Source organism: Microplitis demolitor, chromosome 4 (genome assembly GCF_026212275.2).
Source record: "Microplitis demolitor isolate Queensland-Clemson2020A chromosome 4, iyMicDemo2.1a, whole genome shotgun sequence".
Lineage (NCBI taxonomy): Eukaryota > Metazoa > Arthropoda > Insecta > Hymenoptera > Braconidae > Microplitis > Microplitis demolitor.
This window is the reverse complement of record NC_068548.1, coordinates 14,624,710-14,913,067: the sequence shown is the minus strand read 5'-3', so window position 1 is coordinate 14,913,067 and position 288,358 is coordinate 14,624,710. Positions and strand designations below refer to the sequence as shown.

At 28.9% G+C, this 288,358-nt stretch overlaps 15 protein-coding genes, 1 long non-coding RNA gene and 1 pseudogene across 37 annotated transcripts; 10 read left to right on the top strand and 7 right to left on the bottom strand.

Annotated features, from left to right (window-relative positions):
- The first annotated feature begins 2,255 nt into the window (after positions 1–2,255).
- Positions 2,256–20,210, top strand: LOC103568631 (GATOR complex protein WDR59). 3 transcript variants are annotated; one of them, XM_053738579.1, is made up of 13 exons: positions 2,256–2,486; positions 4,970–5,019; positions 5,083–5,224; positions 6,875–7,088; positions 7,242–7,525; positions 7,598–7,901; positions 9,495–10,309; positions 10,387–10,532; positions 12,097–12,303; positions 12,377–12,503; positions 17,433–17,462; positions 17,606–18,020; positions 19,934–20,210. In XM_053738579.1, exons 1-13 carry the CDS (start codon positions 2,433–2,435, stop codon positions 20,071–20,073), a joined length of 2,928 nt encoding a protein of 975 aa, XP_053594554.1. In that variant the 5' UTR covers positions 2,256–2,432; the 3' UTR covers positions 20,074–20,210. The 3 variants fall into 3 exon arrangements, with proteins under 3 accessions (XP_053594554.1, XP_053594553.1, XP_053594556.1); XM_053738578.1 differs by having other exon boundaries at positions 9,492–10,309; XM_053738581.1 differs by lacking the exon at positions 17,433–17,462 and having other exon boundaries at positions 9,492–10,309.
- Positions 20,211–20,674: 464 nt separating this feature from the next.
- On the top strand, positions 20,675–26,000 carry LOC103568630 (angio-associated migratory cell protein). The gene is made up of 6 exons (XM_008545571.3): positions 20,675–20,857; positions 22,846–23,029; positions 23,111–23,367; positions 24,367–24,511; positions 24,708–25,269; positions 25,333–26,000. Exons 2-6 carry the CDS (start codon positions 22,849–22,851, stop codon positions 25,409–25,411), a joined length of 1,224 nt encoding a protein of 407 aa, XP_008543793.1. The 5' UTR covers positions 20,675–20,857; positions 22,846–22,848; the 3' UTR covers positions 25,412–26,000.
- A 702-nt stretch (positions 26,001–26,702) lies between these two features.
- On the bottom strand, positions 26,703–30,641 carry LOC103568629 (UPF0598 protein CG30010). 4 transcript variants are annotated; one of them, XM_008545568.1, is made up of 5 exons: positions 30,438–30,641; positions 29,550–29,771; positions 29,245–29,293; positions 27,098–27,303; positions 26,703–27,019 (listed from the first exon to the last, which is right to left on the bottom strand). In XM_008545568.1, exons 2-5 carry the CDS (start codon positions 29,679–29,681, stop codon positions 26,768–26,770), a joined length of 639 nt encoding a protein of 212 aa, XP_008543790.1. In that variant the 5' UTR covers positions 29,682–29,771; positions 30,438–30,641; the 3' UTR covers positions 26,703–26,767. The 4 variants fall into 4 exon arrangements, with proteins under 4 accessions (XP_008543790.1, XP_008543789.1, XP_008543791.1 ...); XM_008545567.1 differs by having other exon boundaries at positions 30,482–30,641; XM_008545569.2 differs by lacking the exon at positions 30,438–30,641 and adding an exon at positions 30,309–30,402.
- A 923-nt stretch (positions 30,642–31,564) lies between these two features.
- Positions 31,565–58,239, top strand: LOC103568628 (katanin p80 WD40 repeat-containing subunit B1). 2 transcript variants are annotated; one of them, XM_014443992.2, is made up of 8 exons: positions 31,565–32,011; positions 32,123–33,092; positions 36,376–36,503; positions 36,688–36,741; positions 40,323–41,388; positions 44,144–44,218; positions 53,791–53,910; positions 55,620–58,239. In XM_014443992.2, the coding sequence occupies exons 1-8, from the start codon at positions 31,978–31,980 to the stop codon at positions 55,753–55,755; spliced, it is 2,583 nt and encodes an 860-aa protein (XP_014299478.1). In that variant the 5' UTR covers positions 31,565–31,977; the 3' UTR covers positions 55,756–58,239. The 2 variants fall into 2 exon arrangements, with proteins under 2 accessions (XP_014299478.1, XP_053594219.1); XM_053738244.1 differs by lacking the exon at positions 36,688–36,741.
- A 27,442-nt stretch (positions 58,240–85,681) lies between these two features.
- Positions 85,682–89,682, top strand: LOC103568639 (uncharacterized). Its single transcript, XR_001345346.2, has 3 exons — positions 85,682–85,821; positions 88,827–89,190; positions 89,268–89,682. It is a non-coding gene; the product is annotated as an uncharacterized LOC103568639 (long non-coding RNA).
- Positions 89,683–123,341: 33,659 nt separating this feature from the next.
- LOC103568626 (protein big brother) lies at positions 123,342–136,822 on the bottom strand. Its single transcript, XM_008545565.3, has 3 exons — positions 136,364–136,822; positions 135,979–136,170; positions 123,342–124,998 (listed from the first exon to the last, which is right to left on the bottom strand). The coding sequence occupies exons 1-3, from the start codon at positions 136,556–136,558 to the stop codon at positions 124,681–124,683; spliced, it is 705 nt and encodes a 234-aa protein (XP_008543787.1). The 5' UTR covers positions 136,559–136,822; the 3' UTR covers positions 123,342–124,680.
- A 10,969-nt stretch (positions 136,823–147,791) lies between these two features.
- LOC103568625 (U3 small nucleolar RNA-associated protein 14 homolog A) lies at positions 147,792–154,591 on the top strand. Its single transcript, XM_008545564.3, has 6 exons — positions 147,792–148,013; positions 148,153–148,369; positions 150,906–151,208; positions 151,282–151,533; positions 152,744–153,790; positions 154,114–154,591. The coding sequence occupies exons 1-6, from the start codon at positions 147,913–147,915 to the stop codon at positions 154,522–154,524; spliced, it is 2,331 nt and encodes a 776-aa protein (XP_008543786.1). The 5' UTR covers positions 147,792–147,912; the 3' UTR covers positions 154,525–154,591.
- Positions 154,592–154,686: 95 nt separating this feature from the next.
- On the top strand, positions 154,687–157,586 carry LOC103568624 (mediator of RNA polymerase II transcription subunit 11). The gene is made up of 3 exons (XM_008545563.3): positions 154,687–155,797; positions 157,074–157,214; positions 157,287–157,586. Exons 1-3 carry the CDS (start codon positions 155,722–155,724, stop codon positions 157,493–157,495), a joined length of 426 nt encoding a protein of 141 aa, XP_008543785.1. The 5' UTR covers positions 154,687–155,721; the 3' UTR covers positions 157,496–157,586.
- Positions 157,587–159,831: 2,245 nt separating this feature from the next.
- Positions 159,832–176,419, bottom strand: LOC103568637 (rho guanine nucleotide exchange factor 7). Of its 2 annotated transcripts, XM_014443993.2 has the most exons (10): positions 175,802–176,419; positions 175,607–175,733; positions 173,694–173,871; positions 172,117–172,531; positions 170,428–170,655; positions 168,196–168,393; positions 164,589–164,757; positions 160,589–160,678; positions 160,322–160,412; positions 159,832–160,211 (listed from the first exon to the last, which is right to left on the bottom strand). In XM_014443993.2, exons 1-10 carry the CDS (start codon positions 175,868–175,870, stop codon positions 160,052–160,054), a joined length of 1,725 nt encoding a protein of 574 aa, XP_014299479.1. In that variant the 5' UTR covers positions 175,871–176,419; the 3' UTR covers positions 159,832–160,051. The 2 variants fall into 2 exon arrangements, with proteins under 2 accessions (XP_014299479.1, XP_014299480.1); XM_014443994.2 differs by lacking the exon at positions 160,322–160,412 and having other exon boundaries at positions 160,086–160,211.
- A 5,275-nt stretch (positions 176,420–181,694) lies between these two features.
- Positions 181,695–183,602, top strand: LOC128667635 (RING finger protein unkempt homolog; annotated as a pseudogene).
- A 1,159-nt stretch (positions 183,603–184,761) lies between these two features.
- Positions 184,762–187,270, top strand: LOC106694206 (uncharacterized). Its single transcript, XM_014444708.2, has 3 exons — positions 184,762–184,841; positions 186,409–187,011; positions 187,086–187,270. Exons 2-3 carry the CDS (start codon positions 186,435–186,437, stop codon positions 187,268–187,270), a joined length of 762 nt encoding a protein of 253 aa, XP_014300194.2. The 5' UTR covers positions 184,762–184,841; positions 186,409–186,434.
- Positions 187,271–187,372: 102 nt separating this feature from the next.
- LOC103572248 (uncharacterized) lies at positions 187,373–195,202 on the bottom strand. 7 transcript variants are annotated; one of them, XM_053738558.1, is made up of 12 exons: positions 194,787–195,198; positions 194,269–194,372; positions 193,452–193,763; positions 192,309–192,561; positions 191,592–191,654; positions 191,139–191,342; positions 190,431–190,767; positions 189,631–189,858; positions 189,236–189,363; positions 188,277–189,118; positions 187,974–188,206; positions 187,374–187,881 (listed from the first exon to the last, which is right to left on the bottom strand). In XM_053738558.1, the coding sequence occupies exons 3-9, from the start codon at positions 193,754–193,756 to the stop codon at positions 189,275–189,277; spliced, it is 1,479 nt and encodes a 492-aa protein (XP_053594533.1). In that variant the 5' UTR covers positions 193,757–193,763; positions 194,269–194,372; positions 194,787–195,198; the 3' UTR covers positions 187,374–187,881; positions 187,974–188,206; positions 188,277–189,118; positions 189,236–189,274. The 7 variants fall into 7 exon arrangements, with proteins under 7 accessions (XP_053594536.1, XP_053594533.1, XP_053594534.1 ...); XM_053738559.1 differs by lacking the exon at positions 194,787–195,198 and adding an exon at positions 194,692–194,759; XM_053738560.1 differs by lacking the exon at positions 194,269–194,372.
- Positions 195,203–196,545: 1,343 nt separating this feature from the next.
- On the bottom strand, positions 196,546–205,050 carry LOC106694199 (uncharacterized). Of its 3 annotated transcripts, XM_053737866.1 has the most exons (12): positions 204,945–205,050; positions 204,684–204,850; positions 204,404–204,581; positions 204,036–204,307; positions 203,753–203,962; positions 202,727–202,904; positions 201,115–201,370; positions 198,806–198,868; positions 198,529–198,732; positions 198,098–198,422; positions 197,817–198,038; positions 196,546–196,899 (listed from the first exon to the last, which is right to left on the bottom strand). In XM_053737866.1, exons 8-12 carry the CDS (start codon positions 198,833–198,835, stop codon positions 196,655–196,657), a joined length of 1,026 nt encoding a protein of 341 aa, XP_053593841.1. In that variant the 5' UTR covers positions 198,836–198,868; positions 201,115–201,370; positions 202,727–202,904; positions 203,753–203,962; positions 204,036–204,307; positions 204,404–204,581; positions 204,684–204,850; positions 204,945–205,050; the 3' UTR covers positions 196,546–196,654. The 3 variants fall into 3 exon arrangements, with proteins under 3 accessions (XP_053593841.1, XP_053593843.1, XP_053593842.1); XM_053737868.1 differs by lacking the exons at positions 202,727–202,904; positions 203,753–203,962; positions 204,036–204,307; ... (1 more) ...; positions 204,684–204,850; positions 204,945–205,050 and adding an exon at positions 201,455–201,773; XM_053737867.1 differs by lacking the exons at positions 202,727–202,904; positions 203,753–203,962; positions 204,036–204,307; ... (1 more) ...; positions 204,684–204,850; positions 204,945–205,050 and adding an exon at positions 201,509–201,773.
- A 399-nt stretch (positions 205,051–205,449) lies between these two features.
- Positions 205,450–217,693, top strand: LOC103572246 (klaroid protein). Its single transcript, XM_008550767.3, has 11 exons — positions 205,450–205,569; positions 205,673–205,935; positions 208,636–208,843; positions 208,939–209,295; positions 211,321–211,561; positions 211,642–211,772; positions 211,846–212,057; positions 212,116–212,301; positions 213,484–213,707; positions 213,780–213,854; positions 216,218–217,693. The coding sequence occupies exons 3-11, from the start codon at positions 208,641–208,643 to the stop codon at positions 217,169–217,171; spliced, it is 2,583 nt and encodes an 860-aa protein (XP_008548989.1). The 5' UTR covers positions 205,450–205,569; positions 205,673–205,935; positions 208,636–208,640; the 3' UTR covers positions 217,172–217,693.
- Positions 217,694–221,029: 3,336 nt separating this feature from the next.
- On the top strand, positions 221,030–283,403 carry LOC103572244 (peroxisomal leader peptide-processing protease). Of its 7 annotated transcripts, none has more exons than XM_053738193.1 (7): positions 221,030–221,226; positions 276,860–277,556; positions 279,174–279,346; positions 281,048–281,151; positions 281,233–281,428; positions 282,877–283,155; positions 283,246–283,403. In XM_053738193.1, exons 2-7 carry the CDS (start codon positions 276,874–276,876, stop codon positions 283,326–283,328), a joined length of 1,518 nt encoding a protein of 505 aa, XP_053594168.1. In that variant the 5' UTR covers positions 221,030–221,226; positions 276,860–276,873; the 3' UTR covers positions 283,329–283,403. The 7 variants fall into 7 exon arrangements, with proteins under 7 accessions (XP_053594168.1, XP_008548988.1, XP_008548985.1 ...); XM_008550766.2 differs by having other exon boundaries at positions 281,039–281,151; positions 281,233–281,332; XM_008550763.2 differs by having other exon boundaries at positions 281,039–281,151.
- On the bottom strand, positions 222,842–228,544 carry LOC103572254 (uncharacterized). The gene is made up of 3 exons (XM_053737923.1): positions 228,107–228,544; positions 225,535–225,732; positions 222,842–222,926 (listed from the first exon to the last, which is right to left on the bottom strand). The coding sequence occupies exons 1-3, from the start codon at positions 228,542–228,544 to the stop codon at positions 222,891–222,893; spliced, it is 672 nt and encodes a 223-aa protein (XP_053593898.1). The 3' UTR covers positions 222,842–222,890.
- LOC103572243 (ion transport peptide) lies at positions 233,915–257,312 on the bottom strand. The gene is made up of 3 exons (XM_053738194.1): positions 256,399–257,312; positions 237,727–238,160; positions 233,915–234,362 (listed from the first exon to the last, which is right to left on the bottom strand). The coding sequence occupies exons 1-3, from the start codon at positions 256,435–256,437 to the stop codon at positions 234,251–234,253; spliced, it is 585 nt and encodes a 194-aa protein (XP_053594169.1). The 5' UTR covers positions 256,438–257,312; the 3' UTR covers positions 233,915–234,250.
- Positions 283,404–288,358: the final 4,955 nt, after the last annotated feature.

The following is a 288,358-nucleotide window of genomic DNA, read 5'->3' as shown; positions in this document are numbered from 1 at the left end:
AGTATATACATATTACAAATGTTGTTAATAGTCGTTTATGTATGGTATGCTGTGTTGACTTTGTGAGGTTAAGTATTAAGTATTTCACGAACACAAAATCATTTCACTTAATATAATCCCAAAAAATAGAATCCAACATATTTTAATTTATGATCTTTTAAATAGTTTAAACAATCGTTGATTATTTTGTTTCATTTACTTTTAATTTATGTTATTAATCTTAGGAACACTATAATTCCAATACCAATTTTTTTTTGTGGTAATTAAATTTGCTGCAAATTATTTTACATTTTTTAATTACTTTTTTCTTTATTTCCCTTTTTTTTTTTTTTTTTTTAATGCGTTCTAGATACTATGAGTGAAGTTGTTGAAGTTGATGAATTATTTATTCCGAAACGCTGGGTGTGAATTTGACATTTAAAAAGAAAAATAATATGATTTATTGTTTGCTTGTTAATAAAAAAATTAAACTATTTTTTAATAAAAACACAATTACATTTAATTATTCTCCTTTCTTTACTTCATACGTCAATCTATTTCTAACCTTTATCCAAAAAAGTGCACGCTTCACAACGCTCATTTAATTTAAAAAAAAAAATATGTCGTATTACGGGCTTCTCACATTAAAGCCCTTATATCTGTAATATTTGCATTATATGAAGAACTCAACAAATTAGATTAAAGTATTTCGAGGTATTTTCATTTAAGGTAACAAAAATACGGTGCAAGCTTATTAAAGACAAGTTGATTTTTTATTTATGTATGCAGAACACTACTCATTCGTGTGCGCACACGAGCCATTCATGTGCGGCACCAGACTGATTATTGTGCTCCGATTGTGGTGCAGCACCACATTGGTTACTGTTCAGAACCTGACTGAGTCGTGTGCGCACATCACTCAGTCGGGTGCTAACTCAATTTTCTTTCATTTTTTTCTAGAACCGTACTGAGTCGGGTGCAGATTCTGCAGAACAGTAACCACTCGGGTTCTAATCTTAATACTAATAAGTACACTGTTCAATGTAGTCTACACCGTCTACACTACCGCCAGTTTAGTATAGTGCAGTTAGCTTTCCCAAGAGAATTGTAGCGTTGAGCCGTGAGCGCAGTTGCTGTTGGTTCAAACGTCCACGCTTACTCGTCGCAACACAACAAAATACTTAAACCAAGATATTTCTTACCATTGAGTCGAGTACTTTTAATTCTTGACTCGAGTCATAAATCATCTCGATTCAAAATAAGTTATTCTTCAAGAAAGAATATTTTACTTTTCGGACAATTGATTATATATCGGAGCAAAATATTTATTTTTCTCATTTTAAGAAAATATTTCTTACTTCAAGAAACATATATTATATCGGTTCAATAAAAAAAAATATATTATGCCAAGATGACTAAATTTAAGAAAAATTTGTTCTTGAACCAAGAAAATTTTCGTTTTCATTCAAAATTGCAAAAAATATTCTTGCGGCAAGAAAAAATTTCTTGCGCCAAGATATCTTTTTTTTCTGTGTGTATATGATTATACCTAGCTTTCATCAGCCAGGTCTGATCAGATCTAATTATATATAGGTTCATATATGATTATATGTAATTCCATATATCATATGTATCCATAAGATCATATATATATATATATATATATATATATATATATATATATATATATATATATATATATATATATATATATAATTACATCTTGTATATAATCATATATACTCATATATAATCTGATAAAATCATTTTTCATTGGGTTATGGGTGTTGAACTATAAATATATAAAACTATACTATACTATACATAAATTATTGGAAAAGTTGAATAATTAAAATAAAAAATTGCTGATTACAGGAAAAAAGACTTAAAAAAAATATTTAATGATTTATTTCAATTAATAAATATGTTTACTTTAATATTTTTCTAATAAGAATATTTTTTTTAATAACATAAATAATCTATTAAAAAAAATAGTTGAGAAAAATTTTTAAGTATAGCATTATAACTTTCTAAAATACCTTTTTCTTCCCGATGTGTCGCATGTGCAATAAATTTATTTCTATATATTTAATTAATCTTCAACTTTAAATACAACATATATAAAATCTATATGCTTTATTAAGTAAACTGCAATGCTTGGGATGTTTTCAAATTGAATGTCGTGACCGCGCATTTTGTTTGACCCATATGATCGGTCATCAGCTACTACTAGCGCCACGTGGTGGATTAGTTTTAAAATGCGTCAGTAACGAACACTGTTTTCTAACATGGTTAAATGGGAAGTCGGAGAGGGCTGGACTAGTGTCACTAAAGTTGAGAGAGAGATTACACTGATTGGTTGTTTGATGTTAAAATAATAAACAATAATGTAAACAAAGTCAATTGTTTATAACCGTAAAGAATGGTGATAACACTAAATATATTTGAGTAAAATGTTAAAACGTTGGGTAAGTGACTATGTTGTCACCGAACATCGAGATTTACAGGTAAAATTTATAATAAGAATAGTTATAATGTATGTATTTAACAACAAAAGAAATTTTCGAATTGTCTAGGGCAAAGAGCCCTGTTTCTGACACTTTAAGAGTAACAGCTGAGTTTATTTTATAATAAAAAATATAAAATTAAATTTAAATAAAAAGTATTTTATGTAATAAACAAGTTCAGAATTTTTAGATAAGGTCATAAGCGCAAAATAATTATTTGGAGCTAATTAATAATTTAAAATAATTATTTTGAAAAATGATCATATGATAGTATTGGATAATATATTAATTTTGGCTAATTTTGTTTACCGTAACCTGTACTCATGAGATATGACAAGAAATGTAGTATTAAGTAGACGATGCCAGGATACTTGTATTATAGTAGGAATGTTTATTTACATGTAATAATGTTTGAACTTGTCTATAAACTGTACTATATTTTTGTTCTGTATCTTAGATTGCCTGATGAAGTGCAAATATAGTGCACGAAACGTCGCAAGAAATAATTTTAGATTTCCTGGTGTTTTATTTAATGATCCTATAACCTCCAATTCGAAATTCATTATCTAAAAAAAGACCTAGTTTCTGACACTCAAAATTTCCTATGCTGTCATTTCTGACATTTATATTTAAAAATGGTTTATTATTTTTTAGGCTATGAAATGTTAAGTTTAAATAAATCAAAATTATTAATTGAAAAATAAATTGAATATTTATAAGTATAAATATTCACGTAAACAAACGAATTATCAATAATATTGTAAATCATGATTGAATTTGAGGTCCAATAATCGTAACATATCTAATATGCTATACTATACTAGACTGTGTCAGAAAAAAAAATTTATTTTTTATTTTAATTAAGGGTATAGTCTAGTTCGTGGCCAAAAAAAACAGTCTACTTTTGGGAATTTCTTACGAGTTTACCATGAAAGATAAATATACAAACACTGCTAGGAATGATAAATGAAGTCTTAAACTATAAAAAAAAATTTTTTTCATTTATTTTTATAAGTATATTCATACAGAAGGTGTACTCTAACGGATTGCCATAATTTAAGGCAGATCGGCTCAATACCGACATCTCAGCACCGGCTTATCTGAAACAAAAATATCAGAGTGTTCTAGATTCGGTATGACAGTGACTACAAAATAAACTAGCGATATTAATTTTGGACCATTTTTACTAATTTTAACTAACAAAAATTAAAAAAATTGAAAAAAAGTGTTCTTTTTTCGCTGTTATTTGTAGAAAAAAATTAGTTAAAATCAAAATTCCAATATGATTTTAGTCTATCCTATACCTACTTATGTGTAGAATATGTAGTTCAATTTTCAGAAGGATCGGCCCACTAGTTCCGGAGAAATCGTGATTTTTAATATGTTCCAATCACTATTTTTTCGAAACAGTTTTTAAACATGTTCAAATATGATGAAAATACGAATTTACTAAATTGCTCCCATTAGAGTCATAAAATGTTCCTAATTAGTTCCAATAATTTTTTTCCGATAATTGCTAAATAAGTAGCGAGATAATATTTAGTCCGAATTTTTCAAAAAGTTCTAATAAGTGTAAAAAAAACGTTCATAATTGATTCCGATTACTGATTTTTTGTATAAGACAGAATGTCTCGAACGGATGTTATTCTAACATTTATAAAAGATTCCGGTAAAAGCCAGAAATTCATAGTAACTTTCGAATCTTTAATGTTAAAACAACTAAAAAAATACAAAAACAACAATTTATTAGTCGAAATATTAGCATTTTAATCTTTATAATCCTCTCTTTATAAAAGTAAGTATACTTTTTTTAAGTTCATTAAAACCATAAAATTGGTAATCTAAATTATTTTCGTTCGAAAAATATAAAAAACCTGCAAGAAAAATACACCGTCGCTCAAAGTTTTTCACACTTCTCATTTTTTCAAAGTTCAAAAAATGTTCATTTTAAAATTCCGAATCCTCCCAATTTTGGAATGTTCACTAAGGGTCTTAATAATCATCGAGGGTAACATATTTAATTCTGGAATGCTCTTCTGTAACCTGCTTACACTATTATTAAAACATTGCTTCCACAGCTACTCCCGGCTAAAAAATTTTAATTTATTAAGATATTTTACTTTTTATTTTCGTTATTGCCATCAATTAGGTACAGGATGAACTTTTCAAAATTAAAAACAAATTTATTTATCTATTCGAATCAATTTTTTTTTAAATTTAAAATAAAGTTGAACGTGTCAAAAACTAGGACAGTATCAATAACTGAGTACTTTACCTTATATCATATTTTAAGATCCCTAATTAGAAACTTTAGTTAGAATCAATAAAAAACAACAAAACTCTTATGAAATTTTTTTTTAAATATAATGAATAAGATTTCGTGGAAATTTTATTCACGTAAAGACAATTCCATTGAATACATACATTATATTTAATTTAAAATGAAAAATTGTGTGAAATTAACATTATTATCTAATTTACAGGCCAATACAATGGCATTGGATACTACTGGAACTTATGTTTTATTAGCTGGGTAAGTTCGTTTAATTACTCGGCAAAATTTCTTTACTAATCTATGCTACCATATTATTTTTAGACGCCGATTTTTAGCAATAAAAAAATTAGACGATAGTGAAGAATGTGATACGTTGAAAAAGTTTCCAAGGCAAAGTAAATATGAAGTAGGATCTGCTGAATGGAATCCTACGATAAATAATTGTCATTTCTGTGCTATATCTGTGAGTAATTGAGAATAGATAAACAATAATGCATAAATATCATAGTACTGAGTCTCTTAATAAAAGAAACGATTTAGAACGATTAGAAAAAAAAAATTTTTATACTTTTTAATGCTTTTGAAGACTTTTTAATCGCCTTTCTTATGAGCATTTAACATTGCAAATCGTTTTGAATCGTTTCTCTTAATCAGGTCTGCTACGTAGCCGACATTAAAAAAATTATTTATTTCAAATAAGCAACGACACGGAGAGAAAAACATGGAAATTTTTCCCATTTTGCTTAGGAGGAATCCTTATGTTGACGTAGCAAATTTAGGTTTATCAACATGGGAAATTTTCGCATATTACAGGAATAACTTCCTTACTACCATCAGAAAAATTTTCATGCAAACATGTAAAAATTCCCTTTTTAACATTGCTGAAATTTCTATATTGACATGTGTATTTTTACTATGTCAGCATAGGAATTTTCCCATGTTACCAGAGTAATTTCTTCTAAGGTACCGGCGGGGAATAAGGCCTAGCTAAGGGAGATTTTGAGTAGAATCGAAAATATTGCATTTAATTATTGAGATGTATCATTAATCTTTATTTCAATACATTAGCCATAAAATGTAATGAAACAATGGTATTTTTTACCATAAACAAACAAAAAATTATACTTTGACAAAAACCATACGAATAGGCCTTATTTTACTACGGTAGGGTAATAAGGCCTACGAGTTAAACAAACTGGAATAGTTTAACTATACTTAATAAAATTGCTATTAGAGATGAATCATCACTTAAATTTAGCAACAATACTTTTTAAGAATCAGAAGACTAGATTGTTTTTTATAATTTCTTCTGCGCTACGACAGCATATGATGGATGATGAAATATAGAAGACAGGGAACGTGGTATCGGGACTCTATAAATTTGTCGTAACATCTCTATGCAAGATCCTTCTACTAGAGTAGCTTTTAGCGGAGGCGGTTATTTTAAATATCATTTCTGTTACTTAGGCCTTATTACCCGCAGGTACCTTATCTGAAATCACACCATCTTTCTCTTTATGGTCTCTTTCGATCATCATATAATGTCATCTAACTTGTTCTGTATTTTACATCATACTATCAACAGTAAATTGAAAAAACACAGTTTTTAATATTTTTCTCGGATATTTCACATATTATTGCTCTGACTTGAGTCAAAACTCATATAAATCTTGATTTTGATCACTGACGTCGATTTCTGCCTCAATACATTTATTTCATAGAACATAATCGGGAATAAAAATTTAAAAACCGCTTTTTCACTAATGATTTTCGATTCTTAAATTTTTTAAATTTAGCATACAATGTAACTTGCTAGAGTTCGAAAAGCTCAGAAAAAACAATTGTACGTAATAGCATTTTCAAGCTCCTTGAGCTTGAAAACAGCGGGAACTCTTAGGGCTGGAATGGAAAAGAAAGTTGCAATGAGGTATTTAGTACGAAATGTTACTATTAACCGCACATATTTAAACAGACTTCTTATTTCATCTTATCAAAAAAATATAATTCTTCGGTAGATCGGAATGAAAATTTTGCACCGAAATAACACTCCGTAATATATTATAAACATTTGTCATTTATTTAAACAAAAAATATTTTCGATACATGTCAACAGAGTAACACGCGAATCGAAATTTTAAATTTTGCTGGTAGCAGTAGTCAAGACCTGCCAACAATTCACAGCTTAAAAGCTCACAATCGAGTTGTTAGTGATCTAAATTGGCATCCAAAAGAACCAGATATCATAGCTTCTTGCAGTATCGATACCTTTATCCATATTTGGGATTTAAGAGATTCTAGAAAACCTTCTTTATCTTTATCAGCTGTAGGTGAGAAGAAACTTACCTAAACAACATTAATTTGAAAAATTTGTATTATATTAGTATAATACGAACTTTAAATCAATTAAATTGAATTATTAATTATGTGTATGTTAGCAATAAACTAATTAATTATAACATTATCAATATGGTTTAATTCAGCGGGTTCATCACAAGTAAAATGGAGTCCATTGTTATCGCATACACTAGCAACGGCTCATGATGGTGATGTTAAAATATGGGATCAAAGGAAAAGCAATAGTCCCGTGCAGTACATCGCTGCTCATTTAACTAAAATTCATGGTTTAGACTGGTGTCCATTTCAACAAAACCAATTAGCTACCTCGAGTCAAGATTGTTCTGTCAAAGTTTTCGATATTTGTAACCCGCGTAAAGCGGACAGTATTTTGTCAACTAACTATCCTGTTTGGAGAGCTAGATATACGGTTTTTAATTTTGTTTATATTTTTTTGCTTACAGTAACATTCAATTATTCTAAAGGCTAATTCTTTTTCTAGCCATTTGGGGAAAGTTTAGTAACAATTGTTGTGCCGCCTCTTCGTCGGGGAGAAAATAGTCTTTTATTATGGAATATTGCGAATCTCAATACACCAATTTACACCTTCGTTGGTCATACAGACGTTGTTTTAGAATTTCAGTGGCGACATCCTAAAATAAATAGTAATGATTACGAATTGATAACGTGGTCAAAAGATCAATTTTTAAGAATATTTAAAATTGATACGTTTTTAAAAAAATTATGTGGTCATGATATGGACGATGCTTCTTTATATGCTCAATATTCCGAAGATACAAATTTAAGTAAGTTCGTAAAATTTATTGCTATTTTTTGGAAAACGTGGATGTGTGTACTTATGTATGCACATTAGAAATTATATTTCTTTAGCGTCACTAGAAGAAATTACATTTTGTATCCAACTAAATCGTGTACGGAAATAGTATACTACACACCAAGGGAGAAAAGTAGTACATTTCAATCCGCGTGTTTGCCATCCTCTCCTCCAGCTCGGATAGGCAATATTACACGCGTTTTGGACTTACTTTTCTCCTTTAGTGTGTAATATACTAATAATCTGACGCTGAGAGAAAAAAATGTATATTTTCACTAACAAATGCTTGAGTTAAGTATTTTAGTTACTTAAATAGTGCCAAGGAATTATTTTCTTCATTCAAGTAAAAGAAGTATTTTATTTACTTGCTTACGGGTGTAGTCTAGTTCGTGGGCTAAAAAAATAGTCAATTTTTGGGAATTTCTTACGAGTTTACCATGAAAGATAAATATACAAACACTGCTAGAGATGATAAATAAAGTCTTAAATTATAAAAAAAAATTTTTTTTCATTTATTTTTATAAGTATGTTCATACAAAAGGTGTACTTTAACGGAGTGCCATAATTTAAAGGCAGATCGGCTCAATATCTCAGCAACGGCTTATCTGAAACAAAAATATCAGAGTGTTCTAGATTCGGTATGACAATGACTACGAAATAAACTAACAATATTAATTTTGGACCATTTTTACTAATTTTAACTAACAAAAATAAAAAAAATTTTAGAAAAGTGTTCTTTTTTCGCTGTTATTTGTAGAAAAAAATTAGTTAGAATCAAAATTCTAATATGAGTTTAGTCAGTTCTATAACTACTTATCTGTAGAATATTTAGTTAAAATTTCAGAAGGATCGGCCTACTGGTTCCGGAGAAATCGTGATTGGCGTCAGCAAAAACGTAGTTTTGAGATAAACGTGTTCGAAGTTTTTTTAAATAAAAAAAAAATTTTACCAAAATTTAATCTGCGATCCCTGTACCGTACGAAGTGCCTTTTTTTGTTCAAAACTTTCGTTTGCTTCTAACTTGGTCTTCTTTTTTTCCGTTCTGCTCTCTTGATGTGTCCAAGCTATGGTTCACATATTCGATACGCGTAAAATCGTGGTTGTCGACCTTTAGATTTAGAAAAATACACTTACACTGCTCGGATCTCCAAAAAAATTTGGCACAATATGCTTAGATACATATAAATTAAACAAATGTAAAAAAAATGAAAGCGATTTTTGATAAATGACCAACTAGACTACACCCTTAATACTAAGAAAATTTTTCGGAAATCGTCAATTTTCTTAGTGGGAAGTTAAAAATTTGATTTTGTCAAAAAAAAAAAAATATTATTAGACATGCCTTTTTGTCATCTAATGTCCAGATTAGTTTTGTGCCTTAACAAACATGTTTTTTATAAATAAATAATTTTAACCTACCTAAGATTCGAACCTAGGTTAGAATTTTCGTTAGCGGTGCGCGCGCACTTCCGTTACTTCTCAACAATTTTCTCTCAACGCGCCAAAAAATGATAATTTCCAAACTAAATTACTAACCTAATTAAATAAAATTTTTTCTTAGCAGCATTACAATCAGTTCAAGATATTCAACTCAATGATTCTCAAAATGATAATGACTTGAATTATTCTTCTACTAAAGCTGACATGCAAACAATACCCAATGAAATCAATGCTAATTCAGATAACGATAAAGAATTACCGTCACCTACACAACCAAAGACATTGCAACAAGAATTTTCCTTAATAAATATGAATATTCCTAACATAGAATTGAATTCCATGGATGTAATAGAGAGAAGTTGCACGGTAACAGCAAGAAACAAAAATTATTATGTTATACTGAAAGTTAATTTTCCCGGAAATTATCCTTATAGTGCACAGCCTACCTTTCAATTTTGCTCAGGCACAACAGTTGATAATCCGACAATGGCTAAATTACTTCGAGTTCTCAAACAAACTTCGCAACAACGAGTCAAAAAAAATCGAACTTGCTTGGAGCCCTGCTTGAGACAACTTATCATAACTCTAGAACAAATGTGTGTCCCAGATGAAAGTGAATCAAATCTTCTAGATTATCACATTCAATCTAATGCCGATTTCTTAAACTCAACTGCTATATGTACTAATTATCAAGACAACTATATTCCATTTCCCAGAACATCTGGCGCTAAGTTTTGCAGCCTGGGAATTCTTGTTTGTTTCGGTCGTTCGACTTTTACTAGACGATCGTCTATTATTAAACCAGATGGAACCACACCGCGCTCTCTTTCAGCTTTAGGAAATATCGGAAATGGTGGATTGTATATGAATATGTATTCTAGTCCATACCGCCAATCAGGGGATACTATGTCTATTAGCTCATTTTATTTTCCCGAACGTGTATGTATATGTTTTATTTTTACTTTTTATTTGACAACTTTATTTTTAATAATTAATATATTTATTATCATCGACAGCAACAAAGGCTGGCACGGAAAAATGTTTATAATTCGAGTCTAGACCAGAGTCAAAATTGTTACAGTAAAAATTATTATTCATTAGTTACAGTATATGATACTTCATTATTATTCTTTGTCAACAAGGAACTTGCTGAAAAATATGTGTAAATAATTTTTTTTTTTATATTATTAGTTGATATTTATAATAAAGTTGAATAGTATCTTATAGGTCTTGTGGAATCGGTATTACTCGATGTCACTAGATGCAACAATAGTTTATGTAATGAATGCATGAAAAACATCGTTGAATGTCTAAAGTCAACGTTATGTAGTCGGAGATGACAAACAATTTACTTCCTTATCAAACAAATTTATCTAGGATTTATGGAAATCCATGGGAATGTAAGAAAATCAGGGTTGCGAGTTCTTTAATGAGAATATTTGCAATTAAAAATTGAATTTTGAATCCGTAATTAAAATTATATCGATTAAAATTACCAAATTAATTTTTAATTCACCAACTTGAATTGAAAATTTGAAAAATTAATTTTAATCCAGAGACATGGGATTCAGAATTTAAAAATTGATATTTAATTCGGCACGAGAGATTCGAAATTCAAAAATTAATTTAAATGTACGCGCGTGGAATTAAAAATCGAAAAACTAATTTTAATCAGACAAGTGAAATTAATAATTAACAAATTAGTTTATAAATTGAAACGTGGGTTTAAAATTTCAAAAATTAATTCTAATTCAGAAACGTGGGATTAAAAATTAAAAAATTACTTGTTAATTCAAATGCGTAGGATCAAAAATTGGAAATCATTTTTTAATTTAGATACGGTACGCAATCAGATAAGTAATCAAGACAAAAAATATGACGGCACATAACAGGAAAGAATACTGTTTTACTTGACCAAGTTTAAATATTTTTAAACTTACTCTTGATCGTCAGATATAATAGAATTTGGAATAAAAAGATCATTCATAGTTGAGACATTTAAGAATTAAATTTTTTGAATAATTTTCAGTGTAAACAGAAAATTTAAAATTAAAATAACACTAATCCGATGTTCGGAATTTCAAATTTTTTATTTAAGTTTTAATACGAAAATAGAAAATTAAAAAACGGAATGTAATTTTTGAATCCCCTTTAGCTATGGCTATTTAAAATTTTTGATTTACTTTTCAATTATTAAATATGGAATTTGAGATTAGAAATAAATTTTTGAATCTGGTTATCCGAATTGAAATTGTCCATTTAATGTTTTATTTTAAAACGTAAATTCAAAAACTTAGCCATTACATTTTAACGCTACTTCACGAATTACAAATTTGAAATTAAATTTTTAATTCAAAAATGTAGGATTAAAAATTAAACAATTATTTTTAATTCAAAGATATTGAATTAAAAATTGAAAAATCATCTTTAATTTGTTGTTTTTCGATTATGAAATATAAAAAAAAGTTTAATTGAAGCACTAATGCAATTATAAATTTAACCCGTTATTTGCAACCCTGGTAGGGATAGACTCCGCCGGGAAAATTCATGACTTAATATAAAAAGTAGTGATTTAATAAATTTTGAATCACACTTTTGACCAACTAGAAAGAATTGTATTTTAATATAAAATTATATGAGGCTGACTTTAGTCAGTTAGTGGTGTATTTTCCGAGCATGAGTTACATAGAATAATATGTAGAAAACTAATTTAATCTTTTTTACAGTTTAAATTTAACAGATATTCCGGCTATGTGTCAGCATAATGCAAATACAGCATCATTATTAAATCGTCCTGATTTAATTCAAGCCTGGTGTTTATCCGCTCTTGTGGTTTCACCGTTATCGGATTCATCCCTAAACTCGTGTCAAATCCAAGACATACTTTTACCTTGGCCTCTTCATCCATTTGGACAAAAACTTGTTCATTCACTGTGAGTAAATTTAAAATATTCGACAATTAGTCGATTCTTATTACTTTTGTTTATTTTAAATGCACATTAATAGAATTCAGCATTACGTGAATCAATCCGACATTCAAATGGCTGGAATGTTGAGCTGCGTATTTAGTAATCGTTCCGAAAATCTTGACAATAATCATGGATATTCGTCAAGTAAATCAGTTAACGTCAGCGTAAGTTTCTATTGGTAACTAATAGTATAAATGCATGAAATGTTAAATATAATTTCTTGAGGTACATTAATTTAAATGGTCAGTAAAATGTTTGCCGACCGAGTACTCCGAGAACCTCGTCTTTAAATTTATATAATTATTATATTAACAATAATATAACAAACTTTCGTACACGTAAAAAAATGCTGGAGTTGAATTTACCACACCCGACTAGTAAAAATTGAACTACACTTTGTGGTCGCCGCATTGACAATTATAGTAACATAGGTCATAGAGTGCATGATATTTCTCGACTATAGGAGTTCTGCTTATTACTGTAAAGTGGTAAAGATTTGTAGGCTCCAGAACTACTCAATGTACTATAAACCCGATGAAAAAAGTTTTTGTCTAATTATATATAATTATATATGTTCATATATTGTAACATGATGGAAAATTCGACATCGACTCGTGGTTTGAATTTATTTCAAATAAGAAATAGTTACCGGATGAGCAAATTTTAGTGACATCTAGAATCGAAAATTTCGACTTCGACCGACTAATTGATCCAACTCATGGATCGTGATGGGAGATCCGGACTAGACGCCGTACTGAACGGTCACGTTTTACGATTCGAGAAATTCGACCCGACCAAACGAACAATTTTGATTACGACTCTTGAACAACGTGAATTTTGTTCTATAAGAACAATCCGAGTGATTAACGAACAATTCATTGCGATAAGTAAATTTTTTTTAACAAATAACCGCCGTCGTGAACAAGCGAATAAGCCGAAGCCTCGGCACGAGAACTGATCAAGTATACGACCGATTGATTTGGTTTTATGAACAAGTGCAACGCGATTTGTGGAAATAATAATTAAATTAATGATTGATTGTACGTACTAACTGTATGATAGTGAAATTTCACGCCTTACCGAAATAAAATATTATTTTATATTTTATTTTATTCCAATCGAGCAATTCCGAGAATTATGGATTATCTCCTTCTCATTCGTTGCGGCAGCCGAGTCTTGCCATGTAAAATACTCTGACGTCACGGGTCGAGTATTTCGTTAAGAACTACGTCGAGTGTGTTGATGAAATAAACGGCGAGTTTTTTTTTCTTTCGACAACTGACTGTTATTTTTTTTTGAGCAAAACTGACTGTTTCCGATCAACTACGTTTTGTTGTACTTTGGTTTATATCGAGTCAAGCCGACAACGGCATTTATTATATTTGTGTAACCGACAATTTGTGTAAAACCGATCAGTTATTTTGTCTATTGAATATACGACTAATTTGTTTAATTCTGATCACTTATTTTATCGTAATTTTAACTGCCTGACCTTTCCCCGATCCGCCACCCTGAGCCGACATTTTACTAATTATTTATTTGGTGATTATAAAATCACCTGGCGCCCAACTTGAAAGATTCTGACCAAGGTTGTCAAATAGTAAGTGTACTCGGACTTCACTCCGGTAGATCCCCGGTGGTGAAAAACCCGTTACAATATATAATCATATATGATTATATACAGTCCACGTCACTTGGATAGCCTCACCTATTTTTTTTCAATAACTGATTCTTTACTCGCTGATATATAAAATTATCTGTATGTTTTATATTACTTAATTAAGACAAAACAAAATATGTTGTTAGTGTTCGAAAAACAAAGCGAGAATATCATGAGGGGGACATGCCACTGGTCGGCAGTTCGTCACATGGATAACCTCAGTCAAATTTATTGCGCAAAGGAATTAATTTGTTTCATTTTCGTATTATTATGTTTCAATATTATAGCGAGGTGAATAAATTAAAATCGATTTAAAACACCAAAATTGGTGACTACATAAAATAGGGCGCAATAAAATGTTAAGTATTGAAGAAATTAATAAAATTAATTTTTTACTTAATCAAAATTTTTTCCCATCTTGAAATCGCTAGAAGAGTGAATTGAAGTGCTAAAGTCATTAATAATTTCGTGTAAAACAATGAAAACTACTGAAAAAATTATAAAGGTCGAAAGAAATTCGCAACAACGCCAAGGGAACGTCGAATGATAATTTGCGCGGCATTTAATTCCATTAAGACTGTGAGGCAAATAGCGGGAGAAGTTGGAACAGCAGCATCTATTTCAACTGTGACAAGAGTGATAAGACGGGCAAAGCATCTAAAGAGAAAGAAATTGAAGAAAAAATCGGCTTTGAATCAAAAACACATATTAGCACGACTTTTATTTGCAAAATACAGTCCGCGGCACTTGGATATCCTCACCTATTTTTTTCAATATCTGATTCTTAATCAAAATTTTTTCTTCCCCCCGCAGATCATAAAAGTAATAGTTACATACATCAGGCCCATCTAAATTAAATTTTATCTCATCTGAAAAAATTACTTGTAGCCATTTATCTATCCAACCCATGTGTTATTTTGCAAATAAAAGTCGTGCTAATATGTGTTTTTGATTCAAAGCCGATTTTTTCTTCAATTTCTTTCTCTTTAGATGCTTTGCCCGTCTTATCACTCTTGTCACAGTTGAAATAGATGCTGCTGTTCCAACTTCTCCCGCTATTTGCCTCACAGTCTTAATGGAATTAAATGCCGCGCAAATTATCATTCGACGTTCCCTTGGCGTTGTTGCGAATTTCTTTCGACCTTTATAATTTTTTCAGTAGTTTTCATTGTTTTACACGAAATTATGAATGACTTTAGCACTTCAATTCACTCTTCTAGCGATTTCAAGATGGGAAAAAATTTTGATTAAGTAAAAAATTAATTTTATTAATTTCTTCAATACTTAACATTTTATTGCGCCCTATTTTATATAGTCACCAATTTTGGTGTTTTAAATCGATTTTAATTTATTCACCTCGCTATAATATTGAAACATAATAATACGAAAATGAAACAAATTAATTCCTTTGCGCAATAAATTTGACTGAGGTTATCCATGTGACGAACTGCCGACCAGTGGCATGTCCCCCTCATGATATTCTCGCTTTGTTTTTCGAACACTAACAACATATTTTGTTTTGTCTTAATTAAGTAATATAAAACATACAGATAATTTTATATATCAGCGAGTAAAGAATCAGTTATTGAAAAAAAATAGGTGAGGCTATCCAAGTGACGTGGACTGTATAATCATATATGAAGTTATATATAATCATGCATGATTATATATAATTATATATGACCCCATACATAATTAGATCTGATCATACCTGGCTGTTATTAGCCCATATATAAGTCTATATATGATCAGATCTAATTATATATAAGTCTATATATAATTAGATCTGATCAGATCTGATTATATATGAGTCTATATATAATTAGATATGTTCATACTTGGCTGGTATAACTCCATATATAACCATATATAAGTCTATATATGATCAAATCTAATTATATATGACTCTATATATAATTAGACATGATAATACTTGGCTGTCAACTCCATTTACTACCATGTATAAATCTATATATGATCAGATCTAAGTATATATAAGTCTATACATAATTAGATCTGTTTAGACATGACTGATACAAATCCATATACAATTAGATCTGATCAGACATGGCTACTATAAATTCATGTATGCTCGTGCATAAGTTTATATATAATTGGATCTGATCAGACATGACTGATATAAAGTTATATGTAGTTATATATATATATATATATTACATAATATGATAATTTTTTAATATAAATGTTATTAAATTTTTATTTTGTCAACTATCAAATAAACTTAAATTCCCAATACTTAAAAAATGTTCAAAGATTTCGGCAGCAATTTAAAAGTATTAATCGATATCGATTTATATACGAATATTTATAAGTTTATAGATAAATAGATTTGATTACATGTATCTATTGAATTCTATTGTAATTTATGTACAAAATCAAATTCATTATTAGGTGCATTATTTACATATGATGTATCGACTTGATTATTTGAGCTAAGTAATGCCATAAACTTTTCTTTATTGTTATAATTCTATATAAATTGATATCTGTAACTATTTTTGGAGTATACAATACCACATTACTTGTACAATCTACTCCAATGTGTGGTAAAATGACTGAAAGAAGAAAATAACAGCTCCACCTACAACTTTTTTACACCATTCTGTGGGTAAACCTCGACTTGTGTCAGTGCATTTGATATTATAAATAATATTATAAAATAATATAAAATATTATAAATAATAATATATATAATTAAAGATGAGTGATACATTCGTTATAAATAAACGCAATTTTTAAAATCATTGCTTATTGAATATTTGCTATTTATGGGAATTATAACTTTTAAAACGATGTTTTGTATATTTTCTATTAATAAAAATTAATACTTAATTATTCAAAGTTTATGCTTATACGAGAATTCATAGATTATAAATATATTTTTAAAATTATCCTTATCAGGTATTGATAAAAAGTTGGCTTTTAAAATTTGAGTCCTTATTATTTTAAGTTATTCATTAATAAATTCATTTTTATATCATTTTAATTTGATAAACTGTAAGTCCGAAGAATGTACGATATATTCTTATATTTTTATAACTTTTTCAATATCATAAAAACTAATGATCGTTAACTAACAGATATTTAATTTATATATTAGGAATAAAATATATTCAAGTATGTTGTGAAGTAAAAAGAACCACAGTGGTTATTTAATGCAAGTTCTTATTACTACTCACTGTAGTAAATGGTACTACAGGTTGTGTATCACAGTATACTAGTGACTGTTATTAAACTTTTAGTTATCCTATATATTACTAGTCAGTGTAGTAGATGGAACTCCATTTGTAGTAAATTGAACTACACATTTTTTTACGTGTAGTTACTATTCACTAACTGCACGATATATTCAACTCACCATTAAATAATTTCAAAAAAATTTACACTATTATCTTTGCTATCTCTGTTATAGTCGCAATTCAATGGAAAGAGGTGGTTGAAGGTAAGGTCGGTTCTCCGAGTTCTTTGTCGATAAGAATTTAACATTTTCACTACTAAAAAATGTTTCAATATGATTGTATATAAAAAATGAAAGGAATATATAACAATTTCAACAAGAAGTATAATAATTGTAACTTTTTTCAGCCTGGAGGCTCACCATATCACACAATCCACCCAGCAGATACTAGTATCGAGGGTTGGAATTTTCAAAGTTTGAAACAAAACCGATCGAGCTCATGGTCTGAGTCTCTGGATGACTTAAAGACTACCCAAGATTCTTTGAGTGACACAGGTCGCAGTATTCGATTGTTGGATGAAAATAATACTTTGTTATATGACCGTTACAAAAAAGTATATGCAGAAGTCCTTCACAGGTGGAGACTTCTTGATGGAAGAGCACAAATTTTGAAACATGTTAGTGTTGCCCATATTGATTCGCAAAAGGATGTAAAAATTCAAAACGAATGTCATCTTTGCATGCATACAAATCGAGGACCGCAATGTACTGGTTGTAAACGTTTATCGTTTCAATGTATTATTTGTCATATATCAGTTAGAGGTAAATAAATTAATGATAATAAACTTTTATGTAACTCATGCCCAAAGAATACGCTGCTAACTGGCTAAATTCAGCCTTATAAAATTTTATATTAAAACACAATCGTAATCGGATTTCTATCAAATTCGATCGGAAACTAGCACTCAATTACAATTACTCGGGAGGGTTCCAAGTATCCGAGTATAATTTTCCAATCGGATTCAATCGAAGTATTTCGGCATTTTCAGTAGATTTTATAAAAATCTAACTGTTGTATTTGTCCTCATGACGCAACTTTACTAAAATTTTAACATTTTCTATCTATTTGAGTCAAGTAAGTTCCAAAAATACTATTGATGAAAAAATTTATATATGTATTTATATATATACGATATAACGCGCGGTTCTCCCACGATAGCGTCCACAATTCTGTACCGATCTTGATGATTTTTTTTTGCATACTCTTTAGCTAAAGAGCTCGGTTCAGTTCGAAGATGAGCTAAATCGGCCAGAAAGTTTAGAAGTTATAGTCATTTAAAGATTTTTTAATTTTTCAAAAAATTCAACTTTTTTTTATTTATCTTTAAATAACTTTTGATCCTAAAGAGATAATCTATTTTTGTTGAATGAATCTTTATGTTCATTCGATTTGCTTTTATTCAAGCTATGTTGCTTACTCTTCAGATAATTTTTTCTAATACTTTGATGAATTTTAAAATTTTCAGAAAAATAGAAAAAAACATTTTTTTTCACTTTCTCATTTAATAACTTTTAAGTAATACATAATAGATGAATCTTGTTAATATTTTTATGTAGCTTATCTAATTAGCTATTTATTTATTGAAATTTAGCTGTTGCATTCGTTTTTTCACTTTTTAATAAATTCATGTAACTGTTCCAATTTTGATTCCTGCCGTGTAACACTTTTAAAATCTCAACATTAAAGTATACATAAAGTATTTTTTTAAAATTGACAAGCATAAATAAATTGATCTTATAAGCTTTAGATGAATCTTTAAACGCCACCGCCTACCTTACAGATTTAAATAATTAAATAAATAATGAAAAATCTACTTCCATTTCGGCTGCCGAATGGCCTTTTTCTTTGTGCATTTATTAAATAAACTATTGCATACATCTCGTAACATCTAAAATAATACCGATTTCGCATGATGTATTGGCAGGGAGCCTCGTATATGGTAGAGACAACTGAATTGATCGCAGCGCTCGCTGTGGACATAATTTCGTTGAATAATGCTCTCGTTAAAAATAAACATGTGAAAATTAAAAATAAAATATTATTGCAATGAGAAAAATTTTATAATTCGCTGAAAAATAAATGTACAGTTATATAACTAATACTAATTTTTGTAGGAAATTCAAAAATTTTCAAAAAGGGCCTCTTATGTTTTTTTCGTAAATCTAACCATTTAAGAGATATTGAAGCTCAAACTTTGATTTGTTTCTAAAAATTGACGTTTTTGTTTGAAATTTTATTACTCTGCCGTATAGACATACAATTAAGTGCTATCAATTTTTTAAATTTTGTTATAATTGTATATTAGTTAATTAAATTTATATGCGGATACTTGAAGAGAGCGAGTCAAAATATTTGTTGCGGACATATACAGAGGGTATTAAAAAAATTAATGACTGTCCATTGGTAGGAGACCGATTAAACGTTGATATTTGGTGAACAGACATTTTCAGAGTAGCCATATAGAGAGTCGACTGTACGTTAATTTTGTTAAAAAACTCAAATTAATATTCTACTATTTTTTCAACTTATATGACTGTAGCTGTCATGTATTATTTGTTTTAATTTTACCGGTTAACCTTATTCTATTCTAAAATAATATTCGTCGCGTTCCCTGCCAATAAGATACTACTTATGTATTATCAATCATATATATTACTCTTTTGTTATTTTGTAGGTCACAGTACATTTTGTATTGTTTGTGGTCACGGAGGACATACACAACATCTTGCTGCGTGGTTTACCAACGAAAAAGTTTGCCCAACCGGTTGTGGCTGTGCTTGTCTTCAAGAAAGTACAAATTTGTTAAAATTATGAAAGTTCATAAGCTGTATAAACACAATTTGTAAAAATAGAATATTTATTTTCCAAGTGTTATTACTATTAATAAATGTATATAACATTTAAGTATCATTTTTTGAAAGTCCAATAACGTGTAAAAATAAATGTTAATGACTTTTTCCAATAGTCTTATAATTTTTGTTGGATATATTTTATTCTATCTGTTGTAATAAATTTCACGGCATTGTTTCTAAATAGTGTATTATGTGACAAGGGACAAAACAGAACAATTTCAGACCAGAGAGAAGTTGGCTTATGTCGATGTTCAAGAAAATTTTTCTTTTAAATATAAACGATTACCTATTATGAAATTTTGACAGTAAATTCTTTAATATTAAATGTTCAGAAAAAAAAAATTTTGAATCCAAATTGAAAATTTTTGTCACGCTTATACATCTTTTACATTAAAACACTTATTTTTCATTTGGAATCCTCTACTTTACCGCGCATACAAACGGATAAGCAGAACGGAATTGGTCGCCTGTAGAGGAAAAAACATAAGACACCATCTGTCTCATTATATTTGAACGATTTTCACTTATAGGGATTGACCAATGACCATGTAGGAGTAGTCGAGTAGTGTAACGTCAAAATGCATGGGTAACAGAGTCACAGACTTAAAACACGTGTTGGAAAGGTTATAAAACATCAAATCAAAGTCAACATTTTGGCTAAGAATTTTATAAAATCATTTTGATAATAATTGCGAAAAAACGGTAGTACTCGTGAAAGTTAAATACAAGGTTCTTTGAATATCAAGGTAATTTTCAACTTTTTACAAACATTTGCGCAATATCAGATTGTTTAAAAGATTTTTTTCTAATCTTCTAATCAATTGATCTATTGCAATATATATTAATAACATATCATTGTTTTGATATTTATACATGAATCTGTTATGGTCCTCAGGTTAACAGACAATTAACAATTTTTGAATTTATTTTTGAACAAATCAATAAAAAAAAAAAAAAAAAAAAGAAAACTTAAGGTATGGACGTAGAAAATAAAAAATTTCCCATATAAAATCTTTTTCAATTCTTGAGCAAGTCTGATTTCAAGATCGATAGGTGCTAGAGTCTTTTTCTACGTATGTGTCTTCCCTGATTAAACAAAATGATTTGTGACGATTAAAACTGCTTTGATCGTTTTAAATTGTCACGAATCGTCAGTCGATGATTAAAGAGGATTATGAACGATTAAAAATTTAATCGTTTTTAATCTTCATGCAGGACCAGAAATTGCTATATATTATTTTACGATTAAAGACGACTCATCACGATTAAAACTTTCAAATAGTCTTTAATCGTAAAATAATATTGCAATTTCTGGTTCCGCATTAATCGTTTTTGATCGTAGAATTATAAATCGTCTTTTGACAATTAGAGACGATTAAATGTGAAAAACCATGACGATTAATGATGATTTAATTTTTAATCGTCACAAATTGTTTTGTTTAATCAGGGTTGCTGTAGATACTTGTGATCAGATTTAAATAGCAAGTCTAGTGCAAGACTTACACAAGAAATTCGTGCCAGATTATAACCCAACTCTAGAGAAAGACTACAGTTGAAAATAGTTACGCATGACTTGCTCAAGATCTGCTCATGACTCAAAATTGACTTTGAGCCTTGAGCAGGTTTTGAGCAAGCCATGCGGAAGTACCTACTGTAAGTTACTGGTGCAAGAAATGCGTTAGACACTGTTTCATCCCACGTATTCAAGATATCTTTAAGACGAGCAAAAATTTAGAAAATATTTTTTACGTTAGTTTTCTTAGGATTACTCCAGAACCGTAAAAGATAAAAATTCTTGAAATCCAGATCTGGAAACTAAACACTTGAAGATACAATTTGCTTTTTAATTTTTGTTTTACGACCATTTTCTCTGAGTTAAAGCATCTTGAAAATCGCACTAAAATTTGAATTTTTTTTTTATCCTTTAATTTCTGCGAGTAGTGTATAATCATATTTTTGTAAAAAATCATCGACTCTATAGAATAAATTTTACAAACTGATTTTTTCAATCCAGCGGATCAAAAGTAATCAATATTTTTACCGATTATGTGAAGATACATAATAATATTGATTCTGGTTTGACAACTCTAATATCACATTTATCCGGCATCAAAAGCGCCTCAGAAAAATAGTAATTAATAATCTAGACGAAAAAAAATGATGCTAAATTTCTAATTTCGTATATTAAAATTAATATGAAAAAGAATCGGTAAATTACTATCTATAGTTATTACTATTCAAATAAACATACAAAAATTTAATAAATGAGGAACCGAAAAATTAGTAAACGTACATATTAATATATAATGATCTAGTATACGAAGTTTTCATTTTATTATTTACCACTTATTCGATTCATGTATATTGTAAATTAATTTATAATGATGAATAAATGATATTTTGAGGTAATAATTGATCAGTGATATCGAATTAATAAAATAAAAGTTTGTAACTTTTTGAATTTTCGGCTGTAATTAACTTTCACTAATAAGTCACGTATTATACCTAAAAGTAATAATATTTAGTTAGTTTTTGAAATAATTGATAGTAGTTTTTAGGAATCTCCAAAAATTAGTAAACTACTTTGCATTAAGCACATAATAGTACTAATTATGGATAACAGATTCCACTTTTTACTATTATTTATTCATTTTTAATATTCTGTTTTTTTCCGTATAATGGTTCACATGATAAGATAATTGTTAATATCTGATTGTTATTATAATTATTACAGAAAATGTTTCAAAAAGATAGTCCACCAAGATCTAATGAGTTTGATGATTTTGACGAAAATGATATGGTTTATGTGGATGAAATAGATGAAGTAATCGATTTAGAATCAGACTTGCAACATGATAGGATGGAAGAGGATGAATTAGAAACCGATGATGCCGTTACGGTTTTCAAGCACCACAAAGGTACTGATAGTATTCTATTTGCTAGCATTAAATTATAATAGTTAAATATCTTTATCATTTCTCACGTTAAGTATATTGTAGAGTCAGTAATTTGTGGATCTTTAACAAATGATGGAAAGATTGCAGTTACTGGTGGGCAAGATGATGTCGCTTATATCTGGAACACAGAATCCGGAGAAATAATTTATAAATGCACCGGACACAAAGATAGCATCATTTTTGCTGAATTCAGTCCTGATAATTCTTACGTGGCAGCTGGAGATCTGAGTGGCATCATTCAGGTTTGGAAAATGCGAGATAAAAGTCTCGTGTGGAGTTATAATATGGGAGATGCGTCGGTATGTAATAAATGCATTTTGATAATTAATAAATTATATCTATTATACATATATATATTAGGGTGGCCCAAAACCGACTATTTTTTTTTCGAGTCTCTTATGAAAATTTGTTAGCTTACGATGTTTTAAGGAGCCTCTCCAAAAATCGACGATAAAAAATTTTCAAGAGGTCGCTCATAAATTTTTAAAATATCAAAAATGACAAATTCGGATTTTTTACTTTTAAATTTTTTCTTTCTCGTGGCAGCAATAGTTTATACTTGTAAAATCATGCTTTTGCTGAAAATTTCAGCCGAAAATTTAAATATTTAAACGGCGCTCAAGAATTTTGAATATTAACTGATAATATGTAACTAATACTTTGAATTAGTTTTTGTATTTGTTTATAACTCAATTACTGTCATTTCACTAAAATATAACTTTTGGATAACCAAAAATATACAGGACAGTCTTAAACAATAAAATTTGCTAAGTTTTGAATCAACGAAAAAACCTAAAAATTGAATTAAGAAATAAAAAAGTATGTAAATGACATTATTTAAATTTCTCGGGTTATATTTCCATTCATTGTGATGCAAATTGATGGTGAAAAAATCGAGAAGCTTTATTATCAATATTCAAGGGTCGCTCGAAAACGTTCAAAAGACAGCACTCGGAAACATTCAAAATTCTTGAGCGAGGTTTAAATATTTAAATTTCAGGCTTAAATTTTCAGCGTAATTATGATTTCACAAATATAAACTATTGCTGCCACGAGAAAGAAAAAAATTCGAAATAAAAATTCAAATTTCAATCATTTTTGATTTTTTCAAAATTTGTGAGCGACCTCTTGAAAATTTTTTATCGAGCTGATTTTTGGAGAGGCTTCTTAAAACATCGTAAATCAACAAATTTTCATAAGAGACTCGAAAAAAAAAATAGTTATTTTTTTTTGGGCCACCCTAATATATATATATATATATATTATTATTATTATTGTTATTAAAATTTGATTTACAGTGGATGAAGTGGCATAATGTAGCAAATATTATTTTTGCTGGTAGTGTAGAAGGTGAAATTTATATGTGGAAAATTCCAAGTGGTGAATGTAAAGTATTCCAGGGATATGGTCATAAAACAGAAGCTGCCGCCATTACATCTGATGGTATGTAATAATTCTTGTAATCCAAATCATCACTAAATCTATTAGTATTATAGTTATTATTACTATTTTCCAAGCCTTCAACCTTAATGTTTGTTAAGTTACAAAACTAATTCCAATAACATTAGATAAAAAGGTGGCATGTCCTATAAACTGAAAATTCCAGTTATTGTTATTATAATTGATAATTTGTGTTTAGGAAAAAAGTTAGTAACAGGATACAAAGATGGAACAATTCGTGTATTGGATTTAAAAGAAGGTTCTGTACAAACAACGATACCAGGAAACTCAGCACATTCAGACGCCATCACAAATTTAGAGTGTCAAGCTGATGGCAAGTTGATTATATCTGCTGCAGTTGATGGGAGGACAGTTCTCAGTACTACTCAAAATGGAAAGATTGTCAGTATACTTCAAAACTTACAAGAAAATAAGTCAGCGGAAACAAATGAAGATGAGGCAGATTCATCTCAAGAGAATTGGCCTGAGTCAGTAGCGTTTTGTAGAAATCTCGAGCTTCATCTGGCGGCTTCAGGTACAATCAATGGAGAATTATTTATTTGGGATACTTCCAAACAAGTAATCAGACATAAAATAACCCAAGAAAGAGGCATCACGAAACTTGAATGGATAGCAAACACACCGTTTTTATGTACCGTGGGTTTAGACGGTATTGTGAGATTTTATGACGCTAGAACAAAAGAATGTCTTAAAGAATTATGTGGACATTCTGATACTATTTTAGATTTACATGTTTGCAGGTAATTATAAACTTTTTTTTTTATTTTTTAACAATTTTTGTAATGCAATTTTTGTATTTTTAGAAATAATACGAAAATCTTAACAACATCCGAAGATTGTACCGCTAGAATTTTTGATGTCACCGACTTGCAATTAAAATAGGACAGCATTAAGTATGTCTATAAATAATGATTTTGATAATAATTTATAAAAAATAGATTATTTTATAGCAAATTTGTTTTATTTTTAATAATTATTTTCAACCCTATACTCGTTCGATCAGATTATTATTTTTATAAAAAATATATATCACCTGGTAATAGATCAGAAAGAATGAATTTGAGAAATTATTGATAAAATGGGTGTCTTATAAATCTTTCCGAGATTTTCCGAATTTCGTATTTAGATTTCAACACAAATTTAGTGTTGAATAAAAATAAAAAAAGGCCATTCGGCAGCCGAAATGGAAGTAGATTTTGCATTATTTATTTAATTATTTAAATCCGTAAAGTAGGCGGTGGCGTTCAAAGGTTCATCTAAAGCTTATAACGTCAATTATATTTATGCTAGTTAATTTAAAAAAAAAAACTTTATGTATACTTTAATGTTGAGATTTTATAAGTGTTACATGGCAGGAATCACAATTGGAACAGTTACATGAATTTATTAAAAAGTGGAAGAACGAATGCAACAGCTAAATTTCAATAAATAAATAGCTAATTTTCGTTGAATATAAAAAAATAGCACTGAAATATGAAGCTCATTAGATAAGCTACATAAAAATATTAACAAGATTCATCTATTATCTATTACTTAAAAGTTATTAAATGAGAAAGTGAAAAAAAATGTTTTTTTCTATTTTTCTGAAAATTTTAAAATTCATCAAAGTATTAGAAAAAATTATCTGAAGAGTAAGCAACATAGCTTGAATAAAAGCAAATCGAATGAACATAAAGATTCATTCAACAAAAATAGATTATCTCTTTAAGATCAAAAGTTATTTAAAGATAAATAAAAAAAAGTTGAATTTTTTGAAAAATTAAAAAATCTTTAAATGACTATAACTTCTAAACTTTCTGGCCGATTTAGCTCATCTTCGAACTGAACCGAGCTCTTTAGCTAAAGAATATGTAAAAAAAAATTTCATCGAGATCGGTATAGAATTGTGGAAGCTATCGTGGGAGAACCGCGCGTCATATCGTATATATAAATACATATATAAATTTTTTCATCATTATAATTTTTGGAACCTCCTTGACTAAAATAGATATAAAATGTTAAAATTTTTGTAAAGTTGCGTCATAAGGACAAATACAACAGTTAAATTTTTATAAAATCTACTAAAAATAGAAAGTTATTAACACACAAATTATGTCGATTTTAATACAATATTTTTTACTGTGTACAAAGAAAAAAACTCAAAAAGCTAAATTTCGAAAGCAAGGAACTAGGGTCAATTTTTTGATAGTTTATTGTAACATTTTAAAAAATAATTTTATGATTTATTTATCTAAAAAATTAGTCGTTAATTTCACTCTTCAACAAATGAAGTTTATCTTGATACCATTGATTATCAAGAATATATTGCGTTTCTTCCCAATTAAAATGTGTAGGGCCTTGATTTTCACCATTTTCAAATTTAAAACGTGAACTGAATTCAATAGCAAGCTTTGATTTTACTAGTCCAATTCCATTTGCTGTTATTGGACCTGGGTGATAAACTCTACCAGTTTTAATATTCATAAATATTTTATTTGGATGGAAAGGTACCTAATTATATAATATTTCAGTAAATTGTTAAAAATATGGAGAAAATGTTTGCTATTTTACAGAATTTTTTATACAAACCACGAGAGAATCTTCAGCGTAGCCGTAACTTAGAAAATAATCATCGTTTTTATTTTTAATTACATGAGTAAAGACAATCGGCAAATCATCACAGCTTACATAATTTTTTTCTCTACCACACAATGATAAATATGGAAACTCATTAGCATATCGGTTCGAATCATTTATCTTTAGCCTTTTAAAGAAAAAAGCGAGAAATTTTTTTTCTGGAACAAAAACAAATATTTATGTAACGTTTAAAAATATTCATAGAATTATAATAATAAATTAATACATACTATAAATTCATTAAAATACAGTATAAAAAAAATTTTCCACTATTGTAAGTATTGAATTTTAAACAATTTTCTATAAAATAAAAATCATAGGGGATTGCATGGGGATCCACAGGAATCTATATAGGAAAAAATGGATTTATGTAAGAATTCATAGGAATTAATGTAATATAGGAATGTATGGATCTGTATAAGAATTTATGTAGGAAATCATGGGTATCTGGATTTCTATATGGCCATGGGAAATCTATATAGGAAGTTGTGGGTTTTTGAATTTCCATGTGGGAATACATGTGTCCCTGAATTTTCAGATGGTAAATCCATAAAGAAAACTGGGTAATTGGATTCCCATGAAGGAACTTTACATAGGAAACTGGTTTTACCTTGATTCCCATATAGGAACTTGAATATATAGATTTCTTTGTGGAAAATTCATATAGGAATCTGAATTTCTATGTTATCGTCTATCAATACGCGTATATGAATAAAAGAACAGATTAATATTCTATTGGTAGGATACATGGAGCAAAGAGTATAGTAAAAATTACAATACTATAGTAAAATTTACTAACAGATATGAAATGATACATTTTGTATTGTAATTATTGCTAAACGTTTAGTAAAATTTGCTAGTTAGTAATAATTACATAATACGATATTAAAAATTACTATGCGTAATGTATTTTTTGCTAATATGATTATATTTTTTACTATTTGTATAGTAAATTTTACTATAAGTACTATTAATAAATACAAATTTAAGAAAGTCAATTTTCTAATACAATATAGGATTTATTACTATACAAAATATTAAAAATTACTATATGCAATGTATTTTTTGCTAACACGATTATATTTTTCTCCTATCTGTATAGTAAATTCTACTATGCTTAGATAAAATTAAAAGTTGGTGGGGATAGCACACACAAATATGTATTGCAAGTTCTGAAACTTTTGTCCAAAGGAGACATCGGGCCGTCAGACATAGGAAAGGACTCGCGCGCGGGAGATCAGTATTCGAATCTCGGTTGAAAACAAGTGAATTTTTAAAAAACGAAAATCGACACCAACACCAATACAGATGACGTAAATAACAATAATAATCAATATGATAGCAATAATAGTAAAAAGTTAAAAGCTAATAAAAATTTGATTTTTTTTTTCCATTCTAATATAGTAAAATTTACTAAACGGGATAGTAAAATTTATTAAATATAACTAAAAATGAATATGCAATATAGGAGATTTTTTATAATCAGTATATGAGAACTTACTAAACGACTTGTAAAATATGCTTATCTGTTCATTAATTTTTCATATAAATCATAAGCGTTTCAAGATTACTATCCAAATTTAGTAATTATTCTCATATTTTTTAGTAAAATTTACTATATTTTTTTCTCCGTGTACTTTTTAACAAAAAATTGATCAATTGATACTCTTTATATCAGCATTTCTAATTACTAAGTCATTGATTTATTTATTAACTCAAGAAATATTACATCTGTATAGAAATTATAAATAATTTTAATAAAAAACTAAATTGGGAATCGTACAAAGGTACTGTACTCGAGGGAACTTTATGAAAACATACGATTTTTATGGTATTTGTATCAATAACGTGATGCTTTTTGTTAATTTTCTTAATTCCTAATCCATACAAGATTCCCATTTGGATTTTGACATGGTGCTGATTCCCATCGGAAATTATCGTGAAAATCCATATGAGAATCTATACTAGATTCCCAAATGGATTTTTCTTGATAAATTTATCAAATTATGAGTAGTATTTTAAAATATTGGCATTTAAGAGTATGAATAATAACTTATTTTAAAACTATTTAAATTTCTATTTCAAAATTTCAATTTTACCTTTAAAACATGATGTAAAATTTTTTATACGAGCATCATCTAAAAATAACTATGATTGTGCAAAAAATAAAATTTTTAAATAAATAATTTCTATAATTAAAGAAAGTAGCAGACATGAAAAAATTTTGTCATTTTTATAAATAAGTAACTTATAAGCAAGATAAGTTTTCAGAAAATGCGCAAAAAGGTTTTTTAAAGTTTTTTATATAAGTATTTTAGTTGTTTATTCAAAATAAATAAATTTATTTATTGACTGCTACTTTCAATATCAGAAAAAATCATCAAAAACAAAAATAAATATGCACCATCCCTTGATGATTGATGAAATAAAAGTATTCTCGTATATTAGGCGCTGGAGATTGTCCTTGCACATAATTAGCAAAAGATTTTGTGCCAGAAATTTTATTAAAACGTAAATGTCTTAAAACATTCATCATATTTTTTTATTATGACTGTTTTCAAAAAAAGTTAAGCGCAATTGGTGCAAAATTTGATTATCAACCTTTGAGCATATCAGTGTGCGTGTACTAGATATTAGATAATTTGTAAATTTTAAATAAATAAATAAAATTAAAATTTTTAATGATCTTGGTTAGCAGACAATTAACATTTTTCGGATTTTTTTTTATCAAAAATTTAATTTACAAAAAAAAAAAAATTGACTAATTTCAGTATGATACTAAATTTGGCAGACGTCAAATAATTTTTGAATTTGTGACAAACTGGTCAATAATAAAAAAAAAAGTATTTTAAAAAATTGCACCTTTAGTTTTTTAAATTTTCTACATGTGCATATTTTTTTTTTTTTTAATTCAAACTGCTGAAAAAAAAAATCGAAAACTTCTTAATTGTCTGCTAACTTCAGTATCATAATTTTTAAATTTTTATTCTATTGACATTTTATTAATTTATTCTAAAATTTTTTAAATTGACGTCATTTAAATTTACACTCATGTGACTGCAGCAGATATGAGATAGTTTATAAATTTTAAATAAATTAAAATATTAAAATTTAAAAAAATGCTCACAGATTTTTAAATTAATTAAATTTTAATTTCACTCACATTTTATTTAGTTATTCCAATTTTAAAAAATGCTAATTGTCAGTTATCCGTAAAATAAATTACAAAAAAAAAAAAAGTAAAAAATTGTTTTTTTTTTTTTTTCGAGATTAATATACAAATATAATATACAAAAATAAAGATCTGTGATTAAATTCCTTTTTAGGATACGTTACAATGTTAATAAAACTCGTAATAATTTAACAACAGCGCAAGTGTCTTTATATGGTCAGACAAGTTTTAGTTTTACATTAATTATCAAGTTAAATATTACTTAACATCTGTATAATTATTTATTAAAAATCAACAACAAAGTTGCGCCATCACAAAACTATCGAGCCGCTCCCTGGCGGGTAAATTTCGAAACGACTTTCGAGTTAAAGTCCAAAGCACGAAGTACATATAGATACAGGAGTTCGAACCGTATAAGATTTTTCACATTATTTGTGTACACAGAAATGAACCCAGATCATAGTTCTTTTTCTTGCCACTGGCTGCGCCAGTATTCAGGACGTACCGATATTATTATTATTATTACGCGTATATACGCACTGGCTGACTTGGCTCGTGAATATAAAAATAAATTAAATTAACTATAAATAAAACAAATTAATCATTATAATTTTAATAATAATTTAAAATTCTCATTTGTAACTTATACTGTTAATAAATAATATGTTTAATAGTAAGTTATTTATTTTTTTTTTTTCATCAAGTATGTTTATCGTGATACTGAAATAAATAGGCATTCGACGAGTTTTAAAAATATTTTTCCTAATAAATTTTCATAGAGACAATTTTTAATACTTTTACATGGAAATATTAAAAATAAACTATAAATTAAACTCTTTCGAATTTTTGTTAGCATGAATCTACTTTTTTTAAAAAACAAAATGGTTTGGTGCTTGGTAATTTTTGTATTATTATTTATTATTATCAGATGTTTTTAATTTAGCAGATTATCTTTTAAACTTGTTGATTCTATTGGGTTGGAAAAACTTGAAAAGTTTCAAAAAATTTTCTAAAACTTTTATTTAATTCCGCGTTTCTCAAAATATTTTTTTTAGAGCTGTCCAGTAGCAACAAGAATTCCCGCGTAAATTTAAACGGGTACTTTTTGAAAAATAGCGCACTCTACCGGCAAAAGTCCGATCCCCTAAATTGATATCATTCTTTTAACATTACGTTCGGACTCCTGGTATCTATACTTCATGGCCCATATAGCTGAGACAGTAACAAAATAATCTTCGGGTGTTTCCGGTTTCTATTTCTGTAGTAAAACACTCCGGCCTCGGGTCTGATACTTTTGTGATCGAGATTTCTCAGGATCTCAAGCAATCTTAAGTATAAGGTTCCATTGGATATTTTCTCAATCTCAATTCTATCAACACGTCACTTGACTTCGCTACCCACGAATGGGCAGATCTGAGAAATGAAATGCAACAAAGAAGAACAATTACACTGAGTTTGTTTTAAATCCAACGATATTTTAATTAACGAGTTCCCATGATGTTTTCATTTCATCTGAATATTTAAATTCACAGTATATTCAAAAATATTCAATTATGTTGCAGCTAAATTTTTCTAAAGAATTGTTCATTTACAGACTTAATTCTAGACTTGTTTCTCCTGAATAAGTTTTTGTGTAGAATAAAAATTTAAATTTACCAGGATGGCGACGTCAACTAAAAAATCTTGGAAACTCCGTAAGTTTAAATTTATAAATTTTAAATTTATCGTTTCTATTTACATAATTGTCGATACATATATATATATATATAGATATAAATTTTGTTTTAAAATATAAATATTTCCAGAGGATTTTACTGCCCATACTTCAAATGTTAATTGTCTTGCACTTGGTCACAAGTCAGGACGAGTTTTAGTAACTGGCGGTGATGACAAAAAAGTTAACCTGTGGGCAGTTGGAAAGCAAAATTGTATAATGAGTCTAAGTGGTCATACAACTTCTATTGAATGCGTAAGATTTGGGCAAACTGAAGATCTTGTTTGTGCTGGTTCTCAAACTGGAGCTTTAAAAATATGGGATTTGGAGCATGCAAAGTTGGCTAGAACACTCACAGGACACAAAGCTGGAATAAAATGCATGGATTTTCATCCGTATGGTGAACTACTGACATCAGGAAGTATGGATACTGGGATTAAATTGTGGGATATTAGAAGAAAAGGTTGTATTTTTACATACAAAGGTCACGATGCAACGGTTAATAGTTTGAAATTTAGTCCTGATGGTCAGTGGATCGCTAGTGCGGGAGAAGAAGGCATGGTCAAGTTATGGGACATAAGAGTGGGACGACAATTGCAAGAATTTTCAGAGCACAGAGGAGCTGCGACGGCTGTTGAGTTTCATCCTCATGAATTCTTACTTGCCAGTGGGAGTATGGACAAGACAGTCCATTTCTGGGACTTGGAATCATTTCAATTGGTATCTTCCTCGGAGCCAAATCCATCTGCTATAAGATGTATTCACTTTAGTCAAGGTGGGGAGTGTTTGTTTACTGGAACTCAAGATCTTTTAAAAGTACACTGTTGGGAACCAGCACGAACACTAGACACTGTGTCAACTAGTTGGGGTAAAGTTCAAGATATTGCTATTGCACAGACTCAGCTGATTGCCGCAAGTTTTAATGGTTCAAATGTTATGCTATTTGTTTGTGACTTAACTAAAATAGCGCCTTTTACTAATTTTTCTCAATCGGTTTCACCATTCGCTCATGGGAATCCTTCGAGGAAGAGCTTCACAAAAGACAATTTGAAAAAACATGTGTAAGTGTACTCTTATAAATAATCGTTTAAATAGTTCACAAGTATGTGGGCAATAACTCAAGTTATTGTAAAATCTTACGACGTTTCGTATTCTCTTCAATACATCAAGCAACTGAAAAATAATTACAATAGTATATTGTTATTAATAATTAAGGGCATTCTCAGACAGTACTTCGTATTTTTTAAAAATATACATTACAATTTTTTTTTTCGAAAACGTGAAAATATTATTCCTGATGACCAAAAAAAAAAATTATTGTGCAAGTTTGAGCCCTTAATATTGATATTAAAAGGTGTATCGTTACGACTCTTTGTTTTTTGACGGAAATTTAATTTTTTAGTCAAAACTCGTAAATCATCTATCTGAAAAATTCGAACAATTTATAATATTAAAGGAAATTGAATTCCCTTACCGTGCCTTAAATATTGATTTGTTTTTTAAATTCTTTGTTTCTATTTTGGATTTTTGTAACTACTAGAAATATTGAAATTTTTTCTAGTCAAGATACATATTTTTGAAGGAAATTTAATGGTCTACAAAAAAGGTCTCTTAGCATTTTTTACTAATTCACTCCTTCGAAAGTTATTCAGGTTATTTAAGTCATTTTGACTCAACTTCGACCTTGAATAGCTTTCGAAGGAGTGAATTTAGTAAAAAAATGTTAAGAGACCTTTTTTGTAGAGCATTAAATTTCCTTCAAAAATATGTATCTTAAGTAGAAAAAATTTTACTATTTCTAGTAGTTACAAAAATCCAAAATAGAAACAAAGAATTTAAAAAACAAATCAATATTAAAGGCACGGTTACAAGGAAACGGCTCGTTTTACGTTAATTTATTAGGAGATATTTTTTGTAGAGAATTCAATTTCCTTTAAGAATATACATTGCTCAAATTTTTCAGATAGATGATTTACGAGTTTTGGGTAAAAAATGAAATTTCTGTCAAAAAACGAATAGACGTACCAATACACCTCTTAATATCAATATTAAGGGCTCAAAGCACAATATTTTTTTTAATCATGATTAATATTTTCACATTATCTAAAGAAAAAAAATTAATCGATTTTTTTAGCCCAGTTTAATATCCATGACTTTCAACTGTAATAAGTATATCAAAATTTTATTAATTAATTAAAAATAAATTAAAACATTCATTTAAAAAAAGAAAACGAAGAAATTTACCGAGATATAGAATTTAAAAAAAATTACTTACAGTTATCAACTAGGAGTTAAATGAAATGTGTTGAATGAATTTTAGCCTACGCAACTTGAAAATTCGAATTATAAAATTGACATGAAGATTTTACTGAAATTAATTTAAGAAATTTCGTTTACTCCAAACTGATATCAATTGTAATTTTTTTTTTAAAATCTATACCTCGGTAAAATTACTTCTACATTGTAATAAAATTTTGAACGCTCATCACAATTCAATGTCGTTGAAAATTTTTAGAAAGTTCAAAAATTTCTAATTTATAATTTTTATGAACGTTTTTTTATTTTTTATGGGACTATTGGTTTCTAATGGGAACTTTTTCAGAACGAGGGTTAAATATAGTAAAATTATGTTTTAAAAACGTCTTTTTTTTACTCAAAATTCCCTCTTATAAAGCTTAGGTAAACTTTTTTTTTACTATCAGAATTACCAAAGTTAAAATAAAGTTTCACATGTTCAACTTTTTTGGAATCTTTTTTCAACGAACTTTCTTTACACAGAGTACTATTCCCTACATGTTGTTATTGAATTGGCGCATACATTATAATTGCAGATTATTTCTGGTATAATTATGTGTATAAATTGTATGTACGTCTTTAACCAACATGTGGGAGAAAGTTAATCGTATAGTACTAGATTTAAAATACCGTTGAAGCGGTAAAGGTGTTTGTAATTTTGTTCATTTAATTTTATGAATTTATACATTTAAATTTTATTCGTTTATGTTTATGATTTCATATTAATTATTTATAAGGATATACTCAGGGTTGCAAATAGCGGGTTAAATTTATAATTGCATTAGTGCTTCAATTAAACTTTTTTTTATATTTCATAATCGAAAAACAACAAATTAAAGATGATTTTTCAATTTTTAATTCAATATCTTTGAATTAAAAATAATTGTTTAATTTTTAATCCTACATTTTTGAATTAAAAATTTAATTTCAAATTTGTAATTCGTGAAGTAGCGTTAAAATGTAATGGCTAAGTTTTTGAATTTACGTTTTAAAATAAAACATTAAATGGACAATTTCAATTCGGATAACCAGATTTAAAAATTTATTTCTAATCTCAAATTCCATATTTAATAATTGAAAAGTAAATCAAAAATTTTAAATAGCCATAGCTAAAGGGGATTCAAAAATTACATTCCGTTTTTTAATTTTCTATTTTCGTATTAAAACTTAAATAAAAAATTTGAAATTCCGAACATCGGATTAGTGTTATTTTAATTTTAAATTCTCTGTTTACACTGAAAATTATTCAAAAAATTTAATTCTTAAATGTCTCAACTATGAATGATCTTTTTATTCCAAATTCTATTATATCTGACGATCAAGAGTAAGTTTGAAAATATTTAAACTTGGTCAAGTAAAACAGTATTCTTTTCAGTTATGTGCCGTCAAATTTTTTGTCTCGATTACTTATTTGATTGCGTACCGTATCTAAATAAAAAAGTAATTTCCAATTTTTGATCTCACGTTTGAATTAACAAGTAATTTTTTAATTTTTAATCTCACATTTCTGAATTAGAATTAATTTTTTAATTTTTAATTTCACTTGTCTGATTAAAAATTGGTTTTTCGATTTTTAATTCCACGCGCGTACATTTAAATTAATTTTTGAATTTCGAATCTCTCGTGCCGAATTAAATATCAATTTTTAAATTCTGAATTCCACGTCTCTAGATTAAAATTAATTTTTTTATATTTAATCTCACGTTTCTGAATTAAAATTAATTTTTCAATTTTTCAATTCAAGTTGGTGAATTAAAAATTAATTTCGTAATTTTAATCGATATAATTTCAACTACGGATTCAAAATTCAATTTTTAATTGCAAATATTCTCATTAAAGAATTCGCAACCTTAGATATACTATTGTAATTGTTTTTCAGTTCCATGATGTATTAAAAATAATATGAAACGTAGCGAAATTTTACAATAATGTAACATGCTGCTATTGTCCACATACCTGTTAATAATTTAAACGATTTAATAATTGGAAGTAATCACAATGGATATTATAAATATTAAATTATAATTAAATAATTTTTTCAAAATCCAGAGTTAATGTAAAAACAACGATTGAAGAAGGTGATAATAAATCAGGATCAGATCCCGATGACGAAATACCACATGTTGAATTGCCCGCTTTGGCTGATTGTCAGGAGATTTTTCAGCCTCATCGTTCACGTAAGCAATTATTATAAAATAAAACTAATGTGTTGAGAGTATACTTTTTAAATGTTTTGTTTTGCGACTATGTTATTTTCAAATGATAACTTGTATGGAAATATTAATACTGCTAATATTGGTTACTTAATTTTATTTGTGGATTTTTTTTGTGAATGAGCATGATTTGCATGTTATGTTTCAGTGTCTCGTACACCTCCACCGGAACCTGAGGCTTTTGCAAGGCCTCAAGATTTCGGTAAGTTTAATATATATATAAATTATAAATAAAAAAGTGTCTTTAATTGTGTTGTGTTTGGGTCTCTTTTAGATATATAGATATGGTAGACGGTCTTATATCGCAATTTTTTAAAAACTATAAGGTATCGGCTGGTAATAAGGCCTAGCTAAGGGAGATTTTGAATAGAATCGAAAATATTGCATTTAATTATCGAAATGTATCATTAATCTTTATTTCAATACATTACCCATAAAATGTAATCAAGTAATGGTAATTTTTACCGTAAACAAACAACAAATTACACTTTTACAAAAACCATATGAATAGGCCTTATTTTACTACGGTAGGGTAATAAGGCCCACGGGTTAAACAAACGGGAATAGTTTAACTATACTTAATAAAATTGCTATTAGAGATGAATCATCACTTAAATTTAGCAACAATACTCTTTAAGAATCAGAAGACTAGATTGTTTTGCTCAACAGCACTTAAAATTATCAGTATCCTTTTTAAGAGTCAGAATACTAGATTGTTTTTTATAATTTCTTCTGTGCTACGACAGTATAAGATGGATGATGAAATATAGAAGACAGGCAACGTAATATTAGGACTATAAATTTGTCGTAACATCTCTATGTAAGACCCTTTTACTAGAGTAGTCTTTACACGGAAAGAAAATTCTTGTAAAATTTACGATAATAATATCGTAATTTGTCCTATTGATTATTGTAGTGGTGGACTAGACTTTCAAAATCGTAATTTTTACGATGTAGCGTTGGAAATTTCATTTAAGAAATAACACTTCAGACAAATAATACCAAGTCTTAAGCTTTCTAGTATATATTACGATGTGAATATCGTAAAATTTCAAGAGAAACTTTAAATAAAAGAATAAAATAATAACTGTCTGGACATTGGATTCGAACCCAAGTCTTTTCAAATTCGAAGTGTCGGACGCCTTGGACCAATTGGTCACTGAGGGCTTACGCTTTAATTGATTTTTAAGGTCCGTATAAACGATTTGAATATACATTCATAAGTCATAAGCGCGCCTCTTGCGGAGGACGCAGTTAATATTTAAAAGTTACGATAAATTATCGTAATTTTTCGAGCTTACATCGTACTATAACAGAGGCAGCACTGTAATATTTATTTTATCCAAAAGTACATAGAAAGATAAATATAGGAATAAATATAGTTTTTGAATTGTACTTTTTATTTCTTTTTTTTTACGATATCGTAATTTTTGAAGTAATTTTTAATTCTAAAAGTCATTATTAAAATTACGACGTTAAATAGTAAAAAATATAACCCATATAGTAAATTTTGAAATAAGATATTTTAAAATTGACGCTAATAAAAGCCTAGTCCACGATTACGATATTAACATCGTAAATTTTGCTAGAATTTTCTTTCCGTGTAGCGGAGGCGATTATTTTAAATATCATTTCTGTCACTTAGGCCTTATTTCCCGTGGGTACCTTATATTACTTTTTTCTAGAGCTACTTGAATCGCTTCTTTGAGAAACCCCATAAGTCAAAAATAGTAAATTTTTCAGAAAAAGCAAAAAACATTTTTCTGAGCTAAGTTAGCATAAAAATCCTAAACCAATAATGAATAATAGTAATGCTAGCACCTCTGAAAAAGATTCGATGATTCAAAATTTTATTGTTAATTACTACGATTAATAATAATTATTTAAAGTTGATTGACTTATGGGGTTTCTCAACAAAACGGAAAAAATATTTATAAAATCATTCATTTTTCAATTTTTCTCCGTCAATTATTTATTATATTTATAAAATGAAGTACAAAATGTGTATAGGAACTATAATATACATAAATTATAATAATAATCATTAAATTTTTTTGGGCGCCAATTTCAATTCAAAATTATTTTCTTTACTTAAAAAATATTTTTCTGTGAAAAAAAACAAAAAGAAAATAATTTCTGTAAATCTAAAATTGCATGTTTATTTGAGAAACCCCATTAGTCACTGACTTATGGGGGTTCTCAACTAAACGAGATATTTATCACTTGCCTGGTTGAACTTTGAACGCTGATTTGATGCATATTTTGATTGATTTCGATCGAGGGATATCCAAAAAACACAAGAATGCAAAAAACCCAACTTCGTAAAAATGATGATTTATGGGGTTTCTCAAATCAACGATTCACTTCTATAAATTATTAAGTATCTAAATTTTATTATTTAATTGTGTAAATTAATATTTAAGATGACAAACATCGATAAATAACTTGAGAGTTTATTAAAAACATGATTTCCAATAAGCTACCGTGGCTGAAAGTCATAAGTCTCACGTGATCGGTCTAGGTTCGAATCTTAGGTAGGGTAAATTTATTCATTTAAAAAAAAATGTTTGTGAAGGTACAAAACTAACCTGAAAAACGTTAGACAAAAAGGCGGCATGTCTAATAATGTTTTTCGACAAAATCAAATTTTTTCCTCAGTATTAAGCAAGTAAATAAAATACTTGAACAAAGTAATTATTTCTCTTCATTGAAGAAAATAATTTCTCCGCACTAAATAATTAAAATACTTAAATCAATCCTTTGTTCTTGAAAATATACATTTTTTCTCTCAGTGTAATGTTATTTGCTTCTTGTACTTTGTACGTAGCCTATGGTAGGGGAGAGGTGCTGCAGTTGTAACAAAGGGCAGTTGTAACACTCAATGAAAAACTAAAAATTATTATTATTCTTTCTTTAACTTGTTAAAAATAGTAAATTATTGATTAGTTCAAAGTTTCAGTTATGAATCTTGTTCCGATATTAAAATATTGAGAATTGTTGAAAATACGCGTGAAAACTTTTTTTTGTACGCTTTACAATTTTTTTAATAACAACTTTGTTTTCTAATGTTTGATGTGAGATTTGTATTCATTCTTTGAGGGACATTTCAAGAGTATTGTGTAATCGAATTTTACATAAATTTACTGATTTTTGTTATTGTAATTAGATTTTTATTAACAATTCTGCGTGAGGGTCAGTTGTAACACTTGAACGAGTAGCAATTGTAACACTCAGTTGTGTATGGGATCTGCGCAACCTGGATGCGCCACAAATCTACTCTGGGATAGTATAGTATATATGTTTAATAATTTGTATTAGAGATACAAATATATGTGCTACTTTAAGTTTAAATACTTGACTTTAAGAGTTAATTGAGTATAATGGTATGTATTAAGACTGAATAATAAAAGCAATTTGATGAAAAATATCTATTTCGTTCCGTGTTACAATTGCCCCTGCACTGTGTTACACCTGCAGCCCACGCGCGCCGCCATCTTGGCCCCTGACTTTAGTTAACTAAATTGATTTTTTAATAAGTTAACATTGACTTTTTACTAATTAACCAAGTCAGTCACATAAAAGATACTATCAGCTAACTTTCTGACAGTTTTTAAGTTTACAATCTTTAAAAAAAACAAATGGAATCGAAAAAATAAAATTTTTTGTTACAACTGCAGCACCTCTCCCCTATTTGATTATAAAAAAAGGGTTTTTAAATTTATCTATGAAATACTTCAAGTATTTATGTGTACAAATGATCGGATACTCATATTCATTTTCCAGATCCAGCACAGCCACAAATTATTCAAAACCTCAGTACTTCAATGACGAATTTAAATACAACAGAAGAATTAAATGAAGATAATTTAACTCCTTCAGTTTCCATGCAGCCTCCACCATTGTTCACAAAACCTGTGTCTGTCCGAAACAGTATAAAGTCATCACCGCCAGTTCAGAGGCACTTGATGCATTCAAACAGTCAAGTTAAATTAAACTCCCAGTCTGTAAATAATAGTAGTGGTAAAAATGTTAAAAACTTTGCGCAAATCCCACCACTGAGGCAAAGTATTACCCCGTTCATTGGAAAAAAGTCAATATCAAACTCAAATATTCATCAACCTATGGGACCTCAAAGATCAAATTCTACGCTGACATCTAGAGTCGCTCCAATGGCAGCAGTTGCTCCAGTTGTCGGAGGTGACGGAAAATCTAAAAGCCGAGCGCCAAGTCCAGATTCTCCGAAGCATTTTTTCAAACGACAAAATAGCTGTCAGGACAGCGAACACGGTTACGAAAGTGATTTTCCAGTTAAAATAAACACTAATATAAGACACAGTCCTTCGGACCCAGCATTGAATCGACCAAACACTGGGCAAACACGATCAAATTCAATGGCCCGTAATTTTATAAACTCCGGACCATTGTCAGCCAGAAATCTGTCAGTTGTTAAGAAAAATAATCGCGCTCAAGTGACTCCGAATCTTAAAGTAGAGATAAGAACACCACAGCCAAGACCTATCGAGACGATTGAGAAAGATGAATTCGTGCCAATTATTCCGGATAAACCGATCGGTTTAGAGGTGGAAGACTTTTTACCGAACTCTTATGCTGGGTCAGAAAGACTTGGGTATAGCACGAGGTTAACTGAAATGTCTGAGGTTGAAGTAATCAGTAGTGTGACGAGAGGGCATGACTCTATGATGACGGTCTTGACGAATCGTCAGAGAGCTCTTCAAATTATTTACTCACTCTGGCATAGTAAAGATGTCAAGTCTGCTATCGACTCTGCAGTCAGAATGAACGACTTATCTGTCATTGTTGATCTCCTAGGAGCCCTCAATTTAAAACCGTAAGTTATACATTTATATTATTTCAATCTTTAAATTTTATTCGAATTGCGTGATCACGAAGTATAGATACCAGGAGTTTGAACGGTATAGGATTTTTCACATTATTCGTGTACACAAAAATGATTCCAGATAATAGTTCTTTTTTTTGCCTCTGGCTGTGCAAGTATTCAGGACGTAACGACATTATTATTATTACGCGTAAATACGCACTGGCTGACTTGGCTCGTGAATATAAAAATAAATTGAATTAACTATAAATAATACAAATTAATCATTATAATTTGAATAATAATTTAAAATTCTCATTTGTAACTTATACTGTTAATAAATAACATGTTTAACAATAAATTATTAATTTTTTTGTTCATCAAGTATGTTTATCGTGATACTGAAATATATAGGCATTCGACGAGTTTTAAAAATATTTTTGCTAGTAAATTTTCATAGAGACAATTTTTAATACTTTTACATAAAAATATTAAAAATAAACTATGTATAAATTAAACTCTTTCGAATTTTTGTTAGCATGAATCTACTTTTTTTAAAAAACAAAATGGTTTGGTGCTTAGTAATTTTTGTATTATTATTTATTATTATCAGATGTTTTTAACTTAGCAGATTATCTTTTAAACTAGTCGATATTATTGGGTTGGAAACACTTGAAAAGTTTCCAAAAATTTTCTAAAACTTTATGAAACTACAAATTAAAAAGTAAAAATAATTCGAAATGAGAAACAATTCAACAGGAGAATGCATCGGAGTTACTAATTTGAAAAGAATAGAAAGTTCCGAAAAAAAAACATCGAAAAAAATGTTTGAATAAGATATTGTATCAAGATAGAATAAATTTGAAGTAAAATTTTAAAAATAAAAAATTTCTGCAATACAAAATAAATTCGAAAAAAAAATCCCGTGAAATACAATTTCATAGAATAAAAAAAAATTCACATTAAAAAAACTTCGAAATGTTTAGTTTTTGAAATTGTAAGCTCTTGAAAATATATAATGAAGAAATATATTTAAATCGAGAATGAATATTATTTTGCATCAAAATGGAATTTGTTCGAAATCAACCCTGATAACATGAGTTAATCGTGAAAAAGTTGGTCATTCATTAGTTTCCGACCAACTTGACGACAAGTTATCGAAAATTTCAGCTTTTGCAACTTTTGGCCACAAGTTACCGCCAATTTTCTCAGAAAGTTGGCGCCAGTATGGAGCCGCAACTGGAATGCAAGTTTCTGAGAAAATTGAAAGGAAACTTACCGTCAACTTCTGATTGCCAACTTTTGCAAGCAACGTTTGCCACCAACTTTCTCAGAAAGTGACCGTCAATTTTTTGGATTTACAACTTTTGCAACCAACTTTCTCAGAAAATGTCTATCAACTATTGGAGGTACCAACTGTTGGCGGCCAACTTGGTGTCCAGTTGCGGCTGCAAGTTTCTCGTCAGTTTCTCGCCAACTTGGCTATTAGGGAATATTTAATACTACAGTGTTACCAATTGAATTCTAAAAAAACTTCTTTATCGGAAGCAGTTATGTTTGACAGGTTTTTGTTTGCTAATCAAAATCTTTTTTCAAAATAGAGATCTTTATCAATATAATTAACATTAGTAATTAAAATTTAAATATAAGAATAATAATTAAAATTATTTTTAAATGAAATGTAAATATAATAAAGATCTCTGTTTTTAAAATAGATTTTGATTAGCAAAAAAACCTATCAAACATAACTGCTTCCGATAAAGAAGTTTTTTTAGAATTCGATTGGTAACACTGTAGTATTAAATATTGATTTCGAACAAAGTCCATTTTGATACAATATCTTATTCAAACATTTTTTTCGATGTTTTTTTTTTTCTGTACTTTCTATTCTTTTCAAATTAGTAACTCCGATGCATTCTCCTGTTGAATTTTTTCTCATTTCAAATTATTTTTACTTTTTAATTTGTAGTTTCATAGAAATTACGTATAGCATATATTTCACTTGGGGACGTCTCTGGCTCCCGGAAATTTATGATCTTTATTTTTGTTTCCTAAAAAATTATCTGTGGCATTTTAAATCAAGAAGTGAAATTGAGGAATGAATCTCTCGCGTAACAAAAATAAAACAAATTTATGTGATTTCATTGCTTAAGAGGTAGTTTCAAGATAATTGAGTTATAAAAAAATACAAAAACTAATTCAAAGTATTAGTCACATATTATCAGTTAATATTCAAAATTATTGAGCGCCGTTTAAATATTTAAATTTTCGGCTGAAATTTTCAGCATGGACATGATTTTACAGATATAAACTATTCCTACCACGAGAAAGAAAAGATTTAGAAGTAAAAAATCCGAATTTCAATCATTTTTGATATTTTAAAAATTCATGAGCGACCTCTTGAAAATTTTTTATCGTCGATTTTTGGAGAGGCTTCTTAAAACATCGTAACCCAACAAATTTTTATAGGAGACTCAAAAAAAAAAAGTAGTCGATTTTTTTGGGCCACCCTAATGTATATACATATATTTCACAGATAATTATATACATTCCCAAATGGCACCAAAAAAAAATTGTTGACTTTTTGCTAAGTTAAAGTTAACAATTGATCACATAAGTACAAATTGCCGCCGTAAATTTAACAAAAAGTCAACAATTTTTTTTTGTGCTGCTTGGGTTTTCTTATAATTCAAAAAATTTTAAATTAAGTAATAACAAAAATAAACGCCTTAATATATATATTTATAATTTTATTAAATTTGTTTAGGACAATCTGGAATTTGGATGTATGCAATTTGCTACTCAGGCCGATTGCTGAACTACTCCAGAGTAAATATGAAATGTAAGTAAAATTATCATTTTTACACAAAAAATTATGCTTTAATCCACACCTCAAGTGCGATAGCACTGTGTGCCTTACGATTGAAGTTATTTTCGCGACTAATTCACTCAATTTCGTTAAATCGTCTCTGCAATTTTTTGATAATACTAAAATGGGTTGAATTGTATACTAGTACAAAAACAATTTGTCCAGGAATAATTTCGACCCGGTATTAAGTCGATTCATTATTCCATTGATTTAAAATGAATTATTTTAATCCAAGAAACCAGTGCTGTCGATTGTCGTGTATGAATCTTCGGAACCACGATAACTTTGGAAAAATATATAATAAGGTACCGGCGGGTTATAAGGCCTAGCTAAGAGAGATTTTGGATAGAATCGAAAATATTGCATTTAATTATCGAAATGTATCATTAATCTTTATTTCAATACATTACCCATGAATGTAATCAAGTAATGGCAATTTTTACCATAAACAAACAAAAAATTATACTTTTACAAAAACCATACGAATAGGCCTTATTTTACTACGGTAGGGTAATAAGGCCCACGGGTTAAACAAACGGGAATAGTTTAACTATACTTAATAAAATTGCTATTAGAGATGAATCATCACTTAAATTTAGCAACAATACTCTTTAAGAATCAGAAGACTAGGTTGTTTTGCTCAACAGCCCTTAAAATTATCAGTATTCTTTTTAAGAGTCAGAAGACTAGATTGTTTTTTATAATTTCTTCTGCGCTGCGAAAGCATATGATGGATGATGAAATATAGAAGACAGGGAACGTGGTATCGGGACTCTATAAATTTGTCGTAATATCTCTATGTAAGACCCTTCTTCTAGAGTAGCCTTTAGCAGAGGCGGTTATTTTAAATATCATTTCTGTTACTTAGGCCTTATTACCCGCGAGTACCTTATGTAACAAGGCATAATTTTTTCCTATTAGCTTAGTGTTTTCTCTCGCAAGAACTCTTCTGAAAATCACTATCTAAATCTTCTTTGTTTAATTGTAATTAATAAAAATCGAAATCGGTTATTCATGAAAAATTAAACTGAAAGAAAAAACTAAAAATAAAATTAATAAGTCAAAAGTTGAATAATAATTAATAATTATATTGAGCAATTGAGGTGTGCACTTTTAGATTTTCCAATATTTTTTAAACTTATATTATATTTATGCATCATGATGTAGATAACTTGAGAATTGTGAGACCACAAAATTCTAAGCGCATCTTTCTAGCGGTTAGGTTGTTATATCTTACCCACAAACTCATTATTTTCTTCTTCTTTATGATACTATTGAAATAAAGAGAAAGTGGTGATGCTAAAGTTACAATCTGATATTTTACGGTACTATGTTTCACAATATAACTTGAATATCTTACTAGCATAATAGAGAATTTCAAAAAATCTTGGCGTTTCTTGTTTAGACAGTTTTCTTAATATAGTTTTTAATTATAGATTCAACCACAGTTACAAGGATTAATTAATAACAACTAATATATCCTTGTAACCGTGATTGAATTTATAATAATTATCAAAATGGATATGAATCAACGTATACGGAAAAAAAAAAATAGTAAATTTTACTAAAAAATATAAGAATAACTAGCTGACCCGGCAGACTTCGTACTGCCTCAATCGATTGTAGAGCAAAATAAAAAAATCAACTCTGTTTAGGTTCCCACTATATAAAATTGTTGTATTACCGTACGACGGATAGTGTGGCTCAATAAGTTATAGATCAAATTGAACGGAATATAGTATAGTGCCGAATAGCTCGACATGGTCTGAGTTCGATTCCCAGTTCGGGCTATCTATATTTTTCTCAATGTATCTATAAATTGTCTTATTGAGAAGGTTTGCATGTTTTAGGTTTCCACTATATATTAAATTGGTGTAATACCGTACGATGGACAGTGTGGCTCAATAAGTTATTTTGAACCTCTGATTTTTTTATCTTTCAGCATAGGTTGAAAGAGGCCTTCATGATTTTTTTCAAATTTTTTCCTCCAACCGTTTTCGAAATATCGAATTTTAAAAAATGAAGAGATTTTTCTATCAAATGCCTGTCACCTATTCTACAACTTTTCCAGCTATGCTCATAATGGGACAACGATGGGATTTATTTTTTTATAGATTTTTTAAATTTCATATTCCACTTTAATTTTAAGAAAAATGTCTTAAAATAATAGCATGCTCGGAATTTACTGTTAATAATTATCTGACACACAACTATCATCAAAATTTTCTTCCACAGTAAAATTATTACTAATTAATTAATAAATAATAATTTTATTAATAATAATAATGATAAATTAATTAGTAATAATTTTTCTGAGGAAATAAAATTGGAAAATTTTGATGATAGTTGTGTGTCAGATAATTATTAACAGCAAATCCTAGACATGCTATTATTTTAAGACATTTTTCTTTAAAAAAAAGTGAAATATGAAATTTAAAAAATTAAAAAAAAAAAAAATAGATCCCATCGTTGTCCTATTATGAGCATATCTGTAAAAGTTAAAGAATAGGTGAGAGTTTGCTGTGCAAAATTATGAGGAAAATCTATCAGTACGTGTTTTTAGTAAATCGACAATTTATGCGAAAAAGTTTAAATTTCAATAGAAGCGTGGTTCAAAAAAATTTTTTGATATTCTTCACTGATAAGATGACTAAAAATCAACATTTTTTTTCTCTTTGAAAAATTTTTTTTAAACCACTTTTCACGAAATTACAGGCATTTGAAAAAAAAATCTACATTTTTTGAAATTCGATATTTCGAAAACGGTTGGGGGAAAGAAATTTGAAAAAAATCATGAAGGCTTCTTTCAACCTATACTAAAAGTTGAAAAAGTTACAAAAAAATCTGAGGTGCAAAAGCTAAGTGGTGCCCGATTTGGCGTGGAACGCCCTCTATATTTTTCTCAATTTATCTATAAATTGTCTTATTGAGAAGGTTTGTATGTTTAGCTTTCCACTATATTAAATTGGTTTCCACTATATAAAAAACCAATTTAATATAGTGGAAACCTAAACATGCAAATCTACTCAATACGACAATTTATAGATAAATTGAGAAAAATATAGATAGCCCGAACTGGGAATCGAGTTCAGACCATGTCGGAATCGCACCGAGTGCTTTACCAGTTGAGCTATCCGGCACTATACTATATTTCGTTCAATTTGATCTATAACTTATTGAGCCACACCGTCCATCGTATGGTAATACACCAAATTAACATAGTGGAAGCCTAAATATGCAAACCTTCTCAATAAGACAATTTATAGATAAATTGAGAAAAATATAGATACCCTGAACCGGGATTCGAACCCAGACCATGTCGTTATCACGCCAAGTGTTCTACCAGTTGAGCTATCCGGCACTATACTAAACTCATATTTATTCACCTTTCAAACCTTCTTTGGACTTGCAAAAATAATTCAAGACCAAAATTAGCCAAATCGGTTCAGCTGTTCTCGAGTTTTAGCGAGACTAACGAACAGCAATTGATTTTTATTTATATAGATAGATAGAAAAGACTATTTTAGGGTTTTCCCGGCAGATATTCGAACTTTTCTCACCTTTTAAACCTTCCCTAGATCTCCACGAACATTTCAAGACCAAGATAAGATAAATCCGTTCAGCCGTTCTCGAGTTTTAGCGAGACTAACGAACAGCAATTCATTTTTATATATATAGATTACTAAATTTGGATAGTAATCTTGAAACGCTTATGACTTATATGAAAAATTCATAAACAGATAAGCATGTTTTACAAGTTGTTTAGTAATTTCTCATACACTGGTTATGGAAAATCTCCTATACTGCATATTCATTTTTAGTTACATTTAGTGAATTTTTCTATCCCTGTTTCGTTAATTTTACTACAGTAGAATAGAAAAAAAAATAAAATTTTTATTTGCTGTTAACTTTTAATTATTATTGCAATCATTTTGATTATTATTGTTATTTATGTCATGTGTATTGGTGTTGGTGTCGATTTTTGTTTTTTAAAAATTCACTTGTTTTCAACCGAGATTCGAATCCTGATCTCCCGCGCACGAGTCCTTTCCTATGTCTGACGGCCCGATGTCTCCTTTGGACAAAAGTTTCAGAACTTGTAATACATATTTGTATGTGCTATCCCCACCAACTTTAAATTTTATCTATGCATAGTAGAATTTACTATGCAGATAGTAAAAAAATATAATCTTGTTAGCAAAAAATACATTGCATATAGTAATTTTTAATATTTTGGATAGTAACAAATCCTATATTGTACTAGGAAATTTACTTTCTTAAATTTATATTTATGAATAGTACTTATCACAAAGTATAGATATCAGTAGTCCAAATATAATGTTAAAATAATGGTATCAATTTAGGAAATCGGATTTTTGCCTGTAGAGCGCGCTATTTTTCAAAAAGTACCCGTTTAAATTTACGAGGGAATTCTTGTTGCTACTGGACAGCTTTAAAAAAATATTTTGAGAAACGCGGAATTAAATAAAAGTTTTAGAAAATTTTTGGAAACTTTTCAAGTGTTTCCAACCCAATAATATCAACAAGTTTAAAAGATAATCTGCAAAGTTAAAAACATCTGATAATAATAAATAATAATACAAAAATTACTAGGCACCAAACAATTTTGTTTTTTAAAAAAAGTAGATTAATGCTAACAAAAATTCTAAAGAGTTGAATTTATAGTTTATTTTGAATATTTCCATGTAAAAGTATTAAAAATTGTCTCTATGAAAATTTACTAGCAAAATTATTTTTAAAACTCGTCGAATGCCTATTTATTTCAGTATCACGATAAATATACTTGATGAAAAAAAAAAAATAACTTACTTATTGTTAAACATATTATTTAATAACAGTATAAGTTACAAATGAGATTTTTAAATTATTATTTGAATTATAATGATCAACTTTTTTTTTTTATGGTTAATTTAATTTATTTTTATATTCACGAGCCAGGTCAACAAGTGCGTAATTTAGGCGTAATAATAGTAATATCGTTACGTCCTGAATACTTGCACAGCCAGTGGCAAAAAAAAGAACTATGATCTGGGATCATTTTTGTGTACACAAATAATGTGAAAAATTCTATACGGTTCTATCTCCTGTTATCTATACTTCATGGTACTTATAGTAAAATTTTATATACAAATAGTAAAAATTATAGTCGTCTTAGCAAAAAATACATTACGCATAGTAATTTTGAATATCTAATGATGTAATTATTACTAACTAGTAAATTTTACTAGACGTTTAGTAATAATAACAATACAGATTGTATTTTTTTATATCTGTTAGTAAATTTTACTATAGCATTGTAATTTTTACTGTACTTTTTTCTCCATGCATTTATTGATAGAAAACTATTGTCGTAAAAGATTCAAAAATATTTTTATTGTTAACATTTTCAATACAATGAACTTGCATGTGCACGCAATAAATCCTTATACAAATGAATTCATTCGTAGTCTTTTTACTGGAGTAAAACTTTTCTGCTCGTACTTTTGTAAATAGGAAAAGCTAATTTAATATTTAGAACCCAACACCGTAGCTTAAATAGAGAATGTAGGGTTGGTGAAAAATTAGCCAAGACAATAAGAGAACAGTAGCAGATGCAAATTTATATATAGAGATCTTCTGACGTGTATCTATTGTTGAATAGTGGATTGAAATTTTAAAGGGCACACGAGTTGCGCACATATGTTGATACTTTTTTTTTAAATTTCCAAAAGGATTACTCGTCACACGATAGACAACAAGCACGTGCATATTTGTTTGTTGAAATTCAATTTATGGACGTTTTAAATATTAAGTGACTTGATATCATTTTTACTGTTATATTATTTTTAGTAGATTTTATGAAAATCTAACTGTTGTATTTGTACTCATAACGCAACTTTACAAAAATTTTAACATTTTCTATCTATTTTAGTCAAGTAGGTTTCAAAAATACTATTGGTGAAAAAGTTTATATATGTATTTATATGTATACAATGTAAGGCGCGGTCCTCCCACGATAGCGTCCACAATTCTGTACCGATCTTGATGAAATTTTTTTTTACATATTGTTTAGCTAAAGAGTTCGGTTCAGTTCGAAGATGAGCTAAATCGGCCAAAAAGTTTAGAAGTTATAGTCATTTAAAGATTTTTTAATTTTTCGAAAAATTCAACTTTTCCGGATTTATTTTTAAATAACTTTTGATCCAAAGAGATAATCTATTTTTGGTGATTGCCTTTTATGTTCATTCGATTTGCTTTAATTTAAACTATGTTGCTTACTCTTTAGATAATTTTTTCTAATACTTTGATGAATTTCAAAATTTTCAGAAAAATAGAAAAAAAATTTTTTTTTGACTTTCTCATTCAATAACTTTCAAGTAATACATAATAGTTGAATCTTGTTAATATTTTTATGTAGCTTATCTAATGAGCTTCATATTTCAGTAGTATTTTTTTTATATTCAACGAAAATTAGCTATTTATTTATTGAAATTTAGCTGTTGCATTCGTTCTTCCACTTTTTAATAAATTCATGTAACTGTTCCAATTCTGATTACTGCCGTGTAACACTTTTGAAATCTCAACATTAAAGTATGCATAAAGTAGTTTTTAAAAATTGACAAGCATAAATATAATTGACGTTGTAAGCTTTAGATGAGCCTTTAAACGCCACCGTCTACTTTACGGATTTAAATAATTAAATAAATAACGAAAAATCTACTTCCATTTCGGCTGTCGAATGGTCTTTTTTATCAATAAAATCAATTATTTCTTGTAAATGTTTCACATTTTAAATTCAAACATAAATATTCACAAATACTGAGTTGTCTCAAAAGTAAACCGCTACTAGTCTAACTGACCAGTCGGTAAGTAATACTTTTCATTTTTTATCAAAATATTCTTTCGTCTAACAATATATAGTATTAGTAAATGATTTTATATCGATTATTTTATGTAATAAGGTTGAAAATTAAATTATTTAATAATTGAAAGCAAAAAAGTTATTATTATGGTTAAATTATCATTTCTAAAGAAAAAAAAAACAGTAAAACATGTTGAGCTTGCTCTGAAATCAACCAAGCTGAAAATTGGTCTTTAACAATGTACGTAAGCGTCAAACTAAATTACAAATTACCTCTGTCCATGTCATACCGTAGAAGTGAATTCTACTAATTGCTAACCGTTGAGCAGCTGTTATAACAATTATTTGTGGGTTTTATTTTATATATAAACATACGATATACATTAGACTGGACCAAAAAAGTCGACTATTTTTTTTTTTTTTCAATACTGTGAAAATATTATTCCTGGTGACTAAAAAAAATTATTGTGCACGTTTGAGCCCTTAATATTGAAATTAAGAGGTGTATCGTTACGACTCTTTGTTTTTTGACGGAAATTTCACTTTTTAGTCAAAACTCGTAAATCATCTATCTGAAAAATTCGAGCAATTTATAATATTAAAGGAAATTGAATTCCCTTACCGTGCCTTAAATATTGATTTGTTTTTTTAATTCTTTGTTTCTATTTTGGATTTTTGTAACTACTAGAAATGTTGAAATTTTTTCTAGTCAAGATACATATTTTTGAAGGAAATTCGATGCTTTACAAAAAAGGTCTCTTAACATTTTTTGCTAAATTCACTCCTTCGAGAGTTATTCAGGTTATTTAAGTCGTTTTGACTCAACTCCAACCTTGAATAACTTTTGAAGGAGTGAATTTAGTAAAAAATATTAAGAGACCTTTTTTGTAGAGCATTAAATTTTCTTTAAAAATATGTATCTTGACTATAAAAAATTTTTATATTTCTAGTAATTACAAAAATCCAAAAAAGAAACAAAGAATTTAAAAAACAAATCAATATTAAAGGCACAGTTACAAGGAAACGGCTCGTTTTACGTTAATTTATTAGGAGATATTTTTTGTAGGGAATTCAATTTCCTTTAAGAATATACATTGCTCAAATTTTTCAAATAGATGATTTATGAGTTTTGGGTAAAAAATGAAATTTCTGTCAAAAAACGAATAGTCGTAACGTTACACCTCTTAATATATCATTATTAAGGGCTTTGAACTTTCATCTCATTTGGCGAGCCTAAGATATCTGCCTAAAATTTTTGCTTTTCGCACACATTTTTTTTAAGCCTTATAAACGATATTTTTGCTCTTAATAATTTGAATTTAAAAAAAGCGGATTTTCGGCCCACCCTATTATACATTATCATTTCTATATGTTTACATCGAAAGAAAAAGAATTAAACTTAAAACTTGGCATAATGATATAAAATACCGAGATGCTAATGAGATAAAATTATGTATAATTGTATATAAGTTTATATTTTTATATATAAAATTATATAGCTATACGAAATTATATTTAGTTTTATATAGTTATATTAAATTTTATATCTTCATATGAAATGATGTGTGATTTGATATAAAAAGTGACATATTATTATATGAAACTATATAAAGTCATATAAAATTATATAAAATTATACAATCGGATCTCATTATAAGACTATCATTCTTCCTTTTTTATAAACCAGGTATCGCGATAGTTTGAGAGAGAAACTAATAGTCCTATAACGAGGTCCTATTGTATATAATTATATATAATTTAATATTATTATATAAAATTTTTTTCCCGGGGTAGCACTATATAAATTTTGATAATTTGAAATTTTGTACTTGTTAACACTTTTAAGGTATTAAATAGTAGATCAATTTAAAATTTGAAAGTAACCTAGCGAAATTTGCTTATTTAACACAAATATTTCAATACGCGCCATTTTTAACAACTACACGATACTTCTTACTGTGTGCTATAAAATTTTTAAAAATTATATAAATTACTATTGTTTCAGTTTTTAACTATAACATTTTTATCAATTTATGTATTGAGTTGTCATAAACACATTAACATGACAGCTTTGTATGTCGAGTTTGCATAACTACAAGGTTACTTTCATGGCTTATTCGTTCCGCAATTTACATTAAATCGCCCGACCCCTAACTCCGTGAGAAAAAAATTTCACCGATGAATTTTTTTCATGTTTTATATATACTAGCACTTAGTCTACATATATATTTTATATACTTGTTAAAATAAAGTCATATACCCATATAGCATACAATTTGAAAAAAAAAAAAAAAAAAAAATCGAAAGTAATCGCTGCAATCAAACAAAGTTAAGGTATATATTTTATTATTATTTATATTGATCTAATTTATAACCGACATTAAAATTCGTCACAGTAGTTCGAGAATAAGCCTTTGGGCAAACCCTTTATCGGTATACAAAATTTAAGCGAGCCAAATTAGAGCATTCGCGTGTCCCTGTTATTTATTATAATCGTTATGGTTTAATAAAGGTCCGCTAAGTTACAAGGCGTTACTCAGTGGGTGGCTACCTGTAACTAGTACAAAAAGAATACCATGGGTATAAAATTTGAATGATAATATATTTTTTCCAGGGATAAATGATGAATTCAAAAAATTGTTTATAAGTATGGAGTTAACACAAAAACTTGTTTGACTTGTAGGTATGTGACGGTCGGTTGCACGGCGTTAAAGTTGATTCTACGGAACTTTGCCCCAGTGATCAAATCGAATGTCGAAGCACCATTGCATACCATTGGCGTAGATGTTTCTCGAGAAGAAAGGTAATTTTTTATAATTCTATAATAAGTTTATTTGGATAGTTCAATATGTGGAAATATATACATTTGTATTCGTATAGATTATATATAATTATATACAATTGTAATAGTAAAGAATTTGATTTCTATATAATTGTATACAAATATATAGATTTGGATATAATTACATACTGTATTGATATAGATTATATATAATTATATACAATTCTATATAATTGTATAGAAATATATACATTTCTATATAATTTTATTATTCTTTTTTACATTTTTATATAGAATTATATACGATTATATATATTTGTATATAATTATATAAAAATTTTATATAATTATACATCAACTCTATCCAATTGTATATAATTCATATATAACTGTATACAGTTATATAAAATCTTTTTTCATCAGGAACCCATAGCGTTATGGTAATGATTACTATGATAGTACGGTTACGATTATCATACTATTATGGTAGTGATTCCTATAATATTGCAAGTTTCTGAATGTATGATAATCGTTACCATGCACTATTATAATTATTACTACAATATCATGGTGATGATATTACTATCATAACATTGTGATAACCATTATTGTGATATTATGGTAACTTTACTATGAATTATGGAAATCATTACCATAACATATGGTAATGATAATTATGATAGTACGGCCACGATTATCATACTATTATGGTAGTGATTCCTATAATATTGCAAGTTTCTGAATGTATGGTAATCGTTACCATGTACTGTGGTAACGATTACTATAATATCATATTAATTACTACGACAATATTGAGGTAATCATTACCATGCCACTGTAGTAACTTTTACCATTAATTACGGAAATCGTTACGGTAATGATTACTATGATAGTATAGTATAGTCACTACTACCATAGTATAGGTACCATTACCATACTATTATGGGAGTGATTCCCATAATATGAAGGGTTTCTAACTGTTTAGTAATCATTACCATATTTTCATAGTAATTGTGACCATACTATTATAGTAACCATTGCCATAATATCAGGGTAATGATTTTCATAAATTATGGGAAAAAGACCATAAATTATATAATTACTATGATAATATGGTTACAATTACTATAATATTATGGCAATGATTGCCTTAATCTAATGGAACCCTATTTCTAAACGTTTTGGTAATCGTTTTCGTACTATTACAGTAATCGCTACCATGGATTTGTAAATAAATAAAAAATAAAAATATTACAGTAATCATTACTATGGTATATAATAACGATTACTATAATATTATGGTAATGAGTCCCATAATATAAACAATATCTTAATATTATGGTAATCGTTACCATATTAGGAATGTCACCATTACTGTGATATTATGATTCTTATAATTTACCGCAAAAGTACCATAAAATATGGGAATAGTTCCTATAAAATTATGTTAATTATTACCATACTCTTATGGTAACTTTTACCATAGTAATATAGTCATTATTACCATAATTCTATGGGAACTATTCCTATATCGTATAGGAATGAAACCGACATAGGTAGAAATGGTTACAATTTGTATGGGCGCCATTCCTATAATCGATGTTTTAAAAAAACCTGTTCCCATGCTATAAAGGAACTATTTCCATAAAATATCGTAATTGTTACCATGAATTTCTCTCTGTTTAAATCCACAGAAAGCTAAAAATTAAATTTGTTATTTTTTAACCCAGATACCACAAATGTTTGGCTTGCTATGAAAAACTAGAAGCAATGCGGACATTAATAAAGAAAAAACAGATGAGTTCTTCTGGACAAGTAGGATCATCTTTCCGTGAAATAAACCTGCTCATGAATACATTAGTGTGACAGAGGCGATTACAAGCCGTTGTTTCTGCGGTGCTACAAAAAACTTCCAAAAAGTGTAAAAATTGCCAATCCCATGAATTGAGACTGAAATAAAAGGCTACTGTGTACTTTGGTGCATTTGTTTTACCTCGCGGTTGCCGGCTAGTCTTTCCGAGAGATAAATCAATGTAATTAAATTTTAAAAGTATATTTTTTTTTCCAAAAGTGATTTATATTAAAAATATATTGTTATGTTATTTTTAATGCCATATACTCATCAATACCAGAAATAAAAAGAGACCTTAAAAATAATTAAGTTATTCAAAGTACAGCCTGAATAATTTAATTTTAAACTATTAATTTTTTTTGTCTCTCCATCGTTTTAGGTCTGACGCTCAAAAATATGTGAAATTGTGGATGGTTGTGAGTTGGTTACAAATACAGATTTGTCACATATTTTGTGCGGGATTTTAATGATATTTGTTATACAGTTGCTAATAATTGAATATTTAACTTGTAATATATAAACGTATTATTAATACAAAAAAAAGGATTTCTTAGCGCAAAAAATTTTTACTTGCCCTTATAAATTTTTTACTGCGATTTGAATATAAAAATTTTCTTGGGGCAAAAAAGAAAATTGCTGATTTCAATTCATAATAAAAAATTTTTTTTGCGCCATGAAATCCTTTATTGCTGTGTATTATTCCCATTATAAATTAAATGATATTGTATTTAAAAAAAAAAAAAATCATAAATTTTTTTATATTAAGTTGAAACTATAACTTGTATTTTTGCAATAATGACTTTTGGAAATACAGTAAACCAACTATTTATGAAAACTGTAGATTAGACTGGGCCAAAAAAATCGACTGTTTCTTTTTCTTTCGATACTGTGAAAATGTTATTCCTGAAAACCATAATAAATTATTGTGCAAGTTTGAGCTCTTAATATTGATATTAGGAGGTGTATAGTTACGACTATTCGTTTTTTGACAAAAATTTCATTTTTTACCCAAAACTCGTAAATCATCTATCTGAAAAATTTGAGCAATGTATATTCTTAAAGGAAATTAAATTCCCTACAAAAAATCTTTCTTAGTACATTGACGTAAAACGAGCCGTTTCCTTGTAACCGTGCCTTAAATATTGATTTGTTTTTTTAATTCTTTGTTTCTATTTTGGATTTTTGTAACTACTAGAAATGTTGAAATTTTTTCTAGTCAAGATACATATTTTTGAAGGAAATTCGATGCTTTACAAAAAAGGTCTCTTAACATTTTTTGCTAAATTCACTCCTTCGAGAGTTATTCAGGTTATTTAAGTCGTTTTGACTCAACTCCAACCTTGAATAACTTTTGAAGGAGTGAATTTAGTAAAAAATATTAAGAGACCTTTTTTGTAGAGCATTAAATTTTCTTTAAAAATATGTATCTTGACTATAAAAAATTTTTATATTTCTAGTAATTACAAAAATCCAAAAAAGAAACAAAGAATTTAAAAAATAAATCAGTGTTTAAGGCACGGTTACAAGGAAACGGCTCGTTTTACGTCAATTTACTAAGAGAGATTTTTCGTAGGGAATTCAATCCCTTTAAGAATATACATTGTTCAAATTTTTCATATAGATGCTTTACGAGTTTTGGGTAAAAAATGAAATTTATGTCAAAAAACGAATAGTCGTAATGATACACCTTTAATATCAATATTAAGGGCTCAAACTTGCACATAAATTTTTTTTTGGTCATCAAGAATATTTTCACAGTATCGAAAGAAAAAAAAATAGACGATTTTTTTGGCCCAGTCTAACGTAGATAAGTAGATCATGTACAAAAATGTCACGATGCATTTTTGAAAAATCTGACAATCACGATTGAAAAAAAGGTAACGTTGGTTTATAATTTTTGAAAATCAATTTTTTAAGTTAGGTAGCAAATTTTACAAAGGATGAAAAGCAGTAGTTCTTTTCATCCTTTGTACGTTCTAATTAAAATTTTATTTAAAATATTTTATAATTGTTATTTTTAAATACTCTCATGCTTCTAAACAAGTTAATAATACTTTGATTCGATTATTTAATCATATTTATACTAATAAAAATTCCTTGCACGCTAAGAAATGGTAGATCTTGTAAAGAAGTACTTGTTATTTTAAATAGCAATTGAATTATATTTTAAAAATATAAAATAACATTTGAGTACAAAGTTACTCTGATAATACAATTTAGAATTTAACTTATTGAATCCGTCCAAAAATTGAATTATTTTATAAGTAAGAAAAAGAGTAGCATGTCCTTAAAATAAAAAAACACTATACATTACAGAAACTAATTAATAAAAAAAAATCTGTAATTGAAATAAATTGTTTTTTATGTACTTAATTATCGAATCAATGCTTCGTAAAATTGTCATTGAAACTGTAAATTATGTCTTCTCAGATTATTGCTGCCAAGACAAATCAATGAAAATTCCAAGGGCAATAAAAAAAAAAAAAAATAATATGTAATTTTGTCAGAATAATCATCCAATCAGTTTTATTTAAATATTGTATATAATTGTAAAAAAAAAAAAAAATAAAAAAAAAAAAAAAACATTTAGCGCGCTTTTACTTTCTGATATTAATTTCCCGCATCTTACATTGTCTTTATTATAGTCTAAATAATTTCCGTAAAAAAATTATATTATATAATTGGTCATGTAAAAATTATGATAAAATAAGTATAGTTGTTGATAATAAAAAACATAAGTAATAAAGTGGTTCTTTGTGATTAATAAAATGATATTCAAGAAGAAGGATTCGTCAAAATTGATATTATTTTTTACAGAAGATTTGAACAAGACTTAAAGGAGATGTATTTCGTAAGTACACTAGCTGCAGACTTCACTGTCTTCCTTAAAATTTTTCTAAAAGACTTACGGAAATCTGTAAAAGCAATCTGCAGCAATACACTGAAAAATAGTATATTGCATAGTTAGGGTACTAAGATAGTCTTTATATAACGAGGACAATGTTTTCAGCTCGAGTCGTAGGGCTACATTCACGGGCCGAAGGTCACTGTTATATAACCTCAACGAAAAATTTGTATATTTTCATGACTTCTATGTTACACTGTAAAAAATCCGGAGTGAATTCGGAGTGAAATTAAATTCGAATTCACTCCGCCACTCGGAGTTCCGGAGTTTTAAAAAAAATCACTCCGCATGCGGAGTGAATTGGGAGTTTTTTTTAACGGAGTGACGGCGGAGTGACGCGGATTTTATTTCACTCCCAATTCACTCCGGTCCGGAGTTTTAGCATTTAAATAAATTTATTAATTGATGAATTGAATGAATTTAATTAATATTAAACTGTTGAACTGTTTGTGTGTCGAGTGTATGTGTGCGAGTATGTGCGTGTTTGTGCACGTGTGCGTGTGTGTCCGGGTGTGTGTGCCATTGTGCACGGGTGGGTGCGCGTGTGGGAATGTTTCGGGTGTGCGCAAATGTGTGTATGTGTGTGTGTGTTAGGGTGTCCGTGCCAATTTGCGAGAGTGTGTGAATGTGTGCGCGTGTGCAAATGTGTGCGTGCGTGTGTTCGGGTGTGTGTGAACGTGTGCGTGCGTGTGTGTGTGCACGTGTGCGAATGTGTGCGTGTGGTCGGGTTTGTGCGGTTGAGAAGTGCTATAGTTAAGTATAGGGCCTTATACCTTGGCTATAAGAATCTATCGGATTTTTTAAGCAGGGCGAATATGTGTGTGCGTATCAGCTTATCAGTAATATAATACGCGAGTTTTTACTTCGATTATATTTAATGGAGTTATATTTTATTAATGCTATCTTTAAAATTCCTCTCCGGAGTAAAATTCACTCCGAAGGAATTAAATTAATAAAAAATTATATACTCCGCGAAAACTCCCCTTCGGAGTGAATTTCACTCCGAGGGGAGTGAATAATTAAAAATTCATTCACTCCGCATTCACTCCGCGAATTTTTTACAGTGTATGTAAATATGATATTCAAATAACATCACCGCTATATCACCAATGTAACATGTACATAAAAATTTACTCTAATATTTTTTTTTTTTAACAATAACGAACTATTATATAAAAAACACAATATGTGCATTATTTTTATCACCAAAAATAATTGCTTGAATTATTGAAGCATGCAAAATAGGTTTATCAAATAATTGCCACGATCTGATAATGAAAGCGGATATACTTAATATACATCGGATTGTTTGAAGGTAATCGCAAGCTTAAAAAACAGCCTTTTAATAATCCCAGAATATTATTTCAAATTAACAAATCTACTCGTGTAAATTCAGCTAAGTGTGCGGAGAAAAATTTACACTAGTAAATAATATAATTAAATTCTTTTTTTTTTAGTTGAGCGATCAACCCATCAAGTAAAATGAAGATTTTTTTTATAATTCTGATAATTGCATTGTTTGCTTTCGTATTAGATGCGTGTATTTAAGTGTTTTTTACATTTTTTCACGACACGAATAATTTCAGTATACTTGGAGTCTATTACTGGCTATAGAGACATTTAAAAATGAAAAATCTGACCGACAATTAATCAATAGTTCACTAACGAAAAGTTTCTCACTTACCGACACTATACGCTCGATTGACAAGTGTTTGACTCACTCAATACTGTAAATGAACCACCAAGACTTCGGTTTTTGACAATCCCTATACTTATCAATGACCATAGAAGGACGGTCCATTACATGTCAATTTACGGTCACTAGTCAGCTGAAGTACAGTGCCCATACAAAACATCAACTGTACAGTTACTGTCGAGAATTTTCACAACGACACTTGTCTTTCACCATCAAATGACGCTTCTTTAACAGTCGATATACGGTCATTTGTCGGGGCCGTAAATTTACGGACATTCGACCGTCATTTTACGATGATTTTACAGTGATCACGAATCCGCTAGGGTTCGGAAGGGAAGGTGAGGGTGATACCGTAAGTGGTGAAATCATTACTTTTCTCATAAATTTATATTATATTATACGTATTCTATTCAATATATTATTGTATGAGTTTATTGGTCTGCTCAGCAAATAACTACTGCCATATGAGTATATTTGGCATCCCGAGGCAAAGGCAAGTTGTGCAATAATTCACAGATTGGAAAAAAATTACGAATCAACATTAATAATTTTCTTTATCAAAACGATAATTTATTGGTCATAAATTCTAAAAAAAAAAATCTGTCTATCGGTTGACCCTGCGGGCAAGCCCCAAAACTTCCCGCAGTTTTTGAGCTTCTTAAGCTCGAAAATACTATTGTATGCCGTTGTTTTCGGAAAAAACCGTTTTTAGCATTTCTTTCTCCCAGGATATCTTACGAACGAATTAACCGATTGAAATGGTTAAGGCGGGAATCGACGCGTTTTATAGAATTCTTGTGTTGATTAAATTTTGAATTTGATCGATCGAGTCGTTTCTGAAAAATTTGAAAAGAACTGAAAAAAAAAATTTTTTTTTTGTTTTTTTTCCATATCTTAGAGTCTATTTGATCGATCGATTCGAAATTTTCAGAAAAGTTGACGGCCAATAAACTCTTTTGATTGCCACCTCAAACATGTTGATTGGTCAGTTTATTAAAAAGATGTTCAAAGTTTACATCTTCAACTTCCCGAATTCTTGAAAATTAATAATTTCCTTAGCGGGAAGATAAAAATTCTTAGTACATTACACGCTAAAAATTTTATGGTAATGATTCTCATCGAGGATTTTTAATAGTTACTATATTGTATAGTAATTTTAGAATTTTATACAATAATGCTATTAAAAACCATCATATGATGCTAATTAATATCCCCGAATAATAATCACTCTCACCAATAATAGTAATCACTCACATCACCGATAGCAACTTTTATAATTTTCGGTAGCAATGTTTACTATACCGCGATGGTAAAATTTTTTTCAGTTTTTTTTCAAATTTTTCTGAAATGGCTCAATTGATCAATTCCAAAATCTAATCAGCACGAGAATTCAATAAAACGCGTCGATTGCCGCCTCAATTATCTCAATCGGTTAATTCGTTCGTAAGATATCGTGGGAGAAAGAAATGCTAAAAACGGTTTTTTTCCGAAAACAACGGCATACAATAGTATTTTCGAGCTCAAGGAGCTCGAAAACTGCAGGAAGTTTTGGGGCTGGCCCGCAGGGTTAACCGATAGACCGATTTTTATTCTTTTGCCATGCCGAGAGTATTGTTAACACATATATTATCTGTTAATTTGACAGTAACATTTAAACAGTATTACTTTCGTATAAAATGACATTGCTGTGTGTTAAAAAATCAATCGATTAAAACTCGTCTAATAAGATAGTAACAGTGTCTTGAATTAACACCCAAAAGTGTTAAAAATCTAACACACTTTTTTACACTTTGACGAACCCTTTTTTACCGTGAACGTTTCCCTTGTATGTATGAATCCTTTTCCGAGAAATGTCAGCTTTCCTAGAAAAAATGTAATTAAATTATGTAATCAAATGAAATATGGATAAGTTTTTTATGCTAGTCATCCATCAATATCTTTCTATTGACGTCATTCAATGAGTGATAATAATATGAAAGCGCCCGATAATATCGCTATTTTCCTTAACTTTAGTTTAGGATAAAACTAAAAAATTTGAAGGGGTGATAAATTCGTAGCATAAATTACAATCGATCTTCGATCATGTTACGATAAACCATGAAAAAGGCTTGGATGTTTTATTTAATCCGTAAAATATTGCAAGAATAACGCAAAACACGGGCAAACGCGTGCCGAATGTTTACCCACGCGATTTTGTATTCATAGTATTATATCGTTAACGTAAAGTATGGAGAAGGGTGCGAGAACCCTTCGTTTGTTTCATCGAGCGAAACGGCTTTCTGTTTCGGCACTGCTGAAAGAGTTGTAGCAGTATTATGCTTTACCTATATTATATTATATACATTAATGCTCAAGTATTTTAATGACAGATATTATGTTACGGTCATTATATCACCATCAATCATTCAAAATACTCTACCAGCTATGAAGCAATGTTATCTTGAAACCATCAGGTGTGTAATTAACATTGAATCAAGTCTGATGTGCATATCTACATAGGGCATTCCAGGCAAGTAATTCGAGTCTTTAATTTTACTCATGTTTAGTACATATGCACTACTTTTTCTGTACACATCTAATACTTTTTCTGCAGAAGAAGAGGATTTCTAGCAGGGTTGCAAATAGCGCATTAAATTTATAATTGCATTAGTGCTTCAATTAAACTTTTTTTTATATTTCATAATTCAAAAACAACAAATTAAAGATGATTTTTCAATTTTTAATTCAATATCTTTGAATTAAAAATAATTGTTTAATTTTTAATCCTACATTTTTGAATTAAAAATTTAATTTCAAATTTTTAATTCGTAAAGTAGCGTTAAAATGTAATAGCTTAGTTTTTAAATCTACGTTTTAAAATAAAACATTAAATGAACAATTTCAATTCAGAAAACCAGATTCAAAAATTTATTTCTAATCTCAAATTCCATATTTAATAATTGAAAAGTAAATCAAAAATTTTAAATAGCCATAGCTAAAGGGGATTCAAAAATTACATTCCGTTTTTTAATTTTCTATTTTCGTATTAAAACTTAAATAAAAAATTTGAAATTCCGAACATCGGATTAGTGTTATTTTAATTTTAAATTCTCTGTTTACACTGAAAATTATTCAAAAAATTTAATTCTTAAATGTCTCAACTATGAATGATCTTTTTATTCCAAATTCTATTATATCTGACGATCAAGAGTAAGTTTGAAAATATTTAAACTTGGTCAAGTAAAACAGTATTCTTTTCAGTTATAAGTACCGTCAAATTTTTTGTCTCGATTACTTATTTGATTGCGTACCGTATCTAATTAAAAAAGTAATTTCCAATTTTTGATCCCACGTGTTTGAATTAATAAGTAATTTTTTAATTTTTAATTCTACATTTCTGAATTAAAATTAATTTTTGAAATTTTAAACCCACGTATCAATTTAAAAAGTAATTTTTCAATTTTAAATTTCACTTGTCTGATTAAAAATTAGTTTTTCGTTTTTTATTCCCACGTGTGTATATTTAAATTAATTTTTCAATTTTGAATCTCTTGTACGGATTAAATATCAATTTTTAAATTTTGAATGCCACGTCTCTGGATTAAAATTAATTTTTCAATTTTTCAATTCAAATTGTTGAATTAAAAATTAATTTGGTAATTTTAATCGATATACTTTCAATTACGGATTGAAAATTTAATTTTTTAATTGCAAATATTCTCATTAAAGAATTCTTAACACTGATTTCTCGGCGCAAAAAATATTTTGCATTATGAATTGAAAACAAAAATTTTCTCAAGTCCAACTTGAAAAAAAAAAACAGTTTTTCACGACTCAGGTTACTATAAATATATATTTGTAGAATAATGTAGTAAAAATAGTTAGCTTAACAAATAAGATAAATACTTTAAAATATTGTTGTGACAAAAATAACTAAGCAAGTTAAGAGATACCTCTTGTCACCACCTCGAGCGATAAAAATGCTGTTTTCTCACAAGATGCGGGAACAAAAGCACCGACGGTCACGCCGAAATATGATGACAATAAAGCTGAAAAGAGATTTTCGAAGGGCAATGAAAAGATTGAACAGAATCCTACCATATAAGCGGATTATCCTCAAGTATTGAGATATTGATACACACGACTCTTCATCCGTTTCTAAGAATTGTGATCACCATCATCATAAAAGCCCTATGAAAATTTACCTTTTATTCAAAAATCTTTACTCTGTTGATGTTTAAACTTGTTTAGTTCTTTATCTATTTTTTTCTTTTATTACATCATACATGTATACTTATTTTCAATTACCATTTTATTTTCCTTACCATCTTATTTTTAAACACTACTACAACAGGTTTTTTTTCTTATTATTACGAATTTCAAATAACGATATTTATTTTATATTATTTCTGAACCAAAAAATTGACTATTTTTTTTCTTTCGATATTGTAAAAAATTCATCCTGATGACAAAAAAAAATTAATGTTCAAGTTTGAGCCCTTAATATTGATATTAAAGGTGTATCGTTACGACTATTCGTTTTTTGACAGAAATTTCATTTTTTACCGAAAACTCGTAAATCATCTATCTGAAAAATTCGAGCAATTTATAATATCAAAAGAAATTGAATTCCCTTACCGTACCTTAAATATTGATTTGTTTTTTAAATTCTTTGTTTTTATTTTGGATTTTTATAACTACTAGAAATATTGAAATTTTTTCTAGTCAAGATACATATTTTTGAAGGAAATTTAATGGTCTACAAAAAAGGTCTCTTAGGATTTTTTACTAATTCACTCCTTCGAAAGTTATTCAGGTTATTTAAGTCGTTTTGACTCAACTTCGACCTTGAATAGCTTTCGAAGGAGTGAATTTAGTAAAAAATGCTAAGAGACCTTTTTTGTAGAGCATTAAATTTCCTTCAAAAATATGTATCTTGACTAGAAAAAATTTCAATATTTCTAGTAGTTACAAAAATCCAAAATAGAAACAAAGAATTTAAAAAACAAATCAATATTTAAGGCACGGTTACAAGGAAACGGTTCGTTAATCGTATTTTCTGATCAGGGAAATGTAATTTTAACAGCTTCTGTTCTGTGCACACCCGTATGAAAAAACAATATATGGTTAAAATGTATAAAATCATATATGTTTGATAGAAAAAAATATATGATATATTATATTGTATATTATAAAAAATCATATAGTGATTTTGGCCGATTTAATATAAAATTATATACAGTAGTAAATATACGTATTCCATATATGTAACTTATATGTTTTTTATATGAAGCTATATATACATTTACATTTACCTTATAATATATTGTATTGATATATTTCTTTTTATATTTAAAAAATAAAAAAAATTTTGTATGAAATGAAATATATGGTAGCATATAATTTATATTATATATGGCACCATATATTTTTTTTGTTATATTTTAGCATATATCTTATTCGGTTTATGTATATGTATGTGGGTATATCATATATTCACATCAAATTAACTAATTTTGAAACTTTTATTTCCAATTAAAAGAGTATATTAAAATTTAGATCTAATTTAATTCGAGTTGGTCATACGAATAAGAAACTGTTTTTTTCTATACACAATATAAATATATGTTTTTATATATGATCAAAGTATATTTTTCGTATATGATCGAAATATATTTTTTGTATATGATTGACATATATATTTTATATATGCTAAACATATACGGACTCGTATATGATGAATATTATATTTTTTAATATAAAAAAAAATATATCAGAAAATATAGTTAAATAGGCCACATATATTTTCTAATATTGATCATATATTTTTACATATATTTTGACCATATATGTTATTTTCATATGGGCAATATTTCGAACTCTCTCTGAGAACGAATTACTAAAAATCCCTATTATACAGCACATATTCACTTAATGCTGACTATCCTTATGGCTAACCATGTTTGTCATTGCAACAAAATTTTTGATCATCCCGTCTTTTGTTATCATGTCGAACTTTCTTTTCCGTGTTGTTTAAAAAAGATACTCTTAGTTGAGTATATGAACTTTTATTTAAATTATAGAAGCACACTGTAAACATATGACAAACACTTGAAAGAAAATTCATGAACAATGATCAGAACGTAGTATAAATCTTACCAGAGAATCGAAGTTCTTTCTCCAAACTAGATATTAATCTGGGTTTTTATTATTGGTCAAAAGGAATTTTTTCATAAAGAAACGAACATTCTCTCAACCTGATTGGCTAATTACGTACATAGGGAGCGGAGAAAATATATGACATCATAGGGCGGGTTACGATCATTGCGATTGGCCGAGACAGGGGGTTAGCAGCCCTTCTTGTTACGCGCCAACGCGCAGAGAGGGTTTGTGAGCATTCACCCCTCATCGTCGACCGTTTTATTTCAAACATTTTGTGAGGCATGTATCGTATTACGGAAAATATTCCAAAGGGGAACTTAAGAGGCGGGGATGGGCGACGAAAAAAATAATAATAAAAATAGTAAAAAAAAAAATAAAATGAGACTGAGTGGATTGAGAGACACAAAAAGAAAGAGGGGTCTGTTTAAATATATTGACAATATGGAGTACGTATTAAAATTTGTTGCTTTGTTGATGATGCTGATGGAATGTAGACAAGGAATAAAAAGTTCTTGATTTAGCAAGAGGATGAAGTTAATTTAAGGAGATCACGCATGCACCAGATGGACAACGCAGGACTTTTAGAAAACGTTAGTATCCTTCTTTGACTTGAAACCTACCAAGTGAGAGCATTGAATAAATGGACAGCTGGTAAATGCTTGTTTAAGTCGAAAATAGAGCTAAATTAATTGATTTTCATGTTTTTCAAATTTTTACTTATTGAACAAACTAAATTTTTCGATTAGTACATTGAGAGAGATAAGACTCAATAATGCATGAAATGATAATAGAAAGAACAAAAAATTTTACGAAGCTAGTCTACCAAACAAAGCAGGACGCTTTTATTCTAATTAATGTAATCTATTCTTGGGTTTTTTGCATTTTTGTGTTTTTTGGATATCCCTCCATCGAAATCAATTAAAATATGCATCAAATCAGCGTTAAAAGTTCAACCAGGCAAGTGATAAATATCTCGTTTAGTTGAGAACCCCCATAAGTCAGTGACTAATGGGGTTTCTCAAATAAACATGCAATTTAGATTTACAGAAATTATTTTCTTTTTGTTTTTTTCACAGAAAAATATTTTTTAAGTAAAAGAAAATAATTTTAAATTGAAATTAGCGCCAAAAAAAATTAATGATTATTATTATGATTATGTACATTATAGTTCCAATACACATTTTGTACTTCGTTTTATAAAAATAATAAATAACTGACGGAGAAAAATTGAAAAATGAATGATTTTATCAATATTCTTTCCATTTTGTTAAGAAACCCCATAAGTCAATCAACTTTAAATAATTATTATTAATCGTAGTAATTAACAATAAAATTTTGAATCATCGAATCTTTTTCAGAGGTACTAGTATTACTATTATTTATTATTGGTTTATGATTTTTATGCTAACTTATCTCAGAAAAATGTTTTTTGCTTCTCCTGAAAAATTTACTATTTTTAACTTATGGGGTTTCTCAAATAAACGATTCACTTAAAATATTCGTATTCTAGCATAACAAAAATTAAAATCATATTTTAAGTCTGTCTAAGCATCGAAATGATAAAACCGAGCCAAGCTTGAGTGACAGTATTGTGGCAAGACTGTACACGAAAAATAATGATACTTAATATTTTAATAGTTTGTAGTTTATTTTCGACTTAAAATTAGTATATTCAATACTAATATCAAACCAGGATCATTATATATATTACAAAATGGCTATTATTTATATTAAAATTTGATACACATACAAGAGCTAAATTTCTAATTTCGTATACTAAAATTAATATGAAAAAGAATCGATAAATTGCTATCTACAGTTATTACTATTCAAATAAACATACAAAAATTTAATAAATGAGGAACCGAAAAATTAGTAAACGTACATATTAATATATAATGATCTAGTATACGAATTTTTCATTTTATTATTTACCATTTATTCGATATATGTATATAATAAATTAATTTATAATAACGAATAAATAACATTTTATATTAATTTTTAGTCAATGGGATAGAATTTATAAAATAGGAGTTAAAAATTTTCGGTATTTTTATGAGCAAAAAATCAGTATCTAAGATAGCAATTGTTAATTCGACCAATCATTACTTTTTAATAGATTATGCCATAAATTAATTAACTTTCACTAATAAGTCACGTATTATACCTAAAAGTAATAATATTTATTTACTTTTTGAAATAATTGATAGTAGTTTTTAGGAATCTTCAAAAATTAGTAAACTACTTTGCATTAAGCACATAATAGTACTAATTATTGATAACAGATTCTACATTTTACTATCATTTATTAATTTTTAATATTCTTTTTTTTCCGTGTGTAAATTACTTACAAGAAAATTCAATTTAATCAAATTTATTTAATTTCCAAAAATTTTTTTTTCACTTTTTTCAGAAGCTCCCCATTGTGCCAGCAATTTTTTTTTTTAAGGGCAGCTGAAAATTTTTTCTATTCATTGAATATCTTAAAAAAAAAAAAATAAAGTTATTGAGTTCCCGAAAACAGATTCCTTTAAGTACTTTGTTTATCCCCCCCCCCTCCCCGCTCTTCGCTATCTTCATTTGTTACGATCTGACATGCTATCCTAAAAATTAGTTCAAGTATTTTATTTTTTGAAATATTCTGACCTTTTTTCTTCGAGTAGGAAGTCATAAAGTTTATTTATATAAGAATTTAGAATATATTTAATTTTAAGAAGAAATCTTTAAAAGTCATAATAATAACGAAGCAACTGATGATGAGACCTTGCGTGTGTTCCAAACGATATAAGGTTACCGATATCGAATTATACGGCATCTTAAATTGATACCTCGAGTAAAAAATTCGTTGCGGTTTACGAGAATCGAAGAAAAAGTAAGGATAGGAAGTTGAAAAAAACAAAAGTTGAAAAATAAAAAAAATGTATTCCTTTGGGTAACGCCTGAGTAATTCGTCCGCCAAAAGAATCACTCGAGAACACATGAGAACACACAAAATAAAAAAAAGAGAAAACGTCAAGAAAACAGTTGAGTCGATGGATCTGCAAGCCAACGATAGTCTTTGTGTGGTTTCTCTTAGACGTTCATTGTAATGACCGCTACGAAGGATATTATTTAAAAACAGCAAGGAAAAAAGTTTTGATGAAAAAATCCAAACATATCTCGTATGAAAATAACATATATGGTCAAAATATATGATAAATATCAGAAAATATATGTGGCCAATTTAACTATATTTTCTGATATATTTTTTTTTATATTAAAAAATATAATATTCATCATATACGAGTCCGTATATGTTTAGCATATATAAAATATATATGTCAATCATATACAAAAAATATATTTCGATCATATACGAAAAATATACTTTGATCATATATAAAAACATATATTTATATTGTGTATAGAAAAAAACAGTTTCTTATTCGTATGACCAACTCGAATTAAATTAGATCTAAATTTTAATATACCCTTTTAATTGGAAATAAAATTTTCAAAATTAGTTACTTTGATGTGAATATATGATATACCCACATACATATACATAAACCGAATAAGATATATGCTAAAATATAACAAAAAAAATATATGGTGCCATATATAATATGAATTATATGCTACCATATATTTCATTTCATACAAAAATTTTTTTATTTTTTAAATATAAAAGGAAATATATCAATACAATATATTATAAGGTAAATGTAAATATATATATAGCTTCATATAAAAAACATATAAGTTACATATATGGAATACATATATTTACTACTATATAAAATTTTATATTAAATCGGCCAAAATCACTATATGATTTTTTATAATATACAATATAATATATCATATATTTTTTTCTATCAAATATATATAATTTTATACATTTTAACCATATATTGTTTTTTCATACGGAATAAGATCGAACGAATGTATAGGAAAGTATTCAATGACGTAGTAAAGTAACTGTGTAATTGAAACTGGAAAACTTGAACTATCTGTGAATAATTGTCTTTAGAAATTTTTACAACTGGAGTATTGAGGTCTGAAACTTTTGCGTGATCGTGTAAGAGAGCAAGAGAAAATGCGTAAAATATGCAGTAAATAGTTGAAAGTATATTCTGGTCGGTAGAGCTATAAGTGCCTAAGACCAGGAAGTAAAAATAAACATCTGCGATAGTTATTGTTATTTCAGGAAAACGTCTCTATTGAAAAGGTCAAGCCTGTGTAAATATAAACATCAATTGTGCGTTTTGATCGTAGGGCAGAGAAAAAACCATCTTGACCTCTGCCTTTAAAGCAATAAATTTTACATTTCGAAATGTCATCAAACAAGAACTTTAGGTACTTTGATTAAATTATTAGTATTGAAATAGAAAAAAATTCGAACAACGTTTGACGCTGTGGGCCAACTTTAAACTTTTCACTGTTTTAGATCTCAGAGAGCTCGAAAACGTCATTATTTGTGAATTTGTGAGCTTAAAAAACGTTTAAGCCGAGCAAGAAGGAAATTCGCTGAGAGAAAGTAAGTTTTTTCCGACGGTATCTTTGGAACAAATCGACCAATTTGCACGTGCGACGACCGAAAGTACATTTTGAGACTTAGAATTTAATAATCGAAGCAAATTGAAAAATAGGCACTTCTTGAAAAATAGCGCACTCTACCGGCGAAAGTCCGACCCCCTAAATTGATACCATTATTTTAACATTACGTTCGGACTCCTGGTATCTATACTTCGTGATCTAAATAATTGCAATACCTCAGAAATTCAACGGCATTTCAATTTTAAGCATTATTATACAGTCACTTGGATAGCCTCACCTATTTTTTTCAATATCAGATTCTTCATCAAAATTTTTTGTTCCTTCCGCGAATCATAAAAGTAATAGTTACATCCATCAGGCCCATCTAAATTCAATTTTATTTCATCTGAAAGAAATTACTCGTAGCCATTTGTCTATCCAAGTCATATGTTCTTTTACAAATAAAAGTCGTGGTGAAATGTGTTTTTGATTCAAAGCCGGTTTTTTTAAAAATTTCATTCTCTTCAGATGTTTTGCCCGTCTTATCGCTCTTATTACAGTTGAAATAGATGCTGTTGTTTCAATTTCTGCTGCTATTTGTCTCACAGTTTTAATGGAATTAGATGCCACGCGAATTATCATTTGACGTTCCCTTAACGTTGTTGCGAATTTCGTTCGATCTTTATAATTTTTTAAGTAGTTTTCATTGTTTTTTACGAAGTTATTAATAACTTTAGCACTTCTATTCACTCTTCCAACGATTTCACGATAAGATAAATTTTGATCGAGTAAAAAATTGATTTTAATAGTTTTTTCAATACTTAACATTTTATTGTGCCCCATTTAATATAGAAACCAATTTTTGTGTTTTAAATCGATTTTAATTTATTCACTACACTACACGGAGAGAAAATTATGGTAACTGTTCCTAGTAAGTTTTTGAAATATCATCCCATACCGTTATGGTAATGATCACTTGGGATTATGGGATATAAATCCATACTTTCTGGGAAAAGTTCCCATAAGTATGGGAACAATTTCTATCATTATGGTAACAGTTCTCATATCGCATGTGAAAGAACCATGGTAATGATTACCATACTCATAGGAATAGTTCCTATAAGCAAATAGTAACCAATCCTATAACCACATTGTAATGGTTCCTAAGTGTATATGGGAATAAACCCTATATATTATGGTAACTATTCCTATAATATTACGGTAAACATAACCATAATATTATGGTAGTAGTTACCATAATATTGTGGTAATCATTCCCATAATATTATGGTCACCATTACCATAATATTATGGTAACCATTATCATAGTTACATGGTAACGATTACCATAATTCCATAGGAACTATTCCGATACCAAATGGGAATTATACCCATAATTATAGGAATGATTACCATAATATATATGGGTGCCGTTCCCATAATCAACATTTCAAAAAAACCGGTTACCATGCATTATGGGAACCATTCCCATAATATATTGTAACTGTTACCATAATTTTCTCTCCGTGTATAAAATTACAACATAATAATACGAAAATAAATCGTATTAGTTCCTTTGTGCAATAAATTTGACTGAAGTTATTCATGTGACGAACTGTTGACCAATGGCATGCCCCTCTCACGATATCCTCGCTGTGTTTCTCGAACACTAACAACATATCTTGTTCTGTCTTAAATAAGTAATATAAAACATGTAGATAACTTTAAATATCAGCAAGTAAAGAATCAGCTATTGAAAAAAAAAAGGCGAGGCTATCCAAATGACGTGGACTATATTATGAAATATCATAGACAATTAGTGATGTTGAGTGTAATGATCGATGACACTAGTTAACTAAGTTACTGTTAATTACTACGTAAGTGTAAACGAGTTTTGTGATAAGCGATTTAAATTTATGGCTCAGTTATTGTTACGTTTAAATTTGAATAAAAATAAAATTTATTTACTCAAATTTTGTGATAGTACTTATGATGTCCTTAATATTGAACTTTTCGACACCCCCTAATATAAGTCCCCGGCAAACAAATAAACTGAATAGATTGTCAGTTTAACGTTTATTTTCAATTCGTGCAATTTTTTATTACTTATGAATACAAACAACAAATGTTTATAATATTGTATTTTAATGTATTATTTTAACGAAAGCGTGCATATTTTAATGTCGATTTATCAGAAAACTAATAAAATCTGCTATTGGAATATCAATAAATACAATTAAATAATATACGATGGAATTTACGCATAAATGAGTTAATACTTTAGTACGCCGTTTTTTTCCAGTGCGTCATAAAGGTCCAGTAGGCTGTTGCCACCCGAGTATGTGTCTTCTTTTGGTGTATTTGGGAAGCATTGTCCATCTCCCCGCCATTTATTGCAATAGTAACCATCACAACAAGGTTTCCAAATCTTATTACACTAACAAAAGATTAATAATTGGGATTGTTAGTGCCGAGTCTTAAATTAAAATAATGTTACATTCTATAAGCGATAAATTTCTAGTCACTATTTAATGCAACAAATGATATCATTAAATATTAAAAAATGGTATTCTAATAAAAATTTTAACCTGTATACCCTAGCGGATTCGAATTACGGTAAATTCCCGCATTTTATCGCAAAACATCGAAATTTATTGCAAAATTACCGCAATTTTTGGTATAATTCAACAAAATACCGTAATATACAGTATTCAGAAGAATTACCTAAAATACAGGATTTTACCGTAAAGTAAGCCATTTTAGGTAAAATACCCCAACGTAACCGAACATTTCTCGTAAAATACCAGGGTATTGCCGCAAATTTACAGTGAATTACCGCAATTTGCCGTACTTTACGGTGAAGTGTCGTATTTTACGGTTTTACATTTTTTTTTTTAAATAATGTACTAAGAATTTTTTTTGTACAGTAAAATCTCCGTAATATTAACAAATCTTGTCGTCCCCATCATACCAATACTCGTGTCTTATGTGCGCAGGTCTGCGCGATAAAAATGCGTAATGTACGAAAAAAAATACATTTTTAGGTTAAGATTTTATCGTATAGGTGCAGGTGGAAGGATTTGAATTTCCCGCCACTAAGCTTTTTTTTGATTAGCCGAACGAAAATACATACTGGGAGACAGAATTGTTAACATTAGGAAGAGAATCTTGTTAAATTTACAGAGAGTGTAACACTACGGAGAGTTACATTAGGGAGATTCTACTGTATAGAATTTATGACCAATAAATTATTGTTTTGATAAAGAAAATTATTAATGTGGATTAGTAATTTTTTGCCAATCTATGAATGATTGCACAACTTGCCTTTGGCCCGAAATGCTAAAAATGCTTGTATGGCAGTAGTTATTTGCTGAATAGACGAATAAACTCATACTATAATTTATTGAATTAGAATACGTACAATATAATATAAATTTATGAGAAAAGTAATGATTTTACCACTTACCGAATAACCCTTATCTTGACACGCATCTAATTCGGAAACAAACTATGCAATTATCAGAATTATAAAAAAAATTTCCATTTTACTTGATGGGTTGATAGCTCAACTAAAAAAAAAAATTTAATTATATTATTTAATAAATAATAAATTTTTCTCCGTGTACTTACCTGAATTTACAAAAGTAGATTTGTAAATTTGAAATAATATTCTGGGATTATTAAAAGGCTGTTTTTTTCGCTTGCGGTTACCTTCAAACAATCCGATGTATATTAGCTATGACGGCTTTCATTAACAGAACGTGGCAATTATTGATAAGCCTATTTTGTATGCTTTAATGATTCAAACAATTATTTTTGGTGATAAAAATAATGCACATGTTGTGTTTTTTATATAATAGTTCGTTATTGTTAAAAAAAAAAAATATTAGAGTAAATTTTTATTATCTGTATAAATAAATAAATAACAGTCTTTCGCACCGCATTCATTCCGAATTCAATCCGGGAATCCAGCCTAGATTTAATAATCAGAACACCCGTATGAAAAAACAATATTTAAAATCATATATATTTGCAAAAAAAAAATATGTGATATAGTATATTGCATATTATAAAAAATCATATAGCGATTTTGGCCGATTTAATATAAAATTATAGACAGTAGTAAATATATGTATTCCATAAATGTAACTTATATGTTTTTTATATGAAGCTATATATACATTTACATTTACCTTATAATATATTGTATTGATATATTTTCTTTTATATTCAAAAAATATAAAATTTTTATATGAAATTAAATATATGGTAGCATATAATTTATATTATATATGGCACCATATATTTTCTTTGTTATATTTTAGCATATATCTTATTCGGTTTATGTATATGTATGTGGGTATATCACATATTCGCATTAAATTAACTAATTTTGAAAATTTTATTTCCAATTTAAAGAGTATATTAAAATTTAGATCTAATTTAATTGGAGTTGGTCATATGAATAAGAAACTTTTTTTTTCCATACTCAATATAAATATATGTTTTTATATATGATCAAAGTATATTTTTCGTATATGATAGAAATATATATTTTTATGTATGAAAAAAATATAGTTTTCGTATATGACAAGAACATATATTTTCATATATGATAAAAATATATTTTTTGTATATGATTGACATATATATTTTGTATATGCTAAATATATTCGGACTCGTATATGATGAATATTATATTTTTTAACATAAAAAAAAATATATCAGAAAATATAGTTAAATTGGCCACATATATTTTCTGATATTTATCATATATTTTTATATATATTTTGACCATATATGTTATTTTCATACGGACAGCTTCCCAGAACTTCAACACGTCGACAACTGATGAAAACGACTTTTTAAAATCGGACTGAAACCAATTATTTCCCTTCTTTTGAAAATTTTTAATGCTTATAGCGGGAAGTTAAAAAAAAGTGTGCTATTTACAGATTGTTTTAGAGACGATGTAAAGGCTGATTATAAGACAAACAATAGGGTATTTGCGTAGGTCAAATGTCACTAAAAAGGGATGCAGTGGATAATAAGGACTGACGCTTGCATACAAAAGAAAAACAAAAAGTTGATTAAAACGAGAATCATGAATTTAGCTTTATGTTCCCGACTTTATACCCCTCGCGCACATAATTCACACCCTTGTAAAGTGTTAACGAGAATGAACTCTTCTTTAGTTGTTTCTATAGTCGAGAAATCATTGAAAGTTGCACCGGCTGAACTTTACGATATGTATTCTGTTATTTCATTACATAAGTTAATCATTTTTCTTCATAAATTACGATTCGTTCTATGCACAGGTTGTGACGAGTTAAAAGTGTTAAATTATTACAGTACAACCGTTAACAGGGATTAAGATTATGAAGCTAGGAGTCAAAGAGTGCATCTACCCTTTCAATGCAGAGAAAATGAAAAAAAAGTGACGAGGACAAATTAACCCTGCCACCCTCGCTTTACGAATTCTATATTCTCTGACCCTTCTTCAGTTTCTGTATGATGGATGGTTGTACCAGGTGATACACCCTCGATATACTTTTTTCGACATTTTTAAACCATCGTTTAATACAATAATTTTCTTTTCTATTCTATTCAATTATACTTTCTATATAGATTTCGAAAATGACTCAGTGATGTTTCCTAAAATGTTTTATATATTTAAAAAAAAAATTTCCCGCTAACAAAATTGAAAATTTTCAAATAAAAGGATGTTATTGGTTTCGGTCAGATTTTTGAAAATTGAATTTCTAACAGATCTTGACGTTTTGAGGTTCTAGGAAGCTATTCTGATGAATTTCAAAATGATGTCCGAGTGTATGGATGTGTATATGTACGTACGTACACGGAGAGAAAAGAATAGTAATGATTACTATGCTACATAGTAACCAACCTCATTTTTTGTAAAATGGTAAAGAATGCTATGTAGAATAGGACTCATTATCATTTTTCTATTAATGATTACTATGTTACATTGAAACAACTAAAATGGTAAAAATTGCTATTTAGCATGGGAATCAGGGTTATGTAGAATGCTACTCAGTCCCATGCTGGAATAGCTGTCGTTACAGTTTAATAAGTGAGACAAGAAAGTTAACATGCGCGGATGTTTGCGCAGTAACCTGTGTGTATGTGCGATGTATATTATTAAATATTTTAATTTATTTAATTATTATTTATCTGTTATCAAAAAATGATATTTCTTTTTGGGCAATATCTTGATTATTTCAATAGATTAATTCAATTTCTACATATATCTATTTATAGTAACCTAAGTTATTTGTTTTCTCATAACCTTATTTACTAAAAATGAAATAAATTAAACATCGAAAACGTTACTAGGTAGCATTGTAGTGATGTCCATTTACATAGTTCTCTCGTCAATGTAGTATGGTAATCAGTCCTATGCTAGCATAGTCACCGTTACTATGTAGAATGGGGGGGGGGGGGATTACACTGCCCGGTGACTCGACGCTAAAAAATTCTCGTTTCTATGTAAGGTGGTAATGGTTACCATTCTACCTAGGAATTAGAACTATTTTTTCTCTCCGTGCACCATAATTATTTTATAGTAGGGTGCTATTTTACAGTTTTTTTTTAGATCATTTTAAAATGTATGCATGTAATTACTCCATATTTGTTAAACAGATCAACCATTTTTGTGTCCGGGCTTATATCATTTGAAGACATTATAACCTAGATTTAGTGAATGAGCTTATTCGATTCAGTGGATTTTTAGTTCCGTAAATGAAATTGGATAACAAGTTTGAGATTATTCCACTCTTGTAGACTGTAAAAATCGTTCAAGAATGATTCTTTCATGTTTTCCTATGACAGTCATAAAAAGTGCCTCCGGTTTCTATCCAAGATTTTATTAAAGATTCCCGTCACATAAACCGTCAAAACATCAATATCACATGTACAATAGCTGCTTTGAAGAGAAGAGAGTCCGTAATCTTAGATTTTTTATTAGATGTATAGAAATACTTCCGGAATTCCATGTTACTAAATTTGAACTGGTGAATTTCTTGGGATACAGTATGATTATCGTGGAACGAGATAAATATTTCTCCGCAAACGATTACTTTTATTACATTGCAAAAAATTATCATCGCATTATACCAGACATCAGAGACTAGGCGGTTGCTCTGAGTTTCATTAAAACAAACACGTGTGCCCATACGGCATGTTTTATTATCGCTGAAGCACGATTTTATTACGGCGAGATGTTTGCATTTGGTTGGGGCCATAGCGTTTTCTTGCTGTGACAGGACACCATCACTAGATTTAAGTCGTCGCGGGCCCTTTGACAAGACTATTAAGCCGACGGATACGTTTAATAATTTTTCATCCGGTTTATACCCTTTGCAATAATTTTTTTTAGTTAAGATTACATTGCGTTCAACGGTACTATGATTGTCAGTTATTTTTTGTAAAAATTGATATCGCCAATAATGTGGATGCATACACGGAAAAAAATGATGGTCAAAATTTTAATCGTTTGAGGTTTATTTTCGACATAAAATTAGTATATTTGATACTTAATATCAAACAAGGATCATTATATATATCACAAAATGGCTATTATTCATATTCAAATTTGATACACATAGAAGAGCTAAAGATGTAATTTCGTATATTAAAATTAATATGAAAAAGAATCGATAAATTGCTATCTACAGTTATTACTATTCAAATAAACGTAGAAAAATTTGAAAAATGACCCGTATGAAAATAACACATATGGTCAAAATATATGATAAATATCAGAAAATATATGTGGAAAAATTTAACTATATTTTTTTATATTAAAAAATATAATATTCATCATATACGAGTCCGCATATGTTTAGCATATATAAAATATATGTCAATCATATACGAAAAATATATTTTTATAATATATGAAAATATATATTCTTGTCATATACGAAAGCTATATTCTTTTCATACATAAAAATATATATTCCTATCATATACGAAAAATATACTTTGATCATATATAAAAACATATATTTATATTGTGTATGGAAAAATAAAGTTTCTTATTATCTAAATTTTAATATACTCTTTACATTGCAGATAAAATTTTGAAAATTAGTTAATTTGATGCAAATATATGATATACCCATATACATATACATATACATAAACCGAATAAGATATATGCTAAAATATAACAAAGAAAATATATGGTTCCATATATAATATATAATATAAATTGTATGCTACCATATATTTCATTTCATATAAAAATTTTATATTTTTGGAATATAAAAGGAAATTTATCAATACAATATATTATAAGGTAAATGTAAATGTATATATAGCTTCATATAAAAAACATATAAGTTACATATATGGAATACATACATTTACTACGGTCTATAATTTTATATTAAATCAGCAAAAATCTCTATATGATTTTTTATAATATACAATATAATATATCCCCGAGAAAACATTTTTATACATAATCATATAAAATTTTATATACAAAAACGGCCAAATATAATCATATATATATAATTATATATCATCATATATATATCCATATATAATTGTATAAAGTTATATATGGACGTATATACAAGATTATATATAATTATATATGATCATATATAGTTGTATCTAATTATATATGATTACTAGCTGACCCGGCAGACTTCGTACTGCCTCAATCGATTGTAGAGCAAAATAAAAAAATCAACTCTGTTTAGGTTCCCACTATATAAAATTGTTGTATTACCGTACGACGGATAGTGTGGCTCAATAAGTTATAGATCAAATTGAACGGAATATAGTATAGTGCCGAATAGCTCGACATGGTCTGAGTTCGATTCCCAGTTCGGGCTATCTATATTTTTCTCAATGTATCTATAAATTGTCTTATTGAGAAGGTTTGCATGTTTTAGGTTTCCACTATATATTAAATTGGTGTAATACCGTACGATGGACAGTGTGGCTCAATAAGTTATTTTGAACCTCTGATTTTTTTATCTTTCAGCATAGGTTGAAAGAGGCCTTCATGATTTTTTTCAAATTTTTTCCTCCAACCGTTTTCGAAATATCGAATTTTAAAAAATGAAGAGATTTTTCTATCAAATGCCTGTAACTTCGTGAAAAAGGGTTAAACAAAATTTTTAATGAGTCAAAAAATGATTGTTTTTAGATTTCTTTTCGATAAAAAATATCAAAAAAAAATTTTGAATCACGCTTCTGTTGAAATTTTAACTTTTAAGTATAAATTGTCGATTTACAAAAAACACGTACTGATCGATTTCCCTCATAATTTTTTCACAGCAAACTGTCACCTATTCTACAACTTTTCCAGCTATGCTCATAATGGGACAACGATGGGATTTATTTTTTTATAGATTTTTTAAATTTCATATTCCACTTTAATTTTAAGAAAAATGTCTTAAAATAATAGCATGCTCGGAATTTACTGTTAATAATTATCTGACACACAACTATCATCAAAATTTTCTTCCACAGTAAAATTATTACTAATTAATTAATAAATAATAATTTTATTAATAATAATAATGATAAATTAATTAGTAATAATTTTTCTGAGGAAATAAAATTGGAAAATTTTGATGATAGTTGTGTGTCAGATAATTATTAACAGCAAATCCTAGACATGCTATTATTTTAAGACATTTTTCTTTAAAAAAAAGTGAAATATGAAATTTAAAAAATTAAAAAAAAAAAAAATAGATCCCATCGTTGTCCTATTATGAGCATATCTGTAAAAGTTAAAGAATAGGTGAGAGTTTGCTGTGCAAAATTATGAGGAAAATCTATCAGTACGTGTTTTTAGTAAATCGACAATTTATGCGAAAAAGTTTAAATTTCAATAGAAGCGTGGTTCAAAAAAATTTTTTGATATTCTTCACTGATAAGATGACTAAAAATCAACATTTTTTTTCTCTTTGAAAAATTTTTTTTAAACCACTTTTCACGAAATTACAGGCATTTGAAAAAAAAATCTACATTTTTTGAAATTCGATATTTCGAAAACGGTTGGGGGAAAGAAATTTGAAAAAAATCATGAAGGCTTCTTTCAACCTATACTAAAAGTTGAAAAAGTTACAAAAAAATCTGAGGTGCAAAAGCTAAGTGGTGCCCGATTTGGCGTGGAACGCCCTCTATATTTTTCTCAATTTATCTATAAATTGTCTTATTGAGAAGGTTTGTATGTTTAGCTTTCCACTATATTAAATTGGTTTCCACTATATAAAAAACCAATTTAATATAGTGGAAACCTAAACATGCAAATCTACTCAATACGACAATTTATAGATAAATTGAGAAAAATATAGATAGCCCGAACTGGGAATCGAGTTCAGACCATGTCGGAATCGCACCGAGTGCTTTACCAGTTGAGCTATCCGGCACTATACTATATTTCGTTCAATTTGATCTATAACTTATTGAGCCACACCGTCCATCGTATGGTAATACACCAAATTAACATAGTGGAAGCCTAAATATGCAAACCTTCTCAATAAGACAATTTATAGATAAATTGAGAAAAATATAGATACCCTGAACCGGGATTCGAACCCAGACCATGTCGTTATCACGCCAAGTGTTCTACCAGTTGAGCTATCCGGCACTATACTAAACTCATATTTATTCACCTTTCAAACCTTCTTTGGACTTGCAAAAATAATTCAAGACCAAAATTAGCCAAATCGGTTCAGCTGTTCTCGAGTTTTAGCGAGACTAACGAACAGCAATTGATTTTTATTTATATAGATAGATAGAAAAGACTATTTTAGGGTTTTCCCGGCAGATATTCGAACTTTTCTCACCTTTTAAACCTTCCCTAGATCTCCACGAACATTTCAAGACCAAGATAAGATAAATCCGTTCAGCCGTTCTCGAGTTTTAGCGAGACTAACGAACAGCAATTCATTCTATATATATAGATATATAAAAATTATTTCTCGGGTCATATTTTTTTTTGTTGCAAACATATATGATATTATATCTTTTAACCATATATTGTTTTTTTCATGCGGAGAGGAACCGAAAAATTAGTAAACGTACATATTAATATATAAAAATTTAGCATACGAATTTTTCATTTTATTATTTACCACTTATTCGATTTATGTATATTGTAAATCAATTTATACTGATGAATAAAAGATATTTTAAGCTAATAATTGATCAGTGATATCGAATTTATAAAATAAAAGTTTGTAACTTTTGCAATTTTTGGCTGTAAAAATCTGTATCTAAGATAGCAATTGTTAATTTGACCAATCATTACTTTTAATAGATTATGCAATTAATTAATTAACTTTCATTAATAAGTCACGTATTATACCTAAAAGTAATAATATTTAGTTAGTTTTTAAAATAATTGATAGTAGTTTTTCGGAATCTACAAAAATTAATAAACTACTTCACATTAAGCAAATAATAGTACTAATTATTGATAACAGATTCCACTTTTTACTATTTATTAATTTTTAATTTTCTGTTTTTTCCGTGTAAAAAAAAAAAATTCGAAATAAGGGTCCAGTTGCGTGAATAGTACCTGGCACATCCGCCCATTAAAATTGCCAGTATTTCAGAATTGGCCGTGTGTCCAGCTTGAAGGCGGTCAGTTTGGATGATTTTCTGAAACGTACATTGCCTGATGTTTTTTTGATGAACAGACTATACACGAGAATGTCGTGACGACATGCTCAGAAGGCGGCCGTGGTATAAAGACGCAGCTGCATCAAACTGACATTGTTACGTAATTGGAGAAAAGAGATGTCTCACCAGGAGATCGTACGTCCCCTATAATTCGATCATAAACCCCTTGACGCCTGGCAATGTTGACATTTGGTTATTTTGACATCACGCTGAGAAACGTTAACAGCGTGTTTAAAGTAAGAGTAGATTTTAGCGTCACGGCGCTTGCTATGCAACGATTTGTTCTTTCCCGCCTTTAACAACCCTTCGTGATGATGTGTGCCCTAAACGACCTCCTGTTAATACTCTTGCAACTGTACTTTTTTACTTCAGAATTATGAGTCCTTTCTTAAACAAGGAAAATGATTTAATACAGAAAAATTATTTAAAAAAAGGAAAAGTATATTGTATATACACAGTGAAAAATATTGTGTTAAAATCAGGGTAATCTGTGCAGGGTTGCAAATTCTTTCATGATAAGATTTGCAATTAAAAATTAAATTTTTAATCCGTAATTGAAATTGTATCGATTAAAATTACGAAATTAATTTTTAATTCAACAACTTGAATTGAAAAATTGAAAAATTAATTTTAATTCGGAAACGTAAGATTAAATATTAAAAAATCAATTTTAATCCAGAGACGTGGGATTCAAAATTTTAAAATTGATATTTAATCCGGCACGAGAGATTCAAAATTTAAAAATTAATTTGAATGCACACACGTGGGATTAAAAATCGAAAAATTAATTTTTAATCAGAGAAGTGAAATAAAAAATTAAAAAATTAGTTTTTAAATTGACACGTGGGTTTAAATTTTCAAAAATTAATTCTAGTTCAGAAACGTGGGATTAAAAATTAAAAAATTACTTGTTAATTCAAATACGTGGAATCAAAAATTGGAAATTACTTCTTAATTTAGATACGGTACGCAATCAGATAAGTAATCATGACAAAAAATTTGACGGCACATAACAGGAAAGAATACTGTTTTACTTGACCAAGTTTAAATATTTTTAAACTTACTCTTGATAGTCAGATATAATATAATTTGGAATAAAAAGATCATTCATAGTTGAGACATTTGAAAATTAAATTTTTTGAATAATTTTCAGTGTAAACAGAGAATTTAAAATTAAAATAACACTAATCCGATGTTCGGAATTTAAAATTTTTTATTTAAGTTTTGATACGAAAATAGAAAATTAAAAAATGGAATGTAATGTTTGAATCCCCTTTAGCTTTGGCTAATTAAAATTTTTTATTTACTTTTCAATTGTTAAATATGGAATTTGAGATTAGAAAGAAATTTTTGAATTTGATTTTCCGAATAGAAATTGCTCATTTAATGTTGTCTTCTAAAACGTAGATTTAAAAACTAAGCCATTACATTTTAACGCTACTTTACGAATTAAAAATTTGAAATTAAATTTTTAATTCAAAAATATAGGATTAAAAATTAAAAAATTATTTTAAATTCAAAGATATTGAATTAAAAATTAAAAAATCATTTTTAATTTATTGTTTTTGGATTATGAAATATAAAAAAAAACTTAATTGAAGCACTAATGCAATTATAAATTCAATGCGCTATTTGCAACCCTGAATCTGTGTGTTAAAAGTAGTTCGCAAAATATTTGTGTTAAAATTTTCACACAAATTTCAGATAATACGAGAAAGAAATTTGACATTTATTAAATGTCAGAATTGATTTAACACATAAAATTTACCACGGACTGTTTTTAATACAGATACACAATATTGTTTTATATACATGCGCACGTGTGTTTGTGTATGTGTAAAATAATGTTTACTATTGTTGCCGGAAGAAACTCATAAAGTAGCTAGCCTGACTATATGATTTTCGGCGCATCTCTGTGAACAATTCTAATGGAATATGATGTCAAAAAGATGTAAGTCGAAATAACGAACGTAAATCATTTTGAGTTATCGACCTTTAAATGACTGTAAAATTAGCGGTTGCTTTGGCCGTTGCTTTCTATGTTTTCATGATGAACCTCATAACTGTCTTTCAGGTGCTAAATTTTCGAGTTTCTAAACTTATTTTCTCTATTTAAATTATATATATATATATATATATATTCATAATTGGAGTCTAAATCTATATATATTATATCGCCGCAGAAATGTTACATAGATCATTTTTATAATTTATGACATGACCATACATATTTTTAAATTATCCGTAGTAAATTTTTTATAAGTTTATTATAATTTTATTAACTATCCTGATACATCTCGTAAACAATAAAACTAAAATTAATAATAATTTTGAAGGCATTCTCAAACAGTGCCAATTCAATTTGTTTAAATAACTAATTGTTTTAAACAGAGTTTGAAATTTTTAAAAATAAAGTTGAAAATTTTTTTTTCATGTTTGAATTTTTTACAATATTCCCACCGGAAATAATACACCAATTCGCTCTGAGTGAAGCCATGGTAGGGGAAATCAAATTGACTGAAGCGTTTGCAGTGGTTACTTTCGGAGTTACGGAAGGCTATGATTACTGAAATTGTAAGCAAGCACACGTGAAAGTATTTATTTTATTATTATTTAATTATTTATTTTTCATTTTGATTTTTTCCTTAGTATCATATTTTGACTTTGATATGAATTTCAAACAACTTAACCTAAATGCTTACTGCAATCTTTTTTATTTTTTATCATTATACTTACTTATTGATGGTCCGTTTAGCTAAAAAACAAAACTGCAATTACTATAAAACTGTCACATATTTTTTACAACTTTTTTTTTTACTATTATTTATAATATTTATTTATTTTTATGTTTCTTGCTATTGACATACGTATAAAAACATACTCTGACAGCCTCCCGTAGTTCATATTTTGTCTGGCGCTGCAGTCACAGTCATAGCGAATAGCAAATAGCCAGAGCAATCAGGCAACGTTGCATTCTCAAAAGCGTTGCGGCGATTCCCTCATCCCTTGACCAAAGTTGTTAGGTCGCGTTTGTTGACCAGTCTAAGGTTAAATTTGGAGAAAAGTCGTCGCCCTGGCGGAACAACTGGTCTTATTGAATATTATTATGATTACTAATAGTATTCATTGAGATAAAACTAATAGGTATTAAAATTAAATAATATATAATAATTATATAATGAATAACTAGGACTAGAATAATTATAAATTATACCAAGGTTCATAAATTTCTTATAGTTGTTACCGTAATCTCTAACATGTCATGCTTATTTACTTTATAAATTCGCAAATATAACCTCAACATGAATTTTTAACTGTGTTCGCGTTAATATTTTTAAAACATGTTTATTATTATTAATATTGCATCTGAACATTTTTTATTTAAATTGAATTACATTGAAAAGTAAATATATTAAATATAAAAAATAAACTTATATGAAATTTCAAAAATATGAATATTTATATTAAATACTACATGTTTATAGCCGCTCCTAAATCAGTAGTATATAATTAACGAGTGTGAATGTAGCAGACATCAGACAAATTTAAAATTGTAAATAAATAGGGTAAATAATTGAAAAAATAATATTTACCCTAGCGAATTCGGTCATACTTAAAAAATACTGAAAATATCCACTGAATTTTAGCCCAGTTTCGGTCATTTTTCGGTAATATACCAAAAAACAACCCAAATTATACCTAAATAATGCCTCTATTTTGGGTATGTTTATGAACATTATATACCTAAAAAGTTCTCTAATTTTTTTTCTTAATTGTTAAATTTAGCAGAGTCAAATTTTAATCTATTAACCCATAAAATCAATTTATCAATAAAAGTAAGAAACTGATAGGAGAGAAATAAAATAAATGTTTATTCAAATTTTGAAATTTTAAATAAATTATAAATTCGTTATTTTATTAAATTTTTTTTAGAACAATAAAAATGAAAAGGTTTTTGATTTTATTAATAAAAAACATAAAAATAATTTTCAATTATTTTTAAATAAATTTCGCTCTTCGCTGCCTGTTGGGACATATTACATACTTCTCGTTCAGTTTTTTTCGAGCAAATCGATTGTTTTTAAGAAAATCTGTGACCCCTTGATAGATATTATGTTTAAGGTTATGTTTCTTCGTATGCTTTAAAAATCGTTTTTTTTGTAGAGCCTATTCACTTCCATTATTTTTTATTAGTTGACAGTATTATTTATAACTTACACAAATAGTGCTAGTAAAACAATTTAGAATATAAAGTTTTTATTAAATGTAATTAAATCTTTCCACTCTCAAAAATGTGAGTGTATGAGCTGTCTTTAGAGAAATACATAATATTGTATATAGTTGGTACAATAGTATTCAAGCTGAACAATAAAATGACATTTTATTTATAAACGCCATTTATACTATATTTCACAAATAATGATTTTTTTCAGTATAGTTTGGGTATGAAAAGTTCACAAACATCCCCAACATTAACGTTAATTTCGGTATTATTTTGGTATGATTAGGTCATTATTCGTAAAACGTACCCAAATGATATCAAATGTATACTATTTCCAAAACACACTCAAAATATACCCAAAATTTCGGTATAATCAAATTCGCATTTTTTATATATAAAAAATGCACTTATTAATTTAAAAATTTTTAAAATGCGCATTTTTAAAAATTAAATTTTATTAATCATTTACTCGATTTATTAATAATTCCAAATTTGTCTAATGTCTGCTACATTCACACTCATATATAATTAATATATACCTGTTAAAAATGAATTCATAACCTATAAATATTACTATGTAAAATACTGATTCAATATAGTTGATCAGGAATAATGTGTGCAACGCGCACATTGAAACCACCACTTTTCTCTAGTAAACACCCTGATTAAAAATACTCATTGAAAAGTATTGAAAAATATGAGAATTGAATACTTTTGAATAAATCCTATTCCACAAGGTTTTCATCTGGACGTAAAATGAATACTTTTCAATTATATTAAATCTTCAAATAATATAAGAATTTCTAAACTTCCAAAGAATTGAAAAAGATTCGAATAAATTGATATTTTTAATCTTTCTGAATTCTCGTCAATAACAAAAAAGTTTCGAATTTTAGGGTTACGAGTAGCATTGAAAAAAATTCGAATCAATTGACAGTTTTCAATCTGTCTAAATCTTCCCCAATACCAAAATAGTTCCATATTTCGGGTTAAGAGGTGGCTTAAAAAAGATTTAAATGAATTGACAGTTTTTAATCTTTCTGAATTTCCCTCAATACCAAAATAGCTCCATATTTCTAATTATGACTTGAATTGGAATAAATTAAAATGAATTCATATTTTTGAATCTTTTTCTAAAATGATGAAAATTGATTGATTGAACTCTTTTGCAATACTTTTAAATTCCATTATAAGAATTAGAAAGTATTCAAATGATCGAAATTTCGATTCCATTCAATATTTTTCAAAATCTCCGTATGGATTGAAAAGAAAAAAAATAATTTCTAATACTTTTTAATGAGTATTTTTGATCCGTGCACAGATAGATCGATAGATAAATGAATTTTATTTGGCCATGAAGTCAAAACTCCTTCTGGCCATACAGTTTATAAAAATACAATTATAATACATAGTATATTCTAATATTAATACATAATTTTGAAGATTAATAATTTCGAGCTTTTAAATGTTAAGAGTTCAATTTTTATTTATTTTAGTCTTTCAAGTCTTTAAAGTTCCATCCCCCTCCCTACAATTCAAGGTGATCACTATTAAAGAAATAATTATAACATGACACTTTAACTCAGCAAATGTAGGAAGAGTAGTGAGACCTGATGGTAGAGAGTTCCATACTCTGATTGAAGTAACAATAAATGATTTATCATACACGACTAAATGGCTTGTAGGTAAACACAGTCTTCCCTTACATCACCTCTACGTAACATCGGTTCTAAGAATTTAAGTTCATTTTTTAAAAAATGACTCTGATTGGCATATATGCTTCATAGGAGAAAAAAATAACTAATGAAGAGATATTAAAAACTAATTTTAAAAACTGTGTGGTCAATCATTAAGAAACTATTTTATTATACGCTTTAGGTATTAAATTATCTAACATTTTTTTTTTTTTTTTTTTCTTTTTTCGTAGATCAAGATCGTAAATTTTTCACATATCATCGAAAAAATCATAAACAACTGTTATATCTTGTTGTTGCTACCCTTGAAATATTCCTGAACTCTAACCTCAGGTATTAAATACGTAATAATAAAAATTAAAACTCATACTTCTTGATAACTGCTTTTTTTTTTAAATCGATGTAATTGTTGAAACATCAACTTTACGATCCAAAATAATGAGTGTATTTAGAGGATTAAGATTGTTTGCTCTTCGAATGAGTTCTGTTGAAAAGAAATTATTTTCTCAAAAAAATTTAGTATATACAAATGTCGGTATTTCGATGTCGGTCTCTGCTGTAGCAGATGTTTTAGCGCAACATTCCGAAATTTTAAAGGTATGTATAAAATACTAAAATAAGACTACATATTGATAACATGAGTAATTTATAGAGCAATTGATGTTTCATTGCAGGGCAAATCGAATGGTTGGTTTCCAAAACAAATTACTTATAATACTATAGCTGGAATACCCGTTGGACTTCTCTCTCATTAGTGGTATAAATTTTTAGACGCAAAGCTCCCCGAAAGAACTGTTAAGATTGTTTTGAAAAAAGTCGCCGTAAATCAACTTTTTTTTCTTACAATTTATGGTGGAATACTTGCTATCCCATTTGCTATCGCATTTGCTTTTTTAGAAGAAGAAGACTGGCCGAAGTTTAAAACTGAATGTGACAATGACGATCAAGTGTTAGCTGAATGGATTGGATTCATACTTTCTCAAATGATCAATTTTTATTTTGTACCTACAAGATTTAGAGTTCTTTATGAATATACTGCTTCTTTGGGTTATGATATTTACACCGGTCAAGTTATACATAAACATACTGTTGGGGATTATATATTGTTTGTGTAAATGATTGAGATAAATTTTCATAAAATATTTAACTATACAAAAATGATAATCCTGCTGGCTGGATAACACAGTCTTCAAAATAAACAGATTGAAGTTCATAAATGAAATACATTCAAATTTTTTACTTAACATAGCATGTCCTAGGTAATCACGATGTATAGTCGCACTGCGGCAGGACCAACAAGAGTGTAGTGGAAGAGTTGAAGTTCATAAAAATTTCCCATTTAACAATCTTGTAGCAGTCTTGCGCAAATCTGGTCTCAAGTCCACTAGTTGTCTGCGTCTTAATATAACTGTATCTTGCTGCAGACAATGGTCCAAATATTTATATTGCAAGACTTGTGAAAAAACTGTGTAATGTTATACTTCAAGAATTGTACAAGAATCACGAACATATTTTGCTCAAGATGTATTCATACAGTTAACTTAGACCAATTTTGTGCCAGACCTGCTCAAGATGTGTCATATTACACTGCCTATCTCGATCCAGTCTCTTTTTCACTCTCTCTTTCTCTCTTCTATTAGCACACGTAACCAGAACTCAGTGTTACTCAATTGGAACTATAAGCTGACGGAAAAACTTTCGAAATTCGGAGTGATTATTAATCTGGTTGAATTAAATCGGATTCAATCAGGGTTTTCTATCAGAAGAAGGGGGAGGGGTATTGTCTAATAGTGCCCTTAAATGTTTTTATGGAGATTAATACTGAGTTATGCATAAATCATAATTTGATTGATAAGATATTTAATCGATGATCAATTGATCGCTTTGAACCTGAAAATCAGAAGAATTTTATCCGTAGTTTACTGTTGATATTTTGAAAAGGTGCAAACGTCATGGCGTATTTTGTATAGCTCGAGAACCTATTTACGTTACACTTCAATCACGTGTACATAATATAGAAATCAGGTAGTAACATATATAAGCCACTTACATCTACAGTATATGCATACAGAATACTCACATTTTTTTTATGCTATTGTGTGCTGCGATTATTGGTTGAATGACTTTCTGTCATACATCGTTTATTTGTTAAAAAAGTTTCGATCGATTCGATCAATACTTGAAATTGAAATGTTTCAATGTCTCAAACGTTGACGGGCAAGAAATCGATGTCAGAAGACCGTATGACAGAGTGATTTCCATTCTGCATGTATCTTTCTGCCAGGTATAATGCTCTCTATTCGAATATAAAAAGGAAAAAAAAATGCGCAAACGGATTCGTCCGACGGAAGGAAACCTATATGCCTTTACTTGACAGCTGAACAATGTGATCCCAGTGAGATCCTCTTATGTACGCGAATTACACAGATCAGCTTCCATGAATAGCTATCAATCACTTTCGTTGTCCAGACATTGATCGCTCAAACTGACCAACTCAAAGGTATAAGTACGGTAACACATAAATACAATTATTGTTACTGAATTTTATTTTTCCATTTAACAAACACATCAAATCAAAAGTGTCCTATTAAAATACTGCGCATAAAAGAGAAGTCGACAAAATAGAGCTTCGATGCTTTTGAAATTTTTTAGAGTCTAAACAATTATGAGACACAAAAACTTATTTTTAGCAAACTTCTGATGGCTGTAATTTGAGTCAGAATACTTAAAGAAGGCCCTTCGGCATCCGAAATAGATGTAGATTTCTCATTAGTTACTTACTTTTAAGTTTTAAGATAAGATTGAATTCAAAAGAAAATTTTTATATTTTTACACGGAGAGAAAAGAATAGTAATGATTACTATGTTTTATAGTAACCAGGCTCAATTTTTGTAAAATAGTAAAGAATGCTGTGTAGAATAGGACTCATTGTCATTTTTCTATTAATGATTACTATGTTACATTGAAACAACTAAAATGGTAAAAATTGCTATCTAGCATGGGAATCAGGGTTATGTAGAATGCTACTCAGTCCCATGCTGGAATAGGTGTCGTTACAGTTTAATAAGTGAGACAAGGAAATTAACATGCGCGGATGTTTGCGCAGTAACCTGTGTGTATGTGTATGCACATATATGTGCGATGTATATTATTAAATATTTTAATTTATTTAATTATTATTTATCTGTTATCAAAAAATGATATTTCTTTTTGAGCAATATCTTGATTATTTCAATAGATTAATTCAATTTCTACATATATCTATTTATAGTAACCTAAGTTATTTGTTTTGTCATAACCTTATTTACTAAAAATGAAATAAATAAAAGATCGTAAACGTTACTAGGTAACATTGTAATGATGTCCATTTACATAGTTCTCTCGTCAATGTAGAATGGTAATCAGTCCTATACTAGGATAGTCACCGTTACTATGTAAAATGTGGGGGATTACTCTGCCCGGTGACTCTCGACGCTAAAAAATCCTCGTTTCCATGTAACATAGTAATGGTTGCCATTTTACCTAGGAATTAGAACTATTGTTTTCTCTCCGTATAGTATTTACCACTAAACTCATAAAAAGTTCCAAAAAAACCATTTTCAAGTCTTACCCATGAACCGATGGAAAATACGTATGTTTATAGCAAAATTTCCACTTGTTATGAATGCGAAATAATGTTTTCAAATTCTTCGTAGTATTTGTACTATTTTCTATGAAATGCACGTGAGGAACACGTTCCTCAAAAGGACTGGTCAATATTCCTAACTGGTTTACAAGCGAAATGTCCATGATGCAGAACACCTTAGGAATTCTGTAGGAATTTTTTCTCTACACGGAAACAATCCATTTTTCCATTAAGATTGCAATCTTTATAGTATTATAGCATATACGGTAACTTGAAGATCCTAGTTACTAGAGAATATGTGTTAGAGAATATTTATTTATTATGTATCTTTTTCAGATTTGTTGTTCATGTAATAAAAGTATTTAACATTTCATAAATAGTATGTAAGGCACAGAATCTGTTGCAAACAGACTATCGTTACTATAATATTTCTAAAAGATACTTCAAATTCGAATTGAATGACGGTAGAATGACATAAGAAAAAAATATGAAAGAAATTCTAAGTCTTCAGGCGGAACATTGTGTCATCTACCAGCAGTAAAATCAGTGGATTAGCCGACCTGGATCTATCAATGAAGAGCCACCCTATCCGCCTCCTTGTTACTATGAATAGTGATGCACGGTGAAAAAACTGCTGAAAGCAGAAGCCGTGTTGGAGCAAAAAGATAAAGGAGATGAAAAAAATGGAAGGTTTTTCGATAGTATAAAGGACGAGAATTTATTCTATTCTAAAGCGGGAGCTACATGTTTACTCTAAATAATAGTGAGTAATATTACGCTAATATATAAAGTTCTATGATCTTATTTATATGAAATAAGATATCATAGAAAACAACACTTGGCTTCTTTTATAACAAGATTTTTTATACAACAAAACAATTAAATTGCTTTATTAATTTAGAAAAATGCTGGAAAAAGTGTCCAGTCAAAAAATCTGGAAAACAGTTGATTGACAACCAGCCCCGAAACTTCCCGCTGTTTTCGAGCTCATTGGGTTCAAAAAAAGTTACGTTTCGTATTAAGGGTGTGTCTTGTTCATGGGCTAAAAAAATAGTCAATTTTTGGGAATTTCTTACGAGTTTACCATGAACAGTAAATATACAAACACTGCTAGGGATGATAAATGAAGTCTTAAATTATAAAAAAAAATATTTTTCATTTATTTTTATAAGTATGTTCATACAGAAGGTGTACTCTAACGGAGTGCCATAATTTAGAGGCAGGTCGCCTCAATCACGATATCTCAGCACCGGCTTATCTGAAACAGAAATATCAAAGTGTTTTAGATTCGGTATGACAGTAATTACGAAATAAACTAGCGATATTAATTTTGGACTATTTTTACTAATTTTAACTAATAAAAATAAAAAAAATTGAAAAAAAGTGTTCTTCTTTCGCTGTTATTTGTAGAAAAAAATTAATTAAAACCAAAATTCAAGTATGATTTTAGTCTATTCTATAACTACTCATGTGTAAAAAATGTAGTTAAAATTTCAGAAGGATCGGCCTACTGGTTCCGGAGAAATCGTGATTGGCGTCAGCGAAAACGTAGTTTTGAGATAAACGTGTTTGAAGTTTTTTTAAATAAAAAAAAAAATCTTACCAAAATTTAATCTGCGATGCCTGCACAGTACGAAGTGCCTTCTTCTTGTTCAAAACTTTCGTTTGCTTCTAACTTGACCTTCTTTTTTTCCGTTCTGCTCTCTTGATGTGTCCAAGCTATGGTTCACATATTCGATACGCGTAAAATCGTGGTTGTCGACCTTTAGATTCAGAAAAATACACTTACACTGCTCGGATCCCCATAAAAATTTGGCACAATATGATTGGATACATATTGGATACATATACATTAAAAAAATGTAAAAAAAATGAAAGCGACTTTCGAAAAATGACCAACTAGACTACACCCTTAATCTACTAAGATCGTTTTTTTAACTTTTGCGCACAATTATGCTTGATAAATTTAATTGCTTTGGACAGAACTTACAATAATTTCAAGATGGAGAGTTACGTGAGTTTTGAATCAAACTAAAGCGTTCATGCGTAAAACATCGGGAAAAATAGTCAGAAGTAGTCATTTCAAGATTTTTGATGATGATAGCATTTAACCTAACAAACCAATTACAATAAATAATGTTCCGATCATCAACGACTATGAAGACATATATGACTAGAATTTTTCATAAGGACCTGACGAGGTCCTTACAAGGTTAACCTTATTTCAAATAAGGTCCCGATCAGGGTATCGTGACGAGGACAGGGTATCCATCGAATCTTTATCAGGATTGCGTTATTAGCTTAAATTTTTAAAATCACAGTTTCAAGTAAGGATTTCAGGATTTTACTAAATGAAACTTTCAATTGAGTATTTAAATTATAATTCTTACATAATATTGGCAAATTATTCCAGTTTTCTGTTCGAAGCGCCGCGCTAATATTTGAAATTAACGCTACCAGTGCTGCCAGAACGTGCAATATTTTTACCCCCTCCTGATATGAAATAGCATTGAGTGTAATGGCAAGAGGGGGTAAAAATATCGCACGTTCTGGCAGCACTGAACGCTACCTTAATTTGTCGCGTGTGAATAAAAAATTGTTTCCATGAAAGTCTATTAAGAGCAAAAAAAAAACTCATCAGATCGGATCGCTTTACTGAAAAAAAAAAAAAAACTATATAAGTTTAAAGTCTTTTATTGAGACGATGTAAGTTTTCAATCTTTTGTTTAATCTGTGTTAGATGATCATGTTTTCAATCACATTCTTAAACGTGAGGATGTGACAGTGATCCTAAATTTAACAATACACAGAAAAAAGCGTTTGAAGAAATGCGAACGACACGCTTCACTTGCTTTCTCTTTTTATTCTCTTCCGGCGGCATCGAAATAATTTTAATCGGTCTATGAGTAACAAAAAAAAGTATCAGATTCGCTTCATTGGTGATATAAGCTGATGATTTTATTCTACGATACGCCGTTCAATTGGTATCTTCTGCTCGGGTAGTATTTTAATGAAATATTTATGATATTTTCCTTACGAATTTTTTTTTTTTTTTCATTTGAGGAATTGATTTCAGCGATTATAAGTAGTCAAATTAATCATAAATAATTATTTTGTTCACATATAACAAGTTACGATGCATGGCAAAAGATGAAACAAGATGATTTCAGGCTTGGGTAAAGTTGGCTGTCTAAGTCGAAAGTGAGCACTGACCTCCACTACAAAGAATATTATACGACAATATACTTTTTTTTCACCAGATTAATGGCTGAAAGTTCAAATTTTTGCCTATGTACCCGTATGAAAAAACAATATATGGTTAAAATATATAAAATTATATATGTTTGCAACAAAAAAATATATGATATATTGTATTCTATATTATAAAAAATCAAATAGCGATTTTGGCCGATTTAATATAAAATTATAGACAGTAGTAAATATATGTATTCCATAAATGTAACTTATATGTTTTTTATATGAAGCTATATATACATTTACATTTACCTTATAATATATTGTATTGATATACTTTCTTTTATATTCAAAAAATATAAAATTTTTATATGAAATTAAATATATGGTAGCATATAATTTATATTATATATGGCACCATATATTTTCTTTGTTATATTTTAGCATATATCTTATTCCGTTTATGTATGTGTATATGGGTATGTCACATATTCGCATCAAATTAACTAATTTTGAAAATTTTATCTGCAATTTAAAGAGTATATTAAAATTTAGATCTAATTTAATTGGAGTTGGTCATACGAATAAGAATCTTTTTTTTTCCATACACAATATAAATATATGTTTTTATATATGATCAAAGTATATATTTCCTATATGATAGAAATATATATTTTTATGTATGAAAAAAAATATAGTTTTCGTATATGATAAGAGTATATATTTTCATATATGATGAAAATATATTTTTGTATATGATTGACATATATATTTTATATATGCTAAACATATACGGACTCGTATAAGATGAATATTATGTTTTTTAATATAAAAAAAAAATATATCAGAAAATATAGTCAAATTGGCCACATATATTTTCTGATATTTATCATATATTTTGACCATATATGTTATTTTCATACGGGTAGAAAGAATGGCGCATGCGCTAATTTTTATCATTTGTTTTCTCATAAAAGGAAAGAACTATATCCCCTCTATACACAGGGCAAAGAAAATGAAGACTTAGCTGTCATGTCTACTTCGAGTGTCTTAATTGTTTTCATACATATATAATTGTCAAAAAAAAATTTAATAATTATGAAAGCTTTAATATATGTTAAAAAAAAAAAGCCCCAAAGTTGACAGATAGATTTTTCTCTTAATTTATAACGTCTTTTTCAATGTGGGCTCAACTGGAACGAAAATTGTTTGTCCGTGACGCAATAGCAACTCTGCAATTTAATAGATAAAGTTGGAAATTTAACATAACACCCCTTTGACTCGTTTTTTTGACCTTTTAGTTTTTTCCTAAATGGATACAACACATGTCGAAAGATGGGGTTGAAGAATCGCAACCGTTTACCCCAAATCGACATTTTATGCCCCTGTCGTAAATCAAGAGCGTGAAATCAATTGCTTCCTATTTTAACGTATTTCACAATAATAAAACGAAACAAAAATATACTAACCTGCTATCTTATGAATCAATCCCTAAATCAAAATAGTCGATCGTAATATTACATTTTTATTTATAAGCGAGGAGGTTGCGAAGCAAATATGTGACTTCTTAAATAGTAATTGAATCTACAACTGTTATTGATAAATCTGGACAGCACGCAATACACCATTTTTTATACATACTTTGCGTTACAAGGAGAGAAAAGAATAGTAATGATTACTATGCTACATAGTTACCAGACTTATTTTTTGTAAAATAGTAAATAATGCTATGGAGAATAGGACTCATTATCATTTTTCTGGAAATGATTACTATGTTTCCTCGCGGTTTGGAATCACCCTGGAAACACGGTGGAATCACGGTGGATCCACGGCGGTTACACGATGGGTTTTTTATCATGTTATCACCATGATTCCACGGTGGTTACACGGTGTACCCACCGTGATTCCACGTACACCACGCAATCACCGTGGATATACCGTGGAATCTCGGTGAATACACCGTGGAATCACGGTGAGTACACCGTGTAACCATCGTGGAAACACCGTGTATACACGGTGATAAAATGGCACAAACCCACCCTGTAACCACCCTAGATCCACCATGATTCCACCGTGTTTCCACTCCCAGAGTGTTTCCAGGCTGATTCAAAACCGCGAGGGTTACATTGAAACAACTAGAATGGTAAAAATCGCTATCTAGCATGGGAATCAGGGCTATGTAGAATGCTACTCAGTCCCATGCTGAAAAAGCTGTCGTTACAGTTTAATAAGTGAGACAAGAAAATTAACATGCGCGGACGTTTGCACAATAACCTGTGTGTATGTGTATGCATGTATATGTGCGACGTATATTATTAAATATTTTAATTTATTTAATTACTATTTATCTGTTATCAAAAAATGATACTTCTTTTTGAGCAATATCTTAATTATTTCAATAGATTAATTCAATTTCTACATATATCTATTTATAGTAACCTGAGTTATTTGTTTTATCATAACCTTATTTACTAAAAATAAAATAAATAAAACATCGAAAACGTTACTAGGTAACATTGTAGTGATGTCCATTTACATAGTTCTCTCGTCAATGTAGAATGGTAATCAGTCCTATGCTAGCATAGTCACCGTTACTATGTACACGGAAAAAAAAATATAGTCAAAATTACAATACTATAGTAAAATTTACTAACAGATATGAAAAAATGTAATCTGTATTGTAATTGTTACTAAACGTTTAGTAAAATTTACTAGCTAGTAATAATTACATAATAAGATATTCAAAATTACTATGCGTAATGTATTTTTTGCTAAGACGATTATAATTTTTACTATTTGTACAGTAAATTTTAATACAAGTACTATTAATAAATACAAATTTAAGAAAGTCAATTTTCTAATACAATATAGGATTTGTTACTATGCAAAATATTGAAAATTACTATTCGCAATGTATTTTTTGCTAATACGATTATTTTTTTCTCTTATCTGTAAAGTATATTCTACTATGCATAGATAAAATTAAAAGTTGGTGGGGATAGAATATACAAATATGTATTACAAGTTTAGAATCTTTTGTCCAAAGGAGACATCGGGCCGTCAGACAGAGGAAAGGACTCTCGCGCAGAAGATCAGGGTTCAAACTCGGTTGAAACTAGTGATTTTTTAAAAAACAAAAATCGACACCAACACCAATACACATGACATAAATAACAATAATAATCAAAATGATTGAAATAATAATTAAAAGTTAACAGCAAATAAAAATTTTATTTTTTTTTCTATTCTACTGTAGTAAAATTAACTAAACAGGGGTAGTAAAATTTACCAAATATAACTAAAAATTAATATGGAATATAGGAGATTTTCCATAGCCAGTATATGAGAAATTACTAAACGACTTGTAAAATATACTTAATATCTGTTTATTAATTTTTCATATAAATCATAAGCGTTTCAAGATTACTATTACTACCCTCCCCCCTTTCTTAATTGTTCTATTTTTTAATCGTGGAGTTAAAAATTTGTTTTTACTTTAAATGAAATAAAACAAATTTCTTCAGATAAAAAAAATTCAACTAAAAAATAAATCCTCACATAAATAACATATCCTGACGGCGGCTTTATTATTCAAAAATGAATAAGTTCTATCGTAAATTTAAAACTTGATTTATATAACAAAAAATATTTTCTCGTATTTATTCAAAAAACGAAATACATTTTGAAAGTGTCAAAAGAAAGAATTTATTATAAAAGACAAGGTCAGCATGCTGTTTAAAAAAAGTAAAGGTAACTCTTCTAACTGTAAATATCATCTATACAAAGTTTTTTCTCTCCCCTTGTTTGATTTTTCTGGGCTTGCACTCGTATAATCCCAGGATCCTTGGCAGCCTTTATTTTGATATATGCGACGTTAACATGCTTTGATGTTCATTCAGTCATGCCTACGTCGTACGTGCCACTGCATTAAATTGAGAAAAATTGCCATTTGAAGTATAGATATGTACAGGAGCCTCTTACACTTAAAAAGACAAATTACTTTAATGGAAGATTATTTCTTAATTTCAATAATTATTTAAATAATTTTTTTTTGTTTATTATATTTTGAAGTCGTTTAAAAAATAATCATTCAATAAAAGATAAGTCATCGAAAGTGAGTTGATACTAACAGCCAAAACTTGACACTCTAATCGAGATGTTATTTTCAATTTCTCAAATTTAATTGTTGGACCTATAATTTATAAGACTAACCCTTCAACACTCTCATTTTTTTTGTCTCTCGCCTGCACTGCATTTGAATTCTGCCAGCTAAATAGTGTCGTGAGAGCAAATGGTCATAATCAGACTGCTAACGGGTTATGGGGAAAGGGGCATACGGAGGTTTTTTCAACGCGTTAGATCAATGAAAGCGTATTATAAAAAATACTGTGAGGATTTATCGTAGGCTTTCACTCAACAGCAAATCGCAGTAAGAAACATTTTTTTTTTATCTAAATTTGAATATTAACATTATTCTTCTTGAAATGCTATTTTTACAAAATTTCGGAATTAGGAAAACAAAAGTCTGTGAATGATGTTTAAGGACGAGAATATTGAGGTCCGACTAATAGATTAGCTGTAGAAAATCATAATATCGCGTTCAAATTAAGTATACTTTGGATATGGAATGACCATCGAATTGTGGCAATGGATCATTATGATCATCATGGAGAAGAAGCGATGGACGATGCTATAATTGAAGATCATAAAGAAGAACGGAATATTGGTAGAACAAGCTGTATCCCTGAAAGAGGCAGCGTAAGAGAGAAAAAACCTTTTAAGTCTCCTTTGACGCGTATCATGGCGGCGATGATTCCATCTATGGCAGGTGTTAACTTGAGAAGTATGTGAGCTGGTAGAATCCAAAGAATCTCACTGAACTTGCAGATATGCTAAATAATTTTCAACCAACCACTAGGGTTTATCAAGGAAGTGTATAAGTGAAATTGACAGCTCATTGGTTTTTATTTTTGTGAACGACAACATTCTCTGAGGTGCTAGTCGTCAAAGGGTGCTTTATTGATACGTCGAGAACCTAGTTCCTAAAACCCCCGGATATCTCATTTATTAATGAGATTGATCTGTTGAAGAAATGCAACAATACCAGTGATATTATGCCTATGAAGCTATCGCTCAATGCAATCGCATCGCGCAATTTTTGATTCTATTGAAAGGTGCATACTGGAACTGAGAGATATCATTCAAACAGTGGTCGCAAAGTCGAACGAAATTTAATAAGCTCTATTCGTTGGAGCTACCCATCGGTTGCAACCAGATCCACTTACTGGATGAGATGCGTAATTTTATATGGCATTGGTGCCGCAACAATTTACTATTCCACTTAAACGATGACCTTTTCAAACAGTCCTGAACGCTATCAATCAGCTAACGAGAATGAGTTCTGTATCGAATGTTTGAGACTTCACGTAGCAGCGAGGATAAACCCAGCTGTTATCGTTGTACAATGCATAGAAAGATTGCCGAATACGACAGTATGGCAAAGAGACCTGATTTCCCCGCTTTATGAAACTTGTCCACATGTTAAGAGGCCCTGATTCCAGGTTGTCATCGTTACAGGCACCACTTTTGGTAGTTTTCGAACCCGTTCACTTGATACATGACAAGTGCGATTCATGGAACATCAGGGTTGGAAAAAAACGGCAGCTCGGTTGCTAGAACTTTAAGACCAGGAGGTAATGATAGTGCAGTTATTATAACATCAAGTGACTCAATCGAAGCTCGGGAAACTCATTTTGATGACAGATTAAGTGTATCGTCTGAGAATAAAGATGAAAACGTCAACGCCATGCTTGACTCGAAGGAAGAACGAGACGTTGCTGTTATTGCTGAGTGATTCGTAAGTGTTTCATTACAGTTACATTGGAAATTGATACTTATTTTCACGATACTAAAAAAAACTTGTGCAATCACGCTTATTCATAAAAAAAACTGTGCATACACACTTTTTTATAATTCATCGCTTTCAAACACAATTTTTTATATCAGATTAAAAAAAATCTCTCCATAGAATACAGTCTTGAGTTCTGAAGAAATTCACATCATTGAAAAGTTTTAATTAAAGTTTTACACTGAAAAAAGGTCATTTTAAATTGAATTCGCTTGTTTGCGATTGAAGGGTAACATAAATTGAGATTTCTTAAATAAATACATTTCATTACCATAAAAAAAAAATTACATTTTAGTGAATAAAACTTTTTTCAATTCATCCAAAGCGTATTTGAGTACAACATAAATGATATGAGTTAATTCGTTTTTAGATTTATTCATTGAAAGTAAACAGTTTTCATGAATTTCCACGTAAATTTATTTATTTACTGACACACCTTTTTCAATGCTGAAAAAAGAAATTATTTTCGGTATGAAAGTAATTTTTTTTTCGTATAAGGAACAAAAAACATCAAATTGCATTATTTTGTGGTAATTAGTTGAATGAACGAAATTTATAAAAAATTTTACTCAATAATTAATCATAATATTGAATATTTAGTGAAAGATATAGCGAATTATTGCAAGTTGTGACACGCAAGCGCTAAATCGTTGACGGCCATCGTTGGCGTCGTCATGGATACACTTTTCAAAAGAGAAGAGAAAAAGAGAGACCTTAGCAAATTTATCGATCGTCTGTTGCAACTAGACTATATCTATAGGGATACTGATCTATGTAGCTCGAGTTGAAATACAAATGAACATATAGATATACCATACAATTCAGACAGCGGGTATTCATCGCACGGGGAAATAAAAAACATATAAGCAGCAAAGTGATTGAGATGTATACTTATATAAAGAATTCTTTTAGTAAAGAGAGAAGTTTAAAGTGAAAGTTATAACATAAAAGAGCATTCGACATGATCACATTTTTTTCTGTTTTATAATCCGGGTCTAGCTTATAAAATCGAAAGGGTTTCCCCTTCTCCATTTAACACTCTTTTTTCTTCCTATTGTATATCGTATTTTACTGACTGCAAATAACATCAGGGTGTCGATGTAAAACATGAGCAAACACATATAGCAACCAGATTATTGAATGAGAAAACGGAAGAGATGCAGGTTCGTGAGAATGGGCCTACTGAGTGATTATTTGGTGGTAATAAATTTAATTATTTAATGTCAAAAATGCCTTCTTTTATTAAACATGCTATGAAATTTTTAACTGAAAAATAAAAACAAGCAAAAATTACTACGTGGAAAGTAAACAAGGACTGGTTTAAAAAACGGTTAACCCTGTGGGCCAATTATAAAAACATTAAATATCTCGGTAAAAAATCAGCATGCACGCTGCAGACATGACAAAGCATGATGCTGCATCGTCATGTCTGGTCAGGTAAATTCATTTTTAATCATAAATGACGAGGAATGAATTGTGATGCATAATTCAATGAATGTGATGCATGAATCATGTATGATTATTCATAATCATACAGGGCTATGCGTGATTAATGTCAAATCATGCCTGATCATTCATGATTCTATAGTCGTGCCTGGTTATACATGAGCATATATTAAGGGGAATTGAAGGTTATGCGTGACTATAATTTCGCAGGGGCATATATGACCATGCCCATTCTACCAGTGCTATACTTAATGATCATAAATGATAGTGTTTAGCGGGAAAGTAATAGTTGTGCAAGACTGAGTATACCTTTGCATGAGCATGCGTGATTCATATAAAGTTATGCTTGATCATGTCTGATTCATGCAAAGTTAAACTCATGCATGGCTGGAGAAGAATGGTGGTGTACGAGGATGCATGATCGAATACTAAAAAAAAACCTTTACATAGATAAAATTGTACACGTAATGCGTGATCATGCATGATTAATGCAAAATCGTACCTGATCATGCATGATTTTACATAGAGAGGCAAGAATATTGATAAACAACAATCCTGATCATACATGATCATGCATGATTCGTGCACAGTCATACTCAATCACACATGATGAAAAAAGAATGGTCACACATCATTTTTATAAAAACATACAGAAACATGTATTAATCATGTATGATCATGCATGATTTATATAAAGTCATGCATGCGTTCACGCATGATTCATGCAAACTCTTAAAATAGAAATGTACAAACATGTATGAGAATGTATACGTGAAGCGTTCCACCATTCTTGTATTAAGAAAGGTGAATTGGGAAAGGTGCGAATTGGGCAGGATAAGAAAGGACCTTCTCAATAATCTTTCTACAGATAAATAGAGAAAAATATGGATAATCCAAGCTGAGAGTCGAACCCAGACCATGCCGGTTACGCACCGAGTGCTTAACCATTTGAGCTATCTGGGCCTGTGTCGTATTCCGTTGAGTTTGATCTATAACAAGGTGCATATGTATTAATTTAATAAAAGAAAAATTTTCGGACTAGATATGTAAGACTAAAGGTTAACTTCAAACTTTTTTAATTGGCGCAGATGAAAAATTACCTACGTTGAAAACTATTTTTAAATGATTTAAATTAAAAAAGAAGTTTTAAGTGAATACGGAAAGAATTTATACATAAATGCATATAGAAGAAACTTGACACGTGTCTGAGAAGTAGGTATTCATGACGTGGAGAGAAACCCTCTATCAGCGTGCCCGAGCGTTCGCACTAAGCCTCCAATAATTGCCAGCATAACGGGGATCACGGCAACGATCACGGGGGGGCCACGCGACTCGTCTCTTCTTTTTTCTTCTTGTACAAATCCACACGTCTACGTTTAATTACACGTCACGAACGCGAATCTGCGGGACGTTGACATGTCTATCGTCTATTTATGTAGTTTTTCTTTATTCTTAGTTTGATCTATTAAGAGAACAAAAATAACCTTCTGCACGACTATTATTTTCGACTGAATGTGAATTATATAAAGGTTATAGCTTTCATAGATACAAGATCGATTTTTACGGCTAAAGAATCGTTTGTTTATTAGTTAGTTTTTTAACGCTCAATTACCATGAAAGTAATCACGATCAGTAAAATTGTTCTACACGTTAAAAAAAAAAGTGATATTATTATATTGCAAAAGGAATTGATCATCATATTGTAGGTAATATTCATCATCATGTTTACATGTTAATAATTTTTTTAGTGTATCAGTATATTACACACCTAGGGAGGAACGTAGGGCATTCCAACCAGCGTGTGTAATTGCCTACCCAAGCCGAAGGTGAGGGTGGAAATACGTGGGTTGTGACGTGCTGCATTCTTCTGGGGTGTGTATACTATTTTTCATTGTCCGCACCTGAAAATTTAAATTTTTGCCTCTGTTAATGGAAATAATGGCATCTGCGCTATTTTTTATCATTTGTTTTTTTCATAAAAAACAGGAACGACCTTCTTCCCTATAATAAGAACAGGAATTTAAACTTTCTTGACGCAGGTATGGTGAAAAGTAATATATTCTATGCGAGATGTGTATCCTTGAGAGTTCTTTTCTAATTTGAATCCAATGGGCATTTTTTACGATCAATTTTGGATCTAGAGTGCCTATAATGTCATTTAATAAATATCTATAACAATTCGTCATGTAGGGGAGGGTGGGGCAAAGTGAGTCCTGTAAGCTAGAAATGGGATTATCTTTACTTTTTTTAACTCGTTACACTACTTTATAGGCCCTTGATTGTTATTTAACATTGATAAGCTATGTCCATTAAAATTGAAAAGTCGAAAATTAGGGACAAAGTGGGCCCCCATCTAAAAAAATTTTAAGAGACAAATTTGCTTTTTTTAAATTCTTCACTTAAAAAATGTTATGAATAAGCTGTGTTCATAATAAATTACGAATTTTAAAATATGGGGTAAAGTGGACAAAAATGGGTAAGACATAAATAAGCTAATTAGTCATAAATGAATAGTCGTAAAAAAATAAAGGTGACTTATTATGAGCCTCGTTCATAGAAAATTTCAGGATGCTCACTTTGCTCCCAAATTTTAGAGGGGCCCACTTTGCCTCAAAATTTTTGAGGCTTTCAAAATTTTAGGGGGGCCTACTTTGCCCCACCCTCCCCTAAGGTATCATACCTTTTTGGTTCACCTGCATTATCCTAAACGTTGACTGTATGAGTAAACATTTTTTAAAATAATTCTAATGACCATCAATGCTACTGGTTTTAATTTCTCGTATTTCTTCCTATGAACAAATTGATTATTGCTCAATTCTCCGTATACATATTCATTTCAGATTGAGAGTCTATTTTCACCATGTCGAATAATTCTATGTGTACCTTGCGCTTAGCTTTAATGACGGGCTGTCAATGCGATAAATGTTCCGAGTGAATAGAGAAATGGGGTGAATACTCAACGTATTATGTTTCATTCGCTCTTTCTTTTAAATACGCCCTCACAAACGAAAGGTCAATATTGTGCCAGCGATTGAACGAGACTTCTGAGTTTTGTTTACATCAAAATTAGCTGCAAATAGTATATCAGTCTTTACAACGTAAATTATTATTTGATCTTTATAAAGTTGTTTAATGATCTAACGTTTTTCTTAAATTGCCGCTAAGAAAATTGAAAGTTTTCAAAAAAGGAAGTTAATGGTTTCGGTCCGATTTTCGAAAGCAGAGTTTTGAATAAATTTCAGCGTTTTAAGATCAAAATTAGTTGATTAGCTGAAGGTATCGATAACGAAATATTCAAAATTGTTAAGTAGTTTTTTCCTCTTCAGGCATAATCGATGATTGGTGTACTGATACTATTCCTATCCATTATATATAATCCACTTTGCTCCTCACTATCATTCAGATCTAGTTATCAAACGAGTTAAGAGAATTATTTTAATGCATATAAAAACGGTTTTATTCCTCACCCTATTTGCATTATCATTCTATGTATTAATGCTACTCTGAATATACTTTTTAAGCAGTTCGAATATAATTTAGAAAAATAATTTCAAAACACAGTATATTGTCATATTACATATCCCTTTCAGGCTTCTTGTGACTTTCGATAAGGTTTCCAACATAAATTTTTTGTTAATTTCAAGGATCAAGTAGCATCGGAATTTATATTCATTTCCCGCACAAAAAATATGAACTCTGCTTATATATTTAGTATTTTCGTATGTATGCTACATTGCCGGCATATATTTTTGATTATATACTTTTTCGTATGGGTCAACATGAAAAATTTAACACGGCCCGTTTATAACAAAGACACAATTTTTTCTACGGTGTAATGTATCGTACAGTAAATGTACAAAAAGTTACGGAATGACTTGACAATTGTAGGAAACATTTAACCCTTTTAAGTTCGTATTTTTTAACTCTATGAAATTGGTCGTAACAATAAAAATAGATGTGAGTAAAATACACCAGGTGATACTGGTATAGACATCAAGAAGTAATCTATGAGTTTTCTTCCAGTCGATTACACTACTTGGGCGTGACTCTCTGAGGGGTAAAGTGATGTACGAATAACCGTTTTTATCATTACTTTATTGAAAAAATTCAATAATCAATTAATCCTGTGTGCTATTTCTAGAATTTCGGGCTGGTTAGAAGTTTGGAGACGATAGATTTCGGTCTCAAAAACGTATTGTATTGCAATTATTCCAGGCTAATAATAATATAAAGAATAATTGTTTTTCGATTTTCAGTTCACTGTATTTTTTCAATAAGTTCATTCACTTAAATAGGATTTTATGGCCGGTTATAAAATTTTATTAAAACTACTATTAGATGGAATTTTTGAACGAATCGATTAGATAGTATTGTTGAAAAGAATAAAAAGTTGAAAATAATTTACTCATATAAATTTTGTAATAGGAAAATATATATACCTAAAAAACTAAATGGAATTTTAATCTCAAGAAATTTTTTTTATTGCTTAAAAATGTATTCAAAAAATATGAAAGAAAATTTTATTAAAAATACGGCAATCAATTGATAGATTGAATTTTTTAATTCCAACTATATCTAAGAACAACTGTTCAATTTAATTTTTTTTATAAATCCTTTGAAGTACGACAAAAACTTTTTAAATCAACTAGAAGCCTGTTACGCATTAACGCGTGTCCATTATTTTTTACCGTTTGTAATGTTTTGATAACTACCTTCCATACTCTCCTTATGAAAGTCGTTATTAAAAATATTCATCATGAATTCCTTTTGTCTCTGTTAGCCGCTAACATGCCTAAATATCTTCCTGGCAACCGTTACCATAACAACGATCCCTATAACAATCGTTACCATTGACAACAGTCTTTCCAGCAACCGTCGCCATTACAACAGTTTCCATAGCAACCGTTGCTATGATAAAAGTCTCCATAGTAACCGTTGCCATTACAGCAGTCCCCATAGCAATCATTGCCATTGACAACAGTCTCCCTAGCAACCGTTGCCATAACAACGGTCTCCTATAGCAACCGTTGCTAAGACAAAAGTCTCCATAGTAACCGTTACCATTAAAACAGTTCCCATAGCAACCGTTGCTATGATAAAAGTCTCCACAGCAACCGTTGCTATGATAAAAGTCTCCATAGTAAACGTTGACATTACAGCAGTCCCCATAGCCACCATTGCCATTGACAACAGTCTCCCTAGCAACCGTTGCCATTACAACAGTTCCCATAGCAACCGTTGCTATGATAAAAGTCTCCATAGTAACCGTTGCCATTACAGCAGTCCCCATACCAACCATTGCCATTGACAACTGTCTCATATAGCAACCGTTGCTACGACGACTATAATCGGTGACATAACACCAACTTTTTTAGGATAGATTTTGTTTAAGACAGATACACACTTCACACACCCAAACACATATACATTCAGAAATAATTATGTTTTCCCAACAGGTAGTAAATAATGAATAATTTTTTTTATAAAATGCAATAACTTAATAATAGATAGAGAATATCATATACAAAATTTGAATGAAAATCGTCATAATAGATCGAAAATATAACGTGCACCTGTGAAATAAATAATTTTAAAAATTATCATTAAAAAGTGACGATCATGAATCAAATGATTTATCATAAGTGAAAAGGGCAAAATGATTAGCATGTTACCTAACGTACCATATCTAACGCGAGCTTGTTTCACTGCGGGCATTTATTTAAATTTAACGCTTTCACCCTCTTTGCAAGCGTAAGTTTTTATTTCTAACTATAAACTATATAAGGGCCATGCATGAAATTAAGCTTTTTTTTATATAATGTCGTCACTGTACAAGAGTCGGAGAAATAAAAATTTTACATGTATATATTATTTTAAAATAATCGAAACCTAAAAATAAGTTTGTTGATCCCTCAATTTTTTCAAGTAGTATATTCTAGTTCATCTATTTTCACTGGCATTAAATGCTCAAATATAAAATCTATTATACAATTACCCCAAGGCTTCGATAAGTGTTTGATGATTGTATTACAGCGAAAAGTACTTTTCTATAATCTATGTCAATACCTAAAATGTAATATTGTAAAATTCGAATAACCTAAATTATTGAAAACATAAATTATTAAATAATTGATATAATTAGTAGCATAATTAAAGAAAAAAAATGTTCTCATGTGTATTTAAAAGTAGAAGAAGAAAAAACGAATACACTCTCTTTTTATTTGGGAAGGTTTTGTATCATGATCTCCAAATGGCTTATCCTCAGCTTATTTCGGGCTTATCCCAATCATTTCTGCCTCGCTCGCTCATATTCAATCTCCTTTTCCTTCTTCTTCCGGGTGCCAATTATGTCAAATCAATGTCACCGGGACAAAGCATAGTTCTAGCGAGGGCTAAAAATAAACGTAGGTAGGTTTCTATTAATCGATTTGTTCAATTCAAAAAAAATATTTATTAACATATCGTTTAGATTCGAGTCAATTTATGTAATCATTGTTTAAATTTATATTTATTGTCAAAATTGTTTGATATTTCTTTTTATTTAGATAACAGTAACTATTCACTGCAAAATAGGGGTTGTCACATGATTTTCATCAATTCGTTTTTAGAGAGTACAGTAGTACAGTGTTTAGGAAACATAATTAGATGTATAAATTTATAAATTACGATTATAAAACTACTAAATATATTAGGGTGGCCCAAAAAAACCGACTGTTTTTGTTTCGAGTCTCTTATGAAAATTTGTTGGTTTACGATGTTTTACGAAGCGTCTCCAAAAATCAGCTCGATAAAAAATTTTCAAGAAGTCGCTCACGAATTTTGAAAATATCAATAATGATCGATATTTAAATTTTTATTTCAAATTTTTTTCTTTCTCGTGGCAGCAATAGTTTATATTTGTGAAATCATGATTACGCTGAAAATTTAAGCCTGAAATTTAAATATTTAAACCTCGCTCAAGAATTTTGAATGTTTCCGAGTGCTGTCTTTTGAACGATTTCGAGCGATCCTTGAATATTGATAATAAAGCTTCTCGATTTTTCTACCATCAATTTGCATCACAATGAATGAAAATATAACCCGAGAAATAGAAATAATAAGTTATTTACATACTTTTTTATTTTTTAGTTCAATTTTTAGGTTTTTTCGCTTATTCAAAACTTAGCAAATTTTATTGTTTAAGACTGTCCTGTATTTTTTTGGTTATGCAAAAGTTATATTTTAGTGAAATGACAGTAATTGAGTTATAAAAAAATACAAAAACTAATTCAAAGTATTAGTCACATATTATCAGTTAATATTCAAAATTCTTGAGCGCCGTTTAAGTATTTAAAATTTGGGCTGAAATTTTCAGCATAGACATGATTTTTTAAATGTAAACTATTGCTGCCGCGAGAAAGAAAACATTTAGAAGTAAAAAATCCGAATTTCCATCATTTTTGATATTTTCAAAATTCGCGAACGACCTCTTGAAAATTTTTTATCGTTGATTTTTGAAGAGGCTTCTTAAAACATCGTAAGCCAACAAATTTTTTATAAGAGACTCGAATAAAAAAAAATAGTCGGTTTTTTTGGGCCACCCTAATGAAGAGTGAAATAGTTGTATTCTACTCTCTAAAGGCGAATTACCGAAATTCACTAGCGAATAGTGAATGTTCACCAACTCAGTTTTAGAGTGTACAGGTATTTGAAATTTCTTAGAAAAATTCACCTCAATGCGAAAAATAATAATTGAAGAAAAAGTGCACGATCATAAATCATGATAAATGTAACGCACGTGTCACCTCTTGTATATGAAACTCAAATAAATCTATTAACACTAAGGTTCGAAAGCAAAGTCCCATAAGTACACAAGTACATATAAGAGGACAAAGGGTGTATTTAAAAAAAAAATTAAAATAAATACATATAAGTTTATATGCACCATCGACTCATGCGATCTATAATCTGCCTTGATTCTGCATATGTCCATTCAGGTTCTTAACCTTTTTCCCTTATGGATGTCATCAAGGGTTTTAAAAAGTCAGATTATGCTGTATCTGATGTTGATAAGTTTCAGTATACTAATATTATACATCAAGATTTCACCCACAGTAAAAAATATTGTATCTGTGTTAAGAACGATTCATGTTAAATTGTTTATGGCGATTATTTTGGGTTAAATCAACATATTTCAGTGTTACGTAGAAATTTTGAACACTTTAAAAGTATTAAATGGTACGAAAATCCAAACTATTGGCATTTATTGAGTGTTATCTAAAAATTAACACAAAATTGTTGTTGAAAACTCAATCGATAATCACGGAAGAGTTATTACTCTCAAGTAAAAGAAATCTTTTTATTTCTGTGTACTCAAGTAACACGTAAGTAAGCAAGTATTTTGGTGTAAAAGCCTTCTACGTAGTGTCTCCTTCTATGTATGTGCCTTGCGCAACATTATGTAGCAAAAAACTGACTTAAAAGCTGTGTATGATTTGCTCATCGTATTGTAGGCAAGAATATTGAAGATATTTCTAAAATGGTGCATCTAAAAGTTTCTGAAGCATTTCTTGCCCAAGAAACCTGCGCAAGGCTTGCTCAAAATCTGCTCAAGACGCGCGATACTTCCCATACTATTCCTTCTCCTACTAGTTTTAATTTGAGTAGATCTTGAGCAAGTCATATGCGCAAGGCAGATTCAACATGCTTTTGGCGCCGATTTTTCCCATACCGAGAAAAAAGAATAGTAATGATTACTATGCTACATAGTAACCAACCTCATATTTTGTAAAATGGTAAATAATGCTATGCAGAATAGAACTCATTACTATTTTTCTGCTAATGATTACTATGATAAATTGAAACAACTAAAATGGTAAAAATCGCTATCCAGCATGGAAATCAGGGCTATGTAGAATGCTACTGAGCCCCATGCTGGAATAGGTGTCGTTACAGTTTAATAAGTGAGACAAGAAAGTTAACATGCGCGGACGTTTGCGCAATAACCTGTGTGTATGTGTATGCATACATATGTGCGATGTATATTATTAAATATTTTAATTTATTTAATTACTATTTATCTGTTATCAAAAAACAATATTTCTTTTTGAGCAATATCTTAATTATTTCAATAGATTAATTCAATTTCTACATATATCTATTTATAGTAACCTAAGTTATTTGTTTTGTCATAACCTTATTTACTAAAAATGAAATAAATAAAAGATCGTAAATGTTACTAGGTAACATTGTAGTGATGACCATTTACATAGTTTTCTCGTCAATGTAGAATGGTAATCAGTCCTATGCTAGCATAGCCACCGTTACCATGTAGAATGGAGGGAAGGGGGAGGGGGGGTTAATCTGCCCAACGACTCTCGACGCTAAAAAATCCTCGTTTCTATGTAACATAGTAATGGTTACCATTCTACATAGGACTTAGAACTATTTTTTTCTCTCCGTGTAGCAACTATCAAACTTGAGAACAGACTTGTGGTAGCCTTAAAAAACTGCTATATAGGATATTACCCGAATTTCGAGTTGAAATTTTAACACAAGTGTTGAAATTCTAACAGAAATAGCCTGTGTTAAGAAATAACACAAATATTTTGCGGACTTTTTAACGCACATATTATTTTGACTTTAGCACAATATTTTTTTACAGTGTATACATTAAATAAAAATTTATCTTTTTAAACCATTTATTTCTGACAGACAAAATTATTGAAAATTCATGCTTTTAAATGGAATGTAATAAATGAATGGGAACGTGAACTATTTAATCACTGTATTAACCCTTATTATAAAAGAAAAGAAATACCCTCCGATTTTTACATAGGGGGCACATCTGCGCGACGCAAAGAGAGTCGAGCGTATACAAGGATCGTTTTATTAATTCACTCCCTCGTCCAAGCGAATACAGAAAGGATGGGTGGTCCTATTTATTACCTAATTGCTGCCGGTTTTATATATACGCTATATTATTCTAGTGTACGTATAAATAATTCTCTCGCAATTGGCAGGTGCATAAATTTTATTTTCTTTCCTCAATAATTACGGAATTAATTATTTATTTAAATAATTTTACGATTCACTATCAAATTGATTAATAATTATGATACAATTGACTCGGATCATTGATGCGTTATGACCATACGCTGCACAGAATGGAAAACATCAAAAAGACTAGTCACCCGCATTTATATATTGTCAAATGAAAAATCGTGTGTTCCGAAGCATACTGATACTCTGTCATATATACGTGCATGAATAATGTATAAAACTCGTCTACAATGAAATGTAGTGATATATGTGTTGTGAGAAGTGAAGAGAGAAGGAGAGAGAGAGAGAGAGAGAGAGCGAAAGACTGGAAAAGGATCTAGTTGCCCCGTCGTGTCATGTGTACCAACAGGCTAAATATGTTTCACAGATGACCGCCTCCGTTGAATACAATCTCTTGCGCGTTATAGTGCTTCATAGATGCACTTCAGGGCATTTTAATATATTATACTTATCTATTGACGTTTCTTCAGAAGCCATTTTTTAGTTCGTAGAAGTTTTTATTTACGAAAATAAGAAAAAAACGTATATCGAGGGTTTTCTGACGCAACCTCGTATCTCAAAAACTACTACTTTTCAGGAGAGACAAAAAAACGTTTTATAATGAACTTCTCGCTTTTTTTTATTAATAAAAAAAAGCGAGAAGTTCATTATAAAACGTTTTTTTGTCTCTCCTGAAAAGTAGTAGTTTTTGAGATACGAGGTTGCGTCAGAAAACCCTTGATATATACATGGAGAAAAAAGTATAGTAAAAATTACAATACTATAGTAAAATTTACTAACAGATATGAAAAAATACATTCAGTATTGTAATTATTACTAAACATTTAGTAAAATTTATTAGTTAGTAATAATTACATAAAAAGATATTCAACATTACTATGCGTAATGTATTTTTCGCTAAGACGATTACATTTTCCTACTATCTGTATAGTAAATTCTACTATGTCTAGATAAAATTAAAAGTTGGTGGGGATAGCATACACAAATATGTATTACAAGTTCTGAAACTTTGGTCCAAAGAAGACATCGGGCCGTCAGACATAGGAAAGGACTCGCGCGCGGGAGATCAGGGTTCGAATCTCCGTTGAAACAAGTGATTTTTTAAAAAACAAAAATCGACACCAACACCAATACAGAGGACATAAATAACAATAATAATCAAAATCACGAAGTATAGATACCAGGAGTCGAACGTAATGTTAAAAGAATGATATCAATTATGGGGATCGGACTTTTGCCAGTAGAGTGCGCTATTTTTCCAAAAGTACCCGTTTAAATTTACGCGGGAATTCTTGTTGCTACTGGACAGCTCTAAAAAAAATATTTTGAGAAATTAAATTATACGCGAAATTAAATAAAAGTTTTAGAAAATTTTTGGAAACTTTTCAAGTGTTTTCAACCCAATAATATCAACAAGTTCAAAAGATAATCTGCAAAGTTAAAAACATCTGATAATAATAAATAATACAAAAATTACTAGGCATCGAACCATCTTGTTTTTTAAAAAAAGTAGATTAATGCTGACAAAAATTTGAAAGAGTTGAATTTACAGTTTATTTTTAATATTGCCATGTAAAAGTATTAAAAATTGTCTTTATGAAAATTTACTAGCAAAAATATTTTTAAAACTTGTCGGATGCCTATTTGTTTCAGTATCACGATAAACATACTTGAGAAAAAAAAACTAAATAAATAACTTATTGTTAAACATGTTATTTATTAACAGTATAAGTTACAAATGAGAATTTTAAATTATTATTTAAATTAGAATGATTAATTTGTTTTATTTATAGTTAATTTAATTTATTTTTATATTCACGAGCCAGGTCAGCCAGTGCGTATTTACGCGTAATAATAGTAATATCGGTACGTCCTGAATACTTGCACAGTCAGTGGCGAAAAAAATAACTGTGATCTGGGTTCATTTTTGTATACACAAATAATGTGAAAAATTCTATACGGTTCGGACTCCTGGTATCTATACTTCGTGATCAAAATGATAGTAATAATAATAAAAAGTTAAAAGCTAATAAAAATTTAATTTTACTTTTTTCCATTCTAATATAGTAAAATTTACTAAACAGGACAGTAAAATTTTCTAAATATAACTAAAAATTAATATGCAATATAGGAGATTTTCCATAACCAGTATATGAGAAATTACTAAACGACTTGTAAAATATACTTAATATCTGCTTATTAATTTTTTATATAAATCATAAGCGTTTCAAGATTACTATCCAAATTTAGTAATTATTCTCATATTTTTTAGTAAAATCTACTATATTTTTTTCTCCGTGCAGAAATTATATTTAGTGAATATTCATGGTATAAAACTAAAATATATAAGTCAAAATTTTTTTGTGTCGCCACTAATACTTAAAAAGTGTTGAATTAACTTCTCGTATTACCCGAATTTTCTTTTAAATTTTTAACACAAATTTCGTGTTGAAATCCCAACATAAATAGTACTTGCTAAAAATATCACAGTTATTGTGTGGACCATTTCTACCACATGTTTATTTTAATACAATATTTCTTATTAAAAATTTTTTTTAAGCATTTTATTACATACTCAAAGTTACGTCAGTTAACACAAGAATGTTGATAAAATTATCAGAATTCATACTTAAAAATTTTATCAATTTCCGAAACGATAAAATTATCCTGTTGTTTTTAGCTTCGACTATTTACTTAAATATTTTATACTGCTCATAAAAAACCTTATAGTAGTATACGTTCTGTAAGCTTAATAGGTGAATGCTTGTATACATTCACTTGAAAATGATTCATCAATAAATAATTGATGTTCGCAAATTTCCAAGCACCCTACTACAGAGGTGATTTATTAATAGTTGTAGCAATCTAAAAGTATATAAGAGGTGTTGAAGAGAATAAGAAATAAATATGTAGAAATGACTATAAATGTGTTTAGTATACTCGCTCATACCGTTTTGTATTCGTAAAAACAGTATTATTTTTCATAGAAGTGAGGGGTGAAAAAATTTTCTGTCGTCTGGTCACCCGTCGTGCTCTGTAGGTACTCGTCACATCTGCCTTCGATTTAGTTGCCATCATAATTGATGACTCTATATAGAATAACATTCACATGTTTTCGAGTTTTCTGTATACACTTCACTGAAGTCAAGAGATTATGTTACACTATTAAGGAGTGGGAAAATACAATTAACATGAGTATAGGCTATAATTAGTTTGTAAATATTTTCTTCAAAAAGCTTATGTATTTTTCATTTAAAAAAAAATGAGTTATAATTAACGCGTTATTTTTTCCATCTGGGTATTTATACTGTAAAAAATCGATCTGTCGGTTGATCCTGTGGGTCAGCCCCAAAACTTACCGCCCATTTCGAGCTCCTTGAGCTCGAAAACTTGTTGTGGATACATTTTCGAGCTCGAAAATACTTTTGTATGCCTTTGTTTTCGAAAAATAACGTTTTTTACCATTTTTTCTGAAACGATATCTCTCGAACGAATAAACCGATTGAGACGTTTAAGGTGGCAATCGACGCGTTTTATTGAGTTCTACAACTGATCAGATTTTCAAATTGATTTATTGAGTCGTTTTTGAGAAATTTCCAAAATACTAAAAAAAATTTGTTTTTTTAATTCTTTCGTAAACGGTTTCTCTTTAACGAATGAACCGATTTTGATTGTTGAGGTGGCATTCGACGCGGCTTATGAAGTTTTAGAGCTCATTAGATTTTGGAATCAATTCATCGAGCGAATTAAAAATTATTCAAAAAAAAACATTTTTGAACAAATTTTATTTTTGAAATATCTCCGAACATACTCTACCGATTAAGCTTAAATTTTCAGTTTTTATAGTAAATAATAAGCCGCGTCGAATGACACCTTGAAGATCAAAATCGGTTCATCCGTTCAAAAGTTACAGAATATTTACATACGTACGTACATACATACATACACTCGGACATCATCTTGAATTTAGTCAAAATAGCTTTCTAGAACCTCAAAACGTCGACATCTGTTGGAATTTCGATTTTCACGAATCGGGGTGAAACCAATAACTTCCTGAATTTTCGAAAATTTGCATTTTCTTAGCGGGAAGTTAAAAATATTGTGTTAAAATCAACATAATCTGTGTGTTATACATGAATCCTTAATTTACGAAACCTCATAAGTCATGTTTTTTCGAAATTGGGTTTTTTGCATATTTGGGTTCTTTGGATGTCCCCCCATAGAAATTAATAAAAATATCCATCAAATCAGTGTTTAAAAAACAATTAACGGGGTGACAGAAATTTCATTTTATTGAGAAACCCCACAAGTCAATGACTTATGGGGTTTTTCAAATAAACATATGCAGTTTTAGTTTTGTGGAAATAATTTTTTCTTTTCATTAAAAATTTGCGCTTTTTTCTGAAAAAAAAAAATAATTATATGACTAATTAAAATACTTAAATTAATTATTATTTTTTGTAATTTCTGAGCTTCAGAGTTTAAATACATATTATATCTTTCATTTTATCAGTCTAATAAATTATTTGAGTGGAAAAAATAAAAAAAACAATGATTTTATAGCTTTTTCTTCCGTTTGGTTGAGAAACCCCATAAGTGAATCAACTTTAAATGATTTTTTTAAGTAGTTTCAATTGAAAAATTGAATTTTTCTCGTTCGAATATTTTTCAGACTCTAACATTATTCTCTTCAATTATTTATTTATTATTTTAATGACAAGTTTTTCCAGAAAAATGTTTTTATGTTTCCTGAAAAATGTTGTCTTCTTGACTTATGGAGTTTCTCAAATAAACGATTCACATAAACGGTCCACAAAGTAGGGATATCCACCGTGAAGATCGAAAAAATAGGTAATTTTCGGGAATTTTTTTGACTGGGATAATAAAGGCATTTGAGAATCGGGTTTTTTTGTTTTATAAAGTATACAGTGAAGATAATTCTCCTAGATTTTTATTAAAAAATATCATGTTGTTATAAAGTTATAAGCATTGTTGTGGAGCACCAAAAAAATTTCCCCCACCACGGTCTCATCTCTAACTCAAAAACGGATTATCTGAAACGAAAAAACCAAACTGCGATGTAATCTGTATGCATGTGGTTATCGTTCCACGTAGGGGATTTTGAAAATTTGAATTTGAAAAAAAATGGCGACATATTAAAAATTTTTTCGTTTTTTTTTTCTCATTTTTTTGGATTCAAACAGCCTTAAAAAATCGTAAAAATAAACATTTTCAAAATCCCTTACGTGCAACTTTAGCTACTGGATCGACGAATACGGGAAAAAAAGTTACGAATCGGTTCATATTTATGCAAATTACAGATGAGACCAGTTCAAAAAAAGTAGTTTCGAGAAAAACGCGTTTAAAGTTTTTAGTTAATACAACGGTCAGTTGACGCGATGTCACAAAAATGACTATAACTCGAAAAATATTCGGAATTTTCTTATTATATTCTAGATACATATTTTTTGATATATAAACTTTGATTTAGTAAAAAAAAAAAAAATTTTTTTTTTTTTAAATTTCACAGTAGTCCCCTTAATAAGTGTTAATAATCGGGGTTTTTGTGCTTTTTAACACATTTAAGAGTTAAATAGTAGATCGACTTAAAATTTCGAAGTAACACAGTGTAATGAGTTGATTTAACACAAATACACACTATTTTCGACTGTGTAATTTGTTTCTAAAGAAACGTAGTGAGGCTTCTTATAAGGATTCTTTTAAGGAAATATATTTGTATGTGTGCATGTGATAAAATTTATCACTTTCTATATTTTTAAATACTGCAAGTACTAAGGTTTTTAATCAATAAAGAAAACGGAAAGTGTATATTTTTATTGTAAGAAATTGAAAGAAATTGTTAGATAAAATAACAAAATTTATATTATAGATCTGGTTAAATCTCAGAACCATGGGGTTCGTGATCCTTTCTAATTGATTCACAGACATCCCTAGAAACAATAAAGGGACAACAATTGAATTTATATGAAGGGGGAGCACATTCTAATACCGGATTTCTACGCTTGAACACCCTGTCACATTTACCAATAAAAACAGCCCTAGAGGCCATAAGTAAAAATATACACACATTAAGAAATTACTTTAAATTTAAATCGATTCAATTGAAAAATTTTTCAGACTCAAAAATGTTTTACTTATATTTACAGTTACATTATAATAATAAAATTCGTTCCAATATTATAAAATATTGAAGATATTTCTAACATGGTGCAGCTAATAGTTTCTGACACATTTCTTGCCCAAGAAACATGCGCATGGCTTGCTCAAAATCTGCTCAAGACGCGCAATACTTCCCATACCATTCCTTCTCTCACTAGTCTTAACTTGAGCAGATCTTAAACAAGCCATGTGCAAGGTAGATTCAACATGCTTCTGGCACCGATTTCCCTCTAGAATTGAATAATAACCACCAAAATTCTTGTGTAAGGCTAGTATAAGACTTGTAATTAAAATCTGCCCCAAATATCTGGAGCAAAACCCATAGGTGAATGGTGACGCTAGCAACGTGAGAACAGACTTGTGCAAGTCTTAAAAAAACTGGTATATGGGATAGTAACTCTTAAGTTAATATTTTATTTGTGTATAATGTATACAATTAGTGAAGAATGAAAATAAATATTAGTAACTTAAGGGGGTATTCTGGTCTAGAAATTTGAAAAAATACATTTTCTTTTTTTTTAATATTTTTAAAGTTTAGACGTTTTTTCTGAAAACTACTTTTTTTGAAGTGGTTGACAGGATATCTCAAGTTCTACCTTACCGATTCCTTTGAAATTTGGTGAAAATCTTTTTTATATATCTCTCTATCGCACCAACTTTGGATTTTGAAAAATTTTAATTTCAAGTATTTTTAAAAAATTCGACAAGGTCAAAAAAACGGGGTAACAAAAAAATTTTTTTTTATGCAGACCAGTGCTGCCAGAACGTGCGATATTTTTACCCCCTCCTGCCATTACACTCAATGCTATTTCACCTCAGGAGAGAGTAAAAATATCGCACGTTCTGGCAGCACTGATGCAGACGCCATTTTGTGAAAAAAAATTTTTTTTCTTGGCAGAGGTCCATGCGATAGCGGCATCTTTTCTAATAAAAAATTTTTTAAATTTGTTTAATTTAGATCACTACAAAGGTTGAAATCATATCAACCAGGGAGCACCGTTTTCTTTGTAGCCCGCACTTCACCAGCCTGCAATTTAAGGATTTTGTGATTTTTTAATTTAAAAAAATTTTTTTTTTTACATTCCTTAAATATCAATCAAAATCATGTGAAAAAATGTATAGTAAAAATGTTCTTCATTTTTTTTTTATCCTACTTTGACAAACACCTAAAATTTCGGCTTCTAGACCAGAATACCCCCTTAAAAGAATTTGAAAGAAATTTATAAGTGAATTAATTCAAAGCAATGGAGAAAATAGACAATGATTTCGAGAATGTGACGGTACTCGTTCGATCATGTATTTGTTGAGGATGTTTATATATTATAATAATTTTATTTTTCTTTTAGTCTATACTATCTAAACTATATAAAAGAGTATGTTAAATAGGATCTAATGCCATATGTCTATTATACAAAACTATAAATAAATCAAATTAAATAAAAAGCAAGTTTGAGAAAAATTAATATTTTAGTACGTAATATAGTGAAAAAAAATTTCTATAATCGTGATTTTATTATTGGTTTATTTATTTATTATTACATAATTTTCGTATCAATAAAACTATGAATTTGCTGATGGGATGATTTTATAAACACATGTCACTTTATATTAAAGAAGTTTTCTTCATTTCAAAATTATATTAACATTAGTGTTTACTACAAATGATGATACTTTTAAGTTATTAATTCTAATAATTTAATAATTTAAAAATTACACGATTTTACAAAATGCCATGATAATTATTTCTTAAGGACAAATTCGCTTTGACACAAATGCTATATCTAATACACGATGAAATACTATATATAAGTAATATATACACAAAATGTACTTTCAACAAGTTCAATCAACAAATCACAATAAGAACAAATTTTAATTTCCTGCTATGAAAATTGAAAACTATAAAAATAGAGGTTATCAGTTGCGGTCCGATGCTTGGAAATTGAGTTTCACAGGGTCAATTATTTTTTTTTTAAACTTTTTTTTACTTGATTGATTTAACTTGCAGTGATTTCGGCGAAGGTACTGAAAAATTATCAATAGTGCAGCTAATGGTGACAGTCGTCGTGCGGTTCGCGTACAGTTTTAGCACCAATGCTCTGGCGAATCAATCTAACGTGTCTATTAATTTTTTGATGTAAAAACCTTTCATTTCTCGCACATTCCATTCTAGTATTAGTTCTTTGATGATTAAAAACTGAGAATGAATAGTTGAAGTATTCAAACCGTTAATAGGCCGTTTTTTACTTTTATGAAAGTAACAGCTGTTAAGGTGTAAAGTGTCGGTATTTGCTGTGAAGTAACGTTTTGGTTGGGTTACTACTTTTTTTCAATAATATAGTTACTGTTCAATTTTTTTCATAAATTTGACATCTTAAAAATCGAAAATTGTTATTATAATGATATTGTTTAGGCAAATTTATAAACTGTGAAAAAAACTAGGAATAGCTTTCTATCACTTGAAGAAATTTTTATTTGCACAACACGGAGAGAAATTTATGGTAACAATTACATATTGTGGGAATGGTTCCCATATCATATGGAAACAGGTTTTCTTACAATATCGATTATAGGAATGGCACCCATACAAATTATGGTAACCATTCCTATTTATAGGGGTTTCATTCCTATACGATATCAGAATAGTTCTTATAAAGTTATGGTAATAACTACTATGACATTATAGTAACCGCTGCCATACTACTATAATATTATGGTAAGGGTTATTATACTGCTACAGTAATATTTACCATATTATAGCAAAAGTTACCATAATATTATACTAGCTATTGCCATAATATTGTGGTAATGATTACTATACTATCGTAGTAATCGTTATCATACTGTTATAGTAACCATTATCATACTGTCATGGTAAATATTACCATAACATTTAGATATTCTTCATATTATAGGAATCATTATCACAAAATTATGGTAATAGTTACCATTCCATGATAGTAATCATTACTATACTGTTATCATAATCATTACCTTAAAATCATGGTAATAATTACCATAATATTATGGTAACAATTACAATAAAATTTAACAAATCTTCGTATTATGGGAATTATTACGATAAATATATAGTAATGATTACCATACTTTTATGGTAACTATTACCATAGTAGTATAGAAACGATTACCATAATATTATGGAAATATTTTACATATATTATGGGGATGGTCACTGTTATGTACAGGCTTTATCCCCATACGCATTTAGGAACTGATCTTATGTGGATGTAGGGTTAGTACTGATGCGACTGTGGAGCTATTCCCATGAGCATGATAATCATTACCATACGATATGAGAACTAGTACTATAACTATAGGAATTGTCCACATAGTTATGGTAACTTTTCCTAGAAATTAGAGGTGTATATCCTATAATTTCAACCCTAGCAGATCCTAATTATGGTAAACTACCGTCGTTTACTGGAAATAACTGTAATTTACGGCATTCGGAAGAATTTCAGTAATTTAACGTAAATTACCGCAATTTGTGGTGTTTTACAGCAAAGTACGGTAAAATACCCTATTTTAAGGCAAATTTGCAGTAAAATTGTGGCAATTTACAGTAAAATTTTGCAGCCATGCGGCGGTATTTACGGCAAAAGTGCGGTAATGTACCTCAAACTTGCCGTAATTTACGATATTCCGAATAAAAGCCGTAACAAATGTGTTATTTTACCGTAAATTTCGGTACTCTGCCGTACATTACGGCAAGTTTGCAGTCGATTACGGCAATTTTCGGTAAAATATGGTAATTTTCCGTAATTCGGATCCACTAGGTTAAGTAATCATTACTATAACGTTATTGGTTGATATTTCATAAGCGTACTAGCAACGATTACCATAACTTTCTCTCCAGGGAAGAATTAAAAAACCTTAAAAATATAAAAAATTTGTGCATTTAAAAGTCATAAATAAAACATTTAAAGTAAAAAAATATTTTTGAAAGGTTTAATAAATACTATAAAAAAAACACAATAATTATTACTATTATCAGTACATTTATAAATTTTTTTAAAAGTATATATAAATTAATTTTTTTTCTACATAATAATTGAAACGAGATTAGCAATTCGCTCTTACTTTAATTTGGATATTAAATAACAAATAATAACATATTGCATACCTATTAAATTATACTATTTCAATAAAATCAACTTATTATTCGATAAATATTTTAATTCCGAAATTAAAGTTATATTTTTATTTCAATTAAAGAGATACACGGCGAGAAAAAAATAGTTCTCATTTCTATGTAGAATGGTAACCATTACTATGTTACGTAGATACGAGGATTTTTTAGCGTCGAGTCACAAGGCATAGTAACCCCCCCCCCCCATTCTACATAGTAACGGTGACTATGCTAGTATAGGACTGATTACCATTCTACATTCACGAGAGAACTATGTAAATGGTCATCACTACAATGTTACCTAGTAACATTTACGATCTTTTATTTATTTCATTTTTAGTAAATAAGGTTATGACAAAACAAATAACTTAGGTTACTATAAATAGATATATGTAGAAATTGAATTAATCTATTGAAATAATCAAGATATTGCTCAAAAAGAAATATCATTTTTTGATAACAGATAAATAATAATTAAATAAATTAAAATATTTAATAATATACATCGCACATGTATGCACAAGATGTGCATACACATACACACAGGTTACTGCGCAAACATCCGCGCATGTTAACTTCCTTGTCTCACTTATTAAACTGTAGCGACACCTATTCCAGCATGGGACTGAGTAGCATTCTACATAACCCTGATACCCATGCTAGATAGCAATTTTTACCATTTCAGTTGTTTCAATGTAACATAGTAATCATTAATAGAAAAATGATAATGAGTCCTATTCTACATAGCATTATTTACCATTTTACAAAAAAATGAGTCTGGTTACTATATAGCATAGTAATCATTACTATTCTTTTCTCTCCGTGTAGTTTATTATTAAATTACAAACCATAATTCGGTATTTTTATTAATACACATGGAAGTTTCTTGCACTTAATGTTAAAACAAAGCTTAATGCTTAATTAATTTTTAAATTCAATAATTTTCTTACTAATATTTACATTAAATAACAAAATGCCTTGATAAAAAAGTTTACACGTAAAAAATTATAATTATCATTTAAAAAAAAAATAAACACTGATAATAAATAAAACAAATAAAAGAAATGGAATCTCGAGGTGAGTCATTATGATATTTGAAGTCGGCTGATTCATACTATAAACTAATTGTATAAATATACATATAACATATAGGAGCATTCACTTGTTAGTCTCAAGATCAACTACAGTTTTGCTGCTTATAAAGTCTACTCTCGTATTCTATGAATTTATTACTCGTTTTCCGTCGGTTATTTATTTTAATATATTTATTAATGAAAACACGTTATTACCCATCACATCATATAGAGTCATGTGGGGTAATTGTGCGCAGTAAATAAGTGTGCGCAAACCCATGGATTTCAATCCGAAATGAATTGGTTTGTGCACACTTACCCACAGCGCAAATGTGTTTTTTTTTTTTTAATATAATTTTCAAATTATTTTCATTAATTTTTAATCGATCTTTAAATTATTTAAAAATGAAAAAAAAGTTTTAATAAAATCAAATTGATTTCTAATATAATAATATAAATTGAATTATGTCTAATAAAATTTGTCTGTAGGTGCTCCACTGGTTCCCGAAACATGATGACCCAGATGATGATGATGGTGATGATGACCAAGATGATGATTATGGTGCGGTTGTTGTGCTGCTGCGTTTCTGTAGGCCCTCTGTTTCTCATCGAACTGACGTAGGCGTTCATTGTAGCGGTTTAACTGATTGCGCAATTGAGCATCCTCTCGAGCTGCAGCTTCTTCATCGAATTCCAGGCAACCAACTCCGTCGAGACGCTCTAGATCGATCCAACCGCGCCACTTCACGCAGACGCCATTCATTATCAAATGTGATTTCAAATGGACCTGATAATCACACAACAATATACTCTTGTTATACGATTTTATAAAAGTGTTTGCGATATATTTTTATCTCATTCGTAACTGAATTATTAAAAAACGAAAAAATAAAATAAAATACTTGAATGCTAGCCGTGTAATTTTCTTTTAGCCGCAGGCTGAATCTACCTTACAATCTACGTAATCGTCCGCTAGAAATTATAGAAGCAGGCGAAAAAATAAAAAATCCATTTGGTAATGGGCTAAAGTTGGAGGTAAAATAGTATGTATTACCATGAGTCAAATAACGATTGATCACAAAAAGTTCATTAAAATTTATAAATTTTGCTGTGATAAAATTCGAGAAGTCGAATTGTATAGTGGAAAATTTTATTTTTAAAAGTGCACGAAAATCAGAATATTAAAAATTAATAAATAATAGTAAAAAGTGGAATCTATTATCAATAATTAGTACTATTATGTGCTTAATGCAAAGTAGTTTACTAATTTTTGTAGATTTTTAAAAAACTACTATCAATTGTTTCAAAAACTAACTAAATATTATTACTTTAATAATACGTGACTTATAAGTGAAATTTAATTAATTTATGGTATAATCTATTAAAAAGTAATGATTGGTCGAATTAACAATTGCTATCTTAGATACTGTTTTTTACAGCCGAAAATTGCAAAAGCTACTAACTTTTATTTTATAAATTCGATATCACTGATCAATTACTAGCTTAAAATATCATTTATCCATGAGTATAAATTAATTTACAATATACATAAATCGAATAAGTGGTAAATAATAAAATGAAAAATTCGTATACTAGATCTTTATATATTAATATGTACGTTTACTAATTTTTCGGTCCCTCATTTTTAAAATTTTTCTATGTTTATTTGAATAGTAATAACTGTAGATAGCAATTTATCGATTCTTTTTCATATTAATTTTAATATACGACATTACAAATTTTGCTCTTCTGCGTATCAAATTTAAATATAAATAATAGCTATTTTGTAAAATATATAATGATCCTGATTTGATATTAGTATCGAAAATACTAATTTTAAGTCGAAAATAAACTACAAACTATTAAAATTTTAAGCATCATTTTTTTCCATGTGCTGAACATGAGAGCGTAGAATATATGAATATGGTATTCATTTTTCTGTTTAATTTTTGAGGAAGTCTACGGCTTCCGTGATACTGCCAAATGATCGCAAACCTCATAGAATTCGACAGAAAAGACATTTTTTTCAAATCTTCCACAAAAATGGACTAATCAAAATTTTTTAATTCAAAATTTTCGTCTTCAAATGTAGTTTACAAAAAAAAATTAAAGATTAAAATCTATAAAATTTTCACTTTCTTGAAACAATTGCATTTTTCTCGAATTCCATTTTTCCCAAAAATTAAGCGGGATATCGAAAAATTTTAATCTTAAAAAAAATCTTATTTTATTGAGTTTTAAGACGATTCGCGGTAATTTGTTTCGGGCTAACGCTAAAAAAGTATGACTATAAGAACCTTCTTGAAAACCTGTACTAAAAGTCATCCCATCCTGACCGTCGGCTTCGATAGTCAGTAATTTAGTGTAAAATATAGTAAAATTAAAAATCGAATAGATTATTTTCAATCAACTGGTTTTGGAAAAAGAAGTGTATTGTACTGAAATATAACATATTTCCATGAAAACTATGTAACTAAAATAAACAAATAAATTAATGTTTTTACTGTGTATAGTATGAAATTATAACTTAATGAAATACTAAAAAATTTTATAAATTAAAAACCTAATACAGTAGAACCTTGATAATTCAAACCTTGGTAAGTTCAAAACCTCTGTAACTTAAAAATTTTTTTGATTCCGTTCTCTTACCCACCTAGCACCTCTATTACTTTAAATACAAAACCTCGATAACTTGAACAAATATTTTGAGTATCGCCCTTGATAACTTAAAATAATATTTTGGCGACCTCCATAACTTAAAGTACTATCAGTGAGTCATTGTATGGAGTATATATACAAACAAAAGTTTTTGCCAAAAGCTTAATTTATTTTCACTTTAGTCTTCCAGTATATTTCTTAACGAACGGAACTTGAAATGAAACGAAAATTGAACACTTTAACATATTCTAAATGATCTAACACCAGATCCACCAATCTCAATCGGTGGCGCAAGGAAAGCTGTCAATGGTTTACGAGCATTTATTGAGCCTTGTGAATACATTAACAACGAGATTTTCTCTTGTTTACATAACATTGAAAGAATAATTGATGTAGAAAATCAAAAATGCATGAAACAAAAGAATATTACTGACTTTTTCTTGAAGAATTGAACTTACTTGAAGAAATAAATCATAATAAATGTCACTTCTATTGAATTAAATGTATCTTCTTTTACTCAAGTTTCCAAAATCGATAAACCTCGTTAAGTTAAAAAATTTATTTCAATAACCTCTCTGACTTAAACTCTCGATAACTCAAATGTTTTAACGTTTCCCTTGAATTTTAATTTATCGAGGTTCCACTGCATATTATTTATTTATTTAATGTCTGATATATTATATATTTAAATAATTATATTTTCCATAAAAAACTTATTTTTATCAAATATAAATTCATTTGAGTGTTAAAACTCTGAACCATAGTAAATGCGGTTTATTATGAAATCCGCGTCATTTCAAAATCACTTGGCTCAAAAAAAGAACCTCTATCTTTTAAGAAACAGAATGAATTTGGATTAATATAAAATCCGTATTAACTCCTAATTTTTAACAATGTATGAACTATGAAAACAACACAAAACCCATTGCATTGTAAAGAATTAAAGCATTCCGGTAAACGAAATTATATAATTTTCAACCTTTTACACTTCGCCGTCAAATTTTCAACTAGCCGCGTGAACGTACACAAAAGAATATGTTATTATTCATCTTTTTTCGGCAATTTTACTTATTGAATAGAAAGAAAAGTATATAAATGTATAAATAAAGACATACAACGAAATTTTCGTGTAAGTTATGGGACTCTTTATTTAATTGCGTTATAGTTATTTTTTCGGTTCGCCAGCTGTACTGATTCTTTAAATGCCGTCGCGGCAAGGCACCTCCACATGACGTTTATTCGAATTATAATCGAACAGCGGGGTAACTATATTTTTTTCTACTGGACTTGTGAGTTTTCATTCATTCAGGTAAGCATTGAATTATGCGCAAAGTTGACTAAATGTCAATTGATAAACATGCAAGTCAGGCTTTGGAGAAACCCGAACCGACATAGACGTATAGTCACCCAAAATGAGTCATTCGTAATTTGTTTGTGTTTATGATAATATTTACATAGGGAATGGGCTTTGTGAATTTTTTTTTGCAATCATCTTTGGCTATTCTCCCGATATTTTATACTTCTATTACACGTCATGGCTACTTTAACTATAATTTTTTTTTTTGGTATGCAGTGAAAAATATTGTGTGTCTGTGTTAAATTTTTTATATTAATTATTTTGTGTTAAATCGACATATTTTACTGTGCTACTGTAAAATTTTCATTATTAACATTTTTTAAGTGGCAGGGTTGCAAATTCTTTAATGAGAATATTTGTAACTAAAAATTAAATTAAATTAAATTTGCAACCCTGTCTTGTGTTGCCACTGACAATTGAAAACACTGTTGATTGTACTTTTCGTACTATTCAAAATTCGTGTCAAAACTAATACAAATTTAGTGTTGAAATTCAACGCAAAAAGTATGAGATTATGTTGACTTTAACACAATATTTTTTACCGCGTACTTTGAATTTTTAAAGTAACAATTAATCAAAGTATTCACACAGTTTACGTGACAATTAATAACTTAGTCTGGTAAATCTTTTTGACTTTGGTTGTTCTCACGCAATGAAATGAAACAAGAAGTAAAAAACAATAAAACAGAATAAGGTAATAAGAGAAAAAAAAGGACGCAAAACTGACGCGTTTGGGCGTGACCCATTATCGTCACATAATAATACCCAGTAATATTTAAACTGTAACTCGTTCCGCTTAACCCTTTCACGAGCTCATTTGCATCTGACGACAAAGAATGCGAAAAAAAGGAATAAAAAAAATATAATGAATTATAAAGGGGAGACCATTTAGCCGTAAAAGAGATCGAGTTTAACAATCGAAATTGTCATTTTTTTAATAGTGGCGCTTGTTTTTCGTTGCATACCAAAAGCTAGACTAAATCTACACCGTATTATGTAAGTGGGCGTCTCCTGAAGTCTTTTTTTTTGTCAAGTCCGATCTGGACAAAAAGTGGGACATTTGTTATTAGTTCCGAGAACCATACGGTCAGCGAGAAGGATATAAAGGTAACTAATATGCTCTTAATTGTCATCCGTAATCCATCGATCTTCTTTTTTCCCCTAAAATACTCTTTACATTCACACATTTATATACGCAGTGAAAATAAATCTAATCCCACATTTGTATTTTTCTTTTTTTTTTTTTTTTTTTTTTTCTTTTTTTCTGAAAACAAGTTATCGTTTCGTAGACAAAATTATCTCAGAAAAAAGAGATATCTGGGGGTAAAAAGTTGTTACTGGCTCAAAAACTTTTTGACCATACACAGAAAAACGAAATTTCTTGGTGCAAAAAAAATTTTGCATTAAGAAATTAAAATTTGAATTTTCTGAAGACAAGAAATAATTTCTTGACGCAAGAAATTTTTTTCCGTATGAAAAAATAATATATGGTTAAAATATATAAAATCATATATGTTTGCAACAAAAAAATATATGATATAGTATATTGTATATTATAAAAAATCATATAAAGATTTTGGCCGATTTAATATAAAATTATATACAGTAGCAAATATATGTATTCCATATATGTAACTTATATGTTTTTTATATGAAATGAAATATATGCTAACATATATCTTATTTGGTGTATGTATATGTATATGGGTATATCATATATTCGCATCAAATTAACTAATTTTGAAAATTTTATCTGCAATTTAAAGAGTATATTAAAATTTAGATCTAATTTAATTGGAGTTGGTCATACGAATAAGAAACTTTTTTTTTCCATACACAATATAAATATATGTTTTCATATATGATAAAAATATATTTTTTGTATATGATTGACGTATATTTTATATATGCTAAACATATACGAGCTCGTATATCCCGTACGCAAAAAATATATATTCGGGCGAATCTGAATATATGTCGCATATATGAGACATATATTCAGATTCGCCCGAATATATCCCGGATATATACTTTTTGCGTACGGGATGATGAATATTATATTTGTTAATATAAAAAAATATATATCAGAATATATATAGTTAAATTGGCCACATATATATTTTGATATTTATCATATATTTTGACCATATATGTTATTTTCATCATTTTTTATGTGCAGATTCAATTGTTTATTTCCAAATAGTGAAATAAAGTTTTTTATATTTGAATAAACGTCTAAATAAGCCATTAATTGAAATTTAAAGTTCTGAAATAAAAATATTTTAGTTTAACTATGCGGCGACGTGTATGTAAATCGTTGAAAAAAGGGTTCTACCTTTTTATCTATCATCTTGTGTAATTATTTCTACACGCCACGGGGTATTACAACAATTGAGTCACGTGTCCCTTGTCGCTTTTCAACAACATTAAAACAATGCACCCGACAAAAAACGCCAGGGACTATATGCTTCGTGCCGTGATCTTAATTAAAATTCTAATTGTCATAATTTCCAAATTGAAATTAAAAAAAAAAAAAGTAAGTAAATAAATAAACACATTGTGAGAATTAAATGTATATTTCAAGAAAAAATACTTGATTCAAGTATTTTAGCTACTTTTGCTCTCGTAAAATGAATCAGTGAATATTCACTGCAGAAATATAGTTCCAAGTATATCACTGATTCACAGTAAATATTAACTGATTTGTAGCATTTTTACTGATTCATTATACGAGAGTAAATACTCTCTTAGATTTGAAATAGTGAAAATAGTGACTATTCACTGTTTACTTGTGAAAAGTAAGTCACTAAGTCAAATATTATACTTTTCACTGGTGATAAATGACTATTCACTGTCAAATAGTGATTTTCACTGATTCAATTTTAGAGAGTAGTGCCCTGCAATTATTTGCATCAATGAAGCAAAATAACAGCTTCATTCAAGTATTTCATTTACTTGCTTAATACTAAGAAAAAAATTTGATTTTTTGAAAAAATATTATTAGACATGCTGCCATTTTATCTAATGTTGTTCAAATTAGTTTTGTACCTGAACGAACATTTTTTTTATGAATAAATAATTTTACCCTACCTAAGATTCGATCCTAAACCGATTACGCGAAACTTACGACGCTCAGCTACAATGGCTTATTGGAACTCATATTTGTAATAAACTCTTAGTTATTCATCGATGTTTGTCGTCTTAAATATGGTACCCACGGGTAATATGGTCTGTCGAATAAGGCCTAAGTAACAAAAATGATATTTAAAATAACCGCCTCCGCTAAAGGCTACTCTAGAAGAAGGGTCTTGTATAGAGATGTTACGACAAATTTATAGAGTCCCGATACCACGTTCCCTGTCTTCTATATTTCATCATCCGTCATATGGTGTCGTAGCGCAAAATAAATTATAAAAACTAATCTAGTCTTCTGTTTCTTAAAAAGTGTTGTTGCTAAATTTAAGTGATGATTCGTCTCTAATACCAATTTTATTAAGCATAGTTGAATTATTCCAGTTTGTTTAATCCGTAGGCCTTATTACCCTACCGTAGTAAAATAAGGCTTATTTGTATGGTTTTTGTAAAAGTAGAATTTTTTGTTTGTTTATGGCAAAAATTACCGATACTTGATTACATTTAATGGCTAATGTATTGAAATAAAGATTAATGATACATTTCGATAATTAAATCCAATATTTTCGATTCTATTCACAATCTCCCTTAACTAGGCCTTATTACCCGCCGGTACCTTAATAGTTTATTGAAGTAGCTCTCGAAAAAATTAATAGGGGGGAAGGTAGAGCAAAATGGGCCTTTTAAGAAATGAGGGCTTATATGTAATATAAATGTCAGCCCGATTCGTGAAAATCGAAATTCCAACTGATGTCAACGTTTTGAGGTTCTAGGAAGCTATTTTGACTAAATTCAAGATGATGTCCGAGTGTATGTATGTATGTACGTACGTATGTAAATATTCCGTAACTTTTGAACGGATTAACCGATTTTGATCTTCGAGGTGTCATTCGACGCGGCTTATTATTTACTATAAACCCTAAAAATTTGAGCTTAATCGGTAGAGTACCTTCGGAGGTATTTCAAAAAGAAAATTTGTTCAAAAATGTTTTTTTTTTAATAACTTTTAATAACTTTTAATACGAAAGAATTAAAGAAAAAAATTTTTTTTAGTATTTTGGAAATTTCTCAAAAACGACTAAATAAATCAATTTGAAAATCTGATCAGTTGTAGAACTCAATAAAACGCGTCGATTGCCACCTTAAACGTCTCAATCGGTTTATTCGTTCGAGAGATATCGTTTTAGAAAAAATGGTAAAAAACGTTATTTTTCGAAAACAAAGGCATACAAAAGTATTTTTGAGCTCGAAAATGTATCCACAACAAGTTTTCGAGCTCAAGGAGCTCGAAATGGGCGGTAAGTTTTGGGGCTGACCCACAGGATCAACCGACAGACCGATTTTTTTTTATTTAATTAAATAATGGCTTTATTGAATTTTTCAATTGAAATAAATTTGAGACGATATGAAGTCAAGTAAATAAATATTTGCTTGCCTTAAGTAATTGGTGCTTTTATAAATGTATTACTAAAGTAAAGCAATAGTTTTCTTAAAATAAGAGCTATCAATTTCATCGTAGGAAAAAATTACTTATTTTAAATATTTATGGAAAGACAAATAAATACTTAAATTTAATTTTTTTTTCTCAGTGTAATTATTTTCTCCGTAATTCTGTTTTCTCCAAAATATATGGTCTTAGCATCAAGTCCCTCAAGTGCAGCACAGGTATAAATTTCTGCGTACTGTCCATTAAATTTATTTAAGTGCACACTATTACCGGATGTCATTTTAGATTTATACCCATACCTGTACGGATTTACGATTTAATGGTTTCAAAATACCCCTGAAGGTACAAAAGCTTTAAAATATTTTACCGTACCTAAGCTGAACCCTAGAGTATGACCATGGTATACGAAGAAATTTTAACGTGAAGTATTTTTGCATGCGCAAAAAAAACATAAAGTGAAAAGTGTGCCAAAATTCAAAATGGCAGCTCAGCGACGCATTATCGATTGCAATGGCGTTCAAGGCGTCGTCTGCGCCATTATGATGCGCTGGAAAATTTAACGTTCTTAAAAAATACCAAAAGAACAAGAATAAAAATATTTTATGTAGCCGATAAATATTTCTTAGTAATTCTTTTTCTTCACTTTCAAAGTCGAAAGTGTATCCCGGATATTTTTCTGTTTCCTTTACATTTTAGTTTATGATCTAGGCTCGTATAGAAAGAAGTGATTCTCAGAAGATCCCGAGACAATTCTTGAACGGTCAGTTTTATGTATTTATTGAAAAATTTTAGTCACTGTATACCCGGGCATGAAGGAAGCCATCGGCCTCCCGCAGTGAGAATATAGTGTGCGGGTGCTCGAGCTCAACTTTAAATGAGGAATCGAGGATAAACGGAAGTTATCAATGATCCGTTTTCTAAAACTGGTTTAGCATGGACAGAATAATTCATTGTGACGGCTTTCATGTTAAAAGACGTGAGCAATAACAAACGTCACGGAAATTTCGGTCTCTAAACTTAACTATTAAACACTAACTGCTATGTTAGTTTAAATTTGTATGGAGTTGTCAAGCTTTACGGTTCTGAATTATCGGCTCAGTGTGGAAAACCTTATTACGGCTTATACGCACGTTTACTACACTAATTTGACGTAGGGTACGTTTTACATAATGTCTTAATTGTGTATATATTTACAAATCGTAGAATGAAAAGTATGATATTTTTTAACTACAAAGTTTCCATTCGGAAATATGACGCTTTTACCCGTATAAAAAAACAATATATGGTTAAAATACATAAAATCATATGTTTGCAACAAAAAAATATATGATATAGTATATTGTATATTATAAAAAATCATATAGTGATTTTGGCCGATTTAATATAAAATTATAAATAGTATTAAATATATGTATTCCATATATGTAACTTATATGTTTTTTATATGAAGCTATGTATACTAGGGTGAGCCAAAAAAAGAACTAATTTTTTTTCTTTAGTTACCGTGAAAATATTGTTAAAGATGATGAAAAAAAAATTCTAATAAAGTTTGAGCTCTTAATATGAATATTAAGAGGTGGCTCATCGGGTTTTTTGATTTCCCATTTAAATAACATGGAAAAAAATAATTTTTTAGTTTGGAATTTTTTACCTCGGTAATGGCTCATTGTACGAATAAGCTCAGCATACATTTTTGTAGGGAATTTAACGCTCTACGAAAAAGCTCTCTTATCATTTTTCGATAAATCCATCTGTTCTAAAGTTATTCGAGCTCGAAGTCAAGTTAGAGTAAATTTGGAGATCTTTTTACTTTTTTGGCGAAACTATCGGACTTATTACAAAATGTCATAGTTTTTTTTTTTTAGACAATTGTATTTCCTACAAATTATCATGGATAAATTTTTTTCAAATTCTGCATTGTTTTCTAGTTATTTCCATTTTAATGCCAAGTTCTTGAAATCGATCAGAACAATACTTTTTTAGAAGCTTGGCATTAAAATGTAAATAACTAAGTTAAAAAACGAAATTTAAAGAACATTTATCAGAGATAATTTTTAGGAAATAAAATTGTTTACAAAAAAGATTCTATGATATTTTCCGATAAGTCCAATAGTTTCACCGAAAAAGTAAAAAGATCTCAAAATTTACTCTAACTTGACTTCGAGCTCGAATAACATTTGAACAGATCGATTGATCGAAAAATGATAAGAGCGCTTTTTTGTACAGCGTTAAATTCCCTACGAAAATATATGCTGAGCTTGTTCGTACAATAAGCCATTGCCGAGATAAAAAATTCCAAACTAAAAAATTATTTTTTCCCATGTTATTTAAATGGGAAATCAAAAAACCCGATGAGCCACCTCTTAATATTCATATTAAGAGCTCAAACTTTACCAGAATTTTCATCATTTTTAACAATATTTTCACGGTAACTAAAGAAAAAAAAATTAGTTCTTTTTTTTGGCCCACCCTAATATATACATTTACATTTACTTTCTAATATATTGTATTGATATATTTCCTTTTATATTCAAAAAATATAAAATTTTTATATGAAATGAAATATATGATAGCATATAATTCATATTATATATGGCACCATATATTTTCTTTGTTATATTTTAGCATATATCTTATTCGGTGTATGTATATGTATATGGTATATCATATATTCACATCAAATTACCTAATTTTGAAAATTTTATCTGCTATTTAAAGAGTATATTAAAATTTAGATCTAATTCAATTGGAGTGGGTCATACGAATAAGAAACTTTTTTTTCCATACATAATATAAATATATGTTTTTATATATGATCAAAGTATATTTTTCGTATATGATAGAAATATATATTCTTATGTATGAAAAAAATATAATTTTCGTATATGACAAGAATATATATTTTCATATATAATAAAAATATATTCTTTTTGTATATGACTGACATATATTTTATATATGCTAAACATATGCGGACTCGTATATGATGAATATTATATTTTTTAATATAAAAAAAATATATCAGAAAATATAGTTAAATTGGCCACATATATTTTTTGATATGTATCATATATTTTGACCATATATGTTATTTTCATACGGGTTCCATCGTTTTACAGAATTATTTTTTCAATTTTCAGCTATAAATTTAAAGTTCACTAAATTTACAATACCTTGCCATGTTCCTTGTCGAAATCACATGTACTAGGCTCATTAGAGTAATTTCCTGTAGAAGGGCCGAAGGTCAGTTGAAGGTTTGTTCCCATCGCAGCAAATGCAATTTCGGTATGACCCTCTCGACACCCATTTTGAAAGCGTCCTTGACGTTCTTCCAAAGGTCTATCTCTAAATCCGGTGTACCTTATCTGCAAACATACGTTAAAAAAAAATATTTACAATCCAACTATATAATTCTGTTATTCGACTTTTCAGTAATAACCTTATACACAGAAAAAAATAATTTGTTAACGCAAAAAATTCATTTTTTCGGTGTACATATATTTTAAAACTTAATGAAGCACAACTTATTAAGCAAATAATTCAAAAATTGATAACTACCTCACATTCACGACTTAATCGTCTAAACAACTCATCGCTTTCAAATTTGGCCTTTTGATCAGGTACAACTCTCGGCATTTTGAAAACAAATTTCGGACGTGGTTGCTCATATAAACCCATTCCGTCAAAAGGAATAACACCGACACCAAGACCACCTACACCTCCAGCATGTTCACTCATCGCGTGCATCATCATTAGAAACTATTAACTCTTCTTTTAACTATTCAATACTTTATTTTAACAAAAATCTGCACAATTAAGTTTTTAGTCAACCACGTTACCAAAGTAACTTATGTTAGCAATGCACGGTTGCGTTATCGTAAAGAATCCACAGAACTTAAAACATATTTAATTAGATCAACACATTTCGTCTAAACTGTCTCAAATAGCCGAAAAAAAACCTTACTGATAGTCTTCTATTAGAAATGACGAACGTCAGTACCTTACGATTCAGTGTCTCAGTGGGGACTAAAGCTTGGTGATCGTTTCATCGTTTCACTGTAAGCTGATTCTCTGGTGTTGCCACGCCTCCGGGGAAACGCCTTCAATTCTCTCCCCACCATAGGAAAAGGGAAATAATTCAATTTTGTGCCGACCTGCCCACATCCATGGAGACAAATTTTCATTTTTTATGATAGACATTATGTTCAGTAAATCGCAATTTCGTGACATGTTTTTCTCGATTTCTAACGCTGTATTTGACTGTTCTTGTAAGATAGGAAAAAAGTTAACGAATTCCAATAGATAAGCAACGAAATTATATACGAAAAAAATATAGCTCTCAGAAGTACCTATATTGTACAGTGACAGTAACAATACGCATCATATCTGTACGCTAGATTGTTACTGTAAAGATCTAGAATATCTTTCTAACAACAATACGTCAGATAGCTCTGAGATATATTCGGTATCGTTCTGAGAGCTATATGCAGTGAAAAAGTATTCATCAGTGTAAAAAAAAACGTGTGTTCGAAATAAGTATTGAATTTTTTATACTTTTGTCGGTAAATTCAACACACTATTTGTATTTTGTTTGACCAGATTTAATCGATTAATTTTTTAACACACGAAAATGCTAGTTTATACGAAAGTTGCACTTTATAAATATTATTGTCGAACCAACATACAGAATATATACCAGGTCATGGTAGTGTCTCGCGCCAAGTACACGTTCAAACACATGTATATGTGTGAAGTGTCATGGCGCGAGCCTGCCGTGTCTCTTTACCGTAGATCGAACGGTTTTAAGCTCCGGTACTATAAATACTCTCGACTATCACAAAAGAATTCTTGGAAAATTTTAGATGAAAACGAGACTTCTAAAATGATAATTTAACTTCGTGCTAATTCGTTTAAGTAACACAAAGAATGTGTTGAATTTACAACATCATGTTAATAATATAGCCTCTGTTGTTTTCACGCGTACAATAATACATATAGTAGAACCTGGATAAGTTCAAATTCAAGGGAAACGTTAAAACATTTGAGTTATCGAGAGTTTAAGTCAGAGAGGTTATTGAAATAAATTTTTTAACTTAACGAGGTTTATCGATTTTGGAAACTTGAGTAAAAGAAGATACATTTAATTCAATAGAAGTGACATTTATTATGATTTATTTCTTCAAGTAAGTTCAATTCTTCAAGAAAAAGTCAGTAATATTCTTTTGTTTCATGCATTTTTGATTTTCTACATCAATTATTCTTTCAATGTTATGTAAACAAGAGAAAATCTCGTTGTTAATGTATTCACAAGGCTCAATAAATGCTCGTAAACCATTGACAGCTTTCCTTGCGCCACCGATTGAGATTGGTGGATCTGGTGTTAGATCATTTAGAATATGTTAAAGTGTTCAATTTTCGTTTCATTTCAAGTTCCGTTCGTTAAGAAATATACTGGAAGACTAAAGTGAAAATAAATTAAGCTTTTGGCAAAAACTTTTGTTTGTATATATACTCCATACAATGACTCACTGATAGTACTTTAAGTTATGGAGGTTACCAACATACATAAGGTACCCGCGGGTAAGAAGGCCTAAGTGACAGAAATGATATTTAAAATAATCGCCCCCACGAAAGGCTACTCTAGTAGAAGGGTCTTGCATAGAGATTTTACGACACATTTATAGAGTCCCGATACCACGTTCCCTGTCTTTTATATTTCATCATCCATTATATGCTGTCGTAGTGCAGAAGAAATTATAAAAAACAATCTAGTCTTCTGACTCTTAAAAAAAATACTGATAATTTTAAGTGCTGCTGAGCAAAACAATCTAGTCTTCTGTTTCTTAAAAAGTATTGTTGCTAAATTTAAGTGATGATTCATCTCTAATAGCAATTTTATTAAGTATAGTTAAACTATTCCAGCTTGTTTAACCCGTATGGCTTATTACCCTACCGTAGTAAAATAAGGCCTATTTGTATGGTTTTTGTAAAAGTATAATTTTTTGTTTGTTTATGGTAAAAATTACCATTACTTGATTACATTTAATGGCTAATGTATTGAAATAAATATTAATGATACATTTTGATAATTAAATGCAATATTTTCGATTCTATTCAAAATATCCCTTAGCTAGGCTTTATTACCCGCTGGTACCTTATTGCAAATTTTACTAAGGTCATACACTGTAAAAAATCACCGGGCTACACGGAGAAAAAAATATAGTAATTTTTACTAAAAAATATGGGTAAAAATTACTATATTTAGATTGTAATGTTGAACCGCTATTGAAAATATAAGAAATATTATTAATCACATTAGTATATTTTACTTATCGTGGTTAGTAATTTTTAAAATACGGATAAAGGAATATTTACTATACTGCTTAGTAAAATATACATCTTAAATATGAAATAGTAAAAAACCTCATTAGTAATAATTGTAAGTCGTTTAGTAATTTTGAAAGTACGAATATTGGAATATTTACTATACTGTTTAGTAAAATATACATCCCAAATATGGAATAATACAAAACCTGCTTAGGAATAATTGTAAATCGTTTAGTAATTTTTAAAGCACGAATATTGGAATATTTACTATACTCTTTAGTAAAATATACATCGCAAATATGGAATAGTACAAAACTTGCTTAGGAATAATTGCAATTAATAATTACAATAAGCTTCCGTAATTTGAAAAGTAAGAATTAAAATTAACTGATTGTAAAAAATAATATATTTATACGAATTATTAATAAATACATAATGCATTTTTTTATCTTAATACATGAATCTTTTCATACTTATAAACAAATATATATATGTGACTATTAAAAAGATTTATAAACAATTACATTTTTAAAGTATAATTAATTAATTTGAAATCATTGATTCGAGCATAGTTGACTGTACACTAGTTGACAATTTAGTGTTAACTAGATTTATAACTATTTATCTAATTTAAAAATTATTCATCATAAAAAATTCAGTGAGTCTATAAAGGATAAATAAATGATTCAATTTGCTATTATTGTTATAACAAAACATTTAATTTAAAAAGTTATTGTCATAGTACAATATGTTGTGTATTTGTAGGAAAAGACATTAATTATGATTATATATAATAATATAATAAATATTAAGATGCTGTTAGATTCCAAAGGAGCGTCTATAACCGGCAGTTCCATTTTCACTTTTTTTAATCACAAGCACATGCATATATATTTCACCTTCACTCAAATAATCACTATACAATTTTATAGGTTATGTTTCCTGAAGACAGGTTAACAGTACACACTATTCAAAAGCCGTTTGGGCAGAACTGAGTGGAGCGCTCGCCGGGTTACAACGATATGGTTTCAACATAGTACAAAATTACTAAACGTTTAGTAATTTTTGTATACTATGTACTTAGTAGTATTTCTTATGCGCATAATAAAATTCATAATACACGTAGTAAATTTTATTTCATGAATAGCAAAATTTATATTCCGTTCAATAATTTATCAAATCTCAGAAATGTAATATTTACTATATTGCTTTGTAAAATATACTTTCCGTTGAATTGTATTTATTAAAAATTAATGTAATAAAATTTACAACTCTGTTTAAAAAAAATTCAATCATGATAGTAAAAAATCTATTACGTATAGGAATTTTTAAAATCTGCATATTGTAATAATTACTGAACTGTAAATTTTACTAAACGTTTTGGAATAATTACAAAATGAAATGTATTTATTCATTTCTGTTAGTAAATTTTACTAAAATATTGTAATTATTACTATATTTTCGAGACTCGTTTTCTCCGTGTAATGTCCTAGCGGTGTACACGGAAAGAAAATTTCACTAAAATTTACGATGTTAACATCGTAATCGTGGACTAGACTTTCATTGGTGTTAATTTTAAAATGTCTTATTTGAAAATTTACTATAGTCTTTGTTAAAATTACGTTTTAGGTTATATTCTTCACTATTTAACATCGTAACAAGACACTCAGTAGATCATATGCAACAATTTGAAAAAATTAATCAAGATCAGTCCATTAGACTTTGAGATTATCCTTAACATACACATACAATCAAAGTACGTCTTCAAATTATAGTATATACCTATATAAATATACATAATGTACATCACCCTCATGAAAAGTATACGATAGAATCTTATAGAGTGTTTCTCTTTATAGTGAAGGACTTTTGTGGATGTTACATATATAAAAGTATCAACGAATCAGCATGAAATCCCCTTGAGAAAAATATGTAGGTATCATATATATTAGGTAGCTAGATTTTTTGCTTTCTCATCTCTACTTTCACACTCTTTGTACATCCTTCTTTGTTGCTCTTCTAAATAGCTCTCCCATTCAAAACGTTGTCATGATCTAAGCGATTGAGATCAAAATAATCTTTTGTAGCTTACGCGCTTAAGTAAATGGATATCTATATTTATCTATTTATCTTCTTACTTTTTTTGATCCTCTGTTTTTTACACTCCAGACTCAATATATACTATACAATTTCAATAAACTATTTAATGTTTTTAGTAACTTGTAACAGGGAATTTTGGATTTTCCGCGCTCAGTTGCTATGATTTTCTATCATGCGCAAGGTCGATATAATCTATTACTGCCCCAGGGTTATCCGGGGTAGAGGGCGACTGTCGCCCCGAGCGGAAATCGTAGGGGCTTGTCTGTCAGTCCCACTTAGTAATAAGTAGGAGTGTCTAAGTTTTCCGGAAGTTGCCGAATTCGGTCGAGTGGGTGCACAATTATAAGTGCAGGGTGAACCCAGGCCGAGACACAACCGGAAGATCGCGACGCTTAAGCAATACAGGTAATTAATAATTTGTAGACTTGGCTTCTAATTGTGGAACCAAGCGATTATATATATAATTATTATTGATTCCAGGCCAATTGCCGGTATCCTTGATAACATTATATTAATTATTTGGAAAAGCAGGTGAAGGAGCCAGCAAAAAGGAAAACCACGAGAGGGTACGAGAACAGGAGGATACGACGACTAGACAAGGAACCGGACGCGACAAACGTGACGACAAACAAGGAACCTGAGGAGACGGTGAAAACAAAGAGGAGCCGCATCAGAAAAGAATCAGGTATTAATTAAATTAATTATTCTAGGCCGAAGCCAGAATATTAATTTAATTTAATAAATACTTAGTCGTTCGTCGGGGCAATCCGCGTCTAGGCCCGTAATAATTAATTAGTCATAAAATTTATTAAAGTAAAAATTAAGCCAGACGGTTGTCTAACCGGATCCAGGCCCAATTGACGGGTCCAGGGCGTCGTCTTATAATTCCAGGCCATTGCCGGAATTATATGCGTCATAGAAATTTCTAGGCCGATTGTGGATGACACAAACCAGAAATTTCCATGTTCTAGTTCGCGTTGTAATAAATTAAGTATTAATTAAAATAATTAAATTAAACAAAATTAATAATTAATAAATCATCATTAATAAAATTGCTGAGAATAAAATAAAAATAAAGAAAAGTAAAGACCGTAAAGTAAGAAGTCGAGTGGCCGTGAGTAAAAATGGCAGAACTTGAGTGAAGCGAGTATCGGGTACATTTTAAAAAATTTTACTGACCAAAACTCGAAATAATAAGTCTCGTGATTTCGGATCGTGGTTAAATTTAATAATTAATGTTTAGTTGTTACTAAGTAGTCAAATTAAAATTAATTAATTAATAATAATAAATTTTCCTAATTTTAATTAATTAATTTATTAAAGTGCGTGGCGAAAACAGCCATTTTAAAATTCAGAGTGCGTGAATAGAAGTCGCGGGGACTCGAGTGAGTGTATGTGTGTGCTCTGTGCTGATCAAGTAGATCAATTTTAATAAAATTAATATTGTAATCAATAATTAATTCGGGAGGTAACCGATATTTTAATTTGTAAGTCCAAAGGTAGTTGGCAATAATTTTAATCGAGTGAGTGTGTGTGTGCGATGCCAAGGTAGTGGCTATGTAGTTTAAGTAATTTTAGTCGCCAAAGGTAATTGGTAATTGTAATAAGGTAATTGGTAATTGTTATAAGGTCTAAGGTTATAAGATATAAAGTTCAAGGGTTTATAAGGTCTAGGAAAATTATAAGGTTTCATTTACAAAATTTGTGAAATAAATAAAAGTGAATATCGTTGTAATAAATAAATCTAAATTATTTATAAAATTATCCTTCCTCTTCCTACTCTTACAATTAAATTTTACAACGACCATGAGTATTAAGAACCGGTTCTGGAAGACCGTTTAATCCTTCCAGTGGCGCCCTTAAAAAGGTATATTAAGGACGACCAAGGTAACAGTCCCCCTGTTATAAACTCTTAATACTTTTAATCTTATTTTATTTATCTAGTGCGCAAGTAAATTTTGTGTATACATTTATACATCTAGCAATAAATAGTAAAAGTAATGAATTTATTAGTGTACGTGCATCAGCATATCTTCAAAAATATATTAAAAATTGTATATTAATTCTATAAGAGGTAGTCAGGCTTAATTTATCAATAATTTCGATACAAAGTCTATGTTATATTAGCAATTTATTAAAGATTTATAGTTCACAATATATAAAGTCGCAGGTGACTTATAGGGTAGGCAATCTATAAGGAAATATAACAATAATGATAATAATCGAACAGAACATGTTTGTTTTATATCAATATATTGTCCTACATTTATATAGTAGCCATGGATACCTCAGTAACAACGGATAACTTTAGTTTACATTGGTATGGAATAAGTCAGTTGACGCCAATGAATAAATTACATCCTGATTGAACTACTGTAATATTTTGGATTTAATCGTCTATTTCTAAGTAGTATTTAAAAATGTCAACTGCTCGAATTACTAGTGTGACTACAGATTCAACTTCGTTGCAGAAAAAAGCTTATGAACGACATCGAAAACGAGTAAGCGAACATGTGTACATATATATACATACATATAAATACAGTAAAAAATATTGTGTATCTGTGTTAAAAACGGTCCGTGTTAAATTTTTTGTGTTAATTCTTTTGTGTCAAATCCATAATATTATATAAATTATATATAATGAATATCCATTAGACTGTGTCAAAATAAGTTTTTTTTTTCGATTAAAGGTATCTTAAAAGTTTCTTCAATATGAAAAAAAATTCTCCTAAAGTTTGAGTTCAATATCTCAAAAATTAAGCTGGCGCAAAGGGGGACCTCCTTTCCCATTTAAATAACATTATAAAATTTTTATTTTCAAAATAACTACAAGAAGAAATTTTTTAATTAATTTTTCTCTCGATTATCTTATAGAAAATTTAATTTTCTACAAAATTGTCTATGTCCATTTTTTTTCTAAACTCAACAGAAACGAAGTTACACATGGAAAAAAAATCTCACCATTTCTCACCAAAAAATCAGTATATTAAATCAGTATATTTACTGGCAGAAACTTGATATCGCAGAATGCTCGGACTACGATAACGAGTTCTTTTTTAATAGGATGTGTAGAAGGGAAGCATTAGAATATGAGGATGATGCCGTAGTGTGAGTGACGACAAGTTAACATTGGACTTCTTCATTGTTCATTTGTCTTAAGAAAAAATATATTTTTACAAACCAACGACAAATCAAGAAGGATTATAAAAGAATCATAAAGCCAGATTATGAAATACTCGATAGTATTATAGTTATATATTGCATGCGCCTCACGTTTTTCATTTTAAATCTTACAAGTATTTTCATAACTATTAAAAATTCACAATTATAAATTTTCAGGACTATCAGTAAGAAGTTCGGAATTTGTATATGGTTTTAAATTTTCATGAGATTGAGAAATATTATTTTATACTTTTTAGTTTGTTTTAAAAACGTGGTATATTAAAAATTTTTTTTATTTCGATAATTATTTTCTGCTTTTTAGAATTGTGTGAGTGAAATTTTGAAATCGATTTTAAAGGCCTGAATAAGATAATGATGGAGACATGCGACAAATTTCAGGTTTATGACAGTTTCTTTTCACTTAATCAAATCTGAAATAGAAAATCGCTATTTCTACCTACCAATATATCAAACTCATTTTTTATAAGATTTATAGTTCAAAATATTAAAACAAATCAAAGCCAGATTCTTGGTAGTTAAAAATTTTGAATATATGACTCTATTCATGGTGCTGGAAGTCCTAGTCATTACATTCTTTCCATCTCCTTCATTGTATTTTCATTACACGGTGTTTGTTTATCTGTCATCCAGTTGTGAGCTATATTCAAGAATATAACTCATCCAGAAATTAGTTTTAAATTAATTATAGAAAATTCGTACTGAACAGACAAATAAACGAATATGAATTTTTCATTCGATTTTTTTTTCATTTATTTTTGTTTTTTTCATGTTTATCTTCCTCTTCTTGTGTTTCTTCTTCTCATTTTAAAAAAATTTTTTTCATTTTTTTGCATTGTCGAGTTAACAAAAACGTGGTAAAAAAGTGTAAATGTTAACATTTTTTTGTGTCGCCACTGACAATTAAAAAACTGTTGAATTTCCTACTGTTATTACTCAAAGTTTAACACTAATTATGAGTCATGTGGGGCAAGTGTGCGCAGTGGGCATTTCAGTTCAAAATAAATGGGTTCGCGCGGACTTACCCACAGCGTAAACTTGCTTCACATGACTGTAATGTTAAAATTCAAACACAAATAGTAGGCGTTAAAAATTAACACAAATATAGTGTGAATCGTTTCTAACACACAAATTATTTTGATTTTAACACAATTTTTCTTACTGTGTCTATGTTCATATCATATAAATCAAATAATTTTTCATCCATTGCTTTTTTAAAGGTGAAATCAGCAACATCAGCTATTGATATGAGAACTCCTAAAACTATACCGCATATTTTGAATGATGCTAAAAAATTACAATTGCAAAAAGAAAGACAAGCACAAATTATAAAAGATAATTTTATTCTTTTGAAAAAACTTCAAAACATCATGTATGGTCGTAGCCGGAAAAAAAACTATTGTCTTAATGAAAAAAAATCTGAATGCATTCGATTTTATTAACTATACCTATAAGATGCAACTTTTTCTTTTTACGAACTTTGTATTTTTTATAATTACATAGTACATAAGCCTGCGTATGTATGTGTTGACACATATGTAGTGAATACAAAAAGTAGTGAAATTAAATATTTAATGAAAAATTAAGAGTGCTGTTTAATAAAGATTTAGTTCAGTAACTTATAAAAACCTATTACTTAATAAATTTTAAAATTATGTAACAAAAAAATTTGAAATGAATCATCACGGAGAAAAAAATATAGTAAATTTTACAAAAAAATATATGAGAATAATTACTAAATTTAGATAGTAATCTTGAAATGCTTATGATTTATTTGAAAAATTCATAAACAGATAAGCATATTTTACAAGTCGTTTAGTAATTTCTCATATACTGGCTATGGAAAATCTCCTATATTGCTTATTAATTTTTAGTTATATTTAGTAAATTTTACTATCCCGTTTAGTAAATTTTACTATATTAGAAGGGAAAAAATTAAATTAAATTTTTATTAGCTTTTAACTTTTTATTATTATTGCTATCATTTTGATTACTATTGTCATTTATGTCATCTGTATTGGTGTTGGTGTCGATTTTTGTTTTTTAAAAAATCACTTGTTTCAACCAAGATTCGAACCCTGATCTACCGCGCGCGAGTCTTTTCCTATGTCTGACGGTTTTTTTTTTTTTTTTAAAGAAGTTTATTTGCAAATTATAAATATACATAGCTCGTACATAATATTTTATTTTATTTTATTTATATTGATTAGGCCGCAAATAACTTAAAAAAAAGCCTTTATTATTATTTTGATTTAAGAAGATGGTTGTCCCATTGCCTTGGGCAGCTCACATCCATTGGTTATCGTGCTGGTCCTTGTACTCCTTATTTGTTGTTGGTTAGATTATTTATTTCTTTATTTTTTTTTTCTTTTCTCTTTTTAGTAGCCATGATGTAAAATTTTTAAAACTTCATCTAACTTTTTGTCTATTTTTTATTTGGGTAGTATATACATATATACACACTTGAATGTAAATATAAAATTTACAGACAAGCAGTCCAACCTTTGGTTTTTCTTCTTCTTAGGATTTTTCTGTGTGGTGTCTCTTCTGTCAACCACCAGTATTTGTCACTGAGTCTCACTCCTAAAGATTATAGATTCACATTTTTCCGGGTTAATTCTCAAATTCCACTGCTGATATAGTCTGTTTATTTTGTTAAGGAGGTCGTTAAGATCGTCTTTTAGTTTTTCAGGGTTATTGCCAATAATATATGCAATAATGTCATCTGCAATATATCTTGCTCAGCGTTTACTCCAAATCTATGTCTGACGGTCCGATGTCTCTTTAGGACAAAAGTTTCAGAACCTGCAATACATATTTGTATATGCTATCCCCACCAACTTTTAATTTTATCTATGCATAGTAGAATTTACTATACAGATAGTAAAAAAATATAATCGTGTTAGCAAAAAATACATTACGTGTAGTAATTTTTAATATTTTGTATAGTAACAAATCCTATATTGTATTAGAAAATTTACTTTCTTAAATTTGTATTTATTAATAGTACTTGTATTAAAATTTACTATACAAATAGTAAAAAATATAATCGTCTTAGCAAAAAATACATTACGCATAGTATTTTTTAATATCCTATGTAATTAATACGAACTAGTAAATTTAACAAAACGTTTAGTAATAATTACAATACAAAATGTATTTTTTCATATCGGTTAGTAAATTTTACTATAGTATTGTAATTTTGGCAGCAAATTTCAGGTAATTTTAACATCAAATTACTGTCAATTTCAAGCTAAAGTAGCAGATTCTGATTGATTCGGACATGTAGGAATCTAACATATACACTATAGGTAATTCCACGTGCAGCCTTATCATCTTTCTTTGAGCATGCGCATATCATACCAGGCCATGCTGCCGGTGCTCTCACCTGTGTCCTCGTGTTGCTGGTGATAATAAATTTATATTTTAAATGATTGAGTGTCATATTGTTGTAATTGTTGTTTAAATATTACTTACGTGAGAAGAAAAAATATACAATGAGTAACGAAGAAATAAATGACGAGTGTGATGAAGATATTTCTAAACAACATTCCGAGTTGTTAAAATCCGTTGCAGAACTTGATCACAACTTTTTAAAGTAATTAATTTAGTTTATTTTTTTATAAAATATTTTTGGTAGATCAATTATTTTAAATCGCTTTCATAAATTATTTGTGAATGTTGTCATTTATTTATTAATGGGAATAGATTGTAATAATATATGTTCTTATTTTCAGAATAAAAATACCAGAGAGAAGTGAACTAACCTCTGAAATCTCTGAATTCCATTTACCGCGTGATGGAATTGCTGATGAAGATCCTATTCGTATAGATAATTTAGTTAGAACACTTCGAGGAAAAAAACAATGTTTGAAACTTGGTGAGCAATATAAAGCTACAAAGAAACGAGCAAAGGTTTTATCTAAACCATTAGAAAAACCAGCTGAAGAAAAAGTAAGGAAAATAAATGTTGGAAAGTCTAAAAGTGCACACCTCAATCGCTTATGATAATTATTAATTTTTTTATTATTACTTTGATTATATTATTATTTAAATCATTTTTTTACATTACTAATTCATGGTTGCGAATTCTTTAATGAGAATATTTGCAATTAAAAATTAAATTTTTAATCCGTAATTGAAATTGTATCGATTAAAATTACGAAATTAACTTTTAATTCAACAACTTGAATTGAAAAATTGAAAAATTAATTTTAATTCAACATTTAAAAATTGATATTTAATCCGGCACGAGAGATTCGAAATTGAAAAATTAATTTAAATGTACACACGTGGGATTAAAAATCAAAAAACTAATTTTTAATCAGACAAGTAAAATAAAAAATTAAAAAATTAGTTTTTAAATTGACACGTGGGTTTAAATTTTCAAAAATTAATTCTAGTTCAGAAACGTGGGATTAAAAATTAAAAAATTACTTGTTAATTCAAATACGTGGAATCAAAAATTGGAAATTACTTCTTGATTTAGATACGGTACGCAATCAGATAAGTAATCATGACAAAAAATTTGACGGCACATAACAGGAAAGAATACTGTTTTACTTGACCAAGTTTAAATATTTTTAAACTTACTCTTGATAGTCAGATATAATATAATTTGGAATAAAAAGATCATTCATAGTTGAGACATTTGAGAATTAAATTTTTTGAATAATTTTCAGTGTAAACAGAGAATTTATAATTAAAACAACACTAATCCGATGTTCGGAGTTTAAAATTTTTTATTTAATTTTTAATACGAAAATAGAAAATTAAAAAATGGAATGTAATGTTTGAATCCCCTCTAGCTATGGCTAATTAAAATTTTTTATTTAATTTTCAATTGTTACATATGGAATTTGAGATTAGAAAGAAATTTTTGAATCTGGTTTTCCGAATTGAAATTGTTTATCTAATGTTTTATTTTCAAACGTAGATTTAAAAACTAAGCCATCACATTTTAACGCTACTTTACGAATTAAAAATTTGAAATTTAATTTTTAATTCAAAAATGTAGGATTAAAAATTAAAAAATTATTTTTAATTTGTTGTTTTTGGATTATGAAGTATAAAAAAAAATTTAATTGAAGCACTAATGCAATTATAAATTTAATGCGCTATTTGCAACCCTGTTTGGAATGATTTGCGATTTTGTAACTCTTAATTATAATGAATCATTCCAAAATTGTCTGAATTATTTTGCTTTCGAGTATAAATTTTAGAACGAGTCATTTTAAATCATTGAATTAAAAAATAACGAAATATTATTTTATGATCTGAAATTATTACAGTGATTAAAATTGTCGAGTTATTTTGAATTAAATTAAATTAAGAAATAATATTGGAATTTTTGGTTCCTCGGCTGATTTAAAATTATTTGAATGATTTTGAATTACATTAAGGGTTTAATCTAGTTTATGAGCTAAAAAAATAGTTAATTTTTGGGAATTTCTTACGAGTTTACCATGAACAGTAAATATACAAACACTGCTAGGGATGATAAATGAAGTCTTAAATTATAAAAAAAAATATTTTTCATTTATCTTTATAAGTATGTTCATACAGAAGGTGTACTCTAACGGAGTGCCATAATTTAGAGGCAGGTCGGCTCAATCACGATATCTCAGCACCGGCTTATCTGAAACAGAAATATCAAAGTGTTTTAGATTCGGTATGACAGTAATTACGAAATAAACTAGCGATATTAATTTTGGACTATTTTTACTAATTTTAACTAACAAAAATAAAAAAAATTGAAAAAAAGTGTTCTTCTTTCGCTGTTATTTGTAGAAAAAAATTAATTAAAATCAAAATTCAAGTATGATTTTAGTCTATTCTATAACTACTCATGTGTAGAATATGTAGTTAAAATTTCAGAAGGATCGGCCTACTGGTTCCGGAGAAATCGTGATTGGCGTCAGCGAAAACATAGTTTTGAGATAAACGTGTTTGAAGTTTTTTTAAATAAAAAAAAAATCTTACCAAAATTTAATCTGCGATGCCTGCACAGTACGAAGTGCTTTTTTCTTGTTCAAAACTTTCGTTTGCTTCTAACTTGGCCTTCTTTTTTTCCGTTCTGCTCTCTTGATGTGTCCAAGCTATGGTTCACATATATCATACGCGTAAAATCGTGGTTGTCGACCTTTGGATTCAGAAAAATACATTTACACTGCTCGGATCCCCATAAAAATTTGGCACAATATACTTGGATACATATACATTAAAAAAGTTTTTAAAAAATGAAAGCGATTTTTGAAAAATGACCAACTAGACACCCTTAATAAATTATCTTGTATACAATTTATCTCGTATACAATTTAACCTAGTTTAGTGTAATCAAAAAAGTGTAGAGATGACTTAACGTAAGTAATGTGTTGAAAAAATAATTTCGATCGTAAGGCACACAGCACGTTCGCGCTTGAAGTGTGCAAAATATCAATAATTTAAAGTTGTTAAATTTAATATTTAAGCTTAACAATTCTACTTTCAGTTAAAACGTGAAGTTTGTTTCGAAAATAACAGCGAATATTTGAAAAAATGGAACGCAGTTGTCACCAAGAACAGAGTGGCAGATCACTTGGTATTTCCAATAAATAAATTGCCTTCAAGTAAACTTCAGAAGAGTGGAAAAGTTGGATACAATCGAGTACAGTCAGATTTAGAGAAAGAATATGCTGCATTGGAACCAGAGAAAGAAACTGAAGATGATGAAGATAAACTTGATAAATTTGCTATGACAAAAGAAGAAATGATACAAAGAGCGAAAGAGAACGCTAAATTCCGCGCTCAACAAGTGAGTTGTTAATTGTTTTTTTTTAAGCATAAATTATTATTTCAAACAAAATAAAAATTGTTAAATATTTCAGTCTTATAAAGCAGAAAAAGCGCATAGAAGGAATAAGATCAAGAGTAAAAAGTTTCATAAAATTGAAAAAAGAGCTAAAATTAAACAACAGTTTGAAGAATTTGATAAACTTCAAAAGGACAATCCTGAAATCGCTCTACAGAAACTGGAACAATTAGATAAAGCTAGAGCGGAAGAACGAATGTCATTGAAACATAAAAATACCGGTCAATGGGCTCGAAATAAACAGGTTCGAGCGAAATATGATAAAGAGGTAATTTTATTTTTTTTTTTTAAGTCCATTAAATTGGAAATTTTCTACGGTTCAATTAATTAAATCGTATCTATTTCACACTAATTCTTATTCATTAGTAGATTCTATGGAAATCTGACGATTGTATTCGTACTCATCACCCAACTTTCCAAAAATTTTACTATTTTTTGTCTCAGCTAGTCGAGTAGGTTCCAAAAATACCATTGATTCAAAAGTTAACGCGCCTTTCTCCCACTATAGCGACACCGATTCTATGCTGATCTTGATTGAAACCGTATACTTATTCTTTAGTTAAAGAGTTCGGTTCAGTTTAAAGATGAGCTAATCTGCACAGAAAGTTGAGAAATTATGGTCGTTTATAGATTTTTTAATTTTTCAAAAAATTTAACTTTTCTCGATTTATCTTTAAATAACTTTTGATCCTAAAGAGATAATCTATTTTTGGTGATTGAATCTTTATGTTCATTCGATTTGCTTTAATTCAAGCTATGTTGCTTACTCTTTTGATAATTTTTTCTAATACTTCGATGAATTTCAAAATTTTCAGAAAAATAGAAAAAAACATTTTTTTTACTTTCTCATTTAATAACTTTCAAGTAATACATAATAGTTGAATCTTGTTAATATTTTTATGTAGCTTATCTAATGAGCTTCATATTTCAGTGCTATTTTTTTATATTCAACGAAAATTAGCTATTTATTTATTAAAATTTAGCTGTTGCATGCGTTCTTGCACTTTTTAATAAATTCATGTAACTGTTCCAATTCTGATTACTGTCGTGTAACACTTTTAAAATCTCAACATTAAAGTATGCATAAAGTATTTTGTTAAAAATTGACAAGCATAAATATAATTGATCTTATAAGCTTTAGATGAACCTTTAAACGCCAACGTCTACCTTACGGATTTAAATAATTAAATAAATAATGAAAAATCTACTTCCATTTCGGCTGCCGAATGACCTTTTTTTTTGTTCGCTTATGATAAAAATTGCCATTACTTGATTAGATTTTATGGGTAATGTATTGAAATAAAGATTAATGATACATTTGGATAATTAAATGCAATATTTTCGATCCTATTCAAAATCTCCCTCAGCTAGGCATTATTACCCGCCGGTATCTTAATTTGTATTTAAGTACTACTTTATATAGTCATTCGTAATTTATATCAAAGACCTAATAACTTAAATCTATTATTGATCAATAGAGTCGTCAAGTACTAGCTCAACAACTATCGATTAGTCGTGAGTTAACGCAAAAAATCAGAAAGGATGACAGTGAAGAAGATGAAGACGAAAATTTGGAGACACATTTTATAAGAACTGCATCAGGATCATTAGAATATAATCCTTGGGTAAACAACGAGATAAAAATACCACAGACGGAAGAAAATTTAGTCGAAGAAAAACAAAGAAAAATTTGTGGTGAAGAAGATGAAATTTCACGTAATCTCGTAAAAAAATCAATTCAGTTATCAAAACTGAAAACTTCTAGTTTTTCGAACCCTGTAGAGCAAGTAACTATAGAATACCTAAATGATAAAAGTCCGGAAGATACAAATGGGTCAGGTAAAAAACGAAAGATAAAAGAGTTAAAGTGTGCCAAAGTCAGCAAAGTAGAAAAAGTTAAAGACAAAGATTTGGAAAAAACGGATAAGCCAACAGATAATTCTGGAACATCAAAGTGGTTGGTTGAAGTATGCGATGATCTCAATGAATCAACTCACTCCACTAGTTCAAAATTACCAAAGATTAGTGAAATATTCGAAACTATGGAAAGTAAAAGCAAACAAAAAGTTTCGAAAAAGTTGAAGATGCTGAAGCGGAAATTGAAAAGTAAAAGTGTAAGCAAGACTAAAAAAATGAAAACGAATTTAGACGATAAAAACTCTGACTTGTCGTTTAAAACAAAAGCGAATCGTCCAGTTATAGATGAAGCATTGAACGAAAAAAGCTCAGGCTATGATGATCAATCTAATGAAGAAGTTAAATCAACTGAAGTCCAATCAGAACAACGTGAATTAAATCCAGCATCGAAAAAACCTTTGACAGAAATAGATCCAAATAATTTCATAAATGCCAAATCTAAGCATTTGAATTTGAAGACTCGATTACCTGATGCTTCAGGAAATGAAGGTGATGTTTTGGATGATAGTGATGAGGAGGAACAAGAAGAAATTCGACAAAACATCATAAGTGAAGCATTTGTGGATGATGATGTCGTGAACGAGTTTAAGAACGAGAAAGAAGCAGAGGTAAATAAAATTTGATACTTTTTTTTTCACCATACCTGCGCTGAAAGTTTAAATTCCTGCCCTGTTTAGAGGAGGGTCGCAATTTTCTTTTATGAGAAAACAAATAATAGAAATTAACACGTGCCATTATTTCTACAGAGGCAGAAATTTGAACTTTCAGGTGCAGGTCTGGTGAACAATCGTATACACACTAAGGAAGGAAAATAGAACAATCCAGGTTGGAATGTTCTACTTTCCTCTCTTGGTGAGTAATATACTATTTAAATATTTACATGAGATAAGAAGTCAATATTAAAGTATTATAATGCAATTATTATTTTTAGCAAAAAAAATCTCAAGTAACTCATTTAGAAACGAATCTTCCTGGCTGGGGATCATGGGCTGATAAAAATTATAAAACATCACAGCGTAAAAAGCGCCGGTTTATTACCGATTTCAATGATAAAACTCCTAGGAAAGATAAGGCGAAAGAAAATCTTATATTACTTGATGACAGCCATGCGTCAATTAAACAACACCAAGTCAATGATTTGCCACATCCATTTATGACTGTAACTGATTTTGAAGCCAGTATACGAGCGCCTATTGGCCGTAATTTTGTTCCGGAAATTACTCATCGGCAGCTTATTAAACCACCAATCAAGACACGAATGGGAACAATAATTGAGCCAATGGATGAGGATATTCTTTTGAAGAAAAAATCGTCTACTACTCAAAATGAAATTAAATTATAAACATTTATTTATTGTTCTATGTATACGTACATATTAATTATTATAAATCGACATTTATCAAATTTTATATTAATGACCATTTTTTAATCGTGAATTTGTTGTGATTTGAAGTACAAGATCTAATACCCGATCAGGGAACTAGTACTCGATCATTTCTTGTATTTGTATATATTAGGGTGGCGCAAAAAAACCGACTATTTTTTTTTCGAGTCTCTTCTGAAAATTTGTTGGCTTACGATGTTTTAAGAAGCCTCTTCAAAAATCGACGATAAAAAATTTTCAAGAGATCGCTCACGAATTTTTAAAATATCAAAAATGATTGAAATTTGAATTTTTATTTCAAATTTTTTTCTTTCTCGTGGCAGCAAGCGAAAAAACCTAAAAATTGAATTAAAAAATAAAAAAGTATGTAAATAACTTATTATTTCTATTTCTCTATTATATTTCCATTCGTTCTGATGCAAATTGATGGTGAAAAAATCGAGAAGCTTTATTATCAATATTCAAGGGTCGCTCGAGACGTTCAAAAGGCAGCACTCGGAAACATTCAAAATTTTTGAGCGAGGTTTAAATATTTAAATTTTAGGCTTATATTTTCCGCGTAGTCACGACTTCACAAATATGAACTATTGCTGCCACTGAAAGAAAAAATTTAGAAGTAAATTCCGAATTTCAGTCATTTTTAATATTTTCAAAATTCGTGAGCAACCTCTTGAAAATTTTTTATCGTCGATTTTTGGAGAGACTTCTTAAAACATCTTAAGCCAACAAATTTTGATAAGAGTTGACATTTATATTATTTATCGAAAACATCATATAATTGATTGTAAATTTGAAAATTTCTTAGGTTTTTTTTTCTTAAACCATTCTAAAACAAATTTTTTCTTTTTAAATTAGACATTTAAAATGTGCGCTCGACCAAATTCGCTATTATGCTGCTCTCAAGCGGAGGAGTTTGGCAAAACGGAACCCTATTTATGTACAATAGCAGATATGCTATCAATAAGGTTATGAAAAGAGAATTGTTATGATAGAATATAGTGAATTTGTAATGTGTTTTTTGGAGTAACTTTAAATTGAACTATTTCTCTAATTTCAATTCAATCAGCTACACTAAGTTATTAATTAATTAATAATAATTTATTTATATATCTTGATTAAGTAAATTTGTCGGATTTGTAAAAAAATTGTACAACTATGACACCGCCAATGGAACGCATTCAAATTTTAGAATTAATTGAAAAAGATATAATCAACTGTTTACAAAGTGCTGGTAAGAACCTTTTATTTCATTTTTTATTTTTATAAACCAGGATACAAAATATATACAAACATTCGTACAAAAATATAATATATATATTAGACAGCCAAAAAAATCGACTACTTTTTTTTTTCGTTCGATACTGTGAAAATATTATTCCTGACAAAAAAAAATTATTGTGCGAGTTTGAGCCCTTAATATTGATATCAAGAGGTGTATCGTTACGACTATTTGTTTTTTTGACAGAAATTTCATTTTTTACCCAAAACTCGTAAATCATCTATCTGAAAAATTCGAGCAGAGTATATTCTAAAAGAAAATGAATTACCTACAAAACATTTCTCATAGTAAATTGACATAAAACGAGCCGTTTCCTTGTAATCGTGCCTTAAATATTGATTTGTTTTTTAAATTCTTTGTTTCTATTTTGGATTTTTGTAACTTCTAGAAGTATTGAAATTTTTTCTAGTCAAGATACATATTTTTGAAGGAAATTTGATGCTCTACAAAAAAGGTCTCTTAACATTTTTTACTAAATTCACTCCTTCAAAAGTTATTCAAGGTTGAAGTTGAGTCAAAACGACTTAAATAACCTGAATAACTTTCGAAGGAGTGAATTTAGTAAAAAATGCTAAGAGACCTTTTTTGTAGAGCATCAAATTTCCTTCAAAAATATGTATCTTGACTAGAAAAAATTTCAATATTTCTAGAAGTTACAAAAATCCAAAATAGAAACAAAGAATTTAAAAAACAAATCAATGTCGAAGACACGATTACAAGTAAACGGCTCGTTTTACGTCAATTTACTAAAAGTTTTTCCGTAGGGAATTCAATTTCCTTTAAGAATATACATTGCTCAAATTTTTGAGATAGATGATTTACGAGTTTTGGATAAAAAATGAAATTTCTGTCAAAAAACGAATAGTCATATCGATACACCTCTTAATATCAATATTAAGGACTCAAACTTGCACAATAATTTTTTTTTTGTCAGGAATAATATTTTCACAGTATCGATAAAAAAAAAATGTCGATTTTTTTAGGCCAGTCTAATATACATATGTATCCAGATGAAAATCATTTGTAAAGTAAGGGACCCAGTTTCTGGTCTTTAAGAGTGTCATTTGGTTATACTATGATAATTAATGTAAGGTTTAACTTTATGAGAAAAATAATAATTTTATTGACTAGTTTAGAATTTGTCAAATAAAGCCATGTGCGTAAAATAGGTATTTGAATTGCACTAATAATTTTCCGTTGTAATTGATAATTAATAATCAATATTTAGGTCAGGCCTTTGTGGAACTTAGTAAAGAAAAATCAAGTCTGAAACAAGCTGAAGGTCAAACACATCAATTTTTAAAATTACTGGGTACTGTTGAGTCAAAACTAAGTGAACAAATTAATTATCTTACTCAAGTGTCCACAGGTATGATTCAAATTATTAAAAATTTATGGATTACATAAGAACAAAATCAATTTTATTTGATCTGTCTTCCAGGGCAGCCACATGAAGGATCAGGTTACGCGAGTCAGAAAGTTTTGCAAATGGCTTGGCACAGACTGGAACATGCGAGAAGTAGAGTTAATGAATTAGATCGTATTAAAAATAAGCATCTTCATGGGAGATCCAATAGCAGACCAACACAATCGTTACCACCTGCAGCAAGTGCATCAGTACAAAGTTCAACCTCAAATCCTAGTTCTTAATTTTGTTAATGGGTAATTTTAATTTTGTAAAAATAAGTATTTTGTAAAAGTTAATAAATTCACTGCTATTATTAATATTATACATTTTAATTGATATATACTTATTCATATTATGTACGATTCAAGTCTTTGATCATCACGTTTATTGACAAAAATAATATTTATTTATTTATAAGATAATGGGACTGCTGCTCCCTGTGATCACAAATCACAAAAAAAATATATAATGTAGAGTAAAATTACTATATTTGTTTTAAATTCATCTAACGACAGTTAGCGTGATCTTAAGTGAAAGCGAATTCCGAAAATTGCAACCAGTAATTATAAAAAAACACTGAAAAGACTCTTTTTAGGGTAATCGGGTGAGGCTGCGTCTTACCATTTTATCTCAAAGCGATATGTTGACCAATACGAGAAACTGCTACGTCTTGATTTAAATCAATTCAATTATAATACTATAAAGATGAGGGTGACCCAAAAATACCGACTATTTTTTTTCGAGTCTTTTATAAAAATTTATTGGTTTACAATGTTTTAAGGAGCCCCTCCAAAAATCGACGATAAAAAATTTTCAAGAGGTTGCTCACGAATTTTTAAAATATCAAAAATGATCGAAATTTAAATTTTGATTTCAAATTTTTTTCTTTATCGTGGCAGCAATAGTTTATATTTGTAAAATCATGACTACGCTGGAAATTTAAGGCCAAAATTTAAATATTTAAACCTCGCTCAAGAATTTTGAATGTTTTCGAGTGCTGTCTTTTGAACATCTCGAGCGACCCTTGAATATTGATAATAAAGATTCTCGATTTTTTCACCATCAATGTGCATCACAATGAATGGAAATATAACAGAGAAATTGAAATAATAAGTTATTTACATACTTTTTTATTTTTTAATTCAATTTTTAGGTTTTTTCGCTTATTCAAAACTTACCAAATTTTATTGTTTAAGACTGTCGTGTATATTTTTGATTATGCAAAAGTTATATTTTAGTGAAATGACCATAATTGAGTTATAAAAAAATATAAAAACTAATTCAAAGTATTAGTCACATATTATCAGTTAATATTCAAAATTCTTGAGCGCCGTTTAAACATTTAAATTTCGGGCTGAAATTTTCAACACAGACATGATTTTACAAATATAAACTATTGCTGCCACTGAAAGAAAAAATTTGGAAGTAAAAAATCTGAACTTCAATCATTTTTGATATTTTAAAAATTCGTGAGCGACCTCTTGAAAATTTTTTATCGAGCTGATTTTTTTAAAGACTTCTTAAAACATCGTAAACCAACAAATTTTCATGCGAGATCGAAAAAAAAATCGGTCTGTCGGTTGAACCTGTGGGCCAGCCCCAAAACTTACCGCCCATTTCAAGCTCCTTGAGCACGAAAAATTGTTGTGGATACATTTTCGAGCTCGAAAATACTTTTGTATGCCTTTGTTTTTGAAAAATAACGATTTTTACCATTTTTTCTAAAACGATATCTCTCGAACGAATAAACCGATTGAGACGTTTAAGGTGGCAATCGACGCGTTTTATCGAGTTCTACAACTGATCAGATTTTCAAATTGATTTATTGAGTCGTTTTTGAGAAATTTCCAAAATACTAAAAAAAATTTTTTTCTTTAATTCTTTCGTAAACGGTTTCTCTTTAACGAATGAACCGATTTTGATTGTTGAGGCGGCATTTGACGCGGCTTACAAAGTTTTAGAGCTGATTAGATTTTGGAATCAATCCATCGAGCGAATTAAAAGTTATTAAAAAAAAAAACATTTTTGAACGAATTATATTTTTGAAATATCTCCGAACATACTCTACCGATTAAGCTCAAATTTTCAGTGTTTATAGTAAATAATAAGCCGCGTCGAATGACACCTCGAAGATCAAAATCGGTTCATCCGTTCAAAAGTTACAGAATATTTACATACGTACGTACATACATACATACACTCGGACATCATCTTGAATTTAGTCAGAATAGCTTCCTAGAACCTCAAAACGTCGACATCTGTTGGAATTTCGATTTTCATCAATCGGGGTGAAACCAATAACTTTCCGAACTTTTGAAAATTTGCAATTTTTTTAGCGGGAAGTTGAAAGTAGTCGTTTTGCGCCACCCTACTGTATATTAGTCATATGTAGAATAAAAGCAGATATCAGCATCGGATCAATTCTAAGTCGCGAAAATTAATAAAGTCTAGACTTTAATAATAATAAAAAAAACTTTTAATATTTTAATGAACTGCAAAATTTTCAGTGTGCAACAAAGGTTTAATTTGATAAATTTTTCGTTAAAAATAAATAATAATTTTATTATTTTATTTATTATTTAAAGAATGTTAAAAAATTAATGGAAGACTTATTCGAGATCGGAAAAGTTTTACAAGTATCGTGATTCTAATCAACGAACAATAAATTTTCATAAAGTAAATAAGATAATATATATAGAGTATATTAAAAAAAGAATAAAATAAAATATTTGTTCATAGCACAAGTAGTATAGACAGTAAGGCACAAAATACATTAGTAACTATTTTTTGTGCACGTATTAAGACACAAAATTATCTATTGCACCAATCCGTTTCATCGCAACTGTGAGTAACAATCGTGATTGTTTTTCGTCATCTAATTGTTTAGTGAGTTGTATAACTTGACTTTGCAAGGATCCAACTTGATTTTTCAAGGTTTCCACAGTCTGCGATAAGCTCCTACATACAATAAAATAATTTTTAAACTCATATATAAATTGTTTAACTTCAGAATTAGCTTTTGATCTGCCGTGTAATAAAATTCGTTGATTTACGTTTTTAGTACATACCTGTCATTACAAGAATCCAAATTTCCGACTTTATTATTTACAACAGACACGCTATCACACATCTTGTTAGACGATTCATTATCCAACGCAGCTGAAATTTATATGCGGTTGTTAGTTACACACTCTTATAAAATAAATTATATTTTTGCTTAATTTTAAGAGATCGTTCATAGCTAATTCTGAAGTTAAAATTACAATGTCAGTAAAAACAACAATATTATACATTTAGGTCGTGGTTAAGTTAGACTAGAACAATTTTTAATTTACCAGAATGAACAGTAAGTCTAGCGTTGACGGTCATGCAATAACCCTCGATAATTTTTAATATAATTGCGTCATCTTCAAATTGACGCTCATCTAAAATTTGAGAATATTAATTGTTAATTTAATTATTTAACTAAATAATACGTCTATACACTGAGAGAAAAAAATTTATATTTACAAGAAAATATGATTGATTTAAGTATTTCAGATACTTGAATAAAGTCAAGCAATTATGTTTCAATTAAGTAAAATTATTCCTTATGGGAATCCAGCCTACATTACTATGTAGGTTCCTACACGGAGTTTTTCAATTGATTCCCATATGGTTTCTACAACGAAAAAAATGATGCTCAAAATTTTAATAGTTTGTAGTTTATTTTCGATATATAATTAGTATATTCGATACTAATATTAATATCAAACCAGGATCTTTATATATATTACAAAATGGCTATTATTTATATTAAAATTTGATACACATAGAAGAGCTAAATTTGTAATTTCGTACATTAAAATTAATATAAAAAAGAATCGATAAATTACTATCTACAGTTATTACTATTCAAATAAATGTAGAAAAATTTTAAAAATGAGAAACCGAAAAATTAGTAAACGTACATATTAATATATAAAGATCTAGTATACGAATTTTTATTTTATTATTTACCACTAATTCGATATTTGTATATAATAAATTAATTTATAATAACGAACAAATAACATTTTATATTAACTGTTGGTCAATGGGATAGAATTTATAAAATAAGAGTTAAAAATTTTCGGTATTTTTATGAGCAAAAAATCAGTATTTAGTATACTAATTTTTCATTTGATTATTTACCACTTCTTCGATTCATGTATATTGTAAATTAATTTATAATGATGAATAAATGATATTTCAAGCTAATAATTGATCAGTGATATCGAATTTATACACTGTGAAAAATTTCCAACAAATGTTACTATGGGACACTTGTAAATTTTGTACCAGTTTCCTTATGGTCTGGGGTTACAATGCACCCATAGTAAAATTTCATGGAAATTTTTCACAGTGTAAAATAAAAGTTTGTAACTTTTGCAATTTTCGGCTGAAAAAATCAGTATCTAAGATACCAATTGTTAATTTGACCAATCATTACTTTTTAATAGATTATGCCATAAATTAATTAACTTTCACTAATAAGTCACGTATTATACCTAAAAGTAATAATATTTAGTTATTTTTTGAAATAGTTGATAGTATTTTTTAGGAATCTACAAAAATTAGTAAACTACTTTGTATTAAGCACATAATAGTACTAATTATTGATAACAGATTCCACTTTTTACTATTATTTATCAATTTTTAATAAGGTAAAAGCCCCCATTACTGACACTATAAGAATGTCTGTGATTGTTTGAATTTTTTGATCGCATTTAAAATGCGATACGTAAATAACAATGAATCGAATGTAAAATATACTAATTTTTAACCAACAAGTCGAGTGTAGATATAATTGACAGGGTAAAATAGTATCAGAGGCAACTATTGACATACCACGGACCCCATTATTGACAAATCTAAAGCGTATGCGCAGCAGTTTACAAAAAATGATTAATGACCACCGCCAATTAAGTTCAAACTAATTATAAATATTTTAATAAAAAACGACAAAATACGATAATTACAATTGAAAATTCATCTAGGACACAGTTTTATTTTTTTAATAAATTCGACAACACTATTCTTGCCTCGACAATTTTTTATTCAATGTTTTATTTATTATGAAATTACTAGACAGCGTGTTAACATTAATATATCGATATGTATGTTAAGGAGATGAAGTTACTTTAGTTTGAAGCCTGTCACGAGTTGACAGACGTGAATTTTTATGTACTAACTATTGACACCCGCTATTTTTAAATGATAATTAAGATTTATCAGTCTAAATCAATGATTCTGGGGTAATTTAGACTATAAATAACCTGAAACAGTTTTTAATGATACACTTACATTAGAACTGTATAAGGAAATCCGTTTCTAAAAATATAATCTCTCTAAACGAAATTGTTAAGAAATTTAAAACATTGTAGCGATGGTGGTCTACTCGGGAAAATAAATTTATTTTACAGCGAATAGTTTATACCCCAGAAATAAAATTGAACTATTTTTACATTTAAAAATATCAAAAAATTGATAACAAGTATTCAGCAATGTGATTATTCATACAGTTAATTAAAAAATTAATAAATTAAACCTATATGTCAATAATAGGGACCCTGTCAATAATGGAGGCTTTTACCTTATTCTATTTTTTCCGTGTATGGGAATATTAATCTGTTTTTTTACTTATGTACGCGAATCAATAGACGATAGACATAAAAATCCACATACTCTGGATTCGATAGAAATTATTTATATAGCTACTTAGATATTTATATTAATTCCCCACAAAGAAATCCATATATTCAAATTCTTACATAGGAATCCAAGTACTTACAATTTTCTATGTGGGTTTCCCATATGAAAATCCATATACACTAAGGTGTTTAAAAAAAAAAAAAAAAAAAAAAACAATTTTTTTTATGGTATACAAAAATTGAAAGTATAACTAAAAATAAAAATTTTGATAGTAATCCAGGCTCTTAATAATGTTATTAAGGTTTGCCTCAATCCATTTTTATATTTTCCATTTAAATAACACGGAAAAAAATTTTTTTTTTTTTTAGAATTTTCTAGCTCACAAACTAATCAACGGATTTTTATGCACAATTAATGTTTTTGTAGGAAATTGAACGCTCTACAAAAAAAGTCTCTTATCATTTTTTGATAAATCCCATTGTTCAAAAGTTGTTTGAGCTTCAAGTCAAATTTGTAGTAAATTTTGAGATTTTTTTACTTTTCCGACGAATGTATTAGTCTTATTGAAAAATGTCATTGGAACTTTTTGTAGATAATTTTATTCCTTAAAAATTATTAAGAATAAAGTTTTTCGAAATTCCACATTGTTGATAAGTTATTTTCATTTCAATGTCAAGCTCTTAAAAAAGTAGTTTTCTGATTGATTTTAAGAGCTTGACATTAAAATGAAAATAATTTGTCAACAATGCGGAATTTCGAAAAACTTTATTCGTAATAATTTATAAGGAATAAAATTATCTACAAAAAGTTCCAATGACATTTTTCGATAAGACTGATAGTTTCGCCAGAAAAGTATAAAAATCTTAAAATTTATTATAAATTTGACTTGAAGTTAAATAACTTTCAAACAATGGAATTTATCAAAAAATGATAAGAAACTTTTTTTGTAGAGCGTTCAATTTCCTACAAAAACATTAATTGTGCATAAAAATCCGTTGATTAGTTTGTGAGCTAGAAAATTCTAAAAAAAAAAAAAAAATTTTTTCCCGTGTTATTTAAATGGAAAATATAAAAATGGATTAAGGCAGACCTTAATATCATTATTAAGAGCCCGAATTGCTACCAAAATTTTTATTTTATACTCTCGATTTTTGGATACCATAAAAAAAAATTTGTTTTTTTATATTGAAACACCCTAATATACACATGGTTTTCTAGATGAATCCATACACTTCTATATTAATTCTTATGGGTTCTTACAAAAATCCATACTTTCTATATGGATTCCCATGGGTTCGCATGTAATCCCACATGAATTTTTTTGATACAGATTACTTTATTTAAATATTTGATTTTCTTGCCTAATACAAAGAAAAAAATTTGATTTTGTCAAAAAGATATTATTAGACATGCCTTTTTATCTAATGTTGTCTAAATTATCTTGTACCTTAACAAACATTTTTTTATAAATATTAATTTACACAACTAAATAATAGAAGTTAAATATTTAATATTTTATAGAAGTAACTCTCGAAAAAATTAATATATTTCATATTTTTATCAATTCATTGAGAAATTTAATTTTTGTTACAAAAACAAATTTTTTTCTTTTGAATTTAATTTTTTTTTTCTCAGTGTATGTATAGTAGATTATGTATTTACTAGCAGCTCGTGGTGAGCGACAAAGTTCTACATTATCAGACTTGTTAAAGGCTTTCAAATAAATTGGAGGCGCTGGCCGTAAAGACGCAAGACTCCAAGGCGATTTATTCCTTGGTGACGAACAGGACTCCGGAAGTTGCGGCTGCAGTTTCCCGATCTGGTTGCTCATCTAATTTATTTAAAAAAAAAAAAAAAAAAAAAAAAATTAAGAATTAGGAAATTCAAATGATAAAAAAATTAATTAATTTTCTTAAGAAATATTGATAAAAATTTAAACGTCAACTCTAATGTCTATTCTAATGGATTGTTTAAAATTATAACGAATGAACGTTTATGTTAGTATGAAAAAATTCCAATGCAAAAGCATAACTTCACACAACATGGCTGTGCACTGATAAGCATTAAATAATGAGTAGATTAGACTGTGTCAAAAAAAATCGACTTTTTTTTATTTTTTTCAAAAATGGTATGAAAAATATTGTTCGAGATGACGAAAAAAAAACTGTCAAAGTTTGAGCTCTTAATATTAATATCAACAACTGCGTAATCGCAATTTTTGATTTCTCATTTAAATAATATGGTAAAATGTTTTTTTAAAGTTTGGAATTTTATCATCATTTTAAAAAAAAGGTTTCATATTATTTTTCGATAAATTCAATTTTTAAAAAGTTATTCAAGGTCTAAGTTTAATCCATAGTAAATTTTAGTATTATTTGACTTTTCTGGCGAAATTATCAAACTTATGAGAAAATGTTGTAAGACCTTTTTTGTAGATCTTTTCATTACCAACAAATTATCTTCTACGAAGTTTCCAAAATTCCTGAAAACTCTTTAGTTATTTGCATTTGAATGTCACTTCCAAGAAACTGTATTCTGGCTGATTTTAATTTATTATTTTTATATGCAAATAAGTAAAGAATTTTCAAAAATTTCGACAAGTTCGTGAGAGATAACTTGTGTGAAATAAAACGATCTACAAAAAAGTTCCTATAACATTTTATTATAAGTCAAAATGTATCATTAATCTTTATTTCAATACATTAGCCATTAAGTTTAATGAAACAATGGTATTTTTTACCATAAACAAACAAAAAATTATACTTTTACAAAAACCATACGAATAGGCCTTATTTTACTACGGTGAAGTAATAAGGCCTACGGGTTAAACAAACTGGAATAGTTTACTTATACTTAATAAAATTGGTATTAGAGACGAATCATCACTTAAATTTAGCAACAATACTTTTTAAGAATCAGAAGACTAGCTTGTTTTGCTCAACATTACTTAAAATTATCAGTAGTCTTTTTAAGTCAGAAGACTAGATTGTTTTTTATAATTTCTTCTACGCTACGACAGCATATGATGGATGATGAAATATAGAAGACAGGGGACGTGGTATCGGGACTCTATAAATTTGTCGTAATATCTCTATACAAGACCCTTCTTCTAGAGTAGCCTTTAGCGGAGGCGGTTATTTTAAATATCATTTCTGTCACTTAGGCCTTATTACCCGAGGGTACCTAATTTTTCCAACACACCAATTCCCTGAGTGATAAAATTCCAAACTTTAAAAAATTTTTCCATGCTATTTAAATGCCCGTATGAAAAACCAATATATGGTTAAAATATATAAAATCATATATGTTTGCAACAAAAAAATATATGATATAGTATATTGTATATTATAAAAAATCATCTAGCGATTTTGGCCGATTTAATATAAAATTATATATAGTAGTAAATATATGTATTCCATATATGTAACTTATATGTTTTTTTTATGAAGCTATATATACATTTACATTTACCTTATAATATATTGTATTGATATATTTCCTTTTATATTCAAAAAATATAAAATTTTTATATGAAATTAAATATATGGTAGCATATAATTTATATTATATATGGCACCATATATTTTCTTTGTTATATTTAAGCATATATCTTATTCGGTGTATGTATATGGATATACATATATTCGCATCAAATTAACTAATTTTGAAAATTTTATCTGCAATTTAAAGAGCATATTAAAATTCAAGGACTCGTATATGATGAATATTATATTTTTTAATATAAAAGAAAAATACATCAGAAAATATAGTTAAATTGGCCACATATATTTTCTGATATTTATCATATATTTTGACCATATATGTTATTTTCATACGGGTGGAAGATCAAAAATTGCGATGACCCGGTCAATATTAATATTAAAAGCTCAAACTTTAACAGTATTCTCCGCCATCTTGAACAATACTTTTGGTACAATTTAAAAAAAAATTGTCTATTTTTTGGACAGTCTAGTGTAGATGAATGACAATTAGTAGCGAAATCTACCGGTTACAAAAATCATTATAAAACTATCGAATTTAAAAAACAGCCATGCTATGGAAGCTTGCCTTGATCTGTGCTCTCCGACATGGGTATCGTTTTCTTGAGCCACCAGTGAGCATAAAGTCCAGAAGTAAAAATTTTATTTTCTTTCTGCTCTGTTTCAACACGAATTCCTTTCGGTCGAGCTCCAAGTCTTTTAACTTTCTCATGAGTATTTTTACCATCAAAAGGTATAGGCACAGTAAATCTTTTACCATTAAGATTTTTGTGCGAACCAGCATCGCTTTTATCATTTTTCGATTTTTCCATCTCGTATTCCATATGGACATCTAAATCATCAGTATTTTCTACTGCAGCGTAAGCAATAAAACTATCGGCACTTTCCGATTGGCCAGATTGTTCACTTCGTCTAGGAGTTGATCCAAATGGCGAACTACAAATACACTGATGCTCAAAACTGTTTTCGTCGTTTTCACTTTCAATTCGATCGACGCATTTGTTTTGACTATTCAAATAATACCTGTAGTTAGGATTTAATTCTGTTGATGTCATGTGATAACTATCAGCCATACCCGAGTCAGACGAATAGACACTAGTTACAGGTAACAAATGACTAGTACTTTCGTTGATATTAAAAGTATTTTCCGTAATGGCTGCAAGTTGTGATGACAAGTAATCAATATGAATAAATTCTGGACTTCCAGAATCAACTTTGCGCGTTGATTCAATAGACTTCCAATTTTTCGATGATGAATTCCAGCATTTAAACTCACTGTCATTTGAATTATATAAATTACTTAAACTAGATACTGCTTTACAAGAGGGAAGAGCACTCGGTAAACTTTGGCATGTATCGAATTTCGATTGATTGTTATTTCGATGTTTAGTGTCATAGTTTCCAACAGATGCCGATGAACCAGAGAAAGACAAATTAGCATCTAGATTGCTAGCATTCGAAGGCTTTAAATCGTATCGGACATCTAACATTAACGAAGATTTTAATAGAGCTCGAGGTTTTTCGTTTTGAATTTTTAATTTTTCAAAAACTATATCGGAATTATCATCTGTAAAATATTCATCACTTTGTGTGGGGTAAATAGTATAAGATACTTTACATTTTCTCATTTTAACGGCACTTAGATCAGGCTTATAAGAATACTGGAGGTAAAGAAGTTTTTTTACCAATTCGGGATATATTAGTTTTTTTCTCACGAGTTTTGCGTAAAAACGCGATAAACGAGTGTATGGACGATTTACGTAACTCACGTTAGATATTGTTGGAGACTTTAACAGGCTAGATGATTTATCCTGAGTTAACAGTTCGATCCACTGATGACGTTCTTCTTTGTGCGCACATAATACTACGATTTTTTCAATCATCGGACCAGAAATTTCGAATACATTTTTCATATCTTCTGTGTCGTCTATTGGAATCACATTTATGCCAGTTAATGGAAGTTTTCCCTGTAAAGTTACACATGAATTTAAATCAATAGAAGATTGTTGTTGAATGATACGCACTGAGAGAAAGAAATGAATATTTTCAAGGAAAAATGCTTGAGTGCACGGAGAAAAAAGTATAGTAAAAATTACAATACTATAGTAAAATTTACTATCAGATATGAAAAATTACATTCTGTATTGTAATTATTACCGAACGTTTAATAAAATTTACTAGTTAGTAATAATTACATAAGATATTCAAAATTACTATGCGTAATGTATTTTTTGCAAGACGATTGTATTTTTTACTATTTGTATAGTCAATTTTACTATACTATTAATAAATACAAATTTAAGAAAGTAAATTTTCTAATACAATATAGGATTTATTACTATACAAAATATTAAAAATAACTATACGCAATGTATTTTTTGCTAACACGATTATATTTTTCTCCTATCTGTATAGTTCTACTATGCATAGATAAAATTAAAAGTTGGTGGGGATAGCATATACAATTATGTATTGCAAGCTCTGAAACTTTTGTCTAAAGGAGACATCAGGCTGTCAGACATAGGAAAGGACTCGCGCGCGGGAGATCAGGGTTCGAATCTCGGTTGGAACAAGTGATTTTTTAAAAAACAAAAACCGACACCAACACCAATACAGATGACATAAATAACAAAAATAATCAAAATAATAGCAATAATAATAAAAAGTTAAAAGCTAATAAAAATTTTATTTTATTTTTTTCCATTCTAATATAGTAAAATTTACTAAACGGGATAGTAAAATTTACTAAATATAACTAAAAATGAATATGCAATATAGGAGATTTTCTATAGCCAGTATTGGCAGGGAGCCTAGTATATGGTGGGAACAACTGAATCGATCGCAGCGCTCGCAGTGGACATAATTTCGTTGAATCATGCTCTCTTTGAAAATAAACATGTGAAAAGTAAATATAAAATGTTAGTGCAATGAGAAAAATTTTATAACTTGCTGAAAAATAAGCGCTATAAATTTGTTTAATTTTGTTATAATTATATATTAATTAATTAAATTTATATACGGATACTTGAAGAAAGCGAGTCAAAATATTTGTTGCGGACATATACAGAGGGTATTAAAAAATTAATGACTGTCCATTGGTAGGAGACTGATTAAACGTTGAAATTAGGTGAACGGACATTTTCAGAGTGGCCACATAGAGAGAGTCGACTGTACTTCAATTTTGTTAAAAAACTCAAATTAATATTCTACTATTTTTTCAACTTTTATTATTTTAGCTGTCATGTATTATTTGTTTTGATTATACCGGTTAACCTTATTCTATTCTAAAATAATAGTATTTGATATTTATTAAAATTTTTTATATTTACTTTCTTCATCGAAATATAATTAATTTACTTTTCTGTGACAATAATACAATTGCACTTTTTTATTTATATCATTATATCAATTTTTATATTTTGATTTTATAACGAATTTTTATTTTTTATACTGATTTTATATATCTCTTACAACTATCGAGCATGATTTTTTGTAACCATCAGATATCGTTTTCGTCGCGCTCCCTGCCAATATGAGAAATTACTAAACGACGTGTAAAATATGCTTATCCGTTTATTAATTTTTCATATAAATCATAAGCGTTTCAAGATTACTACCCAAATTTAGTAATTAATCTCATATTTTTTAGTAAAATTTACTATATTTTTTCCTACGTATATTTTAGTTACTTGCTTAATGCTAAGAAAAAAAATTTTTAATTATTTTTTTTATTTAACCAAACAATTGCTTTATTGAAGTATTTAATTGTAATAAATTTCAGAAGGTATCAACTAAATAGCAGAAATATTTGCTTGCCAAGTAATGCTTGTATAAATTAATTACTAAAGTGAAGCAATAGTTTTCTTAAAATAAGAATTATTAATTTAATTTTAGAAAAAATGACTTACTTTGAATGTTTATAGAAACGAGAAAAGTAATTACTTGAATTTAATTTTTTTCTCTCAGTGTAATAAATAAATAAATAAAAATACTATTCTTACTTCATATATGAAAGAACTCATTCTAGGACTTGTGCTGAGGACTAATAAATTCATTGGAAATAGAACAAAATATCGATCACGTCTTTCTGCGCCGACGACTACTGTGACTGGTCCAACGTACAAGATTTCTCCAAGTGAAGATAATTCTTCGCCTTCCCATCCTTTGATACCACTCGTTAAAATTTGTAGTGCTAATTCTCTTTGCTTTCTGATACTTGTGCACCGTTCCTACACAGTAAAAATATTATATTAAAATCGACGTAATCTGCATGTTAGAAATTGTCCACATAATATTTGTAATATTTTTCAACACAAACTATTTATTAGGGTGGCGCAAAAAAACCGACTATTTTTTTTTCGAGTCTCTTATGAAAATTTTTTGGTTTACGATGTTTTAAGAAGCCTCTCCAAAAATCAGCTCGATAAAAAATTTTTAAGAGATCGCTCACGAATTTCGAAAATATCAAAATGATCGAAATTTGAATTTTTTATTTCAAATTTTTTTCTTTCTCGTGGCAGCAATAGTTTATATTTGTAAAATCATGACTGCGCTGGAAATTTCAGCCCAAAATTTAAATATAGAAACGTCGCTCAAGAATTTTGAATGTTTCAGAGTGCTGTCTTTTGAACGTTTTCGAGCGACCCTTGAATATTGATAATAAAGCTTCTCGATTTTTCTACCATCAATGTGCATCACAATGAATGGAAATATAACAGAGAAATTGAAGTAATAAGTTATTTACATACTTTTATATTTTTAATTCAATTTTTAGGTTTTTTCGCTTACCAAATTTTCGCTTATTCAAAACTTAGCAAATTTTATTGTTTAAGACTATTTTGTATATTTTTGGTTATGCAAAAGTTGTATTTTAGTGAAATGACAATAATTGAGTTAGAAAAAAATACAAAAACTAATTCAAAGTATTAATCACATATTATCAGTTAATATTCAAAATTCTTGAGCGCCGTTTAAATATTTAAATTTCGCGCTGAAATTTTCAGCATAGTCATGATTTCACAAATATAAACTATTGCTGCCACGAGAAAGAAAAAAATTTGAAATAAAAATTCAAATTTCAATCATTTTTGATATTTTAAAAATTCGTGAGCGATCTCTTGAAAATTTTTTATCGTCGATTTTTGGAGAGGATTCTTAAAATATCGTAAGCCAAAAAATTTTTATGCAAGATACTGAAACTTGAAGTTTCGGTACCGGTGTTATGAAAACACACTTTTATTCAGCGAAAAAATAATTTTTTCATTACATTAAACAATTCGAAATTATAACTAAATCTTTATGATTAATACAAGAATAATTTCAGCGTTTAGTAAAATTTAAATTTAATATATTAATAATTAACATTTTGAAGTTAATTTGACATTCATATTGTTGATTTTACTTTTATTTTTCTAATGATTCTCCCATGACTATCAATTCAGTTTTCAACATAAATTTAGTGTTAATTTCAAAATCACACTTAATAAAGATCGAAAATTTGAATTTTTGTACTTAGTAACACTGTTAAGTGTTAAATAGTAGATCAATTTAAAATTTTAGTCACACAATGAAAGATGCTAATTTAAAACGGATTGTTTTTAACACAGATACACAATATTTTATACCGTACATTTATTATAACTATGATCAATAATTGAATGAATAAATAAAAAAGTATCAGACAAACTTACAGCAATCTCGCGATAAACACACACGCTACGTTGAGTATCACCACGATCGGAATGATTTTTCCCAGTATATCTTTCCAGTTCTTGAAGCATAGGCGCATACTTTTCTAATCGTCGGAATGGTTTGCTGAGCCCAGATGTTAAAACCAAAATTCCCGGTGAAACGGCTCCACTGCGTTCCATAAATTCATTAAGTTCGTCACGGTATTTATCCAGAATACAAACTGCTTGTGGGTGACCATTGCAATAGGTCATATGAACTGATTTTAATTTAGGAGCTACGGTCAAAAACAAATTTCCTACTTTGCTATCTGGTCCTTGAGTCACTGCGGCTTCAAGATTCGTTAAAAATTTTTGATGAGTTTCTAAAACTTCATGAATGTTACCAGACAGCTGCTTGTACTCTTCTTTTTTCAAGCTATGAAGAATAAAATAAATATCATTTTTTTTTCACTTACATCTACAAATATCTACAATAAAATTTTGGTAATAAAATGAATTTTCATGAGATACGACAGTTTCCTTTTGGATTAACAAAAATTTTTTTTTTTAAAAAGTACTCGATATATTATTCGGAAATGAATTAATAGATAAAATTTATAATATTGATTAATTCAAATTAAAAATTAAAAAAAGCCATTCGGCAGCCGAAACGAAAGTAGATTTTTCATTATTTATTTAATTATTTAAATCCGTAAGATAGACGGTGGCGTTTAAAGGTTCATCTAAAGCTTATAAGGTCAATTATATTTATGCTTGTCAATTTTGAACACAATACTTTATGTATACTTTAATGTTGAGATTTCAAAAGTGTTACACGGCAAGAATCACAATTGAAATAGTTACATGAATTTATTAAAAAGTGGAAGAACGAATGCAATAGCTAAATTTCAATAAATAAATAGGTAATTTTCGTTGAATATAAAAAAATAGCACTGAAATATGAAGCTCATTAGATAAGCTGCATAAAAATATTAACAAGATTCAACTATTATGTAATACTCGAAAGTTATTAAATGAGAAAGTCAAAAAAAAATGTTTTTTCCTATTTTTCTGAAAATTTCGAAATTTATCAAAGTATTAGAAAATATTATCAAGAAAGTAAGCAACATAGCTTAAATTAAAGCAAATCAAATGAATATACAGATTCAATCACCAAAAATAGATTATCTCTTTAGGGTCAAAAGTTATTCAAAGATAAATCAAGAAAAGTTGAATTTTTTGAAAAATTTAAAAATCTTTAAACGGCTATAACTTTTAAACTTTCTGACCGATTTAGCTCATTTTCGAACTGAACCGAGCTCTTTAGCTAAAGAATATGTAAAAAAAAAAAATCATCAAAATCGATACAGAATTGTGAAAGCTATCGTGGCAGAACTGCGCGTTATATTATATATATATATATATATATATATATATATATATATATATATATATATATAAATTTTTTACCACTATAATTTTTGGAACCTACTTGACAAAATAAATAGAAAATATTAAAATTTTTGTAAAAGTGGGTCATGAGGACAATTACAACAGTTAGACTTTTATAAAATCTGCTAAAAAAATTTTATACTCACATATTACTCAGCGCTAATTGTTCAAGAAAAGTATTAACAAAACTTTGTAATTCTGCAACACTAGCTCGCTCAGAATCAACCAAATCTCTCAGTACTATATCTCGATTGAGTCTTTGATAAACAGGAAGCTCTTGATTTGTTTTTTCTGGCGATGATTTTGTGGAGGAATGTCCGGATTCTACGACCGGAAAAACGAATTTAATTGTCAGAAAAATTTGATATACAGAAAAAAACATTGAACACACGAGTCACAACATTAAAAAAATGGCAACGTAAATAAGATACAGTTATAGAAAAAGTAACATAAAATGATATAAACAATGACAACATTTTTCAGTTGCCAGTTGTTAAAATAAAGCTAACATTAAAATATAACAAAATGTTCACCGAAAAAAGTTGACAAAATATTAATAACTCAATGCTATCTTTTAAATAACGTAAAAAAGTCAACATTTAGTTAACATTTTCGGATAACAAATTGTCAACATTAAAATGATAACTTTTTTTTATTCCCAAATAGTCATCATTTATAACGTCATTTTGAGATCATTATTTACTAACATTGTTTATGTTACGTTTTGTTAACATTTCATTGGTAACTTTAAGAAAACTTTTAAAAGTAGACTTTTTAAAAATTCTATTTGTCATCATTTTAGAATAGCAGAAAGTTGACTTGGAATGGGCAACTAAAAGGTAACAAAAAGCGAGACTGGCCACTAGGGTGGCCCAAAAACAACTATTTTTTTTTTCAAGTCTCTTATAAAAATTTGTTGGCTTACGATGTTCCCAGGCGGCACAAAAAAAATGTTGACTTTTTGTTAAATTTAAGGCAACAATTTGTTATAGTGTAACTAATTGTTAACATAAAGTAAACAATTTTTTTTTGTGCCGGCTGGGTTTTGAGAAGCCTCTCCAAAAATCAGCTCGATAAAAAAATTTCAAAAGGCCGCTTACGAATTTTGACAATATCAAAAATAATTGAAATTCGGACTTTTTATTTTTAAATTTTTTCTTTCTCGTAGCAGCATTAGTTTATATTTGTAAAATCATGTCTATGCTGAAAATTTCAACCCAAAATTTGAATATTTAAACGGACTTCAAGAATTTTGAATATTAACTGATTATGCGTGACTAATACTTTGAATTAGTTTTTGTATTTTTTTATAACTCAATTATTGACATTTCAGTAAAATATAACTTTTTCATAACCAAAAATATACAAAATAGTCTTAAACAATAAAATTTGATAAGTTTTGAATAAGCGGAAAAACCTACGAATTGAATTGAAAAATAAAAAAGTATGTAAATAATTTGTTATTTGTATTTCTCGGGTTATATTTTCATTCATTGTGATGCAAATTGATGGTAGAAAAATCGAGAAGCTTTATTATCAATATTCAAGGGTCGCTCGAAAACGTTCAAAAGACAGCACTCTGAAACATTCAAAATTTTTGAGCGACGTTTATATATTTAAATTTTGGGCTGAAATTTCCAGCGCAGTCATGATTTTACAAATATAAACTATTGCTGCCACGAGAAAGAAAAAAATTTGAAATAAAAAATTCAAATTTCGATCATTTTTGATATTTTCGAAATTCGTGAGCGACCTTTTAAAAATTTTTTATCGAGCTGATTTTTGGAGAGGCTTCTTAAAACATCGTAACCCAACAAATTTTCATAAGAAACTCGAAAAAAAAAATAGTCGGTTTTTTTGGGCCACCCTACTGGCCACTTGGGAGCTTTCGACCACTGAAAAATTTTTTTAATCACTTCAAATACTGTCTAATTTTTATTGAGAATTCAGAAAGATCAAGAAACATTCAAATTTTTTAAAAATCTTTTCTTAATTAAAGTAAAAATTTTTGCGTCAAGAAATCCTTTTTTTCTGTGAATGAAAATTACAAAATTCTTACCAGGAGGCTTGTACTCTTTGACATAGTTTGATGGAAACCAGCCAGTTTTGTCATTCAATGTGCCTTCCCACCAACCTCCATCATCCGTTTGTGTAATAATAATGAGATCACCCTTCTTGAAGCATAACTAAAAAGTGAAAATAATTTTAGTACTTAATTAAAAATGAAATGATTAATTTATAAATTTCAATTTACTTCATCATTATTTTTTCCCTTGAATGTAAATAAAGCTGTCACTAATTTCGGTAGATCAGATTTTGACATCGTTTAACATTAATAGAAATAACGATATAATATTAAAGACCTGAGAAATCGGGGATACTTTTCAAGGATATCAAGTCGAATGCTGATTTATAAATATACTCCAATCTTTCATAAAATTTCAAAACTTTACGGCCGATTTTTATTGATTGATAAATACTTGTATATACTTTTTATTTTTATCAATGAAAACTTGTAATTTTCACTCAAATAAAATAAAACAAGTCAGAACAGAGCACACCCATAACGCTGTGCGTTGAGGTGTGCAAAATTGTTAAAAATAATATGAGTCCATATCTAAACGAATACTTTTTCTGAGAATTTTATTAACGCCATTGGACATCATTATTCGTCACCGATTTATTTTTACAATCGCTACGCTCGCATTATATTTGAATTTAAATTTATTTATATTGACATTAAATTGTTCTGTGTATTACAATAATAATGTTAGAAAATTCTCACAACACTCAATGACATTATTCATAGTAAGTACATTTATAGTTAATGATAATGGTGATCAGATCACCAAAGGAGCAGAGAGAGACTGAGTGAGACGTCTGATGGATAACCAAAGGAAGCTCTGTGAAGAGGGAAAAAATTTCATATTTAAAATGTGATAAAAGTATTTATATAAATTCCGAACAGTGCGAGACGATACTTCGGTTATCTTCGGTTCCTGTTTACTGAAGTGGCCAGGCTCGCTTATTGTTAGCTTTTAGATGCCGCAAGTCAACTTTCTGCTATTCCAAAATGTTATTAAAATGATGACAAATAGAATTTTTAAAAAGTCAACTTTTAGAAGTTATCTTAAGGAGGTTCGACTGAATCTAATGTAAAAAAGATTTTCCAACTAAGATTTGAAACTTAGTATACATGTAAAGAAGTACTTTATCTATGCATTCTCAAAATTTGAATATGATCCACCGTCTAGTTTTTTAGAAAAAAAATTAAAAAATGACGTTTTTAAAGTTCTTTATACACAGGCTCTTATGGCGGACAAGCTTTCGTCATGACTTAATCGATTTTTTTCATTATTAACCTCCCAAGTTTAAGAAACGAAAAACCACATGCCATAAACTTGAATATTTTTAGGATATGATAAGATTTTAACAATATAGTGTTACCGTTGTAATTATTTAAATAATTCAAGTTAAACTTTATTATTTAATCTCGTTCATCAACAGAGATATATATTATTGAGGATTTGGCAACGTCGCAGAAGCAGCTGAGAGAAAAAACAAAGATAGAAATACATTAATAAGAGAGACAAGATTAGGAATTAATTTTTCCCGCTTTAATTTGAATATCGATGTGTAAGAGGTTAGAACGCGCTGTTGCCAAATCTTTTTATTAAATCATATGAGTCAAAAATAACCAAGTCATTTCATTACTTTCTTTAATTAAATAAGTAATAAATATTAATTTATGAATTCGTTATGTTATTATAAATTAAAATAATAAATTTTTATAACTATTAGGAAAATTTAGCAAACAAAAAAATTCAAACACTAATTTGACTCGCTAGTTTCGGTTGAACCTCCTTACTGTAGAGACATTATTTGGATGATAAGAGATTTTGGAAACAAAGTGGCTGATAAAAAGTATGCGGAGAGTATTAGTGATAAAATAGAAATAGAAAAAAAATTTTTCCTATTCTTTCTTCCATTTATATTTCGTTTAGTACAATTTCAAATAAGAAATAATAACAATATTTGTGGAATTCTCCGCCAAAATCTTAATCAGTTCCGGAAATCCTCTTATTTTCGTCATAAATTGAATTTTAGGTGTCCTTTCACTCGCTCTTTTGATCAGATCACTCACTTGTACAATCTATATAATAATTTAAAAATAAAAACAAATATAAACGATTTCAAGTGAATAGGGTAGGATCACCAGTACTCAGCCCCAAATCAGTAGCCAGCCATCTCATGTTAAATTATATCGTACATATATACGTACATATACATACAGCCTTTTTTTTATTTTATTAATTGTAATTGAACGGCACTGAGTTACCTGGTAATTCGCAATAGGAGAACTACAAATCTTTCAAAGAATTTTTTTTGAAAATTTGATTCAATTACTGGATTTTTTCGCAAGTTACAATATATACGGGTTTCAGGTTTGACGGACAGGAATTTTTTTTAAACTATTTTGATGTTTTTCCCGTTTTTATTGAACGAAATAAATTTTCGAAAAGTATGGAATTAATCTCCATTAAATTATCTTCAAAATAGTATGCAACATATCTTAATTCCGAAAACTAACAAAGGTATAATAAATAAAATAGTTGCCGAAGTGAGGCGAAAAAAATCTTTCAATCGTAAAGCACACTCTGATGCTTCGCATCATAAGTCGTGCAAAATCAAACTAAAAAATTTTATTTTGCAGGCCTATATTCCTTCAAGTGTCTAGATGACACTATAATTTATTCAGATTGTAAAATTAGTATTGACGTTAACCCGATTAAACACGAAGGTTTTTATTTACCGGCATCAGACAAAAGAATGAATTTTTTTAAATCGGAACGAAACGATAATATCCTAAGCTGAACACTCATCGTATCGTAATACGATCGGTCTTCACAAAAGGTTTTTTTCAAATATCTATGTATGGGTCATTGAACTAAATAGATTTTGTTCATAAATTTTACTTGATTGAATCACGGTCATGATTCAATCAGCACCTCTCTATGGAATTAATTATAAGAACTGTCGAAGATATCGGACGATTTTTCCCTGATTAAAAAATCTAATTTGGAATGATTTGAGATTACGTAACTCTTAATCATTTTGAATCATTCTGAATTGTCAGAATTATTTTACTTTCAAGTATAAATTTTGGAACGAATCATTTTAAATCATTGAATTGAAAAATAACGAAGTATTATTAGCAGAGTTTATAAAAGTCTAACTGTTGTATTTGTCCTCATAACGCAACTTTAAAAAAATTTTAACATTTTCTATCTATTTGAGTCAAGGAGGTTCCAAAAATTATATTGGTGAAAAAGTTTATATATATATATATATATATATATATATATATATATATATATATATATATATATATATATATATATATATATATATATATACGATATAACACGCGGTTCTCCCTCGATAGCGTCCACAATTCTGTAACGATCTTGATGATTTTTTTTTTTACATATTATTTAGGTAAAGAGCTCGGTTCAGTTCGAAGATGAGCTAAATCGGCCAAAAAGTTTAAAAGTTATAACCGTTTAAAGATTTTTTAATTCTTCAAAAAATTCAACATTTCGTGATTTATCTTTAAATAACTTTTGACCCTAAAGAGATAATCTATTTTTAGGGATTGAATCTTTATGTTCATTCGATTTGCTTTAATGTAAGCTATGTTGCTTACTTTCTTGATAATATTTTCTAATACTTTGATAAATTTCGAAATTTTCAGAAAAATAGAAAAAAACATTTTTTTTTTGACTTTCTCATAGAGGTGGGTAGTTCCGGACATGTATAGTTCCATGAACTATGTCTTTTGTCGGATACGTATCCGGTCGTTCCTCAAAATTCACTTTAGTATGCTCACTAGTTCTCTTTTTCGCGCCACTGCCATCATTGCCAACAAGCAGTCAAGCAGCAGAAAAATTTTTGATTGGTGATTTTTTATGGAATTTTGAGTTGAATACCAATCATAATTCATTCTCTATTTAGTATAAAATAATATAGTTCGCCGTGAATGCGTCTTAAACACGTAGGTCGTATAGTATGATGTTGTGTATACTAGAATATTTTCTATGTCTACGTTCTAAATACTGAACCTTCATGAGAATTAAAAACATTAAATAGTTTCACGGATATGATTCCAGGAACTAGTTCCTTTTCGCTCCGGAAACGTTCCAGGTTCAATCCGGAATGTTCCCGGAATTACCCACCTCTACTTTCTCATTTAATAACTTTCAAGTATTACATAATAGTTGAATCTTGTTAATATTTTTATGCAGCTTATCTAATGAGCTTCATATTTCAGTGCTATTTTTTTATATTCAACGAAAATTACCTATTTATTTATTGAAATTTAGCTATTGCATTCGTTCTTCCACTTTTTAATAAATTCATGTAACTGTTCCAATTGTGATTCTTGCCGTGTAACACTTTTGAAATCTCAACATTAAAGTATACATAAAGTATTGTGTTCAAAATTGACAAGCATAAATATAATTGACCTTATAAGCTTTAGATGAACCTTTAAACGCCACCGTCTATCTTACGGATTTAAATAATTAAATAAATAATGAAAAATCTACTTCCATTTCGGTTGCCGAATGGCTTTTTTTTTATAATTTGAAATTATTTGAAATAATGTGTACGCTCGAATCATTTCAAATTAAATTGAATCTGAAACTTTTGCTGGACATTAGTGGTGATATTTGTTGGATAAAATCAGCCTTTTTACATCCCAAAAATAATGGTAACATTTTATTTGTTGACTTTTTCGATACAAAAAGTTAACATTTGGCTACTTGGGTAAGTTTCATGATTCCAAATCTATGTTATAATGTTAAATGAAATGGCGCGATCTTTTCATTTTAGACTGAGTTAGAATTCTCATTTTCTTTTTTACCTATTACAATATTTTACAGAGTGCCCGGTTACCATTCGCTCCCAATAATTGTAGTTTTCCCTATCGCAGCGCCAACTTTATTACTAGTTCCCTACATTTACCAAAATTCAAATTTAAAAATCACTAGAATTAATTTCCCAGCGCAACGGCCGGACAGGAAACTACATAAAGAGCAACAAAGGTCTGTCTGGTCTGATATACAATCAGCGCCATGTATTCATACCGTACCTGGTTACAAGCGTACTTTTTACTTTTCTACTTTTAGTATTCTACCAACATACATCTCTCTTAAATAGATTTCTATGCGAAAATATCAATATTAAATATATTTATGTTGCAAAATAATTCTATGTAAAATTATCTCTGTGTAAATTTATTCTATTAAATATAAATATATGCTACAATAATTCATGTCCAAAATATCTCGATACTATATATCTCAATGAAAATTAAGTCTCTAGAAAATTTACTATAATATGATAGAATTAGGTGTTAACATATTTATATTATGAAATTTCTCCATAACTATACAATTCTCCTTAATATTTCCCTATCCTGCATATCTCTATGACAAAACAACTCTATGAAAAAATTTTTCTATTTTAAAATTTTTCTATGGTGACCAAAGTCAGTTTCAACATTTCTCTATTGGAAAAAATAAACTAAGTTTTACGAATGATTTTTTATCTTACCACCAGTAATCGCGTGGCGCTACCATTAAATTCCATCAACAATACAATAATAATCATAATAATGTTGAAAACAACAATGACTAGAAAATGGCGTCAACGAGTACTAAAGTGGTTGTACAGGGCCGGCAAAATATCCAAGCTTTTTTTTTGCATTTATTTAGGTAATTAAATTTGAATCCTGACTTTATCAGTCTTTTATTATAATTGAATATAATACAAATAAAATATTTATTCTCTGATGTCCTTTACTTTCAGTATCATGTATAAGTAGAGTAATTTGACTGCTTAAGGGTTAGTTTGGAGCGGCACACATTAAACCACCTGGTGCACATTTACATAATTCCAGTACAAATTCAACAAATAATTCAAATCAGTATAAATTATTCAGTATGCTATTTAATCCTAATGCTTTTTTAAAACTTGTAAGTATTTAATTAAACTTAATTTTAAGTCATTAATTAAATTTTTGGGGATTGATATGATGTAAAAAAATTTTTACTTTTTTTAATAATGAATTACGAAAGCAAATAATAGCAATAGAAAAAGTTCCAATATTAACAAAATCTGAAAAATTATAACACAAACAAAGTCTTGTGTTTGATTATAATTTAAACGGTTCATTGGGACACTCGTTAGCATCAACGGTATCATCAATTCCAAGTAGTTCATTTTACCCAAATGATACTGTTGAATCAGTAGTAGGTGAGTAAATGTTATATTTATTTATTTATTTATTGATAATATTCGAGACACAAGAATTTGCAATTAACGATTTGTTATTTGTAATTTTGATTTTAGGTAACGCATTATACCAATTGCATTTAAACAACCAATTATGTCTAGTAGACTCAATGCACCGAGACTCCAGCTCTCCAAAATGCAATTCAATATCTTCTGGTCTCGCGAGCTCTGGATTACTCGGTAGTTCTGCGCCAGTTAATATTCCCGGTATGGCTGAGCGCTCGGTTTTATCTAATTTTTCATCTTCTACGTCCAGTCCACTGCAGCATTTACAATCCACTAGATATTCAACTGGATCAAGATTTTCCCATCAAGATCCAATTGAATCTGTAAGTTTTATTTTTTTAATTTACTAAATAATTTTTATGAATTTAAAAATAATTTTTCATTATTTTATTACAGCCGATATCAGTTTTAAGTCATTCAGTATCAGATCTATTTTTTAATCACATATCTCAATTAAGTAGCTCGACATAAAAAACCATCGGTTTCAATAGTAGTCTATTTAATTTTGCAAATCAATTATCGCCATCGCGCACACAACCATTAGGAGCATCTCCACTTGATAATGCATTTTCAATAAGCCCTAGTAATTCTGGATCACTGTCAGAGGTAAATCTATACTTACATTGACATTAATAAATACATACATTCATTTTATACAGAAAAAATGCTCGGAATGAGCCTCATAAATTTTTTTTACTTTTTATTTTTAACTTCATAAAAAATTATCTGGACATGATGGGGCATTACGGGCTACTCAAACATTATTAATCCAATAAATTAATTAAAACTTATCTCGAATTATTCAAAGTTTTCATTTTTTTAGGAAAACCCATTTTGCCCTACATTAAAAAAAAGTTTCCATCTTTTTATTGCTGCGTTATTTTGACACCGGATATTTACATGGAGATCAGAAGAAAAAATTTCATACTATTATAATTTTTTTCATAGAAAATCCACTTTGTCTCTTCCTCCTGTTTATTTGCACTTGTAACGGGAAAAGTAAGTTGAACAGTGGTAAATACAAAGCAATAACTTGCAGGTTCAAAGGTTGAGAGAAGAGTTGACTTCTATTCGCGTACAACTGGCTACTTGGGATGAGAGGATAAATTAAGCACGTGCCACTTGCTCGGCTTGGCAATTCGAGAGTGAAGAGGATAATAGAAAAGTCTCAGTCGCGGAACAATAGCGAGATGAGGCACTGATGCAAGTGAAAGCACTAAAAAATGAGAATGAAGCAGCTTCTTTAAGTGGCAGTTTACATATTCATTCAATAAAACGTATTACTAATGAGGTAAGAAATTTGTCAATAAGCGTATTAAAATCCACTCAGTCACAGCTACGTCAAGAACTCAAGGATGTTGAAAAAGTAATTACTGTTATTATTAACTATAAACATTTATGTCGCTACACTTCACTGCCGTTATTTATTTTCGATCTACCAATACAACCTTTAAGCTCTTCGTGAATCTTGCAGCCATAATATTTAATAGCGCAGTCATAAAATAAATTTTGACAAGAAAAACATGAAATTTTTTTTTTTTTGCTTATTAACGATCGATGTTTGATAACGATCTGTATTTGCTCGTGCTCTCTTTTCCTTTAGAATCTATTTTATATTACTATTATATCTGCCTACATCTAAATGTACTATTGTAATTTATAAATGATTTACGAACTACAATTTAAGAAAAAAAATGTTTTGTATCTGTAGATTTATTAATGTATGATGTATTATCTATATACATTTATGTATACATATATACACATATATATAATAAAATTAATAATTAATATTTAGTCCAATAACCATCTTTTTCTATTACTTCTTGCATACGTTTATTCATTGAGTTGACTATATTTCGGCAAAAGTCTGGCCGATCCTTCAGTTCACCCCACAGCTGTTCGGTGTAATTATTCAGCTCAATTACTGTCTTTGGCCGGTTTGCTGGACTCCATTTTTTATCCATTAAACCTAAATAAAAGATTTTTTATAATTTTCATTTTTTCATGTTTAAAATTTATATAATTAATTTTTTTTTTACCCCATATATTTTCTATGGGATTCAAATCCGGTGACATTGGTGGATGAGAGTAGAGTACAATATCATCATGGTCATTGAACCAGTCTCTCACAGTTCCAGCAGTATGTACCGGGCTGTTGTCGTGCATAAATGTAATTTGTGGGAACTGATCCACGGGGAAAACTCGCCTAGCTGCTGGTAACATGACGTTCTCAAGCACTTCAATGTAATCTTGAGCATTGAAGTGAGTGCCCACTTGGACGAGGTCCATCAACCCTACTCCACTCATGCATCCCCAAAACATCGAAGAAATCCGATTTGATCGCCAATTCGGAACAACATATTTGGGGTTTAATCGTTCGCCTCGAGGCCGCCAAACTGTTCGACGATTGTCCATAGATGATTTGAAGCTCTAGAAGTATATGATATAATTAATATTAATATTATAATTATACATAATTTTTAGGTTCATGTATATTATCTTATGAAATTACCTTTTCATCGGACCAAATGACAGCATCCCACTGATTTTGGGTCCAATTCAGATGGTCTCGCGCATGCTGGATCCGCTTCCTACGGTGCTCATCATTTAAATCATTTTTTTTGGCCGTTGGTTTATTTATGATGTCATTTTCTCGAAGCCTTCTCTGTCCAGTTCTCACTGAGATATTCAACTGAGATTCTTCGATTGACTTAGCCACTGATTGGAACGGTTTGTCCCGTGCAGTAGCCAGAAATAATTCGTTCTCTTCAGCTGATGTTTTACGTGGACCATGATTTGTTATCCGTTGATCTGTCAAACCATCTTGCCCATTTTCAGCATACCGTTTGGCCCATTTGTCTATTGTTTTTACGGTACAACCAACTTCTTCCATGATATCTTTTTTTGTTTTACCACACTGCAGCATGGTAATTATTTTCGATCTTCTTATCAAACATAATTCGCTGTCGGTTGGCATCTTTTCAAGCTCATTTATAATGCTAATCAATTACTTTTAATACAAATATGTACAGAATGTAATATATATACAAATATGTATATGATATAATATGTACAATTATGTATAAAATGTTTAATTTCTTATAATTATAATGAGTAAAATTAAAAATATGAACACATTTAATTAAAACAACAAGATTAAATTAAAACTATTAAAATAACTATCCCAGCGAAAGAAACCGCAAAAAAAAACTTTTTTAATAAGTTGCAAGCTGTATCTGTCAATGTTAATCAACGAATTATTCGCGTTACTAATAAACAGATGGGCATATATTTTTTATTAATTCTTTTGTTTCAATTATTGTCACCATCCGCTAACTATTTTTTATTTATTAATTTAACATTTTTTGATATCGAAAAAAACAGAAACCTTAAAAATTTGTATTTGAAATCATAAACTGGAACCTGGATGTAAATATAGGAAATTTTGAAATTCTAAACAATAAATTTCTTATTACGTGTCATAAATTTTTAATATATGTTACGATTTTTTATTTTTAAATATTAGTTTTTCCTGCATTAATAATAAATTTTTATATTTAACTGAAAATTATTAACGTTTTAATTACAAATGAAAAAATTACTATTTAGAATAATATTTATTGATCATTTTTATTATTATATTATTTGTCGTTACTAAATTTACATAAATCATTTTTTCCGTGTAGGAAAATTTGAAATAATACTTGTAGTTGATGAATCATCATTTGATACTTACCTGATACTGTGATAATAGAGTTTACTGAGAACTTGAAAAATGAATTTTTACAAATGATTATTAAAACAAATAATACAGTAATATTTATTTTTATATAATAAATTTATTCATTAGTTTTCAAAGAAACTAATCTCTCAAAATTCCTGTCTTATTTAAAAAAAACAAATCTCTATTTTCGTTGTCTTCATCTCCGTTATCTTCACTTTCGTTGTCTTCATCTGATTCGCTTAAGTTCTAAATGTCCAAAAGTGGAGCAGTAGCCCCAAATGATATTTTTATCCTATTTAAATTTTTTAGATTAAAATGAATATTACTTAATACTACACTCAAACTCAATAAAATTACTTATATTCACATTAAAGATTTAATTTATAATGTATTTGTAAGTTTTTTAAAATTAATTAGATATTTACCTTTAGTTTTTTTATTCATTATTTCATTATTACTCTTGATTAAAGAAATTGCTTCAAGTAATAAAAAACTTAAGTTGTTTATATGGAAAATAAAATAAATACTTGATTTAAATAAAACCAATATATATATATATATATATATATATATATATATATATATATATATATATATATATATATATATATATACATACACATAGATATTTATTAATATACTTATAACTGAGGTAAGTTTTTTCAATATTAAATTTAAATCTCAATAATTTTATTTTCCATGTTAAAGTACTTCATATATGAAAAAAATAATAAAAATTAAGTTTTTTACTTTTTTTTTTATTTTAATAGATGGTGAAATAACGTCTATTCCTTTAATGGAATTAGGTAAGATATTCAACCTGCCAATAGTTGAAGGCGTCCATTCAACTGAGATTAATGGACAATTGATTGTTATGCCGTGCTCATCAACTTCACCAGAAGATAATGTTGTAGAAAATAATTGCAGTCACATCGAAAAAGATAGTTGTACAAATAAAAATAACATATCTGACGTAAATAAAAAAACTGCTGCTCCTTCTGCTGAAATGAACGACATTAAATCTAAATTATATTGGCCTCGAACAGCAACAATTAGGCTCATACACTTATATCACGACCATGAATCAGATTTTCAATCTAAAAAAAAAACAAGCAAATCAATTTGGAATGAAATTGCAAGCTCAATAAATTCTGAAAATCATGGTATCGTGATGAGTTGGAGTCAATGCTTCGACAAAATGAAGTATTTAAAAATCCAATACTCTAAAAAAAAAGATAACATGAGTTCTAAGTCATCCGGCGCAGCAGCAATGAAATTTGAATATTTTAATGAAATGAATGAAATATTCGGTAAAAAACCTAATATTACGCCTGAACATTGTGCTGCATCAAGCAGATCATCCGTGAATACAGGTAAAAAATTTATTATATTCATTTAATTTAACAAAAAAAAAATAAATAAATAAAAAATTACTTTTAATTTTCAGAAAGATCCTCATCAAAAAAAAAAAAAAAAAACAACGTTGATCAGTTGATTGAAATATTTGAACAAAACTCGAAGAAAAGAGAAAAATTACAGGAAGAAAAGTTAAAACTACAGCGTCAAGCCAATGAAAATTTTAAACTTTACTCAGAAAAATTATTCAATTTATTTGAAAAACAATTAGAATAGATTTAACATTTCACACTTTGTTACTTTTAAACAACATAGTAAATTTTTATTCATCAAATGTAATATTAATAATTATTATAATACTTTTCATTATTATTATCTATACAAATACGGCTAGTACGTCAGCATCAATTATCACTTGTTCTTAAATTATTTAATAACTAAGTTATGAATTCATAAATAAATTAATCTACTTTCTCTTCCAGTATTTAATCGTTGTAACTCGTAAAAACTTAAATGACATCAATTTTTTCCCTTATTAATTTAGTGAATATATACGTTTTGTCCATAAATATTACCGATCAGTGGCCACATTTTAAATCATTACCAACAATAGCTGTTGCTTCTTTAATTTCAGCTACTTCACACATTAAATTAATCCTCGCAAAAAGAGATTTCAGGTCAATAAAATCGATATACTTTGCCACGTCCTGGTAGTCCCCACAAAATAGTTTGCGAATTTTTCCTTTATTTAGTAGTTGTAATAACATACTTTACTCTCCAAGTATGTGAGATTGTTCAACACAATTTGTCAGAGATGTTAGTCTCATTCTTTCAGCAAGAGATACATTATTTTCTTTTTTCGCAGGTTTTATGGTAACTTTAGTTTCCTAAACAAAATTAAATATAAGCATAAATATAAATTATAATTTCCATTGATTATTAAACTTAATATGATAATTAACATAATAAATATGCATACCTCAGTCTCAGAATTAAGAATATCATCAACAACATTATCAGTATTACGTCTCTCAGGAGCTGATAATGACAAAAGAATTTGCGTTCAATTTAAATTAGTAATTACATTTTGTTTTTAATTATATAACAACAATCAGACTATTTGCCTTGGATTCGTGATCAATTCGTGGTTTCTTGATAAACCCTCGCGGTTTTGAAGTCAGCTGATCTTCTAATGTTATGCTTATAAATAATCTGCAATAAAAAAAATCTCTAACAATTACATTAATAAATTAATAAATAAAAAAATGTATGCATAACTTACACTAGAATTCCAATTATTGATTGTTCATCATATTACATAACTGATCACGAAATTGTAAACCATTCAGATCAAATCCAACAAAGTTGTCTTCTTCACCTTCTATAACCATCTCTTCATCTGCTATGTTCATATCAATTTCATCGTTAATCATATTCATTGCTTGATTGTCATCAATCAAGTTCATATTATTAACCATTTCATCGCATTCGTCAAAATTGTTATCATCATCGAGACAAATATTATGTAATACACAAGCCGCTAAAACCGTCTTCGGAATTAAATCTAGACGTGACATATCTAAATAGTTTAAGCGTCTGAAATGATTGAAAAGTAGAGCAAAACTTCGCTCAATAGGTTGTCGAGTTTGTGCATGAATATAATTGAAACGTTTTTGAGCTGCGGTCAGACCTCCTCGATTGATGAAGGGTGCAACACACCAATCAAGCGGTGGATATGCTTCATCTTCAATAATATAATGGTTTGGTGGAAAGAACTGGTTTTTATTGGCGCTGACATTTATAAAAATGTCAGAATTATTAAAAATTCTTGCATCGTGTACCGATCCAGGGTATCCAATAAAAATATCAGTGAATCTCAAGTTACTATTACAAATAGCTTGCATTGTCAAAGCGGTATTACATTTTCTTGTGACATATACTTCAGGGTTTTCAGATGGAGCTTTTATTGGAATAAAAGTTCCATCAATAGCACCCATAACGTTTGGCATACCCGCAATATTTTCAAAATCACTTTTTGTTTTATTTATTTCATCTCCTTGAGGCCACTTGATAATATCCGGTACAGGTGAAGGTACAGGTATGGTGAAGTAGTATATTACACACCTAGGGAAGTAAAGTAAGAAATGTCTCAGATCACATGTAATTGTTGGCCGAGGCAAAACCGAGGTCAACAAACATTGAACTTGTAATAATAATTATGTTGTATAAAGATCTCAGTACCTTTTTTCCTTCTCTTCAACTCGGTTTTTTTAGCGGCATTTAGAGTTGTAAATTTGATAATTGATTACCATCCTCAGATGCCAATAGAATGTCAACGGGAATTTTAGATTTTCTGTCATCACCTCGATCTAAAACAATTTTTGAAATCGTCGATTTCATTAATTAAAATTTTTTAGCATTTTTCACCGTATCAACATTGGAAGTTAAAATTTCTACTTTGGAGATATGGTGGGAAATACAATATATACGGCAGAAAGTAGGATATCTTAACCCGTGTGCTTGTCATCTTCGACTTCGGTTCACCGAGACAGTTCCACAAGCGGGTTTTAATGTCCAACTTTCTTTCCTTGCTAGATAATATATTATTTCATAATAGTTTTAGTAATAATTTTTACATTGAACGATTTGAAGCTGGTGGAGTATTTCATCAATCATCGTAGCTGTCGCAGCATTTTTGAAAAAATCAATCATTGAAAGCTCTCCGCTATCGAGTCTTGTCAGCTGTTCAATAATATGACCATTAACGAAAATGTATCGATTGCGTTGGAATTGAATTAATTCTATTCCATTCTCTAGCTTCATCCATTTTTCATGGCTATCAATGCAATTTCTTCTTATTCGTTCTAAAAAATTGTGTTGTAGAATTATTATTTTACTCATTTTTTTTAATTTCAATTAATTAAAGATATCACTTGAGAAATAAAATGAATTAACTGAAGGAACTAACAAATAAATTAGAGTAATAAAGCTGCAACGAGCATCGATTATATAATTAATTGCGGGTAGAGATACTTGTTTCTGTCCGTTGTGTGAAGGTATATGTTAAGGATATGTATGAATGTAAATATTCTATAGCTTTTGAACGGGTTAACTGATTTCGATCGTTGAGGTGGCATTCAAAACGACTTAATAATTCCTATCAAAATCATTCAATTCATCATTTCTAAAGACTTTTCAGTGTTAGAGATTAAAAATTGTGTCAAATGCTACCTCAAACGTCAAAATCGGTCTATTAGTTAAAAAGATATCGGCGATGAAATATTTGAAAAATAATAACTATCTTTGTTTTTCAACTTGAGGAGCTCAAAAGCTTGCCTATAATAACCTTTTTGAGCTCTCGAAGCTTGAAAATAGCGGTAAAATTACGGGATGGCACACAGGGTCATCCGGTTTTCAGATTTTTTTTATTGCTTACCAAGATATGTAAATAAATTTGGATTATAACCTCCAAGGTTATTAGCAATATGTCTATTAAAATTTTCTGCTACATTTATTGCGTTTTGATGATTATTGTAATAGGAAGTTGCCTCAGGTTTTGACCCAATCAATCCCTTCAGACACCGTATAAATGAAATAAGATCCTCCTCAGATTCATCATATATTTCATTGGTATCTTGTATGGTAGCGGTTATTTCATTAAAAGCTTCTTCATAGCGATTAGGTGGAAGTAATGGTATAAGCCAACTATACCGAAGTATATCATGCTTTAAATTATCTTTCAAGTTCAGAGTCCTCCATAGTCTACTGGCAACCTTTATAAGGGACAGAAAAATTTAATTTAAAATTTCATTTTAAAACAATTTCAAATATCAATTTGGTAAAAAATAGTGTTTGTTCAAAAAGAAAAAAGCAGGGTCACTCAATCTGCGTGCTTACTACCCTGCTTAAAAAATCCGATAGATTCTTATAGTTGTATGTTTAAGGCCCTATACTTAGCTATAGCATTTCTCATAGAACTCATTCATTCTTATTAAATCTCTATAGGAATGCATGAGAATCTATTGAATTCTACGAGATTTTCTAAACAGAGTACTTTCACTTTCGGTTTGGGTAAACAGTGACGTTCAAATTAGAATTTTTCCTATTATCATTTAACGCTAAAAATGTTATTGAATATACATACTCTAATATAGTTGAACCAAGTCCCCTGTAATTTTACATTATCAAAAGATTTCTTTGCAGCTGCGATAAACGCTGGTTCAAAATCACAAAATATTGATTTTAAATTTTGTTTCATGGTGGGTATGCGCTCTACGAGACCTTTAAATATTGCCGAATATAAAGCTTCAGTTGTAGAATTGCATAGAATGAATAGGCATGGTAATCCCTACAACATACATAAAGTAACGATTTTTATTAACTAAAAGTAATTGAAGGCACAATTTCAAAATTTCAGATCAACTCCGTGAAGATCGAGATTCATAGTACATAAGCATGTATTATGCAACCTGTATTATGTTATGTATCTGTTCGATCTATAATAATTTTTGATCCAGCATTTACTCCATTTTTGGATTTTTAAAATCATCTTTTATATTTATAATTCTTATTGAATATTTCATTGTCGTTTACTCACGATATTATTACGCCGCAAATAGAATATTAGTAATTGTGCCATGGAGGGTTCAACAGGGACAGACTAAAAATAAAAAATGGAATAAGTGGCATGCTGTTCTAAATTTAAAAAAATTTTTGAAATAAATATTAAAAATATATTTTTAAAAATGGTATTTCAAAAATAGAAAAATGTAGATCATAGGCCTCAGAATCAAACCAAAAATAATTTTTTTTGCACGCTTTTCACAAAACAAATGAAAATTACCGAAATTTTTAAATAATACTTAATTAACTTCATCTGAGTAAAATATATGGTCATAATTTAATAAAATAAAATCGATGCATTAAAATAATACATTTATGTATGTAACTGCGTTTCAAACGTTCATCAAACGAAATCATGTAAATGATTGGTAAAAAGTTATCTAATGCAACAAAAAAGCTAAGCCAAGGTAAAGTAGGCGTAAATTCAAGGCTCAGTGAGTAACTATTAAAATTAAAGAAAGCCACACTCTAAAAAAAATAAAAAAGAAGAAACGTATGTAAAGATTGAACCAATCTCAAAAATTTTGAAAGAAATAATCGAAATTTCTTTGTTTCATTTAAAATTCTTTAGTCTTTCATAAATCCTTCAATGGTTATTAGTAATATATTAAAAACTATTTGAATTAATTAAATAATACAAATAAAATTAATTAAATAAATAAAAAAATGTAGTTAAATTTAAATATTGTACCTCATATACTCCATCAATTTGGATTTCATTACAATCTCCCATCAGTTTTATTAATTCACTGGTAGAAAGCATTATGGCTAATGATCCATCTTCTGCTTCAATTTGTCCACGATAAATACATGACGTCTTGGAATATTTTCGAACAATATCTTTTAGTTGGTGAAAGTATTCCGGAACTTTTGGCAAAGCTTTTTTTCTCGTACGAGACACGCGAGTTTTCATGGCACCACGTCGTACTTCAGATTGTTCAGCACTAGAATATTCATATTAATTAATATTCTGCTAAAATAAAATGATCATATACTTGTCAAGAATAGATACAAACTAAAAAACATTCAGGAATTTTTGAATATTTGTTGGAAATGGACTTTTGAAGTAATTGACCTATTCAGCTTATTTTCAAGTTAAATCAAAATAATCACCATAGAAAGAGTATAGAAAATTTCATCAACATTTAATACGAATTATGGATACTATTGTGATGAGAAGGTGTTATATTCATAATAAGTCTCATAGTTGCATTTGAATTGTCATAATTAATAAATGACATACGTAAAAATTATAAAATTCAAAGAAAATTAAAAGATTATTTAATTATTTAGAAAATAAATTTAATAAAATTTGATTGTGATGTGTAATGCACGTTATCGGCACTTAAAGCCATATAAAGCATTTCTTCGATCATTTTCTAAACTTTCAAGGCTTTTAAATTATTACAAGAAATAGTGAAAACATAGAGGTTAAAATCTTGAAGAAGCTTTTTGAACATATTTAACGCGTGTTAAAAAATTTTGATAGAGAAAACTCCTAAATTTATTTACCGATTCAGCCTATTTTCGAATTTGATTAATGTAATCGCTTATAGAGTTGTAGAAAATTTTATTAAGATTAAATAAGTAGTATCGACGCTATCGTGATGATATTGCTGGTTATATTACATATATACATATATTACATATATACATGTAAGTATTCATACATACATATATGAATTTTTTAACCAATTGTATTTTTGGAACCTACTCGACCAATTATGAAAAATCATAACATAATTTGTTTAAAAATCTACCATGAGGACAAATACAATAGCTTGATTTCTCAAAACCCCACCTAATGATTCAAGCAATGAAATTAATAATTTACCTTTCACGTAATACATTGATAATCTCATTAGATGATAAATGAGATGTAGTAGCTAGGTTTTCCAGTTTCTTCCCTAACGATTGTTTTAATTTTGAGTTCGGTGGTGCGGGATGATTGTGTTTCGGGACTCTTTGAATATATTTTCCACCTTCTTTAGTAATCGTTACATTACAATTCTCGTATGCTCGTTTGTAGGTACATTTGTATGTGGGTTTCTTCAATCCTTTTATTTTATGAAAAGTAAACTCACCGAATACATATCTCCATGTATTTGGAAATAATCCAGGTATTTTGACTGGTTTCATTTCTTATCTGTAAATTTTTAGTTTATGTAGTATAACAGTTATTGTAACAATTAAGTATTATATGATAATACAAGTTACGTAAGTTGCAACTGTAACTTAAAATTCATCAAATTGTAGTAGTAAATCAGAGATAACAACAGAGAACTAATTCGAGATGAATGGTACGAGTAACACCAAATGATTGAGAACTTATGTAAGGTAAAAGCCCCTATACCCACTCAGTATAATGAATCCCTCACTTTAATTGTTGAATTTAAATATATTAAAATATAAAGTATCAAATTATTTAATAATAGATTATAAATTTAAATCAAATGACTTTTCAAAATCGCGCTCAGCCGGGCATTTTTTACTTTAACGTTCATTCTTTAGATTGAATTTAGGTTACGTCAAATTTTTTAGAAGTTATAACTATGACTTATTAAATATGTTTTTAAAATTCATAAAATTTCATATTATGAAAGAATAAAGTAATGGAATTTATAAATTATTTTCCAAGTCAATAAACTTACCCTAGGTAAATTGATATTGTCTTTGAGCGACTATAGGGTTATGTGTCGATCAAGTAATGCTACATCACAACTTTTAGTGACTATGGGTATATACATTCAAAGACCTTTTTTATAAAATTAATAATAATTAATCATAAACATTATTTTTCAAATTAAAATTTTATTCTTATATTTAAAACTATAAAAAATGACTAAAAAAATATATAGTTTTAAATTTTATTTGATTATTTATATTGGGTGATTTAATCTCACTCCAATGGGAAGTGAGCGGGAGCTTTTATCTCTTAAAAAAATTAAATGAAATGTCTATGTAAAAAATGTCGGAAAATAGCATTATAAGAATAGTTAAAGGTTTAAATGTGTAATAAATAATTTACATATATATACATATCTTGCAAATAAAAATTGAAAAAAATATCGTACTGCTATTTTCAGTTTCATTCGAAATCCAATTTATAATAATCGAATTAAATAAAGTTTGATGTAAAAATAAATGTAATACTGAAGCCATTAATTACCTGACAGACTGAAATAACATATAATTCCCTATAACAATAACGATTTGCAGGAATTATTTTAAACAAATAATAAACAAAGAATTAACATTCAATAAAAAATAGTATTGACACGCAAATAATTAATATTTTTTACTTTTGAAGTAAAATACTATTTATAAGTATAGATTATACAATGCCGGCCATTAATTATTGTCGGGGTGATGTCCCATCGCGATTCACCTGTTCGATCGAAATATCCCTCGTGGAATTAAGAAATGAACTCTTACGCGGGCTATTCAAATATAATTATATTTACATATGTTATGGAAGTATGAGAGATAAGTCGAAATAATGATATCAATTAAAAATTTTGAAAATCGATATAAATATATTTAATATGTGTTGCGTTAAAATTTCAGAGATCTAGGGTTCATAGTTTATTTATAAAACGAGATTAAATATAGGTCATGTAACATTGCAATGATATACCAGATCTCACACCTACTCTTGTTTTAGTAAATTTTGTATATATATATGACTAGTACGATAAATAATGTATGTATAAAATAATTAAATTTTATAAAATTAAAATTTATAATTGTGCAATTTAATGAATTTCTTTTTATTTATTTTCCTTTATTTTAATTTTTATCATGAAGTTTTTACTGTTGTGTGTACTCGGTTTACTCGCGACTACCTCAGTTATAGCATAAAAGCTTTCATTTTCTAAAAATTACAAAAAAAAAAAAAAAATTATAACTATAGTTTTATTTTTCTAAAAATTTTTTTTTCATTTACGATATCCGAAAAGTCGATAAAATTCCGTGAAAAATGAATAGAATTAATGATACCGCAACCAGAAGTTCCCAAGATGATGTGGGTACTCATTTTATTCGTTATTATGTCAACTGCACACTTTAAATAATAATCAATTTAAAATATAAATGAATTTCATACTTTTTGAATTTTTTTTTTTAAAATGGAATATAAAAAATTTTAGTCCACTGAATTCGAGTGGTTAAACTGATTGAAAAGTCTAATGACCCTTTTAAATAATTTATAATAATATTTTTAAATTAATTAATTAATTAATCCCTTAAGCCACTCGTACTACACTTGTATAAACAATATTGCGTTATTTCACGCACGGTATATGCCAATCGTTTGAAGCTAAGAAAACTCGTTACGTTCCAGTTCATGTGGCTACATAAATTCATATCATATTTAATACAATTCATATCTTTATATTACCTCTACTCTTACGTTACAAATGAATAACGTATAACATAAAATTATAAATACTATCTTTTGCTTGCAACAATTAAAAAAAAAAAAAAAATAAATAAATTTTATGAAGCTCCAGAGCCCAGTCCATTTTGGAATCAATCCATTGAGAACATAAAATGTTATTAAAAAAAAAACATTTTTTAAAAAAGTTTATTTTTGGAATATCTCTGAACGAGCCCTACCTATCAAGTTTAATTTTTTTTTCAGCTTGAAGATATTCGCAAGCCGCGTCGAATGGCGCCTTGATGAACAAAATCGGTTCATCCGTTCAAAAGTTATAGATACTTACATACGTACGTACATATATACATACATACACTCGGACATCATCGTGAAATTAGTCAGAATAGCTTCCTAGAACCTCAAAACGTCAAGATCTCTTCGAAATTCGATTATCGAAAATCGGACTGAAACCAATAACTTCCCGAATTTTTGAAAATTTGCGATTTTCTTAGCGGGAAGTTAAAAAAAAAAAAGGCTGTAACTTTTTTTTTTACTTTCAATAAATTTATTATCGAATATATAATATAAAATATCGCCGTATAATATAAATAATAAGCACTATTTGTTAAATAATAAGTAATATTTATCTGCATTTTTGGTTAGTTCTCTTCACTACTTGTTCTGCTATTTTCTTCTTCAGAATTTTCGCTATCAGAACTTTCGTCGTTAGAACTTTCGCCATCAGATCTTTCCTCATTACAACTTTCTTCATTAGAATTTTCTTCATTAGAACTGTCTTCATTAATGCTTGATGTATTTTCATCCTCGGTAACAGCTAAACTAGGATTGCTCATAAAAATCCGGTAATCAGGTACGTGCTCTAATACACCATTATCCAATTTATCTACAAAAAAAAATTATTATTTATTAATAAAAATATATTTTAATTTATTAATATAGTTTTAAACTCAAATTCAAGATCCCACAAGCTAGCACAAGAGCGGAATAGACTGTTTGCACTCCGCAAAACAAACGTGCTCAGTAGTGAAACGAAAGCCGCAGAAAAGAAGAAAACCCTACAACTGTGAAATAAGCGATGGAAGACCAGCCACAAAGAAAGGTGGACCGTGGTACTAATCCCCGACTTGGCCTCGTAGACGAAAAGGAAGCATAGGGAGATGAATTACTCTCCTACACAGTTTTTTTACAGGTCATGTAGTATTCCTATCGTACTTATATAGAATGCGAAGATGGGAATCTTCAAACTGCGTATACTGTGAAGGAACAATAGATGATGCGCAGCATACGTTTTTCGACTGTAGCAAATAGAGTCATCTCATAGAAAAAACTATTAAGAAAGTAGGTTTCAGGCTCACAATGAGAAATGTGATTATGTGATTAGATTGATGTTAGTCTCGGAGCCTAACTGGGCCGTTATCGCAGCTTATATCGAATAAATCCTCCGTAAGATAAGATTGGATCTATCCAAGCTTGAAAAAGTAGCAGTTAGCAGCTAGAAAAAGAAAGAAAATCGCAATCAGGTAAGACAAGAACCCGTAACCCTCAACTTATTAAGAACGGGGGACGTAGGGCTTGCAGCAGAGAAAGGACAGTCAGAAGAGGACAAAGACCCATGCTGAAGTAATACTACGGTGATTCCAGCATGGGAGTATGGTTTCAAAGGGATCACTTGAGGACCTGAGCCCTCTACACCTTAAAAAAAAACAAAAAAAAAAAATTGGCTATCAGGGAAAAAGATAAAACCATCTTCATTGACATGAATTCTTTGCAAATAGGTCAAATATAATTATAAACACTTACATTGAACATGTGAAAGTTGATGTTTGATTTCTCCAACAAAAGCCTTGTCTTTAAAAATATTAATCACAAATTCATTTATAGTAATTTTATCCTTAACTAATAAATTTTGAAACGATCTTATTGTGTTATCGATCCGAATTTGGAATGCTTTGCGGGGAATTTTTTTAGTATCTTTAATTTTCCATTCTTCAGTCGAAGTTTCAATAACTTTAGCAATATTATCTGTAAGTATTTAATTATAATGAGTGTTAAAATATGTATTAATAAATATTAATAATTACCAAAATAACGATGTAATTTGGGTTTGTAACCGAGATGATTCTCAATTTTTCTAATAAAATCTTCTGATATATTAATATCATTTTCATCGGCATCATTAGTAAATGACAGCATATGTGCTAAAGGTTCACACCATACTTTTAAATTTGTAACAAACATTGTTAAATTGACACTATTTGTTTCATCTGTTCCAGCCAATGACAACATGGTATCAAACGCACTTTTGAATTTATCCACAGGAAGTAGAGGGAGAACCCAACACAATTTTAAAATTGGATGGATTGAATCAAATGGCAAATCCAAGCTTCTCCATTTCCTGGTCCATAGCTAGGTACAAATAAAAAAAAAATTATTTATGTTCGAACACTCCAATTATGATAAAAATTGAACAAAAGTTCAATTAATCTTTAAATATAACTGATATTTTACTGACTCTGATGAAATGGAACCATGATCCCCTAATTTCCAAAGAAGGAAATATATCTCTGGTTGCACGAACGAGATCATTTTCGTAATCACAAAATATAGTTTTTAGACAGTTCTTGATGTTCGGAATTTTTCCACAAATAAAAGTCCAGATATCAGAATATAACTCATATGAGTTCGAGCTACAAATTACAAATAATCCTGGAATACTCTGGTTAATAATAAATATTTAAATTAATTTTCGTTAGGACAATGAAAGTATAAATAAGAAATAGACATTATACCTTATCATTTTTCTTTAAATGAAACGACATAAGTTGGGAAATCGATGGAGTTTCTGGAAATGACTAAAAAATAGAAGAACCATAGTAAATCTTACACGGAAAAAAATAAAGTTTATAAGTTAAGAAACGACAAGAATATAAAGACAAGTGGTCAGTAAAAACTATCATTCTAAATAGTAATTGTTTCATTTACAATTAAAACGTGAATTATTGTAGAATAGATATTAAAATTTATCATGTATGCAAAAAAATTAACATTTGAAGTCAATTTGGAGCTTAGCGTATCTAAAACTTCGATTTCCCATTTAAAAAATATGGGAAAAAAAATTTTTTTTAGTTTGTAATTCTTACCTCGGCAATGGCTCATTGTACGAATAAGCCCAGTATACATTTTTGCAGGGAATTTAACGCTCTACAAAAAAAATCTCTTATCATTTTTTGATAAATCCATCTGTTCAAAAGTTATTGGAGCTCGAATGCTAAGCCCCAAAAATCGATCAGCACACAATTTTTTTAGGGGCTTGACATTAAAATGAAAATAACTAGAAAACAATGTAGAATTTAGAAAAAATTTATTAATGACAATTTGTAGAAAATAAAATTAGTTACAAAAAAGATTCTATGACATTTTTTGATAAGTCCGATAGTTTCGCCGGAAAAGTAAAAAGATCTCAAAATTTACTCGAACTTGACTCCGAGCTCCAATAACTTTTGAACAGATGGATTTATCAAAAAATCATAGGAGAGTTTTTTTGTAGAGCGTTAAATTCCCTACAAAAATGTATACTGGGCTTATTTGTACGATGAGCCATTGCCGAGGTAACAAATTACGAAAAAAAAAAAATTTGTTTTCCCATGTTATTTAAATGGGAAATCGAATTTTTAGAAGCGCTAAGCCCCTAATTGACTTAGGATTCTTTTTCAAGCGGGAATATTTTTTTTGTTTTATAAATTGTTAGTTTTTCAGGTAGGACAGAAAAAAAATATTGCTTAAATATAAACAGCCTAATGTAAATTAGTCCGGTTTTTTAAAAATATTCCTGAGATTTTACTTCTTTTCCGTATAAATTTTGAATGAAAAATTCTTTTTTTTAAGAATTTAATATTTTTGTGTTTTAAGTTAAAAACAAAAGTTATGTTTCGAAAGTAAGACAAATTTTTTGCATGTATTTAAAAAAAAAAAAAATTAACAGATGGCATTAGCTCAAATGAAAAATCCTGAATTTTTGTCAAAAAACTGTTTAATATAATAAAAACATGAAGTCATATTATTTAATATAGTTTAAAGCTTCGTAACTTTTTTTCTATCAGTTCTCTGGAAAGAACACGCAGGAGCTTTTTTTTTTATAAAAAATTCAATTTTCTACAAGACTATGTACTATGGTTTTCAAAAAAAAAATTTGGAATATTTTTATTTTTAAAAGACATAAAAATTTTTTTTTACATGCATTTAAATAGAGAAATGAATATTCGTTGAGCTCTTACTAGAATTGAGATTTCGAGTCTCTCTTTTGAGAGGATTTTTTTTATACCTGACTAAATTATATATATATATATATATATATATATATATATATATATATATATATATATATATATATATATATATATATATATATATATATATCTTTTAAACAGATATATTACACACCTCAAGCGCGCTGTGTGTACCTTACGATCGAAATTATTTTTTCAACAAATTCAGTCACGTTAAATAATCTGTACACTTTTTTGATTACAATGAAATGGATTAAATTGTATGATAATACCAAATTAATTTATTAAGAAATCATTTTGACCCGGTATTGAGTTGATTTATCATTCCATTGATTTAAAATGAATTATTTGAATCCAAAATACCAGCCCAGATAGCAAAATGACGTCTGAATGAGTTCCTATTTATGATTTGGACGTCTCATCAACATCTTAAAGAAGTCTTTAAGAAGTTCTCAAGATGTCGAATGAGCCACCTAGCGAACTCAATAAGACGTCTTTAAAAAGAGTTCTCAAAGAGTTTTTTTTTTCTGACTTCGTAAATAAGACTTCATTATGAATTTATCATGACTTCTTTAAGTTCTCAGTTTTGACTTCATAAATAAGTTTAAAAAAGAATACATTCAGACATTAAAAAACTGACGTCTTATTTATGGAGTCTTCAAGAACTCTTAATTAAGAGTTCTTAAAAATGACATCTTTAAGAAGTCATCATAAGACATCTTGAGGACCCTTCAAAAAGACGTTGTAAAGCAGTCATTCTGACTTGAATGCTGTCTGGGAGTACTATCAGTCGTTACGATTATAATAAATACCTTGTATGAAACAGCCACATTAATTTCTGATGATCTACTTATTTTCTTCAACAAAAATTTATTTGAAAAAAAAAAAGCGACTGAACCATTATCAGTGACATAATACCCTTGGTAGCAGTCTTCGATACACTTGTAGTTGTCAATAGTTAGGGATAATAAGTCAATTGATTCAGGTGGTTTAGGCACCACCCCTCGCCTATGATTGTTAAGAATATTGCGAGAAGCATTTATTTCTTTGACCGATGGATCAGATTGACTAAAAATAAAAAAAAAAAAAAAATAATTAATAATAAATATTAAACACAGCTGAGAAAAAAAGATTTAGTGAATATATATATACAAATTTATGGAGTGATCGAGTACTAGTTCCTTGATTGGGTACTAGATCTCTTACCTTAAGGTAGTTCACTCGCGACATTCGTAGCCAAAAGTATAGCGTAATCGTAACTACAAAAAGTTAGAGATACTCAATGTGAGAATTTTTTATTTTTGTGAGAGATTGTATCCAATCCATTTTAGTTTTAAATATACAGATATACACTAATACAATCACACTGATGAGTATAATAAATGTGGCAACGCTGCAAACATTTGTATTGAAAAGTCTATAGATTAAACGTATAAGAAGCAATCTTTATATAGTGTGAGTTTAATATACAGGTAGTTTGTTATTATTGACAATAAAAAATTTGGGATAGAATTAATTTTTGTGCATATTTTTATAATTTTTTTTTAAATTTACAAGAAAATCACAATTAAAAAAAAAAATTGTTCGATGTGTGCTACTATCGACATCATAATTTTTTAAAATTCTAATGCTATTAGAAAAGCTCGAGCTGATCAATCGATCGGCTGACCAATTTCAAAACACAGTAACTGACAAAAATAAAATTTTTGAAATATGTATAGAAGCATGTTCACAAAACTCCATTGGAACTAAAAATACAAAAAAAATCGATTTTGAAAAATTTGTCACTTACTGTATTTTGGAATTGGGCAGCCGAGCTATCATTAATATAAGTAAATATCAAAAAATATTTTTTTTGTTTGTTTAAAATCATTGAATAAATGTTTAACATTCATAAAAATTATATCGAAAAATTTTCCAAAAATTTTTTGACCTCCAATACTTTCATGCTCAAAAATGAACCTAACTAAGTGACATTTGAATTTCCGCGGGTTAAGTATGACGACTGCAACGTTGCCGAGTTGTGATTGCTGTACCCCACCACACGTTAAGTATTTTAAAATGATTTATGTTTTAAAAATCAATATTTTTTAAACAAATCGGTCAAGAAATTCAGAGTTTTTTAAAAAAAATTTCTAATTTTTTCACTTAACAGTGGATAAGTTTTTTTAAAAAAATGGCAAGAACCGTTTCCAAGATATTCAGGAAACTACATGTTTTTCTTATACTTGATAGATCTCTAGCATGTTAATTATGCACTTTTTGATTGTTAATATCTCGTCTTACAATCGGTGAAAAAATTGCGTTTTTTTTTTAATTAAATATTAGACATTTTTGTTAATCTCATGTTTTAATTTCATCGCATTCCTAAGAAAAGTCGTTTTGCGAATGAACTACCTTAATAATATAATAAATGGATCTTACCGATAAACATTATTAATGATATCACTTGCTCGACGATTGCTGGAAGATGCAGCAGTTTTTAAATCTTTAATAAATTGCCGTCTTTGTAGTGTCTGAGGTGGAGTATGATTATGACGGGCTTCATCAACTTGGATGCCATCCTTAGTTTTTTTTAATACGCACAGGCAATGAGAATGAGCTGTCCGCAAAGAGCATAAAAATCTTTTTGAATTATGTGGATCTTTATGATATAAAAAATCACCATGTTGATAAACATAATGGCCCGGCCTTTGTCCACGCAGCCTGACCAAAGGCATTTTTTTTTAATAAATAAATAAATTTATGATAATATTTGAAAAAAGACAAAAAAATTACACTTTACAATAAAAAAAAAAAATTCACAAACACAATGAACTAGTTTTAAATTATACAAATACCAATGGAATTTATTTGCTTTTATGACTAATAATGAGCAATTGCTAATACTAATAATGATTTTTTACAAAAAATATGGTTATAAGCAATAACTAAAATGGCTTATGTTTTAGCTTATAGCTTAAAGGCAATAACTAAAACAAAACAAAAAAAAAACACTAACGTATTACGATGAAAATTAGAAGTCATATATTTAATATTAAAAAATAATTGTGTTAATTTTATATGTATGAGACTATTCCGAATGAAATCGTTAGGGGTGGGGGGGGGGCAATTTTTTTATATCAGACGATATCTTTAAAAAATAAGAAATTTACCATAATACAAATTTAAGCATTAAATTCTCTACAAATATATTTTAATCATTACATTTTATTGAACCGTTAATAAATTATTAAATTCAAAAATTAAAAGAATTTTTTTGTCATGTTACTTAAATGGGCGAACTTATTTCAGCGAGTGCGCATTTTGTATTCAAATTGGAGGGCCCATTTGCTACCCAATTTTTTTTTTGTTACAATAAAAAAAAAATTTATGAGGCTCATTCCGAGCATTTTTTCTGTATAAAATGAATGTATGTATTTATTAATGTCAATGTAAGTATAGATTTACCTCTGACAGTGATCCAGAATTACTAGGGCTTATTGAAAATGCATTATCAAGTGGAGATGCTCCTAATGGTTGTGTGCGCGATGGCGATAATTGATTTGCAAAATTAAATAGACTACTATTGAAACCGATGGTTTTTTATGTCGAGCTACTTAATTGAGATATGTGATTAAAAAATAGATCTGATACTGAATGACTTAAAACTGATATCGGCTGTAATAAAATAATGAAAAATTATTTTTAAATTCATAAAAATTATTTAGTAAATTAAAAAAATAAAACTTACAGATTCAATTGGATCTTGATGGGAAAATCTTGATCCAGTTGAATATCTAGTGGATTGTAAATGCTGCAGTGGACTGGACGTAGAAGATGAAAAATTAGATAAAACCGAGCGCTCAGCCATACCGGGAATATTAACTGGCGCAGAACTACCGAGTAATCCAGAGCTCGCGAGACCAGAAGATATTGAATTGCATTTTGGAGAGCTGGAGTCTCGGTGCATTGAGTCTACTAGACATAATTGGTTGTTTAAATGCAATTGGTATAATGCGTTACCTAAAATCAAAATTACAAATAACAAATCGTTAATTGCAAATTCTTGTGTCTCGAATATTATCAATAAATAAATAAATAAATATAACATTTACTCACCTACTACTGATTCAACAGTATCATTTGGGTAAAATGAACTACTTGGAATTGATGATACCGTTGATGCTAACGAGTGTCCCAATGAACCGTTTAAATTATAATCAAACACAAGACTTTGTTTGTGTTATAATTTTTCAGATTTTGTTAATATTGGAACTTTTTCTATTGCTATTATTTGCTTTCGTAATTCATTATTAAAAAAAGTAAAAATTTTTTTACATCATATCAATCCCCAAAAATTTAATTAATGACTTAAAATTAAGTTTAATTAAATACTTACAAGTTTTAAAAAAGCATTAGGATTAAATAGCATACTGAATAATTTATACTGATTTGAATTATTTGTTGAATTTGTACTGGAATTATGTAAATGTGCACCAGGTGGTTTAATGTGTGCCGCTCCAAACTAACCCTTAAGCAGTCAAATTACTCTACTTATACATGATACTGAAAGTAAAGGACATCAGAGAATAAATATTTTATTTGTATTATATTCAATTATAATAAAAGACTGATAAAGTCAGGATTCAAATTTAATTACCTAAATAAATGCAAAAAAAAAGCTTGGATATTTTGCCGGCCCTGTACAACCACTTTAGTACTCGTTGACGCCATTTTCTAGTCATTGTTGTTTTCAACATTATTATGATTATTATTGTATTGTTGATGGAATTTAATGGTAGCGCCACGCGATTACTGGTGGTAAGATAAAAAATCATTCGTAAAACTTAGTTTATTTTTTCCAATAGAGAAATGTTGAAACTGACTTTGGTCACCATAGAAAAATTTTAAAATAGAAAAATTTTTTCATAGAGTTGTTTTGTCATAGAGATATGCAGGATAGGGAAATATTAAGGAGAATTGTATAGTTATGGAGAAATTTCATAATATAAATATGTTAACACCTAATTCTATCATATTATAGTAAATTTTCTAGAGACTTAATTTTCATTGAGATATATAGTATCGAGATATTTTGGACATGAATTATTGTAGCATATATTTATATTTAATAGAATAAATTTACACAGAGATAATTTTACATAGAATTATTTTGCAACATAAATATATTTAATATTGATATTTTCGCATAGAAATCTATTTAAGAGAGATGTATGTTGGTAGAATACTAAAAGTAGAAAAGTAAAAAGTACGCTTGTAACCAGGTACGGTATGAATACATGGCGCTGATTGTATTTACAATTCAATACATAAAAAAAAATCACGGTTACAACTCTTGTTTTTTTACTTATTATTATTATTATTTAGACAGGTAAATTAAATGTGATGATCATCACAACAACATATTGCGTTCCATGCTTGAATAAATGAATTGCTGTTATGAACATCAATTGTTTATTCAAGATTACAGTTATGATGGTGAGAATTGGAGAAAATATTAAATAGTTTAATACAATTTATAAATGTATACATTCTTTGTAATTTAAACACGTAATTTATCAAGGAGAAATTGAAATATTTGTAGACAAGGCGGCAGTTTGTGTTTGTAAATGTGGACTTAATTTTTGTAGGTAAGGTTCTTCTATTTTTAAATTATTTCATAATGTCTTGCATGCCATATTTTTGCAGTTTGTTTAAAATTTTCAAGTTAAATAATTAAAAGAATATTTTATTTGGATTTTATATTCAGTGAAAATATTTTTTATAAAAATTTTTAATTTTATTTGGTGTGATATTTTTTTAGTTGCTGGTGTTAAATAAATTAATAAATATAAATATATTATTTGGTAATTCGTAATTCATATTTAGAAAGTTAACTTCTGGAACTATGAAATAATATTTAAATTTATTTTGTAAATATAATCTTGATTTATATTATCAGTTTGTTGTCTCTATCAAAAAAATCCATGTAGAATTGTATGGGGATCCATAGGAATTCATATGGGAAAGTATTTACATGAGAATCCATGGGAATCAACATGGGATAGTATGGATTTAAATAGGAATCCACGAAGAAAAGTAAAAGTATCCGTATTCCTACACTGAGAGAAAAAAATGTTATGGTGGCCACATTTCTGGAAAACTTGGAAAACCAGGAAATGTCAGGGAATCATAAATATATTGGAAAAGTCAGGGAATTTCGTCACAGAGCTGGAACAATTTTCACTTTTTTTCTTTTGATTGAAAAAATCCGCCAAATTTAGTTTTCTGTCAAAACTGTTGAAAAAGTTACGCGGCGCGAATGCGGTTGTAAAACAATCTTGAAAAAAAAATAGTAGACATTGATTCCAATAGCGGAAAAGTGGAGCAGAATTAAAAAGGCTGTTAGAAAAAAAAAAGTCTTAGTAGAAATCAATCGCCAGGATCTTCAAGCTATTAAATTCCATATTGACAAGTTGAAAACCTAAAAATATTAAATGTATACATTAGGGTAGCCCAAAAAAAACGACTATTTGTTTTTTTCGAGTCTCTTATGAAAATTTGTTGGCTTACGATGTTTTAAGAAGCCTCTCCAAAAATCAGCTCGATAAAAAAATTTCAAAGGGTCGCTTACGAATTTTGACAATATCAAAAATAATTGAAATTCGGATTTTTTATTTTTAAATTTTTTCTTTCTCGTAGCAGCATTAGTTTATATTTGTAAAATTATGTCTATGCTAAAAATTTCAACCCAAAATTTGAATATTTAAACGGACTTCAAGAATTTTGAATATTAACTGATTATACGTGACTAATACTTTGAATTAGTTTTTGTATTTTTTTATAACTCAATTATTGACATTTCAGTAAAATATAACTTTTTTATAACCAAAAATATACAAAATAGTCTTAAACAATAAAATTTGATAAGTTTTGAATAAGCGAAAAAAACCTAAAACTTGAATTAAAAAATAAAAAAGTATGTAAACAGCTTATTATTTCTATTTCTCTGTTATATTTCCATTCATTGTGATGTAAATTGATGGTGAAAAAATCGAGAAGCTTTATTATCAATATTCAAGGGTCGCTCGAAAACGTTTAAAAGACAGCACTCGGAAACATTCAAAATTCTTGAACGAGGTTTTAATATTTAAATTTTGGGCTTAAATTTTCAGCGTTGTCATGATTTCACAAATATAAACTATTGCTGCCACGAGAAAGAAAAAAATTTGAAATAAAAATCCAAATTTCAATCATTTTTAATATTTTCAAAATTCATGAGCGATCTCTTGAAAATTTTTTATCGCCGATTTTTGGAGAGGCTTTTTAAAACATCGTAAGCCAACAAATTTTCAGAAGAGACTCGAAAAAAACAAATAGTCGGTTTTTTTGGGCCACCCTAGTATACATAAGTAATTAACTAATCAGTTTCACTACATTTATTATTCGCCTACTTCATTAATACTTTATTAATATTCTATGAAATATTATTATTTATGAAATTTATTCTAGTGAAAATGAAAAATTTATTTATATTTTATTATAGAGTATTATATAAAAACATGGATTCCAAATCAAAAATCAAAAATTATTCATTTAATTAAAAAAAAAAAAAAAAAAGAACATTGACAAATAAAAAAAAAAAGCTTCATTTAACGACAATGATTAATTATTAATTAAATTATTGATTAAATTCGCTTATACTATTTTATTTAAAATTTGAAAGATATTTCCTATGATTTAACATTTCTACACAGTCAGGGAATTTTCAAATTGTTTGACTGGAATACCTGGAAAAGTCAGGGAAATTTAATCTCAAAAATCCGCGGCCACCATGAATTAACCATTACAACAAGCCAGTAAGCCGAAAAATTTTTTAAGAAAGTAATTTGATTGAGTAACAGTTGAATTTTTATGCAGCAAAAAATTCAAAATATTACAAATTTCAAATGTTAAAGGGATTCCCATATTTCTATGCATGGTAAGGATTTTCATGGTAAATCATGTATAAATCCAGATATGATTCTAAACTAGATTCCCATCTGGATTTTTGAATGATGACGATTCCCTTGGGAAACCACGTAAGAATCTGTATACGAATTCCCACATGTATTTTTTTTTCAGATAGATATGCTTTAGATTTAAAATTGAAAAAAAAAAAAGCAAACCGTATTGTGTCAAATGCATACTATACGTAGAATATCCTTACACTATTTTAATAAATTTTAAAACAAAACAATAATCGTTTCTTGTATTTATCAAAAAAATTTTTCAATAGTTGATATTAACTATAAATTTTAGAAAAAATATATTAAACTTAATTAACACCAAATTTTATATTTTTACCGTAGAAATAATGGAAGGAGAATCACATCACTATGACTTGAGAAGTAGAAGTAGATCTAGAACTAGATCTCGTACTCCGATGGTTTTTAATCAAAATTTAATTGATTTTGAATCTAACGAACATCATTACGATTTAAGAAGTCAAGGAAATGGAGAAAGATCTCATACTCCTGTTGAAGTCTCAAGTAGTAGGCGTTCGGAATCAAGATCTTTGTAAGTGTAATTTTTTTTTTACTTACTAAGTTGTTATTTAACACATATTTTAACAAGAGTATTAATGGTACAACTCATTTTATTTTGAACTTCAGACCCACTAGTGTTATAAAAAAAGATCAAAGTTTGGAAAGAATACTGGAAAAAAAAGACAACATTCAAGAAGGAGAAGTGATTATAGAGTATGAAAGTCAAAATGAAAATTCCGCTTTTTCGACGGTTAAAAAAGTCGAAAGACGATCAGAACGACGACGAGTAAAAAGACAAATATTCGTTAACGGACAAGGAGAATCGGAAGAGAGTAAACTTAGTAAAAAATTTAACAAAAATATGTCTCCGAAAAGAATAACTACCAGTGATTACTATTCTTCTGAAGGAGGGGAATTCGATGACTCATCTAGAAATCCTAGATCAGCGTATGAAATATACAAGCAAGCCGGTGATTGGTGGGAGTAAGTAATTTCATTGAATATAATATTTCGTATTGTTTGCTTATAATTAATATATTTTATTTGTAAACGAAACAACATTGTATTCGATATGGTTTATTTTAAATTATATTATTGTACTGCGCAGTAACAGTACATTGTATAACAAGGTCTGAAACAAAACGATTTCAGACCAAATGAAGTTGGCTTTCGAGCCGTAGACGAGGGCTGACATATTGCAACTTTTACATATTATTTTATTTTAATTTTTCAAGTATCCAAAACTGCCCTTAAAATGGCCAAAACGACATATCTATTTGTGTTATTTTTAAAAACAGACTATTTGTCATAAAATTCAAATAAAACGAGAAGTAAAGTAAACACTTCTTAAATGTCAGTAGCGACACCAAGAAATTTTAACTTATAGAGTTTGTTTTTGTACCATGGGTATTCCACTTAATATAAGTTTTGAAGTTATCAAAAGTGATAAAAATTATTATTGAGCATTCAACTATTTTTTGATAGTAAACAATGTTTTTATAAGTCAAGAATAAAAAAAAGTCACGTAGTTAGTTATATCTGTAGTAAATAGTCAACCAATTAATTTCTTTTAAAAAAACAAAAATGTATTTTTATTTGGCGAAAAAATAATATTTATATTACATAGATAAATAAATTTTATTTGACCATGAAGGAAACATGTAGCCATACAATATATATTAATACAATAATAGTACATAAGGTATCGGCGTGTAAAAAGGTAGCTAAGGGAGATTTTGAATAGAATCGAAAACATTGTATTTAATTATCGAAATGTATCATTAATCTTTATTTCAATACATTAACCATGAAATGTAATCAAGTAATGGTAATTTTTACCATAAACAAACAAAAAATTATACTTTTACAAAAATCATACGAATAAGCCTTATTTTACTACAGTAGGGTAATAAAGCCTACGGGTTAAACAAACTGGAATAGTTTAACTATACTTAATAAAATTGCTATTAGAGATGAATCATCACTTAAATTTAGCAACAATACTTTTTAAGAATCAGAAGACTAGCTTGTTTTGCTCAACATTACTTAAAATTATCAGTATTCTTTCTAAGAGTCAGAAGACTAGATTGTTTTTTATAATTTTTTCTGCGCTACGACAGCATATGACGGATGATGAAATATAGAAGACAGGGGACGTGGTATCGGGACTATAAATTTGTCGTAACATCTCTATGTAAGACCCTTCTTCTAGAGTAGCCTTTAGCAGAGGCGGTTATTTTAAATATCATTTCTGTCACTTAGACCTTATTACCCGCGGGTACCTTACTTAAAAATATTAATTTTAAGTTTTTAAATATAAGAAGTTTAATACTTTTTAAAATCTTTGAAGTCTTCAAAGTTCCATTAATCTCATTAAGATTCACTGTCATTACTATTAAGAAAATAATTATAACACGACACTATATAGATAGATAAATATATTTATTTGATCCTAGAGCCGTAGCTCCCTGAGGACCATCAAACAATACAAAAAAATCTTATAAAATATATACATGTGTATGTTTTACATATTTTAACAAACAGATTAATTAATTAATTATTGACCGTCAAAAAATGATTAAAACAAGCAATTTTAAATTCCTCAAAAGTTTAGATTGTCGTTAGTTCTGGTGGTAAGGAATTCCATTAATGCATACCATGAATTAAAAACGAGTTTTCATATGTTGATGATCTATATTATGGTATTCTTAAGTAGTTTTGCCTCATATCTCCTCTATATAAAATAATTCAAAATTATATTTCAATATTTTTAACTAGTACGATAAAAATTCCAGCTTTTAATAAATGGTAAATTTCATATATTAATAATTTGAATTTTTGTACTGATTAACACTTTTAAAGTGTTAAATAGTAGATAGATTTAAATTTTCAAGTAACACAGCATATGTGGATTTAACACAGAATAGCACATAAAATTTAACACTGACACAATATTGTTACTATTAGTCACAAGCAAAACAATTAATAGAATTAAATGCTTTTTTCCAGTGTCTTTCCAAAAACAGATTATACATACTCTCAGACATCGCAATGCCGATATGAAATCGCACCAGGTATTTTAGCTATGCCCAATATGTCTCGAACGTCTATACACTTGAAATGTGGTAGTGCCTGTAGTAGTCTGACGTTTAGTCAATCGGATTTAACTCAAATGTCTCAGTGTATTAGGAAAAGCTCTTCCGATTACTTAGACAGAGATACCACTGATACAATTAAACAAAATCGTTTGGTGAATATTCCATTTCCTCATATTATTTTTCTAGTAATCTATAACATATTAATTTAATAATTTTTCTCTTCTAATTATAGAATGAAGAAAGTGCTTACTCGTTCTCACATAATTTAACACGAAATTCGGACTCAAACGTCGCTTACAGACAAACACAAGCAGAAAATTCCAGAAATCGCAGCACAATTTATCACGAAAATTCCCGAAATCAGTAAACATTTATTATTTATTTTATAAACATGTTTGGCTTTAAATTAATTAATTAAATATATTTTTATTTACAGATTTGATAGTTTTTCACAAATTGATTCTAGTACAGAATTAAATCAAGTTCTTCCTCAAAAATCTGACAGTAATAAAAAGCGGACGATAGTATTGTGGTTTGAAAAGATTAAGAATGTATTAACACTATTGTTCGTTAGTATGTTTCAGTTCATAGGCATCAAGATGTTACGGAGGAATACTAATGCTAGTCATAACTATTCGCGGTATCAAGGTAAGTTTTATTGAAATTAACATTATTGTGACATTAATATTTTATTTGTTACCTGCAGAGTCCACGTCGAGTAAATTATGGAAAAAAACAAATAGAGTTTTTCAGTATTTATATTTGTTGTTGATAAGAGTTCTATTTCTTGATTCTTGGATACTAAGGTGTACCTCAACTATTTCAGAAAGTTTCCACAGGCATCGTTCTAAACTTATTTGGTTTATTCTTCCATTACTATTTTTTATAGCTGGTAAGTAATTACTAAAATTTATTGACAATAGTTTAGTCGTAAACGAAAAAGAAGAATATAGCTCTCGGAAGTATCTTGTGCAGGTGTAGGGTGGCCCAAAAAAACCGACTATTTGTTTTTTTCGAGTCTCTTATGAAAATTTGTTGGCTTACGATGTTTTAAGAAGCCTCTCCAAAAATCAGCTCGATAAAAAATTTTCAAGAGATCGCTCATGAATTTTGAAAATATCAAAAATGATTGAAATTCGGATTTTTATTTCAAATTTTTTTCTTTCTCGTGACAGCAATAGTTTATATTTGTGAAGTCATGACTACGCTGAAAATATAAGCCTAAAATTTTAATATTTAAACTTCGCTCAAGAATTTTGAATGTTTCTGAGTGCTGTCTTTTGAACGATTTCGAGCGATCCTTGAATATTGATAATAAAGCTTCTCGATTTTTCTACCATCACTTTGCATCACAATGAATGAAAATATAACCCGAGAAATAGAAATAATAAGTTATTTACATACTTTTTTATTTTTTAGTTCAATTTTTAGGTTTTTTCGCTTATTCAAAACTTAGCAAATTTTATTGTTTAAGACTGTCCTGTATATTTTGGTTAAGCAAAAGTTATATTTTAGTAAAATGACAATAATTGAGTTAGAAAAAAATACAAAAACTAATTCAAAGTATTAATCACATATTATCAGTTAATATTAAAAATTCTTGAACGCCGTTTAAATATTCAAATTTTGGGCTGAAATTTTCAGCATAGACATGATTTTACAAATATAAACTATTGCTGCCACGAGAAAGAAAAAAATTTGAAATAAAAATTCAAATTTCAATCATTTTTGATATTTTAAAAATTCGTGAGCGACCTCTTGAAAATTTTTTATCGTCGATTTTTGAAGAGGCTTCTTAAAACATCGTAAGTCAACAAATTTTCAGAAGAGACTCGAAAAAAAAAAATACTTGGTTTTTTTGGGCCACCCTAAGGTACAGTTTGCTTAAAACATTCCGATTAAAATTTTAAGAATTTTAAAAAAGAAGGTATTCTGATAAAAAAAAAATCACAAAAATATGCTGATTTTTTTGTATCTAAGACCCTTCTACCCCTTAAATAGCTCGAGGAGCAATATTTTATTTATTTTGTTTTTCCTCGAATCATTTTTTTTTTTTTTTTTTTTTTTTTTTCAGGTTATTGGTTTTATCCTTTTGTAAAAAATTACGAACTGCCTCTTTTTACTTCCACTGCTTTTTCAAAATATCTCGCCAACAAAAATAGTTATACAGCTGCCATAGATCCAGTAACAAAAATAGATTTTAACGTAAATAATGCTATGGATGAAAGAATCAGCCAACAAATAACAAAATTGATATATAGAGTAGAAAAATTGGAAGCTAAGCAAGTTGATTTAGAAGTAAGCTTTAAAATCGTACTGTTTAAGTAATAATTTAAGAAGCTATATTATTATTTTATTGAATTTTTATAGGGACAGCTATTAAATAACAGTCAATTCATTGCGAAGTTGAAAGTCGATGAAAATGAAGTCTGGAACATTTATGAAGTAAGTCAAAATTTCGAATTATATGTGATATATACAAGGAGAAAAAAGTATAGTAAAATTTACTAACAGATATGAAAAAATACATTCTGTATAGCAATTATTACTAAACGTTTAGTAAAATTTACTAGTTAGAAATAATTACATAATAAAATATTAAAAATTACTATATATACTTTTTCGGGGGCAATTGAACCACTAGTCGAGGATAATTGAACCAAGAGTAATAGAACCTCAAACGTATGACTTTAACGAATAATTTACTATTTATAACAGCTTTAAACTGAAATTACAACACATTTAATAATATTGATTATTTTATATAACATTATATGTTATAACAGTCACTGTTGCAACTTCTGTCAATATAATAATTTTTTTCTTGGTTTGTTTATCTTTTTTTGTAAGAAAGTATTTCAAAAAGAATTTTAAGATTACATTTGAAAACATGCCTAAACGCACAAAAACTTGGATTGTTTAAAATTAAATTATCATATTGGTTCCAAATTTTAATCAGACTAAGATTTAGTGTATTAAAATATAATTCCGAGAGGACGACTCATTTTTAGATTTTTTAAACTTACTGGTTCAATTGACCCCATCCTCCCCTAAACAAAAATAGTATATTACACACCAAGCCCAGGTCAGCAAATATGTGATCTGAGGCTTTCTTATTTACTTCCCGAGGAGTGTATACTATTTTTCTCGTCGACGGAGGCGGAAAGCGGTAACTTCGTTTTACACTGCGGGAAGAAAGTTGACGCTTTCCGCCCGGAGGCGAGAAAATAGCTTCTTTTTCATACCGACGCCGAAAGTTCAACTTCTCTCCCGTTGAAGCGGGAAGAAAGTGGCATTTCGTTCCCTAGGGAATCAGAAGTGCGCATGCGCAATTACATCTACATCGACTCTCACGCTCGCTTTTATATGTATATACTCACATTAAATTTTATACAACAAACCAAGTGACGGAACCCGTACAATACCTATAATGACTACCTATTATTGTGATTAAAAACCAATAAACTAAAATTAATCGATAAAAAATAAAAAAAAATGAGTTAATCCTAAAGTTTTCCGCTTTGGAGCAAATGATGAATGCTAAAAACTTTAGTTAACCTCAAACATGGAACCGATATCAATACATTTCATCGATTTATTAAAACTATCATAAAAAATAAATCAAAAAGTTATAAACCTAAAAAATAAAAAGTATTATCATGGTCTCAAATAAAACAATTTCTTGATAAAGGTTCAGATCATATCTACCTAGCTATGAAAGTGGGTACAAAACTATATATATATATCTGCAGTCGCGTTATAAGTCCGGCTTGTATCTTTTTCTTTTAACCAGACTCGCGTTAATATGAGAGAGACACTAATAGGACTTATAACGCGACTCGACTGTATAATTAATATAAATAAGGAAGTAAACAAATATATCTACAAAGAATATAAAAAAAAAATATTAAAATAAATATTGAGATATGTATAAGGGAAGGGGAGGGGGCAAATGAGGTAGGGTAGACAAAACGGGGTACCCCCAAAAATTTTATTTTTTGAATGTTTATTAAATATTCTAAAATAACTTTGGTGAATATGATTGAGCATTATTTTGAATTTTTTGTTGTTAAATTTTTTCAAAAATCAAGTGTCAGTCGAAAAATATTAATGATTTTTGATTTATGATAAAAACTAGTACAAATTTTTATTTTTTTCCTTTGCATCGTGTAAAATATAATTGTTTTTTATATCAATTACTTACAAAACAAATCACTTTAATCCAGTGTGAGTTTTAATTAGATTCAATCAGAGTTTCTGACTAGGAATATTGCCCTAATTTTGTGTTAAAATTTTAACACAAATTCAGTGTTAAAATTCCAACACAAATATTTTGTGTTAAAAAATAGCACACATTTTGATTTTTTGATTTTATATAACTGTATACAGTTATATATGAATTATATTCAATTGAATAGAGGTAATGCATAGTTGTATAAAATTTTTATATAATTATATAGAATTATATACAATCGCATATAATTCTATATAAAAATGCAAAAAAAAAAAATAATAAAATTATATACAAATGTGTACATTTGTAGACAATTATATAGAATTATATATAATCTATACGAACACAGTATGTAATTATATACAAATGTATATATTCGTATACAAATTATATACAAATAAGATATAATTATGTACGATTGTGTACAAATGGATCGGGTCATTTTTTCTATCTAATTGTATAAAATCTTTTTTCTCAGTGTATAATATAATATAATATATTGTATTATATAATAATAATAATATACTATTTACTGTATAAAGAATAAAAGTTAATCATATTTCTTTAATTGTAGAAAAAAATATCTGATTTAGAAGAAAAAATAATAAACACTCAACATATCGTCCAGCACCAAAACAAAGAAAGTGAAAACACTTTTGATGAAATAAAAAATATTAAAGCAGAATTTAATAGTCTACAAAATCTTTACGCCGATTTAAGAAATTATTGTGACCACAACATAGCAATAAATGATTACGAATTAGAAAAACGTATCATACAAACCCTGTCATCTTTTTTTGACAGCGGAATTCTAAGAGATGAAGTAAACAAAATCATCACTAATTCAGTAATCGCGAGCCCTAATATCGATGATAAAAAACTAGACCAAAAAGATTCAATGGCAATAAATCTTAAAAACTCACCCGATGCGTGTTCAATTACAGAAGAGCATATAAAAAAAATAGTAACAGAAATTTTGAAGACTTACGATGCCGATAAAACAGGGAGAGTCGACTACGCATTAGAGTCCGCTGGCGGTCAAATTATTAGCATTCGTTGTACCCAAAGTTACAACGTTAACACCCGAGCATTCAAAGTTCTCGGTTTTACTTTATTTTATGAAAGTAGTGATCCTCGGACTGTCATCCAAGGACACTCATTGCAGCCAGGGATTTGCTGGGCATTCCAAGATTTTCCTGGATATCTTTTGATTAAGTTACGGAGCTCAATAAAGGTGACGGGTTTTACTGTCGAGCATGCGCCGAAGTCTATTTTGCCAAACAATGAGATAAAAAGCGCTCCGAAAAAATTTAATGTCTGGGGTTTGAAGGAAGAAAATGATCCTGACCCGGTTCTTTTCGGCGAATATGAATTTCTGGATAACGACGAAAGTCTTCAATATTTTCCAGTAAAAAATCATGACGTCATTGAGCCTCATGAGTTCATTGAATTGAGAATTCATAGCAATCACGGACAGCTTGAATACACTTGTTTCTACCGGTTTAGAGTTCATGGAAAATTACTTTAGGAAAGTTTGAATGCTGTATTTTTACAAATGAGCATTAAGTGAATGTGCCTTGAAAATATTTAGGTTATAATGATATAATTGTGTGAAAAGTATCATTTAAATAATAGTCGCGCTGTTTGAACCAAGAATGGTAACTATTTAAATTTTTTTAACGAATAATAATGAAATTAATTGTAAGTGCAGACCAAAAGTTTCGTAATTAGTACGAGTGTTTTTTTTGTTGAGTCAATTTTTTCTCACTCGATTAATCTCATATTTATACGTAGAGTTTAAATAAATACTTAAATTTAACAAAAGCTAAGTAATCCAAAGTCAGTTAAATTGTAATTATATTAACTATATAGTTATAATAACTCTGTAAAGTACAAATTACAACAAAATGTGGCTTAGCGCTTACTAGAATAAGATGTCTTATAATTTTATTGATATTTTCTGAGTTATTGCAGTTTTTATCTCAAATTATCTTAAACAATTATTGTAAGTTCATGTAATTGTATATGAAATAGAAATTTTTAAATTGTTTGTAATTTATTATTATGATTTTCTCAATATCTGAATCTATTAATTGATCTCAAATTTTGATAGAGTTATTGAATATTAAAAATGAAGATTGATACCGATTTTGTTTTAAATAAAGTTTAAAATTAACATTAATCTATTGGTCTTTATTAGTATATTGTGTGACAAGGGATGAAAAAACTATTTTAGACCAGAGTGAAGTTGGCTGACATCACCCGCAGTTTAAGGGTGTAGTCTAGTTCGTAGAACAAAATAGTCTATTTTTGGGAATTTCTTACGAGTTTACCATGAACAGTAAATATACAAACACTGCTAGGGATGATAAATGAAGTCTTAAATTATAAAAAAAAATATTTTTCATTTATTTTTATAAGTATGTTCATACAGAAGGTGTACTCTAACGGAGTGCCATAATTTAGAGGCAGGTCGGCTCAATCACGATATCTCAGCACCGGCTTATCTGAAACAGAAATATCAAAGTGTTTTAGATTCGGTATGACAGTAATTACGAAATAAACTAGCGATATTAATTTTGGACTATTTTTACTAATTTTAACTAACAAAAATAAAAAAAATTGAAAAAAAGTGTTCTTCTTTCGCTGTTATTTGTAGAAAAAAATTAATTAAAATCAAAATTCAAGTATGATTTTAGTCTATTCTATAACTACTCATGTGTAGAATATGTAGTTGAAATTTCAGAAGGATCGGCCTACTGGTTCCGGAGAAATCGTGATTGGCGTCAGCGAAAACATAGTTTTGAGATAAACGTGTTTGAAGTTTTTTTAAATAAAAACAAAATCTTACCAAAATTTAATCTGCGATGCCTGCACAGTACGAAGTGCTTTTTTCTTGTTCAAAACTTTCGTTTGCTTCTAACTTGGCCTTCTTTTTTTCCGTTCTGCTCTCTTGATGTGTCTAAGCTATGGTTCACATATATCATACGCGTAAAATCGTGGTTGTCGACCTTTAGATTCAGAAAAATACATTTACACTGCTCGGATCCCCATAAAAAATTTGGCACAATATGCTTGGATACATATACATTAAAAAAAAATGAAAGCGATTTTTGAAAAATTACCTGCTTAGGAACTTGAGGTTTCAGTCAGCCACTCGGAAGCTTTAAAACCATAAGCTCGAGCGTAAAATGTGATTTGCGATTCATAATTAAGCAGAAATTACAAATACTATTTCTTACACTGAGAGAAAAAAATTAAACACAAGTAATTATTTATCTTGTTTCCATAAATACTCAAAATAAGTAATTTTTTAAAAAATTCAATTGATAGTTCTTATTTTAATAAAACTACTACTTTAGTGGTAAATTTCTAGAAGCTTTGATTATTTAAGGCAAGCAAATATTTCTTGTATTTCTTGAAAAGAGGAAATGAAGAAAAATTTTCAAGAGACATACACTTGGGCATCATCTTAAAATCAGTCAGAATAGCTTCCTAGAACCTCAAGACCTCTTAGGAACTCGTTTTTCAAAAATCGGACCGAAACCAATAACTTCCCTTTTTTTGAAAATTTTCAATTGTCTTAGCGGGAAGTTAAAAAAGTTGTCTAATAATATTTTTTTGAGAAAATTTAATTTTTTTTAGTATTAGGCAAGTCTAAAATCTAAAATACTTGAATCATCCATTTTTTTTCTAAAATATGCATTTTTTTCTCTCCGTGTATTTAAGTCCATTTTTATAAAAATTATAAATTAAAAACTGCCATTAACATAAATAAAATGAATGGTCTGCAATCGCTATCAAGCAGATGACAAGTATCAGAGTTTAAATTGCGAATGACGTAAGTTAGCGGGGAGAAATATTATTTCTTTCTGCCCGCTGACTCAAGGCATTGTTCTGAAATTATCGTGTTTCGACTGGCCGTAGAGACACTGAAACTTCAAATTTCAATGCTGGTAGAAAAGTAAACTTATCGAAGCAGTTTATTTTTTGTATGAGTGGTTATTGAAAAACAGTTTCACCTCATTAAAAATAATCATTTTGAAGGGATATAACCATTGTTTATTTTTAACTATACAAATTCGAATAAATAAAAAATTAATAACTTTTATTTTCGACTATGTTATTTTATTTTGTACTATGATAATTATACTCAACTGTTCTGTTATTTTAAAGTCTATAAAATGCAAATTATGAGTGTGAATTTTTTTAATTTATATAAATAAACTTATATATATATATTTTTTTTTTTCAATGAATAAAAATTACTTGTGGGTGCCACAGTCACTAATCTTAAAATTTTTGTTATTATTTATATAAAACAAGCCCTAAAATTTTCGGCTGTCGAACTCAAAATGTACGAATACAAACAACACATTTGGTTTTAGAGTTTGAAAAGCAGATCAAGACGGTCTTTAAATTTGAAAAAAATGATGACATGATTGATTAAAATAACGAAGCTAACTGGTAACCAATTACTTTTACATGCTTACCCCTTTTTACAGGGGCCGTTTCTTTACCTTTTTGATATATACGCCTTTCGAACATCCCTATCTACCCTCCAGATGACACCCTTGACTGAAAAATATAATCAGGTGACGACGAGGGGTGGACATTGACCCGAGGTGAGTTCAAAGACCTTATTGGTGTCTGACCACAACTACCACGAGTCCATACCCCTGTAGACCTAACTCTTCATCTATGTCAGGAAATAAAGAGACTCTGGACGAAATGTACACAAGTTCCCTGTGCTGGTCAACGGACCACTTCGAGATAAAATGGTAATATGGGGTCTCACCATTACCCTAGAAAGGGTCCTCTCCATTGATACAGAAATCCTTTTTTTCTCTGCAGGATTCTAGTTCCTTGATTAAAAAATCCGATTAGATCCAATCGAAACTCAATCGGATCCAATCAGTCAATCGAAATGCGCTCGAGCGTTCCGATTAACTGACCAAATTTCAATCGGAAAATAATCATTTTTTTGATTAAAACTATATTGGGAATTTATGGTCAAATCCAATTAGAATTTTCCAATCGGATTACATCGGAATTATTAATCATAGTTGTTTATTCATTAAAATATTTGATTTTTAAACCTATCACCGAATTTCAATTTTACATAAAACATACCTTTTATATTTGTATATATGTTTATGGGAACCCCGGATAACTTTGACCATTTCTAGTCTAAATTACGCGTCTATAAATGGGTCCCGATTTTATTATGGGACTGCGTCCTAATAACACAGATTACAGAACCGAGCAATCGCTAAAATTACTATTCCGCCAGAGAGCGTAGCATTCGTTTCTGCTGTTTCTTGAAAAGTAAGAAATGAGAACCTTTGTCGCGCACATATCACAGAATGCATAATGAGATATAAAAGCGTAAACAAATACAATACCATGACCTCTTATATTTACAGATACATTTGATAATCGAGTAAACAAATAAATATTGTTAAAAATGACAAATTGAATTGAGGCTATGGCATTTATTGATATTTGTTTGATTGAGTGCAAACTAACTCGTTAGAAATTTCGGAACAATAAATAAAATATATAAATCTAAGCGCAATTAAGGTAATTATCATAGCTTTTCAATATTACTTAAAAAATATTTTTATTTAAGTGTTTTTTTTTAATGAGGTTACACTGTTACCTATTGTCTAGTTTTGATATTGAAAAATAATGGCATTATAAATATTCGTTAAAATAAAATTTGAATATTTCATGTGATTTCACTTGAAACTCAGTTAGCGGTAATCAATTACATATTAATTAGGAACTTTAACACCTCTTTGAATGAAGGAATTTATCAATTAATTTATACTATTAATATAAAATTTTAATATATTTTTATTATAAAACATTTTATAGTAAAATCCCTAAGCGATTTCGAGGTTAGAGTGCTGACATTGGCTGGGAATTTTAATTTGTATTTTTTAATTTAAATTTAAATTTTGGTGGTGAGAGCTGATCTGTGAATATATATTCGAATGAACAGATGGACGGCATTTTTCGATAAAAAAAAAACCTGAAAACCCCAGCGAAATCGGTTGCACCGAAAACATATCTAGAACATACCTGGTATTTGAGTTTGATGTGCGTTTTTAGTAGAATTTTAAAAGTATACTCAAACTATGCTCATCCATAACAATAATTTAAGTGTTTTTGAAAAATTTATATACGGAGAAAAAAATATAGTAAATTTTACTAAAAAACATGAGAATAATTAGTAAATTTGGATAGTAATCTTGAAACACTTATGATATATATGAAAAATTCATTAACAAATATTAAGTATATTGTACAAGTCGTTTAGTAATTTCTCATATCCCTCGCAGTTTTGGATCACCGTGTAAACACCGTGGATTTGTTCCATTCTCACACCGGGTATTCACCGTGTTGACACGAGGTATCCACAGTGTTTTCACGGTGTGACTTTGTTGACTACACACTATACCCACCGTGTTTACACGAGGTATCCACGGTGTTTTCACAGTGTATTTGCCGTGTTTTTGCGGTGTGTCGATGGGGACTACACATTTCATCCACCGTGTTTACACGAGGTATCCACCGTGTTTTCGCGGTGTGTCTACGGTAACTACAAACTGCATCCACCGTGTTTACACGGAGCATTCACCATGTAAACACGGTATGCCCACAGTGGCTACACACTACATCTGCCGTGTTTGAAATCAAAAAAGTTACACTGTGCATAAAACTTTCAGAATTCAAGGAATCGGAAATAATAAATTAGCAAACGATTTTTCAATTTTGGTTCACAATGTCGCCTCATAAAACTAATGTTTTTGAACGAAAATACATAAAAACGATTGAAATAGAAATTCGTAAGTTTTTAGTTTGTAAGTTACATTAATTTGAATAGAGTAACTTTTAAACTAAACGACCAATTCGATCCATCTTTGAACGTGATCAAGATAGTCACCTATAGAATAAATAGTGAAAATTAAGATCCGATCAGAATGCAGACGATTCCGTGATGACATAAGGGTTTCAATACACAGACACAAAACACACACAAAACAACAAATAATTATTATTTAGATGTCACATTTATTTAATTAAATAATTACTTAAACTTGAACGTCAATATATTTTAAGCTGAGGTATAAAAAACATTATCTACTACTTTTTTGCTTGACGGCGACACTCTTTAAAATATTCTCCCATCCACTTGTCCAAAAATCTATCTATATCATCATTGCCATTTTTGGCAATGTTTAACTCTCGCTTTTTTTTAATATAGAGAGACAAATCTGCAACAAGTAAATATATCATTTTTAGGTTTATTTCGTTTATTTAGTATATATAAATTTTTTTTTTTGAAATATAGCAATCGCAGGTCTGATGTCAAGATTTTCAAGGAGTTTCGCTGTAGTTTGTTTTATTTTGACGAGAAATCTTCAAAAACGCTATCAGTCGAAAAGTTTATGCATGTACGTATGTATACGTATATTCATAGATATTAGTGTCTCAAAAAAAAAAAATTTTTTTTTTTAACGTCTTATGGACTCAAAAGATACTTTATATTATAAAAAAAAATCCTCACCAAATTTCAGCCAGATATCTTTAAAATTGATCTATCACAGAGGAGAGGTCCACTTTCTGATTTAAAATAACCGCGAAAATTTTTAATTTTAGTTTTTCGTTATTAAGACTATGAAAAAAATTTTTTTTTAAATTTCGTCGAGCATAATTTTGTTGGAAATTAAATTCTCTACAAAAAAGTGTTGCTGCATTATGTACGTCAAGCGAACTGGGTAAGAGTTACAGGGATTCAAAGGTCAACAAAAATTTAGTTTTCTCAGTGTTAAATTTTTTAAAATTATTTTTCATTTTTATTCCATCAACAAATATTTTTATTTTTATTTTGACAAGCACGTTTTTGTAGGAGATTTAATTTTCTTTTTCCCAGTTCGTTTTACGTACATAATGCATTAGCACTTTTTTCGTATAAAATTTAATTTCCTGCAAAATTATTCTAGGCGGAATTTAAAAAAAAAAAAATTTTTCATAGTCTTAATAACGAAAAACTAAAATTAAAAATTTTCGCGGGTATTTTAAACGGAAAAGAGGACTCCCTCTGTAATAGCTTAATTTTAAAGATATCTGGCTGAAATTTGGTGAGGATTTTTTTTTTTATATTTCAATTTTTTTTGAGACACCCTAATATATATATTTTGGGTGGGCCAAAAAAAAAGAACTAATTTTTTTTTTTCTTTAGTTACCGTGAAAATGACGTTAAAGATGATGAACAGAAAATTCTGGTAAAGTTTGAGCTCTTAATATTAATATTAAGAGGTGGCGCTTCGTGATTTTTTATTTTCTATTTAAAAAACATTGGAAAAAATAATTTTTTACTTTGGAATTTTTCACCTTGGCAACGGCTTATTGTATAAATAAGCCCAGCATACATTTTTGTAGGGAATTTAACGCTGTATAAAAAAAACTCTCCTATCTTTTTTCGAAAAATCCATCTGTTCAAAAGTTATTGGAGCTCAAAGTCAAGTTAGAGTAAATTTCGAGATCTTTTTACTTTTTTGGCGAACCTATCGGACTTATCAACAAATGTCATATAATCTTTTTTGTAGAAAATTTTATTTCCTAAAAATAATCGTTGATAAATTTTTTTCAAATTCTGCATTGTTTTCTAGTTATTTTCATTTCAATGCCAAGTTCTTAAAGTCGATCAGAACACTATTTTTCAGGAGATTGGCATTATAGTTTAAATAACTAAGAAAAAAAGGTATTTCAAAAAAACTTATCAGAAATAATTTTTAGTTAATTAAACTATCTACAAAAAAAATTATATGACATTTTTTGATAAGTCCGATAGTTTCGCCGGAAAAGTAAAAAGTTCTCGAATTTTACTTTAACTTGACTTTGAGCTCGAATAATTTTTGAAAAGATGGATTTTTCGAAAAATGATAAGAGTGTTTTTTTATACAGCGTTGAATTCTCTACAAAAATGTATGCTGGGCTTATTCGTACAATAAGCCATTGCCAAGGTGAAAAATTCCAAACTAAAAAATTATGTTTTCCAATGTTTTTTAAATAGGAAATTAAAAATCACGAAGCGCCACCTCTTAATATTAATATTAAGAGCTCAAATTTTACCAGAATTTTCTGTTCATAATCTTTAACGACATTTTCACGGTAACTTAATGAAAAAAAAAAATAGTTCTTTCTTTTTGGCGCACCCTAAATATATGTATTACACTGTTTCAAATTAGGGGACTATTTTTTTTTTTTTTATGAGCAATGAAAAATCGATAGGGTATCTTAAAATATGGTGAAAGTTAAATTTTGAGGATTTATCGAAAAATGATAAAATACTTTTTGTACAGCATTCAATTTCCGACAAATAACTGCATTGGAAATTAAAGAAAATTTAAGCGCAGAAATCATTTATAGTAATTTCACGTTTCTGAAAGTTTGCAGGATTGTTTCAAGGGTGTTGAAGGTATAAATAGTTTTATTTTTCAAGTAGAAAAGTTCGATACTTGGATTTTGGAAATTATATTAATTGTGTTACGAAGAAATTAACAACAAATTTTTTTCTGAAGTGATAACGAAGATCGTAAAAATGTTATCAAATATAATCAAGAGGTTCATGCAAGAATTTAGTCAGTAATAAACAAAACAAAGTATATAGCTACAAAGTATTTAATATTTCTATTTAAAAAAAAAATAATTTTTATTTCAATTGATAAAAAAGTGCCCTCCTAATCCTCGGTTACTCAATTAATTACTTATTACTAAATTTTAAAGCCGATTGACCTTGCAGGCTAGACCCCTAACTTTACACAGTTTTCAAGCGCAAAAGAGCTTAAAAAAATGAGTTTATAAAAAGTTTTTTCATACCTCTAACTTTTTTTTTTCTTCTGGTGTTACCACGATTTTTAAAGGATCCTTCACATCTGTTTTCATGTACATTTTCACGAGCTTCTCAGGTTCCCACAGAATATTTATAACTCGATTAACTCGTTTCCGCATGGTTGGTGCCTGAACTAGTTTGGCGTAATCTTCGGCCGAAATATGCGTTCCATCAATGACATACATCTAAATGAAATTAAAAAAATACAATAGATTGTTGATCATGAATAGTACATTGAGTCACAAGAGATGAAACAATGGAACTGCATGCCAAGGTGTTTGTCTGCCCGATCCGAACCTGAGAGCTGATATCACCCGTGCTTTCATGAATGTTTCATCCCATGTCACTCATTACATTTTTCATCACTTATGCTCAAAACTTTAAATTTCAATGTTTGAGACCAGTCGAATCAAACCAATATCACTTTAATATTGTGGGAAGCCGTTGACGTATGTTTAAATTACAAATTCCAATTAGAATAAAATTTATTTACTTATAATTAAAAACTAGTAGATATTTTGACATTTTAAATAAAATTGAGAAGCTGGAAATTTGTAAAAAAAAAAAATTGAGATGCTGATACGGTTTAATTAAACATTCAGCAACTGCTTTTATGCCACTAATTTATTTAATTCCCAATTTTAGCATACGTCGTAGTTTGTCATGGCATTAATTTCAAATTAGCTTTTTTTGTAAGGAAGGATATCTTTTTTTGATTACAAAGAATACTACCCCGCGCATACTGAAATGACTTCTAACACAACAGTACATTCAACGAATACATGTAGAGTCTTCAGTTAGGTTTATATTATAATAGATTATACACGGAGAGAAAAAAATTGGGAATTTTTCTAATTTTGCTTGGGGAAAATTACTTTGTTGGCATTGTAAATATTACTATGACAACATGTAAATTGTACCTGTGTCACATGGTACATTTTGCTTTGTTACATGGGAATCATTCCTATATTGATAATGTTAATTTTCCTATATTAACATTGGAAAAATAACTATGTAATGTAGGAACAATTCCAATGTTAACATGGGAATTTTCCCTATGTTAACATGGGAAAAATTCACATGTAGACATTGCCGGAATGTCTTTAATGACATTGGAAATTCTTCAATGTCAAGATGGGAAAATTTTCCATGTTAAGATAGAAATAATTCCCATGTCAACAGAGTAGACATTACTATGTAAACTGTAAAAAGAGCAGTGCTAAAAAAGAACACATATGTGCGCGCACACGCACTTGCACACGCGAGCACAAACACGCACATATTCGCATTCACGTACATATACACACTTAAACACACACACACACACACACACACACACACACACACACACACATACACACCGTGCACTGTTTAACTGTAGTGATCGAGTAAGTAAAAATATTTCCAAAGTAAAATATTTTAACGCTGGTCAAGAATATTTACCGGCGGTGTTAGTTGAACACCGCTTTCGGTGTTGAAACTTAACACCGGAAATTTTAACACCTACATCGCTTGGACTTACCTCAATTATTTTTTACAGTGTATGTAAACTGACGTTTTCTACGTAATTTATGAACTAAATCAAAATGATTGAATTGACGATTATGTACTGTCAGTAACACGATGTAATTGATTCTTACGTACTCGTTTATATTCACCGAATTTATAAAAATATTTGTTCATTGGTAGTCGCTACAAAAAAATTTTAATTAAATTACACAAAATTTTTTCGTAAAACTTTGAAATTCTATTTTTGTATACTTTAAAACCTTCTCATATCTCTATTTTATCGCTTTAACGCCTAAGTGATAATAATGATCAAAATATTTGGTATTTTGTTGGTTTTAGCTTCTTGTGAACGTTTCTCGTGAAACCTAGCAATTCTTTCTATGTTGACATGAAAATTTTTCCCATGCCAACATGGATATTTTTACTTTATCAACATGGGAATATTTACTATGCTAACAGAGGAATTTTTTCTTTGTCAAGATAGGAAAAATTCTAGTGCTGACATAGTAAAAATATCCATGTCAATATAGGAATGTCAGCAATGTTAAAAAGGGAATTTTAACCATGCCTACATGGAAATTTTTCCAATGGTAATATGGAAGATATTCCTATAATTTGTGGGTTAAATTCCTATAAAATATGGTAATATTCTCCTTTTTCTTTTAGTAAAATTTCCCATGTTGATAAAGCAAAATTTGCTATGTCAACATAGGAAATTTTCCTAAGCAAGATGGGAAAAATTCCCATGTTTTTCTCTCCGTGTATATTAAGATTAATTCAATTGAATCTTACAGTCTGCGACTTTCCGTCGTCGTTAACTTCAGACAGCTGTTGATTGGATATTTCTGTTAGATCGCTCAGATAGAGCACAAGTAATTTATAAAATATAATTTTCCATAGATGTAAAAAGTATAAGGTTTTAATTTCTTTCGCGAAAGATGAGAACATTGTGCGCTATAAATATTCTTGGTAGTATCTTCTTTAACGAATCAAAGACGTGCTTTCTTACAACAAGTTGCTGAAAATAAAATATATAAGCTGTAAATTTACCTCTTTATTATTTACCACCACCGTAGATTCTCTCAACTTTGGATAACGTCTTTTTACATTTGTATTCAAGACTGTCAAGTTTTCATTTGTTATTGTTTTAACGATATCAGCCAATTTATCTACTTTTGTTTCTAATCTTTGCAGTTGTCGATATAAGCCAGGGTTGCAAGGAGTTTGCTTTTTGTGTGAGAGTTGTAAACGTGGTATGAATGTACGGCGTGTGAAGGGATGGTGTGATGAACGAGGATTGCTTTGAGAGTTGACTCGTGTTGTTTGTGAATTCAATGATCTTCGTGAAAGTGTACTACTTGAGTTTGATAAGGTTTCATCATTACGGATTTGTGACCGATTATTTGAATTTTCTGTGTCATTTGTAACATCTGCTAAAGCTTGACGAAGTTGCTCCGGGTTTGAGGTGTTATTAATTGATGGTTCCATGGTGACAGTTGTTTCATTTTCCTGTTATTAATAAAATAATTTTATTAAGTTCGAAATTTAGTAAAAGAAGGTTAAGTTTTGAATTATCCAACCGTTTTTTAAAAATTTTTAAAAATAAAAATATTGAGAAGAAACCAATATTAAATTCAAACTAAACTGAACAGAGAATAAACCAGCTTGATAATGAATAAATATGACATTTACAAACAAATACAACATATAAACTAGTTTTATTTTGTACTTCGACTAAACAAAAATGAAACCACTTATCAACGGATTTCAAAGCTTGGAGTGTATAATATTTAAACTAAGCTCGAACTTAAACTCAAATTAAACCGATTTTAAATACGTCAACTCGTCTGCTGGAGAATGTTTCAACTTTTTTTTAAATAGTTAAATATTGCTTTACTTTCAGTTCATAAATTGTAATACAAAAGTTTGATAACGGTTTCATTCCACACCCCAAACACGAAGCGGAAAAGTAGTGCTTTATTATCAAAAAATATGGGACTAAAACTAAAAAAGCCACACCCGAACAGTCAAGCAGTATATACTGCTTATGGAAAATCTCCTATATTGCATATTAATTTTAAGTTATATTTAGTAAATTTGACTATCCCGTTTAGTAAATATTACTATATAAGAATGGAAAAAAATACAATAAAATTTTTATTAGCTTTTAACTTTTTATTATTATTGCTATCATTTTGATTATTATTGTTATTGACGTCATCTGTATTGGTGTTGGTGTCGATTTTTGTTTTTTAAAAAATCACTTGTTTCAACGGAGATTCGAACCCTGATCTCCCGCGCGCGAGTCTTTTCCTATGTCTGACGGCCCGATGTCTTCTTTGGACAAAAGTTTCAGAACTTGCAATACATATTTGTGTGTGCTATCCCCACCAACTTTTAATTTTATCTAGACATAGTAGAATTCACTATACAGATAGGAGAAAAATATAATCGTGTTATATTATAGCAAAATATATATATATATATATATATATATATATATATATATATATATATATATATATATATATATATATATATATATATAGCAAAAAATACATTGCGTATAGTAATTTTTAATATTTTGTATAGTAACAAATCCTATATTGTATTAGAAAATTTACTTTCTTAAATTTGTATTTATTAATAGTACTTATAGTAATATATACTATGCAAATGGTAAAAAATATAATCGTCTTAGCAAAAAATACATTACGCATAGTGTAAAATGAGCGAATAAACTAAAATGGATCTGGTTTAGGCGTGAGGACTTAAACAATTAAAAATTACACAGGTTTTATCAATAAATAAATTAGAGATTTATTTACACTATTTACACTGAAAAATTGTAAGAAATTATATTTAATAGCGAATGCAACTAAAACAGATGAGCGATACCGAATGCAAACTCAATAAAAACAGACACGCGATAGCGAATTCAACTTTGCTGATAAGATTCACGTATATAAAAGACACGTGGCTGAGAGCAGTTAAATTCACGGAAATTAATATTGATACTAATTACACGAGAATAACAATTTATTTACTCTCAATAAATAGCAGCCTTAATTTACTGACTAAATATTGAGAGAAATTAACGTAGCGGTTTAGTTTAATATCACAAAGAAATTAATAATAGCAAAGCGGTTTCAAGAACACGAGGTAACTACTAGAGGAGCACATTGTAGAATCACTAAGATGGTAGCATCGTCGCGTCGTCGAAAAGCTTGGTGTCGACGTGGCAGCCTTGCTGCATATAACGAATTTTCCCATTGGTTTAAAAGCGCGCCAACGGGAAGCAGCTGATAGCGAACTCTCTCATTAGCTGGCCAATATAAAACGAATTATGTGATTGGCCAGCTTGTAGCGGGTTCTCCAGGCGTCTTGACACGTTCCTGAGTTAGAAATTGTATGTACTGAGCCCAAATAGCAAGTGACCCGGCACTATTCGACCTTCAGTCAGTAGCGAGCTCGGCAACTCCCGGACTTAGTGGAAATGCACGAAGCTTGATTCAAATTAGACAAGCTCGTGACTGAACACATAATATTTTTCAATATCTTATGTAATTATTACTAACTAGTAAATTTTACTAAACGTTTAGTAATAATTACAATACAAAATGTATTGTTTCATATCTGTTAGTAAATTTTACTTTAAGACTGTAATTTTTACTATACTTTTTTCTCCGTGTAGGCACGGTAAAGATTTCCATGGTAAATCCACATATAATTCTAAGCTAAGCCGATCTGGATTTTTGCATAGTGTGGATTCACATGGGAAACCACGGAAGAATCTATATAGGCATCTATGCTGGATTCCTATAGAAAACCACATGGAAATCTACCCGAAAAAAAAATTTCTGGATTTTTTTGACAGGGCATTGTAGCAAGAATGAATGACTGTAGTTGGCGTTACTTGACGTGTGGAGACTTACTTTGAATGCATTACATGCAGTAGTGAGATAAAAAACACATTATTATTCAACAAAAAATATAATTTTATTGATTGTAATATATTATCATTGATCGTGTCATTAAAATTTAAGTGAAAATTCGTAAGTGGCATATGTAGCACTTGGATTGTGAGTATCAACTCGCATTTAACGACTTTTTTTTTTTATTAATTTTTTATTTTGCATAATTGCTTTAATCTTACAACCCATGTGTAATTATATTTATTTATAAAAAAGACATAATTTAAATAGTAATTATAATTTTAAAAAATAAATATTAATACACGCGAGAAAAATATACAATATCGTTTGGTTGCAAAAGTAAGTAAATTATTTTTTTATACTTCGCTTCATACTTTTCATATTCACTCATTCATATACATACAACTAACTGCAAAATAATACAATTTCAAGTCTGTTTCAATTTTTAAATGTAAACCAATGCTTCCATTTTAAGGTCAGCGAGAATCGAAATTTTCTGAATCAAAATTTTTTTATTACCATTTATATTAAATAAAACTTATTGTGCAATACATAAATGCAATGTTATCATTTTTTAAATGACTGTAAATGGTAATCACAATTAAAATGGAAAATCATATTAATACCCTAGTGGATCTAAATTACGGGAAATTACCGCGTTTTACTGCAAATTTGCCGAAATTTACGACAACCTACCGTAATTTACGGTAGGATACCGTAAATTATGGTAAATTGCGGTACAGCCCCCGCAATTTTACAGCAAATTTGTGGTAAAATACCGCACTTTTACCGTCGAATACCGCAGTATTACCGCAAATTTGCCTTAAAATACGGTATTTTACCGCCCTTTACCGTAAATTACCACAAATCTTGGCGATTGACAGCAAACTACGGCAATTTGCGATAATTTACGGTAAATTACGGCAATTCTCCCGAATGCCGTAAATTACAGTAATTTGCAGTAATTTACCGTAATTCCTTGTATGAAAATAACATATATGGTCAAAACATATGTAAAAATGTATGATAAATAACAAAATATATATGTAGCCAATTTAACTATATTGTCTGATATATTTTTTTTTATATTAAAAAATATAATATTCATCCTATACGAGTCCGTATATATTTAGCATATATAAAATATATATGTCAATCATATACAAAAAATATATTTTTATCATATATGAAAATATATATTCTTGTCATTTACGAAAACTATATTCTTTTCATACATAAAAATATATATTTCTGTCATATACGAAAATTATATTTTGATTATATATAAAAACATATATTTATATTGTGTATGGAAAAAAAAAGTTTCTTATTCGTATGACCAACGCCAATTAAATTAGATCAAAATTTTAATATACTCTTTAAATTGCAGATAAAATTTTCAAAATTAGTTAATTTGATGCGAATATATGATATACCCATATACATATACATACACCGAATAATATATATGCTAAAATATAACAAAGGAAATATATGGTGCCATATATAATATAAATTATATGCTATCATATATTTTATTTCATATAAAAATTTTATATTTTTTGAATACAACAGGAAATATATCAATACAATATATTATAAGGTAAATGTATATATAGCTTCATATAAAAAACATATAAGTTACATATATGGAATATATATATTTACTACTGTATATAATTTTATATCAAATCGGCCAAAATCTTTATATGATTTTTTATAATATACAATATACTATATCATATATTTTTTTGTTGCAAACATATATGATTTAATATATTTTTACCATATATTGTTTTTTTCATACTGATCGGATCTGCTAGGGTAATTGTCAGAGGCATAAACTCAAAATGTCATTAAGAAAATTTTGAAACTCGGTATTATTTCTATGATAAGCGTAAAGCAGATAACCTTTTTTTATATTAAAAAAATAATTTAAAGTTTCATAACAGTATTTTTGAGACTAGTGAAAGATATATGAATTAAAAATGTACATTATAAAAATTGAATACTGATTTTGGAATGTATTTGATCACCCGCGACCGTGAATGATTCTTTCATATATTATTTGTAGTACTGCTGAATAAACTGCTTAGCAATTTAATTGTCGATTAAATAAATACTAAAACAAATACTTCATTTTTTTTCACTCATTTTTAAATCATAATAATAATAATTAAAAATAATAATATTAATAATAATAATAATAATAATAATAATAATAATAATAATAATAATAATAATAAACATAATAATAATAATAATATATTTAAAAATAAACAGTATTAATAATGCATGTAACATGGTAATACTTAAAAACATTGATTTCTTCAACATGTTTACTCTATTTATAATTTAAAGTTAATTAATGGATGTGATAATATTAATTACAAACATTTTCATGATTTAATAATTAAAATTGATAATAATTAATAATAAATGGAATCTAACCAATATTAACTTCACGCTTTTGTCATATCTCTTTCTCGTGCTCTCTTATGTGTATTAATGCGTGTATATAAATATATATATATATATAAATATACTCAGAAAAAAAATTTCTTGGCGCGAAATTTTTTGTTATGAATTCAAAATAAAAGTTTTCTTCGGACTAGAAAATTTTTGTCTTCAATTCTTAATGTAAAATTTTTCTTGGGGAAAATAAAAATTTTCTTATGTCAAGAAGAATTTTTTTGAGACGAGAAAAAGTTTCTTGCTTCAAGAAATTTTTTTGAATCTTAAGAAAATTTTTTCTTACTTCAAGAAATTTTTTGTTTTCAATTCATAATGCGACTACTGTCTTGAGGCAATTAAAAATTTTATTGGAACAAAGAAAAATCTCCGCCGAGAAATCCTTTTTTTTTTGTATATATATATATATATATATATATATATATATATATATGTATGTATGTATGTAATCATAAATATACTTATATTTTTATGTAATAGCATTTTATAATTTTTTGTCTATAATATGCGCGTAATAACACATTGTAGATATATTTGTCGACTAGAATTTGTAAAAAGGATGTATGGTCTTCGGTATCGTTCCGCTTAAGACGCCAGGTACGACAAAACTTGTAGTCCTGTCAGGGATGATAAGTTTAAACGAACTTTTGTTTTGTAGTGCAGTTTTATCGTTTTGTTTTTGGTTATTGATAACAGTTTAATGGCTAATTATCTTGTTATTTCCATGCATCCATGACTTGTTTTTATTCTCTCGTACCGGCGTGTATGCTTTGTAAGTATCTTTCTTTTACTTTTTGCGGCCGAGGTATTCCGTCATTTCCTGGAACTTTTCCTTTTCATCCTCAAGTAATAGAGCTTGAATACAACTCGTAAAGTATTTAGTGCTGAAGCAATCTTGTCTATAGTCAGAAATAAAACATATTATTAGAACTTGTTTACTCTTTTTTGTGATTAATGATGCTGTTAGTTAAATTAGGCTATGGTGGTTAATTGCCGTGCAAATGGTCTGTAAGAGGATGTTAGTATACATGATTAATTATTTTTCGCCGAAGTGCATCGTCTTTATTTTCTGAAAAGTGGCAGATGCATTATAGTTAGTTAATCATTCAGCTATTAATGGTTAAGTGTTAGTAAATTTTCCTGTATTGGAAGAAGTATTGAAAATGTGTTAGTTGAGACTAAATGAAGCTTACAATTGTTCATTTCCACCAGATATTGGAGAATTACCTACCAATGAAGCTGAAGCTAGCGACTGTAAGTAGCAGCCAGAAATTTTTTACGTGGCCGCTACTTACTGCGGCCGCTAACTTCAGCTTCATTTACCTAACATTCAATCAGTATTAAATCCTTGTTGAATCTCGATAGTTTTCATGCTTTTCCCACAAAGGAAACGTAATTGTATTGACAAAGTATAGGACAACTCAAAAAATACCAAACTTAATAGAATTGTAAACAAAAAGCACGAAAAATTAGTGTTAGTGTTTTAAAATAAAAAATACCATGTAATTAAAATAAATGAAAAACAAAAAGAAAAAAACTACCTAAACCCCAGGATCAGCTCCATGGAGTTGCTTGATTGCCATTTTGAATTGTTCAATCTCATCTTGCATCAATAATGTTTCCACACATCCTTTGAAGTAGTATGTCGTAAAGCAGTCCTTTCTGCAAAGGTTTATTTATAACGCAACTGTCAATAAAAGTTGGAAGCCTACTTTTAGCGTCTGTTTATAGGTTATGTAGAATACTTGAATTTTTTAAATAAATCATTGTGTACAGTTAGAAATTTAGTGTATTTGTGTATAAAAAGTAGTTGGTTTAGTTTTTTGAGTTAATCACAACACCGTGGAGATTAAATTTAACTGAAGTTTATTGTGTTTTCTGATCTAAACAAATGTTTTTGGTTAAAAGATACAAAGGTTTAAAAACAAGAAATTTTTAATGCCATTTGAAATTTAACACGAAACAACAGTTAACTTCACGGAAAAAAACAGAATATTCGAAATGAATAATTAATAGTAAAAAAGTGGAATCTGTTATTAATAATTAGTACTATTATGTGCTTAATGCAAAGTAGTTTACTAATTTTTGGAGATTCCTAAAAACTACTATCAATTATTTCAAAAAGTAAATAAATATTATTACTTTTTAGTATAATACGTGACTTATTAGTGAAAGTTAATTAATTTATGGCATAATCTATTAAAGTAATGATTCGTCAAATTAACAATTGCTATCTTAGATACTGATCTTTCCAGCCGACAAATTGCAAAAGTTACTAACTTTTATTTTATAAATTCGATATCACTGATCAATTATTAGCTTAAAATACCATTCATTCATCAGTATAAATTAATTTACAATATACATAAATCGAATAAGTGGTAAATAATAAAATAAAAAATTCGTATACTAGATCTTTATATATTAATATGTACGTTTACTAATTTTTCGGTTCCTCATTTTTAAAATTTTTCTACGTTTATTTGAATAGTAATAACTGTAGATAGTAATTTATCGATTCGTTTTCATATTAATTTTAATGTACGAAATTACAAATTTAGCTCTTGTATGTGTGTCAAATTTTAATAATAATAATAGCCATTTTGTAATATATATAAAGATCCTGGTTTGATATTAGAATCGAATATACTAATTTTAAGTCGAAAATAAACGACAAACTATTAAAATTTTGAGCATCATTTTTTTCCGTGTAGTACAACCCAATTGGAAAAATCCATATGGGAACCCAACCTAGATTCCGATGTGAGTTTCCACATGGCGTTTTCGGATGGATTCCCATACTCTGATTAAAAGTACTCATTGAAAAGGATTGAAAAAGATGAGAATTAAATACTTTTGAATACTTTCTATACCACCATATTTTCATCAGGGCCTAAAATTAATACTTTTCAATTCTATTGAATCCAAAAATAATATGAGAATTTCTAAACTTTCGAGGAATTAAAAAAGATTCAAAAGAATTGATATTTTTAATCTTTCTGAATACTTTTCGATACCAAAATAATATAATATCACATTTTGGGTCATGTGTAGGATTAGAAAGAATTCAAATGAATTGAAATTTTTGAATCTTTCTGAATCTTTCTCAATACCAAAATAATTCCATATTGGAAGGTATTGAAACGATCAAAGATTGAATTCCTTTCAATACGTTTGAATTTCATTTTAAGAATTACAAAGTATTTAAATGATCGAAATTTCAATTCCATTCAATACTTTTCAAAACCGCTGTATGGATTGAAAAAATTTTCAACCCCCTCAATGAGTATTTTCAATCAGGTTATGATTTCTTATAGGAATATGAATCTGTTCTTTGATTCATATACACGTCAATATCAAAAAAGTTTATGTGATATCGCATGGGGACCCATAGGAAACCATATAGACAAGTATGGATTTATATAAGAATCTTTATAGGGAACCATGGGTATCTGTATTCCCATATAGGAACTTAGATGTATGGATTTATTTATGAAAACACTATAAATGCAATGATCTATTTTAATAACATATTCATTTATTTGAAGTTAACACTATAAGTGTTAAATTAACACAAATTTACTCTTGTTGATTTTTTCTCAAAATGTTTGAATTATTCTCTAATATGTTCTAACATGTTAAAAATACATAAGATGTTGATTTAACACTTTTTTATATGAAATCTAACTCCACGTGTGTTAAGTTCACAAAAAAACGTCTGAGTTTTTTGAAACTCAAACATAAACTGTTAAATTAACACCAAAATTTCCAACTGTCTTGAAACGGAAACAATTTAACGGATATCATTATCGATTAACGATTTTAAAAAATTAATGCATTTTGCATCTAATGCTATCAGATGTTGAAAAACTTTTAAAAAAACTAATGCTGCATATACAGGTAACAACGAGATGTATATTAGTGTATGTTGCCGTGGTGTAAGGCATTAGCTATAAATAGAAGAGAAATTCTGTTTCTATACGCGTGCTGAAGCGCAACAGCCGCCCGATTGCAAGCATCGAAACCAAAGTCAATGATGGGATTTGTAAATACTTTAAAAGTATATCCAGATGTAAAACTACTATTCTGTCTGCTCTGTACTAAAAATAATATGGGTATATTTTCTCTTAGCAGCCATTGATTCGATACTTACTCATGACTAATCTCTAGCTTATTTTATGTAAACAGTTTGTTCTGATTGACTAAATTAGATAATTTGTAATATCGATAGTTTCGTAATAGAAATTAATAATAAATTATAACCTGCAAAGAGTGTGAAGTTGAGGTTCTCGGAAAAGATTATAGCAATCTTCACAAACACGATCGAGTCGTGCAAAGATACTTTTGTCATATACGCCCTTGCAGCCTAGATCTAGATAGGACCGCTTGCCAAGTGGATGACCCATGACTAAACCAGCGTCAGCAACGTCGAGACAAGACGATATCAGAAGTAGCGTGACAGACCAGGCAATGATGGATAGAAGTACAGATGAGCATATGAAGCTTCTATTGATGAAAAGTGGCGAAGACAAGTTGAGTATTCTTCCTGACATTGTCGTCATAGATGTCGAAGGTAGAGGATTTATTGGTTGACAAATATGCCGACTTGATGTATTTGAAGTTGAATTAGCCAGCTCTACAGACAAGCTGGAAGCTGAAAGTGATGGAGATTGTCTTTGGTGACGAAGCTGCATTATCTGGAACAGAAAAAATAAACATTTATTAACGATTATAATTGACTATTAATGAACAATAAAGAGCAGTTTGAAGATTCGATTTTTCCGTAAGATAGTTAAAAAGCAACAGGTTTTATCTTATAAGTACCATTTGTTCATACAATTAACCTCAAACACAAGCCTATGGATTTTGTAGAAACTTTTTTATTATTTTACATGAAAAGAAGTTATGGTAACAATTACAAAATATTATGGGAATAGTTCCCATACCGTAGGGCAACAGATTTTATAGAGATTACGTTTATAGGAATGACACCCATACGAATTATGATGACCATTCCTGTCTATATGGGTTCCTATGAAGCTATGGTAATAATTTCTGTGTCATTATGATAATCGTTCCCATACTAATATGGAACCTGTAACAATATACTGTGGAAAAAGTTACTGTATATTACGGCAACGATTACCATATGATTAGAAATTTCTCATATTATGGGAATCATTACCATAAGTGTTTTATTTTTCTTGAATCAAGTGAAAAATCCGGAAAACGATATTTATCTTTACCCAAGTTAACTGTTTTTTTTTCTGTGTAATGACGATCCAATATCGATAATTACCCGGTAAATATTATTAATATGTACATTAGGGTGGCCCTAAAAAAACCGACTATTTTTTTTTTGTCTCTTATGAAAATTTGTTGGCTTACGATGTTTTAAGAAGCCTCTCCAAAAATCGGCGATAAAAAATTTTCAAGAGATCGCTCATGAATTTTGAAAATATTAAAAATGATTGAAATTTGGATTTTTATTTCAAATTTTTTTCTTTCTCGTGGCAGCAATAGTTTATATTTGTGAAATCATGACAACGCTGAAAATTTAAGCCCAAAATTTAAATATTAAAACCTCGTTTAAGAATTTTGAATGTTTCCGAGTGCTGTCTTTTAAACGTTTTCGAGCGACCCTTGAATATTGATAATAAAGCTTCTCGATTTTTCTACCATCAATTTGCATCACAATGAATGAAAATATAACCCGAGAAATAGAAATAATAAGTTATTTACATACTTTTTTATTTTTTAATTCAATTTTTAGGTTTTTTCGCTTATTCAAAACTTAACAAATTTTATTGTTTAAGACTGTCCTGTGTATTTTTGGATTTGCAAAAGATATATTTTAGTGAAATGACAATGATTGAGTTATAAAAAAATACAAAAATTAATTCAAAGTATTAGTCACATATTATCAGTTAATATTCAAAGTTCTTGAGCGCCGTTTAAATATTTAAATTTTGGGCTGAAATTTTCAGCATAGACATGATTTTACAAATGTAAACTATTGCTGCCGCGAGAAAGAAAAAATTTAGAAGTAAAAAATCCGAATTTCAATCATTTTTGATATTTTCAAAATTCGTGAGCGACCTCTTGAAAATTTTTTATCGTCGATTTTTGGAGAGGCTTCTTAAAACATCGTAAGCCAACAAATTTTCATAAGAGACTCGAAAAAAAAAATAGTCAATTTTTTTGGGCCACCCTAATTTTTTTGGGCCCCCTATTAAGACGAGTTCATCTTAAGTTACCATTGAAAAAAAATTATTTTTTACTATTCAAATATTCCTCAGAATCAGGAGTTTTTTAAATATTTTCCTCGAGTCGTTTATTTTTTTATAAAGACAATTTTTCACCTCAGAGCTCTAAATCTCACTTTCAAGTGTCCTCGAGCTCTACGAGCTTCTAGACAGCGGAAAATTCTATAGATTGTTCTCATGTTGTGTGTCTATGTGTATATATATATATATATATATATATATGTATGTGTGTGCGAACAGGAATAAAGAAAGGTTACGAAGTTGTCGGCATACTATGAATGGACCACACGCAGGTATCGAGTTCCTCTCTTTCCACCTGCGAACGTTCTCAACCGACGACTTCATTAACTGGTCTCTCTCTTCCTCGCCTATTGCCCCCTACCTCTTTATCTTTCTCTCTTTAACAAACTCTTGAGTGGCTTTTATTCCCTTGTTTTTTTTTTCTCCTTTTCTTCAGCATATAATCACTGCTCCCGGGTGGGATTTTATTTTTAGTTGCTAAATTCTCAGAATTTTTGCACTGCATTTGAGGGTGGGAGAGAGGTACAACTTCTTTTTCCCTCTCTTTAACCACCAAAAGCCGTTCATATAATTGGCTCACGGGCGATAATTTGCCCTAAGAGCTCTCAAGATCGTTAAATTTTTGTTAAGTTTTTCGAAAGAATAAAAAAATTAAATATAAAAAGTTTTAAAAAACTCTTGTGGCTGTAGTTTACCTCTTTTTTTAAACCTCGCTTCTATCCTCATTTTTTCTCAATATCTCTCATGTCCTCGGCTCTTCTTATATAAATATTTCTTAGAACTGATCACTATAAGTCTTGGGGTCTTGATAGTACTTTATTCCAACTGTTTTATATTTAATAATACACAGAGAAAAAAGTATAGTAAAAATTGCAATACTGTAGTAAAATTTTTTAGCACACATGAAAAAAAGCATTCTGTACTGTAATTATTACTAAACGTTTAGTAAAATTTACTAGTTTGTAATAATTACATAATAAGATATTCAAAATGAATATGCATAATGTATTTTTTTTGCTAAGACGATTATATTTTTTACTATTTGTATAGTAAATTTTTCTATACTATTAATAAATACAAATTTGAGAAAGTAAATTTTCTAATACAATATAGGATTTGTTACTATACAAAATATTAAAATAACTATACCGCAATGTATTTTTTGCTAACACGATTATATTTTTTTACTATCTGTATAGTGAATTCTACTATGTCTAGATAAAATTAAAAGTTGGTGGAGATAGCATATACAAATATGTATTGCAAGTTCTGAAACTTTTGTCCAAAGGAGACATCGGGCCGTCACACATAGGAAAGGACTCGCGCGCGGGAGATCAGGGTTCGAATCTCGGTTGAAACAAATGATTTTTTGAAAAACAACAACTGACACCAATGCCAATACAGATTAACATAAATAATTTTAATTATCAAAATGATAGCAATAATAATAAAAAGTTAAAAGCTAATAAAAATTTTATTTTATTTTTTTCCATTCTAATATAGTAAAGTTTACTAAACGAGATAGTAAAATTTACTAAATGTAACTAAAAATTAATAAGCAATATAGGAGATTTTTTATAGCCAGTATACGAGAAATTACTAAACGACTTGTAAAATATGCTTATCTGTTAATGAATTTTTCATATAAATCATAAGCGTTTCAAGATTACTATTCAAACTTACTCATTATTCTCATTTTTTTTACTAAAATATACTATATTTTTTTCTCCGTATGACAAAACAATATATGGTTAAAATATATTAATATAGTATATTGTATATTATAAAAAATCATATAAAGATTTTGGCCGATGTAATATAAAATTATATACAGTAGTAAATATATTTATTCCATATATGTAATTTATATGTTTTTTATATGAAGCTATATATACATTCACATTTACCTTATAATATATTGTATTGATATATTTCCTTTTATATTCAAAAAATATAAAATTTTTATATGAAATAAAATATATGATAGCATATAATTTATATTATATATGGCACCATATATTTTCTTTGTTATATTTTAGCATATATATTATTCGGTGTATGTATATGTATATGGGTATATCATATATTCGCATCAAATTAACTAATTTTGAAAATTTTATCTGCAATTTAAAGAGTATATTAAAATTTAGTTCGTTAATTTTATTTTTTTTTCCATACACAATATAAATATATGTTTTTATATATGATCAAAGTATATTTTTCGTATATGATAGAAATAAATATTTTTATATATGATAAAAATATATTTTTTGTATATGATTGATATGTATATTTTATATACGCTAAACATATACGGACTCGTATATGATAAATATTATATTTTTTAATATAAGACAATAATATATCAGAAAATATAGTTAAATTGGCCACATATATTTTCTGATATTCATCATATATTTAAACATATATGTTATTTTCATACGGGAAAATACATTATAAATTAATTTTTTAAGCATGAAAAAGGTAGGAGCTATTCTACGAATGCATTTATTTTAAATGAATATCATCTTTTTAAGATCATTCTATACCAAAGTTTATCTCTACATCATTGACTCGTTAAATTACATTCAAAGTATACTGTACAGTATTTCTGAGTATAACTTATCCATAAAAAACGGCGAGTAGAGATGGGAAAATAAAAAAAGTTTACAAAATGAATTCTAACAGTGATCAAGGACAGAAAAGACTCTGTTTCGTTAGATAAATCGATTCTTCTCAACAGGTGGTCCTTTCTTTAGTGGATGACTCAATCTTGAAGATGAGTTGCCGCACAGACTCTCGACACAGAAAACAAGAAAATGAAAGGAAAGGAAAGGAGAAAAAAAAATATAAAAAACGACTATTGACTCTTATGTGTTCGCGCATAATGCGTGCCTGCTGCTACTTTTGGGGACTTTTGCGGGCTTACTGAAAACATTGAGGGGGTTGAGCCTCTAATTAGACGCTTGCCCGACGATCTGTGGGTTTCACCATGTAACATATGCCATTTAATATGCGCTATACAACCTATATACCGTAGCTCGCTGTTCAAAAGTCAAGAGCAGCGCCCAAAAAAAAGACGCTCATAAATCAACCAGCAACGAGGCGGCGGCATCTTTGACGTTTCTACCTACCTATACAAATACTCATGCAAACTATATTGTTAGTGCCTGTCTGACCACTTTACCTTCTCATCATCTTTACTGAGTAAATATCTTCTCTGCCAACTGATTTTAAACAAACCAAGTTACTGCTTTATGAATTTCGTATGTATATAGACTCCAATAAAAAAATCTACGTGAAAATCCAGCATAGATTCTTACATGGTTGCCCATAAAAATCCACAGCATCCTAAATCCATATGGGAATCTAGTATGGATTTCCTATAGGAATCTAAAACATGCCAAAATCCATATGGGAACATAATTTAAATTCCTATATGGACCTGTATAGTTCACCATGTAAGGTACCGGCGGGTAATAAGGCCTAGCTAAAGAATATTTTGATTAGAATCGAAAACATTGCATTTAATTATCGAAATGTATCATCAATCTTTATTTCAATACACTACCCATAAACTGTAATCAACTAATGGTAATTTTTACCATAAACAAACAAAAAATTATACTTTTACAAAAAACATACGAATAGGCCTTATTTTACTACGGTAGGGTAATAAGGCCTACGGGTAAAACAAACTGGAATAATTTAACTATACTTAATAAAATTGGTATTAGAGACGAATCATCACTTAAATTTAGCAACAATACTTTTTAAGAGTCAGAACACTAGATTGTTTTGCTCAAGAGCACTTAAAATTATCAGTATTCTTTTTAAGAGTCAGAAGACTAGATTGTTTTTTATAATTTCTTCTGCGCTACGACAGTATATGATGGATGATAAAATATAGAAGACAGGGAACGTGGTATCGGGACTATAAATTTGTCGTAACATCTTTATGCAAGACTCTTCTACTAGAGTAGTCTTTAACGGAGGCGGTTATTTTAAATATCATTTCTGTCACTTAGGCCCTATTATCCGCGTGTACCTTATATAAAATTTTTACACAGATATCCAGATACCTAGAGTCCTACATGAATTTTTTCCATGGAAATCCAGATATCCTTGTATTTTTTGTAAGGGAACCCACAGTTTCATATATGGAATCCCTGTGTAGGAATCCCGGTATTTATACTTTTCTACATGGAACTTTATATACATTCGTACTTTTCTATGTAAATTTCTGTGGATTTCCATGTAATCTTACATGGAATGTTAGGGAATTATTAGTTAATATCAGCAAAAATATTGGAGTCATACGAATCCGAAATCATAAAAATTAGTCGTTTTAAAACTGTTGACATGCTTGAGTTTATCGAGATATTTAGATTGATGAGTAAGACTTCAGAAACGTCATAGGTTCAGCTTTAGAATACCGCCTGTCGAATTGAAACAATCAATAGCTTGTCATCGAAAGATTGTCATCAACATTCTATGGAGTTATGACGAAAATGAGTCAACTTTTGAAGTTATGTAGATGGTATTTGAAACTAAGTTTGACCGCCTTTTAAAAATAATATACCTGTGTAAAGTCAGTTAGGAACATTGACCGGGCATTTTGGGGAACAAGCTCAATTCAGAGAAGAAAACAAAAGTACCACAAAAACTCTGAACAAATCATATCGCATCTATTGCAAAGAGATGTTTGCATTTAATGTATATATTTTCGATAAGTTCATAGAAAAGTTTTTAATATGTACAATGAAAAATAATTAAAAAGACTAAAGGTCCGATAGAAAATTAAAAAATTCAAAATTTTCTGATACTTTATACTACAGAGCATAGTAATTCTGTCAAAAACCTTTCAAATTCGAGTTTGTTCGGAAATATTCGGCTCTTTTCGTTCATTTTAGTACTGATAGGTTAGAATAAATTACGAGAAGTATTGAGACGTAAGTGAGCATCTCTACGTAAACTTTCTTGTGAATTTTGTTTTGGACCATAATTATAGATATGGATACGAATACTTCCCTCGCGGTTTTGATTCACCCTGGAAACACCCCGGAAACACGATGGAATCACGGTGGATCCACGGCGGTTACACGGTGGGTTTTTTGTCATTTTATCACCGTGATTCCACGGTGATTGCACGGTGTATTCACTGTGATTCCACGATGATTACGCGGTGTACTCACCGTGATTCCATGTACACCGCGTAATCACCGTGGATACACTGTGGAATCTCGGTGAATACACCGTGGAATCAGGGTGGGTACACCGTGTTACCATCGTGGAAAGACCATGTAACCACCGTGTATACACGGTGATAAAATGGCACAAACCCACCCTGTAACCACCCTGGATCCACCGTGATTCCACCGTGTTTCCACTCCCAGGGTGTTTCCAGGCTGATTCCAGGCTGATTTAAAACCGTCAGGGTTATGAAATTCGGATAAATTTAGTACATGGACTGTTATTATTGTTAGCGTTTTATCGTTGCTGTGATTGCATGCAATTTGAGCAATGTGGGGTTCCGTTTTGCCAGACTCCTCCGCTTGAGAGCAGTATAATAGCGAATTTGGTCGAGCGCACATTTTTAAATGTCAAATTTAAAAAGACTAAAAATTTGTTCTAGAGTGATTTAGGAAAAAAAAACCCAAGAAATTTTCAAATTTACAATCAATTATATGATGTTTTCGATAAATAGTATAAATGTCAGACCATAATAAATATACAGTATATTTGTCAGTTAAATATGTGTTTTGGAGTAGCTGCTAGTGTCGCATGATCATCATATCATATTCGATATCAAAGAAATTAAAAAATGGGTAAGTGATGTGCTCCTTTTTGTAAAGGAAAAGCAACTTTCACTTTTCCCAATGATGGAAAACGTCGGGCCCTTTGGGAAAAGACTATAAATGAAAATTTTCGGTCTTCGAAATCGTCGAGGTTATGTCCTAACCATTTCGCGAAGGATGTTATTGTTGAAAAAAATGAAAGCTATTACACAGGTAAATAAATAGTTGAATTATCTTCTCTTAACTGTGCAACATTCCATGTGAGATATTTATTATTATTTGTATCCATATTGCTAGATAAGTTAAAAAATTATTTTTAGTGTTAAATTTTTGCGCGCCATCGAATGAGCTATGATGCTGCCCCCTAGGCCTAGTTTGACGAAAACGGAACCTCATTGAATGCATCTAACCTATTTTTTTCAGCATTCTTTTAACTATAATTTTTTGCGTTAATTCATTGCTTCTTCTATTTTTACGAATACTTTACACATTGTAAATTCTGGTCGATATATTTAAAAAATTTCTACATTACCGGTCATTTTTGCCATAATTCTATACTGTCCTCATGCTTCCATTACTATAGTAATTTTTTAGCAAACCTTTATGTAAAAAATACCATGAAATTCTGTGAGTGTAGTCTGTAAAGTTATCATAAATTACTAAAGATTTAAAATTTCGTTTTAAAACATATCTGAACTCTATTTATAGATCAGTTTATTTTTCGAAAATATTTTTACAGCCCACAGATATTCGTAAGCGTTTGTAAATGCAATAAAAATAACATTAATCAATTATTATCTATCATTTATATAATACTATAATGAATAAATTATAAACCCATATAAATCGCTTTTAATTTAAAAAAAGACGTAAATAAAAAAGTTAATGACGTCAAAGTCAAAGTATTAATTATGCAAGTAAATAGTTGTATTAATAAGCAATTTATAAACTTGTCATCTGAAAATCTCAAGTAATATCAATCAAGTTATCTGAAGCGATGTTTCAGCAAAACACCTTATCTAATGGGCTGAGACGTAAGACGTTTATCACCTGACCTTGGGGCAGAGTTTTAACTCAGATTTCCTGTTTCCGAAACAGCTGAGAATCCGTGTTTAATGAAATTTTTTCAGACTTATTGTATACTAAATAGTATCAGACATTCTTACATCGGTATCTTATTCAGTTGCCGAGATTGATCATATAGCAATTTGTGCATGCGTTTTATAAGCTCATAACGTCAATGAACCTTCTTGGAAGCAAGTAGAGGATGCTGTGATAAAATAAAAAATAAATGATCGAAACATTGACGAGGTCGTGGTACATCTTTCGAATGTGGCAGTCGGTCGGTTAGTATACTTGTTTAATGTTTTTCTTGAGCTGAGTGTTGAACAGTTGAGTTAATATAAAAAGAAACATACGAGGTGATCAACTTGAAAGACAGAGGTTCTTTTGTTTTGTCCACGGGTATTCTGTCTTTTCTCAATGTGAGAGTAAGCAAGAGGGATAAAGAGACTTATTCACATGACGCGCACTTCTATCCACAGAAACCGTCCAAAGACGCTCAGTATAAGCATGTATCATATGTATGTAGGACAGAGCAGGCTCTGTTAGCTTATTCATGCGCGCGCAGGGGAGCCAATGATACTCCTTCCTTGTCATGTAATGCCAAGTGGTGGGGATCAGTATTACGGCAGACAGCTTGGCGTCCTGCAGATCGGACTGTGAGGGTTTCCAGTTCCTTTCTTCCTTTTGCTCATTCATTCTCTTTATTTACTTCTACACATTCATGTTACTGCATTTTTTTATTATATTTGTTATTTCCTCTAATTAATTTATCTTGCATTATAAATTTTTATAACTTAGTGTTTGTACTGTCTTGGAATTTTAAAAACTACTTCTGATGGTCAAGACTCGTTGACATTTCATGATAAATGCTCGCTTCTTATTAACCCATACTAAGTATTATATTTATTCTCATGAGAATATAAACTTCTGTATCTGACCCGGAAACTAAAATTAATTGCCAACAATGATAAAGTTATCAATTAAGCACCACAAATTTGTTCTATCAATCAATATAAAGTATTGTCATTGTTATTTTTATTTTAAATTAAAATTTTTACTTTCATTAATATGATTGACGCCAGTGTCATGTATTCGTCTGATATACAACTATTTACATCTAAATTAATACCAGTATCAAAGAACCAGAATTCTGTTTCAATTATACCATATCAATATCAACATGACTAAGTAAAGTTCAATGTAAGACCTTGAGCTTTAGCTGTGTGTTATTATTAATCAAGATAATTTTTTTATTAAAACACCTGAGGACACAATAAAATACAGAAAAACACTATAAATTATATGTGAAAACAACATACTTTAATTTATTGTATATTCAAAATTTTATTTAAATATTATGTACTTGTAACAAAAAATCAACTAAAAAAACCCGCTCTGACTGTTTTATGCTTGTTAAGAAAGCACGTGGTCTCGCCCCTCCCAGAAGATCTAGAAAACTCTATGTAACTAGTCGTTGCATGGTTATGGTAGAATTCGCGCTAACAGATTTTGTATGCAGAAGGACAAGAAATAGCTAAATAGTCGCTTCCCGTAACAAAAAACAATATATGGTTAAAACATATAAAGTCATATATGTTTGCAACAAAAAAATATACGATATAGTATATTGTATATTATAAAAAATCATATAGCGATTTTGGCCGATTTAATATAAAATTATATATAGCAGTAAATATATGTATTCTATATATGTAACTTACATGTTTTTTATATGAAGCTATATATACATTTACATTTACCTTATAATATATTGTATTGATATATTTCCTTTCATATTCAAAAAATATAAAATTTTTATATGAAATGAAATATATGGTAGCATATAATTTATATTATATATGGCACCATATATTTTCTTTGTTATATTTTAGCATATATCTTATTCGGTGTATGTATATGTATATGAGTACATCATATATTCGCATAAAATTAAATAATTTTGAAAATTTTATCTGCTATTTAAAGAGTATATTAAAATTTAGATCTAAATTAATTGGAGTTGGTCATACGAATAAGAAACTTTTTTTTCCATACACAATATAAATATATGTTTTTATATATGATCAAAGTATATTTTTCGTATATGATAGAAATGTATATTTTTATGTATGAAAAAAACATAGTTTTCGTAGATGACAAGAATATATATTTTCATATATAATAAAAATATATTTTTTGTATATGATTGACATATATATTTTATGTATGCTAAACATATACGGACTCGTATGTGATGAATATTATATTTTTTAGTATAAAAAAAAATATATATCAGAAAATATAGTTAAATTGGCCACATATATTTTCTGATATTTATCATATATTTTGACCATATGTTATTTTCATACGAGTTTACATTAGAATACCGTCACAAGTGATAATTATTCTTTTAATTCTGAACTTCTGGATCCATTGCTCTATTCAAAAGTTCCCATAGATCAGCTCAAAAGTGCCTAAAACCATAAAAACCAATGGAATTCTTTTCGGGTGTTGGCACTTTTGATTGGATTCTGTTGGATAGGGCAGATTCACCAATTCTTTGCCATTCTCCAAAGCCTTTTCTGATTAAAATTAATCTCATGCATACGCAAACTAACGCGCACATATATATGATGAATTCTCTTATGATCTAGTAACCCAAGACATTCTTAACACATTTTTTCAGTGTAGACAAGACAAGCAGTCAATTCTCAACGATTTTTCTAAATATTAGGAATCATATAAAAGAAAAGTTAATATTATCTATACTTTTTTCTAAAAGATCTAGAAACTATAGATTTCAAGCTTAAAACAGCTTTTTTAATTTTTTCGATACGGCCATTGTTTAGGAAACAGCCTTCCACAAGTAACTAAAAAATTTATAAAATTTATTGTTCTTTTAATTTTGATGTATATGATCCTATAAATTTGAAAATCGAACTTTGTCAACTGTACAGTGGGTAGCCAAGTCTTTTTATTGAAGTAAGTTTGTTTCATTCAAAATTTCCAAAATCTTTTTTTCCGTATTTAACCGAACAATTAAAACGGTATTATGGGCCCAATAGTAAACTGACCGCTTAAGAACACATGAAAGATATTTTTTCAATGCGTATAAGGGTTTGGCCACCTACTGTGCAAGAAATATATTTTCGACTTCGTAATGACTGGTTATTAAAATTCTGATATTTGATGTATGCATACTCTGATTAAGAAAAATTATTGGAAATTATTCAAAACAATTTGAGTCGACTAATATATAGATACACAGCATAGATTGAATCATTTTTTAAAATCAGGGACACCTGTTTGCGTGGGCATCGCGACAATTTAAGAAAAAAATGACTCTTTGATAGGAAAAACTGAGACCAATAATTGAAATGTAATATTTTGTTATTAATAGAACATCCCCTGTGCATATAAATAATCTCTCATACATACACACGTACAAGTATTAACGTTTTCTGCAATATCATCTTTCAAATCTTACGTCAAAATCGTCCATCCCTACTACTGTATCTTTGATTTCATAATTTCTCAGTAGAATACATGGTTAATAAATCTACTTTGAAAGTTTTATAATTTCTAAAAGTAAAATTTTAGCGTTACCAACCTATTTTATTCTGTGATTCTTCTTAAGACAGTATTAATACATATAATTATAAATTTGATTGTTTATTAAAATATCGACGATTGATTTCTGACACTTAAAACATACACACAGTTAGTTCACCAACACTTAACATGAAATAAAACTCACACGAATTAGATGTTCATTTTATTGTATTTTTTTATTTTTAAAAAACCTAATAAATTATTTTTACTAAATTCCAGGTATGTAATGAACTTCTTTGATGAAAAAAAAAAAATAAATGACAGTAACAGTTCAGTCCAACATAAACATAATATTGATAATTAAGTCATAAAGAATTAGCGTAACGCGTTATCATTAATTGTAAAATACTAATGTATGAACGAGCGTGAGATGCGACTCTCTTGGTGGTTCAGGCTAACATCAACTAGCACGGACTGCAGTCACTTATAATATGGCCGAGGCGCGAACCAATCGGATCTTGTTACCCCCCTCCCCCCACTCCCCCTCTATCGACAGCAAAGACCCCCCGCGTGTTATTCCCGATCGTCGTACCACCTTTTTTATTTCTCTTCCTCTTCTTTTTATTGTTCTTTTTTTCCCTTTCTTCTCGTTTTCATATATGATTCTGAGGCCTTTTACTCTACTCACTTTATTACAAGTGATCTTGCTTACCAAGATCGCTTATCCGAGAAACGGGACTCCAAGTATCATCACTTTTCGTCCTCTTTGCTTTCCCTTTTTGACCTCTCATAAGTTTCCCTTTTTCTCCTTCATTTTCTTTGACTTTTTACATTCAGAGTTATGCCCATTCATTACTTAATGCAGAGTATTGTTACCAAATTTATTTCGAGATTAATGTTATCTGAAATAACAAGAACCGATCTAATCTTTTCTTCCTAATGTCCTTATGAAAGGTACATTCGTCGTTAATTCCGTTCTTTACAACTCTTGTGGTGATTAACGCACTATTATTTCAATTCTATTTTAAGGCTTGATTTTAGGAAAAAAGAAACTACTGATAGAGTGAAATATATCTTCATTGTTTCCGGACTCACTTTTAATTTTTCATAATTTATAACATTGTATTCCTTTTAGCTGTATCTGTCATAACTTAAGTTAATTAGACTATTCTCATCGAATAGTATAGATAAACAGAAAAAAAAAATTTTTTTCTCGCTCCTAGAAAACCCTGATGAAAAATTAACAATTCGAAACGATTTGCAATGTTAAGTGCCCATAAGAAGAGCATTTCAAAAGTATTCGAAATATTTAAAAGCATTAAGAAGTATTTCAAATTTGTTTTTTCTAATCGTTTTAAATCATCTCTTTTAATGAAGGTATTTTCGTTTTCAATTAAGGGGGATAGTCACTGTGAAATTTCAAAACAAATTTTTTTTTTTTTATTAAATCAAAGTTTATACAGTCAAAAATATGTATCTAGAGTATTATATGAAAATTTCGAATATTTTTCGAGTTGTAGTCATTTTTGTGACAGCGCGTCAACTGACCGTTGCATTAACTAAAAACTTTAAACGCGTTTTTCTCGAAACTACTTTTTTTGAACTGGTCTCATCTGTAATTTGCATAAATATAAACCGATTTGCAACTTTTTTTTCCCGAGTTTATCTATTCAGTAGCTAAAGTTGCACGTAGGGGATTTTGAAAATTTTGATATTTAAGATTTTTTAAGGCTGTTTGAATTCAAAAAAATAGAAAAAAAACGAAAAAATTTTTAATATGTCGCCATTTTTTTTTCAAATTCAAATTTTCAAAATCCCCTACGTGGAACGATAACCACATGCATACAGATTACAACGCGGTTTGGTTTTTTCGTTTCAGATAATCCGTTTTTGAGTTAGAGATGAGATCGTGGTGGGGGAAATTTTTTTGGTGCTTCACAACAATGCTTATAACTTTATAACAACATGATATTTTTTAATAAAAATTTAGGAGAATTATCTTCAATGCATACTTTCTACAGCGAAAAAATCCGATCCCTGAATTCCTTTATTATCCCAATCAAAAAGTGATTATTTATTACCGATTCTAATTTTTTCTGGCCTATACGCTCAAAGAAGATCTTAATTACAGTAACTGAACACCTCAACTAAACCCGGGTAAAAAAAAATAACAAATTTGACTTTTTAGATTAAGGAACTAAATGGATAAGTATAGGTCAAGTTAACCAAAAGCAAGTCAAAATCAAATGTGTCTTTCGTTTGTTTTTGACTTGATTTCGGCTAACTTGACCTTCTTAGTATCCATTTAAATAACAATTGTCAAATTTGACTTGATTTTAGCTAAGTTGATTTGAATGTAAGCCCAAAATTCAAATTTAAGTTATTTGTTTGACCCGGGAAGCACTCAGCTGAAGCACTTCGATGGTTCAACGTGTGTCAAGAATGTTTTTAATGGTACTGTACACAGTCCTTTGAGTGTAGTCTTAACCAGAAAAAATAATATTTCGTACTTGGTTATCTCATCATAACTTTTTTTGAGATCGTACAGCCTAAACACATTGTTTTTAAATAATATCTTCAAAACCACATGGAAATCGTGAAAGGCATCTTTGGGACTAGCGACAGGATATTTTCAATTTTTCACAAAATCTTCAAACTAGTATCCGACAATTAATGTAAATTAACATTTATCTACATAAGATTCGATTGAACATGACTAAAATTTCTTCATCAAACATGTAAAACAAACTTTTCCTAAAACTAAAATTCATTGCTGATCTTTTATATTTTTCGATTAGTTATCTATTGATTATTTATTGTGCACAAATCAATCTGGAAAACGGTTAACCCTTCGGGCAAAATCCAAAGACCCTGCTATTTTTGAGCTCAAAAAGATCATATATTTTCGAGCTCTCTGAGCATAAAAAATATTTGTTTTTGTGCACTCTATGTTCTAGAAAAGTGTTATTCTGATACAGTTAAAAAACATCGAACCTGCTAGGTAAATCATGAAATTTTTGTTGTTTTCAAACTCCCAGGAAAAAATGATCAGACCTGATCATGCCTATTCATGTATGATCAGGCCTGAAATCAGACATGATCAGGCCTAATCATACCTGTCCATGCCTGTTCATGTCTGAAGCGTTAAATACGCTCAGGCCTGATCATACCTGTCCAAGCCTGGTCACGTCTGGTCATGCCTGTTTATGTCTGAAGCGTTAAATACACTCAGGCCTGATCATACCTGTTTATGTCTGTTCATGGTTGTTCATGCCTGTTCATGTCTGAAGCGTTAAATACGCTCAGGCTTGATCATGCCTGTTCATGTCTGTTCATGTATGTTCATGGCTGTTCATGTCTGCTCATAGATATAAAATTTTGTTGACCAAGAATCTATCACATATAAGATTTTTATTACTTAAAGTTCATACGAAACTTACTTTTATACTAAATCTCTTAGGTCAGTGAGTAGCTTGTTAAACTTTCGAGCACAAGGTCCACGGTTCAAATTCTGCACACGCCCGAATTTTTAATTTTTTTAAATTTTTATAGCAATAATTATATATAATATAATATAGTTACACATAATTATATATAATTATATAGGGCCATTTTTTATACATAATTTTTTTTCCCGGATGGGCATGAACAAACATGAACATGCCTGATCAGGCCTGATCAAGTATGGTCATTTTTCATGTCTGATCAGGCCTGGTCAGGTATGGCCATTTTTCATGTCTGATCAGGCCTGGTCAGGTATGGCCATTTTTTATGTCTGATCAGGTCTGATCATTTTTTCCCGGGCTATTCAAATTGAACTAATAACTATACTTCTGTTTTTGAGTTCAAGCTCGAAAAGTCTTTACTAGGAACTGGTGTTGTCAAATCTTCGAATATAAATATGGATTCCCAGGTATTCAAAAAGAGTAAGAAATATCGATTACATAGTTAATTTTTAGACATTGAGATGTATTTTGCGGCAATCGAAGGCTTTTATCGGATTCTAAAGCTAAGTAGGTATTGGAATTAGTCGATTGAATGGTATCCAAATTTTTTTTTTGTATTTCTTATATATCTAGATCTATTCAACCCAATGAACCGAAATCTGCACAAAATCTAAGTTTCAAAGAACTCTTTCAATTGCTGCAAGAATAATCTAAATTGGTAGATTCATTAAAAACATATGGAAGGTTTACACACGCAAACGGACTCACACGCAAATACATACACTTGGAAATCGTCTTGAAAATCGTCAGAATACTTTCCTAAGACCTGAAAACGTCGGCATCTGAAGAACTGATTTTCAAAAATCGGACTAAAAATAATAATTTTTCTTTTGGAAATTTTCAATTTTCTTAGCAACAAGTTAAAAAACATATGATGAAGTATTTTCTTACTTCGTTAAACCACGTTAAACCGGGTTGTTTTGTAACGGAATGATTTAAGGTCTATTGAAATTGTGGCAATACAGTTTAGACGTCCTGGTAATATTTTTTTTTTTAAGGTAATCGGTTTTTATGATAATCGATTTTATGTTCATTCAAGAATTTTTATATTTCCATTGTAAACGTACTCAAGAAAACTGTTGTACCGTCAGATAATATCTAGATTCAGAGTTAAGTAAATTGAATTTGCATTGAATTAATTTGATCTCATAAAGATCGCGAAAAAAATAACTAACGTATAATAAAGTATTGTTTCAATAGAAGTTTCTTTCTATTTCCTCAATGCTCATCGGAATTCTTGCTATGATCAGGATGTTACTACTATTGTAATAAGAAATAAATTAGTGCAATTATTTACCTAAAAACAAGGACTAAGTACATGGAGAAAAAAGTATAGTAAAAATTACAATACTATAGTAAAATGTACTAACAGATATGAAAAAATACATTCTGTATTGTAATTATTACTAAACGTTTAGTAAAATTTACTAGTTAGTAATAATTACATAAGATGTTAAAAATTACTATGCGTGATGTATTTTTTGCTAAGACCATTATATTTTTTACTATTTGTATAGTAAATTTTACTACACTATTAATAAATACAAATTTAAGAAAGTAGATTTTCTAATACAATATAGGATTTGTTACTATACAAAATATTAAAAATTACTATATGCAATGTATTTTTTGCTAACACGATTATATTTTTTTACTATCTGTATAGTAAATTCTACTATGTATAGATAAAATTAAAAGTTGGTGGAGATATCATATACAAATATGTATTACAAGTTCTAAAACTTTTGTCTAAAGGAGACATCGGGCCGTCAGACATCGGAAAGGGCTCGCGCGCGGGAGATCAGGGTTCGAATCTCGGTTGAAACAAGTGATTTTTTAAAAAACAAAAATCGACACCAACACCAATACAGAGGACATAAATAACAATAATAATCAAAATGATAGCAATAATAATAAAAAGTTAAAAGCTAATGAAAATTTAATTTTATTTTTTTCCATTCTAATATTGTAAAATTTACTAAACGGGATAGTAAAATTTAGTAAATATAACTAAAAATTATTATGCAATTTAGGAGATTCTCCATAAACAGTATATGAGAAATTACTGCACGGCTTGTGAAATGTGCTTATCTGTTTACTAATTTTTCATATAAATCATAAGCGTTTCAAGATTGCTATCCAAAATTTGTAATTATTCTTATATTTATTAGTAAAATTTACTATATTTTTTTCTCCGTGTATAATTTGGTGTTACTTAAGATTGCACCTAACCTATATTTCCAGCTTTCTTATAACTAAAATTTTTTTAAGTTTATTGCTTACCATGCACATTCTACATTATGTTCGTTGCATTTTTAAAATTTCTACATTATCGTTAATTTTTACTATTATTCTATACTATCTTTACACTACTATATAGTAATTTTTCTATAAATTTTTTCTGTAAAAAATACCGTAAAATTCCTTGAGTGTTTATATAATTATCTATCTATCTATCTACTTATATATTCATACATAACATAATTCTCTGAAGAAACAGTTTTCTCATATATATTGATAAAGATCTGGTTTTTAATTTATTCCAATTCTATTAATTTCCTCTATGAAAATCATCTCAAATAATTTGAGACACGTAACATTAATGACTCATCAAATACCGAAAAGGCTACATTACATTGAGCATAAAATATATCTCAAGATAATTTAACGTGTAATAAATATGAAAAGAGTTATAAATGTCAAAGTTTATTTTATTACAATGTTTACCTTGCCAGAACTGTTGACAGAACTTTTACGTCCAGACATAAAAGCAGTGCAAGGTGACAAAGTGATAATTTCCTTGTGAATAAATTAATTTTGACAACAAGCAGAACAAGTCTAATAAACACAAACATTAAGTGAAATGAGTTGTCATTGATGATTTATCAGGTTAATATTTATTTTACTTTATCTTGCATCGTTAATTAATGCATCTGCGTGCGATAATCACTCAACCAACTTCACTTTCGAGGCCCACGTAATGAATCGTCAAATTTTCGCGACACCCTGTCACTCGCTCCATCACACAATTGAATGGCCCGGAACCAATTTTAATACTCGATCAATCGTCTTTATCCATTGTATCTCACAAGCTAATTACAACTACCATTTCCGGTGTATGTCTAAGTTTACAAACCCGAGTTTGTTTAACGTTATTTTTATGTTAAAAAGACTTTTCCTTATCGCTGTTTGCTTGGACAAACAAACATTGAATATTCCTTGGAAGTCTTGAAAGACTGGTATCAAGTCCCCAAAACGATTATCGGGGACCTCTAATATTTGCACTGATGTGGGGAGTTTAATGTCCGTATCCGTGCCAGTCAATGTGCATGCTGCTAAGCGCCGTATAGATACTGCGTGAGTTGATTTTCTCACGCCGCGATTTCCGTTCGAGTTCAAATCACTCACTCGGACCCTTATGTATCAACAAGGTACTGAGCTTGTGTATATCCAATGTCCGGTGGTAACAAAGGTCTTTATCAATGGCCTTTATCTTGTACACCAATATGTTGGATGCAATTTCGTCGAATCAATCCGAGATCTTGCGATCTCTATTTAATGGAATTTCAAATGAGTAGCACTTATTAATTTAGGATTAGGAATGAAGCAAATAATATGTGACACAAGAGGTTAAAGTTGGTACGTCGCGCAACGCAGACTGTCGCTGGTACAAACCGCCGAAGCAGACGTTACCGTAACGTGCAGTGCGCTCCGACTCTTTCTCTCTAGTTCATTCGAGTTAAACAAAGAGGACATGGTATGACACTGAATGCCTTGGAGAGAGACCCCAGTATTCACATTGTCCAATGAATTATCTGTTTCATCCACACTGAGAGGAACCGTGGGTGTATATGTGGGCACTTAGCATGGTTTAAATGACCCTCATGATCACAATGACAGAGAAATTTATCTGTGTGTTTATTTATATCTGTACACATAAGTGTACAAGTTGTGTACTCATGAATAAGAGTGTGAGAGAGAAACGTTACTATGAACATAGAACTGGTACACATGTTATATCTACTTTAGTACATTGTCTCGCCTCAATACTTTTGTGGTATTGTCCAATTTATTTTCTTAAACGGTCAACTTGACATTATTTTTATTATAAGCTCACGTTTATTTAGATACAAAAAATGACCATTACAAATAATTATTATACGAGGTTTTATTCTTACATTACAATAAAAACTTACTGTCATAGATCTATTTAGAGATATAGATTAATGTAATAATAATTGAAATCTCCCGTATGAAAATAACATATATGTAAAAATATATGATAAATATCAGAAAATATATGTGGCCAATTTAACTATATTTTCTGACATATTTTTTTTTTTATATTAAAAAAATAATATTCATATATAAAATATATATGTCAATTATATACAAAAAATATATTTTTATCATATATGAAAATATATATTCTTGTCATATACGAAAACTATATTTTTTTCATTTGATCATTAATAAAAACATATATTTATATTGAGTATGGAAAAAAAAAAGTTTCTTATTCGTATGACCAACTCCAATTAAACTAGATCTGAATTTTAATATACTCTTTAAATTGCAGATGAAATTTTCAAAATTAGTTAATCTGATGCGAATATATGATATATACATACACCGAATAAAATATATGCTAAAACATAACAAAGAAAATATATGGTGCCATATATAATATAAATTATATGTTATCATATATTTTATTTCATATAAATATTTTATATTTTTTCAATATAAAAGGAAATATATCACTACAATATATTATAAGGTAAATGTAAATGTACATATAGCTTCATATGAAAAACATATAAGTTACATATATGGAATACATATATTTATTACTGTATATAATTTTATATTAAATCGGCCAAAATCTCTATATGATTTTTTATAATATACAATGTACTATATCATATATTTTTTTGCTGCAAACATATATGATTTAATATATTTTAAGCATATATTGTTTTTTCATACGGGGTCGCTAAAGAAATTAAGCCTATAAACTCGACAGACATAAATAAAATGCAGAATGCATGAAACTCGATAGAGTTAACGCTTGGCAGTATCGACGTCATGAAAGTTGTTAATGATTGAAACAAGAAAAAGATTTGCTTAGTTAACATTTGTCTGACTCCTTTGTCAGCATAAGGCGTTCGACATCGTTTTGTGATCCCTTACAATAATGTTTAATTAAATAGCAAGTGATCCTATGTAAGTCACGCAGCATTCTCGCGAAAGTACTTTTAAGATTCGCCATAATGATTATCTTTTGCACAAACACGAAGAGACCGCAGAGAAGCGGGTTATAAATAACTCTACAAACTCCCTGAGAACAGAAAGTAGCTCGCCTTCGAGGTTCCGTAACGAATTCTTAGAATTGTTTAACGTTGTGTTCTTTGCAACTATGTATTCTGATGGACGTATATAAGGTGACCGAAGATCTTAATCTTATTTTATTTTAACTTAAGCTTCGATATAATAGACAGTTTTTATAACAGAATGTAAGATAAAACTAAAATAACTGACCTCTAGGATATCTACAAACTCTAGGACGATTTCGTTATCAAGATAATTTAGATTGATAACCAACCGAATGATAAAAAGATTTAATTAAGATTGACCATTGGAAACTGTGGTTCTGAATACCCCGCACTTTAACCAGTTTGTTCTAGAATAAACTGTGTAAGTTAACAGGTGAGTCGTTTATTTTTGAAGAGATGTCAAGCTGACTTATCTCTTAAATACAACTAGCAATTCTGATTTAAAAAAAAAATAAACAAAGGGAATTGTCTTAAGTTCCTATATGAAAAAAATGATGGTCAAAATTTTAATAGTTTGTAGTTTATTTTTGACTTAAAATTAGTATATTCGATAATAATATCAAGCCAGGATCATTATATATATTACAAAATGGCTATTATTTATATTAAAATTTGATACACAGCGAAAAGCAAAATTTGTAATTTCGTATATAATTTTTTCATTTTTAATCCTACATTTTTGAATTGAAAATTAAATTTCAAATTTTTAATTCGTAAAGTAGCGTCAAAATGTAATGGCTTAGTTTTTAAATCTACGTTTTAAAGTAAAACATGAAATAAACAATTTAAATTCAGAAAATCAGATTCAAAAATTTCTTTCTAATCACAAATTCCATATTTAATAATTGAAAAGTAAATCAAAAATTTTAATTAGCCATAGCTAAAGGGGATTCAAAAATTACATTCCGTTTTTTAATTTTCTATTTTCGTATCAAAAATTAAATAAAAAATTTTTAATTCCGAGCATCGGATTAGTGTTGTTTTAATTTTAAATTCTCTGTTTACACTGAAAATTATTCAAAAAAATTAATTCTTCAATGTCTCAACTATGAATGATCTTTTTATTCCAAATTCTATTATTTCTGATCTCAAGAGTAATTTTAAAAATATTTAAACTTGGTCAAGTAAAACAGTATTCTTTCCTGTTATGTGCCGTCAAATTTTTTGTCTTAATTACTTATCTGATTGCGTACCGTATCTAAATTAAAAAATAATTTCCAATTTTCGATCCCACGTATTCGAATTACCAAGTAATTTTTTAATTTTTAATCCCACGATTCTGAATTAGAATTAATTTTTGAAATTTTAAACCCACGTGTCAATTTAAAAACTAATTTTTTAATTTCTAATTTCACTTGTCTGATTAAAAACTAGTTTTTCGATTTTTAATCCCACGTGTGTACATTTAAATTAATTTTTGAATTTCGAATCTCTCGTGCCGGATTAAATATCAATTTTTAAATTCAGAATCCCACGTCTCTGGATTAAAATTAATTTTTTAATATTTAATCTCGCGTTTCTGAATTAAAATTATTTTTTCAATTTTTCAATTCAAGTTGTTGAATTAAAAATTAGTTTTGTAATTTTAATCGATATAATTTCAATTACGGATTAAAAATTTAATTTTTAATTGCAAATATTCTCATCAAAGAATTCGCAACCCTGATGATGAACGAATGATATTTTAAGCTAATAATTGATCAGTGATATCGAATTTGTAAAATAAAAGTTTGTAACTTTTTTAATTTTCGGCTGGAAAAATCAGTATCTAAGATACCAATTCTTAGTTTGGCCAATCATACTTTTTAATAGATTATGCTATAAATTAATTAACTTTCACTAATAAGTCACGTATTATACCTAAAAGTAATAATATTTAGGTACTTTTTGTAATAATCGATAATAATTTTTAGGAATTTACAAAAATTAATAAACTACTTTGCATTAAGCACATAAAAGTACTAATAGTACTAATTATTGATAACAGATTACACTTTTTACTATTTATTAATTTTTAATATTCTTTTTTTTTCGTGTACGCATAAAAATAAATGCGTATCAGCAAATAGATATATATTGATTTATGTATTTATTGTATTTCAAGTTTCGTCAACCTTAGTGACGTCAATGTCCACTGATTGGACTTAAGTAATTTATCGCCTAGTAACTTTTTCTCGTTCTTGAGTCATCGACATTAATTAACGTAATACAGTGAAGATGTGACGATGAGTCGTTTGCTTCAATTATTCGTCCCGTCTTTAGTTTCTTTCTATTTCATGTCGCCTATCGATTATCGTTCATATTTCTTCAATAATCATTAATCAAAAGAATGGGAAAATATAAAATGAAACGAAATTTTTATAAAAATAGAACGACGATGTTATGATGTAAGGGGGGGGAGGTGTAACGATTAATTTCATGCAATATAAGCAAAAAAAGGCCATTCGACATCCGGGATAAAAGTAAATTTCTTATTATTTATTTATCTATTTTCATGTTTTAAGATAACATTGAATTAAAAAAAAATGTTTTTAGACACGTATTATATGTTTTGAGGTCAAAAACTTTAAAAGACGAAAATTGCAACGAAATTAGGTATAACCTTTTGAATTGAGATGTTAAGATTTAAAAAGGGTTACAACTAAACTATTATATTATTAATTTCACACTTAAGTTGAAGTTTATTTACACAATTCCAAAAATGATGATCAGACTATTTCGAGCTGAACTCAAATTACTTCAATTAAGAAAATAATTTTGAATGAAATTTTCAAATTTTTGCAATAAAAGTATGTCAGATTAAAAATTTCCAATAGCATAGTTTTTCGTATGAAGAAAACACACTATTTCTGAAAGTATTTTCTTCTATGTACACGTTAATACACTTAATTAAAGCAGTCTCATAAATTTGTGGAAAATTAAGACGACAAATGCAACAGGTAAATTTCAATCAATATATAGGTAATTTTTGTTTAAGAAAAGACTATTATAAAAGTTTAATAGTGAAAAATGAAGCTTGTTTAATAAGTTACAACATACAATTAATGAGATTCAAGTATAATGTATTACTCGAAGTTATTAAATGTTAAAGCAAAAAAAAACAATTTCATATTTTTTTTAAAATTTTGAAGTGATTCAAAATATTAGAAAAATCTTCATAAGAATGTAATACAGCACAAATTAAAGTTAATTGAATGGATTACATGATGCAATCATCCGAAATAGATATCTTTTTAAGTTGAGAAGTTATTTGACGATAAATCAACATAGGTCAATTTGTTTCGAAAAATCAAAAAATTTCAAATAACCATAAGTTTGAAACTTTCCGACCGATTTAGCTCATCTTTGACTAAAGTATAACTGTATAAAGTTTCATTAAGATCTTTGTAAAACTGTGGACCTTATCGTGGGTGAGCAGCACTTTATATCGTATATATATTTGGGTGGGCCAAAAAAATCGACTATTTATTTTTTTCGAGTCTCTTAGGAAAATTTGTTGATTTACGATGTTTTAAGAAGCCTCTCCAAAAATCGACGATAAAAAATGTTCAAAAGGTCGCTCACGAATTTTGAAAATATCAAAAGTGATTGAAATTCGGATCTTTTACTTCTAAATTTTTTTTTTCTCGTGGCAGCAATAGTTTATATTTGTGAAATCATGTCCATGCTGAAAATTTCAGCCCAAAATTTGAATATTTAAACGGCGCTCAAGAATTTTGAATATTAACTGATAATATGTAACTAATACTTTGAATTAGTTTTTGTATTTTTTTCTAACTCAGTTATTGTCATTTCACTAAAATATAACTTTTGCACAACCAAAAATATACAGGACAGTCTTAAACAATAAAATTTGCTAAGTTTTGAATAAGTGAAAAATCTAAAAATTGAATTAAGAAATAAAAAAGTATGTAAATGACATTATTTCAATTTCTCGGGTTATATTTTCATTCATTGTGATGCAAATTGATGGTAGAAAAATCGAGAAGCTTTAGTATCAATATTCAAGGATCGCTCGAAATCGTTTAAAAGACAGCACTCTGAAACATTCCAAATTGTTGAGCGAGGTTTAAATATTAAAATTTTAGGCTTATATTTTCAGCGTAGTCATGACTTCACAAATATAAACTATTGCTACCATGAGAACGAAAAAAATTTCAAATAAAAATTCAAATTTCAGTCATTTTTTATATTTAAAAAATTCGTGAGCGACCTCTTGAAAATTTTTTATCGTCGATTTTTGGAGAGGCTTCTTAAAACATCGTAAATCAACAAATTTTCATAAGAGACTTAAAAAAAAAATTGTCGGTTTTTTAGGGCCACCCTAATATATATCAACTTTTGATCCAATGGTATTTTTGGAATTTACTTGACCAGCTAAGACAGAAAATGGTAAAATTTTTATAAAGTTGCTTCATGAGGACCAATAGTTAGATTTCTATGAAATTTAATAAAAAGGAAAAAATAAATTCTGCGAGTACTGAAAGTAAAAACTTTGTCTCCTAATGTTGCAATCAATGAATACGATATTTAAAAAAAAAAGTTTTCGAAAAAAACAATACAGCGATATAGATACAACTACAGCTAATTAATTTTTTTACAGATTCTGCAGGAACTGTAGATTACCTCAATATTTGCTATGTCATTTCTTATGAATATCTTCGACTCGAATATAAGCCATCATATTATTGAATACACTTGTGAAATATAATGAAAAATTTCGAATTTTACTTACGAGTCTCTCGATTCTAACGTGACTCCTTTAGATGTTTTAATACAAATAACTTGAGTTTGATAAATAACTCGCACAAGTATCACTTGTTGATTGTACGGATGACAGTAAAAATAACGTGTACAGTCTCGGCGAGATTCAGATGGGGTTGTGATACGCAGCGATGTCCTGCGCTTAATATAGTAAGTTCAAGACTGCCCCCCGCGGTTGATGTTCATTTCCACCCTCTTACCCTCTCTTTTTTATTCATTTCTAGAAAACATATGAGAAACTATTAAATATGACTCCACCTTCTCAAGCCACGAGTCAATTGTAACGATGACCATTCATAAATAAACTCTAATTACGTATTATTCTTTAACAGTTTTAATCTTTATTGCGTGTTTTCCACTGGACGTTGAGAAAATTAAATATTTTTTTAAAAATAGAAATTAATTTTTTCAGTCCGATTTTTGAAAATCAAGTTAATATTATAAGTCCACTTTTTAATAAGGCCTTGAAATGATTTTCTATTCTTTTGGAAAGTATATGTGTGTGAACTTTCTATGACTCTTTAATCAAAAACTTTCATCAAAACTTCATATCATCCGATAAAATGAATTTTGAAATATTTGAAAAAAAAAAAGCGAAAAGAATGTGTTCTTTTCGTTCTGTTAGTTTTTTTTTAATTTTTTCAAAAACAGCTTGATAAATCGATTCCAAAATCTAATTAACTATAGAACCTAATAAACTACAACGATTTCCGCAAAAAACCATCTTCAAAACCAAAATTTTCAAAAATCACAATTTATCTTATTTATCTTAGACAAATCATAATGTAAAGTGCCGAATATTTCAAAATTTATGTTCGATCTTCATTCTCACAGTTTTCTTAAATCATTACACAATTCATTGCAATCGGTTCAAGAAATATCGTTGACAAATCATCGAAAAAATGACTGATCTCTGAATTTCTTTAGAATATTTCATACATGGACTTTTTGATCTGATTCGTAATTCCCTCGTTTTTCGTCTTATTTACCTGTATTTTTTGTCTGAATCTCTGCGTTTTATCAACAATAATCGTGTACAAAAATTTGAGAGTTGCGCGATTTTTTTATTATTTTCGAAGTTTTCAAATTTTCGTAGTTCAAGACAAGACATAAATTTTGCTGGGTTAAAACCATAGCAGATGTTTGTTTCTGTATTTTAAAAAATTTCCAAAGTTTCTACGTTATTAGAAGGAATAGCGGAAATTCCGATATTGCGATAAAAAAATCCCAGCTGATCAAATCAGCTTTGAAATACGTTGTGTCAAAATTGTTTATAAGTTTCAGTTTTAAAGTTAAACGAACCTCATTCGCTAAAAGCTGATTTTTTTTAACAAATCGTGAAAATTTTAAACAGCTACAACTTCTAAAATAATGGGCCGATTTAGCCGATCTGTAAACGATGAAGGATATTCCCTATAGAATAAGTGTAGAAAATTTCATTAAGATCCTAAATATATACATGAATTTTTGAACCAATGATATTTTTGGAACCTACTCGACTAATTATGATGAATTATGCTAAAATTCTTTAAAAAATCTACTCTGAAGACAAACATAAGGTACCCGAGGGTAATAAGGCCTAAGGGACAAAATAATATTTAAAATAATCACCTCAGCTAAAGGCTACTCTAGAAGAAGGGTCTTACATAGAGATGTTACGATAAATTTATAGAGTCCCGATACCACGTTCCCTGTCTTCTATATTTCATCATCCGTCATATGCTGTCGTAGCGCAGAAGAAATTACAAAAAACAATCTAGTCTTCTGACTCTTAAAAAGAATACTGATAATTTTAAGTGCTGTTGAGCAAAACAATCTAGTTTTCTGATTCTTAAAAAGTATTGTTGCTAAATTTAAGTGATGATTCATCTCTAATAGCAATTTTATTAAGTATAGTTAAACTATTCCAGTTTGTTTAACCCGTAGGCCTTATTACCCTACCATAGTAAAATAAGGCCTATTCGTATGGTTTTTGTAAAAGTATAATTTTTTGTTTGTTTATGGTAAAAATTACCATTACTTGATTACATTTTATGGGTAATGTATTGAAATAAAGATTAATGATACATTTCGATAATTAAATGCAATATTTTCGATTCTATTCAAAATCTCCCTTAACTAGGCCTTATTACCCACCGGTACCTTATTCCCACTTCCCAAAATAGTGAATTTGTCAACTTTTGAGTGATACGACTTTTTATATTATACGGACATACCTTCAAAAGTCATATTTATCAAGTAACTCCGCGACTTTCTAGTGTTTGATAATTCTACCTATTCACGCCAATCAACTCACTAGTAATTATTTATCTCTCAGCATTAATATGCACTGCGTGGTGCAATCGCGGGTCTCTCCGTTTAGAGATAACAGCTAGTCGTAATATTTATCGAGTACTGCGAGGCCAAACAGCTAGTGCACAAATCTCCGTGGTGCCGTTCGCTTGTTTATATGTCCACTTTGTTTAATATACCTACTTTATTTATTGGATAAGTTATCCCCACCACACAGTTATATGGTTTGAATTTTTGCCAGAACATTAATACGTACTGAGCATTAAACTGCATGTATATATATAATTCTTCGAATGAACTTGAGAAACTCTACATGGCAGTATGTAAATGAAGAGAGACTAGACAGCATGGCAGCATAACTCGTACATTCAAAATAAAAGTGTCTTGACTGGTACTCGCAGCAACAAGTAGTTGCATAGCACAGCAGGGAACGCAACATGTTTGTTGCGTTAAATATTCCACATTCGAATTCCGTGCGAGAAAATTCTTTGAGCAAACGAATGGGACACTTGAATACCAAGACAACGGAGAAAGCGAGAAGGGAAACTACTGCTTCAATAGACAGTATGGCATCATTCTAAGAGGAAAAAAGCGCTAAACGAAATCAAGTCACGTACACGCAAGCTAGCGACGTGCATACACAAATGTATTCGAGAATCCAATGCATTTTATTCTCAAGTAGTAATAACGAATAAAGTTTTGATACTTATAACCGTATTTCTGATACTTTTCAGTAATATAATGTGATACAATGTTAAATACAAAACATTCAGTGTTAAATAATATAGATTATACTTTCAACCATGTTTCATTTCGGCTTAAGTTTTTACTATTTGCAGTTGATTAAAAGTATGGTAATTTCCCAGTTCCACGACTACGCGTTGACGGCAACAGCCACAATATAAGATAGTTACGAACTAAATAATCGTGGCACATTACTTCTCTATAATTACTGAAAGTACTCACGTGGCTGTTAAAATTACTTTCACTCGGTTTTTTTATTAAAATAGTCGGCTTTCTTATATTTTTATTCCGACTGTACTTCGATGTTTAGATGTAAACCAGCAACGAGCTAAATGGTATCTTCCTCTTCTTTCGCTATAAAAACCGAAAAAACCATTTTTGATTCATTCGATTAACGAGTCTTATTTCAACTTTCGAAAAGAGGTTTCATCAGATGTCGACATTTTAGGTCCTAGGAAGTTATCCTATTTTCGGAAAGTCGTCCGGGTGTGTGTATGCAAGTGTGTGTCGTACAATATCTTTGGAACGAATCAACCGAGTTCGGACAGCTTAAAAATTTACTAATACCAACGTTTTGAGGGTCTCCACGTTCGAAAACAGCATGTAGTTTTGGTCGTACGAATCAAGCTGTCAAATTTGTGAACAATAGAAAATCAGTTTTCGTAAGGCACCTCGGAAAAATGCAGGTAATACCGGTTTCTTAGGTTTCTAATTACAATGCTCTACTTCCGAACCGTTCAATGTATTTTCGTTTGCAAAAGAACTTCAATGTTAACCGTTTTTAAAATAATTTAGTAGTCCTTCTAAGACTTAAAATGTTTACGGCCGGATCTGCTTTTTGAGAGCAAAAAGAGATCCCGTCATTAAACCACGCAGTGGATGTAAGCAACAGGGAGAGTAAATAATTACTTATGAGGATATTGATGTGATTAAATATGATTTATTGTGAAACTAAGATCAACGTAATCATTTCGAAAGTTGAATTACGATGAGCGTAATTCGAATCTATAGGTATATAAAAAACTGAACGAAATGCGTCAATATACTTGACATCAGTGAAATATGAATATTAAATATGACTTCCTTTAAAACTATCGACTATAAATGTCTGTGAAGTTAAATTGTGAACAAATATAAATAACGCGACTGATATATGACCAAGATACAAATTATTACAGATTCTAATGACGTAAATGACTCGAACAATAATATAATAAATTATAGATAACAAATAAAACAACATTCTCGAAATGCGACTGATTTAGTATGGACTTTAAATACACTCCTATGTAAAGAATAAGAAAACAAATTATTTGCCGCGTCACTAAACAATATATCAATTTCAATTTAGAATGTTGATCAATTCTGAAAAACTATAAAATTTTGCTTAAAGCATCTTATTTCCTCCCTATCGAAAAAATCCATGTAGGAATCCAGCTTCGATTGTTATGTCTATTCCCACATGGCGATTTCAGATGGATTCCCATATGGTTTCCTTTAGAAATTCACACTGTGCAGAAATTCAGATGGGAATCTAGTTTAGAATCATATGTGGATTAATGCATGATTTACCATGGAAATTCTTACCGTGCCTAGAAACATGGGAATTCCTGTAAGATTATAAATTTTCAATATTTTGAGTTTTATGCTGTATCAAATTCTAATTTTCACGCAATTGAATTGCTTTCTTAAAACAATTTTCGACTTACTAAATTTTAGTCAACCGCTTGGTAATCATTCTTGTAGTAATTCATAGACAATTTTAATAAAGGTCCCTATAATTTCAAATGTTAAATACATTTGAATGTAGTATGTTACAATTACAAATCAAGTAGGACAATTAGATATTCCTTCATGCATAATTGCATACTCATAAAGCTGAAGCTAGCGGCCGTAATAAGTAGCGGCCACGCAAAAATTTTTTTGTGTGGCTGCTACTTATTATAGCTGTTAGATTCAGCTTCATTTGTCTACTCGGTCCAAAAGCAAGGGTGACAAACACGCAGCTTGAAATGTACTTTCTTCACTTGGGGTGTAATATACTATATTTAAAATTAAAAATGATTTATGATCTATTATTCAAAATATCCAGTGTTTCGAAAAAAAAAAAAAAAAAAAAAAAAAAAAAAAAAAAAAAAAAAAAATTGAATCTATTACTGTTAATTTTATCCTAATTATAATGATAAGTAAAATACTGTACGTCTGTTCATAGATTTTTTTTTTTTTTCAAATAAAGTTTTTTGACTTTCTTGGTTAAATTTTAATGTCTATGAGATAAATATGAGTAAACCGTCACCTACAGTAAATATTTTCTATCTATTGTCATTTAATAGCATCTTAATATACACTTTGATGAAACCAGTATTATATTCGAGTGTGGAACACGAGACACGAACCGCAAACAAGTTTCAACAACACATAAAAGTATTATGCTCATCATTGCTGGATGTATACAATAGTTTATGTTATAATTCACAAAGAGAAACGTCGTCTTATGCTAATGAGCAACATTGCGCAATCTGAGTTTTTAATGAGAATGTGAATTAGTAAATGTGCATGTGCAGTCTAGAAATTTCAGTTACATTAATAGTTATATTTGACGACCCTCCTAAATAAAAAATTTATTCACAATAATGGGGACGCATTTTTAGTTTAGCTAAAATACTGATTCTTTAGGGCATGCACTTCCGTAGTTCACTCGTTGCAAAACCAATGACTGCTCATTCAGAGAAACTCAATCTGATTATGCCGTGTGTATTCAGGCAGACGATAACCACGATCTGTATACAAAATGAATTAATCAGAAATAGGTATTCTTTGGAGAGGTTCGGAAAATTACTCGTAACACAACGAGGGATTTATTAAACAAACTCGCCCGATTGATACGTTAGACCTAACTACGGCTACCACATAGCATAATCTCATATGAACGTCTTGATTCAAATGAGGTACATCTTCGTGGTCTACTTCTTGCGGTACATTTCTTGAATTGGCCCTTGTGAAACTACGAACTGGCTCAATACGGAATACACGTGTTACTATATCCTTCTTTTTTCCCTAAATGACACCTTTAACCGGAACATGAATATAATCAATCAACTGATCAAAAGTGGCCATTTCCTGGAGATTTACTTCTATTGGTTGATTTTCAATGACATATTGTGATGCGAAGACATGAAAGACTATCCTTATGATACCTACATCGAAAAATTAACTTTGATCATAGCAGTTATTCCAAATTAGCTACCCTATGAAAAACATTTACGTGGGGATCCAGCTTAGATTCCTATATGACGTTTTCGGATGGATTCTCATATCGTTTTCTATAGGTCCAGCATAGATTCCTATAAAGATTCTTACATAGTTCCCCATGGAAATTTAAAATACCTGCGGGTAATAAGGCCCAAGTGACAGAAATTATATTTAAAATAACCGCCTTCGCTAAAGGCTATTCTTCACTTTCTCTGTCTTCTATATTTCATCATCCGTCATATGCTGTCGTAGCGCAGAAGAAATTATAAAACACAATCTAGTCCCCTGCCTCTTAAAAAGAATACTGAACATTTTAAGTGCTGTTGAGCAAAACAATCTAGTCTTCTGATTCTTAAAAAGTATTGTTGCTAAATTTAAGTGATGATTCATCTCTAATAGCAACTTTATTAAGTATAGTTAAACTAATCCAGTTTGTTTAATCCGTAAGCCTTATTACCCTACCGTAGTAAAATAAGGCCTATTCGTATGGTTTTTGTAAAAGTATAATTTTTTGTTTGTTTATGGTAAAAATTACCATTACTTGATTACATTTTATGGGTAATGTATTGAAATAAAGATTAATGATACATTTCGATAATTAAATGCAATATTTTCGATTCCATTCAAAACCTCTCTTAGCTAGGCCTTATTATTCGCCTTATTTTTTGTATGGGAATCCAGGTATTTATACTTCTTCTACATGGACTCTTATATAAATTGGTACTGTTCTATGTTGACCCCCATGAATCCTTCCGTAAATCCATAGTTTTCCATATGAATTTCTATGGATTCCTATATAATGCAACATGGACATTTTTGATAGGGTAATTTAACCTAAACAGTGAAGCAAAATACAGCGTGAACGTGAATTGAAACTTGAGATTAGCAGTTAAACAGAAAAAATGTAGAAGAAATACTATCGATTTTTATTTTTTTATTAATTAATTGCCATTAATAGTACGTTATAATAGTAAATATTTTTTTAGTTTTATTGGCACAACTGTTTTCCTTTTTATTTGAGTTCATTATTAGACCACTTTTGCCGTATCGTTAGAACTATTAGTTACCAAAACATTACTAACAGGACTGGAATAAATATTGAATCTGACTGCGATAAAAAAAAACAAATTGTGTATGCCCTCGAGACTTGATGCTTATTTTGTCAGCTGATTAGAAGTATGTGCGATCACACGCGCTCATACCTACTAACAGCGTTCGTCTAGATTTGCTTTGTTTCTGATAGCTGGAGGCAGAAAAAAATTGTTATTTCCTTATTAACGAGCGTTCTACTTGGGCCACGTGCCAAACTTAATGTACTGTCTTATGAAAAAAAAATCTCTCGGCATCCAGAATGGAAGTATTCTTATTATTTATTTACTTATTTTCAAGTTTTAAGACAAAACTGAATTAAAAAAAATGTTTTTCGACATTTTTGATATGTTCCAAAGTAAAAATGTTCAATAACATAATAAATGAAATGAAATTCGTTATAACTTCTTGAATTGAATGTTAAGATTTAAAAAGTCTCATACGGCAATTAAGGTACCGGCGGGTAATAAGGCCTCGCTAAGAGAGGTTTTGAATGGAATCGAAAATATTGCATTTAATTATCGAAATGTATCTTTAATCTTTATTTCAATACATAACCCATAAAATTTAATCAAGTAACGGTAATTTTTACCATAAACAAACAAAAAATTATACTTTTACAAAAACCATACGAATAGGCCTTATTTTACTACGGTAGGGTAATAAGGCCTACGGGTTAAACAAACTGGAATAGTTTAACTATACTTAATAAAATTGGTATTAGAGATGAATCATCACTTAAATTTAGCAACAATACTTTTTAAGAATCAGAAGACTAGATTGTTTTTTATAATTTCTTCTGCGCTACGACAGTATATGACGGATGAAGAAATATAGAAGACAGGGAATGTGGTATCGGGACTCTATAAATTTGTCGTAACATCTATGTAAGACCCTTCTTCTAGAGTAGCCTTTAGCGGAGGCGGTTATTTTTAATATCATTTCTGTCACTTAGGCCTTATTACCTGCGAGTACCTTATATTAAATATAAGCCCTCATTTCTTAAGAGGTCCATTTTGCCCCACCTTCCCCTATATATTAATAATAAAAATTTTAGAGTTTGACATCAATGAAATGCCGACTTAATTTAGATTTTTCTAATAATTTTCTGTGACTATTAATAAGTTTTTGATTATTAATAATTTGGATTTTCGTATGACGTAACACTTTAAAGTGTTGAGTAGTAGATCGTTTCAATAGTTTCAAGTATCACGGTACAACGTGTCGATTCCACACGAATCAATTAACACAAAAAATTAAACACGGACTATTTTTATCACAAATAAACAGCATTTTTTACTGCATATGAAATGGTCGTCATCAAGTTTCAAAGAATAGTTTTTATTTTTTATGGTATTGAGTAGCCTCTAATTATCGGTAATAAAGACCTGACATTTTGTCATTCATTGAATGACGCAATCATGTGTAATTTGCTCTCTATACCTGTTTGGAATTAAAAATAAATTATCATATATAATTAGATGCACATAGGCGACAGTACAGAGTAAAAAATTAAAATAATTAATGAATTAAAAAAACTGTAATGATTTGTAAGTGGAGTGGCAAAAAATGAATATTCTTGTCAAAAGTATATTATCAAGTATGTGTGATGTAATTTTCGTGATGTTGAATACTTGCAAATGATAATGACTATCATTTCGCCGTAGATATAAGAGATGAGAAGCTACACATGGGTCTAAAGACGGCCTTTCTATATTTAGGTGAAATAAACAAGTATCGACGATTTATCCAAATATACGAAGTAAAGAAAAAAAATACGACAGTCGTCCTGGAATTTACGTCAGAGTTTTTTTCTATCCTGTACCCGTTTTCTTGTTAATCTAGAGAATGAGTCCTTGTGATTATTTTTATTACTTTGATTTTAATACTCACTCTATGGGAAAATTTATTATACATATATATATATATTTATCACTCATAATAAATTTACATATATTCATCAATATTACGACTTAAAATTAAAATTATCAACTGTACAGAAACTCATATTGTTTTTTTCGATCTACATTTTTTTTTTCATCTGCACAATAAAAATATTGTGTACCTATGCGCAGAAAAATGATGCTTAAAATTTTAATAGTTTGTAGTTTATTTTCGACTTAAAATTAGTATATTCGATACTAATATCAAACCAGGATCATTATATATATTACAGAATGGCTATTATTTATATTGAAATTTGATACACATAGAAGAGCTAAACTTGTATTTTCGTATATGAAAATTAATATGAAAACGAATTGATAAATTGGTATCTACAGTTATTATACTATTCAAATAAACATAGAAAATTTTTTAAATGAGGAACCGAAAAATTAGTAAACGTACATATTAATATATAAAGATCTAGTATACGAATTTTTCATTTTATTATTTACCACTTATTCGATTTATGTATATTGTAAATTAATTTATTCTGATGAATAAATGATATTTTAAGCTAACAATTGATCAGTGATATCGAATTTATAAAATAAAAGTTATATGGAAAGAAAATTATGGAAATGATTTCTATAATTATAGTAATGTTACCCATAATTATAGGAATAGTTCTTATAATTATGGGAATGATACCCATACAATTATGGGAATACTTCCTATAATATAATGGGAATCATTCCCATAATATCATAGGAATCGTTCCTAAACCATAATGGGAAACATTCTTATAATATTGTAGGAACAGTTTCTATCCCAATATAGGAACCATTCCTACAATATTATGAGAATGATTCCCATAATGATATGGGAACCACTTCCATAATATTATAGGAATGGTTCCCATAATGGTATAGGAACTGTTGCTATAATATTATGGGAATGGTTTCTATAATAGTATGGGTGCAGTTCCTATACCATAACGAGAACCATTCCCATAATATATAGGAATACTTCCTATAATTTTCTTTTCGTGTAGTAACTTTTTGAATTTTCGGCTGGAAAAATCAGTATCTAAGATAGCAATTGTTAATTTCACCAATCATTACTTTTAATAAATTATGTCATAAATTAATTAACTTTTACTAATAAGTCACGTATTATACCTACAAGTAATAATATTTAGTTAGTTTTTGAAATAATTGATAGTAGTTTTTCGGAATCTACAAAAATTAGTAAACTACTTTGCATTAAGCACATAATAGTACTAATTATTGATGACAGATTCCACTTTTTACTATTATTTATTAATTTTTAATATTCTGTTTTTTCCATGTATTTGTTATTTTTATTAATATTTTTTCTTTTTTTCTCTACCTACTACTGGCAGTAGCACTAGTATAACAGTAACATTAAAAACTAAAAAGCGACATCTTACAAAAAAAAGCGGAATATTTTTAAAAAATTTTTAAAAATGAAAAATTATACAAAAATAAAATAATTAAGATATGAAATTAAAAATAAAAATTCTAATTAATTAGTTAAAAGTTAACTAATATTTAATAATATATAGTTATTAAAATAATAATATATTAATTATAATATATATATATTTATATTATAATATATAATATATTATAATATAATATATTAAATTATATTATATATATTATTATAATACAATAATAATTTAATCAAAGTAATAATAAAAAAATGAAAGGTTAATAATCATCGCGAGTAATTGAGGTATGCACTTTGGGATTTCCCAACATTTTTTTAATGTTGAATATTATAAAAACATTTTTCATTATATTTCAAAAAGAAGTCGAATGTTAACTAATAATTGTTGTCATTTATGCCCTAAAATTAATATATCAATTATATTTTAAATATGGTACTAAACATTTAAAAAGTGTTGAATTAACTTCTCGTATTACACGAATTTTGTGTTGAATTTTTACGTCAAACTTAATGTTAAAATTCCATTAGAGTCTGTTAAAAATTAACACAAATATTTAGTGGACCGTTTATAACACAAAGATTACATTTTTTATTGTGTGTTTCTCTTTCTTACTGATAATAGTTACATATATATCTCTATATATCTATGTATATAATGAGTTTATTCCATTCATATCCTCACATGATCGAGGTCTGAGTCATCTTATGATGTGGTGGGCGATTAGATATTGCTCCTCATATAACTCAGTTCCCATGAAGATTCATGTCAGTCAATTACTATAATATTATATTTACTCGCGTACGTAAAAATTGACCGCACTATATACTATATTATTTATTAAAAATCGTGATTACACATTTAATGAACGACAATTTTTATTGGTATTTTCTGTTTCATATATTCTAATGAATAGTTCCAAGCTATAGTTATTAAATATGACAAATTTAGAAAAAAAAAAAACCTGTTGATACGGAAAGCGATTTCCAACACGTATGAAAATAACATATGTGGTCAAAATATATAATAAATATCAGAAAATATATGTAGCCAATTTAATTATAGTTTTTGATATATTTTTTTTTATATTCAAAAATATAATATTCATCATATACGGGTCCGTGTATGTTTAGCATATATAAAATATATATGTCAATCATATACAAAAAATATATTTTTATCATATATGAAAATACATATTCTTGTCATATACGAAAATTATATTATTTTCATACATAAAAATATATATTTCTATCATATACGAAAAATATACTTTGATCATATATAAAAACATATATTTATATTGTTTATGGAAAAAAAAAGTTCCTACACCGGAGTTTCATACATCGAATAAGATATATGTTAAAATATAACAAAGAAAATATACGGTGTAATATGTGATATAAATTATATGCTACCATATATTTCATTTCATATAAAAATTTGATATTTTTTGAATATAAAAGGAAATATATCAATACAATATATTATAAGGTAAATGTAAATGTATATATAGCTTCATATAAAAAACATACACAGAAAGAAAATTCTTGTAAAATTTACGATAATAATATCGTAATTTGTCCTATTGATTATTGTAGTGGTGGACTAGACTTTCAAAATCGTAATTTTTATGATGTAGCGTTGGAAATTTCATTTAAGAAATAATACTTCAGACAAATAATACCAAGTCTTAAGCTCTCTAGTATAAATTACGATGTGAATATCGTAAAATTTCAAGAGAAGCTTTAAATAAAAGAATAAAATAGTCATCGTCCGGACGTTGGATTCGAACCCAAGTCTTTTCGAGTTCGAAGTATCGGACGATATAGAATTTTCTTTCCGTGTATAAGTTACATATATGGAATACATATATTTACTACTGTATATAATTTTATATTAAATCGGTCGAAATCGCTATATAATTTTTTATAATATTGTTTTTTCATACGGGAATTAAGTCCACTAAAATAATCAAATTTTTTGTCTGATGTAAGCAATTGCAATAAATTTGATTTTTTAACTTTTCATGATATTTTTAAAATGAGAATTCAAGTCCTTAACTTTTTTTTTTCTCAAAATTGCCAATTTTTCCATCGGAAAAACACAAATTAAATTCTTACTTTGCTATAAAGTTTCTTAAGTTTCATAATTCGTAATAATTGATCAATTGAATGAAATGCGACTCAATGTACCATTAAGAAAATCGTTACGTCATCTTTTGATTAGTTTTTTCTCTTTATTGTTTATGAATGTAAAGAAATAAACATGTAATTACATCGAATGGAAATTTTCACGTTCACTTATTGTGTACTTTGAATCACAAATGAATACATCACTCTCATTTTTTCAGGAACTAATCAAAGCATGGAACCGAAAAGTGTCGCAATATCTCTCGTAGAAAAAAATTCAAATGAAATCGAATATACTTCAGGAATACAAATTTCAGAAGACTGGATTCTTGCCCCTGGAACTTTGTTGAAATCAAAAATAGAGGATCAGACCCTTTTAGATTTTATTTCTGCATTACCATCCGGTGAAATAAAGTCATTAAGAGAAGAAAATTTACAAGTTCAAGTGCAATCTTGTGCAATGACGGAATCTAGAGAAATTACAGAAATCAAAAGTACAAAGGGTTCTATTGCTGGTTTATGGAGCTGCCCTTTACTCGCTGATTCTTTGGCGAACTTATACTCTTCTAAAAGTTTAAATGAGAATTTTGAAAGGCTGAATAAGATACTTTTACCAATATTTTTAGTAGTACGACTTGATCGAGATGATGAGAAGGTCAATAACGTAAGCGAGTGCAGTGTTAAAGATATTTACCAAGTTTTAAGTTGTTTTTTCGACAGTCACCTATCTGGGGAAGATTATAAGAGAGGTGATGACGTGCAAGTTGAATCAACACCGTTCGGAAATCCCGTATTTATTAATTCGGTCTCAAAAGGAATAGTGAGTAATGTACTGGGAGTAAATAACTGTATCATGTTGACGGATGCAAATGCGGTTCCAGGATGTGAAGGAGGGCCTGTCTATGCTGCGAGGAAAAAGTAAGATGTCATAAATATGTGATTCTCTGCTAACTGTGATTATTTGGTTCAGTATTTGATTTTTGATTCAAAATTAATTTTCAAATATGAGAGTTATTGGTTTCGTTACGATTTTCGAAAACTGAGTTTTGAACAGGTTTCGACGTTTTGAGGTCTTAGGAAATTATCCTAGTTTTTTTCAAAAATGTCCGAATGCATGTATATTAAACTGGGCCAAAAAAATCGAATTTTTTTTTTCTTAAGATTCTTTTTGTTTGTTTTTTAAATTCTTTGTTTCTATTTTTGATTTTTGTAACTACAAGAAATATTAAAATTTTTTCTAATCAAGATACATGTTCTTGAAGGAAATTTAATGCTCTACAAAAAAGGTCTCTAAACATTTTTTGCTAAATTTTCTCCTTCAAAAGTTATTCAAGGTTGAAGTTGAGTCAAAACGACTTAAATAACCTGAATAACTTTCGAAGGATATAATGCATATTAATTTTTAGTTATATTTCGTAAATTATACTATATTAGAATAAAAAAAAATTTTTATTAGCCTTTAACTTTTTGTTATTATTGCTATTCTTTTGATTATTATTGTTATTTATGTCATCTGTATTGGTGTTGGTGTCGATTTTTGTTTTTTAAAAAATCACTTGTTTCAACCGAGATTCGAACCTTGACCTCCCGCGTGCAAGTCCTTTCCTATGTCTGACGGCCCGATGTCTCCTTTGGACAAAAGTTCAGAACTTGTAATACATATTTGTGTATGCTATCCCCACCAACTTTTAATTTTATCTAGACATAGTAGAATTTACTATACGGATAGTAAAAAAATATAATCGTGTTAGCAAAAAATACATTGCGTATAGTAATTTTTAATATTTCGTATAGTAATAAATCCTGTATTGTATTAGAAAATTGACTTTCTTAAATTTGTATTTATTAATAGTACTTATAGCAAAATTTACTATACAAATAGTAAAAAATATAATCATCTTTGCAAAAAATACATTACGTATAGTAATTTTGAATATCTTATTATGTAATTATTACTAACTAGTAAATTTTACTAAACGTTTAGTAATAATTAGAATACAGAATGTATTTTTTCATATCTGTTAGTAAATTTTACTATAGTATTGTAATTTTTACTATATTTTTTTCTCCGAGTATTAATATAACACTCCATTTTATCTCGAGAGCGCCTACAATTCTTATCGAATGTCGATGAAATTTCACGCACTCATTCTATGGGTAATTACATCAATCATACTCGAAAATGAGCTAAATTGGTCAATTAATTAAAACCTTACAGCTGTTTGAAATTTGAAATGTTGAATTTTTTTCGAACTCGAAAATTCTGAAAAAACTGATGTACTCAAGAGTATTTTCCGTCTCGAAAAGCTCTAAAATTTATTTACAATAACGTTTTCAAGCCAATGGAGCTTAAAAACAGCGGGAAGTTTTGGGGCTGCTCCGCAGAGTCAACCTTATTTTAGATTTTTTTTCTTTTCTTTAATTTCAATCTTAAAACTCACAGTTAGCAAATAATCACTTATATATGTAGGTAAAAATAAAACATAATTTTCTAATGAATAGAGACTAATGAAGTCTATCGATTTATTTTATTAGTGGAAGCAGAGTAATATACGGAATGGTGATTGCTCCGATGACTTTGTGTCGTAGCGAATGGGTGAATTATACTTTTGTCGCATGTCTTCTACCTTGTTTGAAAAAACTGCTAAGAAAACAGGAACCTAAAAATAATTTCCTGATGATTAACCAACAAAATACTGATATTACTGGTAAAAAAAAAAACAAAAACACGACAATCGACCGTCCCTACAACCCAGCCCATTATATATCTTCCTGTTATCCTTGAGTTTACGGTCACTTCTACTTCGGGACATTGTTCAGCTCAAAGAGTTCAATGACATCTTTTAAAATTTTCAATATTTCAAAAAACGACATTTAATAATTAAAGGGACATTTGGATTTTTTGCTATGAAAATGGAAAATTTTTCAGAATAAACAAAGTTATTAATTTCAGTTCTAGAGAAAAGTAATGACTTCGTTTCCTTTAAGTATGGCATTGTCGTCACCTTGCACACTGTAAGATATCGTGTTAAAATCAACGTAGTCTTTGGGTTAAAAACGGTCCACAAAATATTTGCGTTATTTTTTAAGATAGGCTGTTTGTATTTGGATTTCATCACTAAATTTGTGTAAAATTGCAACACGAAATTCGGGGAATACCAGAAGTAAATTCAAACCTTTGCAAATGTCAATGGCGACAAAAAAAAGTTAACTTTTAAATTTTATTTTTCTACTACACGGAGAGAAAAAAATAGTAATGATTACTATGCTACATAGTAACCAAGCTCATTTTTTGTAAAATGGTAAAGAAAACTATGTAGAATAGGACTCATTACCAATTTTCTGCTAATTATTACTATGTTACATTGAAACAACTAAAATGGTAAAAATCGGTATCTAGCATGGGAATCAGGGTTATGTAGAATGGTACTCAGTCCCATGCTGGAATAGGTGTCGCTACAGTTTAATAAGTGAGACAAGGAAGTTAACATGCGCGGACGTTTGCGCAGTAACTTGTGTGTATGTGTATGCATGTATATGTGCGATTTATGTTATTAAATATTTTAATTTACTTAATTATTATTTATCTGTTATCAAAGAATGATATTTCTTTTTGAGCAATATCTTAATTGTTTCAATAGATTAATTCAATTTCTACATATATCTATTTATAGTAACCTGAGTTATTTGTTTTGTCATAACCTTATTTACTAAAAATGAAATAAGTAAAACATCGAAAACGTTACTAGGTAACATTGTAGTGATGACCATTTACATAGTTCTCTCGTCAATGTAGCATGGTAATCAGTCCTATGCTAGCATAGTCACCGTTACTATGTAGAATGGGGGGGGGGGATTACACTGTTCGGTGACTCTCGACGCTAAAAAATCCTCGTTTCTATGTAACATAGTAATGGTTACCATTCTACATAGAAATTAGAACTATTTTTTTCTCTCCGTGTATGGATATTTGTGGGGGCACTAGTGGGCCAAGTTGAGCAATATGGAGTGCTCTCGCATTTCTGGAAATGATTTGTAAATTTACACTTGGACCATTTTTGTGTCGCTCGACCTTTCCGAGAAGACTAAATTACGAATCTAACAACACATGAATGGATTAATTCCGATGCATCGTCTTAAACTTATGAAAGGTCAAACGCAACTTTTTTCGAGTTCGAAAATACATTCACAAAATTATTTTTGAGCTTAATTGGTTTTCAGATTTAATTATTCTTTCTATACCAATAATCGCAACGGAGAACAAAATTTTCAATAATCAGATAAATTATAATAGCTTTATTTTTTTTTTTGAAAAATTTCCAATTTTCACAGCAAAAAATCATAAATAATTACTTCAAGCGTCATTACTTAAATTTATGATTAATCAGATATCATTATAGATTTACTAGATAAGAGTGTGGTGCTCATATATTGTGGCTCTGAATGGGGCAGTGGAATACTTTTGGATCGAGACACTGGGACAATTTTAACATGTTCACACGTAATTGATCAAGTGAGTCGTCTAATTTGTTTTTCTTTTTTCTTTAATGAATATAACAGCAAATAAGTAAGAAGAACTGTGTAAATACTCTAGGCACCAAATAGACGGATCAAGGTTGTCTTTGGCCATAAAGACCTAAGCCATGGATCTAAGAAAAGCCAGTGGGCGAAATTGATTTATCGAACACCTAAAGGTATACCCTATGACATCGCTGTGATAAAAGTTGATCCATTAGAGATAAGCAACTACATGCAACCTTTAAAGATTAGAAACACCGCAGCTGTAAAAGGTAGTATAATCAAAAGTGTTGAATATCCTTTTTATGATACCAGCATCGAAACTTCAAGTTTCAGTGTCTCTACTCCAGTTGGAATAAACGGAATTCTGTCCAATGTCGCGAACAAATATTTGCAAAAACAAAATTAATGTAACGAACCCGAAGTCCACCTCCGTTTTAAGGCTGTTTCCTCACCCTTTAGGATATACGCGCACTGTGGAGCTCCTACCTTCTCTGTAGATGATACCCTTAATCGAAAAATATAATTCATTGACTAAGGGTGAACGCTAGCCAGAGTAGAGTTCAAAGAACTCTTCCTATTGACGCGTGGTGTCTGACCATAACCACTACGAACCCATACCTCTGTGAGCCTATCACTTCTTGTATCTCAGGAAATAAAGAGACTCTGGTTGAAGTGGGCTTGGTGAGGCTCCCCGTGGTAAGACGCAACCTCGCATTGACACCCTGAAAAAAGGTCCCCGCCATTCGTAAGCATTCAGTTGCAAACGAGCTATTATCGATTTGTTTAGTTCCTAATGAATTTCCTACTTTTCGAGTCTTAATTTCTTTGATTTTACAAATATTAGCAAACGCGTAAATTGCGAATGCCTTCAGGCAGCGAGCAGAAACACAATATTTCTGCCTGGTGACTGAAGACATTCACAATTTCAATTCTGATACTTGTCATCTACAAAATAACCTAGAACAAAATAACCTCGTAATAAAATAACCTAAAAAAAATAACTTTATTATAAAATAACCTGAACAACAATAACCTGAAAAAATTATAAATATTCTGTTTTGTACTTGAAGGTTAATGTCGTTCAGATTATTTAATAACAAAGTTATTTTGGTCCGGGTTATTTTGTAACGAGGTTATTTTATGCTAGGTTATCTAGTCGAGGTTATGTTATCTGAGGGCAATTTGTTACGGAACCGCTGCTGACACTAAAACTACCCTGCTTAAAAAATCCGATAGATTCTTATAGCCAAGGTATAAGGCCCTATACTTAACTATAGCACTTCTCATAGAACTTATGCATTCTTATAAAATGTCTATGGGAATTTATAAGAAACTATTGGATTCTATAAGATTTTCTAAACAGGGTTTAAGTTCCAATGCAGGTAATCATAAAGGATAATCCCCGATTTCAGATTGCGGGTGATTTCGGCCAACCTCACTCTGGTCTGAAATCGTTTTGTTTCATCCCTTGTCACACAATCTACTATTTCGATGTTAGACATATTATAATATGATATAGTAAAAATAGTTATCTTTTAGAGTATATTTTAATAAAATTTCATCGAACATCGATGAAACAAATAGTACAACGCTCAAGAATATCGGGTCGTTCCAATGTTAACGTAAATTTTTGGGTGATTTTTGCCACCAAATTCTCTGCATCGAGCGTTTAAGGTGCTTTGACCTTTGAACTTTCCTCAGTTGTTAATTTTTTCAGGTGAAAGTGTTATAAGCGCTGGATTCCCGTTTTTATATACAAGCTTACCAACAATAACACATGGCAATATTTCCAATGTCTCACCGTATATGCTTCAAACGACCTGCTATGTTCAAAGTGGCACCAGCGGTGGACCAATTATCAGACCTAACACGGGAGAATTACTTGGTATTATTGTCTGTAATGTTACTACATTTAATACGTTGTATCCAAGAACCAACATGGCCATTCCAGCAACTATTTTCAGTGACCCCATCAACCAATACATCAAAACTGAACGTAAATTCATTTACTGTGTTACTAAAATATAGTTTTCTCTTATTTTTTATGTTTACAATGTATTTAACAGCTTTAATGTATCGTTTTTAGGTGTTCAGGCTTTTGATACTTTGATGACTCAAGACAAGGATGCGATACGTATGTGGAACTGCTTCTTACTTTCAAGAATATAATTTATCATTTTTGCCAGTAAAAAAAAAAATTATAATTATAGAAATATATTCTTGTCTGTAATTTATTATAATAAAAGAGATTGACACAGGATAATTTCACATGGTAAAAGTGTTTGGTTGGAACTTGAAAAACATTTAAAATTTCCCGCTGAAAAAATTAAAAAAAAAAAACAAGTTATTGTTTCCAATACAATTTTAGAAAATCGTATTCCGCGGGAAGACGACATTTTGATGTCCTAGCCCTAATGGACCCAAATAATGGCGGGTTTGAAGTAGATTACGGTAAACCCACCGTATATTACGGTAATCCATCGTAAAATATCGGCTTACCCTACATAACGGTGGATCTTCCTCAATTTACAGTGATTTTACCGTAATGTACGACAATCCACCGTAAAATACGTTAATACGGTGATCCGCCATAAATTACGGTAAATTTACGGTAATCCCTCCACGGTTTCTGGTAAACCCACCGTGATTTACTGTAAACCTACCGTAATTCACTCATTTACCATAAATAACGGTAAATTCATGTGAATTTTGCGGTAATTTGCTGTATTCTATGGTTAAAATACCGTAAATTTATGGTAAATTAGGTCTGCTGGGGCTCGAAAGATATTCTGATTTCTTTTAAGATGATGCATAAAAAGTGTTTGTTATATGTACATAAGGGGTGTGCAAATCTTGTTCGAATCGTTAAATTCCATTCGATATTTAAGTCAAATATCAAATAGTTCGAGGATTCGAATAATTCGAATAGTTTGAAATTTTTTTGAATCTTTGGTAAATAATATTATTGCATCTGAAAAATTTAGTATTTATGCCTTAATTGAAAGATTATTATATTATTTATATTTGGACCTGAAAATAGTTGATATGATCATAAACTCAATGAACGTAAGATTTAAAAAGTTTAAATCTTTTGGACTAATCTAATATTTCGAACTATCCGAATCTTCCGAATCTTTGAGGCAAATCTTGAATCGGATTATTCGATTCAATTCGCCTCGAATAATTCAAAGATTCGAGTGTTCGTATACCCATAAGTGTGCATATGTATATATGTATGTAAAGATTTTATAATTTTATAAGGATTTACAGATTTAGATGTAGTATGGTAACCATCACCATGATAATATGGTAATCATTACCATACTATTATGGTAATGGTTACCATAAAATGAGGAATTTATAAATGCTATGGTAATAGTTACTGTACTATGATAGCTGTTGTTACTATACTACTACAGTAACTATTACTTCAAGTTATGGTAATAATTACCATACTAATACGGTAACAACTACTATAATAGTATGGTAATCATTACATAATAACTAACATATATAATAGTATGGTAATCATTGCATAATAATTATAACTACTACTATAAATTATGGTAATAATTACTGTAGTATAATAACCATTACCATAATGTTATGGTAATAGTTACCAATTAATATCATTGTAACCATACAACTAGAAGTGGTTGCCATCATTTATATATGAGTGCCATTCCTATGGTGTTTTATAAAAATCTGTTACGATATGATATGTAAACCATTTCCATAATATATTGTAATTTCTACCGTTAATTTCTCTCTATGTAATAATTTTTATCGACGTATTTTAAAAAAAATTTTATTATTGTCAGCAATTATTTGAATTAGGCAATTTCAATGCCATCTATTAATTCAACGCATATTTTTCTAAAACTTGACTTTTTTAACTCGCTGTAATTTCGTAAGTTTTCTGTATTATTTTGGGTTCCGTCTCACTAATACTCGCTTGATGCTACAAAATTTAAATTAATGCTAATTAATCATAATCTCGAATAATAAAAATTTTTTCTTATAGTTTCATAAATACCATGTACACAATATTATTGTATACACCGAAGGTCGGTAGGAAAAGTAAACATTATTATTTATTATCATTTGTCTTGCTAAGTATAATTATCTCGGATATTTTTCCGAACACTTGCCCGTTGAAGCTACTCAAGCAAAATGTTTGAACTAGTATGTAAATATTATTGTGTCGTTCTCAATATTTTTTTTTTTTTAATAATTTACGCAGTTTTAAAAGATAAAAAAAATTTAAAGAAGACTAAAATTTATAGATGTTGCGTACTATGTTTTGTATTAATTTAAAAATATTAAATCGTTCAGAAATAGGTAAATATTTTTGTCCTTGACAGCTATTTGATTAACTTTTTGTACGTATTTGATGATATCAAACAGAGAAAAATTTACCTTAACCATAACCAAACTCGGTAAGTAAAATCTATTATAGATGGCGACGATCTATTATAGATTTTATTTACTTAAAACTTAATGATAAATATTATAATGAATATTATTTGTCTAAATAAGGAATTACAGTCCAATAAAAATTTTTTTGGAGACTTACAATAATAGTTAAGATTCCGGCGGGTAATAAAGCCTAGCTAAGGGAGATTTTGAATAGAATCGAAAATATTGCATTTAATTATCGAAATGTATCATTAATCTTTATTTCAATATATTACCCATAAAATGTAATCAAGTAATAGTAATTTGTACCATAAACAAAAAAAAAATTATACTTTTACAAAAACCATACGAATAGGCCTTATTTTACTACGGTAGGGTAATAAGGCCTACGGGTTAAACAAACTGGAATAGTTTAACTATACTTAATAAAATTGCTATTAGAGATGAATCATCACTTAAATTTAGCAACAATACTTTTTAAGAATCAGAAGACTAAGTTGTTTTGCTCAACAGCACTTAAAATTATCAGTATTCTTTTTAAGAGTCAGACGACTAGATTGTTTTTTATAATTTCTTCTGCGCTACAACAGCATATGACGGATGATGAAATATAGAAGACAGGGAACGTGGTATCGGGACTTTATAAATTTGTCGTAACATTTCTATGCAAGACCCTTCTTCTAGAGTAGCCTTTAGCGAAGGCGGTTATTTTAAATATCATTTCTGTCAATTAGGCCTTATTACCCGCGGGTACCTTATACAACAAAATACTGGGAGAGAAAAAAATAGTTCTAATTTCTATGTAGAATGGTAACCATTACTATGTTACATAGAAACGAGGATTTTTTAGCGTCGAGAGTCACCGGGTAGAGTAATCCCCCCCCTCCCCCCATTCTACAAAGTAACGGTGACTATGCTAGCATAGGACTGATTACCATGCTACATTGACGAGAGAACTATGTAAATGGTCATCACTACAATGTTACCTAGTAACGTTTTCGATGTTTTATTTATTTCATTTTTAGTAAATAAAGTTATGACAAAACAAATAACTCAGGTTACTTTAAATAGATATATGTAGAAATTGAATTAATCTATTGAAATAATTAAGATATTGCTCAAAAAGAAATATCATTTTTTGATAATAGATAAATAATAATTAAGTAAATTAAAATATTTAATAATATAAATCGCACATTACATGCATACACATACACACAGGTTACTGCGCAAACATCCGCGCATGTGAACTTCCTTGTCTCACTTATTAAACTGTAGCGACACCTATTCCAGCATGGAACTGAGTACCATTCTACATAACTCTGATTCCCATGCTAGATACTGATTTTTCCCATTTTAGTTGTTTCAATGTAACATAGTGATCATTAGCAGAAAAATGGTAATGTCTCCTATTCTACATAGCATTCTTTACCATTTTTCAAAAAATGAGGTTGGTTACTGTGTAGCAAAGTAATTATTACTATTCTTTTCCCTCCGTGTAGTCATTTTTCGATGACTCAACTTTCCGTTTCAAAATAGCTAGTTAAGACTTAAAAACCCCGAGATCTAATAAAAACTCGATTTCCGAAAATTGGGCCGAAATCAACAACTTTCTTTTTTGTGAAAATTTTCAAATTCGTTGGAATGGTCCGTGTTGAACTTTGTTTGTTAATTGCTTTGTGTTAAATCAATACATTTCGCTGTGTAATTTTAAAGTTTCAATTTGATGTACGATTGAAAGCTTTGAAAGAGTTATATACCTAATACGAAAATCTAAATTATCAACATTAATAAACCCTTCAATGGTCGCATCGCGGGGAATCGCCATAATGTTAATTTTCTTACAGCGTTACCAAATCTCTCAACAACTTATGATATTCATATTAGTTTCATTTATGTCAGTGCCGTATATTTGGCAACTGAGAAGAAAACTTTGCTGTCTAGTTTGGTCCCGTTCACGAAGATTCGCTGCGATTCCATGTTCATTAGACATTTCGTTCTATATTTCTTGCGATATAGAAATTTTTTGCTCGAAATTTGTTTTACATACTCTTGAAATATTAATAAATAACTGATTGAAAAAAATTCGAAGTTCTAACATTTCTTTGGTCGTAAAAAAAAATTTCTCAAAAAACGCTTAAAAAACAGGTTATTTCGCGGGGAACCCCCTTAAATGATTAACTATTTACAACTGTTATGAAATATTACATGATTTTATTCAAATTTCGACTCTAATAAATATATTGTTTACTACAAAAAAACAAAATTGAATTTTAAATAATAATTGTTGTCACTTCTAACCTCAAAATAATATAAATTATATTTAATTAATATCTAAGAAACAAAAATGAAGTGTAAAAGATAACATTTTTTTGTGCTGTCACTGACATTAAAATGTTGAATTTACTCCTGGTATTACTCGAGATTCGTGTTGCAATTCAACACAAACTTAGTGTCGAAATTCCAATACAAATAGTCTGTGTTAAAAAATAACACAAATATTGTGCGGGCCGTTTCAGTAAAATTCGTAGGCTGGTTCACATTATCCCATTATCTTGTTTTTCTGTAAGTTCAATCTTTATTTGACTGAAAGAAATATTATCGTATTTTATTTCATTCGTATTTATTATTTTAATTTTTTGTCATCGTGGCGTATGATTTATGTCGATTGTTTAAATATTTTGTATCAAAAATTACACCTGAACTACAATTCATAACATATGTATGAGTTATGTACCGTATCTACTCAATTCCGTGTGGCTTAAATATATTTCAAAATT

What these genes read in the sequence shown, in the direction of transcription:
- LOC103568631 (XM_053738578.1), top strand. Translation starts at nt 2,433, where the DNA reads ATGTTAAAACGTTGGGTAAGTGACTATGTTGTCACCGAACATCGAGAT. An exon ending in CCGAACATCGAGATTTACAG is followed by an intron (nt 2,487 to 4,969) that starts GTAAAATTTATA and finishes TCTAATTTACAG; the next exon opens with GCCAATACAATGGCATTGGA. An exon ending in GTAAATCAGTTAACGTCAGC is followed by an intron (nt 12,504 to 17,432) that starts GTAAGTTTCTAT and finishes TCTCTGTTATAG; the next exon opens with TCGCAATTCAATGGAAAGAG.
- LOC103568630 (XM_008545571.3), top strand. Translation starts at nt 22,849, where the DNA reads ATGTTTCAAAAAGATAGTCCACCAAGATCTAATGAGTTTGATGATTTT. An exon ending in GGTTTTCAAGCACCACAAAG is followed by an intron (nt 23,030 to 23,110) that starts GTACTGATAGTA and finishes AGTATATTGTAG; the next exon opens with AGTCAGTAATTTGTGGATCT. An exon ending in TGCCGCCATTACATCTGATG is followed by an intron (nt 24,512 to 24,707) that starts GTATGTAATAAT and finishes ATTTGTGTTTAG; the next exon opens with GAAAAAAGTTAGTAACAGGA.
- LOC103568629 (XM_008545568.1), bottom strand. Translation starts at nt 29,681, where the DNA reads ATGATGAATGTTTTAAGACATTTACGTTTTAATAAAATTTCTGGCACA. An exon ending in TTTTACATCATGTTTTAAAG is followed by an intron (nt 27,304 to 29,244) that starts GTAAAATTGAAA and finishes TTTTTGTTCCAG; the next exon opens with AAAAAAAATTTCTCGCTTTT. An exon ending in ACGCTGAAGATTCTCTCGTG is followed by an intron (nt 27,020 to 27,097) that starts GTTTGTATAAAA and finishes TTATATAATTAG; the next exon opens with GTACCTTTCCATCCAAATAA.
- LOC103568628 (XM_014443992.2), top strand. Translation starts at nt 31,978, where the DNA reads ATGGCGACGTCAACTAAAAAATCTTGGAAACTCC. An exon ending in TGCAAGGCCTCAAGATTTCG is followed by an intron (nt 36,742 to 40,322) that starts GTAAGTTTAATA and finishes TTCATTTTCCAG; the next exon opens with ATCCAGCACAGCCACAAATT. An exon ending in GATGTTTCTCGAGAAGAAAG is followed by an intron (nt 53,911 to 55,619) that starts GTAATTTTTTAT and finishes TTTTTAACCCAG; the next exon opens with ATACCACAAATGTTTGGCTT.
- LOC103568626 (XM_008545565.3), bottom strand. Translation starts at nt 136,558, where the DNA reads ATGATGATGCACGCGATGAGTGAACATGCTGGAGGTGTAGGTGGTCTT. An exon ending in GATTAAGTCGTGAATGTGAG is followed by an intron (nt 136,171 to 136,363) that starts GTAGTTATCAAT and finishes GTATGTTTGCAG; the next exon opens with ATAAGGTACACCGGATTTAG. An exon ending in TCGACAAGGAACATGGCAAG is followed by an intron (nt 124,999 to 135,978) that starts GTATTGTAAATT and finishes TGTGATTATCAG; the next exon opens with GTCCATTTGAAATCACATTT.
- LOC103568625 (XM_008545564.3), top strand. Translation starts at nt 147,913, where the DNA reads ATGAGTAACGAAGAAATAAATGACGAGTGTGATGAAGATATTTCTAAA. An exon ending in GAGCGAAATATGATAAAGAG is followed by an intron (nt 151,534 to 152,743) that starts GTAATTTTATTT and finishes ATTGATCAATAG; the next exon opens with AGTCGTCAAGTACTAGCTCA. An exon ending in AGAACGAGAAAGAAGCAGAG is followed by an intron (nt 153,791 to 154,113) that starts GTAAATAAAATT and finishes TATTATTTTTAG; the next exon opens with CAAAAAAAATCTCAAGTAAC.
- LOC103568624 (XM_008545563.3), top strand. Translation starts at nt 155,722, where the DNA reads ATGACACCGCCAATGGAACGCATTCAAATTTTAGAATTAATTGAAAAA. An exon ending in CAACTGTTTACAAAGTGCTG is followed by an intron (nt 155,798 to 157,073) that starts GTAAGAACCTTT and finishes ATCAATATTTAG; the next exon opens with GTCAGGCCTTTGTGGAACTT. An exon ending in TCTTACTCAAGTGTCCACAG is followed by an intron (nt 157,215 to 157,286) that starts GTATGATTCAAA and finishes TCTGTCTTCCAG; the next exon opens with GGCAGCCACATGAAGGATCA.
- LOC103568637 (XM_014443993.2), bottom strand. Translation starts at nt 175,870, where the DNA reads ATGTCAAAATCTGATCTACCGAAATTAGTGACAGCTTTATTTACATTC. An exon ending in TCGCTCACCACGAGCTGCTA is followed by an intron (nt 160,679 to 164,588) that starts GTAAATACATAA and finishes CTCAAATTTTAG; the next exon opens with ATGAGCGTCAATTTGAAGAT. An exon ending in TTGGATTCTTGTAATGACAG is followed by an intron (nt 160,212 to 160,321) that starts GTATGTACTAAA and finishes TATTGTATGTAG; the next exon opens with GAGCTTATCGCAGACTGTGG.
- LOC106694206 (XM_014444708.2), top strand. Translation starts at nt 186,435, where the DNA reads ATGGAATTAGGTAAGATATTCAACCTGCCAATAGTTGAAGGCGTCCAT. An exon ending in CAGATCATCCGTGAATACAG is followed by an intron (nt 187,012 to 187,085) that starts GTAAAAAATTTA and finishes TTTAATTTTCAG; the next exon opens with AAAGATCCTCATCAAAAAAA.
- LOC103572248 (XM_053738558.1), bottom strand. Translation starts at nt 193,756, where the DNA reads ATGAAACCAGTCAAAATACCTGGATTATTTCCAAATACATGGAGATAT. An exon ending in AAATTGATGGAGTATATGAG is followed by an intron (nt 191,655 to 192,308) that starts GTACAATATTTA and finishes TTTTATTTTTAG; the next exon opens with TCTGTCCCTGTTGAACCCTC. An exon ending in CTTGGTTCAACTATATTAGA is followed by an intron (nt 190,768 to 191,138) that starts GTATGTATATTC and finishes TCCCTTATAAAG; the next exon opens with GTTGCCAGTAGACTATGGAG.
- LOC106694199 (XM_053737866.1), bottom strand. Translation starts at nt 198,835, where the DNA reads ATGTCGTTTCATTTAAAGAAAAATGATAAG. An exon ending in ATTTAAAGAAAAATGATAAG is followed by an intron (nt 198,733 to 198,805) that starts GTATAATGTCTA and finishes ATTATTAACCAG; the next exon opens with AGTATTCCAGGATTATTTGT. An exon ending in CAAATTACATCGTTATTTTG is followed by an intron (nt 198,039 to 198,097) that starts GTAATTATTAAT and finishes AAATACTTACAG; the next exon opens with ATAATATTGCTAAAGTTATT.
- LOC103572246 (XM_008550767.3), top strand. Translation starts at nt 208,641, where the DNA reads ATGGAAGGAGAATCACATCACTATGACTTGAGAAGTAGAAGTAGATCT. An exon ending in TAACTATTCGCGGTATCAAG is followed by an intron (nt 212,058 to 212,115) that starts GTAAGTTTTATT and finishes TGTTACCTGCAG; the next exon opens with AGTCCACGTCGAGTAAATTA. An exon ending in CTAAGCAAGTTGATTTAGAA is followed by an intron (nt 213,708 to 213,779) that starts GTAAGCTTTAAA and finishes GAATTTTTATAG; the next exon opens with GGACAGCTATTAAATAACAG.
- LOC103572254 (XM_053737923.1), bottom strand. Translation starts at nt 228,544, where the DNA reads ATGGAACCATCAATTAATAACACCTCAAACCCGGAGCAACTTCGTCAA. An exon ending in TGGTGGTAAATAATAAAGAG is followed by an intron (nt 225,733 to 228,106) that starts GTAAATTTACAG and finishes AATTTCATTTAG; the next exon opens with ATGTATGTCATTGATGGAAC. An exon ending in AAGAAAAAAAAAAGTTAGAG is followed by an intron (nt 222,927 to 225,534) that starts GTATGAAAAAAC and finishes TACTTGTTGCAG; the next exon opens with ATTTGTCTCTCTATATTAAA.
- LOC103572243 (XM_053738194.1), bottom strand. Translation starts at nt 256,437, where the DNA reads ATGTCTGGACGTAAAAGTTCTGTCAACAGTTCTGGCAAG. An exon ending in CTGTCAACAGTTCTGGCAAG is followed by an intron (nt 238,161 to 256,398) that starts GTAAACATTGTA and finishes TTTCTGTTCCAG; the next exon opens with ATAATGCAGCTTCGTCACCA. An exon ending in CAACTTCACACTCTTTGCAG is followed by an intron (nt 234,363 to 237,726) that starts GTTATAATTTAT and finishes TTCTGACTATAG; the next exon opens with ACAAGATTGCTTCAGCACTA.
- LOC103572244 (XM_008550763.2), top strand. Translation starts at nt 276,874, where the DNA reads ATGGAACCGAAAAGTGTCGCAATATCTCTCGTAGAAAAAAATTCAAAT. An exon ending in GTCTATGCTGCGAGGAAAAA is followed by an intron (nt 277,557 to 279,173) that starts GTAAGATGTCAT and finishes TTATTTTATTAG; the next exon opens with TGGAAGCAGAGTAATATACG. An exon ending in GTTCACACGTAATTGATCAA is followed by an intron (nt 281,152 to 281,232) that starts GTGAGTCGTCTA and finishes TAAATACTCTAG; the next exon opens with GCACCAAATAGACGGATCAA.